The sequence below is a fragment of the Hemiscyllium ocellatum genome, chromosome 22 (assembly GCF_020745735.1).
Source record: "Hemiscyllium ocellatum isolate sHemOce1 chromosome 22, sHemOce1.pat.X.cur, whole genome shotgun sequence".
Taxonomy (NCBI): Eukaryota; Metazoa; Chordata; class Chondrichthyes; order Orectolobiformes; family Hemiscylliidae; genus Hemiscyllium; species Hemiscyllium ocellatum.
Window position 1 is genome coordinate 2,132,101 of NC_083422.1, and position 288,358 is coordinate 2,420,458.

The 288,358-nt window shown below is 43.3% G+C and overlaps 1 protein-coding gene across 3 annotated transcripts; it reads left to right on the forward strand.

Annotated features, from left to right (window-relative positions):
* Positions 1-13,665: 13,665 nt before the first annotated feature.
* Positions 13,666-211,297, forward strand: tspan15 (tetraspanin 15). 3 transcript variants are annotated; one of them, XM_060841826.1, is made up of 8 exons: positions 13,666-13,866; positions 90,597-90,782; positions 122,494-122,568; positions 127,192-127,287; positions 131,974-132,096; positions 160,294-160,341; positions 165,991-166,107; positions 204,773-211,297. In XM_060841826.1, the coding sequence occupies exons 1-8, from the start codon at positions 13,759-13,761 to the stop codon at positions 204,947-204,949; spliced, it is 930 nt and encodes a 309-aa protein (XP_060697809.1). In that variant the 5' UTR covers positions 13,666-13,758; the 3' UTR covers positions 204,950-211,297. The 3 variants fall into 3 exon arrangements, with proteins under 3 accessions (XP_060697809.1, XP_060697811.1, XP_060697810.1); XM_060841828.1 differs by lacking the exon at positions 204,773-211,297 and adding an exon at positions 186,372-186,524; XM_060841827.1 differs by lacking the exon at positions 127,192-127,287.
* The last annotated feature ends 77,061 nt before the right edge of the window (positions 211,298-288,358 follow it).

Below are 288,358 nucleotides of genomic sequence, written 5' to 3' on the forward strand. Positions count from 1 at the left end.
GAGTCCACATAGCCACCCTTTTACATGAGAACGTGATATGAGTTAAAGGAGAGTTGAGTTTCTCCAGCACATTCTGTTTTTATTTCCGATCTTCAGTACAGTCAGTTCTGCTATAATGCATGTTACTTATAGAATGTGACTTTCCTTACATGTGCTGAGTATAATATGATTCTGTCCCCATTAGGTTAGATGGCACAGCTATTGTGAGATCACACAAGAACGGAACTATCACTTTAGATTAGAACCGGCCGTATTTAGTAAGGTCGTTCTAGTAAAACATGCGTTTTGTCAACACAAATTTTCTATAGAGACCTTCTGCAGGGCAACTTTCTATATCAGTTTTCCATAGCGCAATTTTCTATAGTGCAAGGCTACAGAGAAAAGCAGTTGTCGCATTATATCAGAATGCCCTGTAGTTTGCTTTTATACATTTGAATTAATACATTGTTGCTCTGTGATAATTTTGTGTGGCACCTAATTGAATGCTTTTGAAAATTCAAATATGCTACATGCATTGGTTCCCCCCCATCGTTTTAGTTACAATCTTATAAAACTATCCTATTTGTCAAAAACTCTGACTTTCACACATGCGTGTTGAGCCTACCTTATGATTTTTCATGTGTCTTGTTACCACGTCCCAAAAAGTAGATTCCAACAATTTTCCTACTGATGTCAGGGTAACTTGCTTATACAGGGCATTCTGGTATAATGCGACAGTTACATTCCTCTGCAACAGAAAATTCCTTGTGCTATAGAAAATCCCGCAAGTAAATCGATATACCCATTCAGTAGAGAGTTTGCGTTATCCAAACAGTACCCACAATTCGCTAAACGTGTTATAGCCAACTTGTCATAGAGATATACTGCATGGAAACAGACCCTTCAGTCCTACCCATCCATGCCGACCAGATATCCCAACCCAATCTAGTGCCACCTGCCAGCACCCGGCCCATATCCCTCCAAACCCTTCCTATTCATATACCCAGCTGAAAATGTGTTGCTGGTCAAAGCACAGCAGGCCAGGCAGCATCTCAGGAATAGGGAATTCGACATTTCGAGCATAAGCCCTTCATCAGGAATTTGAAGGGCTTATGCTCGAAACCTTCCTGATGAAGGGCTTATGCTCGAAGTGTCGAATTCCCTATTCCTGAGATGCTGCCTGGCCTGCTGTGCTTTGACCAGCAACACATTTTCAGCTGTGATCTCCAGCATCTGCAGACCTCATTTTTTACTATTCATATACCCATGCAAATGCCTCTCAAATGTTGCAATTGTACCAGCCTCCACCACTTCCTCTGGCAGCTCATTCCATACACGTACCACCCTCTGTGTAAAAAAGTTGCCCATTAGGTCGCTTTTATATCTTTTCCCTCTCACCCTAAACCTATGCCCTCTAGTTCTGGACTCCCCCACCCCAGGGAAAAGACTTTGCCTATTTGCCCTATCCATGCCTCTCAATTTTGTAAACCTCTATAAGGTCACCCCTCAGCCTCCAACGCACCAAGGAAAACAGCCCCAGCCTGTTCAGCCTCTCCTTATAGCTCAACTCCTCCAACCCTGGCAACATCCTTGTAAATCTTTTCTGAACCCTTTCAAGTTTCACAACATCTCTCCAATAGGAAGGAGACCAGAATCGCACACAATATTCCAACAATGGCCTAACCAATGTCCTGTACAGCCGCAAGATGACCTCCCAACTCCTGTACTCAATACTCTGACCAATAAAGGAGAGCATACCAAACACTGCCTTCACTATCCTATCTACCTGTAACTCCACTTTCAAAGAGCTATGAACCTACACTCCAAGGTCTCTTTGTTCTGGCAACACTCCCTAGGACCTTACCATTAAGTGTATAAGTCCTGTTAAGATTTGCTTTCCCAAAATGCAGCACCTCGCATTTATCTGAATTAAACTCCATCTGCCACCTCTCAGCCCATTGGCTCATCTGATCAAGGTCCCGTTGCAATCTGAGGTAACCTTCTTCATTGTCTACTACACCTCCAACGTTAGTGTCATCTGCAAACTTACTAACCATACTTTTTATGCTCGCATCCAAATCATTTTATATAAATGTCAAAAAGTAGAGGACCCAGCACCGATCATTGTGGCACCTCACTAGTCACAGGCCTCCAGTCTGAAAAACAATCCTACACCACCACCCTCTGTCTTCAACCTTTGAGCCAGTTCTATATCCAAATGGCTAGTTCTCCCTGTATTCCGTGAGATCTAACCTTGCTAAACAGTCTCCCATGGGGAACCTTGTGAACGCTTTACTGAAGTCCAGATAGATCACATCTACTGCTCTGCCCTCATCAATTTTCTTTGTTACTTCTTCAAAAAAACTCAATTAAGTTTGTGAGACATGATTTCTCACGCACAAAGCCATGTTGACCATGCTTAATCAGTCCTTGCCTTTCCAAATACATATACATCCTGTCCCTCAGGATTCCCTCCACAGATGTCAGGCTCACTGGTCTAGTTTCCTGGCTTGACCTTACCACCCTTCTCAAATAGTGGCACCACGTTAGCCAACCTCCAGTCTTCTGGCACCTCACCTGTGACTATTGATGGTACAAATATCTCATCAAGAGGCCCAGGAATCACTTCTCTGGCTTCCCACAGAGTTCTAGGGTACACCTTTACGTGTTTCAAGACATCCAGTACATCCTCCTCTGTAATATGGACATTTTTCAAGGTGTCACCATCTATTTCCCTACATTCTAGATCTTTCATATCCTTTTCCACAGTAAACACTGATGCAAAATACTGGTTTAGTATCTTCCCCCATTTTCTGTGACTCCACATAAAGGCCGCCCTGCTGATCTTTGAGGGGCCCTATTCTCTCCCTAGTTACTCTTTTGTCCTTAATGCAAAAACCCTTTGGATTCTTGTTAATTCTATTTGCCAAAGCTATCTGTGTTGATGAAACACACATTATACCAGAACTACCTTTTGTTTCTTTATTCTCTTTTCCTCCTGTCTTGAACAACAAGGCCATGCTTCCTGTCTTCTAATCCTCAGAGACCAATTCTAGAATCCAAGAAATTATAGAAGAATGAAACCTATGCGCCCAATACCTGCATAGCCACATTTCGAAAATCCTAGCATGTAGGTCATTTGGATTGAAGTACGATCATGGCCTCCCTGGTCTGTTGTAGTAGTATGACCTCTACCATGGAGTGCAAAAACTGCAGCCAGCCATTGTACTGCCACTTCAAAGGAGAATTGCTACCTGATTGTTATCTCTTACCTTAAATACATGTCCCCTAGTAATAGACATTTCAACTCTGGTAAAAAGATTCTGACTGTCAATCCTATCTATGCCTCTCATAATTTTAGAAACTTCTATCAAGTCTCCCCTCAGCCTCTGCTACTCCAGAGAAAACACCCAGGGTTTGTCCAACGCTCTTTACAGTGCATAACCTCTGATCCAGGTAACATCCCAGTATGCCCCTTTTGCACCCTATCCAAAGCCACCACATCCTTCCTGTAATGTTAAATGCAATATTCTAAGTGTGGCCTAACCAAAGTCTTATAAAGCTGCAAAATGACTTCCTGACTCTTGTATTCCATGCTGCAACCAAGAAAGGCAAGCATGACGTATGCCCTCTTTACCATTCTATCTACTTATGTGGCCACTTTCAGGGAGCTTTGGACTAGAACCTCAAGATCCCCCATACATCAGTGTGGTTCAGGATCCTGCCATTGACTCTATTCTTTCCCTTTATATTTGATGAGCCCCCCAAGTGCAAAGCTTCACAGTTGCCTGGATTAAACTCCATCTGACATTTCTCCGCTGATATCTGCAACTGATCTATATATCACAAATAGCAGAGATCCCAGTATGGATCTCTGCAGAACACAACTAGTCATGGACATCCAGCCAGAAAAGCACCTTTCCACCACTACCCTCTCTCTATGGGCAAGCCAATTCTGAATCTAACCAGCCAGGTCACCACGCATCCAAAATATCTTAATCTTCTCGATGAGCCTACCATGAGAGACCTTGTCGAAAGTCTTACGAAAATCCATGTAGACAACATCCACTGTTCTACCTTGATCAATCACCTTTGTCACTACCTCAAAAAAAATCAAGTTAGCAAGAAATGACCTGCCCCACACAAAGCCATGCTGACAGTCCCGAATTAGGCCATGCTTTTCCAGATGGTGTGTAAATCATATGTAGCAATTTGGATTTGTGACTCTCAAATGTGATACAGCCCCATCCTGCCACACCAGGGAAAGTGTTGAGATAGCCTGCATCTGGTTATTTATGTTCCAGCTGCGCACGTCTCCCGCTTCTCATATGAAGAAGGTTGCTGGGATTTTGCTGATGATATACTCATCATGGTCTGGAAGACCAGACTAGAGGCTGGGAATTCTGTGTTAAGTAACTCACCTCCTGACTTCTCAAATTATGTCCACCACCTACAAGGCACAAGTCAGGATTGTGATGTAATACTCTTCATTTGCCTGTATGACTACACTCAAGAAGCTCAACACCATCCAGTCAAGGCAGCCAACTTGATTGGGGCCTCATCTAACACCTTAATATTCACTTCCTTCACCACTGGTGGCAGAAGTGTGTGCAACCGCCAAAGTACATGGAAAGTATTTGCCATGAATCTTTTTACTGCACTTTCCAAATCAGTGACCTCTTTTACTTAGAAAGCCAGGGCAGCAGATACATAGGAATGTGTCTGTGTGGGATACTTTTCGGAGGGTCGCTGCAGACATGTTGGGCCAAATGGTCTGTCACCACACTGTAGAGATTCTAACTTCCACAAGGAAACAAGGAGACGGCCACTTCACACCCTCAGGTTTGCAATCAGGATCTGTGTATATTATTGAAGCTATAAAGTTAGTGGAAGAGAAACATTAGTGCACCCACCATTTAGGAGTATCCATGAGGCAAAGGCATATCTGCAGGCTTAGAGGTGAAAAGTCAATACTTGGGTTTGAAGGCACAGCAATGCTGGAGTACCCTTCCAAAGTAGAAAATTCAGTATTAAGGCAGAGAACTACCTTTTTTTATCCTAGAAGTAGTCAATTAGTTTCTTCAAATCCAGGGGTGAACTAGTGACCAATTAATGTCATTGTGTCTACCAGTTGGTTCATGGCCAGTGGTCAACAAATATAACATTTAGAGCAGTTCCATTCCTTGGCCAAGAGGAACAGTGATTTTGGCCTCCAGTTCTTGTCAGTTTGCCAGTTAGCGTTCCTTGGCTGGGGGAAGTTAAATCCCCAGGACTGTGGCAAGGGGGAGGTGGTGATCCAGGCAAAAGGCTTGAACTCCTCTGGCAGTAAGACCTACCTCTGACCCATTAGAAGTCCAGAAAATTTGTCCCAGTTTATCCTGGTGAAGGATGTTACAATATAGGCTACTGATGCATACATATCCTCCACAAGTCAACAGGATCCATGACCATGAGGAGTATATCATCAGCAAAAGGTGGTAGGCTCAGTGCTCAGCCAAATCCAAACAATCTTATTTGTATGAAAAGCAGGAGACTTGTGCAGCTGGAATATAAATAGCCAGATATGGCACATCCCAACACTTTTTCTGGTATGGCACTAGTTCTGGGGCAGGAAGGAGCTGTATCACTTGTCTAACATGTGTCACAGTCTAAGCAAATAATGCAAGTAGGGAGGTGGCAATAGCTTTAAAAGGTAGTAAAAGCTAAGAAAAGATCTCCAAGAAAGAGATCTCTGATCCCTCTGGTCTTGCCCAGGGGACTTATCAATCTTAAAATTCACCAAAGTTTCCAACACATTAACTTCATCAATCTTGATCTGTTCAAACCCATATCCCAGTTCCTCAAAGTTCTCACTCACAACAAGATCCCTTTCCTTAGTGAAAACTGAGGCAAAAAAACTCATTTCGGGCTTCCCCATCTGCTCAGATTCCACGCACAAGTTCCCTACGATATCCCTAACCGGTCCTATCTTCTCTCTGATCATTCTCTTATTCCTCACGTATGAGTAAAATGCTTTGGGTTCTCCCTAATCCTTCCTGCCAAACCTTTCTCGTGTCCCCTCCTGGCACTCCTCAGTCCATTTCTGAGCTCCTTTCTAGCAAGCCTGTAATCCTCTAAAGCTGAGCTAGACCCTTGCTTCCTCCACCTTATGTAAGCTGCCTTCTTCCTTTTGACGAGAAACTCCTCTGTTCTCGTCATCCAAGGCTCTTTAATATTACACCTTCTTACCTGTCTCAGAGGAACAAATTTGTGCATCACTCACAACAACTGCTCCTTAAACAGTCTCCACATGTCTGCTGTGCCCTTTCTGTCGAACAATTGTTCCCAGTCTGTACTTTCCAACTCCTGTCTGATAGCGCCATAATTTCCTTTTCCCCAATTAATGATCTTCCCTCAGTAACTGCTCCTTTCCCTCTCCAAGGCTATGGTAAATGTGAGGCAGCGTGGTCACTGTCACCAAAGTGTTCTCTCACCACGAGATCTGACACCTGTTCTGGCTCATTGCTGAGGACCAAATCCAAAATGGCCTCTCATCGGCCTGCCTACATACTGAGCAAGGAAACCCTCCTGAACACACCTAACAAAAACGACTCCATCCAAACCATCTGCACTAAGGAGGTTCCAGTCGATATTGAGAAAGTTGAAGTCACCCATAATAACAACCTTGCTACATCTGCATTTTTCCAAAATCTGCCAGCTTATCAGTTCTTCAATCTCTCTACCGCTATTAGCAGGTCTGTAGAAAACCTCCGATGAGGTGGCTGCTCATTTGCTGTTTCTAACTTCCACCCATATTGACTCAGTAGGCAAACCTTCCTCACAACCTTCGTTTCTGTAGCTGTGACGCACTCTCGGATTAGCAATGCTACACCCCCTCCTCTTTTGCCACCCTCCCTGTTCTTTTTAAACGTTCTAAACCCTGGAACATCAAGCAACCATTTCTGCCCCTGTGAAACCCACATCTCTGTTATGGCCACAACATCATAGCCCCAAGTACTGTTCCATGACTGAGTTCATCACTCTTCATATTTTCAAGCTAATTTTATTTCTGGATGAATAACCTGTGAAATATTTTGAATATTTTATTTAATTAGTGAGCCCTGACTGGTGCATCTAATTAGTGAAGACACCCACAGTGATAAAGGAACCACAAACCCGTTCTTACTAATGCCCCTAACACTATGGGCAATTTAACATGGCCAATTCACCTAAATTGCACATCTTTGGACTATGGGAGGAAACCGGAACACCCGGAGGAAACCCACGCAGACACGGGAGAATGTGCAAACTCCACATAGACAGACACCTGAGGTTGGAATTGAACCTGGGACCCTGGTGCTATGAGGCAGCAGTGCTAACCACTGTGCCGCCCCTAAGAAGATGAATAAACATAAAATGAGAGGAAAGCCTTAAAAAAAATCAAAATGTCTGTTCAACAATGCACAGTGTTAGTAATAAAACTGGGAAATTGAGACAATTATACTTTGGTGGGGGTTCTAGACGTGGTAGGGATTACGGGTTCAAGATTGGAGGTGGTTAACTGGCTCAGTGGTTAGTACTGTTGCCTCAGCGCCAGGGACCTGGGTTCGGTTCCAGCCTCAGGTGAATGTCTGTGGGGAGTTTGCACATTCTCCCAATGTCTGTGTGGGCTTTCTCTGGGTGTTCCCACAGTCCAAACATGTGCAGGTTAGGTGAATTGGCCATGCTAAATTGACCATAGCATTCAGGGATGTGTAGATTAGATGCATTAGTCAGGGGTAAATGTAGAATAATAGGGTAGGGGAATGGGTTTGGGTACTCTTCAGACGGTCAATGTGGACTTGTTGGACTGAAGGGCCTGATTCCACGTTGTAGGGATTCTATATAAAAAAAGGATTGGGAATTAAATATTGCAGGGTATGACATATTTAGAAAGAAATGGATGGGGAAAGTGAAGAGGTAGATAACTGCTTATCTGGGATAATAAAGTGCCAGGAGAAAAAGGGACACAGCAAGATAAAAATAGAATCCATAGATTGTGATTATTTTTGAAAAAAGGAACTATCACACAGATAGGTGTAGGTCATAGATTATCGATAGTGGAAGGGAAATGGAAGAAAATATGCAAATTAGAAGCTTTTTTTAAAAATCATAGGTGATTTCAGCTACACTGATGCTACTGCAATTTGATAGGAGTGATAAGAAAAGTAGATAAGGGAATGGGGTTCCTCCAATGTGTAAAAAGATTCACTATTGGATCTAATGACATGGAAGCAGCCAGAACAGGTGGAAAAGCAAATGTTTTGGAACATCAGAGCAATAGTGATCATAATATAATGTACTTCAAGATAAGAAATGAGAAAGACCAGGTTAATAGATGGAATAAAAGCCGATTTTGTAGGACACACCATAGAGGAGTACATGTTATACTGAAAGCTTACAATTATGGAGTTTTTGAATAAGATATAATATGTTCAAAAATTGCAAACCTCCAGTTCTCTGACACCGTGGGCGGCATGGTGGCACAGTGGTTAGCACTGCTGCCTCACAGCGCCAGAGATCCGGGTTCAATTCCTGCCTCAGGCGACTGACTATGTGGAGTTTGCACATTCTCCCAGTGTCTGCGTGGGTTTCCTCCGGGTACTCCGGTTTCCTCCCACAGTCCAAAGATGTGCAGGTTAGGTGAATTGGCCATGCTAAATTGCCCGAAGTGTTAGGTGAAGGGGTAAATATAGGGGAATGGGTTTGGGTGGGTTGCGCTTCGGCGGGTTGGTGTGGGCTTGGTCGGGCTGAAGGGTCTGTTTCCACACTGTAAGTAATCTAATCTAATCTAATCAAATTCCAATGTAGCCAAAGCCTTTGTTTTATTTCACCCTTATTTGCCTCAGCAACTCGGGGTGCTTGCAATCTGTAGTTTAGGATGCTTGGAGTGCTGCCAAACTTCTATCAAGTCCTTTATTTGATCCAATCCAATTTGTTTATCTCCTTTTACCTGATATTGGCACATCCTTGACTTTGTTCAGGAGGTACAAAGTACACAGACAACACTCTGCCTTCAAAAGATTATTTTGATTTTTGTCCCTAATTGGCTTTACTTCTCCTTTTATAATATTTATCTTCATAAAAGGCTTTAGTGTTCTTTTAATCGGCTTTCGTTTCCAATGAACTACACTTTTGAGATTAGACTAGATTCCCTATAGTGTGGAAACAGTCTTTATGGCCCAACAAGTCCACACTGACCCGCCAAAGCGCAACCCACCCAGACCCAATCCCCTACATTTACCCCTTCACCTAACACTATAGGCAATTTAGCATGCCCAATTCACCTAATCTGCACATTTTTTTAAAAAACTGTGGGAGGAAACCGGAGGACACCCATGCAGACATGGGGAGAATGTGCAAACTCCACAGTTGCCTGAGGCACGAATTGAACCCGGGTCTTTGGCGCTGTGAGGCAGCAGTGCTAACCACTGTGCCACCCACTTGATTCCTTATCAATTCCTTGAAAATAGGGATAGTATCTGTAATAATATCATTATACAAACTCAAAATGTATAGAAATGCTGCACAAGCAGGGAAAAGCAAGGAAAGGCCTATCTATCAGTCAATAGACATGATTTGTAAGCAGAATTAAACCTTTCTCCTGATCAGGCTCTGATATACTGAGGGTTTCATGGGTTTTCGAAAACTGGGGGGAGAGAGGGAGGGAAGGCAGGAAGGAAAAGGGAGAGAGAAACACAGAGAGAAGAAAGCGAAAGAAAAAAAGAGAATGAAGGAGCAAGAGAGTGAAAGTAAGAATGAAAAATGAGAAAATTAAGGGATGAAAAAGTCCCACCCACTCCCCCATTTATTTTTCTGCAACCTTCCCCATGCCCAGTCGTGACAAAGAGTCCTGCCGAGACAAAGAGTCCTGCCGAAACGTCAACACTCCTCGTCCTCGGATGCTGTCTGACCTGCTATGCTTTTTCCAGTGCCACATGTTATTGATGCTGATTCTCCAGCATCTGCAGTCCTCACTATCTGCCACAGGAAGCAAGAATGAAAGAGAGAGACAGACAGAGATAGAGATAGATATGGAGAGAGGTAGAGAGCACAAAAGAGAAACAGTGATAGAAAATGGAGAAAGTATGAGTGGGAAACAATGAGAAAGAGACCGTGTGTGGGCAAGGACATATGTGGGGTATGAGGCAAGCCACACTGGGGGTGTGGGGTGCACATAGGAGTTCAGCACATGGGAGAGTGCATGGGAGGAATGCATGGAGAGGATGCATGACAGATAGCATGTGTGGAGGGGATGATGTGGGTTGGAGGCCCATGAAGTGGTGGGGCAGTGTATGTGGGCAAGCCTGGGAGTGGGAGATATGTGATGTAGTATGCATACGCATTCATGGTTATGTATGTGGGGGTCACCGGTGTGTCTGGGCTCACGTGAGTGTGTGGAGCAGTGAGTGTGTGTGTGCATGGGCCATGTGGTGTGGGGAGGAGCTCATGTGCAAGGAGTGCATGCATGTGTTGTGTGCACGTGCAGGGGAATTAATGTGCGTCTACGGATGTAATGTGTGTGTGAGGGGCTTGGAAGTGAAGGTACATGGGAGTGATGAATGTCTTGTTGTGTGCGCGCACAGGGTAGAGGTTGGTTAGGTGTACATGCAATGGATCTTTGTGTTTGTGTGGGCCACATGTGTATGCTTTTGTGCAGTGGTACATGCGCTGGATAGGGGAGGTTGGGAGGTGAAGGGAGGCATAGTTTGTCCTGGATGATATCGAGTTTATTGACTGTTGTTGCAGCTGCATTCATCCAGGCAAATGGAGAGTACTCAATCATAATCTTGACTTGTGCCTTACGGGTAATGGACAGGCTGTGGGGAGTCAGGAGGTGAATTAGTAACTGCACGATTCCTCTTAACCTTTTACCTGTTCTTGTTGCCGCAGCATTTATATAGCTAGTCCAGTTCAATTTCTGCTCAATGGTAAACTCCAGGATATTGATAGTGGGATAAGCAGCAATAATAATGCCATTGAATATCAAGGGATGATGGTTAGATTCTCATTTATCGGAGGTGATCATTGTCTGGCTCTTGTACTGCACAAATGTTATTTGCTACTTGTCCTTCCTCCTATTGTCTATATTGTATTGATCTTACTGCATCCAGAAACTGCATACTTACTGCTTCAGTAACTGAGGAGTCATGAATGGTGCTAAACATCATGCAATCATCAGCAAACATCCTCACTTCTGTTGGGGGAGGGGTGGTCATTGATGACATAGCTGAGATTATCAGAATAGGAATTAACTTGAAGAACTCCTGCAAATGAGATGAATGAACTTCATTCATCTATCTTCCTTTGTACCAGGTATTACTCCAACCAATGAAGACATTTCTCCTGATTCCCAATGATTCTAGTTGAATCAACCAGATACATTTCTGGATTGTTAAGAATGGGAGAAGCAAAAAACCAGAAAACGAAGCAACCTATTTTGCAAAAATTAGCAATAGCTACTTATCCATATTGATCAATGTATTAGCTCAGAACCATCATCAAAATATCCCCAGAAATCTGTCTCATTCATCAGTTTGACAAAACAGGGATAACAGGTTAGTAAAGATGCCTCGAGAAAGAAGCAGGACAGAAAACTGGTAAGCTTTATTATTTTCATCCACAATAATATGTATTTTGTAACCTATCAGAGATTCAGTAAAGCACCAATTAGTTTTATCAAGGAACTGTCTATATCAGTTTATGTTTTAAGAAAGCAATTCTTGATTTCTCTGCTTCTAACACTGACTGCCATTTCATTCCCTGATTTAATCTAATATTAATCAGTTGCTATATTCCACATTTTGTTTATGGTACTGTAATATACTTTGGGCCTTTATATGTTATGCATATTTTTGATTCCTTTGTAAGTCACACATTTAGGTTTGAGAATCAAGATAACCGAGCCAATATTATAGTGAAAGTCCATCGAGCAGTGGTTTGCATAATGCATCCCCAAGTGCTAAAGTTTGGACAACTTATAGATGTCATATATAAACATTATAGTTTGCTCTGGAACAGCATCACCTTAGAAGCATCTTAGGATTTATGTGGGAGGTTAAACGAACAAACATGAACATCCAAGACAGACAACACACGATAAACTGATATGGACTCAGCATGTCATCAGAATGCCTGACAACTTCTCAAGCTGGTATTAATAGATTTGCCAGACAGTTTGATCACACAGGGCTGAAGAAAACGTGTTCAAGACAATCTTAAAAATTCCATGAAGTCCCATTAACATTGGGAAGCAGATGTTCGATTGCAATTAAAAGGGTGATTCATGAAAAGATTTTTAAACAAGATGAGTCACTGAGATGGTTAAAAACTACTCAAATCAACAATCTGCTCCCAACTCTACCAAATGTTCTCATACTGGGTGAACCTGCAAGGCCAAGACAGATTCATATCCTAAGACATCTGTGATTTCACAGCCAACACCAGGCCATTAGCAAGGATGAATCACCTTTGATATGTCAGATTGCCACTTTTTAGCCATCCGGTATGATAGAATTGTTACAGTGGAGAAGTAAGCTCTGTAGCCCATCGTGTCTACCCTAGCTCTCAGAGCATTTTGACTTAGTGCCAATTTTCTGTAATCCTGCACATTATTTCTCTTTAAATAATCATCCAATGCCCCAAATGCTCAATTGAACCTGCATCTGTTTCAGCTCCAGGTAATATATTCCAAACACAAATTACTTATAGAGTCCAACAGCATGTAAACAGACCCATCAGTCCAACCCGTCCATGCTGAACATAATACCAAACTAAACTACACCCACCTGTCTTCTTCTGGCCCACATCCTTCCAACCTTTCCTAAACATGTAATTATCCAAATGCCTTTTAAAACATTGTAATTATGCCCGTATCTACCACTTCCTCTGGAGGTTCATTCACATGCAAACCACCCTCTGCATAAAAGAATTGGCCCCAATCTTTTTTAATTGTTTCTCCCCTCACCTTAAAAATGTGTCCCCACTCTTGAAATCCTCCATCCTAGTGAAAAGATACCATTAGCCCCACCTATACCTATCAACCGCCTACGCTCTAATGAAAAAAGTATCATCCGATGCAGCCTTACTTTATAACTCAAACCTTCCATACCCAACAACACTAGTAAATCTCTTCTGAAACCTCCAGCTTGACAATATTCTTCCTATAACTGGTCGACCAGAACTCGACACAGTACTCCAGAAAAGGTCTCACCAATATCCTGTACTTCGTGTGAAAAACCGTTTCTTCCTCTCCACGCATTTGTTTATTTTGCAAAATATCTACATTTGAGATTGAGCATTCCTCTAATCCTCCGAATTGAGTTTTCAACATGAACTTTCTGAGCTCTGAAATTTCCATCATACATTTCTTTCCATATCAATCATTAGAAAGAATGTTCGCGGATGGATCTTATAAAAAGATCAATTTGTAAATCTGACGTGTGTTTCATGCTCTAAATGTTTAAAGATGCTCCCAAAGCCTGATTCCCCAGGGTGCAGTACTAAACCGTGCCGCGAGGATCCACTCGCTCCACTTCACCGGCATCTCCCGAGATTGTCGCGTCACTGATCTTTAATTGGTTAGTTGGATGTCAATCTAAGATATTCCACCGTTGATTGGTGAGTATTTACCGGGAGGGCGGGTGAGTTAAAGTTGGGTGAGGCCTGCCGACAGGTGAGCCGGAACCGAAGGTTGTCTTTTTCCAATGTTTGTTGAGGTCACGCGACGGACTAACGGCTGGAACTGAGCGCGCGCTCGGCATGGAGCGCGCGCCTAGGGGGTCCAGGGCAGGGCCGCGCAACCACTGTCAGCGCTTCAACTACATCTGTCTCAAAATCATCCTCATCATTTATTCCACTTTCTTCTGGGTAAGTGGCAACAGGGAGGGGCAGTGGTTTGAATCTGTGCGTGTGTATGACTCACAGCAACTCCGAGTGAGAGTACCTTCTGTCAACACAGAGGGGCCCCACCCAGGAGACTCAAGGGAATGGAGAGATTCCCACCCCGCACGGTGAGCCCGTACATTAGTATCCCGGGGAAACATTACATACAGCCCTTACACAGGTGTCCTAACCCGGGCAGACAACATCCAGAGGTGGTGGCTTGGAGAACCCCGACCCTGAAAAGTTGGCACAAGGAATGTCGTTATTTTGAGGATCTGGCAGGGTCAGCCCCCATCGCAGGGAGAGATCCCAACCAAGGTACACAACATAGTGCTTCCAACCTTGGAGACCCAGTGTGGATTTGACAATGTGTCTGGCATAGAGCATCCCTTGTGTTTTGACACTTATACTTCAGACAAAGCGTTGTGCTTAGTAACAGCAATGGACCTGAAACCAGAACACTTTGGCATTCATTAAATATAGCGTTTAGTCTCTTACTTGCACATATAACAGTATAGCCCTATACAGACCCTTCAGTCCTTGATGTTGTGCTGACGTTTTATCCTAGTCTAAGATCAAACTAACCTACATACGATTTTTACTATCATCCACGTGCCTATCCAAGAGTCACTTAAATGTCCCTAATGCATCTGACTCTATTATCAATTATTGGTAGTGCATTCCATGCACCCATCTCTCTCTCTCTGTGTAAAGGGCCTACCTCTGACATCTTCTTTCAACTCTCCTCCAATCACCTTAAAATTATGTCCTGTCGTGATTGCCATTTCTGCCCCTGGAGAAAGTCTGTGACTATTTGAGGGCAGCATGGTGGCTCAGTGGTTAGCACTGCTGCCTCAGCGCCAGGGACCTGGGTTTGATTCCAGCCTGGGGTGTCTGTCTGTGTGGAGTTTGCACATTGTCCCTGTGTCTACGTGGGTTTCCTCCCACAGTCCAAAGATGTGCAGGTTAGGTGAATTGGCCATAATGTCAGGTGCGTTAGTCAGAGGGAAATGGGTCTGGGTGGGTTACTCTTCAAAGGGTCGGTGTGGACTTTTTGGATTAAAGGGCCTGTTTCCACACTGCAGGGAATCTATCTAATCTATTCACACTATGCCTCCTATTATCTTGTACACTTCTATCAAGTCGCCTCTCACCCTTCTTTGCTCCAATGAGAAAAGCTTTCGCTCCCTCAGCCTTTCTTCATAAGATATACCCTCCAATCCAGGCAGCATCCTGGTAAATCTCCTCTGCACCCTCTCTAAAGTTTCCACATCCTTCCTATAATGAGGTGACCAGAACTGAACAATATTCCAAGTGTGGTCTAACCAGTGCTCTAAAGAGCTGCAGCATATCCTTGTGGCTCTTAAGCTCAATCATCCCGCTAATGAAAGCCAGCACACCTTCTTAACAACTCTATCAATTTGGGTGGCAACTTTCAGGGATCTATGAACATGGACCCCAAGATCCCTTTGTTCTTCCATGTGACCAGGAACCCTGCCTTTAACTCTGTCATCAGCATTCAAATTCAACCTTCCAAAATGAATCACTTCACACTTTTCCAGGTTGAACTCCATCTGCTGCATCTCAGCCCAGCTCTTTATCCTGTCAATGTCTCTTTGCAACCTACAACAACCTTCCATATGATCCATTACTCTACCAACCTTGTGCAAACTTACTAACCCATCCTTCCACTTCCTCTCCAAGTCATTTATAAAAACACAAAGAGCAGAGATCCCAGAACAGATCACCGCTGAACACCAACGTCACTGAGCTCCAGGCTGAATGCTTTCCATCTACTACCAATGTCTGTCTTCTGTGGGCCAGCCAATTCTGTATCCAGACAGCCAAATCTCCCTGAATCCCATGCTTCCTTACTTTCTGAATAAGTCTACCATGGGGAACCTTATCAGACACCTTGCTAAAATCCATGTACACCATATCCATTACTCTACCTTTATCAATGTGTTTTGTCCCATCCTCAAAGAATTCAGTAAGGCTTGTGAGCCATGACCTGCTCCTCTCAAAGCTATGCTGACTATATCTAATCAAACTATGCTTTTCCTAGTAATCATAAATCCTGTCTTTCCGAATCCTTTCCATTAATTTGCCCACTATAGATGTAAGACTGACTGGTCTGTAAGGTTATCTCTATTCCCTTTCTTGAACAAGGGGAGTAACATTTGCCACCTTCCAATCATCTGGTACTCCTCCAGTGGACAGTGAGGACGCAAAGATCATTGCCAAAGGCGCAGCAGTCTCTTCCCTCGCTTCCTGTAGTAACCTTGGGCATATGCTGTCTGGCCCAGGAAACTTATCTATCCTTGTGTTTCTCAAAATTTTCAGCACATCCTCCTCCTTAACATCAACCTGTTCGAGCCTATCAGTCTGTTTCACCCCTGTCCTCACAAACGTCAGGGTCCTTCTCAGTAGTGAAAACTGAAGCAAAGTATTCATTACCCTCCCCTACCATCTCCAACTCCAAACAAACGTCCCCTCCTCTATCCCTGATTGACCCTACTCTCAGTCTGGCCATCCTCTTGATCCTCACGTAAGTGTAAAATACCTTCAGGTTTTCCTTAATCCTACCCACTAAAGCTTTTTCATGCCCCCATTTAGCTCTCCTAAGTCTATTCTTCAGTTCCTTCCTGACTTCCGTGCAATCCACGAGCCCTGTCTGATCCTTGCCTCCTCAATCTTAATTAAGCTTCCTTCTTCCTCTTGACTAGATGTTCCAAATCCCTTGTCACCCATGGTCCTTTCTACCTACCATCCCTTCCTTGTATCAGTGGGACAAGCCTGTCCAGCACAATCAGCAAGTGCTCCCTTAACAACCTCCACATTTCTATCATGCATTTCCCTAAGTTCCTAATTTAGGCTTCTCAATTCCTGCCTAACAGCATTGTAATTCCCCTTCCCCAATTAAATACTTTCCCCTATCGAGTGCTGTTATTCTTCTCTGTGACTATAGTAAAGATCAGGAGTTGTGATCACTATCACCAAACTGCTCTTTCCCCCTGAGAGATCTGACACCTGGCCTGGTTCATTGCCAAGCACAAAATCCAATATGGTCTACCCTTTAGGTGGTGTGTGTGTGTGTGTGTGTGTGAGAGAGAGAGAGAGAGAGAGAGAGAGATCCTCAGGGTTGTTTGAAGTTGTTACACATTACAAAGTCCAAGTTCAGGCAGGCATGAAAGAACAAGTGCACTCTATTTAAACTTTTCATGAGCTCAAGATACATATCCAATTGCAACCAATGAAACAGTCGTGCTTTTGAGAGGCAGCCAATGGGATTGAAGAGATGGTGATAAGGCATTGTCTGTGCTTTGGTAGTTGTAGGAAACATGGCATGAAGTTTATCCACTGCAAGGTTCCACAGTAGATAGTGGGCAAATCACCAATTGGTTCAGGTCTGAATGATTAGCAAATACCAGGAGACCTATGTTGTCTTTCACAATGCCATGGGAATCTTTATGTTCAGAGGGCAGGTTGGACTGATTGAAGTCCTAACTGAATAATAAGACAGAAGAAGCACTTTTGAAGTGTATTCATTTTTGTAATACAAGAAGCATGACAGCACACAAATTGAAGAATAAATATGGGCCTACTTCTTTGCATTTCCAGGAATAGTGGCATGCGAACTTTTATATCTATCCATTCATAAACCAGGCAAATGGGAACCTGATTTGACCGTGTCACCAACTGTACAACTTTCCTTCAGCATTGAATTGATGTCTGACCAACATTACATACCCAGAATGTAACCCACAGCTCTGTAGCTTAGAGGGAAAAGTTCTAGCAGTAAAGTCAGGCTTTTTATGCGATTTAGTTTTTGTATGGTGAATATTAACATCCCTGAGATCTCCCAGTCTCTTCCCTGAAGTGGTTGTGCAGGTGCTCCAGGAGTCTATCTTTGCTGAATTTCAAAATATTGCCAGGGATTCGAACTACTCCAGAGACTTCTTAATTTTTTCAACTGACGTACTGACTTAGTAGCCTGGAGTCTGATTTTGATGTGGTATAGAGGAATGCAGTTGAAATTGGAATTGAATACAGAATCTTGGTTGATAGGTTCTACAAAATGTTCTCGCCAGCAAGCACTCACTGCCTGGCTGCTCTTAGTCAGCTCCGTTCCATATTTGGTTCTCTGGGATCTCTGAGTCGACATTGCATTTCAAGCCTAGGTTTCATGTCCATTAAGGTGATCGATTTATTGGCTGTAACAGTAAAAAATGGTATGTTGTGCAATGAAGGCACCTTCATGTTTCAGAAGGGAGTTTGCCATCCTTGCCATTGCATTCCTTGGGGAGAAGTTTGAGATTAAGTTACCTGATAATATTGAGCTGGTTCCTAAAGGCTCTTTCATGGACCCTATGATCTACCTCACTATGCAGGAAGTTGTTGGAGTGAAATGCCTGAAATTGATTATCATTGTTAGTGATGCTTTCACTGTCCAATGAGTGGAGTTTAGTGGACTAAAAGAGACAGTGTAATGTTTGGTCAGTGCATTGTCTTGACAGAACATTACATTATAATCCTCTTTAGCCGTAGGCGAGGTCTCAGAAGTAAGGAGAGTAATCAATGTTGCTTCTTTTTTGAAGAAGGACAACAGGAATAATCTCAGAAATTTTTGACCAGTGAGCCTTAAAATAGTGGTAAGGAAATTATTGGAGATAATTTTTATGGACAGGATTTACTTGTATTTGGAAGAGAACAGAATATTAGGAATGTTTCAACTGACAGAATGATTTGAAGACTGACTTAATAGCCTGGAGTCTGATTTTGATGTGGTATTGAGGAATGCAGTTGAAGTCAATCAAATTGAACACAGAATCTTGGTTGACAAGTTCTGCAAATTATTCTCTCCAGCTAGCACTCAATGCCTGTCTGCCCTTAATCAGCATGGCTTGGTGTAGGGAGGTCTTGTCTCACAAATTTGATTGAGTTTTTGAGAAGTAACGAAAATGATTGAGGGTAGAGCAGTGGATGTTGTTTGCATGGACTTTGCTAAAGCATTTAACAAAGTTCCTCCTGGTCGGCTGGTCCAGATGATTAATTTGCAAGGGATCTGCAGTGAGTTGGTAAGTTGGCTACAAAATTGGCTTGATCAAAGAAGATGGAATAGTTTTACGGGGTGTACAACTGGAGGTCTGTGATCAGTGATGTTCTTCAAGACTCAGTGCTGGGACCTCTGTTGTAATTTATTTCATGATTTGGATGGAAGTGCAGATGGTCTGGTTGGTATGTTTGCAGGCGACATGAAAACTTATAGAGTTGTGGATGGTAAGGAAGGATAACAAAGGTTACAGCAGGATACAGATCATTTGGAAAGTTGGGCAAAGAAATGGCCAAAGAAATTGCCAAAGAAGGTTAATCCAGACAAGTGTAAAGTGATGCATTTTGGGAGAAGAAAGTATACAGTAAATGGCTAGGACCCTTAAGAGCTTTGATATGCAGAGACATCTTGGAATGCAACTCCATAGTTCTCTGAAAGCAGCAACACAAGTAGCTAAGGTGATCAAGGAGCCATATGGCATACTTGCCTTCATTGGTTGGGACATTAAGTATAAAAATTGTTGTCATGTTTAGCTGTGTAAAACAGGTTGGGCAAACTTGAATTGTTTTCGCTAGAACGTTGGGGGCTGAGGGAGCTACCTGATAGAAGTATATAAAATTGTGAGGCATGGATAAGATAGATAGACAGAGTCATTTTCTCAGGTTGGAAATGTCAGCTACAAGGAGGCATAGGTTTAAAGTGAGAGGGGGAAGTTTAAAGGAGATGAACAAAAAATGGTACAGCGCAAAAACAGGCTTGTTGGCCCACAATGACTGTTCTGACCACAGTGCCATTTTAAATCAATCCCATCTGCCTACATGTGGCCCTTAGCCTTTTATTCCCTGCTTGCTCTTAGACATTGCTATCATGTCTGCTTCTGCCATCTCCCCTGGCAGTGCATTCCTGTGATTTTGAAAAAAAACTTTTGTTGCACATGTCCTTTAGAGTTTTCCCAGGTCATCTTAAACTTATGTCCCCAGTATTGACATTTCAATCTTGGGAAAAAGATTCCACCCTATCCATGCTTCTCCTAATCTTATATCAGGTTCTCCCTCCGCTTTCAGCTCTCAGCGAAAACATTCCAAGTTTGTCCAACCTCTCTTTATAGCTGCTACACTCCAATCCAGGCAACGCGCTGGTAAATTTCTCTCCCAAGTCCCAAGTCTCTTTATATAGTATGGTGACCAGAACTGCACACAATTACTCCAAATGTGGCCTAACTAAAATCATATACAGCTGCAACAGCCATCTGTGATTAGATTAGATTAGATTCTCCTACAGTGTGGAAACAGGCCCTTCAGTCCAACAAGTTACCAAACTGACCCTCCGAAGAGTAATCCACTCAGACCCATTCCCCTGTCCTATGTTTACCCCTGACTAATGCATCTAACACTATGGATAATTTATCATGGACAATTCACCTGACCTGCACATCTTTTGGATCTAAACATATATTTTCATTCCAAATAATTTACATAAATTACAATCAAGCACACCACTGGGTGCAGGTCTCCAGTCAGAAGAACAATCCTCCACAACTATCCTCTGTTTTCTACAATGACTAATTTTGTATCCAACTTGCCAACTCACCATGGATCCCGTGTGACTCAATCTTCTGGACCACACTACCATGAGGAAACATTTCAAATGCTTTAATAAGGTCCATGTAGACAGCATTCACTACTCTATTCTTATCAATCATCTCTGTTACTTCCTCAAATCTCAACCAAGTTAGTGAGGCAAGGACTCCCCTGTGTGAAGCAATGCTGACTATCCCTAATAAGTCTGTTCTTCTCTGTATATAAGTAAATCTGCCATGGCAGACAGTAGAATTTGAATTCAATAAAAATCCAGAATTAAGAGGCTAATGATGACCATGAGTCCATTGTCGATTGTTGGAAAAACCCATCTGCATCACTAATGCCCTTTAGGGAAGGAAGCTGCCATCCTGATCTGGTCTGACCTACATGTGACTCTAGATCCACAAGAATGTGGTTGACCCTTAACCACCTCTGGGCAATTAGGGATGAGCAATAAATGCTGCCTAGCCAGCGACATCCTCATCCTGTGAATGAATAAAGAATAAACTTTCTCAAAATCTTCTCCAATAATTTCCCTAATACATCCTTATCTCACTGGTCTATAATTTTCTGGATTATCCCTGTTTTTCATCAGACTTCTGGTACCGTGCCTGTGGCTAAAGAGGATGCAGAAATCTTTATCAAGGCTCCGATAATTTCTTCCCTTCAGTATCTTGGGATGAATCCGAACAGGCCCTGGTTACTTACCTACCTTAATGTTTTTCAAGACACCCAACACCAACTCCTCCTTCTGAAGGTCAATGATCTGAGTTCCAGGGCATCTCTGCAGGAGTTCCTCAGGGTAGTGTCCTAGGCCTAATCATCTTGGAGATATTTTCTCTATGACCTTTCCTCTCCACTCCCCACTCCACACACACCCCCCACCCCCGCTCCCAACCAAATCCCCCATAAGTTCGAAGGTGGGAAAACTTGTTGAAGAATGCACAGTGTTCAGTACCATTCATTCCTCATATTCTAAAGCAGCCCTTTCCTTGTCTTTATGCAGTAAGGCATGGATCCTTCTAGGATCAAACCACTCTATTTGGACAAATCTGATTTGGGCCTGGAGGTCTGCTGTACTGTTTGATTCTTTGATCTTTCATGTGAGGCAAGGTTTTTTTAACAGAGTAATAAGTATGCACTGCCAGGGGAGGTGCTGTAGTAAACTTACTAAACAGGTGCCAGGAAGTAAATGAATAGATTCTCTACAGTCTGGAAACAGGCCCTCCGAAGAGAAACCCAGACACATGGAGAATGTGCAAACTCCACACAGACAGTTGCCTGAAGCGGGAATTGAACCTGGGTCTCTGGCGCTGTGAGGCAGCAGTGCTAACCACTGTGCCACCCCAAATGTTTTATATATGTTGTATATAAATTGTTTGACTATCTGCACGCTTTGTAACAACCATTTGTGCTTCATGTCAAGGGTTTTAGCTAATACAGCTCCCCTGGGCTGCCTGTAGAACTGCAATTTTTTTCTCTTGAGGCATGGGGAATTTCTAGTCTCTGAAAGCATTCAGTGGATATCTTTTGGTCAATAAACTAGTCATAGTCTTACCTGGTAGAAAGGCGTTGGACCTCTTCTCAAGCACTTTTTAGGTAACATAGCTAATCAGTCATCAAACTAAATAGACAAATTACGTATGAAGCATATACATTTTCTCCCACCACATGTGTTGCCATCTCGCAATCCAGAAAGTTAACTATTCATTGCAAAATACTTAGCCTCATATCTGTTCTGATTGTCATGGCATTTATGGTCCCGCTATGTTTCTTGTCGATGGTGACCCCGAGGCTGTTGATTGTTGGGAATTTGGTGATTAGATCACATCGCTGAGTTCCTCTTTCCACATTACAAGCAGAAGCTGAAACAGGAGGACCCTTCACCAAGGTCCAAGGCAGTGGAAGACCATCTCCAAGGTTGCTTGGAATCAGTGGACATGACTGTATTCATATACTCACCAGAAAATCTGGACAAGCACACCACCATCACGGATTTCACTAGCAAATGCATGGAGGACTCTGTACCAAGGAAGTCCAAGTATTCCCCAACTGGAAGCTTTGGATATCCCAGGAAATCCAGTCCCTCCTGAAGACTGGATGTGCAGCATTCAAGTTGGATGACCTGGATCTATAGAGGAGATCCAGAGTTCTTTGAGGAGACTAGAGAGTTGGGTGGAAACGTGGCAGATGGAGTTCAATCCAGACAAATGTGAGGTGATGCATTTTGGCAAGTCTAATTCTAGGGTGAAATCAACAATGAATGGAAGGGCCTTGGGAAAAGTTGATGAGCAGACAGATCTGGGAGTTCATGTCCATTGTACCCTGAAGGTTGCTGCACAGGTGGATAGAGTGGTCAAGAAGGCATATAGTGTGCTTGCCTTCATTGGATGGAGTATTGAGTATAAGGGCTGGCAGGTCATGTTAAAATTGTTCAAGACATTGGTTTGGTCGCATTTTAAAATACTGTGTACAGTCTGGTCGCCACATTACCAAAAGGATATGGACGCTTTGGAGAGGGTGCAGAGAAGGTTCATGAGGATGTTGGCTGGTATGGAAGGTGCTAGCTATGAAGAGAGGTTGAATAGGTTAGGTTCCTTTTCATTAGAAAGGGGACCTGATTGAGGTTTACAAAATGATGAAGGGTATAGACAGGGTAGATAGAGATAAGCTTTTTCCCAGGGTGATGGATTCAATAATGAGAGATCACTCTTTCAAAGTGAGAGATGAAAAGTTTAAGGGGGATATGCGTGGCAGGTACTTTATATAGAGGGTGGTGGGTGTCTGGAATGCGTTGCCGGCAGAGGTGGTAGAGGCAGGCGCGGTAGATTCATTTAAGTGAGTCTGGACTAATGCATGAGTAGGTGGGGAGCAGAGGGATAGAGATGCTTAGGAATTGGGTGACAGGTTCAGAAGTAGAATTGGATCCGCTCAGGCTTGGAGGGCCGAAGGGCCTGTTCCTGGGCTGTAAATTTTCATTGTACTTTATATGATCTCTGCAAACCACCAGAGATGCCACGAGGCAGTATCGGACCAAGTTAAGGCCCAAACCAACCAAACGGACTCTCGCCGTCTCTGGCAAGGCCTAAACAATATTATGGGACACAAAATGAAGCAGAGAAAGATAGCAGACAAAGACATATCCCTCCTTGATGTGCTGAATGCTTTCTATGCTCGGTTCAAGCAGAATGCCATCAGCAAGGTATCACCTGCCCCAAACAGTCCTGGACACACGTGCCACTATCTCTGCTGCATACATCAGATCCTAGGAATCAACCCAAAGAAAGGAATGGGCCCGGCCGGAGTCTCCAGACGAGCACTTGGATCCTGTGCAGACCAGCTGGCAGAAGTATTCACCAACATCTTTAGCCTCTCACTCCAAAGTCCCTACCTGCTTCAAAAAAACCATCATCATCCCAGTCCCTAAGAAGGTACATGCAAAGTGCCCTAACGACTACTGCCCAGTGGCTCTGACTTCCATAATCATGAAGTGCTTCAACAGGCTTGTCATAGCCCACATAAACTCTAGTCTCACAGCCTGCCTCGATCCCCCACAATTTGCATACCAATGTAACAGGTCCACAGTCCATTTCCCTAGCCCTGCACTCATCCCTGGAACACCTGGACAACAAGGACACCTGCATTAGTCTCCTACTTATTGACTACACTTCTGCCTTCAACACCTTTTATCCCCTTCAGACTGATCTCCAAATTCTGAGACCTTGGTCTCAGCTCCACCCTCTGCAACTGGATCCTCAGCTTTCTGACTGACAGACCACAATTGGCATAAATAGGCAACTGCACAATAACACTTAACACTGTAACCCTTCCTCCCCCCCCCGCAAGGAGGTGTACTCCCTATGCATCCATGGCTTTGTTGCTAAATTCTGAACGAATGCCATCCACAAGTTTGCTGACAACACCAGTGTGGTAGGACGGACATCAAAAAATGATGAGTCAGTCAGAGGGCTTGGTGACGTGGTGCAATGAGAGCAGCCATTTGACCTCTGCAAAACTAAAGAATTGATCATTGATTTCAGAAAGAAAGGAAGCGAACTCCCCTTCTTCCTCAGGTGACTCAAGAAGTTTGGCATGTCCATAAGGACCTTAACAAACTTTTACGGATGCACCATTGAAATCGTATTGTTCAAGGTGCATAACAGCCTGATATGGCAACTGCTCTACCCAGGGCCATAAGAAATTATAGAAGGATGTGTGCACAGCCTAGACCATCATGGAAGCCAACCTTTCGTCCATGGACTCTATTTACATGGCTTGTTGCTACAGAAAGACTGCCAACAATCAAACACCCATTGTCCCCTCCCCCCACCCGCCTCACCCCGGTAATGATCTCCTACAACCTCTTCCATCAGGCAGAACATGCAGAAGCTGGAACACGCACCAGCAGGTTCAGGAACAGCTTCTTCTCACACGTCATTAAACTGATGAATGAACTGTCGAACTTCAAACAATGCTGATCTTGTTAATATTGATCTTGCCTGGCACACACCTTGTGCGACATAACCTGTATACCACTGACTTAAAATTTTGTTTTCACCCTTTGATCTATATATCCTCGCTTACTATGATTTGCCTTTAATTCTCATAAGCATAGCTTTTCACTGTACTTAAATACACAATACTCCCACTTTCCTGCCTGTAATTTTTTTTAAAATTAAGCATGTTAGCCTTTTCAAACTGAGACAGGCATGTTAGCCTTTGGTGACTTGTCAAGAAGGACATCCAGGTTCCTTTTGTACATTAACATTTCTGATCTCTTATCATTTAAGAAATACTTTGCAAATCTGTTTCTCCTACCAAAGTGGTTAATCTCTCATTTTTCCACATACTATATCTGCCATATTTTTGCTCATTCTTTAAGCCTGTCCGAATTCTCCTGAAATTGTTTTACATCTTTCTCAGAACAGGTTGCTACTTTGTACCATCTGCAAATTTGGAAAAATTTCTATATTAAATAGAATTCCATAAAATAGACAAAAACATGTCATTTGGTCCAACCTGTCTCCTTTAGGCAGTCTCCTTTAAGCCTTTCTTATCTAAATCTGTCAAGTCCAAAAATGTGCAGGTTAGATGAATTGGCCAAGTTAAATTGCCCATAGTGTTCAGGGATGTGCATTTTCAGGGGAAATGTAGAGTAATAGGGTAAGGGAATGGGTCAAAGTGGATTATACTTCAGAGAATCAGTGTGGACTTGGGCCAAAATAGTCTGATTCCACACTAGGGATTTTATGATAGCTGTCAATTAATTCTCTTCTGTCTTTTATACTTACCTCAAGTTCACATCATTACTGTTTGTCTCAACCTTTGATACAGCACCACTTCTTAGGTAAAAATGTTTTTTTCCCAGTGCCTGATTGAATGATATTGTTGGCCTCTAGATTTGCTTTTCCATTGGTGGAATCACTGTTCCTGTGTCTACTCGCTAAACATCTTTCTTAGCTTTAAATGTTTCTGTTAGGCTACCCCTTAGCTTTTTTTTTATGAAAAACATTCTGCACATCCTTTCCTGATGTGTAATACCTCACGGTCCTGGTATTACCTTTGTAAATATTATTTTTCAAAACAAAATGCTCTGGATGCTGGAAATTTAAAACAAATCGGAAGATATGTGAAATTTGGATATAGCATATCTATGAAGAGAGTTAAGTTTCAGTTTGAAAAGGCTTCATCACAACTGGCACAAGTTTAAAATATAATAGATTTCAAGCAGTTGAAATAAGGGCGGAAGAAGAGTAGGATGATATGGTGGAAGTCAGGAGAGATTAATTTACACATGATATGAAAAATCAAAGTGAGTGGTAACCGAACAAGTAAAATGGTACAAGATTGACTAGTTATCTGAATGGCAACATAGCAACTGTTCAAATGAAGTGAAAAAGATTTGAAGAACCATCCATAAGTAAAAATGTGAAACAGAATGGCAGAGGTTATGACGTAAAGTTGTTGATAACATTGTTGACTGCCAGAGTCTATAAAGTAAAAAGTGAGGTCTGCAGATGCTGGAGATCAGAGCTGAAAATGCGTTGCTGGTTAAAGCACAGCAGGTCAGGCAGCATCCAAGGAACAGGAAATTCGACGTTTCAGGCCAGAGCCCGAAACGTCAAATTTCCTGTTCCTTGGATGCTGCCTGACCTGCTGTGCTTTAACCAGCAACACATTTTCAGCAGAGTCTATAAAATGCCCAACTGAAAATTTGAGGTTCGATTCAAGCTTATGTTGAGTTTCATTGGAATACTGCCCAGGTCAGGGACAAAAAGGTCAGAATAGAAATGAGATCAAGAATTAAAATGACATGTCATAGGGAGCTCAGGTACATGCTTGTGGACAGAATGGATGTATTCCTCAAAGCAGTCATCTAGTCTACGAATGGCTTTTCGAAGTAGGGAAAACTACCTCATGAGCAGAGAATACAGCATACAACATTAAATGAAGTAGAAGCATTTCAAGATGAGAATGGAAGAGGTGAAAGAGAGGATTTGCATTTCCTGCATGCGAGAAAAGGTGACAAAGAAAGGAATGGCAGCATTGTATTGATTGAACATCAAACCATTGAAGTGTGGAGGAATCAGTCCCTTCAAAATTCTGAAGATGTCTTTGGAAGTGGCATGTGATGATCCGCAGATATGTCACCCATTCCGTGACATTACTGATGATCAAGGGTACACTGGTAGGTCGTAATTGGCCAGGTTGGATAAGTCCTCCTTTCTGTGAACAGGAAATACCTGGACAGTTTGATTGGACTTTTCTTGTAATTAAGAACCCTTTCCCAAGAAATATCATTGCATTAAGTTGTTGTTATTCATGTCACCTTATTATATGTGGTTGGCCTTTTTTTGTAGTTAAGACTGTACTATCTCTTAAAAAACATATAAATAATGTGTAATTTTCAAATTTTAATGCGCCATTTCTCTACGGAACACAGAACTCAATGTTGCTGGACACATCTGCACCAGGCTGCCTTAATTTATTATAATGATAAGAACATAGAACAATACAGCGCACAACAGGGCCTTCGGCCCTCAATGTTGCACCAACCTGTGAACTATTCTCAGCTCGTTCCCCTACAATATCCCATCATCATCCATGGGCTTATCCAAGGGTTGTTTAAATCTCCCTAATGTAGCTGAGTTAACTACACTGGCAGGTAGGGTATTCCATGTCCTTGCCACTCTGAGTAAAGAACATGCCTCTAACATTTGTCTTAAATCTATCAGCCCTCAATTTGTAGTTATGCCCCCTCGTACAAGCTGACATCATCATCCTAGGAAAAAGATTTCACTGTCTACCCTATCTAATCCTCCGATTATCTTGTATGCCTCTATCAAATCCCCTCTTAGCCTTCTTCTTTCCAATGACAACAGACCCAAGTGTCTCAGCCTTTCCTCATAAGACCTTCCCTCCAGAGCAGGCAACATCCTGGTAAATCTCCTCAGTACCTTTTCCAGTGCTTCCACATCCTTCCCAAAATATGGCGATGAGAACTGTACACAATATTCCAAGTGTGGCCGCACCAGTGTTTTGTACAGTTGCAGCATGATGATGCAGCTCCGGAACTTAACCCCCTACGAATGAAACCTAACGCACCATACACCACCTCAACAGCAGTACCCACCTGAGTGGCAACTTTCAGGGATCAGATTAGATTACTTACAGTGTGGAAACAGTCCCTTCGGCCCAACAAGTCCACACCGACCTGCCGAAGCACAACCCATCCATACTCCTACATTTACTCCTTACCTAATGCTATGGGCAACTTAGCAGGGCCAATTCACCTGACCCACACATCTTTGGACTGTGGGAGGAAACCGGAGCACCCGGAGGAAACCCACACAGACACGGGGAGAACGTGCAAACGTCACACAGTCAGTCGCCTGAGTCGGGAATTGAACCCGGGTCTCAGGCGCTGTGAGGCAGCAGTGCTAACCACTGTGCCACCGTGCCGCCCATCCATGTAGATGGAGTCCAAGATCCCTCTGCACATCCACACTACCAAGAATCATTCCATTGACCCAGTACTCTGCCTTCCTGTTATATGTACCAAAGTGCATCACCTCACACTTAGCTGCATTGAACTCCATTTGCCACCTCTCAGCCCAATTCTGCATTTATCCAAGTCCCCCTACAATCTGTAACATTCTTCCAAACTGTCCACTACTCCACCAATTTTAGTGTCGTTGCAAATTTACTAATCCATCCACCTATGGCTGCGTCTAAGTCATTTATAAAAATGACAAATTGCAGTGGCCCAAAACAGATCTTTGTGGCACACCACTAGGATCCGGACTCTAGGCTGAATATTTTCCATCAACTACCACTCGCTGCCACCTTTCAGAAAGCGAGTTTCTAATCCATTCTGCTAAGTCAACCTCAACTCTATGCCTTTGCATTTTCTCCAACAGCCTACCAAGTGGAACCTTATCAAAGACTTTACTGAAGTCCACATATACCATGTCAACTGCCCTGCCCTCATCTACATGCTTGGTCACCTTCTCAAAAATATTCAGAGGTTTGTGAGACACAACCTGCCCTTGACGAAATCATGTTGACTATCTGAAATCAAATTGTTGCTTGCTAGATGATTATAAATCTTATCTCTTTTATAATTCTTTCCAAAACTTTTCCTATAACAGACATAAGGCTCACTGGTCTGTAATTACCTGGGTCATCTGTATTACCCTTCTTGAACAAGGGCACAACATTTGCAATTCTCCAGTCCTCTGGTACTAAACCTGTAGACAATGACGACTCAAATATCAAAGCCAAAGGCTCTGCTATCTCTTCCCTAGCTTCCCAGAGAAGCCTTAGATAAATCCCATCTGGCCCAGGGGACTTGTCTACTTTCACTCCTTCTAGAATTGATAACACTTGTTCGTAACTAACCTCGATCCTTTCCAGTCTAATATCTCATACCTCATTCTTATCTTCTACAATATTCTCCTTTTCCTCCATGAAAACTGATGAGAAATGTTTGTTTAGCTGCTTTCCGATCTCCACAGGGTCCACACTCAACTTCCCACTTTTTGTGGGCGGCATGGTGGCACAGTGGTTAGCACTGCTGCCTCACAGCGCCAGAGACCCGGGTTCATTTCCTGCCTCAGGCGACTGACTGTGTGGAGTTTGCACGTTCTCCCCGTGTCTGCGTGGGTTTCCTCCGGGTGCTCCGGTTTCCTCCCACAGTCCAAAGATGTGTGGGTCAGGTGAATTGGCCATGCTAAATTGCCCATAGTGTTAGGTAAGGGGTAAATGTAGGGGTAGGGGTATGGGTGGGTTGCGCTTCGGCAGGTCAGTGTGGACTTGTTGGGCCGAAGGGCCTGTTTCCACACTAAGTAATCTAAAAACTTCCCACTCCTATCTTTGATTGGCCCTATTCCTACCCTGGTCATCCTTTTATTCCTCACATTCCTGTAATAAGCTTTAGGGTTCTCCTATATTCTATTTGCTAAAGACTGATGGTATCCTCTCTTTGCTCTTCTTAACTCTCTTTAAATCCTTCCTAGCTGATCTGTAACTTTCTAAAGCCTCATCTGAACCATCTTGCCTCATCGACACATAAGCCTCCTCCTTCTGTTTAACAAGAGATGCAATTTCTGAAGTAAACCACGGTTCCCTTGCCTTATCACTTCCTCCCTGCCTGACAGGGACATACCTATCAAGGGCACGCAGTATCTGTTCCTTTAAACCAGCTCCACACTTCCATTGTCTGCATCCCCTGCATTTTGCTACCCCATTCTATGCATTCTAATACTTGCTTAATTGCATTATAATTGCCCTTGCCCCATCGATTAACTCTTGATCTGTGTCATGTACCTATCCCTTTCTATCACTAAACTAAACATAACTGAATTATGGTCACTCTCTCCAAAATACTCACCTACAACTAAATCAAACACCTGGTCTGGTTCATTACCAAGCACCAGATCCAGTGTGGCCTCCCCTCTTGTTGGCCCTTCAGCATACTGTGTCAGGAAACCCTCCTGTACACATTGGACAAAAGCTGATCCATCCAACATACTAGAGTTATAGCATTTCCATTCAATGTTAGGGAAGTTAAAGTCCCCTGTAATGACCACCCTGTTTCTTTCACTCATACCCAGAATAATTTTGCCAATCCTCTCTTCCACCTCCCTGGAACTCTGTGGAGGTCTATAAAAAAAACTTCAAGCAGTGTGACCTCTCCTCTTGTTTCTATCCTCAGCCCACACGACCTCAATAGACGAGTCCTCATCAAAAGTTCTTTCAGCCACTGTTATACTATCCTTGATTAAAACAAGGCTACACCTCCCCCTTTTTTATCGCCTTGCCTGTTCTTAATGAAAGATCTAAACCCTGGAATCTGCAACACCCATTCGTCACTCTGCTCTATCCATGTCTCGGAAATGGCCACACATCGAAGTCTTGGGTACCTATCCATGCTGCAAGCCCACCCACCTTATTTTGGATACTTCTGATGTTGAAGTAGACACACTTCAAACCACTTCGCTGTCTGCCAGAACATTCCTGTGACCCTGAAATCCTGTCCCTGTCCTTCTTACGCTCAGCCTCCTGCGCACTGCAAGTACACCTCCGGTTCCTATCCCCTTTGCTGAGCTAGTTTAAATCCACCCGAATAGCACCAGCACATTGCCCACCCAGGATATTAGTACCCCTCTGGTTCAAGTGAAGACTGTCCTATTTGTAGAGGTCACACCTTCCCCAGAGTGAGCCCCAATTGTCCAAGCACCTGCAACCCTCCCTCCTGCACCATCCTTGCAGCCACGTGTTCAGCTGGTATCTCTCCCTATCCCTTGACTCACTATCACGTGGCATGGGTAACAAACCACCCCAGCTCCCTGAAATCCTGCCTTGTGTCCCTATCCCCCTTTTTACCTAATATCGTTGGTACCTACATGGACCACGACTTGAGGCTGGTCACCCCTCCCTTCAGGACCCCAAAGATATGATAGGAGACATCACGGATTTTGGCACCTGGGAGGCAACACACCAACTGTGAGTCTTGCTCGTTCCCAAAAAAAGTTCTGTCTGACCCTTTAACTATTGAGTCCCCAATGACTAACACACTTCTTTCCCTCCTTCCCTTCTGTGCAACAGGGATAGGCTCTGTACCAGAAACCTGGGCCCCACTGCATAACCCTGGTAAATCATCCCCCTCAACAGTACCCAAAATGATATACATTTTTTCTGGGGGAAGGACCACAGGGGATCCTTCCACTGACTGTTTGTTTGTTCAAAGGGGAGGGAAAAAAAGTCACCCAGCTTTCTTCATGCCTAGGAGTAACTACTTCCCTGTAACGCTTATCTATCACAGTCTCTGCCTCCCGAATGATCCAAAGCTCATCCAGCTCCCACTCCAGTTCCCTAACATTGTCTTGGAGGAGCGCGAGTTGGGTGCACTTCCTGCGGATGTACTTGGATGGGACACCAATGGCGTCCCTCACCTCAAACATCATGCAGGAAGAACATTGCTCTCCCTGCACTGCCATCCCTGCTAGTCCCCTTATCACAAAGTAAAAAAGAGATGCTTATCTGATGGGACGCTGGTCTTTGAGGTTGGACGAGGTGGTTGGGTGGGAGGCCTTTCAAAGGTAGGGCCTCAGGTTGAGAAAACACTGACTTATATAGCTGGATAGAAATAAAAAGAAGTAGTCCCTCCTTTCCCAGAAACCTGTGCTCTCTGATTTCAAAGATAAAAGCTCAAATCAGGCCCCCTAGTCCAAGCTCCCACCCTTTGAGTTGCTGCTGCCGCTAAAAAACAGAAACCTTGCTTCAAACAGACCGTATTCCTTGTGATTCTTTTGACCGATCTCAAACCAAGAAGCCCCTTTGGAGGGGTCCAGATCTTCTGTGCTAGACCAGATCAGCTAGATGGCTAATTCTAGAATCTGTACCAATAACATTGCTGAAATGTTGTCAGGGCCCGTAACATTTGCAGTATTCAGTGCCTTCAACTGTTTATTGACATAATATGGAGTAAATTGATCTGAAATCTGGTACTTGAGTTGAGGGAAACCTCCAGAGAAGGCTGAGAATGATCATCTATTCAGCATTTCTGGCTGAAGGTGAATGAAAATGCTTCTGTCTTCTCTTTTGTACTGATATTCTGAATTTCCCCATCATTGTTGATGGGTATGTTTGTAGAGTCTCCTTCTCCTGTTTATTGATTAATTGTCAACTACTGTTCATTGCTGGACTGCAGAACTTTGATCTGTTGGGTTGTGGAATTCCTTAACTCTGTCTATCTTTTAGTCTTTTTCTGCTGTTTGACTCACAAGTAATACTGTTTTTTTATATTCAACAAATTGCCACCTTATTTTCAATCTGTCTGCTGATGACTGGAATGGACTTTTGCACCATTTGTTGAACTAAGGTCAGTCCCTAGTTCGCTTATGATGGTATGGGGAATATGCCCACTCATGGCGAAAGTGTATAAGGTATGAACAGGTAGGGAAAGAGTTAAGTTTAGGGTTGCTTGACAAAGGCTCAGCTAGCATTACTTTGACCAGATATGAATTCGCAATAAATAGTGAGATGCTGGAGACAAAGGTAGTTGTTTAACAAGGTGAAGAACATCCATTGTGTAATACCAGGTGGCTTAATCTTTACTGTTGATGCTGGTTGATTGTAACGGTCACCCAATCCATATAGATGTTGCCTTATTTGGATGCTGCTCCCTGTAAGTGACTATATGATTCCTTAAGAATCTGCTGTTCGAGAGAAGATGCAAAAAAAATGAGAAACACTGAAATTAAGGTTGTACTAGTACTTGGGTCGAAAAAGGAAGTTTCAAAATAAATTATGCCATACTGAAAGAGTTTGATATTTAAATATTTTGGTTTGTTAAAATACTCATTCAGAAAATCCTTTTAAGTAATTGTTTTGCCTTATTTGAATCAAGATCTCGAGTCATTGTGCTTTGTGAGCTATGTACTAGGGCAGATTTGTTTTTACGTTAATATTATACAACATTATATTCTTTTTAAAGTGATCAATCATGTATCCTTAAAGCAAACTGATTGAAGGCCTTTAGCCCCTGATTTGTTTAAAATTCTACAATGTCTGTTTCAAAAACAATTGTCAGTGGTCATACTTTAGCCAGCTGAGAGTATTGTATTATAATATCTTTGCTGTGTTTTTAATGCAAAGTGTTCACATAAATAAGAGTCGTTTTTTTATGTTTTGTTAAGATTTTAGAGAATTTTAGAACTTGTGACTGAGCTGCTTCAATTCTGTCAATAATGGTTAAGACTTCATTGGCCCCTTGGTATTGCAAATTCAAAGAAGTTACTTTGAAACTTTTTCAACCCAAGTATTAGTAACCTTCATTTCAGCATTTCTCATTTTTTTTCTCACATCCTCTCGCTGAAATTACCCTTATGAAAAGAGAACTCTTGCAGCGGTGCACGTGGCACTGTCGTCCATGCCACTCCCTCCCCCAGAACAAATACTCGCCAAGTCGACTCCACAGCCCAGAAACCGAGACTCCCACAACAAAAGCCTGACAAAGCTTCCCTGGCAGTCAATGCACTTCACTGTCGGATCAGAACGGCCCAGCTCCACCTTCTCCCCAGTTTTCCTAGTGACGCCATGTTGCCCTAAAAGTTCTTCTAAGGCGATAACTGTAAGAAGTAACAACCAATGATGTTAGATTGCAATTGAAAACATTTCTGTTGCTGCTGATGTCTCACAGTGCCTCATGGATGCCCAGATTTGAGTTGTTAGATGTATTTGAAATTTAACTCGTTTGACTTGGGAGTGATTCACACTAGATGATAGAGGATGTCCTCGATGTGAAAATGGAATTTTGTCTTTTAAAACGACGGTGCAGCGATCGCTTCTATTGATACCGTCAGACAGATTTGTCTGCAGTAGGTGAATTGGTGAGGAGGTGGTCAGGTATGTTTTTCCTACTTGTTGAATGCCTCAATGTCTGACTCAAACCAGCCCTTTGGGATTCTGCCAATTTGGTCAGTAGTGATGTCATTATCCCATCTTTGGTAGATATTGGAGGTCTCCCAACCAGAGTAAATTGTGCCCTTGCCATCCTCCACCTTCCAATTGTGTTCAGTATGAACTGGTACTGATTTAATGGCTATGAGGGAATAATATAATCTGCAGGATGTTTCCTTGCCATGAGACTTTTGAACTTCAAAGGTAAAGTTGCAAACTGCGTGTGACTGTGCCACTGCTTTGCATGGGTCTATCCTGTTGGTGAGGCAGGACATATCCTGAGACAGTGATGGTGGCACCAGAACATTTTCTGTAGGCTTTGCTTCCATGAGTATGAGTGGTGGACTGTTGCTGACTAGTCTCTAAAACAAGTGTTCTTATTTTGTACTTGGTGATCTATTAATTGACCATCACTTATCATCAAGAAATGGACAATTAATGACAGTAATATCTATTACAGGTGTACCTTTTGTCAGGATAAATTGAAAGACTTATTACTCTCTCACGTTGTCTCTGTCCATTTTCACTCATTTTTTCCCCTCTTTCTTCCATTCCCCTGTACCATTTCTGTGATTCTCTACCTGTCATGTTTTCTCCTGTTAGTTTTTATTCTTTTCCAGGATGTGGACATTGTTTGGTGCTTATTCCTTATTAACATTTAAGAACATGGTGGTGAGCTGTCATCTTGCACACTTGCTGTCCATATGCTGTAGGTTCACCCATAGTACTGTCTAGAAGGAGTTTTCCTAATACTGAGGGCAGTGACTGAAAGGAGTTTTGAAATTAAAAAAAATGTTATTGTGATTAAGGAGACAATGTTGTTACTTAAGTTGTACATTGACATTTTTATGTTAATTATTTTCAAGGCTTTATGCAGAAGTTTAACCTTAGAAGAAAACTGCAAGTCAAAATCTTTTATGAGTGGTGAATTCTGTGGGACGCTGGTGTTCTTGATGTTTAATCAGTAGTTCACTTATAGTTTGATATCTCATTTTAAACTAATCTCAATGATTGTGGAAGTAGTGCATGTTAAAGGTAGTGGGGTTTTGACTGTATCCCCAATTTTTAAATTTAGAATCCTAGAATCATAAAGTTGTACAGCACAAAAACAGATCCTTTGGTCCAACTCATCCATGCTGACTAGATATCCTAAATAAATCTAGTCCCATTTGCCAGCAGTTGGCTCATGCCCCTCTAAACCCTTTCTATTCATATACCTATAAGAGCCCTTTTGAATCTTGTAATTGTACCAGCTCCAACACTTCCTCTGACAGTTCATTCCATGAACGCACAACCCTCTGCATGAAAAAGTTGCCCCTTATGTCTCTTTTAAATCTTTCCCCTCACCCTCTAGTTCTGGATTCCCCCCACTCCGAGGAAAAGACCTCATCTATTTACCCTACCAATGCACCTCATTTTATAAACCTGTATAAGGTCAACCCTCAGCCTTCGACGCTCCAAGGTAAATAGCCACAATCTATTCGGTCTTCCCTATACCTTAAACACTCCAACGATGGCAACATTCTTGTAAATCTTTTCTGAACTGTTTCATGTTTCACAACATCCACAAGGAGACCAAAATTGCATGCAAAGTTGGAAGTTTACACTCCATTCATATAGTTGAAAGTCCTCTATTTACATAGATGGTCTTTTTAAAGCTTTAATTAAAGGAAGTATAATCGCAACATTTAAAAGGCATTTGGATGGGTATATGAATAGGAAGGGTTTGGAGGGATACGGGCCGGATGCTGGCAGTTGGAACTAGATTGGGTTGGTGTATCTGGTTGGCATGGACAGGTTGGACTGAAGAGTCTGTTTCCATGCTGTATGCCTTTATGACTCTATAAGTGAGTTTGCAATTACCAGGTAGCAGTAACATACCTATTTACATTAGCATATACCTATTAGTCTTGTATTGGATGTGTATGACAGAAGGAATGAACTTTGGTTGCCACTCAACAGTTGTGAGAGACTAATTGCAGCAGGCAGTTCAGTTGATAATATCAAGTAAGTGGTTGACCTGGAGACTTTGCAAAAGCATTTCTCGATTGATGACACATTTGTATGCATTAGAAATGCTCTTAACGGACATTGGCATGCTTCCCAGATAAATATTTGCCTTTCCTTACCTACTTGAAACCTTTTAAAATCTTTGTTTTAATGAATTCAAATGCTCGCTTTTCCCTCCCCTCATTGTTTAGACAAGCAATATGGAAGTTTTTTTACTATACATTGTGAAAGGAGCCATGACAGCAGTTTAATTGTTTGCTGCAAATATTATATTGATGATTCCACAATAACCAGATAAAATGTATGGTATGAAAGAGATGAGTGGCCAATGTTTTGTGATGAAACAGCCTAAAGAACATTGTGATATTGAGGCTACAGAAATTCACCATTTCATTTTTGTGGTTTCAGAACAAAAGTGGGACAGGCACAAAATGCATGACGTATGTATTCCTTACCATTCAGTGCCTTAAATTAGCATAATAAGCCCATGTTTATTTCAAAGTAATTGTGATTAGGTGAGAGCAGGGTAACCACCAACAATTCTTCACTAAATTGTTTTGATACATCAGCACAAGACAACAACAAACTAGTTTTTCTTATTGCAATGATAAAACAATAAGAAAAAAAATCACTTATTGACTAAATCATAAATAATTGTCAGCTGACCAGGCAGAATTAATAGTGTTATTCATAATCCACAGCACAGCATGTTTGCAGGAAAGTTGGTGGTAACTGATCACTAAGCTGAAACACCAGTTGCTAATAACATACAGAAGGAAGAAACATTTTTAGTGTACATGATTCGGAAGGTAGATAGACAGAAGGCAGGAGAGCTTAAAAATGTGTTGCTGGAAAAGCGCAGCAGGTCAGGCAGCATCAAAGGAGAAGGAGAATCAATATTTCGGGCATAAGTCCTTCTTCAGGAATGAGGATGGTGTGCCAAGCAGGGTAAGATAAAAGGTAGGGAGGAGGGACTTGGGGGAGGGGTGCTGGGAATGCGATAGGTGGAAGGAGGTTAAGGTGAGGGTGAAAGGCCGGAGTGGGGGGTGGGGGCAGAGAGGTTGGGAAGAAGATTGCAGGTCCAGAAGGCGGTACTGAGTCTGAGGGTTGGGACTGAGATAAGGTGGGGGGAGGGGAAATGAGGAAGCTGGAGAAATCTGCATTCACCCCCTGTGGTTGGAGGGTTCCTAGGCGGAAGATGAGTCGCTTTTCCTCCAGGCGTCGTGTTGCCATGGTCTGGCAATGGAGGAGGCCAAGGACCTGCATGTCCTTGGCGAAGTGGGAGGGGGAGTTAGTGTTCAGCCACGGGGCGGTTGGGTTAGTTGGTGCAGGTGTCCCAGAGGTGTTCTCTGAAACGTTCCGCAAGTAGGTGGCCTGTCTTCCCAATGTATAGGAGTCCACATTGAGTGCAGCGGATGCAGTGAATGATGTGTGTGGAAGTGCAGGTGAATTTCTGATGGATATTGAAGGATCCCTTGGGGCCTTGGAGGGAGGTGTGGGCGCAAGTTTTGCATTTTTTTTGCAGTTGCAGGGTAAGGTGCCGGGAGTGGAGGTTGGGTTGGTGGGGGGTGTGGATCTGACAAGGGAGTCGCGGAGGGAGTGGTCTTTCCGGAATGCTGATAGGGGTGGGGAGGGAAATATATCCTTGGTGGTGGGGTCCGTTTGGAGGTGGCGAAAATGACAAAGGATGATCCGATGTATCTGGAGGTTGGTGGGGTGGTAAGTGAGGACTAGTGGGGTTCTGTCCTAGTGGCGATTGGAGGGGCGGGGTTCAAGGGCGGAGGAGCGGGAAGTGGAGGAGATGCGGTGGAGAGCATCGTCAATCACGTCTGAGGGGAAATTGCGGTCTTTGAAGAAGGATGCCATCTGGGTTGTTCGGTATTGGAATTGGTCCTCCTGGGAGCAGATGCGGCGAAGGTGAAGGAATTGTGAATATGGGATGGCATTTTTATAGGGGGCATGAATTTATGTAAAACTCTTATCTCACTTTTTAGATTAGAATCAATCTAAACATCAGGTCATAGACAGAGAACACAGAGGGCTAACACCTTCAACGTATTGTCTACCTATCACCATTGTTAACAGCTAACCCGAGAATGCAACTTGTTAAAAAAAATTTGTGATTTACATGTGAAAGAAGTGAAACCACCACTGTATTCTAACAGATGAAAGGCTTAACAGACAATCAATTTTTCAATGTATAATTTCAGTTACATCACACTGCAAATGTTTGCTATAAATTCTGTTATGATCGAGCCCTCCACTATCACCTGATGAAGGAGCGTCGCTCCAAAAGCTAGTGTGTTTCCAATTAAATCTGATGGACTATAAGCTGGTGTTGTGTGATTTTTAAAATTATTTTCCTTCATCTACACACTTGGTCACTTCTTCAAAAAATCCAATCAAGTTAGTCAGACATGACCTTCCTTCAATAAAACTATGCTGACAGATAGAACATTACAGTGCAGGACAGGCCCTTCGGCCCTCATTGTTGTGCTCTCCTGTGTTACTGATTAAGATTAGATTACTTACAGTGTGGAAACAGGCCCTTCGGCCCAACAAGTCCACACCGACCCGCCGAAGCGCAACCCACCCATACCCCTACATTTACCCCTTACCTAACACTACGGACAATTTAGCATGGCCAATTCACCTGACCCGCACATCTTTGGACTGTGGGAGGAAACCGGAGCACCCGGAGGAAACCCACGCAGACACAGGGAGAACGTGCAAACTCCACACAGTCAGTCGCCTGAGGCAGGAATTGAACCCAGGTCCCTGGCGCTGTGAGGCAGCAGTGCTAACCACTGTGCCACCGTGCGGCCCACGGTGTCGGCATTAAGTCGGTCTCTCAGAATTGCTTCTAATAGTTTCCCACCGTTGAGGGTAGACGACCGGCCTTTCTTCTCCTGGTTTATCCCTTGCTCCATTTCTGAATAACAGTACCACGTTGGCTAAGCTCCAGTCCTGTGTAGCCAGAGAGGAATTGAACATTAGTGCTAGCTCCAAAAGAGAAAATGCTGGAAAATCTCAGCAGGTCTGGCAGCGTCTATAAGGAAAAAAAAAGCTGACATTTTGAGTCTAACTGACCCTTTGTGCTAGCTCCCCTGCCTCACTCAATGACTTGAGATGCATTCTAACCTATCCTGAAGATTTATCTAATTTTAAGCTTACCAGACCACTCAGAACCACTTCTCTCTCTATGCTAATTTCTTTAATTGTATCACAGACCTTCTCCTGATTTTTGTACCTACATCTGGTCCCTATGTATCCTTTTGCCCCAAACATATTTGTAAAATCTCTTAGGATTTTGTTTTTATGTCCCCACTTTTTGTTTTCTAATTTCCTTTTTAAGTTCTCCCTTGTACATTTTGCACTCTTCTAGACCTTCTATTGTTTTGGGCCCTTGGTACCTGCCATAAGCTTCCCATTTTCCTTATCCAATCCATTATATCATTCGATATTCAGAAGCAAAACTAGAAATTGCATGAGAAACTCACCAAGTTTGGAGTCAAAACAGAGTTAAAGTTTCAAGTCTGGTAACCCAGGTTCAGAACTGAAATCAGCTAGGAATAGGTGACATTTATGCAGATGATAGGAATGGAAGACAAGGAGTGAGCAAATAGGTGAAGGTGGAACTGAGAGAGACAGGAAAAGAGTTATTCAGATCAAAGAATTATTGATGGTAAGCCAGGGAAGAAGAGAAACTAGATTTTTTTGTAATGGGGGTTATGAATGTTTGAAAAGGCTATGCAGAAAGCAGTCCATTCCATGATAGGACCTTGGTTATGGGAGTTGATAGTAGATATGGAAAGAGGTATTCATGCTCTGATGTAAGTGGAAAAGGACCGGACAAGTGAAGAAAAGAATCAAATCAGTTTGGGAAATGGGGCAGGAGCATCAGAAACAATGGATCTGCCCCAGCACTCCTGTTTGCGAATTTTTGTGAAGAAGGTGATATTGGGGATAAGATAGTTGCACATGTAGAAGAAAATGGACTAATTAGTGACCGGAAGCATGATTTTGTACGGGGAGCTTGATTGAACATTTTTGAAGAGGTGTTTGATGAGGGAAGGTTGTAGATGTAGTTTATGTGGATTTTAGTAAGGCATTTTATTGATCCCATGTGGCAGATTGGTACTAAAATCAGATGGGATTGGGATGGGCTGGCTAGTTGGATACAAAACTGGCTTGGTAATAGAAGACCGAGGGTAGCGGTAGGAGGATGTTTTTCAGAATGGTAACTCGTGTTCCACAGGGATCACTCTTAGGTACTCTTATAGTACTGTATGTAGTACATATAAATGATCTGGAGGAAATTGTGGGTGGTCTGATTAGCAAGTTTTCAGACGACAAAGATTGGTGGAGTTGCTGATTGTGCCGACGATTGTGAAAGGATACAACAAACTGTAGACAGTTTGGTGATTTGGGCACTGAAGTGGCTGATGGGATTTAATCGAGACAAATGTGAGAGTGCATTTTGGGAGGATCAAATTTAGATGTGAATTATACTATAAATGTCAGAACCCTTAGGAATGTTAACACAGCTGGATCTGGGTATGCAGGTCCACAGTTCCCTAAAAATGGCGACAAGGGTGGCCAAGATGATTAAGAAATTGTATGCCATGGTTTCTTCTTTGGCTGGGGCATGGAGTACAAGACTTGGCAATCATGTTGACAGCTATATAAAATGCTTGTTAGACCGCATTTAGAGTATTGTATGCAGTTTTGGTCACCACATCACCAGAAAGATGTGGAAGCTTTGGAAAGAGTGCAGAGAAGGTTCACCAGGATGTTGCCTGGTCACAAGGGCATTGGCAAAGTGGAAAAGTTTAAAAGATTAGGATTGTTTTCACTGGAAAGACCGCAGTTGAGAGGAGACCTGATAGAGGTCTATAAAATTGAGAAGCACTGATAGGGTGAATAGTCAGAGGCTTTTTCCCAGGATTGAAGTTTCAATTACAAGGGGGCACAGGTTCAAGGGGAGATGGGGAAAGTTTGAAGGAGATGTGTGAGGGAAGTTTTTCACGCAGCAAGTGCTAAGAGCCTGGAATACGCTGTCAGAAGAGGTTATGGAAGCAGGCATTTGGTGACATTTAAGAGGCATCTGATGGCTACATAAATAGGAAGGGAATAGAGGGATATGGGCCAAATAAGTCAGAAGGTTTGCTTTTTTGGTTTAGCTAAGGCATGCTGATCACACAGGCTTGGAGGGCCAAACAGCCTGTTCCTGTGCTGTACTTCTCTTTTGTTTGTTCTTTTGTTCTAGATGGAAGCGGGTTCTTTGGGGTTGAGTGACTGTGAGCAGAGAGGCTGTTGGGTGAAGATCTCAGATAATCGCCAGGGACACAATAGCCTGATGTTCAGTAGCAGGGTCATGGTCCAGGAGGACGTGCTTGAGAGCTGGCACTTGATCTCCAACATCACCACCTTTGTCGGCAAGTTTGATTACAAAGCTAGGGTTGGTTCTGAGAACGCAGAGTGCAGTAAATTTACAGAGCAATAGGGTAGAATAGGTGAGAGAGCAGAGAAATTAAGGTGAGTGATGTTGACATTTGCAGTGTTTGCTAGATTTAATACTCCAACCGTATGTCTATCTTGTGTGTGGAATAGACTGGCTAGAATGCCACCTAGCCTCTGAATAAAAATGATCAGGTTAGAGTTAAGGACTTCCAGAATTCCACAGTTTCAAGTTGATAAAATCTGTATAGTCAGTCAGAATAAATCATTTATTAGCACAAATGAAGTGCCCATTGAAATATCCTTGTTATTATAAAGACTACCAATGAAGCAAGCACAGATAGAGTTGGATATGGAAATCAAATGCAAGGGAATACATGATGAATTGTAAGATCCTGAGAAGCATTGAAGATCAGAGGAATCTTGATGTGAATATACACTGGTTCCTTAAGGTAAAGTGGTAAAGGTACAGATGGATAAAGTCATTAAGAAGGCAAATAGTATCCTTGCCTTTTTTTCGTCAAGGCATACAGTTTAAGAATAGGAAGATAATGCTGGAACTGTATAAAATATTGGTTATGACACCGCAAGAGTATTTTGTACAGTTCTAGAATCCACGTTATCAGAGGGATGTGATAACCCTGGAACGGGTGCAGAGGAGATATACCAGCATGTGGCCTGGGCTGGTGAGTTTCATGTATGAAAGGAGATTGAACAGATTGGGGTTGTTTTTATTTGAGCAGAGGAGATTTAAAGAGGCATGGTTCAGATGTATGAAATTGAGGTATAGCTAGGGGTGATAGAAAGAAATATTTCCCCTCTATGGAGGGATCAATGACCAGGTGCCATAAATGTAACATAAGAGGCAGAAAATGTGAGGCAAAACATTTTCACCAAGAGGATGGTCAGAATCGAGAAATCTCTGTCTGTACGAGTGTAGAGGAAGAAACCCTCAATGTTTTAAGAAGTGTTTGAATGTAGACTGTGATGGCTTTGAGCCAAGTGCTAGAAAATGGGATTAGAGTAGTGAGGTTGTTGTTTTTGTCTGATGTGGATGTGATGGACCAAAGGGCCCTTTAACTGTGCTGTAGATGTGAGTCTATTTGAGAAATCCATAAATTTGCAATTTACTCAATCAGAACACTATTTGGTCCCTTTAAATCCCTTTACCGAAGAAATTGAAAAAACTGTTGTTCACGTCAGAGAGTGGAAATGCTAACAACAAAAAGTAAAATGTCTTAACAATATTGAGGCAATTTGGTAAACTGGCTTATTTGTCTTCTAGAGGATTAAAACTTTCAGTAACAGATGCAATAATAAGTGATGTGATAAATGAGGTTTGTAAGCAATATCAAAAGACACTCATGGCCAATACTAAATCTGCTGTTCATAGGAGATTTCGGTGAGGTAGTGGCTATGGATGTAAAAGGAGAGGGGAAAAAATTAAATTTACCTCTTATGGATTTGGTAGCTAAGTTTTGTCAGACAAAAAAAAATCTCAGCAAGAATAAGAAGATAATGGCGGATGTGGTTATGGAGAAATGGATGGGGATGGGACCTGGCCTACTAACAACATTGCTCACTGAAAATTAGGGGAGGGATATGGAGTTCACCAGTCATGAATTTGGAGATATGTGTGCAAATATAGAACTTAATAGTTATGTATACAGGTCGACCGCCATATCCGGGTAGTCTATTTCCACGGTTTCAGTTATCCACAGTTTACTGCAGCCTGAACATATTAAATGGACCATTCCAGAACCAGGGACCGGAGGCTGCCGGGGAGGTAAATTTCCCACTTAAATGAATGGGTTTGCTATTGTCCATGGTTTCGGACCGAGTGTTACGGTTTGAGGAAGTTGAGCCCTTTGACGATAGTGACCACAATTCAGTTATGTTTACTTTAGCAATGGAAACGCAGGACAAGAGTTATGCCTGGGGGAAGGGCAATCATGATTTGATAAGACAAGATAAGGGATGCTTCGGATGGGGAAAGAAACTGCAGGGGATGGGCACAATTGAAATGTGAAGCTTATTCAAGGAACAACTAATGCGGGCAGGCAGGAAGTTGTCGAGCACAGTAGCCGTGGTTGACTAAGGAATGTGAATCTCTTGTCAAGAGCAAGAAGAGGGCTTGTGTTAGGATGAGATGTGAAGGCTCAGTTAGGGCACTTGAGAGTTACAAGTTAGCCAGGAAAGACCTAAAGAGAGAGCGAAGAAGAACCAGGAGAGGACATGAGAAGTCATTGGTGAATAGAATCAAGGAAAACCCTAAAGCTTTCTATAGGTATGTCAGGAATAAAAGAATGACTAGAGTAAGATTAGAACCAATCAAGGATAGTAGTGGAAAGTTGTACGTGGAGTCAGAGGAGATGGGGGAAGCACTAAATGAATATTTTTTCGTCAGTATTCACACTACAAAAAGACAGTGTTGTCGAGGAGAATACTGAGACACAGACTACTAGACTAGATGGGATTTAGGTTCATAAGGAGGAGGTATTAGCAATTTTAAAGTGTGGAAATAGATAAGTCCCCTGGGTCTGATGGGATTTATCCTAGGATTCTCTGGGAAGCCAGGGAGGAGATTGCCAAGCCTTTGGTTTTGATCTCTATGTCAACAGGAATAGTGCCAAGGGACTGGAGGATAGCAAATATTGGTTCCTTGTTCAAAAATGGGAGTAGAGGCACCACTGGCAATTATAGATCAATAAGCCTTCAGTTGTGGGTAAAGTGTTGGAACGGATTATAAGAGATATGATTTATAATCCTATAGAGAGAAATAAATTGATTAGGGATAGATAACACAGTTTGTGAAGGGAAGATTGTGCCTCACAAATGTTATTGAGTTCTTTGAGAAGGTGACCAAACAGGTGGATGAAGGTAAAGTGGTTGATGTGGTATTTATGAATTTCAGTGAGGCGTTTGATAAGGTTTTCCATGGTAGGCTATTGCACAAAATGCTGAGGCACAGGATTGAGGATGATTTAGTGGTTTGGATCAGACATTGGCTAGCTGAAAGAAGACAGAGGGTGGTGGTTGATGGGAGACATTCATGCTGCAGATCAGTTACTAGTGGTGTGCCAGAAGGATCTGTTTTGGTGCCACTGCTGTTTGTGATTTTTATAGATGACCTGGATGAGGGCGTAGGAGGATGGGTTAGTAAATTTGCAGATGGTGTTGTGGATCATGCGAAAGGATGTTGTAGGTTACAGAGGGAAATAAATAAGCTGCAAAGCTGGGCTGAGGTGTGGCAAACGGAGTTTAATGCGGAAAAGTGTCAGGTCATTCGCTTTGGAAAAAGTAACAGGAATAAAGGGTACTGTGAAAATGGTAAGATTCTTGATCGTGTGGATGAGCAGAGTGATCTTGGTGTCTATGTATATAGATCCCTGAAAGTTGCCATCCAAGTTGATCAGGTTGTTAAGAAGGCATACAATGTGTTAGCTTTTATTAATAGAGGGACTGAGTTTCGGAACGATGAGGTCATGCTGCAGCTGTACGAAACTCTGCTGCGACAGTACTTGGAGTATTGCATACAGTTCTGGTCACCGCATTATAGGAAGGATGTGGAAGCTTTGGAGAGGGTTCAGGGGAGATTTACTAGGATGTTGCCTGGTATGGAGGGAAGGTCGTATGAGGAAATGCTGAGGGACTTGAGGCTGTTCTCATTAGAGAGAAGAAGGCTGAGAGTTGACTTAATTGAGACATATTAAAAAAAAAATCAGAGGGTTAGATAGAGTAAACAATGAGAGCCTTTTCCCTCTGATGTTGATGGCTAGCACGAGTGGTATAGGAGAGATGTCGGATGTAGTTTCTTTACTCAGAGTAGTAGAGGTGTGGAACACCCTGCCTGCAACAGTAGTAGACTTGCCAACTTTAAGGGCACTTAAATGCTCATTGGATAGACTTATGGATGAAAGTGGAATAGTGTAGGTTAGATGGGCTTCAGATTGGTTTCGCTGTCAGTGCAACGTAGAGAGCTGAAGGGCCTGTACTGTGCTGTTATGCTCTACATACGTACCTTCCCAAAATGATTCATAAGATTTTGGCAGATCAACCAAACTAAGCTATCATCTACACTCAAGTGAACTGTACATGCTAAGAATTTCTTGCAGATTTTGGGAGGATATAGTCCACAGAATTAGTTTTTGATAGAAATCTTAAAGTTCTATCAATAATAATTGATCAAATCTCATCTTGCAAAGGAACTGCAGTTTTAAATTTTCAGAGCATTTGAAAGTCCTACACACAAGCAGAAAGAGTTTAATTAAAGCAAATCTTAAGGTATGTGTTAACTCCATTGGTCCCAGTTTCAATCTGGGAGATATGGTTTATTATAAGAAAAAGGGGCTTAAAAAATGGAGACGCCCATTAAGGTTATTGGTAAAGGTGTAAGAGTAGTAATTATATCATACAGGAATCAAATTGTTCAGATATAATTTTTAAGATTGCTTGGTAAAAATTACAAATTTGCAGATTCTGAAGGATTGAAAGAACTAAGGAGTCAGGTAGTTCTTAAATCAAAATGTTGCTCAGTTATGACAATCAAATTGGTACAATTGACAGTTTGTCTAATGGACAGATCAGTTCTTATGGTCGATATGCGGTAATTAATTGCAAAGGACATTTGCCAAAAGTAGATACTGAAGTTAAATATCTACCAAGCAGGGGGAGAATAGGGAAGCACTGAAAAATATATAAGCTGAAAGAATGTACAGGGTGAAGTGGGAGGTTATAATCTTGGGATGGGAACAGAAAACACAAAACCAGAAGGCAAGAAAACACACTATGAATTCAAGTAGTGGATCCATGGTTGATTACGCAGCTAGAAAGCGATCACAAACTGTTGAAAGAAATACTATTAATTAGATGAGGGAGGACAAACTATAACAATCCAGAAAGGATGAGAAGGCAAGATAGAGGGTGTAGTTTAGTAAGGATAATACAGTAACAATAAGAATAGGATCAGAAGTCTTAATATCCGTGAATAAACTAGAAGACAAGTTATAAAAGATGCCTAACAAGAAGAACTACAAAGTTGGAGAGAATTTGGGGTATATGCATAGATGTCAGATGGAGTAAAACCAGCAAATGTACACCCAAAAGGTATCCCTTAGTGGGACTCATAAGGCTAACCAAGGTTCATGATTGAGGTTTTGAAGAAAAATTGGAGATTGAGAGGCAAGAATAGATTCACTGACACAGGAAACGGAATTTGAAAATGTTTGTCTTTGTTAGTAACAAATGTACAGGAGTGTAAATCAAATGATATTCTGTAGGGAGGCTAGCTTAAGACATAAATGTTTCTTCATTCTCCTAAAGAGCCAGAAAATGCAATGAAGATCCTCTGGAACTTAGATATGTGTGTTTATGTAACCTCAATAATGCCTGTGGAGTTTGGTACTTTTCAGTAAGTTCTAGCTCATTAAAATTGAGTTGACTTCAGTTAAAAGCAGATCTTGTCATGTTTTACTGGCATAACAAGAAGCAGCTTCCAGGCATTTTTATATGTGTGTAATTTTTTTTGTGTGGTGGGAGCAGTGAATTTGAAAACATTGTCGTAAATGGGCTTTCAAGAGAATTCAAAATTCAAAGTCAGGCTTCTGGGGCTTTTAAGTGCACTCATGGATCAAGGTTCATTTTGTTTCAGCAATCTTATTTAGAAACTGGTAGCCCCATTGCTATTAGTCAAAGTAGAGCTTCACAAAATGATAATGGCTTCCAAAACTGAATTGGAGGAATTGCAAAGTTTAAGTGGACTACTGAATTGACAAGACTCCTAAACAAGACCAGTTTCACATTTTAAAGTTTGAGTACAACTGTGAAAATTCATAGAAGATATTATTTTTGGCAAACCAAACATTAAAAATAATTAAAATGAAGTATTAATGTTTAAAATTTTCATCAGGGTTGCCAGAACATGACACTTGTTTTTTAGTGATGCTTATGTAAATCTATTTGGTTCTGAAGTGCAGGAGTGTGTATTTTTTTCTTCTTATGGGATATTGAAATAAATGTTGCCCTTTAGCTTGAGAAACTAAAAATATCAGAAAAATAATGAAAGCTGCCTTAGTGACTCTCACTCTTAATGAAGCAGTAGATATGGAATTTGTCTTGGTGAAAATGTTGGAAGAAATTCTACAAAGGGATTCTGCAGCAATACCCATTGAGTGCTGCATTGAACTTAGGTTATACCACATGGACTTATTATCAATGAAATGTTTAAATGAAGAAAGACTGAGGATCGATAACACGTGTTTAAAACAGTTGGAGAATTAAGATCTCTAAATTGGAAAGTGTAGATAGCAGCAAGAAAGTAACAAATTTTCAGAAACTGTTTGGACATATTAGAAAGAGGACATTTTGAACTTCAATGTATAAAGAATAAAATGAGTATATGTTGTCATTTTGTATGTTTTTTTATTATTATTATAGTTGGCTTTATCAAAAAAGAAAGGGGATTTGGTATCAATTACTATAATCTGAATGCCTGAGACCTAACAGAATGGAAGAATTGATGATGGATATATTCATTAATTAATTGGGTTTGAATTGGCTGTATAAAAATCAGGAGATGGTAATCAGTGATGTGTGTTTTGTGGAGTGTAACTAACTAAAATAAAGCTCTTAGGTAGAAGTGTGCACTTGAATTACATTTAAATACAGGTATCTTTTATATCTTGTCAATATAACACCCAATACCTGTTACTTAACAAATAATACACCACTTGTAACATCTTGCCAAACCGAAGACCTGTTTTTATCTACTTTGTGCTTCCTATTAGCTAGCCAATCATCTTCAAATGCCTGTACAGTACATCCACCAGATTCCCTATACATCGTGTTATTTCCTATATGAACTCCAATAGGCACTGCTCATCTTTTCCTGTGCAGTGTGTATCTATTTTAGATAAATCTGTTCCTCCTCCTTCCTTAAGTGTCAACAGTCTCTAACTCTTCCTGTAGCACAGTAATATTGTCAGAGACTGAATAGACTTGTTTGCTCGGGACTCTTTGTACTGTCCTCAAGCTTCCAGATTTTGGCCAGGCACACAACTTTCTCCACTGCAAGATCATGACCAGTAGGACAGAAAAGCCATTCAGCCACTTCAACCTGTACCACTACTGAATAAGATCAGGGCTGATGTGAATGTGGCCTTAAGATCACTTCTTCAGTGTCCTTGTTACCTTTTTTGAGCATTCAATTGTCTGTACAAATATGTGGAATTGTTTCTGGAATCTATCTCTTCATCTGTGGCAGACTTCAGTCTCTTGTTCTTGTATTTTGCAATCAGTTCACAGTTGCAGCACTAAATGGTTTGAAAAGCTGCTTCTATTTTTGTGCTCATTGATACAAGGGATGTTTTATCAAACCTGAGCAGTTCAGGTATATGCCTGGAAGACCATGTTCATGAATTTGACCAAACTCATTTGAAAGAGAGTCCTTGCAGCCAGAGAGGGCTTTTTACTTACACACACACACACACACACACACACACACACACACACACACACACACACCCTTCCCCCACCAATCTAAACTAATCCTGAAATGAAAGAAACACAACACCTTCCCTGTTTTTTGAGGATGCCCTACTATAAGTTAACAAAGTGCAAAATGTAAGAAATAGTTCAACAATTAGTTGCCATGTATGACGCTTCATTCAGCTTTGATTGTTTTTGGAAAGAATGTCCGAGCTTGCTGCAGCTCTCTGTTGCACTACAGTTTGATAGCACCATCCTGATGAGCAGCAGACCTGTCAAGCTCCTTGTCAGCTTTGGTACATTGGCTGTGAATGGAAACAGCTTAACTCAGTTCTGTCCCATTGCCCCACAAATTATTCCCTTTTCAAGTATTTCTCAGACACCTCTAAGATTTTGTGTTTTAGATTATCTTCAGTAATTTACTCACCAGCTCACTATATTCATTAATACCAGGTTCCCATTCATTCACTCAACCCTTTAATCCATTATTTATTATAACACTGTTTCTTTCATTCATTCATTCATTCATAAAACTGCAGTTCCCCGTAGTATATTTTACTATCATAAGATAGACCAAATGAAAGAACCCTTTCTAATTAAAACAACTCTTTTAACCATTACTGCTTTTTCACACCTTCAATTTTATCAGCTTTTGCTATGTGCAGTGTTTAGATCTATATACCTCTGAATAAATATAAAAGATGACTAACCTGTTCAGAACAATCCCATCTCTGCCATCATGTCTCCATGATCTACTACGGAAAGGTTATAATATTAATCAGCCCTTAACAACATTTTCCCCAATTAGTGTGTGGTTGTTAAATACCTTTTAACCATTTGTCAAAATTGCACTTAAGTGAAATTGCATGAATGAATGAAACTCACATTGGCAAATAGTAAACCAGTCTCACAACCCAGCTGTGGTAATCAGTTTAATGTCCTTTATTCCTTTATTAAATGCAGGTACAATTTCTAACTTACTTAGAGCATGTAAGCCTAGTATGTTTACTAACATTTATTAACTTTACAAGACAAAAGGACTATCACCTCTTAATTATGCCAATTAGAACAAGGGAAGTCAAGAAAGACAACGGTATCAATAAAGCAGAAAACTCAAGGGATTGTGTCGTAAGGTTGAGTGAAATAGGGGTTGATAGGAAGGGTGAGGGCAGTAACAAATTAAAAATATGAATCACAAAGTATTAGAAATAAGATGGATGAGCTTGAGGCTCTTTTGGAAATTGGCAGCTATGATATTGTGGGGAAAACCTGGACGTGGCTTCAATTGGATAGGGCCTGAGAAATGAATATTCAAGGCTATACGTGCTATCATAAGGACAGACTGACGGGCAGAGGTGGTGGGGTGGCCCTGTTGGTAAGGGATGATATTTCCCTTGCATGGGGGGGACCTAGAATCAGGGAATGTAGAGTCAGTTTGGATAGAGCTGAGAAATTCTAAGGGTAGAAAGACCCTTTTGGGAGTTATCTACAGGACCCCAAACAGTAGTATGGATGTAGGGTGTAAGTTGAATAAGGAGCTGAAATTGGCCTGTCGCAAAGATGTTACTACAGTTGTTAAGAGGGATTTCAACATGCAGGTAGACTGGGAGAATCAGGATGGTATTGGACCTCAAGAAAGAGACTATGTGGAGTGCCTCTGAGATGGATTCTTAGAGCAGCTGGTGCTGGAACCTACCAGGGAGAAGGCAATTCTGGATCTGGTGTTGTGCAACGAACCAGAATTGATCAGGGACCTCGAAGTGAAGGAGCCATTAGGAGGTAGTGACCATAATACAATGAGCTTCAATCTGCAATTTGAAAGGGAGAGGATACAATCGGAAGTGACAATGTTTCAGTTGAATACAGGGAACTATGAAGCTATGAGGGAGGAGCTAGCCAAAGTTTAATGGTGCAATACCTTAGCAGGGTTGACAGTGGAGGAACAATGGCAGATATTTCTGGGTATAATGCAGAAGATGCAGGATCAGTTCATTCCAAAAAGGAAGAAAGATCCTATGAGGAGTTAAGAAACATATAAAGTCAAAAGAGAAAAAGTATAACATAGCAAAGATAAGTGGGAAAACCGAGGACTGGGAAACTTTTAAAGAACAACAGAGGATTACTAAGAAGGAAATACGCAGAGAAAAAATGAGGTATGAAGGTAAACTGGCTGAAAATATAAAGGAGGATAGTAAAAGCTTTTTTAGGTATGTGAAAGGGAAAAAATTGGTTAAGACTAAAATTGGGCCCTTGAAGGTAGAAACATGGGAATATATTACGGGGAACAAAGCAGAGTTGAATTGGTACTTCAGATCTGTGTTCACTGGAGAAGACACAAGCAATCTCCTAGAGGTAACAGTGGCTGAAGGACCTGAACTGAGGGGAATTTATATTTGCCAGGAATTGGTGTTGGAGAGACTGTTAGGTCTGAAGGCTGATAAGTCCCCGGGGCCTGATGGTCTACATCCCAGGGTACTGAAGGAGGTGGCTCTAGAAATCGTGGATGCGTTGGTGATTATTTTCCAGAGTTCGATAGATTCAGGATCAGTTCCTGCGGATTGGAAGGTGGCTAATGTTGTACCACTTTTTAAGAAAGGTGGGAGAGAAAAAGCAGGAAATTATAGACCAGTTAGTCTGACCTCAGTGGTGGGAAAGATGCTGGAGTCTATTATAAAGGATGAAATTATGCCACATCTGGATAGCAGTAACAGGATAGGTCAGAGTCAGCATGGATTTATGAAGGGGAAATCATGCTTGACTAATCTTCTGGAATTTTTTGAGGATGTAATTCTGGAAGATGGACAAAGGAGATCCAGTGGATATAGTATACCTGGACTTTCAGAAAACCTTTGATAAAGTCCCACATAGGAGGTTAGTGAGCAAAATTAGGGCGCATGGTACTGGGGGCAAAGTACTGACTTGGATTGAAAATTGGTTGGCTGACAGGAAACAGAGTGGTGATAAACGGCTCCCTTTCGGAATGGCAGGTGGTGACCAGTGGGGTACCGCAGGGATCAGTGCTGGGACTGCAGCTTTTACAATATATATTAATGATATAGAAGATGATATTAATAGTAACGTTAGCAAATTTGCTGATGATACAAAGCTGGGTGGCAGGGTGAAATGTGAGGGTGAGTGGACAGATGCATGGCAAATGCAGTTTAATGTGGATAAATGTATGGTTATCCACTTTGGTGGCATGAACAGGAAGGCAGAATACTACCTAAATGAAGTCAAGTTAGGTAAAAGGGCAGTACAAAGAGATCTGGGTGTTCTTGTACACCAGTCAATGAAGGCAAGCATGCAGGTACAGCAGGTATTGAAGAAAGCTAATAGCATACTGGCCTTCATAACAAGAGGGATTGAGTATAGAAGCAAAGAGGTTCTTCTGCAGCTGTACAGGGCCCTGGTGAGACTGCACCTGGAATATTGTGTGCAGTTCTAGTCTCCAAATTTTGAGGAAAGACATTCTGGCTACTGAGGGAGTGCAGCGTAGGTTCACAAGGTCAATTCCTGGAATGGCGGGTCTATCTTATGTTGAAAGATTGGAGCGACTGGGCTTGTATATCCTTGAGTTTAGAAGACTGAGAGGGGATCTGATTGAGATATATAAGATTATTAAAGGATTGGACACTCTGGAGGCAGGAAACATGTTTCTGCTGATGGGTGTGTCCCGAACCAGAGCTTAAAAATAAGGGGTAGGCCATTTTGGACAGAGATGAGGAAAAACTTCTTCACCCAGAGAGTGGTGGCTGTGTGGAATGCTCTGCCCCAGAGGGCAGTGGAGGCCCAGTCTCTGGATTCGTTTAAGAAAGAATTGGTAGAGCTCTCAAGGATAGTGGAATCAAGGGTTATGGAGATAAGACAGGAACAGGATACTGATTGAGGATGATCAGCCATGATCATAATGAATAGTGGTACAGGTTCGAATGGCAGAATAGCCTACTCCTGCACCTATTGTCTATCGTCTATCAGACAGGACAGACACTCTTAATCCTGTTAGAATTGCAGCCAGCTTTTAACATATGTTTTAAATAATCTCCTGTCTCCCAGAACAAAAGCCCCTCAAACCTTTGTGTATGATAATGTAGTACTATAGTAATGGAATTTTAATATATGTAAGAACTGTTTAGAAAAGGGCTTTAGTAAGAACTATTTTGGGATTCTATTGCCACCTCAAACTTGTGTGCTACTTGCGGTTTCTAACCAAAAGGCTATTTTTGCCCTCACCAATTTCAGTCATTATTTGAACATGATCCCGTACATCCTCTTGAGAATTACTATTGAATCTGCTTACATTGCCTATCCAGGCATTGCATTCCAACACACAACAATCGCCTGTTTGGAAAGAATATTCCTCGTCGCCACCGATCCTTTTGGAAGCCACCTCTAAGAATCAAAGGGTATCGGGAGAAAGTAGGAACAAGATATTGAGTTGTGATTACCCATGTTCAGATAAAATAGCACAGGGCGTTCAAAGGTCCAAATGGTCTATTCTTCTACCTGTTTTCTATGGAGTACTCTGTACAGTTGTCACCCTACTATAAAAAGGATATTATTGGAGAGGGGGCAGAAAGACTTGCAAGGATGTTACTTGCAAGGTGGGTTTGAAATGTAAGGAGAGGCTGGTTAGGCTGGGACTTTTTTCACGTGTACAGATGTTGAGAGGGGACCTTTATAGAGGTTTATAAAATCATGAGGGACATAGATAAGGTCAATAGCAAAGTTTTGTCCACACGATTGGAGTGTACAGAACTGGAAGGCATAATTCTTGAGTTGAGGAGAAAGGTTTAAAAGGGATCTGAAGGGTAACTTTTTCAGAGGGTTGTTTGTAGGTGGAATGAACTGCTAGATGAAGTAGTAGATGCAGGTACATTTACAGCATTTAAAAGACATTTGGGCAGGTAGATGAATAGGAACAATTTAGAGGGGTATAGACCAAATGTTAGATTATTTGGTTGGAATGGAAGAGTTAGACTGAAAGGTCTGTTTTCATGATTGTGGTTTTATGATTCCCTTGTCAGTCAGAAATCTGTCTCACTCAGCCTTTAAAATATCCAATGATCCAGCCTCCACTGCTCTCTGGGAAGAGTAATTGAGTCATACAAGAGAATCCCAAAGATTAATGACCCTCAGAACAAATTCATCCTCCATTATTCATCTTCAGTAGCTGATCTCTTATTTTTAACCTGTTTCCCTTAGTTATAGATACCCCCGTAAAGGTTATGCCCCCTCAGTATATACCTGTTATTCCCCACCTGCTGCTTGTCATTTTCAAAAGATCATCGTTTTAAACACCAATCACCATAGGCTCAACCTTTTCTCATAAGACAACCTCTTCATCCCAGGAATAAGCCATGTGAACCATATGAACTTATCCCTTCTTAAATAGGGAGACCAAAGTTGAACACAGTGCTCCAAATGTAGTCTCACCAATGCCCCATACAGTTGTAGCAAAACATCCTCTTTTTATACTGCATCCCCTTTCACACATTCTATTTGCTTTGCTAATTACTTGCTGTACCTGCATGCTTGCTCAGTGATTTGTGTGCAAGTAAGCCTAGATTGATTTTTGCATTCTCTCTCCATTTAAAGAATCTACTTTCTTGTTTTTCCTGTCAAAGTAAACAATCGCACATTTTCCCTCCTATTCCGTCTTCCCAAATTCTGCCTACTACCTGTTTTTGCAGACCATATAAATTGCCATCCTATCCACCTTCAAATCATCAGCAATTTTGGTTACAGGCTATCCTTTCTTCTGTATCGTTCATAAAAATTGTAAGTAGTTCAAACTTATCGAGTATTGGTCAATGGGACCTGGTGTCCAATGCCTGAAATCAATAGTAAGGAAGTTGAAAAAGTAGCCCTGTGTTTGGCGTACACAAATAAAAGCTGTGGACACAAAGGAAAGCTATGGGTAGAGGAACGGGAGGGTGAAATTGATGAACGCACAGAGCCAGGGTGCAAAGAGAAAGTAGACAGAACAGAAAGACAAAGTTAGAAGGAATTGTTGATTAGATAATTTTACTGTTGCTGTTTCAATTATCAGTGTTTATTCAAGAGATCGCATAAAAATGCTGTGAGGAATCTTGTGAACCTAGCTGAGAAGCCGAGGTCAGAGTATTATTGAGGGATTTTCTCGAGGGCTACCTTTTAATTTTAGGGGGTGACATTTTGGAGGGGTCCTATTCAATTCTCATTAACTCCTTTTGTGATCATATTGTTGTCTATGTTTCTTAATTTTATTGGGTTTTAGAAAATGGAACATTTCAGTTCAGTAAAGGCCCTTCAGCCCTCGATGGTTCCACATGTCTTCGCAACAATCTGAAACCTGTCAATCCTATACTATTCCATTTTCATCCACATGTTTATCCAATGGTCATTTAAATGCCCTTAAAACTGGTGAGTCTACACCCCTACTACTGAGTGAAAAAATTACCTCTGATAGCTTGTCCTATATCTATCACCCCTCAATTTAAAGCTATGTCCCCTCATGCTAGCCATCACTATCCAAGGAAAATGTCTCTCACTGTCCACCCTATCTGACCCTCTGATTATCTTATGTCTTGATTAGTTCACCTCTCAACCTTCTCTTTAACGAAAACAGTCTCGAGTCCCTCAGCCTCTCCTCATAAGACCTTTCTTCCATACCAGGCAATATTCTATAAAATCTCCTCCAAACCCTTTCCAAAGCTTCCACATCCTTCCTATAATGCAGTGACCAGAACTGTACATAATACCTCAGTTGTGGCTGCACTAGAGTTTTGTACAGATTCAGCATGATCTCGTGGCTGCAGAACTCAATCCCGCTACCAATTAAAGCTAACTAAAGTATGCCTTTCAAACAATCCTCTCAACCTGGGCGGCAATTTTCAGGGATCTATGCACATGGACACCAAGATCTTTCTGCTCATCTTCACTACCAAGAATCTTACAGTATTCTTTATTCCAGTTGCTCCTTCCAAAATGAATCACCTGCCACTACTCCACATTAAACCCCATTTGCCACCTGTCAGCCCAGCTCTGCAGGTTATCTATGTCCCTCTGTATGTAATCTGCAACATCCTTCAGCACTATCCACAATGCAACTGACCTTACTGGCATCTGCAAATTTACTAATCCATCCTTCCATGCCCTCATTTAGGTCATTTATAAAAATGACAAACAGCAGTGGCGCAAAATAGATTCTTGCTGTACACCAGGATGAATATTTCCCATCAACCATCACCCTCTTCTTTAAGTCCACTTTCAGTTAGCCAATTTCTGATCCAAGTTGCTAACTCACCCTCAATCCCATGCTTCCATATTTACAGTGGAAAACCTTATTAAACGCCTTACTGAAATCTATATACAGCATGTCAAACTTTACCCTGATCCACCTGTTTGGTCCCATCTCAAAGAACTCAATAAGGTTTGTGAGGCATGACCTCCACTTCCCAAAACCATTTGTTTATCCCTACTCAACTTATTTCTCTCTAGATGATGATAAATCCTATCTCTCATAACCTTTTCCAGTACTTTATCTACAACCAAGTAAGGCTCACTGGTCTATAATTACCAGGGTTGACTCTACTCCCCTCCTTGAATAAGGGGACAACATTTTCTATCCTTCAGTCTTCTGGCACTATTCCTGTAGACATTAATTGCATAAAGATCAAAGCCAAAGGCTCGGCAATCTCCTCCTTGGCTTCCCAGAGAGTCCCATCTGGTCCAGGAGACTTATCTACTTTCACACTTTCCAAAATTGCTAACACCACCTCCTTGTGAACCTCAATCCCATCTAGTCTAATGGCCTGTATCTAAGTATTCTCCTCAACAACATTGTCTTTTTCCAATGTGAATACTGATGAGAAATATTCATTTCGTGCTTCCCCGATCTCCTCTGACTCCACGCACAATTTCCCACTTCTATCCTTGATTGGCCCTAATCTTTCTGCAGTCATTCTTTTATTCCTGATATATCTATAGAAAGCTTTTGGGTTTTCCTTGATTCTGTCTGCCAGTGACTTCTCATGTCCCATCTTAGCTCTCTCTTTAGGTCTTTCCTGGCTAACTTGTAACTCTCAAGTGCCCTAACAGCCTTCATGTCTCATCCTCACATAAGCCACCTCCTTCCATTTAATAAGAGATTCAACTTCTTTGGTAAACCACGGCTCCCTCGCTTGACCACTTCCTCCCTGCCTGACTGATACATACTTGTCAAGGACACGCAATAGCTGTTCCTTCAATAAGCTCCACATTTCAATTGTGCCCATCCCCTGCAGTTTCCTTCCCCCAATCCTATGCATCCTAAATCTTGCCTAATCGTACCTTAATTGCCTTTCCTGCAGCAGTACTTCTTGCCTGAGTTGGGTACCTACTTCTTTCCATTGCTAAACTAAATGTAACCAGTTTATGATCACTATCACCAAAGTGCTCACCTACCTCCAAACCTGGGAGGAGAAAGTGAGGACTGCAGGTGCTGGAGATCAGAGCTGAAAATGTGTTGGATGCTGCTCTTTGGATGCTGCCTGACCTGCTGTGCTTTTCCAGCAACACATTTTCAGCTACCTCCAAACCTGGCCTGGCTCATTACTCAATACCAAATCTAATATGGCCTCAGCCCTTGTTGGCTTGTCCACATACTGTGTCAGGAAACCATTCTGTGAACATTGGACAAAATCTGACCCATCTAAAGTACTCTAACTATAGTATTTGCAGTCAAGTCCCCCCGATAACAACTATCCTGTTACACTCGCTCCTATCCAGAATTATTGTTGCTAACCTTTCCTCTACATCTGTGGAACTATTCAGAGACCTATGGAAAACTCCCAATAGGGTGATCTCTCCTCGTTGTTTCTAACCTCAGCCCATACCAGCTCAGTAGACAAGTCCTCAAACATCTTTCCTGCCACCATAATACTGTCCTTGACTAACCTCCCACACTTTTACCATCTCCTCTGTTCTTAGTGAAACATTCTAAATCCCGGAACCTGCAACAACCGTTTCTGTTCCTTCTGTACCCATGTCTCCGAAATGGCCACAACATCGAAGTGCCAGGTACCAACCCATCCTGCAAGTTCACTCACCTTACTCCAGATGCTCCTGGTGTTAAAATAGACAGTCTTCAAAACCATCTTCCTGCTTGCTAGTGAACTCCTGTGATCTTGATACCTCATTTCTGACCTCACTGCTTTCTACCTCCTGGACACTGAAACTATAATTTACTACTACTACTACTACTCACTGTCCAACTGAATTAATTTAAATCATCTCGAAGAGCATTAGCAAATTCCTCTGCCCCCCATTATTGGTACCCCTCTGGTTCAGGTGTAAGAGCATCTTGATTGTAAGGTCCCACTTCCCCCTGAATAAGCCCTAATTATCCAGGTATCCAAAACTCACCCTCCCTTCACTATCCCTCTGCATGTGCAATTCCCATACCTTTTCCTACCTATACCATTAGTTCCTATGTGGACTGTTCCCCCTCCCCCTCTCGGATCCCAAAAACGCAATCTGAGAATCATGAACCCTGGCACCTCGGAGGCAGCTCACCAACCGAGGGTCTCTCTTTTTCCCACAGAACCTCCTATCTGTGCTGCTAACTTTGGAGTCCCCAATGACTAATGTTGTGGTCCTTTTTTTTTCTTTTCTCGCCCCCCCCCCCACTCCATCAAAACCTTTCAATTTTAAATGCCTCTGTTACGTCACACTAAAGTGTTTCTTTGTTGTTTCTTTTTTCAAAAGCTCCATTATTTTTTCCTCAGACGTTTGACACACAGTTCTAGTATCCTTGCAAATCTTTTCCAGTCTTTGGTGAGTATGCTATCTTGGAAGACTGTTAAGGGATCCACCTTCCCCTACAAGGCCATTCCCAGGAAATTGGTGTGCATATTCTTACCTGATGTTTCAGCATTTAACCTTGCAACAAGCCTGGTAATGTTTAAGATAGGGTATAGACTCCCAACAGTAGGATTTCCTGAGCCCTACTCCATCTGATAGCCTGTATATAACGCCTGCATTCAGCTAGCTTCCACGGAGATCCTGGCGCAAGGCTTGGTCCCAGCAGGAGTTTTGACATAACTGAGTAACTGTCCAGGTAATTATTGATTTACTAATGAAATGTAGTGTAACACAATGAGCTGAATTGACCTTTAAAATATCCGGCCCATGTGATTTAATTAAATTACGCAAGATAAAAGATGGCTAGCTAACAGTTTACTCAACATATATCACAGTGTAATCTTAATGTATTAGTAAAAACACTAAAAAGGGAAGTATACTTTGAATCAATCTGCTCTCATCACAATGAGATAGGCGCAACTACCAGTCATTTTCAAAATATTCCAAACATATGTAAGATTTGGAAAGACACCCGATTTAGCCAGTGTAACTAGGTGCATGTATGGAATGAGCTGCCAGAGGAAGTGGTGGAGGCTAGTATAAATTACAGCACTTTAGAGGCATCTGGATGGGTATATGGATAGGAAGATTTCAGAGGGATATGGGTCAAATGCTGGTAAATGGGACTAGATTAAGTTAGCTGGTTGGCATGGACAAGTTGGAATGGAGGGTCTACTGTACAACTCTGACTCTATCATGGATTCTACTGTAAAGTGACCTTCCTCATTTTCATGTCAAAATAAATGAAGCTAAATGTCCCTGCTGTTAATATGATGATTGTCATAACTTCAAGTGATATGTCATTCAACTCAAAAATCTAAATGTTGTTTTTTATGATAACCTGCTCCACCATTAACTTTGAAAATGGCATCATACTGTCTAAAGTTTAAAAAAAATCACAATACCAGGTAATAGTCCAACACATTTATTTGGAAGCACTAGCTTTCATCATACTGTCTAGGTCATTTTTGAAGTGCCAGAAGAGGCAAACTGCATCGCTTTTGTTTGGTCATAGAATGTTGGCATCACTGGTAAAGTTGATATGTACTCCTGAGTTAAAATCAAAGAGTAGCTACTGTACAAAAGGATGCAATTCAGCATGTCACATCTGGTCTGTCTCTCCAAGAACAACCCAGTAAATCGCACTCCACCACATTTCCCCAAAACGCTAAAGATCTTTTCTGTTCAAAACTTTGTGCATTAATCATTTGAAAACCATAATTGAATCTTTCTGCATCACCTTCTCGAGCAGTGCACTCCAGATTCTAACCGCACACTGCATGAAAATATTTTTCCTTAAATTGCTTTGGATTCATTTGCCATTTGTCTGAAGTTGATGTCTGGATTAGTGGTGCTGGAAGAGCACAGCAGTTCAGGCAGCATCCAAGGAGCAGCGAAATCGACATTTCGGGCAAAAGCCCTTCGTCAGGAATAAAGGCAGAGAGCCTGAAGCCTGGAGAGATAAGCTAGAGGAGGGTGGGGGTGGGGGAAAGTAGCATTGAGTACAATAGATGAGTGGGAGAGGGGATGAAGGTGATAGGTCAGGGAGGAGAGGGTGGAGTGGATAGGTGGAAAGGGAGATAGGCAGGTAGGACAAGTCCGGACGAGTCATGGGGACAGTGCTGAGCTGGAAGTTTGGAACTAGGGTGAGGTGTGGGAAGGGGAAATGAGGAAACTGTTGAAGTCCACATTGATGCCCTGGGGCTGAAGTGTTCTGAGGCAGAAGATGAGGCGTTCTTCCTCCAGGCGTCCAGTGGTGAGGGAGCGGCGGTGAAGGAGGCCCAAGACCTCTATGTCCTCGGCAGAGTGGGAAGGGGAGTTAAAATGTTGGGCCACGGGGCAGTATGGTTGATTGGTGCGGATGTCCCCGCGATGTTCCCTAAAGCGCTCTGCTAGGAGACGCCCAGTCTCCCCAGTGTAGAGGAGACCGCATCGGGAGCAATGGATACAATAAATGATTTTACTGGATGTGCAGGTAAAACTTTGATAGATGTGGAAGGCTCCTTTAGGGCCTTGGATGGAGGTGAGGGAGGAGGTGTGGGCGCAGGTTTTACAGTTCCTGCGGTGACATGGGAAGGTGCCAGGACGGGACGGTGGATTGTAGGGGGCGTGGGCCTGACTAGATAGTCACGGAGGCAATGGTCTTTACGGAAGGCGGAAAGGGGTGGGGAGGGAAATATATCCCTGGTGGTGGGGTCTTTTTGGAGGTGGCGGAAATGTTGGCGGATGATTTGGTTTATGTGAAGGTTTGTAGGGTGGAAGGTGAGCACCAGGGGCGTTCTGTCCTTGTTATGGTTGGAGGGGTGGGGTCTGAGGGCGGAGGTGCGGGATGTGGACGAGATGCGTTGGAAGGCATCTTTAACCACGTGGGAAGAGAAATTGCGGTCTCTAAAGAAGGAGGCTATCTGGTATGTTCTGTGGTGGAACTGGTCCTCCTGGGAGAGATACAGAGGCAGAGGAATTGCGAATACGGGATGGCATTTTTGCAAGAGGTAGGGTGGGAAGAGGTATAATCCAGGTAGCTGTGGGAATCAGTGGATTTGTAAAAAATGTCAGTGTCAAGTCGGTCGTCATTAATGGAGATAGAGAGGTCCAGGAAGGGGAGGGAGGTGTCAGATGGTCCAGGTAAATTTAAGGTTAGGGTGGAATGTGTTGGTGAAGTTGATGAATTACTCAACCTCTTCGCGGGAGCACGAGGTGGCACCAATGCAGTCATCAATGTAGCGGAGGAAGAGTGGGGAGTGGTGCTGGTGTAATTACGGAAGATCAACTGTTCTACGTAACCAACAAAGAGATAGGCATAGCTGGGGCCCATATGTGTGCCCATGGCTACCCCTTTGGTCTGGAGGAAGTAGGAGGATTCGAAGGAGAAATTGTTAAGGGTGAGGACTAGTTCGGCCAAACTAATGTGTGTGTCGGTGGAAGAGTAATGTTGGGGACGTCTGGAGAGGAAAAAACGGAGGGCTTGGAGGCCCTGGTCATGGCGGATGGAGGTGTAGAGGGAATGGATATTCATGGTGAAGATGAGGCGTTGGGGGCCGGGGAAACTGAAGTCTTGGAGGAAGTGGAGGGCATGGGTAGTGTCTCGAACATATGTGGGGAGTTCGTGCGCTGGGGGGATAGGACAGTGTCAAGGTAGGTAGAGATGGGTTCAGTGGGGCAGGAGCATGCTGAGACAATGGGTCGGCCAGGGTGGTCAGGCTTGTGGATCTTGGGAAGGAGGTAGAACCAGGCAGTGCGGGGTTCCTGGACTATGAGGTTGGAAGCTATGGGTGGGAGATCGCCTGAGGTGATGAGGTTCTATATGGTCTGGGAGATGATGGTTTGGTGATGGGGGGGTGGGGTCATGGTCGAGGGGACAGTAGGAAGAGGTGTCCTCGAGTTGGCGTTTGGCTTCAGCGGTGTAGAGGTCAGTGCGCCAGACTACCACTGTGCCCCCTTTATCCGCTGGCTTGATGGTGAGGTTAGGATTGGAGCAGAGGGATTGGAGGGCAATCTATTGGAGGGATATCTATGCCTTTTTGTTCTACGGGGTCCAAATTTGCTGACAGCCTGTAATGTGAGACTTCATTAAATATCCTTTGAAAGTTCATGCACATCACATCAAACCTTTCTTCCCATCGTCAAAAAAAGCAGTCAAATTCATGAAATGCTATTTTCCCTTAAACTTGTGCTAGTTTTATTTAATCCAGAGGACTGTTAATTTTATTATAGATTATTGTTTCTAAAAGCCTATCTACCATAGATTGAAAGTGATTAACCTGTAGTCACTTGCCTTATCCTTGCAACTTTTTCCAAATAAGGGTGTAATATTCACAATGTTCCAGTCTGCCAGTGGGGGACTGGATTAGAAGAATATCAAGGGTCATGAAAGTCTGAAATAAACACAATGCTGGTAAAATTCAGCAGCCCAGGGATCATCTGCAGAAAGAGAAACAGACTAATATTTCAAATCAACCTTTTTATTATAATCAGGATTTGAAGATTATTGCCAGGGTGTCTGCAATTTCTACGTTTAACTTCCATCTGTATTCTCAAATGCATGTGATCCAGCCCTGATTATTTATCAACTTTGAGTGCAGACAGTTGTTCTAGTACCAATACTTTATCAATGTTTTAGTATGTCCATTATTGCAAACTCATTTTTCAGTAAACTTTGGCAACATCTTGGTAAAGACAGATGCAAAGTACTGATTAATATCTCTGCCTCCGTGTGTATATTTCCATGTTTTGTCAATAGTCAGCCATCTTCTCTAACTATTTCTCATTTACTCTGTCTAACAGAAAAATATACTGTCCTTCGTCTTTTACTTCCCCTCTAAGCTTTCTGTATTCTGTCTGCTTCTCACTTCTGTTATCAACCAGACATCCATCATGCCATGCCCTCCAATGCTTTCCATGATGGTGACATTAAGATCAGATATCTAATGGAAAGGGCGTTATGTAGTCAGATGAAACTCCAGGAAAAAAACAAGGTCTTCCAAGGACATACTTCACAATTTCCTTTTTGTTAACACTGTGCATTAGCTGCTGGACATTTAATGTCACATTGACATGTTCTCCAAAACATGTTTCAAAACAGCCTGTGCCAGGAAAGCCCTGACCTACTCCACATTCTCCAATCCTTCAACACTGGCTCACTCTTGCTGGTCCTGAGCCTTCATGAAAGTTGCCTTTCCCATAGTCCCCCACCTTGTAGATTTCAGCAAGGAAACCCTCTGGTCACAGATACAACTACACAAACCCAAAAGTGCATGCCACCTTTAAACAAATGTGAACCATGTGTGACAAGATTTCCCATGCTGCTGACTTTACCATGAAGGCAGAGTACAATCAGATAAAGCTTTTACTTAATGGATATTCATTGCATGTAAATACATTACAAGTAGGGACCTGCCATCATGAATGAGATTTCAACTTCCACCTAATTAAGCTAGTCCACCTGCCACATCTCCCACTCTTACAGGCCCCATCAAGTACTCTCTTTCTTTTCCTCATCTCATGCCTCCGTGGCATTAGACAGAGAGCATTACTACTATGCTGTTGATCATAGTAGATATAAACTAGTTGTTCCTTTGGTATTTCAGTCTAAATATCTTTTTAACAATGTGCTGAGTGTTTATTTGGTGGGTGGGGAATGGGTGCAGTTAACTCAGTTGGCTGGAATGCTGGTTTGCAATGCAAATAAATGCCAACAGCACTGGTTCAATTCCCACACTGACTGAAATTACTATGAAGGCCTGTCCTTCTCAAGTTCTCCCCTCCCCTGAGTTGTGGTGACCCGCAAGTTAAATCGCCAACTCTCATTTCTCTCTGATGAGAGAGTAGCCTATGGTCTGGTAGGATTATGGCAACCTTTACCTTTTAAATGTTGGCTCCAAACATCCTTCTGAGACTGAAATTAACCATTATAGTTTCCATTCTTTACGTTTGAATTGTTGAATATGTAAAAAGTGTATCATTTCAATTGGAAAAAAAATCTTTTTCCTTACTGAAAACAATGTTTGCAAAAGTTTTTTTTAAAGTTTGTAATACTAGTGCATCAAGATACTTAGCCCATACATGTCATCACCCTCCTCGCTTCTGAGTCATACAGAACGGAAACAGACTTTTCAATCCAGACAATCCCTGTCATCATCCTGCTGCTGATCCGTATCCCTCCAAACCTTTCCTATTCGTGTACTTAGCTAAATGTCTTTTAAATGTTAAAGGTAAATGTATGTACACCCACTACTTCTTCTGGAAGTTCATTCCATACATGAATCTCTGTTTGAAAAAAAAATTGTCCCGCATGATATTTTAACTCTTTCTCCTCTCATCTCAAAATATGCTAGTCTTGAAATCCCCCATCCTAGGAGAAAGACAATTACCATTAACTCTATCTATAACCCTCATCATTTTAAATAATTCTGTAATGTTGCCTGTCAATCTCCTATGCTTAAGTGGAAAAAGTCCCAGCCTATCCAGCCTTTCTTTATAACTTGAATCTTCCACATGTGGCATAGAGCATAGAACAATACAGCGCAGAACAGGCTCTTCAGCCCTCGATGTTGCACCAACCTGTGAACTATTCTCAGCTCATCCCCCTACACTATCCCAAAATCATCCATGTGCTTATCTAAGGATTATTTAAATCTCCCTAATTTGGCTGAGTTGACTACATTAACATGTAGGACATTCCACGCCCTTACCACTCTCTGTGTGAAGAACCTGCCTCTGACATCTGTCTTAAATCTATCACCCCTCAATTTGTAGTTATGCCCCCTCATATGCACAATATTCTGGTAATTCTCTTCTGACTGCTTTCCAGCTTGACCGTATCCTCCCTATAGCTAGGGGACAAGAACTGGACACTGTGTTCCAGAAGAGGCCTCACCAAAGTCCTGTACCACCTCAACATGACTTCCCAACTCCTATAATGAAAGGACAGAACAGTGAAGGCAACCATACCTAATGCCTTTTTAACCACCTATGTGATGCAAACTTCAAAGAATTATGTACCTGAGCCCCACATCCATCTATTCTATATCACTACCCAAGGCCCTACCATTAATTGTATAAGTCCTATCATTGTTTGTTGTATTAAAATACAATATCACCCTTTATCCAAATTGAACTCCATCTGCCATTTTTCAGCCCAATGACCCATTTGATCAAGGTCCCTTTGTAATCTTAGAAATCTTTCTTCACTGTGTGCTATGCCACCAAATTTGGTGTCATCCACAAACCTATTAACCATGTCTTCTATATTCTCATCCAAATCATTAATATAAATGAAGACAAAAGAGGAACCAGAACTGATTCCTGTGGATCACCAATGGTGATAGGTGTCCAGTCAGAAAAGTAACTCTCCACCACCACCACTCTGTATCTCCTGCCATTAAGCTAATTATGTATTCAATTAGCAAGCTCACCCTGAATCTCATATGACCTAATTTTGTTAATTAATCTACCGTGTAGAACCTTGAGACCATAAGACAGAGGAGCAGAAAGTAGGCCATTTAGCCCATTGAGTATGCTCCGCCATTCAATCATGGCTGATAAGTTTCTCAACTCCATTCTGCCACTTTCTCCCCGTAACCCTTGTTACTCAAGAACCTATTCGTGTCAGTCTTAAATATGCTCAACGTGGCCTCTACAGCCTTCTGTGGCAATGAATTTGATAGATTCACCACTGTCTGGCTTAAGAAGTTTCTCCTTATCTCCATTCTAAAAGGTCTTCCCTTTACTCTAATGCTGTGCCCTTGGGTCCTAGTCTCTCCTATCAATGGAAACATCTTCCCAACGTCTACTCTGTCTGGGACATTCGTCTAGTATATGTTTCAATTAGATCCCCCCCTCACCCTTCTGCACTCCATCGCATATAGACCCAGAGTCCTCAAACATTCCTCATATATTAGCTTTTTATTCCTGGTACCATTCTTGTGAACCTCTTCTGAACACTGGCCAGTAAATCCTTCCTGAGATATGGGGCCCAAAACTGTGCACAATACTCCAAATGTGGTCTGACCAGAGCCTCATAGGTATGACCCTGCTTTTATATTCAACTCCTCAATGCTATCTATCTCTCTTCCTATCTTTGTATTGTCTGCAAACTTAGTCAGAATGCCCTCCATTCCTTCATCTAGATTGTTAATGTATAAAGTGAAAAGCTGTGGTCCCAACACAGCCTTGTGGAACACTGCTTGTCACCTGCCATTCTGAGAAGGAATCTTTTATCTCCACTCTCCACTTTCTGCCAGACAGCCAAGCTTCTATCCATGCTCGCACCTTGCCTCTAACACCATGGGTCCTTATCTTACTCAGCCTCCTGTGTGGCACCTTATCAAAGGCCTTCTTGATGTCCACATAGATAACATCCATCGGCTCTCCTTGGTCTAACCTGCTCATTACTTCCTCAAACAATTTCAAAAGGTTTGTCAGGCATGATCTCCCATTGATGAAACCATGCTGACTTTGCCCTATTTTATCATACACTTCCAAGTATTCAGAAATTTTATCCTTCACAATGAGTTCCACAATCTTACCCACGACTAAGGTTAGGTGAATTGGTCTGTAATTTTCTGTCTTTTGCCTTACTCACTTTTTAAACAGGGGTGTTACATCAGCAATTTTTCTAGTTTTCTGGGACCCTTCTTGACTCTAGCAACTCCTGGAAGATCACCATTAATGCCTCCACTATCTCTTCAGCTATCTCCCTTAGAACTCTGGGGTAAAGTCCATCTGGTCCAGGTGATTTATTCACCTTGTCGAAGCCTTCATTAAAGTCCAAGTAAACAATGTCTACTGTGCTGCCCTTAGCATGAGCTACGTAAGGGAAACACTACATTTGGAAAGGTTCCATCAAATTGGAAAGCAAATATATCTCCACTATCCATGAGGGGAGGAAGGTAGAGAACAAGTAACTGTAGGCCATTCAGCATTACATCCCTGGTTTGGTCACTGCCTGTAAGGGTGCTGGAACAGAAAACTTCATAACATTTCAGAAGTCATAGAACATTGAAAAGTAAAGTGCAGCACAGAACAGGCCCTTTGGCCCACGATGTTGGGCTGAGGATTATTCCTAATCTAAAATAAAATATTCCTAACCCATGCACCCCTCAATTCACTGCTGTCCATGTGCATGTACAGAAGTCCAGGTGAGCGGCCAGGTGGCACATTGGTTAGCACTGCTGCCTCACAGCGACAGAGACCCGGGTTCAATTCCCGCCTCAGACAACTGACTGTGTGGAGTTTGTACATTCTCCCCGTGTCTGCGTGGGTTTTCTCCGGGTGCTCCGGTCTCCTCCCACAGTCCAAAAATGTGAAGGTTAGGTGAATTAGCTATGCCAAATTGCCCAGAGTGTTAGGTGTTGGAGAATGGGTCTGGGTGGGTTGCACTTCGGCAGGTCGGTGTGGACTTGTTGGGCTGAAGGGCCTGTTTCCACACTCTAATAGATCTAATCTAAAGTCGCTTAAATGTCCCTAATGACTCTGCTTCCACTACCACTGCTGGCAACGTATTCCATGCATTCACAACTCTGTGTAAAGAACCTACCTCTGACGTCTCCTCTATACCTTCCTCCTAACACCTTAAAACATCCTTCATGCCAGTCAATCCTGCCCTGGGAAAAAGTCTCTGGCTCTCAACTCTGTCCATGCTTTTCATTACCTTGTACACCTCAATCAGGTAATTTCTCTTCCTCCTTCTCTCCAGAGAGAAAAGTCCGATCTTAGTCAACCTGTCTTTGTAAGACAAGCCCTCCAGTCCAAACAGCATCCTGGTAAACCTTCTTTGCACCATCTCCAAAGCTTCCGTATTTTTCCTATAATAGGACAAGTAGAACTGGTCACAATATTCCAAGTGTGGTCTCAGCAGCGTTTTGCTGAGCTGCATCAAAACCTCGCGGCTCTTAAACTCGATTCTCCTGTTAATGAAAGCCAAAACACCATATGCTTTCTTAAGAACCCTATCCACTTGGGTGGCAACTTGAACACCCAGATCCCTCTTTTCCTCCACACTGCCAAGAATCTTGTCTTCATTCCTATATTCAGCATTCAACCTTCCAAAATGCATCACTTCGCATTTATCCAGGTTGAACTCCATCTGCTATTTCTCAGCCCAGCTCTGCATCCTGTCTATGTCTCAGCCTACAATAGCCCTCGATACTATCAACAGCACTTCCAACCTTTGTGTCATCGGCAAATTTACTTACCCACCTCAACCTCCTCATCCAAGTAATTTCTAAAAACTACAAAGAGCAGAGGCCCAAGAACAGATCCCTGTGGGACATCGCTCACCATTGACCTCCAAGCAGAATACTTTCCATCTACAACCACTCTCTGCCTTCTGTCAGCCAATTCTGAATCCAGACAGCCAAATCTCCCTGTATCCCATACTTCCTGACTTGATGAATGAGCCTACTGTGGGGAACCTTATCAAATGCCTTGCTGAAGTCTGTAAATGCCACATCCACTGCTCGACCTTCGTCAACCTGTCTCGTCACCTCCTCAAAGAAGTCAATAAGATTTGAGGCATGACCTGCCCCTCACAAAGCCTTGCTGACTGCCTTTAATTACACAATGCTTTTCCAAATAGTTATAAATCCTTTCCCTCAGAATTCTTTCCAAAGCCTTCATGACCACATATGTAAGACTGACTGGTCTGTAATTGCCAGGGATTTCCATATTACCCTTCTTGAAAAGAGGAACAACGTTCACCTCTCTCCAATCATCCGATAAGACCCCCGTAGAGAGTGAGGAAGCAAAGATCTTCACCAGCAGCTCAGCAACCTCCTTTCTCCCTTCCCGGGGCAACTTTGGATAAATCTGGTCTGGCCCTAGGGACTCATTAATCTTAATGTTTGCCAAAATTTCCAGCGCATCAACTTCATCAATCTTGATCTATTCAAGCCTGTTTCCCAGCTCCTCAAAGTTCTCATTCACAGCAAGATCCTTTTCCTTAGTAAAACCCAAAGTTAAAAAAAAAACTCATTTAGGGCTTCCCCTATCTGCTTAGACTCCATGCACAAGTTCCCTATGCTATCCCTGACCGGCCCTACCTGATCATTTCTCTCATTCCTCACATATGAGTAAAATGCCTTTGGGTTCTCCCTACTCCTTCTTGCTAAGCCTTTTTTGTGCCCTCTCCTGGCTCTCCTCAGTCCATTTCTGAGCTCCTTCCTAGCAAGCTTGTAATCCTCTAAAGCTGTGTTAGACCCTTGCTTCCTCCACCTTACATGAGCTGCCTTCATCCTTTTGATAAGAAGCTCCTCTGTTCCCTTCGTCCAAGATTCCTTAGTCTTACCCCATCTTGCCTGTCTCAGAGGAAAAATTTTGTGCATCACTTGCTACAACTGCTCCTTAAACAGTCTCCCCATGTCTGTGCCCTTTCTGTGGAACAATCGCTCCCAATCTGTACTTTCCAACTACTGTCTGATAACATCATGATTTCCTTCTCCTTAATTAAATATCTTCCCATGATAACTGCTCTTTCCCATGGCTATGGTAAATGTGAGGCAGTTATGGTCACTGTCACCAAAGTGTTCTCCCACCACGAGATCTGATTCCTGTCCTGGCTCATAGCCGAACACCAAATCCAAAATGGCCTCTCCACTCAGCCTGTCTACATACTAAGTAAGGAAACCCTCCTGAACATAACTGACAAAACAGCTCAAGTCAAACCATCTGTACTAAGGAGGATCCAATCAATATTGGGAAAGTTGAAGTCACCCATAACAACAACTCTGCTCCATTTGCATTTTTCCAAAATCTGCCAGCCTATGAGTTCTTCGATATCTCTGCTGCTACTAGGGGACTGTAGAAAACCCCCAATGAGGTGGCTGCTCCCTTGCTGTTCCTAACTTCCATCCATCCTGACTCAGTAGACAAACCTTCCTCGACAACCTTCATTTCTGTAGCTGAGATGCACTCTCTAGCGATGTTACACCCCATCCTCTTTTTCCACCCTCCCTGATCTTTTTAAACATTCTAAACCCTGGAACATCTAAGCAACCATGCCTGCCCCTATGAAACCCACGTCTCCATTATGGCTGCAACATCATAGAATATGGATCAGTACTTGGGACTAAGTTCATCACTCTTATTTCTGACACTCCTTGCATTAAAAAAGTTGCATCTCTTGTTAAGGAGAAGGAGGCTTATGTGTTGATGAGGCAAGATGGTTCAGATGAAGCGATGGAGAATTATAGATCAGCTAGGAAGGATTTAAAGAGAGTTAAGAAGAACAAAGGACACGAGCAGCCTTTAGCAAATAGAATAAAGGGGAACCCTAAAGCCTTCCATAGGTATGTGAGGAATAAAAGGATGATTAGGGTAGGAACAGGGCCAGTCAAAGACAGAAGTGGGAAGTTGAGTGTGGACCCTTTAGAGATCGGAGAGGTGTTAGACGAACATTTCTCATTAGTTTTCACTCAGCAAAAGGAGAATATTATAAAGGAGAAGAATGAGGTATGAGATATTAGACTAGAAAGGATCGAGGTTTGTTACGAACAGGTGTTATCAATTCTAGAAGGAATGAAAGTAGACAAGTCCCCTGGACCAGATGGGATTTATCCGAGGATTCTCTGAGAAGCTAGGAGGAGATAGCAGAGCCTTTGGCTTTGATATTTGAATCGTCATTGTCTACAGGTTTAGTACCATAGGACTGGAAGATTGCAAATGTTGTGCCCTTGTTCAAGAAGGGCAGTAGAGATGACCCAGGTAATTATAGACCAGTGAGCCTTACTTCTGTTGTAGGAAAGGTTTTGGAAAGGATTATAAGAGATAAGATTGAGTTTTTTTGAGAAGGTGACCAAGCATGTAGATGAGGGCAGAGCAGTTGACATGGTATACATGGACTTCACTTAAGCCTTTGATAAGGTTCCACATGGTAGGCTGTTAGAGAAAATACAGAGACACTGAATTGAGGGTGATTTAGCAGTCTGGAAGGCAGCGAATGATGGTTGATGGAAAATATTCAGCCTAGAGTCCGGTTACTAATGGTGTGCCACAGGATCTGTTTTGGGACCACGATTGTTTGTCGTTTTTATAAATGACTTAGACGCAGGCATAGGTGGATAGATTAGTAAATTTGCAGATGACACTAAAGTCGGTGGAGTAATGGACAGTGTGGAAGAATGTTACAGGTTGCAGGGGGACTGAGATGTGGCAAATAGATTTCAATGCAGCTAATTGTGAGGTGATGCACTTTGGGAAGAATAATAGGAAGACAGAGTACTAGGTCCTTGGAAAGATTCTTGGTAGTGTGGATGTGCAGAGGGAGCTTGGAGTCCATGTACATCGATCCCTGAAAGTTGCCACCAGGTTGATGGTGCTGTTAAGAAGGCATACAGTGTGTTAGGTTTCATTGGTAGAGGGATTGAACGGCAATATCATGCTGCAGCTATACAAAACACTGGTGCGAAGGCCACACTTGGAATATTGAGTACAGTTCTGGACCTCATATTTTGGGAAGGATGTGGAAGCATTGGAAAAGGTGCAGAGGTGATTTACCAGGATGTTGCCTGGTCTGGAGGGAAGGCCTTATGAGGAAAGGCTGAGAGGGTCTGTTCTCATTGCAAAGAAGGCGGCTAAGAGGGGATTTGATAGAGACATACAAGATGATCAGAGGATTAGATAGGGTAGACAGTGAAAGTCTTTTTCCTAAGATGAAGATGACAGCTTGTACGAGAGGACATAACTACAAATTGAGGGGTGATAGATTTAAGACAAATGTCAGAGGCAGGTTCTTTATGCAGAGTGTGGTAAGGGCGTGGAATGCCCTACCTGCTAATGTAGTCAACTTAGCCACATTTGGGAGATTTAAACAATCCTTAGATAAGCACATGGATGATTTTGGGACAGCGTAGGGGGACGAGCTGAGAACAGTTCATAGGTCGGTGCAACATCGCGGGCTGAAGGGCCTGTCCTGCGCTGCATTGTTCTATGTGTTAAAGCAGAAACACTTTAACCGATCCTTTGTTTCATCACCTGAGAAACCTTCCCGATAGATTCACTACGTCCTGTCTCTGCTTCATGTAGAACTACACCCCTCTCAGATGTGTTTAAACCCTCCAGAAGCAAATCTCACACCCATGACATTTGTACCCCTCCAGTTCAGGTGCAACCTGTCCTCCTATACAGGATCACCTTCTTCAAAAGACATCCCAATGGTCTAAGTATATGAAGCCCTCCCTCCTGCACCCCCTTGCAGCCATATGTTTACCTGCATTTGCTCACTGCTCCTCACCTCACTATCTTGTGGCACCGGTAGCAAACTCTACTCGTCCTGCTCTTCAGCTTCCAACCTAGCTGTCTGTAGTCACTTAATCCCTTTCCTGGCTATATCATTAGTGCCTATATGTTAGCGGGTTTTGAGAAGATTTGTAGATCAGGTTGAGGTTTTGGATGTAGGTTTGCTCGCTGAGCTGCAAGGTTCATTTCCAGACGTTTTGTTACCTTACTAGGTAACATCTTCAGTGGGCCTCAGGCGAAGCAAAGACATCAAAGACATCTTGGAAATGACTGCCAGACTACTCGGACCCCTTGGCATCATGGTAGCCCACAAACCCACCAACACACTAAAACAGTAGCTAATTAACTTGGAAGACCTATACAGACAGTGAGCAAAACTAACATCACTTACAAAATACCGTGCAAGGACTGTAACAAACACTACATTAGGCAAACAGGCAGAAAACTAGCCACCAGGATACATGAACACCAACTAGCCACAAAAGACATGACCCTCTCACTAGTATCCTCACATACAGATGAGGAAGGACACCACTTCAACTGGGACAACACATCCATCCTCAGACAACCCAAACAGAGACATGCACAAAAATTCCTAGAGGCATTGCATTCCAACTGGAAGTCTATCAACAATTCAAGTTATACCCCATCTACCACCCCCTGAGAAAAGAACAGGAAGTGATATCACCAACCCAAAGAAATCCAAACTATAAATAGAAAGCAGGAGTTATCAGCATTGCTTTGCCTGAGGCCGACTGAAGATGTTACCTCGTAAGGTAATGAAACGATGGGAAATGAACCTTGTAGCTCAGCGAGCAAACCTACATCCAGTGCCTATATGTACCATAATTTCTGGCTGTTCACCCTGTCCTTCAGAATCCTGTAAACCTGATTGGCGACATTCCAGACTCTTGCACCAGAGAGGCAACATACTTTCTGGGAGCCCCGTTCCTGACCACAAAATCTCCTGTCAATCCGTCTAACTGTGAGTCCCCTATCACTAGTGCTTTTTTATTCTTTTCCCCCACCGCCCGCCCCGCGCCCCCCTTCCCTTCTGAATCACAGTGGCAGGCTCAGTGCCAGAGATGTGACAACTATGGCTTTTTCCCCTGGTAGGCCATCCCCACCAGCAGTATCCAAAATGGTATATTTATTGCTGAGGGGAACGGCCATGGGATCCCTCTTCTCTCCGTCAGTTCCATTTCCTCCCCTGACAGTAACCCAGCTGTTCTTATCCTGTGTCTGAGGAGTGACCACCTCTTTGTACATCCATTCAATTCCCTCTTCAGCCTCCCAGATGATTCACAGTTTATTCAGCTCCAGCTCCAGTTCCCTAACTCAGTTTTTGAGGAGCTGGATTTGGATGCACTTCCCGCAGATGTGGTCAGCAGAGACATATGCCACCTGTCACATTCTGCGGGAGGAACATGCAACTGCCCTATCAGGGCAAGAGTGAGGGCTGCAGATGCTGGAAATCAGAGTGGTGCTGGAAAAGCGCAGCAGGTCAGGCAGCATCCGAGGAACAGGAAAATCGATGTTTCAGGCAAAAGCCCTTCATCAGGAATAGAGCTCTACTCCTGATGAAGGGCTTTTCGTAGATTTTCCTGTTCCTTGGATGCTGCCTGACCTGTTGTGCTTTTCCAGCACCACTCTGATCTAAATTGCTCTAACAGCCATACCCTGCTAATCTGAAAGCCCACGTAGGACTAAACAAGGAAGAGAAAAGAAAAGGAAAACGAGAAAACCTGAAAGCTTACCAAGTTTATAGACTCTCAGTAAGGTTCGAGGAGGTGGGTGGGAGGGAGGCCCTACAGTGCAGGGTCTTTGGTTTAGACCTCATCCACTTAAAAACTTCCTGGCAGCCCTCGCTTCGCACCACCCTCTCTCCTCGTCACTCTCTTAAAATAGAGGCCTGACTCCCGAGGCAAGAACCTTTTTTAAGTGGGAAAAGCTGACCTACCCGGAAACTCTCATACACTTGTGATACTAATGCACTGAAGGCTATGTGGAGATAGTGAGGACTGCAGATGCAGGAGAAGTCAGCGTCAATAAAGTGTGCTGCTGGAAAAAGCACAGCGGGTGAGGCAGCATCTGAGGAGCAAGAGAGTCCAAGTTTTGGGCATAATCTTTCACCAGTCCTGATGAAGGGTTATGCTCGAAACGTTGACTCCCTTGCTCCATGGATGATGCCTGACCTGCTGTGCTTTTTTCAGTGACATACTTTACTGACAGAAGGCTATATGCCAAGTGCTGAAAAATGGGATTAGAATAGTTAGGTGCTTTTTCTTAGGCAGCGCAGACTCAATGGGTGGAAGGGCCTTTTATTCTGTTGTAGGTCTCTGAGGTTTTAAGGTTCTTTTTCACGGTTATGTCAGACTGAAAGTCTTTCACAAATTTTAAATGATGGCATCCAAACAGTAGTGTTGTCAATCTTTGGCCTGTCAGTTATGTTAATTTTACAAATTGAGGGCCAAATCCAGTTCAGTCTAGATTACTCTTCAACAGAGCTGAAATCAAGTGTGGAGGGGAGGAGTATTGATACTGCAGTTTTGGTGGGGGGGACGGTGGGATGGGTGCAAGTAGTGGGTGTAGGAAGGTGGTAGAGAAAAGATATTGATAGTTCGGCTCCCTTCCAAATTACTGTTCATTCCTAGCTAGTTACTTAATGGGCATACCTTCTAAAGCATATTATTTAATGTACTCAACTTAAAAGTAGGAAGACGTTACATAAAACTAAGTAGATAAGTTAATATATAGAAATTAAGGAGTTTTTCATTTAATATTGGCACCAACTGTCATTTGACATCAAGCTAACTGGCCTACAGTTAGTTGTTCCCTGCCTCCCTCCCCTCATGAATCGTGGAGATTTATTTGCCTTCCAATTTGATGGAACCTTTCCAAATCTAGCAAATTTTGGAAAATGAACTACTATACATAAAGTCCATCAGGACCGAGAACTTGTCAGCCTGCGGCTCCATCAGTTTCTCAGTGCTACTTCCCTGGTGATTGTATGTTCACCAAGTTCTTGTCTCCTAATTTACAGTATTAATGAATTGCTTTTTGTATGCTCTTTTAATGAAGAGAAATGCAAAATATTTGTTCACTTCAATGTCCTTATTATCTGCAATTAACTTCTCATTCTAACTGTGTAACAATCGGTTGTAAGCTTGCTTGCTGAGTTGGTAGGTTTGTTGTCAGATGTTCATCACCATGTGAGGTAACATCAGTGAGTCTTCATTGAAGCTCTGATGTTCTGTCCCACTTTCTCTTTGTGTCTTGGTCTGTTAAGGTGTGTGATATCGTTTCTGGTTCTTTTTCTCAGGGGTTGGTAAATAAGGTCCAGATCGAAGTATCTATTGATGAGTTCAGGGATGAATGCCAGGCTCTAGGAGTTCCCGTGCTTGTCTCTGTTTAGCCTGTTCTAGGATGGATGTGTTGGCCTAGTCAAAGTGATGTCCTCCTTTGTCTGTGTGTAAGGATACTAGTGATAGCTGGTCATGTCTTTTGGTCGCTAGTTGGTGCTCATGTATCCTGGTAGCTAGTTTCCTGCCTGTCTGTCCGATTAGTGTTCGTTGCAGTCCTTGCAGGGTATTTTGTGGGCTACCAGGATGCCAAGGGGTCAGAGAAGTCTAGAAGTCCTCTCAGAGATGTCTTTGCTGTATGGTAGTGTGGCTAGAGTCTCTGGGCGTATTATGTTGTCTTGTTGGGTGTGTTGTCAACGGACTGTGTTTATCGGGTACCTGGTGTTCTTGAATGCACTGTACAGGTATTTTTCTTCTGCTGCTCCATAGTTCCTGGGTGCTGCAGTATGTTGTGGCACGTTTAATGCAGCATTGTTTGTGAGTGTTGGGATGATTGCTCCTGTAGTTGATTGTCTGGTCTATGTGTGTTGCTTTCCTGAAGCAACACACAATTCTCTGCAATTCTGCATAAATTTCCCCAAAGAGGAAGAGAACAACAAAAGACTCCTCTTCCTAGATGTCACAGTGGAATGAACAGTCAATAGAGAATTGTAGACCAGCATCTACAGGAAAGCAACACACACAGACTGGATACTCAACTACAGGAGCAATCATCTCAACACCCACAAATGGAATTGCATCAGGACATTGTTTAAATGTGCCACAGCATATTGGCATTCAAAACAGAACTCCATCAATAAGCACATTGATTTGGATCCTGTTTACCAACCTCTGAGAAAAAGAACTGGAAATGATACCACCCACCTTAACAGACCAAGACACTCAATTGAAAGTGGGACAGATCACTGATGATGTTACCTACATGGTGACGAAATGTCTGAGAACAAACCTGCTAGCTCAGCGAACAAACTTACAACCTGAACCTCAACCTGAGCTACAAATCTTCTCAAAATCGCTTATAACAATCTAACCATTGCCTCTTGGCAATGGCATGTTAAGTACACATGGGATTAGAATAAATTTCTGTTGATTCTATTGTACCCTATTTATGTGAATACTGTGGTATGAAGACCATGTCAGAGGCTTGCAATGAGTAACTGACTCCCTAAAGCCTGTCTGTCATCTACAAAGAATGAGTCAGAATTATGATGGAATGTTCCTCACTTGCATGAATGAGTGAACCTCTGAAAACTCAAAGCTTGACACCATCTGGGCAAAACAGACCACTTGATTGCCTCCACATCTACAAACACTTAGTTCCAGCACCATTAATGCTCCATGGCAGCAGTGTGCACTATCTACAAGCTGCAAAGGTTTACCAAGATGTCTTTGGCACAACCTTTCAAAGCCATGACGACTCTCATCTAGAAAAACTAGGTTAGCAGATACATGAGCGCACCACCACCTCCAACTTCCCCTCCAAGCCACTCACCATCCTGACTTGGAAATATATTGTTGTTTCTTCACTGTCACTAGGTCAAAATCCTGCAATTCCCTCCCTAACAGCATTGTGGGTCTGCCTACAGCACATGGACTTCGAGAAGGCAGTTCATCACCTACTTCTCAAGGGCAACTAGGAATGGGCAGAAATCAGCATGGGCCCAGTCAGTGCTACACAGATCCCACAAATGAATGAAAAATATCTCTAGAGGGCCAACACTTCTTTGTTTTCGAAACAAAAACAGATGTTCTTGGAAAAGCTCAGCAGATCTGGCAGCAACTGTGAAGAGAAATCAAAGTTAAAGTTTCTGGTCTGGTGGCCCTTCCTTCGAACTGATGGTAATTTTGGTTTATATACAGAAGTTGGGGTGGGGGGGAGGGAGCCCAAGGAGAGAGAAGAACAGTTGGACAGACAAAGGAGTCTCTAATGATCTGGCTGGGAGGGTGAGTAGCTGTTAATGGAAACTTAGTCTCCCATTGCACACTACCTATTACATAGAACATAGAACATAGAAGGATACAGCGCAGTACAGGCCCTTCAGCCCTCGATGTTGCGCCGACCGAATCCTACCTAACCTATACTAGCCCAATAACTTCCAAATGCCTATCCAATGCCCGCTTAAATGACCATAAAGAAGGAGAGTTCACCACTGATACGGGCAGGGCATTCCATGAACTCTCAACCCGCTGTGTGAAGAATCTACCCCTAACATCTGTCCTATACCTACCACCCCTTAATTTAAAGCTATGTCCCCTAGTAACACCTGACTCCATTAGCGGTAAAAGGTTCTTAGTATCTACCCTATCTAAACCCCTAATCATCTTATACACTTCTATCAGATCTCCCCTAAACCTTCTCTTCTCCAATGAGAACAGCCCCAAGTGCCTCAGCCTTTCCTCATAAGATTTTCCTACCATTCCAGGCAACATCCTGGTAAACCTCCTCTGCACTCGTTCTAAAGCTTCCACATCCTTCCTATAGTATGGCGACCAAAACTGCACACAATACTCCAGATGAGGCCGCACCAGAGTCTTATACAACTGCAACATGACCTCAGGACTCCGGAACTCAATTCCTCTGCCAATAAAGCCCAGTACACCATATGCCTTCCTCACAGCACTATTTACCTGGGTGGCAACTTTCAGAGATAAATAAAAAACAACATCAGTGGTGGCGAAAGCATTTCAACAAGCAGCACCGTTACAGTCGATCTGCAGCAATGGCAGTGGTGGGATACGAACCCACGCCCTTGTTGAGACTGGAGCCCTAATCCAGCGACTTAGACCGCTCGGCCACACTACCAACTGCCCCTATTGATAGGCACTATGTGACAGCAAGGCCTGTGTGTGTTAGGGGTCTATGACATGGAAGAGTTCAGGCCCTGTAGGGGTGACGTGTACCTGCTTGTAACAAAATGGCCCACAAAAAGGATAGCCCAGTGTAACATTGAAATACAAGATAGCCGAGGGGAGATAAATGAGACTAACAGCCTGTCCCAGTCTTTAAGTAAAGAAAACAATGATACCTTTGAACAAACCTACTCCAAAACCAGTAAAAGGGGCCATGAGCGGCAGCCATCTGAGACCATTACAATAAGAACATGCCTACAAAACAAATAAATATTCTCAACTCAATAATTAAAGTTATTATGGCACTGAATTAATAAACACCAGGTGCATGAATTGCATACTTATCACCCTAAATAGCTATCAGAACAACAGGTAGCTATTTCATAATAAACAGTTTTTTTTAATTATTCTGCAATGTTAAGCAATAGTTTCTAGTTTCTCTAACATAAATATCGATATGTATAACCAAAACTTTTATGCCTATGCGCAAAAAGAAGCTGCTAATGGAGACTGTTGGTGGCTAACTATAGATAGTGTGTAATGGCAGATTGTGATAACAATGCTTTAGAAAGTACCCTCATTAGCTCTGGACAAAACAGATTGTTCACAGCCATTAATCACAAAGTAAAAATAACTGTAACTAACTAACTTCAGACCAGGAATCAATATCACAAATCCCAAAGCAGCTAGTTAAAATTAAATGTCTTTTGTATTTTTACACATAATTAGGACAGTGGGAAATATGAGGTATAATTGAATTTGATAAAGACAGCACATGAGATACAATAAATGACAATTGAAGCTTCTCCTGAGAGATAAGCCAGTCTGAAACAGATCTAAGGGAGTATGACCAGTGATTTTGGAATGCGAATGATTAAGATGCATAGAAAGATCCCAAGCGCTAAATTGCAATGGCTGGTCAACACCATGAGGTCATGGGAAGCTGAAGCTGGTCAGACGAGTGTCTATCAGTCATTAGGTGTTTTACCGGATTGGGTGTATGGTTTAAGAGAGAACGACTATAGTTGCGTTGTATGTATTCATTGCAATACAGAAATGTATAAATATACAATTTTTACTGTATGCTTTGGAATGAGTCATTGATCTATCTTCTGATCTGAGCCAAAGATTAAGCAAATAATTGAGTTTGTATGTCACGGTCAGATTCAGGGAAGATCCATTGATCCCTTCCCCCAGCCCCCTTTTTTTTTAAACCAATTTCTGCATGAATAAACTGCCACTTGCCTGGATCCTGCCTGCCTCCTTTATTAGGGAAAAACACTCCTACAGACCCTGAGGACTACAGATGCTGGAGATCAGAGCCGAAAGTGTGGCGCTGGAAAGCGTAGCAGGAGGTCAGGCAGAAAATGAGGTGTTGTTCTTCCAGCTTACACTGAACTTTGCTCTAATAAACCTGAGATAGAGATGTTGGTCAGGAAACAGGGTGGTGTGTTCAAGTGGCAGGCAACTAGAAGCTTTTTTACGGGCTGAACATAGGTGTTCTGCGAAGCAGTCGCCCAGTTATGCTTCATTTCCTCAATATAGAGGAGATCCATGTGAGCAATAAATGCAATAGACTAGATTGTGAGAAGTGCAGGTGAAGTGCTGCTTCAACTGGAAGGTATGTTTGGACCTTTGGATACTGAGGGGGGAGATGATCAATGAGCAGGTGTTACATCTTTAGCAGTTGCATAAAAGGTACTGTGGGGTGTGTTGGGAGTGAAGGAAGAGTGGAAAAGAATATCTCCGAGGGAATGGTCCCAGCGGGGGGATGGCAATATGTATCTGGTGGTGGCATCTTGCTGGCAGTGGCAGAAATGGTGGCTGATGATCTTCTGGATGTGGATGCTGGTGGGATGATAGATGAGGAAGAGGGCTCTCAACCAGGTCTGACCCATCTTCTGCACTTCCACCTTCACCTTGCACTATTCTTCCCTTCTGCAACAGTGATAAAGTTCCCCTTGTCCTTACCTTTCATCCCACCAGCATCAGCATCCAGAAAACTATCAGACGCCATTTCCACCATCTCCCGCAAAGCTCAGTGCAAGCTGGAAGAACAGCACCTCATTTTCTGCTTGGGGATCCTGTACCCGCTGGAGTCAATATACAGTTCAATAATTTTAGGGCCTGAAATCTCCCATGTCCTAGACTCCTGCCACACACACCAAGCTTTGTTATCACATAGTCTGCCATTACTCATTAACTATTCCTAGCCACTAGCAGTCTCTACTAACAGCTATTCACCCTCCCACCAAGATGGCTATCAACTAATTTGTCTGTCCAACTATCCTTCTCTGTCTTTGGGCTCTATCCCTATCATTTACTCCTTCTGCATATAAACCAATATTTTTCTAGCTGCTATCAGTTCTTAGGAAGGGTCACCAGACTCTAAACGATAACTTTGATTTCTTTTCACAGATTATTCCAGACCTACTGAGCTTTTCCAGCAACTTCTGTTTTTGTTTTTGATTTACATCATCCACAATTTTTTTGGTTTTCACTTCTTTTACTTAACCTTTTCCTCCTTAATACCTGTGGAAAGTCTTGTTATTCGTTTTTATATTTCTAGTTTGCTTTCTCTCATATTCAGTTTCTTTCTCCTGATTAATCATTTAGTCATTTTCTGCCCCTCCTTGTATTCTGACCAATCATCTGATATCCCAGTCACATTCAAGCAATTATAAGCTTTTTGCTTAAATTGGATGCTTTTTTAAACAGTGTTTTTCTTTATAGTATGAATAAATGTATTCTGAAGTATCGTCTTAAATGTTTTAAAGGTTAATATCCCAGTTCATTTCAGCTAACTCAACTTTTGTGCCCATATATTTATCCTTATTTAAGTTTAAAATGCTCATCTTCATCAATTAGATGTAAACTTTGATCCTGCGGTGGTGGCTGCTAAGTAGAGACCCCTTCGTTCTAAGGTCCTTAGTTATTCCTGTCATATTACACAGTGCCAAATCTAGTGAAACCTGGTCTCTGGTTGATTCCGGAATGTGCTTCTCTAAGAAAATGTCTGAAAATGTTCTATGAACTCTTCATCCAGGATACCATTGCCAGTCTGATTTTTCATGTCATATGCAGATTAAAGTCACCCTGTTATTGCTGTCTCTTTATCACCTATATTTCTTCCTGTATACTTCATGTTATATTGTAGTCAACTATCCCTTGAAGCTGCATGCGTGAGTAGCCACTCTGATATTTCACATACAGTGATTGTTGCTCAAGTGTGAGCTACAATATTAACTTCCGCTTCTGGAAATTGCTGTCACACATGGACCTCAGAGATATGCTTGCTGGATGTTCCAGGGTTTAGAGCATTTAAAAAGAATAGGGAGGTGGGAAAAAGAAGAGGGGGTGTAGCACTATTAATCAGAGAGGGTACCACAGCTACAGAAGCTTCCATTGTCGAGGAAGATCTGCCTACCGGGTCAGTAAGGGTGGAAGTTAGGAATAGCAAGGGAGCAGTCACCTCATTAGGGATTTACTACAGACCCACCAGTATCAGCAGGGAGATTGAAGAAAGGATAGGTCGGCAGATTTTGGAAAAGTGTGGACGTAGTAGGGTTGTTGTAATGGGTGACTTTAACTTTCCCAATATTGATTGGAACCTCCTTCGAGCAGAAGATTTGAATGGAGCTGTTTTTGTAAGATGTGTTCAGGAGGGTTTCCTAACTCAGTACGTTGACAGGCCGACGAGGGGAGAGGCCATTCTAGACTTGATGCCCGGAAACGAGCCGGGGCAGGTATCCGATCTTGTGGTGAGAGAACATTTTGGTGATAGTGACCACAACTGCCTCACATTCTCCATAGCTATGGAGAAGGAGAGGCTTAGGCAAAATGGGAGGATATTTAATTGGGGAAGAGGAAACTATGATGCGATTAGTCATGAGTTAGGAAGCATGGACTGGGAGCAATTGTTCCGTGGTAAAGGCACTATAGACATGGGGAGACTGTTTAAGAAGCAGTTGTTGCGAGTGATGAATAAATATGTCCCTCTGAGACAGGCAAGAAGGAGTAAGATAAAGGAACCTTGGATGATGAGAGCGGTGGAGCTTCTCGTCAATAGGAAGAAGGTAACTTACATAAGGTGGAGGAGGCTAGGGTCAAGCTCAGCTCTAGAGGATTACAGGTAGGCAAGGAAGGAGCTCAAAAGTGTCTGAGGAGAGCCAGGAGGGGGCACGAGAAAGGCTTGGCAAAACGGATTAGGGAGAACACAGAGACATTTTACCCTTATGTGAGGAATAAGAGAATGGTCAAAGAAAGAGTAGGACCGATTAGGGATAGCATAGGGAACTTGTGTGTGGAGTCTGAGGAGGTAGGGGAAGCCCTAAATGAGTTTTTTTCCTTCTGTCTTTACTAAAGAAACAAACTTTGTAGTGAATGAAACCTTTGAAGAGCAGGTGTGCATGCTGGAATGGATAGAGATAGAGGAAGCTGATGTGCTGAAAAATTTGTCAAATATTAAGATTGACAAGTGGCCAGGTCCGGACCAGATTTGTCCTCAGCTGCTTTGGGAAATAAGAAATGCAATTGCTTCACCACTTGCGAAGACCTTTGCATCCTTGCTCTTCACTGGAGTCGTACCTGAGGACTGGAGCGAGGCAAATGTAATTCCTCTCTTCAAGAAAGAAAATAGGGAAATCCCTGGCAATTACATACCAGTAAGTCTCACGTCTGTCGTCTGCAAGGTGTTAGAAAGGATTCTGAGGGATAGGATTTATGACCATCTGGAAGAGCATGGCTTGATTAAATGCAGTCAACACGGCTTTGTGAGGGGCAGGTCATGCCTCACAGACCTTATCGAGTTCTTTGAGGATGTGACTAGAAAAGTTGATGAGGGTCAAGCTGTGGATGTGGTGTATGTGGACTTCAGCAAGGCATTTGATAAGATTCCCCATGGTAGGGTCATTCAGAAGGTCAGGAGGACTGGGTTACAGGCAAACTTAGCTGTCTGGATACAGAATTGGCTGGCCAACAGAAGACAGTGAGTGGTAGTAGAAGGAAAATATTCTGCCTGGAAGTCAGTGGTGAGTGGTGTTCCACAGGGCTCTGTCCTTGGGCCTCTACTGTTTGTAATTTTTATTAATGACTTGGATGAGGGGATTGAAGGATGGGTCAGCAAGTTTGCAGATGACACAAAGGTTGGAGGTGTCGTTGACAGTATAGAGGGTCGTTGTAGGCTGCAGCGGGACATTGACAGGATGCAGAGATAGGCTGAGAGGTGGCAGATGGAGTTCAATCTGGATAAATGCAAAGTGATGCATTTTGGAGGGTCGAATTTGAAAGCTGAGTGCAGGATTAAGGATAGGATTCTTGGCAGTGTGGAGGAACAGAGGGATCTTGGTGTGCAGGTACATAGATCCCTTAAAATGGCCACCCAAGTGGACAGGGTTGTTTAGACAGCATATGGTGTTTTGGCTTTCATTAACGGGGGATTGAGTTTAAGAGTCGTGAGATCTTGTTGCAGCTCTAACTTTGGTTAAACTGCACTTAGAATACTGCATCCAGTTCTGGTCGCCCTATTATAGGAAAGATGTGGATGCTTTGGAGAGGGTTCAGAGGAGGTTTACCAAGATGCTTCCTGGACTGAAGGGCTTATCTTATGAAGAGAGGTTGACTGAGCTCAAACCTTTTTCATTGGAGAAAAGGAGGAGGAGAGGGGATCTAACTGAGGTATACCAGAGAGGCATAGATAGAGTCGATAGCCAGAGACTATTTCCCAGGGCAGAAATGGCTGACACGAGGGGTCATAGTTTTAAGCTGGTTGGAGGAAAGTATAGAGGGGATGTCAGAGGCGGTTTCTTTACACAGAGTTGAGAGAGCATGGAATGCGTGCCAGCAGCAGTTGTGGAAGCAAGGTCATTGGGGACACTTAAGAGACTGCTGGACATTCATATGGTCACAGAAATTTGAGGGTGCATACATGAGGATCAATGGTCGGCACAACATCGTGGGCTGAAGGGCCTGTTCTGTGCTTTACTGTTCTATGTATTCACACAGCAAAAAAGAAAATTCAAGGGAATGTTGATTATAGATACAGTTGGGAAGACTGAGACCACTCCTACTATTCCTCACTTTCATCCCAATCAATTTGACAAGCTGATCCCCTGAACCAAGGTCATTTCTGACTATTGCATCGATTCCTTCCTTGATTTACAGTCTACTCCTGCATCTTTATCGAGCATTTTATTCTTCTTGACTGACATATGCTACTTAATAATCAGAACATAATCATTGTCAGCAAATCACCATGTTTCCATAATGGTGATCAGATTGTCTTTATTTATTTCAATCATAGAATCCCTACAGTGTGGAAACAGATAATTCAGACCATCAAGTACACACCGCCCTCCAAAGAGCTTCCTACCCAACCCTTGGGATGGGGGAGCGAGTGTGTATGTATGTGCATGAGTGTGATAGATATGCTCTGTCACACTCGCATGCACACGCACGCACTTTTTCTCCCACTCTCTCACACCCACACACATGCTTTCTCTCTCCCTCACAGACAGACAGACAGACACACACACACACCTGCATACATACACGTGGGATGAATTTGTATTTGCCGATTTGTATATGGAGAGACATTCAATTTTGTTCAAAAAGCACACAATCTGTAGGCAGAGAGTCTGTGACATTTGTAAATCCCTACTTTGGAAATAGAACCAGTTTGACTCCAGGCTGAGATACAGATAGACTCTAATTTCACACATTTAATACGTTACCTGAGCTGAGATGTCACCTTTTTTAATGTATATATTCTGATAAAACCTTAAGTTATCTTGGGACTGTGACTTGAAATTCTGGATTTTGCATATTAATCAATCGAAACCTGCATCCATTTTAAATAACTAAAGACTTAACAGTAATCTAGGTTTTTTCAATCTGTTGTTTGACACTTTGATCTTTTACTGTATATTCTGTGTTCACCTTGCTATCACTAGCTATCTGATGAAGGAACAGCTTTCTGAAAACTTGTACTTTCTAGTAACCTGGTGTTGTGCAAATTTTAACTTTGTCCACCCCAGTCCAACACCAGCACCTCCACATCTTAGATATAAAGTAAGGTTCGTAAGTTAACAGATTACGCCATATAGGTGGTGCAAGTGGAAAGTAAAGAAGATTATCTCCAAGTGCAATGACACTTTGATCAGATGGACCATTGGGTCAAGGTGTGGCAGATGGAGTATAATTTAGATAAATGGGAAATGATGCATTTTGGTAAAGCAAACCAGGACAGAACTTATACAGTTAATAGTAGGGCCCTGAGGAGTGTTGCTGAGCAAAGAGACCTAGAATTGCGGGTGCATAGTTCTGTGAATGTGGAGTTGCAGGTAGACAGGGTGGTGAAGAAGGAATTTGATATGCTTGTCTTTATTGGTCAGTGCACTGCGTATTGGAGTTGGGAGGTCACATTGCAGCTGTGCAGGATATTGGTTAGGCCACTTTAGGAATACTGCGTTCAATTCTGGTCATCCTTCTATAGGAAGGATGTTGTGAAACCTGAAAGGATTCAGAAGAAATGTGCAAGGATGTTGTCAGGTTTGGAGGGTTTGAGCTATAGGGAAAGGCTAAATAGGCTGAGGTTGTTTTCCCTGGAACATTGGAGGTTGGGGGAGTGACCTTTGAGGTTTATAAAATCATGAGAGGCATAGTTGGCAAATAGCCAAGGTCTTTTTCCTAGGGTGGGGATGTCCAAACCGAGAGCACTAGGTTTAAGGTGAAAGAGGAAGATTTAAAAGGAACCTAAGGAGCAACTTTTTCCACGCAGAGTGTGGTGCGTTTATGGAATGAGCTGCCAGAGAAAGTGATGGATTTGGATACAATTACAATGCTTAAAAAGCATTTGGATAAGTACATGAAAAGGAAAGGTTTGGAGGGATAAAGACCAGGAATAGGCAGGTGGGACTTTGTTTAGTTTGCCACTGTGGTTGGCATTTTGGACCGAAGGGCCTGCTTCTGTGCTATGGGACGCTATGACTATGAAAACCATTGAACAAAGTTTACGTACATAATTGTTATAACCTTGATAATACATTATTTGTAACAAAGCATTGTATTGTTACTGTTGTGACAAATAACAACCTCTGACTTGCTGTTTGCATTGCCATTGGAACACTGGTCATAAACGTCCTGTACCTAGCTTGCACTTCATGTATACAAGCTCACATTTTTGTGTTTCTCTTCTACATTCATAGAGGTGTAAGATTGCTTACTTTAATTAGATAATGGAACTGACAAACTGAGAAACTTGTTATGACATTGTTACAAAATCACAGAATTGCTATGGGCAGAAGGAAGCCATGGTAATACTGCACAATGTCATTTATAAGTTCATGGAGATGACTTAATGTTCTGGCAATCCCAGCAAGGTGCATGATAGCTTGCATGCTGGGACTTTGGGTACAGAGATTAACATGCCCCACATTTAAATATTAGCGAGTTTTGAGAAGATTTGTCACTCGGGTTGAGGTTCTGGATGTAGGTTTACTTGCTGAGCTTGAAGGTTCAGTTTCGAACATCCAGCACATCTTAATATGTACAGGGGCTTATCTTGTGCTTGGTTTCCTAATGTTCACTTGCAGTATCCAATACTTTTTAAGCATGCATATGATGATGGATAAGGAATCCAGCAAATAATTTAAAGAACCTTCTTAGTGGTGAATGTGTGGAGTTCAGTAGCATGTTGGAGTGGTCAAAGTAAATATCAATTGAGGGGGAATAGATATATTAATAAAATGTGATGGATGAAGGTTGGAGAAGACATGGCCTTTTGCACTTATTGGGAGAAATGACCTGTTTCTTTTCTGTAAAATTCCAAATATATTCCATGTCATCTTTTTGTCACATCTTGGCTCGTATCAGGATATTAACATGGTGCTATGTATTGGATAGTTAGTTATATGCTGGATTGCTTAGTTAGCTGGAGAGCTAGTTTGCTATACAGAGTGAGGCCAACAGCACAGGTTCAATTCCCACACTGGCTGAGGTCACCATGAAGATCTCCATCTGATCACACACCACGTCCTGAAAGGTTATCAACTTGAAACTTTCCATAGATACTGCCTGACCTGAGATTTTCAAGTATCTTTTTTTCTTGTGATTAATTATGGTTGTCTAAGTTTTCCATCAATGCAGGGTAAAGAAAGCCTTGATATTAACTTTAGAAAATCTCAAGCAAAAATTGTTTAGATGCATCACATTGAAACAATAAACTTTTATGTTGTTGAATAATTTGTGATTCACTGACTTTCTCAGTCTCAGACGAATACCTAGATACATCAATATGTAGCTAACAGTGCCATGGCATGTCTATTGTTCTGGTTTTGGTCTATCTTTATTAAGTAGATAGATGTGCTTGTATATTCAAAAATGATGAGGGTAGGAGAGGGTGATGATATTATCACTAGACTATTAATCCAAAGACATGGGGGACTCTGGTTCGAATCCTGCCAAGGCAGATGATGGAATTTGATTTCATCAAAAAAAAGACTGGAATTAAGAGTCTAATGATGACCATGAAACCATTGTTAATTGTTGGGAAAACCCACCTAAATTACTAATATACTTTAGGGAAGGAAATTGCAGTCCTTGCCTCATCTTGCCCTAATATCCACAGCAATGTCCTCTGATCAATTTGGTAAGGTTGATATATGCTGACCTAGCCAGTAACAGTCACATTCCAGGAATAAATTTTTTAAAAATTTGGCCATTTCATCCCAAGAAACTGATACAGTCAAAAAACAAAACCCAAAAACTTTGTGAATTTAACTGAGGAAACTATAGCGTTTCATAATTAAGTACATGCTTTGTTATTGTTTCTGCAAAGTTTCTGACACAATATACTCTTAATCATAAAGATTTTGTACTTGCATTTCTCTAACATTTCCCCCTTCCATCAACTACCTCAGCCCAATTGCCATTTAATTTTGTATTGACTCAACTATTCCTATGGTCTCCTGGCTGGCCTCCCAACTTCAATTCTGCATAAATTCAGCTAGGCTCTGATATCCACATCCTCGCATGCAGAAAGATCTGTTCACCCACCACCTTGTTGATTCCTTAATTCCTGAACACCCCAAATTTTAATATTCCTATTTTTTGTGTCAAATTTTGTTGTGAGATCCCTGTCCATTTCTCTTTAATTTCCATAAACCCTAAAACTGCACCAAGTATTTTTCTGATTCTAGAGTCTGCACTGGTTCCCTTTACCCCACCATTATTTGTAACTTCTGCGGCTCATTCATTCATAAGTCTGCCTTTTCTCCTTTAAAAAATTATCTCCAAACTTACTACTTTGACTCTTCTTTCTCCAGTCCATTCATCTGGTTTTAATAGATATAAATTCTGTAAGCATGCATTTCTAAGTTGTAAATAGTTGTAAGTGGATTATGAAGTGGAATATTGTGGATACTGAGAATTTGACGTAAAAGCAGAAAATGCTGATGTACTCAGCAATTCAGGAAATATCTGTTGAGAGAGAAATTGAGTTAATGATTCAGGTTTTTTCTTTCCATCAGAACTGAGGGGGAATATTAGAAATGTGAAAAGGTTTGCCAAAGGGGTAAGTGGGACAAGGGGAGGTCTGTGATAGGGTTAAAGACAGAAGAGGTTGAATGACAGAAGGGTTAATTTTCTAGGGTCAAAGGAAATAAAATACTGTGGATGCTGGAAAGCTGAAATAAAAGCAAATATTCTGACATTACCTTACCCGTAGAAAGAGAAACAGTTACCATTTCAAGTCCAAAGACGACTTTGGAAAAGGTTGGCAGTACTACTAAGGAACAGAATGAAGGTGCAGGCTTCAAATCATAAGGATTGCATACAGAAATCATGTAAATATTTGCACATTACAGTGTTATTGTGAAAGTCTTTAGTGGGCGGCACGGTGGCACAGTGGTTAGCACTGCTGCCTCACAGCGCCTGAGACCCGGGTTCAATTCCCGACTCAGGCGACTGACTGTATGGAGTTTGCACGTGGGTTTCCTCTGGGTGCTCCGGTTTCCTCCCACAGTCACAAAGATGTGCGGGTCAGGTGAATTGGCCATGCTAAATTGCCCGTAGTGTTAGGTAAGGGGTAAATGTAGGGGTATGGGTGGGTTTCGCTTCGGCGGGTCGGTGTGGACTTGTTGGGCCGAAGGGCCTGTTTCCACACTGTAAGTAATCTAAAAGAAATGTAAACACTTTGGGGTGCAAGAAAAATTTGCTTAAAGATTGTCTGAGAATATAAGGGAGGTAATAAACCTCTGAATTGTAGAAATTAACACTAAGATTTGTTTTTGCACTGTGTAACTTTAAAATGCTAAGACTTTGTTTCAAATTTTACAGTTGATTGGAACTTTCATCCTCTGTATTGGCATATACGCAGAAATTGAAAGACAGAAATACAAGACGCTGCAAGGTGCCTTTTTAGCTCCAGCTGTCATCCTGATTTTGCTGGGCATTCTGATGTTTGTGGTGTCTTTTATTGGTGTTTTAGCATCTTTGCGGGACAACTTGTGCCTTCTTAAAGTGGTAAGACATGTTTTGCTAGTACTATAATTTAATTGGCTTTTCACTTCCTAACTTGGCATTCATTCTTTTAAAATATGGTCTCAAGGTGAAAGGAGCTCAGTGTAAACAATTTGAATGTATTTTCCTACCTAGTTGATACAATATTTTGTCAAACACATCATTTAAGTGCAAACTGCATTTTATGAATAACATTGATATGAAGTGTTGCTGTTTATACTCATACGTTATTGTTTTGTCTGTAAACTCATGCTGCACCCTAAAAGCTCGTAACCACCTTGTTCAAAGTCCAAATATTCTTCCTGGCACTGGTATAATTTTGTTGGCTGTGTCATATAAAGAAAGATTTATTTGTTTAGTTTGTGAAAGAAGGTTTAGATGGAAATCATTTTGTAAAGGCACTGGTGAAATACAAGAAAGAAATCCTGAAACATAACACCTAATGAATCAGTCACCTGGAAATTATTACATTACCAAGTAAACAGGTAGCATGTTTATCTCTTCTATTTTACCAAAACACTAACCAGGATGTTTCAAGGTTTAATGTTAAATAATTAGTACAAGGCAAGTTAATTAGCCCTTGTTATTGATAACATAGTGAAAAGTTAGATTTTGTCAGTTTAGTTTCTTAACTAATGGTAATCAATTTGAATTTATTGAAGTACTTTCTAGGATAAGTTTCAAGTAATGTCTTTGATTTTGATTCAAGAATTCCTTAGATCTAGGATATTTTTCTGTGGATTAGTAACACTCTTAATTCATGATAAGAAAAAGCATAGAAAAATGCGAAAATAGGAGCAGGAGTAGGCCATTCAGTCTCTCGACCCTGCTCTGCCATTCCGTATGGTCATGGCTGATCATCCTAATCAGTACCCTGTTCCTCCTTCCTTCGCACATTTTTGATCCCTTTACCCTCAGAACTATATCTAACTCCATCTTGAAAACACTATGTTTTGGCCTCAAATGCTTTCTGTAGCAAAGAATTCCACAGGCTCCCAACTTCCTTGGTGGAGACATTTCTCCTCATGTTGGTCCTAAAATACAAAAAGCATATCAGAGCAGGACTTAGACACTTAATGATGAGATCTTGGGGAGTGTTGCTGAATAAAGAGATCTGAGAGTGCCAGTTCATAGCTTCTTGAAAGTGAAGTCGCAGGTAGATAGGATAGTGAAGAAGGCATTTGGTATGCTTTCCTTTATTGGTCAGAGCACTGAGTATAGGATTTGGGAGGTCATGTTGTACAGGATATTGGTTAGGCCACTGTTGGAATATTGCATGCAATTCTGGTCTCCTTCCTATCGGAAGGTTATTGTCAAACTTGAAAGGGTTCAGAAAAGATTTACAAAGATGTTGCCAGAGTTGGAAGATTTGAGCTACATGGAGAAGCTGAATACACTGGGTCTGTTTTCCCCAGAGCATCGAAGGCTGATGTTATGGAGGCTTATAAAATCATGAGGGGCATGGATTGGATAATTAGATAAGGTCTTTTCCCTGGAGTGGGAGTGTCCAGAACTAGAGGGCATAGGTTTAGGGTGAGAGAGGAAACATATAAAAGGGACCTAAGGGGCAACTTTTTCACACAGAGCACGTATGAAACGAGATGCCAGAGGAAGTGGTGAAGGCTGGTATAATTGCAGCATTTAAAAGGCATCTGGATGGGTATATGAATAGGAAGGGCTTTGAGGGATGTGATTCAAGTGCTGTCAAATGAGACTAGATTAGGTTAGGATATCTGGTTGGCATGAACGAGTTAGACCGAAGGGTCTGTTTCCGTGCTGTACATCTCTGTAACTTTATGACTCTAAATGGCCTAACCTGTAACCTTAGACTGTGACTCCTGGATCTGGACTTTCCGGTCATCAGGAGCATCTTTCCTGCATTTATCCTACTTAGTCCTTTTAGACTATTGTAGGGTCTGTGAGATCCCACCTCATTCTTCTAAACTCCTGTGAATATAGCCCTAACCAATCCAATGTCTCTATATATGTCAGTCCTGCCATCTCTGGAATCACTCTGGTAAACCTTTGCTGCATCTTTCCATTACCAGAACATTCTCCTTTATATAAGGAGACTAGAACTACAAAAGACCAAGTAGGGCAGTTAGTTAGTAGTAGGGAAAACGCTGAAGAGTATTAAATAGAGTATAATGACAGTGTATTTAGAAAGTTATTATTTGAAAGGAAATTCATGTTTGAAAATCTGTTTTGTTTTTGAGGAAGTTAAGAGCAGAATGGACAGAGTGATATAAAAATATAAGAACTAGGAGAAGGAGTAGGCCACCTGGCCCTTCGAGCCTGCTCTGCAATTCAACAAGATCATGGCTGATCTTTTCGTGGCCTCAGCTCCACTTCACACCCTTACACCACAATGCTTAATTCATTTACTGTTCAAAAACTTATCTATCTTAGCTTTAAAAACATTTGAGAAGTGGGAGGCTTTCGAAGATAGGTGAAAGATGATGCAGGATGGGCATGTCCCATTGAAGGCAAAGGATAGGAAGGGCAAGATTTGTGAATGATGGATGACAGGAGAAATTGTACAACTAGCCAAGAGGAAAAGGGAAGCATACATAAAGTCTAGGCAGCTAAGAACAGAACGGGCCCTGGAAGAATATCAGAAGAGTAGGACAAGTCTTAAACAAGGAACTCAAACAGGCTAAAAGGGGTCATGAAATAGCTTTAGCGAGAAGAATTAAGGAGAATCCCAAAGCATTTTATTCTTAGATAAGAAGCAAGCGGGTAACTAGAGAAAGGATTGGTCCACTAAAGGATAACAAAGGAAGGCTGTGTGTCGAACCTGAGAGAATGGGTGAGATTCTGAATGATTACTTTGTATCAGTGTTCACTGAGGAGAGGAACATGATGAATGTTCAGATTAGAGATAGAAGTTTGATTAGTCTGAATCACGTTGACATAGGTAGGGAAGATGTGTTGGTAGGCTAGAGGTTATTAAGGTGGATAAATCCCCAGGACTGGATGGGATCTATCCCAGGTTGCTGAGGGAGGCAAGACAGGAAATAGCTGGGGTTATGATAGATATCTTGGTTGCATCCTTATATACAGGTGAGGTGCCGGAGGACTGGAGGGTTGCTTATCTTGTCCCCCTGTACAAGAAGGGTAGTAGGGATATTCTGGGTAACCCTACAGACCAGTGAGCCTGATGTCGGTGATGGGAAAGTTGCTGGAGAAGATACTGAGGGATAGGATCTATTTATATTTAGAATAGAATGGGCTTATCAGTGATGGGCAACATGGTTGCGTGCAGGGGAGATTGTGCCTTACCAACTTAATAGAGTTCTTCGAGGAAGTGACCAAGTTGATAGATGAAGGAAGGGCTGTTGATATCAAATGTCTTACTAAAGTCCATGTATATGACAAGGTTCAATATGGTAGACTAATGGAGAAAGTGAAGTCACATGGTGTGCAGGGTGTTCTAGCTAGGTGGATAAAGAACTGGTTGAGCAACAGGAGACAGAGAGCAGTAGTTGAAGGGAGTTTCTCGAAATGGCGAAAGGTGACCAGTGGTGTTCCACAGGGGTCAGTGTTGGGGGCACTGTTGTTTGTAATATACCTAAATGAAGTGGGAGAGGGCACTGTTGGTTTGATCAAGTTTGCAGATGACACGAAGATTGGTGGAGTAGCAGAAAGCATAAGGGACTGTCAAAGAATACAGGAGGATAAAGATAGACTGGAGAGTTGGGCGGAAAAGTGGCAGATGGTTTTCAATCCAGACAAATGTGAGGTGATGCATTTAGGCAAGACTAATTCTAGAGCGAATTATACAATGAACGGAAGAACCTTGGGAAAAGTTGATGGGCAGAGAGATCTGGGAGTGCAGGTCCGTTGTACCCTGAAGGTTGCTGCACAGGTGGATAGAATGGTCAAGAAGGCATATAGTATGCTCGCCTTCATTGGACGGGGCATTGAGTATAACAGCTAACAAGTCATGTTAAAATTGTACAAGACATTTAGAATACTGTGTACAGTTCTGGTTGCCACATTACCAAAAGGGTGTGGATGCTTTGGAGAGGGTGCAGAGAAGGTTTACGAGGATGTTGCCTGGTATGGAAGGTGCTAGCCATGAAGAAAGGTTGAGTAGGTTAGGTTTATTGTCATTAGAAAAAAGGAGATTGAGAGGGGACCTAACTGAGGTTTACAAAATCATGAAGGGTATAGACAGGGTGGATAGAGACAAGTTCTTTCCCAGCGTGAAGGATTCAATAACAAGTGGTCACACTTTCAAGATGAGAGGTAGCAAGTTTAAGGGGGATACATGTGGCAAGTACTTCACACAGAGGGTGGTGGGTGTTTGGACTTTATCCTGATATTTGCATTAAAATAGACACACTGCAACCTATCACATTGACTGCAACTCTTGGAGGAAGGATTTGGCACCTGTTAGGACAGAGTCTCTGCATGCTGTATCTGGCAGTTCACTACTTATCCATCATCTGATCCGTAGCTCAGGTTCCCTCCCCCGCCAATCGAGTTTCAACACTCCCGAAGAGCTCAAGCAAACCACCTACCCAGGGTGTTGGTGCTACCCTGGTTCAGGTGAAACTTGTCTTTTTTGTACAGGTCCCACCTTGCCCAGAAGATATCGCAATCATCCACATACCTGTAGCCCTCCCAGCTACACAAGCCCTGCAGCCATTTGTTCATCTGCACTCGCACTCTATTCCTAGCTTCACTAGCATGTGGCATCGGTAGCAATCCTAAGATTACTACTCTGCTTGTCCAACCTTCTAGCTTCCAACCTAACTCTCTATATTCTCTTTTCAGATCTTCATCCCTTCCCTACCTATTTTATTGGTACCGATGTGCACCATGACTTCTGGCTGCTCTTCCCTCCCTTTAATAATCCTGCAGACTCGATTCGAGACATCCCTGACCCTGGCACCTGGGAGGCAACATACCATCTGGAAGTCTTGCTCACAACCACAGAATCTTCTGTCAGTGCGTCTCACAATTGAATCTCCTATCACTATCACTCTCCTATTCTCCCGCCCCCCCCCCCCCCCCCCCCACCCCAACATTATCCAAAATGGTATACCTATTATTGAGGGGAACAGTCACAGGAGGTGCCTGCACTGTCTGTCTATTCCCTTTCCCTCTCCTGGCGGTCATCCAGTTATCTTTATCCTGTAACTTAGGTGTGACTACCTCCCTATAAGTCGACTTTATCACCCCCCTCAGCCTCCCAAATGATCCTAAGTTTATCCAGGTCCAGCTCCAGTTCCCTAATGTGACCTGTGAGGAGCTGGAGTTGGGTGCACTTCTCGCAGGCAGAGTCACCAGAGACACCAGTGGTGAACTTTGCTTCCCACATCCTGCAAGAGGAGCATGCAACCTCCCTCTGCTCTAACTTGCCAAAAGCTTTACCTTACCAGCCACAGACACGGTTTTATTTTGGTTAGAGGAAGAGGATAGGTGGGAGACACTACATGTGTAGAGCCTCGGGTTTAGTCACAGCCCAAATGTATCAGTTCATGTGCCCAGCAATCCTTGTGTCTGCATCCCCTTCTGTTGAACCTTCTCTTGGCCTATTCGCATAAGTACTTAAGAGGAAAATTTATCTTCCCAGCAGATCCCTGGTCCACACTGTCACCTCTCCCGCTGCTGCAAATGGGGAGGCTGCCTATTCAAGAGTCAAGAGTAGTTTTATTTGTCACTTCTACCATATACAACTCATAATGTAAAAACAAGACCGCGTTCTTCCAGGACCAAGTGTTACATGGACAGCACAAAGTACATAATCATACACAGGGCAGAATAAAGTACATAAGAAGAGCAAAACACGCAAGGCAGCACAATAATTCCTGACACGTGGTGTACAAGTTGCAGTGTAATAAAAAAATGATAATCAGTAAAACATTGTTCTCGCAGCAATTCAAAGTTATGCACAGAGTTTCAGATGGAATAGAGGTAAATATTCATGAGGTGACTATTTTCATGCATTCATTCCATTCATAATATTAAAGACTTGTGCTCAAGAATTAGCTATCATTAACCCAATCTAGCTGTTCCAATGCAACTACAATACTGGCATCTCGCGCAACAAGGTGGAAAGTGACCCAGCTTTGTCCTGTCTTTAAAAAGCAGGAGAAATTCAACCCAGCCAATTATCACCCTATCAGTCTACTCTCAAGCACCTTCAAATGATAGAATGAGTCATCAGTGGTGCTGTTGAGCAATGACACTCAGTTTTGGTTTTGCCCTTCAACCCCTGACCTCATTACATCCTTGGTCCACACATGGACAAAAGAGCTGAACTCCAGAGTTGAGATGAAAGTGACTGTCCTCGATTTCAAGGAAACATTTGATAAGAGTATGGTGTTGAGGTGCCCCAGCATAACTGAAGTCATTGTGAATCAGTATAGAAAACTGGAGTCATACATAGCAGAAAGGAAAATGTGTGTGTCTGTTAGAGGTCAGTCATCTCAGTTCCAGAATATCTCTGCAGGTTGTCCCCGGGGTAGTGTCCAAGACCAACCAGTCTTCAGCTGATTCATAATGTCCAAAAGAACAAAGAAAATTTACAGCCCAGGAACAGGCCCCTTGGCCCTCCAACCGTGAGCCAATCCAAATCCACTGTCTAAACCTGTCACCCAATTCCTAAGCATCTGTTTCCCTCTGCTCCCCACCTACTCATGCATTTGTCCAGGCGCCTCTTAAATGAATCTATAGTGCCTGCCTCTACTATCTTTGCAAAGTAGTTGCTATGTGTATCGCCCTTAAACTTTTCACCTCTCACCTTGAAAGTGTGACCTCTCGTTATTGAGTCCTTCACCCTGGTACAAAGCTTATCTCTATCTATCTTGTCTATATCCTTCATCATTTTGTAGACCACAGTCAGGTTGCCCCTCAATCTCCTTTTTTCGAACGAAAACAGTCCTAATCTACTCAACCTCTCTTCATACCACCTTTGGGGCGGCACAGTGGTTAGCACTGTTGCCTCACTACACCAGAGACCCGGGTTCAATTCCCCCCTTAGGCGACTGACTGTGTGGAGTTTGCACATTCTCCCCGTGTCTGCGTGGGTTTCCTCCGGGTGCTCCGATTTCCTCCCACAGTCCAAAAATGTGCAAGTTAGGTGAATTGGTAGGTGAAGGGGTGAAATGTAGGGGAATGGGTCTGGGTTAGTTGCGCGTCGGTGTGGGCTTGTTGGCCGAAGGGCCTGTTTCCACACTAAGTAATCTAATCTAATCTAATACCGGGAATCATCCTTGTGTAAAGCTTCTCTGCAACCTCTCCAAAGCATCCGCATCCTTTTGGTAATGTGGTGACCAGAATTGGATACAGTATTCTAAATACTGCCAAAGAAATGTCTTGTACAATTTTAACATGAAAGGTCAAAGATGAGTCAGCTGATGACTGCACAAAGAATATGAGGCAAAACCTGCACAATATTCAGGCCTATGCTGATCATAGGGGGTGGGCCATTTAGAACAGAGTTGGGGAGAAACTTCTTCACCCAGAGAGTGGTGGGTGTGTGGAATGCTCTGCCCCAGAAGGCGGTAGAGGCCAAGTCTCTGAATGCTTTCAAGAAAGAATTGGATAGAGCTTGTAAAGATAGTGGAATCAAGAGTTGTGGGGATAAGGCAGGATCAGGATACTGATTAAGGATGATCAGCCATGATCATAATGAATGGTGGTGCTGGCTCGAAGGGCAGAATGGCCTACTCCTGCACTATTATCTATTATCGTAGAATCCCTGTGGTGTAGAAGCAGGCCCACACTGACCGTCTAAAGAGCTACCCACCCAGACCCATTCCCCTGACTATTGCACCTAAACCTTGAACACTGTGGGCAATTTAGCAAGGCCAATTCTCCTAACCTGCACATCTTTGGGCTGTGAGAGGAAACTGAAGCACCTGAAGGAAACCCACGTAGACATGGGAAGAATGCGTGACAAATACTCTTCAACAAGTGATCGCTGTTTGCTCATGGCATTCAATGGCATTACCACTGCTGGTTTCCCTTATATTAAATTCTGAGGTTTATTCTTGGCCAAAGCTGAACTGGACCAACCGTGGGCGGCACAGTGGTTAGCACTGCTGTCTCACAGTGCCAGAGACCTGGGTTCAATTCCCGCCTCAGGTGACTGACTGTGTTTCCTCCCACAGTCCAAAAATGTGCAGATTAGGTGAATTGGCCATGCTAAATTGCCCGTAGTGTTAGGTGAAGGGGTAAATGTAGGGGAATGTGCTTCGGCGGGTTGGTGTGGACTTGTTGGGCAGAAGGGCCTGTTTCCACACTGTAAGTAATCTAATCTAAAAAAAACCTTATGAATATTGTGGCAATAAGAAAAGGTTAAAAACTAGGAATTCTGAAGGGAGTAACTTGCCTTATAATGTCCCCACATCTGACCACCATCTACAGACCACAAATTAGGAGTGCAATGGATTATAGCCCCCTTGCTTGGCTGAATGCAACTCCAATAACATGCGAGAAGCTGAACATCATTTTGTATTTTTTAAAAGATATTTTTATTGAAAAAGAGATTTTGTAATATTACAATAAACCAAAAACAGCACAACTTAAAACAAAACAACTACTACGCTCATGTACATATATGTTTGAAGAAATATCTAGGTAAACAAACAAACAAATAAATAAATAATAATTAAAACAGCTCAGTGTAACAAAACAAAGCAATAGCTCTCGACCATTGAGAGCATTAACTGATACACATTTACCTGTTTGTAATCCTTCCTCTCAGGATATCAGATTCATTAGACATGATTGTCGTGGCTATATAAAAGCTCTTATTAGAGTGGCAGGTAAATCTGTGTCCAAGTAATCCAAAAAGGACAGCCATGTCTTGTAAAAATTCTCAGTTTTTTGGTGCACCAAACTTGTGAAAAAATCCAAAGGGATGTGCTCCATGACTAACAAACGCCAACCCAAAAGATCCAGGGGATTTTCAGACACCCCACATAACAAAATATTCATCCTTGCACAGAACAAGGATATTAAAAAGTTTTTTCCAATGTGCGTCTAAAGGCAGCAAACTGGGCAGGCCCTGGAGAAGAGAGACTGTATCCATCTCCAATTTAGTCCCCAAGATCCTCTCTATTATACAGCGCTCCAGTATGTCTGAAGTCTGCGGCAGGACCTGTACTCATTTTACATTTGGGCCATACAATCCCTACAGTGTGGAAATGAGCCCATCGGCCCAACAAGTCCACACTGATTTTCTGAAGAGTATCCCATCCAAACCCATTCCCCAACTCTTTACATTTACCCCTGACTAAGGCACCTAACCTACGTATCCCTGAACACTATGGGCAATTTAGCAGGGCCAATCTTTGGATTGTGGGAGGAAGCTGGAGCACATGGAGGACACTGGGAGAATGTGCAAACTCCACACAGACAGTCACCCAAGGCCGGAATTCGACCCAGGTCCCTGGCGCTGTGAGGCAGCAGTGCTAACCACCGAGTCAACGTGAGGCCCATGTTGAGGATACTCCTACTTTAAACTTTGAGAGGCGATCTGGGGCAAGGTGGACTGTGTGGAGAATCTTTAACTGCAGAGCATGGGTCCTATTGCAAATCAAAATCTTTCTTGCGTTTTCCCAAATATCCCCCATGTCTCAGAGGAGGTTTTGACCCCTAACTCTTCTCCCAGACCTCATGAAGCCACTCATCCTCATCTGAAGGGCCACTAATCAACAAATGATAGAGTGCTGACAGAGTGTTTGTTCTTAAAACTATGAACTCTCTTCTCTGTGTTGGATCTGTAAGGTATGGTTAAAATTGTGTTCCATTGTTGTGGTTCTGTTCGCCGAGCTTGGAATTTGTGTTGCAGACGTTTCGTCCCCTGTCTAGGTGACATCCTCAGTGCTTGGGAGCCTCCTGTGAAGGCTTCTGTGTTGTTTCCTCTGGCATTTATAGTGGTTTGTCTCTGCCGCTTCCAGTTGTCAGTTCCAGCTGTCCACTGCACTGGCCAGTATATTGGTTCCAGGTTGATGTGTTTGTTGATAGAGTCTGTGGATGAGTTCCATGCCTCTAGGAACTCCCTGGCTGTTCTCTGTTTGGCTTGTCCTATAGTAGTAGTGTTGTCCCAGTCGAACTCATGTTGCTTGTCATCTGAGTGTGTGGCTACTAAGGATAGCTGGTCGTGTCGTTTCGTGACTAGTTGGTGTTCGTGGATATGGATCGTTAGCTGTCTTCCTGTTTGTCCTATGTAGTGTTTTGTGCAGTCCTTGCATGGGAGTTTATATACTACGGTGGTTTTGCTCTAGATAGGACACGACATAGAACAAACAGGAAGACAGCTAACGATCCGTATCCGTGAACACCAACTAGTCATGAAACGGCACGACCAGCTATCCTTAGTAGCTACACACTCAGATGACAAGCAACATGAGTCCGACTGGGACAACACTCCTATTATAGGACAAGCCAAACAGAGAACAGCCAGGGAGTTCCTAGAGGCATGGCACTCATCCACAGGTTCTATCAACAAACACATCGACCTGGACCGAATATACCAGCAACTGCAGCGGACAGCTGGAACTGACAACTGGAAGCGGCAGAGACAAACAACTATAAATGCCGGAGGAAACAACACACAAGCCTTCAGAGGAGGCTCCCAAGCACTGAGGATGTCACCTAGACAGGGGACGAAACGTCTGCAACACAAATTCCAAGCTTGGCGAACAGAACCGCAACAACGAGCACCCGAGCTACAAATCTTCTCACAAACTTTGAGTGTGTTCCTTTTTTTGAATAAAATCCCTGATCTGAAAAACATGCAAGAGGTCGCTACTAGATAGTCAGTACTTATGAGTTATTTGATCAAACAACATCATTGTTTTCTCTCTCAAATAAGTCACCCAGCCAAGACACACCCCTAGCTGCCAGGGTTTAAACTTGCAGTTCACCATCCCCGGTTGGAAACATCATCGTCAATGATGTTTTGGCTATATTGCCCTCGATCTGACACATTGCCCTCCATGCTTGAACACACTGTTAAACTTTTTTTCGATCGTGTCTTCAGTCTTTTAATGCAACCTTGCGAGCTGTGTGTCAAAGGCCTGGTAAGTAATTGGGTCCTTCGAACTTGGGGGTGGGGGGGTCCCAGCCGCGGGTGAATGCGATGCCTCAGGCAAGTACCCCACGTGCTCGAACTTAGTCAATCCTTTTCTGTGTTTTCTTATTTCCAGTCGACAAAAATGGGATTACTAAAGATTCTATGACTATTCCAGCATTGAATTTTAATGAAATGGCTTGAGTGGGGTGGATTGAAGGACTACTTTGCTTGTGCTGTGATGCAGAAGCCAGCAAAGTAGACCATTCAGATTGCCGCCATTTTGGTTCCCCCTTTGTTGTATTCTTGATTGTGGACTAAAATGAGAAATTAACTTCTTTAGGAAAAAGAATGATTGTAGAAGGGACTGCTGCATTTTTTTAAAAGCAAGCCACTTATTCTAAGTTCTGCTTGAACACTTTTGGTCAACCACTGGGGAATATTTACTACAGACAAGCTGGTACCATTGGGAAGTGTATGAAGAAAGATTCGGCCAGCATTGATGTGATTAGCTCCCAGATAGCTGAACAGCTTGTGAATGTGAACTAGTTCTGCAGCAGCCTTTGAACTTCCAGAAAGGAAGATTCTGTTTTTGTCTCTGCAACAGAAGATACCTAAAGCCTGAAGAAAACCAACTTATTTTCCCTGACCCATTGGTTTTTGGTTTCAACAATAAGTTGGAAGCATTATCATTTATTAACCAAGAGATCAACCTGATTAGATTCCCTACAGTGCGGTAACAGGCCCTTCAGCCCAGCAAGTCCACACCAACCCACCGAAGAGTAACCCACCCAGAAACATTTCCCTCTGACTAATGCACCTAACATTATGGGCAATTTAGAATGGCCAGTCACCTGATCTGCACATCTTTGTAACTGTGGGAGGAAACCTGGGGAGAATGTGCAAACTCCACTCAGACAGTCGCCGGAGGCTGGAATCGAACCTGAAATCCTGGTGCTGTGAGGCAGCAGTACTAACCACTGAGCCACCGTACCGCCCCTAAATCTCCTCAGCACCCTATCTAAAGCTTTCACATCTTTTCTGTAATGATGCGAAAGAACTGAACACAATATTCCAAGTATAGTCTAATCAGGGCTTTATAGACAAAATTCACTTTAACTCTAACATCATATTTTCAACTGTTTTGAAAGCAGCTTGTAATGCAAAATAAGGTTTTGCAAAAAGAAAGGATGTGTAAAAGATTCTGAAGGAGATATAGACAGACCCAAAGATGGTAAAATAAAATACCCAATGCACTGAAATTTTTATAGTGGTAGCAAAGTATGTCTGATAAAAATACGAAGAAAACCTCTTACAGTACAATCAGAGGTATTGAAAAGATCCTGCAAATAAACAGCTTCAAAATGGAACAAAACATTAAAATGCATCAAACATGGAAATCACCATAGGTGGGGAGTACAGATGGTAAAAAAAACAAACTGAGACTGAGACAATTGAGAAAAGAAGCAAGTCAAACAGTCAGGACAGGCAGGGACAAAGCAGAGAACAAGATAGGACTGATAAATTAAACTGCATTTATTTCAATGCAAGTGGCCTAACAGGGAAAGCTCAGGGCATGGTTAGGAAAATGGGACTGGGATATCATAGCAATTACTGAAACGTGCCTCAGGGACGGACAGGACTGGCAGCTTAATGTTTCAGGATACACATGCTATAAAAAGGGAGGCAAGAGAAGAGGGGAAGTGGCGTTTTTGAAAAGGGATAGTACTGCAGCTGCACTGAAGGACGATATTCCTGGAAATACATTCAGGGAAGTTATTTGGGTGGAAACTGAGAAATAAGAAAGGAATGATCACCTTATTGAGGTTGTATTACAGAACCCATAATAGCCAGTGGGAAATTGAGGAACAAATTTGGAAGGTAATTTCAGTTATTTGTAAGAATAATAGGGTAGTTATAGTAAGGGATTTTAACTTGCCAAATATAGACTGGGACTGCCATAGTGTTAAGATGGAGAGGAATTTAAGTTTGTACAAGAACATTTTCTGATTCAGTACGTGGATGTGCCTACTGGAGAAGGTACAAAACTTGACCTACTATTGGGAAATAAGATTAGATTAGATTACTTACAGTGTGGAAACAGGCCCTTCAGGATTACTTTGGGGGCCCAGCAACCATAATTCTATTAGTTTTAAAATAGTGATGGAAAAAGATAGAACTTCAACTTTTAGATCTGGTCTAAATTGGAGGAAGGCAAATTTTGACAGTATCAGGCAAGAACATTGTTTAAGAAAGGTGGTAAAGACAAGTCAGTGAGCCTGACATCGGTGGTGTGCAAGTTGTTGGAGGGAATCCTGAGGAACAGGATGTACATGTATTTGGAAAGGCAAGGACTGAATAGGGAAAGTCAACATGGCTTCATGTGTGGGAAATCATGTCTCACAAACTTGGTTGAGTTGTTTGAAGAAGTAACAAAGAGTGGCCAGAGTGGTAGATGTGATCTATATGGACTTCAGTAACATGTTCGACAAGGTTCCTTGTGGGACACTAGTGACCAAGGTTACATCTCATGGATACAGGGAGAACTTGCCATTTGGACACAGACTGGCTCAAAGGTAGAAGACAGAGGGTGGAGGTGGAGGGTTGTTTTTCAGACTGGAGGCCTGTGACCAGTGGAGTGCCACAAGGATCGGTGCTGGGTCCACTACTTTTCATCATTTATATAAATGACTTGGATGTGAGCATAAGAGGTATAGTTAGTAAGTTTGCTGATGACACTAAAATTGGAGAGGTCGTGAATTGATCAGCTGGGCCAATGGGCTGGGAAGTGGCAGACGGAATTTAATTTGGATAAATGTGAGGTGCTGCACTTTGGGAAAGCAAATCTTAGCAGGACTTATACACTTAATGGTAAGGTCCTAGGGAGTGTTGCTGAACAAAGAGACTTGGAGTGCAGGTTCATAACTCCTTGAAAGTGGAGTCACCGGTAGATAGCACAGTGAAGAAGGCGTTTGGTATGCTTTCCTTTATTGGTCAGAGTATTGAGTACAGGAGTTGGGAGGTCATGTTGCTGCTGTGCAGGATATTGGTTAGGCCACTGTTAGAATATTGCGTGCAATTCTGGTCTCTTTCCTGTTGAAAAATGTTGTGAAACTTGAAAGAGTTGAGAGAAGATTTACAAAGACGTTGCCAGGGTTGGAGGATTTGAGCTGTAGGGAGATGTTGAATAGGCTAGGGTTGCTTTCCCTGGAGCATTGGAGGCTGAGGGGTGACCTTAGAGGTTTAGATAATCATGATTAGGATAAATACACAAAGTCTTTTCCCTGGAGTGGGGAGTCCAGAACTAGGGGGCATAGGTTTAGGGTGAGAGGGGAAAGATATAAAAGGGACCTAAGGGACTCAGAGGGTGGTACATGTATGAAATGAACCGCTAGAGGAAGTGGTGGAGGGTAGAACAATTGCAACATTTAAGAGGCATTTGGATGGGTATATGAATAGGAAGGATTTGGAGGGTGCTGGCTGGTGGGACTAGATTGGGGTGCGATATCTGGTCGGCATAGACAACTTGGACCAAAGGGTCTCTTTCCATGCTGTACGTCTCTATGACTCTATGAACCAGTGTTCTGTGCCTCTTGGAAATACTATAGACAGGCAGGAGGCTGGAAGAACATAGCATGTCAGGCAGCATCAGGAGGTGAAGAAGTCGACATTTTGGGTGTAACCCTCCTTCAGGACTGGGGGTGGATGGTGGGTGGAGCTGCAGATAAAGGAGGTAGTGAATGCCAGGTGGTGAAGTGGGGATAGGTGAAGACAGGTAGAGCACACAACCTGATAGATCAATGGAAGGAATGAATCTGGTTGGTTTCAGGGAGCAGTGGCAGGGCTGGGAAGGGAGTCTGGGAATGGGGAGTAAGCTTATTTGAAATTGGAGAACTCAATGTTGAGTCCTCCGGGCTGTAGGCTGCCCAGGCAGAATATGGGGTGTTATTCCTCCAATTTGGGCTGAGATTCGTTTTGGCAGTGGAGGAGGCCAAGGGTGGTCTTTTCGGAAAGGGATTGTAATGCAGTAAAGAGAGAGTTCCCCCTCATCCTCATCTACCACCCCACCAATCTTCGCATCCAATACATCATCCTTAAACACTTCCAGCTCCAACGTGACCCCACCAAGAACATCCTCCCTTCCACACTCCTCTCTGCCTTCTGCAAGGACCTTTCCCTTCGACAGTCCACTGTCCCCACCAAACCTTCCCCCCACCAACTCCCAGGTACCTTCCCTTGCAACTGGAAAATATACAAAATCTGCTGGAACACCACGCCATTCATCTCCATCCAGGGCCCCTAACAGTCATTCCAGGTGAGACAGAGGTTCACCTGCCTCTCTCCCAACCTAGTTTACTGCATCAGGTGCTCCTGATGTGGTTTTCTCTACATCAGGGAGACTGTTTGTAAACTTAGGGAACGGTTCATTGAACGTCGCAGCCGGGTCCGCAGGAGCAGACTGGACCTGCCAGTCACCACCCATTTCAATTCCCCTTCCCACTCCCTTTCCAACATGGCCATCATTGGCCTCCTCCATTGCCAAAACGAACCACAGCTCAAATTGGAGGAACAACACCACCTCTTCCATCTAGGCAGCTTACAGCCCAGTGGACTCAACATTGAGTTCTCCAATTTCAAATAACCTCGCTCCCCATTCCCTGACTCCCTTCCCAGCCCTTCCCCATCCCTTCCACTGGCACCAACCAGATTCATTCCTCCCACTGATGAACCATGTCATACCCTCTACCTGTCTTCACCTATCCCCACTTCACCACCTTGCTTCCGCCACCCCCTTTATCTGCAGCTCCCCAAACCCACCCCTAATCCTGAAGAAGGGTTACACCGGAAATGTCAACTTCTTCACCACCTGATGCTGACTGGCTTGCTCTGTTTTCCCAGCCTCCTGCCTGTCTATTTTGGATTCCAGTATCTGTAGTTTTTATTTTGTCTTCTGGAAGTAATAAGCACCTGATGTGAGCACCTGATTCACAAATAGCCATTTCTAACAAGTCAAAAGCATCACCTCACTCGTCAGTGAATTCTCTAGGCAAGAGCTTTTCCAGTTTTTCCTTCAATCCATAGCACCAATGTTTGTTTGTCTAGCAGTGTTTATTTAACTTGTATTTTGGATATTGTAGATGTAGCTCTGTTCTTGTCCACTGTTCCCTGAAGGCAGCAGGTTAAGACAGTGGTTAAGGAGAGACACATCAGTCATGGCATAGATTATAAGAGCATTGAATAATGTTAGAATTGTACAGAACTTTGTTTAGGCCATAGCTGGAGTATTGTGTGCAATTCTAGTTAGAACATAGAACAATACAGCACAGAACAGGCCCTTCGGCCCATGATGTTGTGCCGAACATCTATCCCAGATTAAGCACCCATCCATGTACCTATCCAATTGCCGCTTAAAGGTCGCCAATGATTCTGACTCTACCACTCCCACGGGCAGCGCATTCCATGCCCCCACCACTCTCTGGGTAAAGAACCCACCCCTGACATCTCCCCTATACCTTCCACCCTTCACCTTAAATTTATGTCCCCTTGTAACACTCTGTTGTACCCGGGGGAAAAGTTTCTGACTGTCTACTCTATCTATTCCTCTGATCATCTTATAAACCTCTATCAAGTCACCCCTCACCTTTCGCCGTTCCAACAAGAAAAGGCCGAGAACACTCAACCTATCCTCGTACGACCTATTCTCCATTCCAGGCAACATCCTGGTAAATCTTCCCTGCACCCTCTCCAAAGCTTCCACATCTTTCCTAAAGTGAGGGGACCAGAACTGCACACAGTACTCCAAATGTGGCCTAACCAAAGTCCTGTACAGCTGCAACATCACTTCACGACTCTTGAATTCAATCCCTCTGCTAATGAACGCTAATACACCATAGGCCTTCTTACAAGCTCTATCCACCTGAGTGGCAACTTTCAAAGATCTATGCACATAGACCCCAAGATCCCTCTGTTCCTCCACCTGACTAAGAACCCTACCGTTAACCCTGTATTCCGCATTCTTATTTGTTCTTCCAAAATGGGCAACCTCACACTTGGCAGGGTTGAACTCCATCTGCCACTCCTCAGCCCAGCTCTGCATCATATCTAAGTCCCTTTGCAGCCAACAACAGCCCTCCTCACTGTCCACAACTCCCCCAATCTTCGTATCATCTGCAAATTTACTGACCCATCCTTCGACTCCCTCATCCAAGTCATTAATAAAAATTACAAACAGCAGAGGACCCAGAACTGATCCCTGCGGAACTGCACTTGTAACTGGGCTCCAGGCTGAATATTTACCATCTACCACCACTCTCTGACTTCGACCGGTTAGCCAGTTTTCTATCCAATTGGCCAAATTTCCCTCTATCCCATGCCTCCTGACTTTCCGCATAAGCCTACCATGGGGAACCTTATCAAATGCCTTACTAAAATCCATGTACACTACATCCACTGCTCTACCCTCATCCACATGCTTGGTCACCTCCTCAAAGAATTCAGTAAGACTTGTAAGGCAAGACCTACCCTTCACAAATCCGTGCTGGCTGTCCCTAATCAAGCAGTGTCTTTCCAGATACTCATAAATCCTATCCCTCAGTACCTTTTCCATTACTTTGCCTACCACAGAAGTAAGACTAACTGGCCTATAATTCCTGGGGTTATCCTTATTCCCTTTTTTGAACAGGGGCACAACATTCGCTACTCTCCAGTCCCCTGGTACCACCCCCGTTGACAGTGAAGACGAAAAGATCATTGCCGACGGTACTGCAATTTCCTCTCTTGCTTCCCACATAATCCTAGGATATATCCCGTCAGGCCCGGGGGACTTGTCTATCCTCAAGTTGTTCAAAATGTCCAACACATCTTCCTTCCTAACAAGTATCTCTTCTAGCTTACCAGTCCGTTTCACACTCTCCTCTTCAATAATACGGTCCTTCTCGTTCGTAAATACTGAAGAAAAGTACTCATTCAAGACCTCTCCTATCTCTTCCGACTCAATACACAATCTCCCACTACTGTCCTTGATCGGACCTACCCTCGTTCTCGTCATTCTCATGTTTCTCACATACGCATAAAATGCCTTGGGGTTATCCTTGATCCTATCTGCCAAGGATTTTTCATGCCCTCTCTTAGCTCTCCTAATCCCTTTCTTCAGGTCCCTTCTGGCTATCCTGTATCCCTCCACTGCTCTGTCTGAACCAACTTTCCTCAACTTTATGTAAGCCTCCTTCTTCCTCTTTACTAGACATTCAACCTCCCTCATCAACCAAGGCTCCCTCACATGACCATTTCTTTCCTGTCTGATAGGTACATACATATCAAGGACACGTCGTATCTGCTCCTTGAAAAAATTCCACATTTCCACCACATCCTTCCCTGACAGCCTATGCTCCCAAACTTATGCTCCTCAAATCCTGTCTTACAGCATCGTAATTTCCTTTCCCCCAATTGTAAAATCTACCCTGTTGTGCGCACCTATCTCTCTCCATAACCAAGGTGAAAGTCACAGAATTGTGGTCACCATCACCAAAATGTTCACCCACTAACAAGCCCATCACTTGTCCCGGTTCATTACCGAGTACCAAATCCAATATGGCCTCCCTTCTGGTTGGACAATCTACATACTGAGTTAGAAAAGCTTCCTGGACACACTGCACAAACACGGTCCCATCCAATCTACTTGATCTAAAGAGCTTCCAATCAATATTTGGGAAGTTGAAGTCGCCCATGACTATGACCCTGTGACTTCTGCACCTTTCCAAAATCTGTTTCCCACTCTGTTACTGCGCTGTGGAGAGGAGGTGCAGAGGAGATTCACCAGAATGTCAAAGGAACATAGACATATTGCCAGGGTGGAGTAGTTTAGTCTTGAAGAGAGGCTCAATAAGCTTTGGTTGTTTTCTTTAGAGCAGAGAAGACTGAGGGGGGACCTTATTGATATGAACATATTATGAGGGGCATGGAAAGGGTGTATAGGAAGTGGCTGTTCCCTTTAGTCAAAGAATCAATAATGAGGGGACATAATTTTAAGTATACAATAGGGTGGCATAATGGCTCAGTGGTTAGTGCAGCTGCCTCACTGAACTATTGACCCAGATCCAGTTCCAGGCTTGGGTGACTGTTTGTGTGGAGTTTGCACATTCTCCCTGGATCTGTGTGCGTTTCTGCTGGGTGTTGTGGTTTCCTCCCACAGCTGAAAATGTGTTGCTGGAAAAGCGCAGCAGGTCAGGCAGCATCCAGGGAGTGGGAGATTCGACGTTTTGGGCATGAGCCCTTCTGGAGGAAGAGAGCTTCTTCAAGGAAAGCATCCTTGCAAGAGGATTCGCAGTGTGTTAAAATCTTCTAGGAGAAAGTGAGGACTGCAGATGCTAGAGGCACAGTCCAAATAAGGGCAGGTTGGATAGATTGGCCACACTGAATTGCCCCATACGGTCCAGGGGTGTGCAGGTTAGGCAAATTAGCTCTGGTAAATGTGGGGTTATGGGGCTAGGGTGGATGGCTGGGTCTGGGTGGGATTGACTTTGCAGATTCAATCTGCCAAATGGCCTTTTTCCGCAATATGGGGTTTGTGAGGTTTACAGGGGATTTGATGAAAAACCTTTTCACCCAGAGGGTGATGGAACTCTAGAATGCCTGGGAGAGAAGTTGGGGTAGGTAGACTAAACCTTTAAAAAAGTACTTGAACAAACTCTAAATATGTGTTTATTGTGTTCCACTCTCTAACATTCAAGGTTATGGGTCAAGTGCTGGAAAGCGGGATTAGTGAAGATGTAAAATAGTCTTTTGTCAGCGCAGACTGAATGGATCAAAGGACCACTTCTGTACCACATGATTCTGTGTTTGTATATTGATGGTTCACCTGTAGCTGGAATCTAATAGATAGTAATTGTGGTTAAGTACCGAAATCTAGTCTGGGCTTTCAAAAGAAATGGGCATAGGAGTCGGCCATTTGCGTTCTGAAGCTTGTCCTGTTTTTCAATAAGATCATGGCTGAACTGCCTCAGGCCTCAACTCCTCTTTTGGAAACGTAGAAGATAGGTCAGGAGTAGGCCATTCAGTCCTTCAAGGACCACCATTAAATATGACCATACCTGTTAATGCCTTAAACCGAGGGTGCCATGTCCAACTTCCTCTTGAATATATTCAATGAACTGGTGCCAACAGCTTTCCATTGTAGAGAATGCCACAGGTTCACAACTCTCTGAATTAAGAAATTATTCCTCATCTCAGTCCTGAATGACTTACCTCTTACTCTTAAACTGTGACCCTAGTTCTGAACTTCCCCAACATCGAGAACATTCTTCTCACATCTGTCTGCCCAGTCCCTCCAGGATTTTATATGCTTCAGTAAGTTCTTCCCTCATTCTTCTAAATTCCAGTGAGTACAAGCCCAATCAATCCAGTCTTTCTTCATCTGTTAATCCTGTCATCCTGGGAATTACAGAGTCAAAGAGAGTCATAGAGTCCAGCAGCAGGGAGACAGGCCCTTTGGCCCAAATGGTCCATGCCAACCAAAATATCCATCCATGCTAACCCCATTTCCCTGTACTTGGCCCATATTCCTCTAATCCTGTCCTATCCATGTTTGTCCAAGTGCCTTTTAAATGTTTTTAATGTACCCACCCCAACCACTTCCACTGGCCGCTCATTCCATACACGTACCACCTTCTGTGTAAAAAGGTTGCCCCTCAGTTTCCTTGCTATTCTTTCCCCTCTAACTGATGCCCTCTAGTCCTTGATTTCCCTTTTCCCCAGGAAAAAGACTGAATACATTCATCTTATCCATGCCTCTCATAACCTTATACACCTCTATAAGGTCCCTCTCAGTCTCCAACACTCTAAAGAAAAAAGTCCGAGCTTGTCCAACCTCTCCCTATAACTTAGACTGTTGAGTCTAGGCAGCATCTTTGCAAATTTCCTTTGCACTCTTTCCAGTTTAATAACATCTTACCTAGGTGACTAAAACTGAACACAATACTCCCAAGTGCTGCCTTAAACTGCAACCTAACTTCCCAACTTCTATACTAAATGCCCTGACTGATGAAGGCCTGTGTTCCAAAACTATTCCTCACTGCCCTGTCTACCTATGATTCTGGATTAGTGGTGCTGGAAGAGCACAGCAATTCAGGCAGCATCCAAAGTGCAGTGAAATCGACGTTTCAGGCAAAAGCCCTTCATCAGGAATAAAAGGGCTTTTGCCCGAAACGTCAATTTCGCTGCACTTTGGATGCTGTCTGAACTGCTGTGCTCTTCCAGCGCACTAATCCAAAATCTGGTTTCCAGCATCTGCGGTCATTGTTTTTACCTCTGTCTACCTATGACTCCACTTTCAGAGAACATGAACTTCAAGCTCCCTCTGTTATTCCACTACACTTCTTAAAGCCCTACCGTTCACCATGAAACTCCTACCTTGATTTGACTTTCCAAAATGCAAGACCTCACACTTAACTGTATTAAACTTGATTTGCCATTTCTCAGCCCACTTCCCTAGCTGATCAAGGTCCTGCTGCAATTTCTGTTGACCTTCCTCAATGTCTATGATGCTACATATTTGAGTGTCATCTGGTGAACTTTCTCCAGATTCCTTCAATAGTAAGAAAGTCCTTCCTCTGACTAAAAGACCAAAACTACACACAATACTCAAGGTATGGCCTCACCAAGGCCCTGTATAACTGTAGCAAGACAAACCTATGAAGGCCAGCTTTCCTAACTGCCTGCTGTACCTGCATGCCAACCTTTAGTGATTTCCACGATGACACTCCATTGTACCTCCTTTTCTAAACTGCCACCATTCAGACAATAATCCACCTTCCTTTCTTGCCACCAAAGTGGATAACCTCACATTAATCCACATTATATCCACAGTATTTGCCCACTTAGCCAGCCTGTTTGAGTCATCCTCCAGCCCCTTAGCATCCTCCTTCGCAACACACACTGCCACCCAGTTTAGTGCCGTCTGCAAATTTGAAGATATTGCATTCAATTCCTTCATCCAAATTGTCAGTGTATATTGTGCCAGTTCAGCATAGCCATCAACTCCCTGATATTTTGAAAAGTTAGCAATTTCCTCTCCAATGTCAAGTATTCTCTACAGCACTCTGGGATAGAGATTTCTAGATATTCATTGCTGTTTCAGACAAGAAATTCCTTTGCATTTCAGTTTTAAATGAGTATCCTCGGTGGGGGGTGGGGGGGATCCAAGATGGCAGCGACCCAGCAAGTCTGAATCTGTAGTGCTCCTCCCAAGACTTGGGCAAAGTGGGTCACCCACCCCCACCGCACTCACCAAATCATTTAAAATAGCTTTTACTTAATGTAATTAGTTGTTTAGTATTAAGTTTAAACAATCTAATCTTTAGTAAAAATGACTAAAAGGAAGGGAGCCCACAGCTCTCAGCAAGCAGGAACCCCTCCCCCACCCTCTCCAGCTGCAGCAGAGGCGTCTGCAGCCGCCCCGCGGGACTTACCTACAGTGGCAAGCTTTATGGAAGTCATCTCCAAGCTGGATGCGAAGATTGATGCTTTCATTGAAGAATCCCGAAGTCGATGGGACTCACTCTCGGCTGCGCTGCAAAAGCATGACCGAGACATTAAAGAAATCGAGTGCCGAGTCAGAGGGGCGGAGCTAAAGGCCACGACCGCTGAAACTACAGCGCAATCGGCCGTGGATCAGAGTCCGGACCTTAGAGAATCATATTGATGACCCCGATAATCGAGGTCGCCGAAAAAATATTCGTTTGCTGGGCCTTCCCGAACGGGAAGTGGAAGGCCAGCTTTCAGCGTTTTTCGAGCAGTGGGTTGCCACAACTTTTAAATCTGGAGGTTGGATCAGGCCAGGTAAGGGTGGAATGGGCCTACTGGGTTGCAGTACGCGGGCCCGGCCTGAACCAGCGCCCCTGCCCGGTCCTGTTCCGGCTGCAGAGCTATAGGGAGAGGCAGATACTCCTAGAAGCCTCTAGAAATCTTGGAAAAGATTCCCAAGCCATGATCTATAAAGGATCCAAGATCATGTTGTTCCAGGACTTTTCCCCAGCTCTGGTCCGAAAGAGGAAGGCATTCAATGAGACGAAGAAGTGTTTAAGGGACTTAAGTATTCAGTACTCTTTACGCTACCCAGTGACGCTACGTTTTAACCATGAAGGATCCGTGTATAACTTCAGATCGCCAGAAAAGGCTAAGGAATTTTTGGACTCTCTTAGATAGATTGTAAGAGACAATGGATCTTGGTTTGCCTTTCTCCCCACTCCGGTTTATATCCCCCCCTTTCTCTTTTTTCTTACCTTATTGTTTAATATTATCTGGGGGGTGGGGAGAGGGATTTATTTATTTGTTCTCTATTTCACTATTTTCTCCACCCCCTTGGGGTTTTTTTTATTATATGTATGAATGTATATATTTATATATGTGTGTGTGTAACAATAAAAGCCGGGGCGTTTAGTTAATGTTGGTGGGGGAGATGGTTACCTTATTCTATTTTACCTCTGTCTCTAGGAGCGGGGTTGTTTTCCCTTGCTATTTTGTATTATTATATTTAATTATTATTTGTTGAGGTTATAATTTTATAGTTATATATGTTCATACACGGTATTAACATTACCAAATACATCCAGGTGTGGTGGTTGGGGGGGGGGGGGGTGGTAGGGTACTCACTGTTAAATCTAGTTTTGTACTATATCTGAATTCTCCTCATCCTATTGAGGAGCGCCTGGGTCAAGGGTGGGTCACTGGTTGGGAGAGGATACGATGGACCTTTGGAAAGGAAGTGATACCCAGGTAAATAGTGCTGTGAGGAAGGCATATGGTGTACTGGGCTTTATTGGCAGAGGAATTGAGTTCCGGAGTCCTGAGGTCATGTTGCAGTTGTATAAGACTCTGGTGTGGCCTCATCTGGAGTATTGTGTGCAGTTTTGGTCGCCATACTATAGGAAGGATGTGGAAGCTTTAGAACGAGTGCAGAGGAGGTTTACCAGGATGTTGCCTGGAATGGTAGGAAAATCTTATGAGGAAAGGCTGAGGCACTTGGGGCTGTTCTCATTGGAGAAGAGAAGGTTTAGGGGAGATCTGATAGAAGTGTATAAGATGATTAGGGGTTTAGATAGGGTAGATACTAAGAACCTTTTACCGCTAATGGAGTCAGGGGTTACTAGGGGACATAGCTTTAAATTAAGGGGTGGTAGGTATAGGACAGATGTTAGGGGTAGATTCTTCACACAGCGGGTTGTGAGTTCATGGAATGCCCTGCCCGTATCAGTGGTGAACTCTCCTTCTTTATGGTCATTTAAGCGGGCATTGGATAGGCATTTGGAAGTTATTGGGCTAGTATAGGTTAGGTAGGATTCGGTCGGCGCAACATCGAGGGCCGAAGGGCCTGTACTGCGCTGTATCCTTCTATGTTCTATGTTCTATGTTCTATACCCCATGGGAACAAGGGGGAAAATCTCCATTTAAATACGTTTTTTTTATTATTTAGAAATAGTTTTTTTATTATACTGTTGTGAGTGTATTAGAGAGCCTTTATATTTGTGAATTTTATATGCTCTATGCTCGGGGTGTTTTGGATAGGGTTTCCCCTCCCGAGGGGTCTCGGATTTGCCCAGACAATTATGGTTGATCAGTCGGTTAAGTGGTGCACCTGGAATGTCAAGGGGAGTAATTCGCCAGTCAACAGGAAGAAAATATTATCAAATCTTAAGAAAGAAAGAGTTGATATAGCTTTCCTACAGGAGACACATCTGTTGGATAAAGAACACGACAGGGTGGATTTGAACAGGCCTTTTTTTTCTTCTTTTAGCTCAAAAAGTAGGGGAGTTGTTATTGTGGTTCTGCTCGCCGAGCTGGAAGTTTTTGCTGCAGACGTTTCGTTCCCTGGCTAGGGAACATCATCAGTGCTGTTGGAGCCTCGTGTGAAGCGCTGCTTTGATGTTTCTTCCGGTATTTATAAATATTTATATACCGGAAGAAACATCAAAGCAGCGCTTCACAGGAGGCTCCAACAGCACTGATGATGTTCCCTAGCCAGGGAACGAAACGTTTGCAGCAAAAACTTCCAGCTCGGCGAGCAGAACCACAACAACGGATACCCGAGCTACAAATCTTCAACCGGAGTTGTTATTCTTGTTTGGAAGAATTTCCCTTTCAAAATCCTAAATCAGATAAAAGACGAATCTGGACAATATATTCTGATTAAAGCCCTTCTAAATGGAGAGGAATATGGGATTTTAAATTTGTACTGCCCTCCGGCACACCCCTTTAAATTTATAACGGAAACCTTCTCAAAATTGATGGCTCTCGGTGCCCGTCATACAATTAAAGTCTCCCCCTATAATTGTATTATGGATCCGGAAATAGATAGGATTCCCAAGAGTACTGCAGGAGTATCTCCCAGATCTAGACAATTGGTGGATCTGAACAAAAAATTAGGATTAGTAGATGTATGGAGATGTCTTCATCCACAGGGCAGAGATTTTTCTTTTTACTCCAATCCACATAAATGCCATACCAGAATTGATATGTTTTTTGTCCACTTGATTTTTTAAAATTCCATATCATCCTGTAAAAGAGATAGTATAGCAATTTCCGACCACACTGCTGTATATATGGAAACCAAGGCGAGGAACAATGGGACAGCCCCTCGGCATTGGCATATGGACCCCTTCCTAATGAAAGATAGTAAATTTGTAAAGTACTTCTCTCAAGAATTTAAAACCTTTTGAGAAATTAATTTAGGTACGGCTAGCAACCCATCAATGATGTGGGAGACCATCAAAGCTTACGCGTGAGGTTTGATCATCTTCTACTCAGCGACCCAGAAAAAACTGAAGGGAGAACAACAGCATCTGCTCAAAGCACGCTTAAAAGCAGCTGAAACTGCATATGCTGATAGACCTTCTATTGTAAAATTGCAAAGGATTACGGCCCTTAGTACAGCTCTAAACACTACGCTTACCCAAACGGCTAAGAGGGAAATATTATTTGCAAAACAAAGATTATATGAATTTGGCGACAAACCGGGTAGATACTTAGCATTTCTTGCAAAGAAAACAAAAGCCCCTCAAACTATCACGTCTATCAAGGAAAGTACAGGTGTTTTGACTCATGATCATAAAAAGATTAATGCAATCTTTAGAAAATTTTATTCTGAGTTATATAAATCGCAGGATTGTGAAGACAGGACTAGGAAGATGCAATCATTTTTTAAAAATTTGACCTTTCCGGGCCTAACTCCGGAACAGGTATCGGTCTTAAATGCTCCCCTAACAGTCCAAGAAATACTTGACGCAATCAGGCAACTTCAGAGCAGTAAGGCACCTGGCCCAGATGGTTTTCAAGCTGAATTCTATAAAGAATTTACAGAAATATTGGCTGGTCCACTTATGGACATGTATAACTATGCATATAGTCAGGGCTGTCTCCCGCCTTTGCTGAAAGAGGCAAATATCTCTCTTATCCTTAAAAAAGGAAAGGATCCAGAAGATTGTGCGTCGTACAGACCAATATCCTTGCTAAATGTAGATTTTAAAATCTTTTCTAAAACGTTAGCATTGAGACTAGAAAGGGTACTGCCACATATCATAAAGGAGGATCAGACGAGATTTATTAAGGGCCATAGATCATCCAATAATATTAGAAGGGTTTTGAATATGATTCAAGCCTGCCATCAAGGAAAGATACCAGGAGTAGTAGTTTCATTAGACGCGGAAAAGGCATTTGATAGGGTTGAATGGTAATATTTGTTTTACACATTGGAAAGGTTTGGTATTGGAAAGATGTTTACCAAATGGGTCTCAACACTGTATAGTGATCCCAAAGCAGTTGTGGTTACCAATGGATTAGGTTCGTATAGCTTCAGTGTGGGTAGGGGCTGCCGTCAGGGATGTCCTCTCTCGCCATTGTTATTTACGCTAATAATTGAACCACTAGCAGAAGCCATACGGGCTGATCCTAATATAACTGCCCCAAGGATTGGTACAGGTAAACATAAAATTACCCTGTATGCAGATGATGTTCTTCTATTCCTCAGTCATCCTTTGATGTCCGTACCTCGCTTAATCCAAGTTATTAATACATTTAGAGCATTCTCAGGTTATAAAATTAATTTCTCAAAATCAGAGGCTATGCCAATGGGTGGCCTTGCTCTGATACCCCACTTAATGGATGGATCCCATTTTCCTTTTCGTTGGCCCCTGGAGGGTTTCTTATATTTAGGCATTTTTATTACCCCAGTATTTAGTCAGTTATACAAGGCTAACTTTGTGCATTTACTGGATAGGATAAGGCAGGACCTCTAGCGATGGGGAGACCTTCCAATTTCCTGGCTGGGTAGAATAGCACTAATTAAAATGAATGTCTTGACCTGTCTCCTGTACCCTATGAGAATGCTTCCGGTGATGCTGCCTAGGCTGGCTCTACGTAAATTATAAAGCTGGTTGGGTTCCTTCATCTGGAATCATAGACGGCCCCTCATTAAGCTGAAGAAGCTACAGCTCCCACACGCAAGGGGAGGACTGGACTTCCCAGATTTTAGGAAATATCAGTTAAGTTCCCTTTTAAGTTACATAGCTGACTGGGTCTTGTCTGATCCACAGTCAATCTGGCTGGACATGGAAGCTTCTCAAGTAAAATGCCCGCTTATTAACCTTTTATTTTCAGACAAGAGGAAAGGAAAATCATTACGGATCACTGTAAAAACCCTATAATATTAAACACAATTAAAGCTTGGAATATAATGTAGCAAAATGAGGGCAACTCACATAAAACATCCCCTATGCGCCAATAGTGGGAGCATGGGGATTTCAACTGGGGTTGACAGATGCCACTTTTAAACTCTGGAGATCCACGGGTATCTCATGTCTAGGGGACCTATTTGAAGATGGGATCCTGATGTCTTTTGAACAACTGCGTCAGAAGTTCGGATTACCTAATAGAGACCTCTTTCAATACTTCCAAATTCGAGACTGTATACAGAAGAAGACTACGTTATTAGATAGTTCTTATAAATCAGATAGAGAGTGTAGAGTACTACGACAGTACTATTTATCATTTACTACATGATGAAGTATCGGGAGATATGGACAATCTACTTAAAACATGGGATCAGGAATTGGGACTAGAAATCTCTACAGAAACGTGGAATGACATTTGGGAAAACGCCAGAAGAATCACCATTTGTAACAGAACTCAGGCTATCCAGCTGAAGATACTTCATAGGGCCCATATAGCACCGGATCGATTGGCAAAATTTAAGGCAGGGGCATCCCCAATGTGTCCCAAATGTAAAGTAGAGGTGGGCACTCTTGTACATTGTCAATGGACCTGTCATAAGATCCATAGATACTGGACTAAAATAGCAAGTGCCCTGACAGAAATTTTAGGAACGGAAATTAAAGTGGACCCCGTATCTTTCCTTTTGGGCTTTTCAAATTTATCCTCCCTGTACATGCACAGGAAGAGACTATTTTCTATTCTCTCCTTCTGTGCAAGGAAAAATATTTTGGTAAACTGGGTGGCTGAGGGCCCCCCGGACTTTCAAATTGGCACAGATTAATTATGGAGTGTATTCCCCTTGACTTCCTTACAAATATGGTGCACCGAAAGACCGAATTATTTTATAAAATATGTCAGCGCTTCTTGAATTATATGAATACAGATATTTCGGCCATCCTAACAAGGGCTTTTATTTAATTGAGATTACGAACCTGGCTGGTCCGGGCTCCTTGGGAGAGGAATCCCGCACGAATACGGGTTTTGTTACATTTGATGTTAACACATTCTGAGCATGTATCTCACTATCCAATTTCTATGTTATCCATTGTTTTTTTTCTTTCTCTTATTTGAATAATGTAAGAGACTTAATTATACACTGTGGTTAGTTGTAGGTTAGATTAGTAGTTAGTTGAGTTTTGCTTTTTTTTTCTCTCGGTATTTTTCTTTTGTTAAGTTTTTTGGTTATTATATATTTAAGATTTAATTGTAGATCAATGTTTGTACTTGAGAGTTTTGTTTATTTTTGTAAACTTGTAAAAATGTTAAATTTCTAATAAAAATATCTATTAAAAAATGAGTATCCTCCTATTCTGTGACTATGTCCTGTTGTTGAGTGTGTCCTGATTAGATTAGATTCCCTATAGTACGGAAACAGGCCCTTCGGCCCAACAAGTCCCACTGACCCTTTGAAGGGTAACCCACCCAGTCCCATTCCCGTACCCTATATCTACCCCTGACTAATGCACCTAACACTATGGGTAATTTAACATGGCTAACATGACCTGCGCATCTTTGGGTTGTGGGAGGAAACTGGAGCACCCAGAGGAAACCCACACAGACACAGGGAGAATGTGCAAACTCCACACAGACAGTTGCCCAAGGTAGGGATTGAAGCTATGTCCCTGGTGCTGTGAGGAAGCAGTGCTAACCACTGAGCCACCATGCCATCCTTTTGTTCTGTGACTGTGTCCTCTTGTTCTGTGCATATATTCCTCAACCTGGATCTAAAAGACACATCAATTGGACATGCTTGTACAATGAATAAAATTTTTAACTTTTGTGATGATTCTTGGAAGACTGAGGCTGGACATCCAGCCCAGTGCAACTTGATAAACTTTGAGGGCTCATCCAGGTTTGATTTTGAAATGTAGACAGCAAGGATTTGTGTGTGATATTAGTAAACAGCACAATTGAAGAACAATACAGGGTGTACAGAGTTTTAAACCTAGCACTGGAAACAGCAAAGGATTTGTGGTACAGTTTTCCCTGACAGTCTAAAGGAAACTTTCAAATCCCACGTTGATTCCATGGGCCAGTAAACTAGAGATGTCATTGTCTGACAGACCTGCAAAGGCAGGTATAATTGAGGTATTAGCAAAGCAGTTTTTCCTCACTCATAACTTTTGTGTGTAGTGAGAGTTCTGTAATAGGGTTAGACATCAACACTTCATGATTGTTTATCTGGAGCCAGAATCTATTTAATTATAATAAGTAGTAAACCTTGTAATTACAGAAACCTGGTCCATGCTTTCTGTCAACCTCCAACTAAAAGACTGGGGGCAAAAACAAAGTGCTGGAGAAACCCAGCAGGTCTGGCAATGCCTGTAGGGAGAAAAACAGTTAGCATTTTTGAACCCATTGGCATTTCATCAGAATGGACATGAAACATTAACTCTGTTTCTCTCTCCATAGATGCTGCCAGACCTGCAGAGTTTCTGGTTTTGTTCGCTTTGTTTTTGTTTCAGATCTCCAGCATCTACAGTTCTTTGTTTAATTTTAGCGGTAAATTGGGGAACTTTATGGAAGCTTTAACTTTTGTGACTTTTTAAACTTTGAGAGAGGCCTCCTGCTGCTCGTGGAATCCAGTTCTCCTTCATCCAGGCTCAGACTCGGCATGATGGCAGCAGTGGGATCAGCCAGAACAGCTGTTCCATGCCCCCCAAAACATAGTCTGACTCTTGATGCTCCTCTGATCATGGATTATGTCTCTTGAGATGCCGCAACTTTGGGAGAGAGGGAACCTATGATTGGAGAAAGAAGAGCCACAAACTTGGGAGAGACACAATCTGCAATTGGAGGAGCAGCTCCTCAGATCTTGTGGCTCCCACACAAGGGCGAGTTTTCTCTCCTTTGTCACCACCCTCATTTACATTTGGGGATTTAGAGGGCAAATGCTGACCTTGTGCATTTTTAACTCTGCTACTTACAAATCACTTGGATCATTGATCACTTTGCATTGCTTATTCTGAAGTAAATATTGTCTACTTATTAGGAGAGCTTATGTAAGAACCAACTACAGTCCTAGCACAATGTCAGAACCCGAAGTCTGAGTGAAGTAGCAGAATCCAAACCAACCAAGTACACAACCAATGATTGAGTTGTAAGAGATTCAGACCCCAGACTTCCTCCGCTAAGAGAGAGGCAAAATAATAAGATTGAGAGAGCAGCAAGTTGAATTAATAAAAGCATAAAATTGCAATTATTCTCCAGGTGACAGAAGTTCTTCACAAAGGAGACAAATGGCAATATTGGAAAAATAGCCAACTTACTCAAGAAAAAATATTGCAAAGGAATTGCCTGTGAATGTATTAAAGAAGTCATTTCTAGACTCTAATGGGGGATCATATTTTCATTTCAATTCCTCCTCCTGAACAGAAAGATATGTATTAGATGAGCATTCTGCTGGTCCCTGCAACTCTCCTGTATTTTGTTCAAGAAGCCATGCCCTAAATATTAGCTTTCGCAGTGAATAATTGACTATAACTGACAACATATTTTGATATTACCATGAATTCCTCCTTTGTGGATACTGGGGTCAATTGTGAAATTAGTTTAACTAATTAAACCATATTGAACATGGGCTAAACCTAACTTGTACTGAAAGAACTGTGGATGCTGTAAATTGGAGACAAAAATAAAAATTGTTGGAAAAGCTCGGCAGGTCTCGCAGCATCCTCAGAAAGGTCACTCAACCCGAAACATTAACTGTGATTTCTCTCCACAGCTAGAGCTGAGCTTTTCTAGTATTTTTATTTTTGTCTTTGTATCAGAAATGTATTTTTAAATATGCACTGAGCTTCTGAGGAAACCAAAGAATAGGTTTTCTTTAAAAACATTGTACATGTTTGATTGATGTGAGATGGAGGGGGAGAAAGAGAGGAAAAAAATTATAATTGTTTTGTGTTTTTTTTAAAACAGTTTCTCTATACACTTGCAATTTTACTGATACTGGAATTGCTGGGTGGAATTGTGGCGTTGATCTTTCGGCATCAGGTAAGAAACCAACATTTCACCAAACATTTATGAAGTCAGGACTGAAGATCTCCTGCCATCACATGGTACAAGAAGTCAGTGACATTGACGTCATTGATGTGCACCTGGAATAGCAAATCAACACCCACATCTTTTACAACCTTGATATATGCATCATTTAAGTCAAATTTCAGGACTTTGGAATTTGTCCCCCGTGCAAAATGCAAAACAACTGAATTTTCAGGAGTAATCTTAAGTAAAGAGTACTGTTAATGGAGCTGTCATGAATACTTTCTTTACTTGTTAGATCATAAGATAACTAGATAGTGGGTCTTCATTGAATTTAACTTCATATTTTCTATGACAACTTTTAAACTTGTTTGTCAGCTTTAGCATCCAACTCAGAAGATCAGAGAGATCAAACCAAATTCTAAACATTTTATGTTACTCCAGGTTGATTCTTGAGTGCAGTACTAAGATTGCTATACAGTCTAAGGTGCCATCTTTCAAGATGAGGCATTAAACCAAAGGCCTATCTGCTCTGTCAGATGTGAAAGATTTCGTAGCACTGCTCAAAGAAGAGCTAGGGAGTTTTATTGTTACCTGACCAAAATTGACTTTGAGCCAACATTAATAAAGCCAATTAATTAGTCCATTTATCTCTGCTGCTAGTGGAACATTCTTGTGTTCAACACAATTACCGTAGTTTAATATTTAAACATGGATGTTGTTAAAAATTAATTCAATGGGTGTGAAGTACTTTGAAAGGTGCTATACACATGCAAAATTTCATTATTTTCTGCACGTGAACAGCTGCCGTCCCTCCTGTCATTTAAGTCATCATAGAAGAATCCCTACAGTGTGAAAACAGCCCCTCAGCCCAACAAGTCCATACCAACACTCCAAAGAGTAATCCACCCAGACTCATTCACTGACACTTACTCTATATTTACCCCTGAATAATGTACTTAATCTACACATCCTTGAACACCGTGGGCAACTTAGCATGGCCAATTCACCTAACCTGCACATCTTTCGATTGTCGGAGGGTACCTGAGCACCTGGAGGAAACTCATCAGAAATAGGGAGAATGTGAAAATTCCACACAGACAGTTGCCAAAAGCTGGAATTGAACCTGGGTCTCTAGTGCTGTGAGGCAGCATTGCAAACCACTGAGCCACCAGGATAAATATTTTAACTGTAGCAGATTAAGAAATGGAGATTGGCATCAGGTACTACGTTCCTCTAAGTTTATTACAAAGCATGCTGTTACTCAAGTATTCAAATCAAGCTTTCTGATAGAGTCACAGAGTCATACAGCACGGAAACAGACCCTTTGGTCCAACTCGTCTGTGCTGACCAAGTTTCCCAAACTGAAGTAGTCGCACTTGCCTGCATTTGGCCTGCCCAGTGCCATATACCTGACAGGAAAAAGCAGAGGCAGAAATCAGGAAGTTGTAATGGGAAGGAAAACCCAGTACAGTTTGCCGATCAGGCAGCACCAGTCGTACCTATTGTGAAGCCTGACTGGTCTGTTTGAAGACCATCAGACAGACTCAGTGGGCTAAATAGCTGTCTACACCTATTTGTGTGCCTGTCTAAACATGTTTTAAATATTGTAACTATACCTGCATCAACACTTCCTCTGGCAATTCATTCCACATATGAACTACCCTCTGTCTGAAAAAGTTGCCTCTCTGGTCCATTTTAAATCTTTCTCCTCTCTTAAAAGTCTGCCCTCTAGTTTTGAACTCCCACGCTCGGGAAAAAAAAATTTTGCTACTCACCTTATCTATGCCCCCCATAATTTTATAAACCTCAAGATCATCCCCAACCTCCCATGCTCCAGTGCAAGAATTCTTAGCCTACCCAACCTCTCCTTAACCCTCCAGTCCCAGGAACATCCTTATAAATTTTTTTCAAACCGTCTCCAATTTAATATGATCACTCCTATAGTAGTACAACCCAAAAGTGGCCTCACCAACTCATTATGATGTCCCAACTCCTATATTTAGTGGTCTGAGCAATAAAGGCAAACATTCTAAATGCCGCCTTAACTATCCTGTACTACCTGTGATGCAGCTTTTCAAGAACTATGTAACTGACCCCTAGGTCTTTCTGTTCAATAACACTACCCAGGGCCCTACCATTAACTGTGTAAGTCCTGCCCTTGTTCATCTTGTGAAAATAGAATACCTCCTATTTAAATTCCATTTGCCACTCCTCAGCCCATTGGCCCAATTGATCAATTTTCTTTTGTAGTCTCAGATAACCTTCACTGTCCACAACACCACCAATTTTGGTGTCACCCTCAGACTTATTATTGGGGTCTCCAAATGAAATCGTGATGAATTTATAATCATAGCATAACGACGAAGTGATTGTCACAGGTAGGGAAATGATTACTGCATCTTCCAGAAAGTAAAGATCTGGGGCAAATCTAACCAACAGTTAAATCCTGACTCTTTGAATGGAGCATATGCCAAGCAAAAAGGTTCTAGTTGAGGCAATCTTTTGGAGGAATTGGATAAAAGCAAATTACTGCGGATGCCGAAATCTGAAACCAAAAGAGAAAATGCTGGAAAATCTCAGCAGGTCTGGCAGCATCTGTAAGGAGAGAAAAGAACTGACGTTTTGAATCTAACTGACCCTTTGTCAAAGCTTTGACAAAGGGTCAGTTAGACTCAACGTCAGCTCTTTCCTCTCCTTACAGATGCTGCCAGACCTGCTTAGATTTTCCAGCATTTTCTCTTTTGCTTTTAGAGGAATTGGCTGACTAAAATAGGTACATTTGAATATATTTAATATTTTTCAGTTCTGATGTCATAGATCAGTCTCCACAGGGAACTACACTTGCTATATTATTGACAGTGTCTATCCTTACTCTGAAACCTCAGTAAGATTTTAATAATATGCTCTAGTAAAACAATAGAACTCATAACAAATCTATATTAGACAGCAAACTCCCTCAGATTCCACAAGATCACATCTTATTTCTCAAAACTGACAGAATATGACTTCAGACATGCAATAGATTTGCCTCCTATTTTTGTATGAATAACGAACTAGTGAAAAATCAAACAATGGTAATTGATGATGTTTTTAAAAATTGTGCTTGCATGTCCTTTCTTTTTTATCGCATTATAAATACCTGTGTTGACATTCTGAAACAGTTAATGTAAACCAGACATCGTCCATTTGCTCATATCTTTGCTTGATATTTTAAATTTATAACAAGGTTTGATATGATCTTGGAATGCACTAGACAGCTGGAGAAATGCTGTGGATCAATTCCAGTGTTTTAAAATAGTAAGTCAATAAGGTTTGAAACCAATTCCTGCAGATAATGCTGGAAGTTACTAGGCAAGAATTGACATACTCAGAGGTTCATGCAGGTAAAATTCTCTTTTGAGAACTGACAAGGGTGGGAAAATCAAAATAATCTATGGTGAAAAGATTACTTTTTTTAAAAAAAGTGTGAAACCTATGATGTGGAGAATGAGGAATGAAAAAAGACAGAAATCTGGTTGAAGATTTGTAGCTCGGGTGTCCATTGTTGTGGTTCTGTTCGCCGAGCTGGAAGTTTTTGCTGCAAACGTTTTGTTCCCTGGCTAGGGAACATCATCAGTGCTATTGGAGCCTCCTGTGAAGCGCTGCTTTGATGTTTCTTCCGGTATTTATAGTGGACTATAAATACCGGAAGAAACATCAAAGCAGCGCTTCACAGGAGGCTCCAATAGCACTGATGATGTTCCCTAGCCAGGGAACAAAACGTTTGCAGCAAAAACTTCCAGCTCGGCGAACAGAACCACAACAACGGACACCCGAGCTACAAATCTTCAACCAGAAACCACTATAAATACCGGAAGAAACATCAAAGCAGCGCTTCACAGGAGGCTCCAATAGCACTGATGATGTTCCCTAGCCAGGGAACGAAACGTTTGCAGCAAAAACTTCCAGCTCGGCGAACAGAACCACAACAAAGACAGAAATATTCACAATTTTGTAGCACTGCCTTCAATTTTTCTACTTTTTAACCTCCATATATCTCGTACTGAAATTATTAGTCACTCCTTATGGAAAGTACACACATTCTTTCCTTGTTTTTATCCTATCATTATGTAATTTTATGATTATCCCAGAATATGTGCAGAACTTGGCTTCATTCCTGACGCGTGTGGGGTATAGTACATTTATCACATGGTCTATTTTACATATACATCAGAATAATCTGCTTTTCAATAAATTTGAAAATTTCACCAACATTTGAATGCAGCCTAATACAGATTGCAACAAAATTGAGTGTAATATAATAAATACAAATGGAAATGTTACATTTACATAGCACCTTATTACATCGTTATCCTCAAAACATTTCATACGTTACAGTCTAAATTCTAAAATTGCTCTTCTGCAAAAGCCTGTGCAAACTGTGTTAAATGTAAGAATGATTGTAACATTTCCTTAGCTTATAACACATTATTTGACTCTAGCTTTATGGCTTGTGATCAGTTTATACTGAAGAATTGTTGAGTCAATCTTGGTAAACTGCACCTTCAGCCACCATTATATTTAGTCTGATCAGCTGTAGCCACGTTAGTTGAGGCGTCAACCATTGGTTTAACTTTGCTATTTATTTTCCAGACGTTAGACTTTATAAATAAAAACATCCGTAAAGGCATTATACGTTATTATGATGATTTGGATTTCAAGAACATAATGGATTTTGTTCAAGAAGAGGTTTGTTGGTTTTTAAAATTTTGGCTCTATGGAACATGTAGAACTTTTGACCTAACATTTTTTTTTTGTCTGTTATTGTATTATTTTAATTAGTTTATGCCCAAATATGGCAGGTTGCATGGTATTACATAATCCAGTTCAGATATCTGAAGAACAAAGTAAATATATAGAATCTTGCAGCATGGAAACAGAACCTTCAGTCCAATCTGTCTATGCCAAACGTAATCCCACACTAAACTAGTCCCAGCTGCCATCTCCTAGCCCATACCCCTCCAAACCTTTCCTATTCATATACTTATCCAAATATCTATTAAAAATTGTAATTGGACCCTCATTCACCACCTCCTCAAGAAGTTCATTCCACACACGAATGGCTCTCTATGTAAAAAAAAAATTGCCCCCATGTGTTTTAAATCTTTTTCCTCTCTTAAAAATGTGTCCCCTTGTCTTGAAATTTCCCATCCTAAGGAAAAAACAACTATCATTAACCTTATGTATACCCCTCATTATTTTATAAACTTCATAAATGTCGCCTCTCAACCTTCTATGCTCCAGTAAAAGGTCCCAGCATATTCAGCCTTTCTTTATAACTCAAAGCTTCCGCACCTGGCAACATCCAGGTGAATCTCTTCTGAACCCTTTCCAGCTTAATAATAATCTTCCTATAAGTGGGCAGCCAGATCTGGACACAGTATTCCAGAAGAGCCTCATCAAAATCCTGCACAACCTAAACATGACTTCCCAACTCCTATACTCAAAGAACTGAGCAACAAAGGCAAGCTTGCTAAATGCCTTTTTAACCTTGAATTATATATCTGTTTTGTTTTTCCTGTTTACCACCACAGGCTAAACGACGGTATGCAGTCCATCTAAACTCCCTTCCTGATTCTATGGTAGCAGACATTCTGAACAGTTCTCTGCCCTCAGGATCTGTCCATTTCTTCTTCAAATCTATCATGGTCACTCTGTCTTCAAAAAACCAACCACAATCCCTCTGGGCTTGTGAGGGGCCTGTTTCCCCCTCATTTTCTGCTTCAAATACTTGAATGATGTTGCCTTCCAAGAACATGCCAATATTTCCTCAATGGTCAATGAGAATTCCTTCCATGCCACAGAATGTCTCTTATCACTAAGACAAAGCTACAGTATCCTTCCTCAGCTTTCTCAATTTATCTGCAACAATCAACATTGTTCCAGCACCATCTTCCTCCAGCAACTGTCCACTGTTATCCAGTTGGGTGGGATGGCACTCATTCCTACTTAATTTTAGCTAGAAAAGCACTTGCAACAGCTCCTCTTTCTGCTCTTATATCCCTTCAAGATCTATCCTTGCCCGACTCCTATTTCTAATCTAAAGTTGTTGGTGAAAAAACTTCTGTTTTCGCGATGATAAATAGAATCCCTCTATGAGAAGCAATGTACTGACAGACAAAGTTTTGAAAAATGCTTTTTATTATTTTTGATGACCATTTTTAATATGGTTCCCAAATTAAAAGGAAACAATTCTCTCTTCTATCTCTGCGAAATTAAGAAATCAGCTGCATTAAGTCTCTAACAGGAAGCTAAGCGTATGAAGCATCTCTAAAAGTGATTGGTTCTATGCTCTTTGGGTCACCTAAGGATGGGAACTTAAGAATGCATTTTTCTAGATTTAATTTTTGGCAATCTTTAATTGTTTTTAAATAATCCTCACATTAAAGTCTTTTGTCATAGATTTGGTAGACTGTAAAAAGACAGCCATTACGAATGGCAAGGCCATGAAAAGGTATTGGGTTCTGATGATAAGGCAGTACTTATTAAATATGACAGTCATGTGAAGATTTATTTCATATGATTAATTGGAATTGATGACAAAATTTCAGATTCTGAGCAGCTCATTAAAATAATTGCAGTACCTTGTACCTCAAATGCTTATGTTTTTTGATGGAAGACAGAGAGTGGTGGTGGAGGGTTGCTTTTCAGACTGGAGGCCTGTTACCAGTGGTGTGCCACAAGGATCAGTGCTGGGTTCACTGGGAAATTTGGCAAATTGAATTCACAATTTGCTGAGTGGCAGGAAGCATAGGATGGTGGTTGAGGAGTGTTTTTTCTGACTGGAAGTCTGTGTGAATTGTGAATTTAAGTTGCCAAATTTCTTTGGGTTCCACAGATTCTTACCTTTCCTATCACTTACATGTAGGACCTTGTCAAAAGCCTTGCTGAAAGTTTGTCACCCATAATTGTTCCTTCCTTTAATTTGTCACATGCCCAGAACATTTACCACTCAAGTACCCACTCTAATGACTGACCGTTGAAAGTGATAACTCTGTAACATATACACAGATCGTTCATGTTGCTGCCACCCAAATCTTGATCAACTACATTCCGTCCCTCAGGACTTAGAATCATAGAGATATACAGCATGGAAACAGACCTTTCGGTCCAACTCGTCCATGCCAACTCGATATCCTAAATAAATCTAGTCCCATTTACCAGCACTTGGCCCAATTCTCTCTCAACCCTTTCTATTCATATACCTATCCAGATGCCGTTTTAAATCTTGTCCTTATACCAGCCTCCAACACCTGCTCTGGCAGCACATCTATGCAGCAGTCCCACAGGGTCAGTTAGTGCTTTGCTGTTTGTGGTTTATATAAGTGATTTAGGCTTGAATTTAGGAGGATTAGTACATATGGTAAGAAGGATAGCCTTAAATTGAAAGAGGATATGGACAGGCTGGCTAGATGGGCAAATCAATGGCAAATAGAATTCAACCTGGAGGTGAGGTGATGCACTTGAGCTGGACAAACATGATGAGCAACAGAATCCTGGGAAGCACTGAGGATCAGAGGGACTTTAAGGGTTTAAGGGCAGGGAAGTTATGGTGGAACTGTATAAAATGTTGGTTAGGTCACAGCTAAATTATTGTGTGCAGCTCTAGAATCCATATTCTAGAGGGGATATGATAGCACAAGAGAAGCTGCAAAGGTTTTTTACAAGGAAGGTGCCTGTGCTGGAGGGTCAGTTTGGACAGACAGGTCTTTTTTGAAAAGGAGATTGAGAGGGGACGTGATTGAGATGTACAAAATTGAGATGTTTATGTAAAGTAGATAAGAAACTTTCCCATTGGTGGACTGGGGGCTTAGGTTTAAGATAAGGGACAGAACATTTAGACGAGATGTGAGGAAAAGCTTTTTCACCCAGAGGCTGATGGGAATCTAGTATTCACTGCCTGTTAAAGGTGATAGAAGCAGAAAACATCATAACATCTCAGAAGTATATAGATGTGTAGTTGCTATGCCAAGGCATACAAGGTTATCGGCCAAAAGCTTGAAATTGCGTTTAGATCTGTGGGCGGCACGGTGACACAGCAGTTAGCACTGCTGCCTCACAGCGCCAGAGACCCGGGTTCATTTCCCGCCTCAGGCGACTGACTGTGCAAACTCTATACATTCTCCCCATGTCTCTGTGGGTTTCCTCTGGGTGCTCTGGTTTCCTGTGCAGGTTAGGTGAATTGGCTATGCTAAATTGCCTGCAGTGTTAGGTGAAGGGGTAAATGTAGGAGAATGAGTCTGGGTGGGTTGCGTTTCGGCGGGTCAGTGTGGCCTTGTTGGGACGAAGGGCCTGTTTCCACATTGTAAGTAATCTAATCTAATCTAATACTTTTTGACAGGTATGGACAGGATAAGCTAATGAACCTGAAATGTTGACTTCTCCACCTTCTGATGACCAGCTGAAGGGCCTTTTTCTGTGCTGTAGATTTCTGTGACTCTGAGATGCAAGCCCAGTAGTAGATTAGAAACTAAGGCATTGACCTTTTCCTTGACAGCAACCTTATTCATCTGTCTGAAGTCTTATAGATTTCCTGATAAAGGACCATAGTGACCCAGTTGTCCCATTTTTATGTGCTTGACGGAAATTAAATAACAACCATTACCTGCCTATCCTTAGTCATATGATTAACATTAACAGTGGGACATGCCAGAGAAGCTGACATGGGAGTGATGAAGGGCTTATGCCTGAAACATTGGCTCCTGCTCCTCAGATACTGCCTGACGTGCCGTGCTTTTCCAGCATCGCACTTTTCAGCTCTGATCCCCAGCATCTGCCACCTTCGTTTTCTCCTGTTCAATGTTATTAGCTTGTTTAAGTTTTCCTTTATAATAATGCTGATGACTTCATTGTGTAAAATATTCATTCCTAAATTGCACTTCATAATAGTTTCCTGTTTGTTTAGTAAATCTCAGAGCTCAAACATATTTTAGGACTAGCATATAAACTGTCCCTCTTCATTTAAAAGAGAATTACTTTTCATTTGTCTCACTGGAGTTTTGAGAGAGATAAAAATTAAGAACATTTTGATCCTCTCACCTAAAAGTAGCCTAGTAATTAAGAATGATCAAGTCATATTTGTACATCACTTTAACTAGCCCAAAATCAAATGTATGCAGACTGCTGTCACAAGGGGAGCAACATACATGATGCAAAAAGCTGACTCTGACATGACTGGCCAAATAAGTGCCTTCTCTGCTGCAACCATTCTGATTCTATTATAACATAAGTTGTCAATATGTGGATTGAATGAAAACAGATCATTTATGATGTGTGCTGCTTTGTTTTCCTCCAAAAGTTGCTGTGTACTGCATTTGAATAGTCTGAGCTATTGGCTGTGTCAGAATTACAACTTGATCTGCTTTTCTTTTGTAGTTTAAATGCTGTGGTGCAGAGGATTTCACTGACTGGTCACTGAATATGTACCATAGTTGTGAAGGACGTGCAGCTGGGCCTCTTGCTTGTGGTGTGCCATACTCTTGTTGTAGACGCAATAAAGTAAGACTTACTATTCTTTATCATAATCTCTAACTAGAAGTTTAATTTTTATTACCATTTCAATCATTGTAAGCATTTATATGTAATATATTGCAATTATTAAATGCAGTACACTTGCAGTTTTGCCAAACATATTAATTGCAACTGCAATGAATTGATCCCTGGCCTGGTGATAATTATAATTTTCAGCATGTATCCGTAATAACAGTTTCAGTCAATGCTAGAAGATAATATGAAATTATCACTTCTGAGGGCTAGCTTTACCTGCAACCAAAACGTGATTGCTCTTAATCACTTGCAATGATTTTAAATGTGGGGAACTAAAATTTAAAGCATATTTTGCATGAAGAATAAAATAAGAGAAGGCAAGAACAGTATAAAGGACAGCGAAGAGAAAGTGGAGAGATTAGCAATTATGAGAAAAGTGAAAGAATGAAGTGAGTATAGGAAATGAAGATAAGGAACAGTGGTGTTAGATTATATTAGATTAGTTTAGATTACTTACAGTGTGGAAACAGGCCCTTCGGCCCAACAGGTCCACACCGACCCTCCGAAGAGCAACCCACCCAGACCCATTCCCCTACATTTGCCCCTTCACCTAACACTACGGACAATTTAGCATGGCCAATTTACCTAACCTGCATATTTTTGGACTGTGGGAAGAAACCGGAGCACCCAGAGGAAACCCACGCAGACAAGGGGAGAAATGAAAACGGAGAGAGGAAAAGAAACAAAATTGACTAGGGATAGGTTTAGGCAAAGGAGGTAAGTGGAAAAAGAGAGGAGGTAGAAGTGCGTGAGGGGGAGCATTGACTAAATGCAGAAGAAAGCAGAAAGAGATAGAATAGGATGAGATGAGGAGAGGAGATAAATGAGAAGGAGAAGAAGGAATGGAGGATGGGCAAGACGAAATGTATTGGGGAGAGGGACCAAAATGATGTGGAGAGAGAGTAACTTTGAATGCAATAAGGCAGGGAGAGGAAGGGTGAGAATGTAAAGTTAAAGGGAGAAAGTGGAGGTGAGATGATGGAAGGGTAGGGACAAAAAAAAGATTACTAGGAGAGAACAGGAAATAGCATTGAAATAGGTGGAATCAAGGAGAGAGCAAGACAATGGAAATGCACTGATGGTGTTTCCTCAGAAGCTTCCATTGTCGAGGAAGATCTGCCTACCGAGTCAGTATGGGTGGAAATTAGGAACAGCAAGGGAGCAGTCACCTCGTTAGGGGTTTACTACAGGCCCCCCCAATAGCAGCAGGGAGATTAAAGAAAGCATAGGTCGGCAGATTTTGGAAAAGTGTGGACGTAGTAGGGTTGTTGTAATGGGTGACTTTAACTTTCCCATTATTGATTGGAACCTCCTACGCGCAGAAGATTTGAATGGAGCTGTTTTTGTAAAGTGTGTTCAGGAGGGTTTCCTAACTCAGTACGTTGACAGGCCGATGATGGGAAAGGCCAGTCTAGACTTGATGCTAGGAAATGAGCTGGGACAGGTATCAGATCTTGTGGTGGGAGAGCATTTTGGTGATAGTGACAACAACTGCCTCACATTCTACATTGCTATGGAGAAGGAGAGGATTAGGCAAAATGGGAGGATATTTAATTGGGGGACAGGAAACTATGATGCGATTAGACATGAGTTAGGAAGCATGGACTGGGAGCAATTGTTCCGTGGTAAAGGCACTATAGATATATGGAGACTGTTTAAGAAGCAGTTGTTGCGAGTGATGAATAAATATGTCCCTCTGAGACAGGCAAGAAGGGGAAAGATAAAGGAACCTTGGATGACGAGAGCGGTGGAGCTTCTCGTCAAAAGGAAGAAGGTAATTTATATAAGGTGGAGGAAGCTAGGGTCAAGCTCAGCTCTAGAGGATTACAGGTAGGCGAGGAAGGAGCTCAAAAATGTCTGAGGAGAGCCAGGAGGGGGCATGAGAAAGGTTAGGGAGAACACAAAGGCACTTATGTGAGGAATAAGAGAATGGTCAAAGAAAGAATAGGGCCGATCAGGGATAGCATAGGGAACTTGTGTATGGAGTCTGAGGAGGTAGAGGAAGCCCTAAATGAGTTTTTTGCTTCTGTCTTTACTAAAGAAACAAACTTTGTAGTGAATGAAACCTTTGAAGAGCAGGAGTGCATGCTGGAATGGATAGAGATAGAGGAAGCTGATGTGCTGAAAATTTTGTCAAACATTAAGATTGACAAGTGGCCAGGCCCAGACCAGATTTGTCCTCGGCTGCTTTGGGAAACGAGAAATGCAATCACTTCGCCACTTGCGAAGATCTTTGCATCCTCGCTCTCCACTGGAGTCGTACCTGAGGACTGGAGCGAGGCAAATGTAATTCCTCTCTTCAAGAAAGGAAATAGGGAAATCCCCAGCCATTACAGACCAGTAAGTCTCACATCTGTCATCTGCAAGGTATTAGAAAGGATTCTGAGGGATAGGATTTATGACCATCTGGAAGAGCATGGCTTGATTAAATGCAGTCAACACGGCTTTGTGAGGGGCAGGTCGTGCCTCACAAACCTTATTGAGTTCTTTGAAGATGTGACTAGAAAAGTTGATGAGGGTCAAGCTGTGGATGGAGTGTATATGGAATTCAGCAAGGCATTTGATAAGGTTCCCCATGGTAGGGTCATTCAGAAGGTCAGGAGGAATGGGTTACAGGTGAACTTAGCTGTCTGGATACAGAATTGGCTGGCCAACAGAAGACAGCGAGTGGTAGTAGAAGGAAAATATTCTGCCTGGAGGCCAGTGGTGAGTGGTGTTCCACAGGGCTCTGTCCTTGGGCCTCTACCATTTGTAATTTTTATTAATGACTTGGATGAGGGGATTGAAGGATGGGTCAGCAAGTTTTCAGATGACATAAAGGTTGGAGGTGTCATTGACAGTATAGAGGGTCGTTGTAGGCTGCAGCGGGACATTGACAGGATGCAGAGATGGGCTGAGAGGTGACAGATAGAGTTCAACCTGGATAAATGCGAGGTGATGCATTTTGGAAGGTCGAATTTGAAAGCTGAGTGCAGGATTAAGGATAGGATTCTTGGCAATGTGGGCGGCACGGTGGCACAGTGGTTAGCACTGCTGCCTCACAGCGCCAGAGATCCGGGTTCAATTCCCGCCTCAGGCGACTGACTGTGTGGAGTTTGCACATTCTCCTCGTGTCTGCGTGGGTTTCCCCCGGGTGCTCCGGTTTCCTCCCACAGTCCAAAGATGTGCGGGTCAGGTGAATTGGTCATGCTAAATTGCCCGTAATGTTAGGTAAGGGATAAATGTAGGGGCATTGGTGTGTTGCGCTTCGGCGGGTCGGTGTGGACTTGTTGGATCGAAGGGTCTGTTTCCACACTGTTAAGTAATCTAATCTAAAAAAAAGAATCTTGGTGTGCAGGTACATAGATCACTTAAAATGGCCACCCAAGTGGACAGGGTTGTTAAGAAAGCATAAGATGTTTTGGCTTTCATTAACAGTTGTGAGATCTTGTTGCAGCTCTATAAAATTTTGGTTAGACCGCACTTGGAATACTGCGTCCTATTATAGGAAAGATATGGATGCTTTGGAGAGGGTTCAGAGCAGGTTTACCAGGATGCTGCCTGGACTGGAGGGCTCCTCTCATGGAGAGGTTGACTGAGCGCAGACCTTTTTCATTGGAGAAAAGGAGGAGGAGAGGGGACCTAATTGAGGTATACCAGATCATGAGAGGCATAGATAGAGTCGATAACCAGAGACTATTTCCCAGGGCAAAAATGGCTAACACGAGGGGTCATAGTTTTAAGCTGGTTGGAGGAAAGTATAGAGGGGATGTCAGAGGCGGGTTCTTCACACAGAGTTGTGAGAGCATGGAATGCGTTGCCAGCAGCAGTTGTGGAAGCAAGGTCATTGGGGACATTTAAGAGACTGCTGGACATGCATATGGTCATAGAAATTTGAGAGTGCATACATGGGGATCAATGGTCAGCACAACATCGTGGGCTGAAGGGCCTGTTCTGTGCTGTACTGTTCTATGTTCAATGAATGAGTTATGGCAGATAGCAAAGTATGTAGAGAGTAAAGGAATGGTCGAACAATAAAGGGGACAACAAAGCATTCCACAAGAGTAGAATCATGATGGGAGGGATAGGATAATCAGGCATAAAGCCAGAAAACATTGTGGCTTACACCTAAACAGTCATTTGATGGATCATGACATTGTGCTGTTGATCTGAATAGAGGTGTTAAATGCAATCTGTAAATTTGCAGATTTTTACAAAGATTGTTCAAACTATAAATAACGTACAAACTGTTCTGGCTGGATCTTAACGTCATGAGATTGGATTTGAGGCAGGCTAAATGTTTAGTTTGGAAACCTGCCATGTTGTGCATGTTAGCAACCTCTACATTCAGATACTCTTCATGGAAAATAACTAAAGATAGAGAAAGAGAGATCTGGGTACTCTAGTGCACATGCTTTGAAGTGATAGCTAGAGCAAATAGTGTCATTGTGCATTTGTAGGACAAGTGATTCAGATTGGTTAGCTCAGTTGACTGGGACACTAGTTTATCATGCTAAGTGATGCCAACAGTATGGGTTCAGTTCCTGCACCAGCTGAGGTAATCATGAAAGACTCTCCTTTTGAATCTCTCTTCTTGCCTGAAACGTACTGACCCTCAGGTAAACCGCCTTCGGTTATCTCTCTCTAATGGGAGAGCAGCCCTATGGTCTGGCAGGACTTTGCCAACCATAGAAAGAGACAGGAATGATGATGAGGAGGATGGGAAATCTGGCTTTAAACCTGAAAACATTCTGTGGTTTACACCAAAATAGCCATTCAGTGGGATCATGGCATTGAATTGTTGATCTGAATGGAGGTTTTTTTTTAGATTAGATTACTTAGATTACTTACAGTGTGGAAACAGGCCCTTCGGCCCAACAAGTCCACACCGACCCGCCGAAGCGCAACCCACCCATACCCCTACATATACCCCTTACCTAACACTACGGGCAATTTAGCATGGCCAATTCACCTGACCCGCACATCTTTGGACTGTGGGAGGAAACCGGAGCACCCGGAGGAAACCCACGCAGACACGGGGAGAACGTGCAAACTCCACACAGTCAGTCGCCTGAGGCGGGAATTGAACCCAGGTCCCTGGCGCTGTGAGGCAGCAGTGCTAACCACTGTGCCACCGTGCCGCCAATCCGTGCAATGAGTGCAATCTGTAAATGTAGATTAGAATAATTGATTAACATATAATGTGTGCTGGTTTGTCCTTTTACAAGATCTAAGTCAAGCTTTGCTTGCTTCCAATTTTGACTTTCTTAAGTAGGTGATTTTGAGACACTGCAAAGAATGCAGAGGTGGCTGTTGGACTAATTCCTAGTATAAAGCATCTTAGAATCATGTATGTAGTTACAGCACAGAAGGATAAACAAAAAGCAAGAGATTGATGGGAATGACTATTTCGTTGGATGAGTAATCCAGAGACTTAGATTGATACTCTATAGGTATACATTTAGATCCCACCATGCCACCATTACAAAGCAAAAGTCAGGATTGTAATGGAATAGTCTGCACTTGCTAGATGAGTCAAGGTCCAATAAAACTCAAAAAGCTCAATGCGAACTAGGACAAAGTAACCCACTGAAACAGCACCCTTTCATCATATTAGTTCTATTTTGATGACTTAGGCAGGAGCGTGCAGGGGTTGATTGGAGTAGTTTGTTTGCAGGCAAAAGGACCTCTCGCAAGTGGGAGGCCTTTAAAAGTGAGATAACGAGAGTTCAAGGTCTATATGTTCCTGTCGAGTGAAAGGCAAGGTTGACAGGAATAAGGGACCTGGATGACAGGAGATATTGAGGCTTTGACTAGAAGAAATGTGGAGGTATGGCTAAGGTATTGGCAGCTGGGTTCAAGAGAATCCCTGCAGGTATATAGGGGATACAGAAGGAAATCGGGAGGGCAAAAAGAGGGTACAAGATTGCCTTGGCTCAGAAGATTAGGCTGAATTCAAAGAAGTTCTTTAAGTTTATTAATGGAAAAAGAATAACTAGAGAAAGAATAGGACCCCTCAAGGCGCAAAGTGGACATGTATGTATAGAACTGCAGGATATAGGCGAGGTCCTCAATGAATATTTCTCCTGTGTTTATTGTGGAGAAAGACATGAAGACTTGGGAAGTTAGTGGTTACATCTGGAGGATATGTGGTAGGCTGGTCTGGAATCAAAAAGTGGTACTATAAACATTCCTGATGAAGAGCTTATGCTCAAGACGTTAACTGTCCTGCTCCCCCGTTGCTGCATGACCGGTTGTGATTTTCCAGGACTACACCTTATGACTATAATCTCCAGCATCTGCAGTCCTCACTTTCTCCTAAGCTGTTCTGGAAGGTTAGATCGCAGAATTGTTACAGTGCAGAAGGGTTTTATTCATCCATTGTACCTGCACTAGTTCTTTGAGCATTTTGCCCTCCTGCCAATTTTCTGCCATTCCCTGTACATTGTTTCTACTTAAATAATCATTATTTCCCTCTCCCTCTCTCTCCTTCCTCTCACTTTCTCTCCTCCCTCTCAATCCAGACTTAAGTTACTCATTGCATTTCACCTTGCATTTGTTTCCTTTGCAAAACACTTAAATTGTGTCCCTTGATTCTCGATCCTGATGCAAGCAGGAATATCTTCCCCTATTGTTTACGTTTTTCATGATTTTGAAAACATTTATTAAATCTTCTCTAATTTTTATCTCCAAGCAAAACAGTCCCACCTTCTTCAATCTTTTATCATAATTAAGCGTCTTCTCCCTGGAACCATTCTCGCAAACCTCATCTGAATTTTCTCTAATGCCTTCACATCATTTCTATACTGTGGTGCCCAGAATTGTATGCAGTATTCCAGTCTGGTTTATAATCAGTGTCTTGTACAAAGTTTGTTATAACATGCCTGATCTTGTACTCTGTGTCCCTATTAGCCAAACTTGGAATATTGTTGTTTTATTAGCAGCTTTCTGTACCTGTCCTGCAACTTTTCATGACTTTTTTTTATTCATTCATGAGATAAAGGCGTTACTGGCTACGCTACCATTTTGTTACTCCTACATAAAATCCCAGAGGGCAATTAAGAGTCAGTCACATTGCTGTGGGTCTGGACCAAGTAGGCCAAATGTAGGCCAAACCAGGTAGGGTAGTTTACTTCCCTACAGGATATTAGTGAACCAAATGTTTTTTTTCCAGCGCACATACACAGGTTGCTTGGCTAATGAACACTCTTCAGAATGGTGTCTCCCCATGTTCTTTGTACTAATGTGGATTACCTCGCACATTTCCAGTATGAACTGCATCTGCCATCAATTTGTCCACCAAATATCCTTATATCAAAGGTCTATATCCTGACTCCCAAGCATTCTTGCAGTCTATAAAAATGTCCATTAACAATCACTCTTCGCTGCCTATCCCTCAGCTAATTTTGTATTCCTGTTGCAACTGATATTTTTCTTCCATGACATATAACTTTCTTTACAAATCTTTTGGGTAGCAATTGAGCTCCTTCTGGGAGTGTACACTACATCAATGATCAGGCCTCATTAACCCTTTCCATTACCTCTTTTAAAAAATTGACACATTAGCTAGACTTGATTTTCCCTGAACAAATTCATGTTGACACTTTAGAATCAAACTGCATTTTTCCACGTGAGCATTAGTTCTATCCTAAATAATTGTTTATAGAAATTTCACTATTACCAAAGTTGAACAGACTGCTCTGAAATTGCTGGAGTGATCTTTACAACCTTTTTTGGACAAGGTTATGATGTTTGCAATCCTTCAGCACCTGTCCCCAAATTCAGGGAACCTAGAAAAATACCTGCCTCTGTAATTTCACACTCACCTCCTTCACTATCCTTGGATACATATTGTCTGGTCTCAGTACCTCATAGACTTATAGTAGCAACTGGTCATCAAATACCAGCACTTTCAGTTTTAAGCCGTTTTTGAGACTGAGTTTCCTCCTCTGTCACTGTGGCCTGGGCAGATCAAATGAACAAGGAGCATTCGGACTCTCAAATTTGATTTGTCATTCAATAATGTCATGGCTGACCTGTTTGGAACCTCAAATTAACATTTGTGCCTATCCCAATGACCTTTCTCTCCCTACCTCCCTCCTCCTATACCCCACCCCTACCCCCACCCTATGTTGTTTAACAAGAATCTATCTATCTTTATCTTGAAAGTATTTAGACTCTGCTTCCATCGTCTTTATAGAAAGAGTGTTCCAAAGACTCATGACCTTGGATAGTCCCTTCTTTTTAAAATAATGATCTTTAGTTCTGGATTTTCCCAAAAGAGGCAGCATCCTCCGACCTTGTCAAGATCCCTCAGAATTTCAATCAAGATACTTGTTATTGTTCTAAACTCAAGCATATACAAACCTAGCCTGTCCAGCTTTTCTTTGGAAGACAAAGGTTTCTGGGTTTCTGTCTGGTAGTCTGGTAAACCTTCTCAGAATTACTTCTATTGGATTTATATTCTTTTTTTGAATAAGATTACCAGTACTGGACATAATGCTCCTGATATGGTCACACCAGCGCCCTGGAAAAGCACAGCAGTTCAGGCAGCATCCGAGGAGCAGGAAAATTGCCCTTTCGGGCAAAAGCACTTCATCAGGACTTCCTGATGAAGGGCTTTTGCCCGAAATGTCAATTTCCTGTTCCTCGGATGCTACCTGAACTGCTGTGCTTTTCCAGCACCACTCTAATCTAGAATCTGGTTTCCAACATCTGCAGTCCTTGTTTTTACTCACACCAGTGCCCTGTATACATGAAGTATTCTATTCCAAAACCTATTTGACCTTTCTCTAATCGACTTTTCCCCTCAGTCAACTTGACAGTTAAATTTATTACAGCAGAATTTGAATGCAAATTGTATCAAAATGATTTTGTGGTGCAGTAGTCACAGATTCAGGATTATGACAATGTTTTATGACCTTGGCACTATTAAATTGTATATCATCTCATTTTCCATGAGTATTGCCACAAGAGATCCTCCAGTCCTCTGTATACTTTTAGTAAAAATAACTATTTGAAAAGAAAGCTTGTAAGTTTTTTGCTTAATATAAATAAATCTTACAATGATGAATTTAGAATATTAATAGTGAAATTGAGCTTTTAATAATACTCTGCCATTAACATCTGTAAATGTGTAAATTATATTCTTTCATATTGCTGAAAAAAGACATATTAAACAAGGTAGATTGACTCTGGTTGGTCAAGGTGTTGCCTGAGAAATGAACTAAAAGAAGGCTCTCACCTGTTTTGTTGCATTATAGGGGATGTAGTGTGTATACATGTTTTTCTGTCGACAAAGAACAGTGCCCTTGTATTAATGTAGACAGCTTGCAGTACACATGCCATACTGAGACCAAACGACCAATCTAATCTGGTTTTTAGCATAATTCTTTGTACACTGAGGATTTGTAGCAAATGTTATCGAATTGTGGAATCACACCTAATGTTTGACATGACCTGCCAGGCTTTGAGACCATAAGATACAGGAGCAGACTTAGGTAATTTGGCACATAGACTGTATGTCTATGAAACAGACTCAATGTTTCTATTAGCATGCCAGCATTGAAATTCATAAACTACTCACTTGTATGATGATCAGAGTATCTTCTTGGTGTGACAGCAGCATGTTATTAATGGTAAATGCACTCGTAGCTAGGTTCACCTGTTGCTCAAACCGTTGAAATATTTCTCACTTCCAGGATAATGCAAGAGTTCTGCTGACAATGAATTTAGAATTGTCAGTTTGACTCGAAATGTGGCACACTTGTTTGTTTTGTTATTCACTTGTGGGAGAAGAGCTTTGCTGGCTGAACCAGTATTTATTGCCCTTTCTTGGTTGGCCTTGAGAAGGTGGAGGCAAGCTGCCTTTTTGTACTGCTACAGTCCATGTGTTGTAGACTGACCCACAATACCCTGAAGGATGGAATTCCAGGATATTGATCGAGCAACAGTGAAGGAACGGCAATATACTTCCAAGACAGGATGGTGTGTATTCTGGAGGAGAATATGCAGGTGGTGGTGTTCCCATGTATTTTTTGTCCTTCTAGTGGTCATGGCTTCAGAAGGCGCCGTCTCAGGATCTTTAATGAATTTCTGCCGTGCATCTTGTGGATCATATATGTTGCTGCTACTGAGTATCAGTGGTGCAGGGAATGGATGCTTGTGGATATAGTGCCAATCAAGCAGGCTGCTTTGTTCTGGATGATGTCAAACTTCTTGAGTGCCATTAGAGTTACACCCATCCATGCAAATGGACAGAAATCCATCAGACTCCTGATTTTTACATGCTTTAGGGAGTCAGGAGGTGAGTTGCTCACTGCAGTATTCCCAGCCTCTGACCCACTGTTAATGTGGCAAGTCTAGCTGATTCTCCAGTCGATGATGATCTCCCCCCCCCCCCCCCCCCCCCCACCTCAACCATACTATGTTGATAGTGAGGAAATTTAGTAATAGTAACACCACTGAATGTCAAAGGGTGATGGTTAGAATTTCTCTTATGGAAATTATGGGAGTAGTCATTGTCTGGTATTTGTATGGCGTGAATGTTTCTTGCCACTTGTCAGCCCAAGCATGGATATTGTACAGATCTTGTTGCATTTGAACATGAACTGCTTCCGTATCTCAGGGGTCATGAATGGTGCTAAGCATTGTAATTATTAGTGAACATTCTAACTTCTGACTTTATGATGGAGGGAAAATCATTGATAAAACAGCTGAAGGCGTTTGTGCCAACGACACTACCCTGAGGAACTTCTGCAGAGATGTCTGCATCTGGGATGACAGACCTCCAACAACTACAACCATCTTCCTATGAGCCAGGTATGACTCCAGCCAATGGAGAGTTTGCTTCCTGATACCCATTGATTCCAGTTTTTCTACAGTTCAAATGTGATCTTCATGTCACGGGTTGTCATTCTCACCTCTCCTCTGCAATTCAGCTTGTTAGACCATGTTTGAACCAAGATTATTATGAGGTCAGGAGCTGAGTGGCCTTGGCAAAACCCAAACTGAGCACCACTGAGCAGGTTATTACTGATTAGGTGCTGCTTCACAACAATGTTGTTGACACTTTCCATCACTTCACTGATGATTGACAGTAGACTGATGCGGTGGTAATTGGGGTTCTGCCCTTTACACTCTTTTGAGTGTACATGTACACTCACACACTACACCTCTTTCATTGCAACAAAATGGGTGACAGTATTCTTTGGTTCATTTCTCTGATCGATACCTTTCTTCTAATTTACTCCTGGGACATGGACATTGCTCGCTGGACCTGCATTTGTTGCCATCCCTAGTTGCCCTGAGCAATCTGAGTCAGCCGACTGTATTTGAAATGCAAGCAAAGTATGGCAGTTGACTGTCATAGTTAACTGGTTTATTATCTATGGCAATGTCTCCTCCATTCAGAGTCCACTTACCAACCTACTAGCACTGTCTTCCAATATAGCATAAATATTTTTTGCTTCTCCACTTATTTTGCAAACTGTCCTGATGAATGCCAAACCAAAACGTTTCAGCAAAATACATTCCTTTTAAGCAGTTCTCAAGATCTGTACTAATTATATTGTTTCCATGAGTTATTTAGAATTATTGCTTAGTTGTCTTCAACTGACAATTTGTTAAAGAACCTATTTTATATTTTGAGCATCCAATTTTGTTCAAGAACAGCTTGTGACTTTACACTTGCGCTTGGAGTTATAGAGCTGTACAACATGGAAACAGACTCCTCAGTACAACTCATTCATGCCAACCAGATATCCTAGATTAATCTAGTCCCATTTGCCAACATCCCTCTAATACTGTCTTGTTCACATAACCATTCAGATGCCTCTTAAGTGTTGTATTGTACTAACCTCCACCACTTAAAACTGATACTAATTATAATTATTAATCTATAACACTAATTATGAAATTAAGTAAGCCTCTCTATTTAAGGAACTATTTATTTCAGATTAGAAATTGTCTATGGCCCTCAGCTGTTTAAGAAAGGTATGTGGGGTGGGTGTTGGAAATTGGTGAAATATCCTAATTATTTAATGTTTTGAAATTATTTTGATCCATATTTAAAGATAGAGTTGCTGGATACCTTGAAAATGGTCCACTGCGCGGATAGTGCCAGCATGAATTTTTAAGTGGTAAGGCATGCCTAACAAACTTAAATTTTTTTTCTTTGAAGATATAAATTAAGTTATGGGCAGGGGAATATCTGTTGATGTTTGTATATAGAATTGGGTAATGCAGGTGATCACGTGAAAAGAGACTGATAGCTGAAATGATATATATTGATCTGAGGACAATTATTGACCTGGTTAGAAAGTTGACAGAGTTGGTATAATCAACATGTACTTTAATTGGAAGAATGTGATTTACCATGGGAATCTGTTCTGGGTATTAATTAATAACAAATGATTGGATTAAAAGCTACACATACAAGTTTCAGAATATCCCAGTTTTGGCAGCATTGTAAGCTAGTAGTTGGATGGACAAAGTTGCCAAGAAATTGCCAAGGTGGATAAGTGAACAGGAGAAACTATGACAAATGAACTTCAATCGATATGAATGTGAAGCCAATCATTTTGGGTCTGAAAAGGATAGAACAGAACACAACCTTTATGGTAAAAAGTTCTAAACAGTATAAGTTCCAAAGAGGCATACGTCAGGTAGACAGACCACAAAATTTTCATGACTATGTACAGATAATGAAGATAAGATAACCAACCTAAGATAACCAACTTAGGCCTGTTTCCTGTTTTAGCTTTGCCAGCTTATTCTTTAGCATACCATTTGCTCATTCCACCATGCAGCTGCTTTTGGGTGGTGAATGCAATGGAATTGTTGTTTTATTGCTTGTTCCCTGCAGATCCCTGATTAATTTTCCCCAAAAGGTGTGGCCCATTGTCTGAGCTTATTGTCTCTGGGAGTCCATAGCGAGGATTTTTTTCCCTCAACAATATTTTTACTACAGTTGCAGCTCTGTTATCCCTTGTCGGGATTGCCTCAATCCATCCGCTGAAGACATCTACTATTACCAAACGATATTATAACATTGTACCCTGAGTAATTCTATGTAAACAATTGAAAGGCCCACCAAGCAAGGGAGTGGTCCCAGAAACACAAGGTATCCCTTTTCCAGCATTTCTTTTTGCAGATCAATCATGCTTTGACGTTTTTCTCAGCCATTGTTTTGGGAATCAGGGTGCCACCAGGTTTGTAGCAGAGTGCTGACCATTCCCTCCTTGCCAGGGTGTGTTAATTACATAATCCACCATGATTGGTAAAAGCAAAGAAGGAACACAGACCTGTCCCACAGTTTGGTATGAATATCAAGAGTGCACCTCATCTGAGACACACAATCTGTGTTCCTCTCCAGGGGCTTCCCCCTGTAAGTGACGTATCTCACCTATGTCTGGCAAACTCATCCTCGTACTTTTTGCAATGAGGTGTTGCTGTGAACCCAATGAAACCAGAAAAGTGGGATGTAAGGCTGCCTGCTTGGCAGCGACATCTACTTGCGCGTTGCACTAGGAGATCTTGTCAGCTGCACCAGTATGAGCTGAACATTTGATCACTGCTAGGCTGGACAGTAACTGTGAGGCCTGCGCAAGATTATGTGCACAAACAGCATTACCAATGGGTTGCCCTGTGGAGATTAAAAATCCACTATGCTCCCATAAAGCACCGTAGTCGTGGGCAACACCGAAAGCATAGTGAGAGTCCGTATAAATATTGGCCAAACTCTCTTCTGCCAGGATGCAAGCCTGAGTGAGGGCAAATAATTCACCCTTCTGTGCTGACCGTGGAGTCTGAAAGTCTGTACATTCAACCATTTCAGAATCCGTAGCAATCATGTATCTGGAGCGTCGCTGACGTGTGGGTGAAATAAAGGAGCTGCCATCCACATAAAAAGCAAGGTCCGCATGTTGAAGTGGCAGGTCCGTGGTATTCCGGTCCCAATGAAATTCCTCAGTACTGGCTGAAGGCGCATTGTGATCGTGGGGCAGCTGATCAAACCTTTAGAGTGCGACTTGGGGTCGTTCTACCATCCCAGTAATAAATAAGGGCTCTTCTCATCTGTGTCCTAGTGTTCTCAGACCAATCCATGTCATATGTGCATACCATATCCATGACACTCGAGGTGTCCTCTTTGAGTCTATCATTTAAATCATAAGTGTGGACTGGTCCCTTTCCATCACCCTTGCTCATTTGTTCCTGCCACTTAGTAACTTTTTCTGGTGACAATATCACACAACAGTGGACCAACAGATCCTGGGATGCTGCATTTTCCATTTAAATTGTGCGCCAGACATATTGGGTGAATTGGGTAAAAACAATGACTGCAGATGCTGGAAACCAGATTCTGGATCAGTGGTGCTGGAAGAGCACAGCAGTTCAGGCAGCATCCAACGAGCAGCAAAATCGACGTTTCGGGCAAAAGCCCTTCATCAGGAATAAAGGCAGTGAGCCTGAAGCGTGGAGAGATAAGCTAGGGGAGGGTGGGGGTGGGGACAGTGTAGCATAGAGTACAATGGGTGAGTGGGGAGGGGATGAAGGTGATAGGTCAGGGAGGAGAGGGTGGAGTGGTTAGGTGGAAAAGGAGCTAGGCAGGTCGGACAAGTCCGGACAAGTCATGGGGACAGTGCTGAGCTGGAAGTTTGAAACTAGGATGAGGTGGGGGAAGGGGAAATGAGGAAACTGTTGAAGTCCACATTGATGCCCTGGGGTTGAAGTGTTCCGAGGCGGAAGACGAGGTGTTCTTCCTCCAGGCGTCTGGTGGTGAGGGAGCGGCGGTGAAAGAGGCCCAGAACCTCCATGTCCTCGGCAGAGTGGGAGGGGGAGTTGAAATGTTGGGCCACGGAGCGGTGTGGTTGATTGGTGCGGGTGTCTCGGAGGTGTTCCCTAAAGCGCTCTGCTAGGAGGCGCCTAGTCTCCCCAATGTAGAGGAGACCACATTGGGAGCAACCATCTCTGACACCTACCTCCCCTTCCTGGACCTCTCCATCTCCATCAATGACGACCGACTCGACACTGACATTTTTTACAAACCCACCGACTCCCACAGCTACCTGGATTACACCTCTATCTCTTGCAAAAATGCCATCCCGTATTCCCAATTCCTCCGCCTCCGCTGTATCTGCTCCCAGGAGGACCAGTTTCACCATAGAACTCACGAGATGGCCTCTTCCTTTAGAGACTCCAATTTCCCTTCCCATGTGGTTAAAGATGCCTGATAGAACATAGAACATAGAAAGATACAGCGCAGTACAGGCCCTTCGGCCCTCAATGTTGCGCCGACCGAATCCTACCTAACCTACACTAGCCCAAAAACTTCCAAATGCCTATCCAATGCCCGCTTAAATGACCATAAAGAAGGAGAGTTCACCACTGCTACTGGCAGGGCATTCCATGAACTCACAACCCGCTGTGTAAAGAATCTACCCCTAACATCTGTCCTATACCTACCACCCCTTAATTTAAAGCTGTGTCCCCTAGTAACACCTGACTCCATTAGCGGTAAAAGGTTCTCAGTGTCGACCCTATCTAAACCCCTAATCATCTTATACACCTCTATCAAATCTCCCCTAAACCTTCTCTTCTCCAATGAGAACAGCCCCAAGTGCCTCAGCCTTTCCTCATAAGATTTTCCTACCATTCCAGGCAACATCCTGGTAAACCTCCTCTGCACTCGTTCCAATGCCTCCACATCCTTCCTATAGTATGGCGACCAAAACTGCACACAATACTCCAGATGAGGCCGCACCAGAGTCTTATACAGTTGCAACATGACCTCAGGACTCCGGAACTCAATTCCTCTACCAATAAAGCCCAGTACACCATATGCCTTCCTCACAGCACTATTTACCTGAAGGGCTTTTGCCCGAAACGTCGATTTCGCTGCACGTTGGATGCTGCCTGAACTGCTGTGCTCTTCCAGCACCACTGATCCAGAATATTGGGTGAATTGGTCAGGTTTATCTTTAACGATCCGAAGTCTGATTCATTATCACAATCATCTCTTGGGATTTTCAGGGGACATAGACCCTGATAGTTGGTGGCTCGTCTTCCTCATCTGCCTTGGGGATCAGTAGCTCCCTTATGGGGAGCATGGTTTTGGGGGGGTAACATGGAGATGGTGAACTCCAGTGCAAAGGTAACCGGTTTCCTAGAGCACACCTGAACCCAATCAACTATACAGGCTTTCTAGAGACTCGGCGGAGACGGAGTCATAGGTGGTTCACCAGGAGGCACCAGTGCATTAGGGTAACATCTCCATTCGTCCTCTACCTCGGTATCGTTCCCTCCCTCCCTCAAACAAGGTTGATATGCCAGACCTGAGCTCGGGATCCCAAGAAGTGCTTCGGTTCTCTCTATAGCTTTGTTGCTTTAGCCCCTTTTGTTTATCTTATTCAGCTTTAGCTTCTTTATGCTGTTTCTCCTGTTCCCTTTTTTTAAACATGTCATTAATACATCCAATTTCAACATGTACAAGAAGTATTGCCTCCATACTGTCCAGAAATAGTACTGTAAAGAATCCAATCAATTAGATTTGGCCTACTCCTAAGCAAGCTTATCGAGTAAAAATAAGTGGTTACTGCAGAGAAGGTTATTTACCATTTGTTTCAGTGCCAATGCTTTGCATGAGGAACACAAAGTCTCACTTTCCCTCAACAATTCCTCACTTGCTATGCTACCTTCATGTTCCCTCATATTGCTATAACTTCTGTCGCCAATTGAACATTAATCAATGCAGCCATGCTTTAAAGTAACCATGAAGCAATGACACAGATCACTGACAGTGTGGAAAGGTATAAAGCCTTGTCAATCAATTAATTAACTGTGATAATGCAGTTCAAGATAGTACAAATTGTTTTAAAATATTGAATAAAAAGCATATTTAACTGAACAAGTGACCAGACATCGCTCTGTGAAGTAAAAAGAACAAATGAACAGGTTTCAAAGCCACAGAAATGATTTAAATCTGCTTAGTGTTGTAAATATGAAATTGTAGCAGGATTGTTCAGTTACTGCATATCCCACTTAGCTGACCAAGTTTTCTAATCAAATAAGAATTTTGTTAAGACTCTTCAATATAAACTGGAAATTCATTTAATCAAAATCCAGTGCTATAACATAGAATGTGCACAGTTCCAATTCTGAACTCAGTTATAATTATCTGGTTCCAGTCTTTCAATTTAAATCCCCAGTTTGGTTTTTATTTTCAAGCAGTTCTGATCAGTCATTGCTTGTTTATAATGTCCTAGGCAGCGCTAATAAAAGTCTTGTCAAGATGCTTCATATGCACAAATAATGACTAACCCAAAGACGCAGATATTTACAGCAGTATCTTAACCTTCGTTTCATGGTTTTTTTTTTGCAAGATAATATTGAATTCCCTTCTCTGTGAGGAAGGGAGATTGACATAGAAGAAAGCCATGAATGACATTCAATACTGACAAAGAGGATGCAACAATCTTAAAATTAAGTGGAAGCAAAGGAGTCCGAAACAAAGATTCAATTCAACCAGTATCATTTTCTGAAAACAATATTGTTGGTTTGGTATATCCAGATCCACCTTTATACTCTGTTTTACATATTTTTAATTAAACTATATAAAGTACACTATAATTCCTCCACTTAATGAACAAATGTGAGTCTGAGGTGATTTTCCTCAATGTTAGGTTTAGATTTTTTTGTTAAAAATGAGCAGAGAATCTTCACCAATCACCAGCACTTTCTGTCTGGACACTAGGATCCTGTTGAGTACTGACACAAGTAACTTGATAAAAACAATGACTGCAGATGCTGGAAACCAGATTCTGGATTACAGGTGCTGGAAGAGCACAGCAGTTCAGGCAGCATCCAAGGAGCAGTGAAATCGACGTTTCAGGCAAAAGCTCTTTATCAGGAATAAAGGCAGAGAGCCTGAAGTGTGGAGAGAGAAGCTAGAGGAGGGTGGGGGTGGGGAGAAAGTAGCATAGAGTACAATAGGTGAGTGAGGGAGGGGATGAAGGTGATCGGTCAGGGAGGAGAGGGTGGAATGGATAGGTGGAAAAGAGATAGGCAGGTAGGACAAACTTGTAGCCCAGTATTAAGAATTGTAACAGCCTCCCCCTGCGTGGCTGGCAGTGACCAAAGCAGCGACCTCATCTACCAGAGAGTCAGATTGCTTAGCACTGATGGTAGCTTTGGGGGTGCTAAAGGGAATAGGGAGGCAGGATGGTGGAAGGGCCTCCCGAAAGAGCCTTTGGGATGCTGTCTGCGATCTCTTTAATTGTAGTGGACTGATAGCCCCCAGTCACCTTCCCAAACGCATCCAGGCATTGGATCACATGAGTCCTACCCCACAAAGGGTCTCTGCACCCACCCTCTGTATTCCCTTCCCCCCCCCCCCCCCCCCCCCCCCCAACCTTATTCTTGCAACGAGGCACTTTTGTGTCCTCCGTGAAACAGCAGACTGACACTTGACCACCCTTCTTAGTGGAACAAGACTTACTTGTCCCCAGGGGCAGCCTTTCTCTGGCACTTTAGAGTTCAGCCCAGCATTCTGTAAGTAAACAAACAAGAAACAAAGAACAAACAACAACACAAAACTCACACAGACAGGACTAAACACTGGTACCCTGGTCAATTATTTTGATGCGAACGGAATTAAAAGTGTTAAGTCATAGTTTTGAATCAATTCACCATTCAAATGAAAGCTTTCACCACACATACCATCACAATCACTTAAAAGTTCAAACTAGATATCCTTTAATTTGTATATAACAATTTACCAAAATGACCAATCTCTGAGGGGCCTACAATCACTGTAACCTATTTCCTAATCAGGTATTTTCTCACAGATTGTCCCCCTTCCCAACTGCATAGAAGGACTGTCTCATTTTACCTTATGACTCCTTGCTCTGCAATAAACAACTTCCACCAGCCATATCAATACTGCAGGGTGAGAAATTTACCAAGCCTGTCCTGTCTCCTTATGATATATTAATTTCCACCAGCCATCTCTGAAAGAGGCAGCTCCCTAAACCAAATCTGTCAGGTAATGATGACCACTTCCCTGACTGGGGTGCCCAGTCCCAACCTTTTTCCTATAGGAACAATACAGAATACCAATGTCATCGCACTGCAATTCAGAGCAATCTAACAAAACTCTCCGATCTTATAAGCTGGGTCCAGGTGATTCATTTGACTTCTTCGTGGTACCAGTTCCACGCAAATGGCAGATTGTCTGGCTGAACACAAGGAGCACTCTGGGGTAAAATACCCCGGAGCACCCTTACCAGTGTTTTATTCAATTTAGACCTTTGTGTCACTTACTCAGCCCAGTGAGATGTTCCCTGTGTTGAGATCCAGGTCACGGCACCAAATGTTGATGTCTATTTTCCATAAATCCTGACGACACTAGTTTCTGCTCAAAAGTAGATGCTTTATTATCGGATAGCTGGCGAGAGATTCTCAATGTGACCCGAAGTAGCCTTTTATCTACTTGTGGTGACACCTCTTCATGAATCTCTGCTGTGTACACAAAGACAATATTTTTGTAGGGATTAAACAAAAGGTTTATCAGTCACATGGTTGATTGTCATTACATAGTTTAATATAGGCAATTATGAATTTACAAAATCCAATGAATGTCGATGTCCTGTGACAACTTGTGAATGGATTATAGGGACTGATTATCATATTCTTCATGATTATGTTGATGGGAAGAGATTAAAACAGAAGGGTTTTGCCTGTTCTCAATGGGGAATTCACATACGTATGCTAATATGGAGGGGAAATAAGACAATGGGAGCAGGAAGCCATTTATCAGGGTTGTGGCCAAGGCTATCAGTCTTGTCTGGGATGGACAAATACAGCTGAGTCTGCAGAGGAATCCACATGTGTGGCTCCCCTGGACTCCTTTTCTGGGATACAACCTCCCCCCTACTGAGACGTTCTGTCTGTATTGTAAGAGGACATGCTTCCAATTGACACTGCAGTGAGTCTCTTTGGCAGTGGGATGTCTAACTTTTGAATCCTCAATATGCCTTGAAAGAGAAGTAAAACTGATCCCTTTGTGGCTTTCTAACTTCCTCAGTACCCTAATCTATTGCAGTGCATTCCAGATCCTAACCATAGGCTGTGCATAACGTGTTCCCTTCATATTCCCTTTTGGTTCTTTTGCCATCTAGTCTATGTTCCCTGATTTGCAAGCCTCAGTCAATAAAAACAGTTTCTCCCGAACTACTCTGTTCCTGACTTGTCACGATTTTAAGCATCTTTTATCAAGTGTCTTGCTTCTCTAAGCACAGCAATTGAAACTACTCCAATCTATCCAGGTGACTGAAGTTCTCCATTTTCCAGCCTCTTTTCTGCAATTGGATGTGAAGGTGCCTTGGAGGATTGAGGAAGTTTTAGCAATGAACCCAGGATGTCATGAAGAGAACAGTCTCTGTGGAATGCCTACAGGGAGGGAAAGGGAAGGGAAGCTGTAAGGTGGTGACATCTTGCTGGCAGAAATGACAGAGATGATCCTTTGAAGCAGAGACTGGGATCAAAAGTGAGGACAAAGGCAGCCCAATAATTATTCTGAGAAGGTGGGTAAGGGGTGAGGGCAGAACTATGTTACTGAGGGCCCGATCAACCATGTTGGGCAGGTCACCCTCAGTTGAAGAAAAAGCATGTCACATTGGAGGTACATTGGAGGAAAGTGCTATCACTGGAACATATGCAACAGAGGTAGAGAAATTCTGAAAATGGAATGGAAACCCTGCAGGAAGCAAGGGGTGAGGAGGTGTAATCAGAGTTAGCTGTGAGTATCAAGAGAATTGGTCATGGATATTGACAGACTTAGACAGAAAAGTCAAGGATGGAGAGGGAAGAATCACAGATGGACCAGGTGAAGATGAAAGAAAGATGGAAGTTGGGAGCAAAACAGATTAATTTTTCCAGTTCCAGACAAGAGCAGCAACAATGACATCATTGTGTCAGAGAAAGTGTTGTTGGTGGGGTCCAAAGTTGAATTGGAACAAGAAATGTTCCGTATGTCCCACAAGGAAACAGGCATAATTGTGACCCATGCGGGTATCCTTAGCCATACCTGTGAGTTAAGAGTTGCTCAAAATGAAGACAAGCTCAGCCAAGCAAGGAGGATGCCTTCTTCTCAAGGAAGTATTCTTCAGACCATTCTGATAGGGGAATGGATGTAGAGGGCAGAGGCATTGAAGTGATCAGCAAGGATGTCTGAGGAGCATTGTAAGCCTCAGATATCTGTAATCTTGGTTGGGTTTGAGAAATGAAGGATAGATCAGAGTTTTAATTTCAAGTTGACAAAATAACAGTAAAAGGATTAGCATCCATTTTATCAGAATGTTGATGTTTTGTTTTGTTTTGTCAGAGCTGGCTGAAAGCAAACAGTGTCTCTCCATGTCTGTGGTTTCACCATTAGCTAGAATCCAGTGAAGGAAGTTCTGAAGTGTCTGTAAATGTGAACATGCAATCAATCTTGACCACTTTAGGAGTTCAGTGAGGTTGTATATGTTTAAAAGAAACAAAATTTAAATATGAAAATATGAAAGACAATACAATTTCTTTTGGAATTTCTCTTCATGCTTTCTCCCCAGGGCTAAGAGTTCAATTACAAGAAGAGACGAGATGAACTAAGATTGTTTTCACTGCAATTGAGAAGTTTAAGGGGTGATCAACTTGCTTTAGATTTGAAAGGGAACGAATATATAGATGGAGAGAAACTGCATTATTTCCAGTGTTGGTTGAAACTAGAATTAGCAGATGTGGTTTAAAAAGAATGGTCCAACCCTTGAAAAATTAAATTGGGTAAAGACTTAACACAAGATGGTGGTAGATACTTTGAATTCTGTTCTGCAAGTGCCACTGAAGCAAGGTAAATTGTTAATTTTAAAACTAATTTTGTTAGATTCTCGTTGTCCTGAGATATAAAAGATCTGAGTCAAAGGTCTGTTGGGACAGGTCACAAATTAACGATGATCTTGATGAATGGCAAAACATACTCAAGAATCTAAATACAGTATATTCCTTTTCCAATGTTTGGCAACAAAGGACATTCAGGTCCTCTAATACCGTAGTTGCGTTCCAGCGGAACCTCACTTCACAGAAAATCACTTAATATAAGTAACAGGGCATATGGGAAAAGTGGGGTTGGGGCAGACCAGCAAAAAAGAACACTCTCAATCACACTCAAAAATCATCCAAATGTCTAATGCAAAGTGTAGTACAGCCTGAATGTAGGTTGAAATCATATTTATTATTGAAACAAAAGTAAACTTAACACACTACATTTTAAAACTGTGATAGAGCTGCTCTCTCACAGAAAGCTGCTCTGTTAGGAACTAACATCGCACGTGCACAGAATGGCACAAAGACTGGCACTAACGTCGCACATGCGCACAACAATCCAAACAACATGGACATCGGCGCATGTGCAGACATTGGTGCATGCACAGAATGAAACGTGCAAATTGATGCAATCCTGCAATTGCCAACGGAGGTGCATATTCCTGAAAATACCATTTCCTAATTCATCAACGACATTCTAGCCAAATCAAGCTGCCGAAATGTGTTATCCCAGAACTACCTGTATGATCAAGAAACAAGAGTAGGCTGCTCAGCCCTTTAAGCCTGCTCCAAAATTCATTAAGATCATGGCTGATCTGATTTTAACTTCAACTGTAGATTCCTGAATATCTCCAATAATCTTTCATTCCCGTGGTAAATAAGAATCTATGTACCTATGCCTTAAAAGTAAAATTCTGCATCCACTGCCTTTTGTAGAAGGGAATTCCAAAAACTCTAAAAGGTAAAAATGTTTAATTATCTCTGTTTTAAATGGTTGACATCTTAATTTAAACTCTGAGCCTCCCACAAGAAGAAACTTCCTTTCCACATCCACCTAATCAAGTCCCCTCAGGCTCAGTTAAATCACCTGTGTTGTTTGCAACTTTTAACCTCTTTATTTTAGACCTTTCATATTTTGTACCGGCTAAAACATAAACCATAGTTAATGTACCACATCCTTCATACTTAAAGACTGAAGACTTTACTCTGCTCAAGTATTCAATTATTGATAATCACTCATTGCAATTTTGGGTAGTTCAATACAGCTGGCGCATTTACTTCTACTGTGGACATGATCCTATATAACTAAAACCTACACTTGCATCTGCTTTAAAATGTGTATTTTTTAATTCTGAATTTCTAATCAAATTTGTTTGCATACTGCTGAACCCAAAATCTGCTGGGAACAGTGCAATTGGGCAGTGTTTTATGAAGTAATTTAAAAAGAGATTTGTTTTAAAAAGTATTATTGGATACATCTAAGTGGTAAATTGGTAAATTGGCACGGTGGCTCAGTGGTTAGCGCTGCCTCACAGCACCAGGAACCCTGGTTCAATTTCAGCCTCAAGTGACTGTCTATGTGGAGTTTGCACATGCTCCCCTTGTTAGTGTGGGCTTCCTCAGGGTCCTCCGGCTTCCCCCCACAGTCCAAAGATGTGCACGTTGGGTAAATTGGCCGTGTTAAATTGTCCATAGTGTTCAGTGATGTCAGGAGTAAATGTAGAGTATTAAGGCAGCGGAATGGGTCTGGGTGGGTTACTCTGCAGAGGGTTGGTGGGGACTTGTTGGGCAGAAGGGCCTGTTAACACACTGTAGGGATTCTATGAAACTTTGATTAATACACCTAATAATTATTTAACTAAACATTTTATAAATATCAATCCTTTGCCTGTAAGTAATGTGATTCTGTATGACTAAATGTGACTTAAAATTATTTTCTAGTTAGCTTGAGCGATTGTAGCTAATTCCTCAGTAAGTGAAAATGATAATTCAATCCTTTCAAACCACCACCCATTTCCAGCTTGATATTTCATCACTAACTTGATGAAATTATTAATTTTATTTAGCAAATACAAATCCATGGACCCAAGTCATTATCACTGTTTAGTCAATAGATTATAATGTTATCTCATACTCCATAAAAGTTGGAGCATCATGTTGCGGTGTACAACATGTTGGTTAGGCCACTTTTGAAGTACCTTATACAGTTCTGGTCATCCTGTGAGAGGAAGAAAATTATTAAATTGGAGAGGATTCTGAAAGATTTACAAGGATGATGCCAGGATTGGAGATTTTGAGTTATAAGAAGACTTTGGGATCTTTTTCACTAGAGCATAGGAATTTGAGGGATGACCTTATAGAGGTTTATAAAGTCGTGAAGGGGCATAGATGAGATGAATAGCAAAGGTCTTTTCTGTAGGCAGGTGATTCAAAACTAGAGGGTGAAAGTTTAAGGTAGGAGGAGAAAGATTTAAGAGGGACAACATTTTCATACAGAAAGTGATTCATATGTGAAATTTACCGCCAGTAAAGTGATAGATGCAGATACAGTTAGAATATTTAAAAGACATTTGGACAGATACATTAATAGAAAAGGTTTAGATGGATATGGGTCAGGTACAGGCAGGTGGGACTAGTTTAGTTTGGGAAATCTGGTTGACATAGGTGAGTTGAACCAAAGGGTCGGTTTCCATACTGTATGATTTATGCTTAAGGCATTTATACTGAGGCCCCAGAGGTGGAGGTTGGCTGTGTAGGAGCCCTGGCTTGTCCTGAGTTTGTTTAACAAGGACCACTCTTGATAATTTGTTCAAAACCTGCAATTCGTCATATGGGGCTTGTCACAAGGATATTGTTAGTGACAGTGATAATTATAGACCAGTGAGCCTTCCTTCGGTTGTGGATAAAGTGTTGGAAAAGGTTATAAGAGATAGGATTTATAATCATTTAGAGAGGAAGAAGTTGATCAGGGATAGTCAACACTGTTTTGTGAAGGGTAGGTTGTGCCTCATAAACCTTATTGAGTACTTCGAGAAGGTGACCAAGCAGGTGGGTGAAGGTAAAGCATTTGATGTGGTGTATTTCAGCAAGGTGTTTGATAAGGTTCCTCACGGTAGGCATGGAATGGAGGGTGATTTAGCGGTTTGGATCAGAAATTGGCTGGCTGGTTGATGGGAAATGTTCATCCTCGCATCCAGTTACTAGAGGTGTACTGCTAGGATCTGTTTTGGGGCCACTGCTGTTTGTCATTTTTATAAATGACCTAGATGAGGGCATAGAGGGATAGGTTAGTAAATTTGCAGATGACATGAAGGTCGGTGGAATTGTGGATAGTGCCGAAGAATGTTGTGGATTATACAGGGACATGGATAAGCTGCAGAGCTGGCTGAGAGGTGGCAAATGGATTTTAATGTGGAAAAGTGTGAGGTGATTCACTTTGGAAGGAGTAACAGGAATAAAGAGGTAATGGTAAAAGTCTTGATAGTGTCTGTACATAGTGTCCATGTACACAGATCCCTGAAAGTTGCCACCCAGGTTGACAGGGTTGTTAAGAAGGCATATGGTGTGTGAACTTTTATTGGTTGAGGGATTGAGTTTTGGAGCCACAAGCTGTACAAAACTCTGGTGCAGCCGCACTTGGAGTATTGCATACAGTTCTGATCATCGCACTATAGGAAGTATGTGGAAGCTTTAGAAAGGGTGCAGAGGAAATTTACTAGGATGTTGCCTGGTATGGAGGGAAGATCTTTTGTGGAAAGGCTGAGGGACTCTATGCTGTTTTCATGAGAGAGAAGAAGATTGAGAGATGACTTAATCGAGACATATAATCAGAGGGTTAGATAGGGTAGACAGTGAGAGCCTTTTTCCTCAGATGTTAATGGTTAGCACAAAGGGACATGGCTTTAAATTCAGGGGTGATAGATATAAGTCAAAAGTCAGAGGCAGTTTCTTTACTCAGAGTAGTAAGTACGTGGAACACTCTGCCTGCAATAGACTCGCCAACTTTAAGAACATTTAAATGGTCATTGGATAAACATATGGATGAAAATGGAATAGTGTAGGATAGATAGGCTTGAGATTGGTTCCACAGTTCGGCGCAACATCGAGGGCCGAAGGGCCTGTACTGTTCTGTAATGTTCTATGTTGTATGACTTCCTATGTTTCGCATTTGTTGATCCAAAGGATCAACAAGGCTAGTAGATCTTGCTTAAGAACGTTGCTTGATATGGGGCATCAAGTGGAAGGCTGGCAGTGGATTGTTGAGCAGATCGTTATGGATCATCATCAAGTGAGGGGCAGCAAGGATGATTTCTGGCTTGTGGATTTTCATCAGTTAAAGGATATGTAGGATGTTTGTGATGTTTGTGAAGATTGGAAGCCAAGGAAGAGGTATGGGTGGAGGGTTCCTGTTATTGCTACACATTGTTGTACTCAGCTGAGTATCGGCAAGATGTGTATGTGATGGCTCAAACCAGACATGGTGCTCTGTTCCAGTGTTATTAACAAGCGCTGAGATCCAGAGTGTTGAGAAGCAGCACCAGAAGCACGATCAAGTGGAAACTCCAGAATTTAATTATTGAGGATACTTGAGGAGGAACTGATACCCCTATAAACACCAGCAACGGAATTTTAACTTAACAGATAAGAAACCCACAAGCTAAGGTGGAACATCAATGGAAAGTAGAGTGAACAGCCAATGGAGAACTTCAAACCAGCGTCTACAGGAAAACAACACATACGGACCAAATATTGAATTACAGAAGCAATCATCCCAACATCCACAAAAGAAGCAGCATCAGAACATTATTTCAATGAGACAACACACACTGCAGCATAGAGGAACTACGCAGAGCAGAAGAAAATCACCTATCCCAAGTATTCAAAAAGAATGGGTAACCAATGAACACAGTCTGCCGATTTCTCAGCAAAAAACCCAAACGAGCAAACAAAACACATCCAGAAATCCTATTCACTCTCCCCTACATCAAAGACATCTTGGAAATGACTGCCAGACTACTCAGACCCCTTGGCATCATGGTAACCCACAGGCACACTAAAGCAGCAGCTAATGAACATGAAAGACCCTATACAGACAACAAGCAATACTAATGTCATTTACAAAATATCGTGCAAGAACTGTAACAAACACTACATTGGACAACAGGCAGAAAACTAGTCACCAAGATACATGAACATCAACTAGCCACAAAACGACCCTCTCTCACTCGTATCTTTACATACAGATAAGGAAGAACACCACTTCGACTGGGACAACATATCCATCCTAGGGCAAGCCAAACAGAGACACGCACGAGAATTCCTAGAAGCATAGCATTCCAACCAGAACTCTTTAACAAATACATCGAGTTAGACCCTATCTACCACCCCTGAGAAAAAGAACAGGAAGTGACATCACAACCTGAAGAAATCCAAACATATAAATAGAAAGCAGAAATTATCAGTAGTGCTTTGCCTGGAGACTCACTGTAGATGTTACCTCGCAGTGTGACGAAACGTCTGGAAATGAACCTTCCAACTCAGCGAGCAAACCTACATCCAGAACCTCAACCTGAGCTACAAATCTTCTCAAAACTCGCTAAGGAAGTAAAGTTGTGTTAAACCAGCATTGCACACAATGGCCATATTAGTTGGCTGATTTAGGCCATAAGTTCAATGAATTTCATCTCTGAAAGAATGTGGCAATGACCATATTAGTTGACTGAGTAGGGTGCAATTTCAATGACTCTTCTGTATTTGAAAAAATTTGGTAAGAAATTTATTTTTTAAAACCTCTAGTCTTACTTTACATTGAGGTAAAATGCGTTTGATTATGTTTTACAAATTAACTATATATTCTTTTGCCTCCTCCACTGACATAGTAAACTTTGTGATATAGGTACAGCAGCCTTATAACTATACGGGTAAATTCAGTAATTCCAAGTAAATGTTAGAAAACTGAGCTTGAAGGCAGCATACGACAGTTTTATCTATGTTTTTCTATCAAGCTTGTGATGTTTCAAGTTCTAAGTGATGATAAGGAGCAGCCATTTAGAAGAATGCGAAGAGAATGATTGTGACATCTAGAAAGTTTGTAAGACATGGGTCTCTGGGTATGTCCGACACACTTTGGAAATCCTAGTTTGTGTCCAGACATTGGCAAGTGAATGAGTGTATTCTTCAGAATCCACCCTGAACCATGCGCTGGATCCAAATTTTAATGTGTTTTAACAGGAATCAAAAAAGATTTTCAAGATGGACTTTGGTGATGGTTTGCTCTTTGTAAGTTAATGGTGTATTTTCTTCTCATTTCAGACAGATGTTGCCAATACAATGTGTGGTTATAAAACACTGAATGAGCAAGTAAGTATTTTTTAATGTTTTAAGAAAAGATTTTTCCTTTCCATTTTCAGCTCCCTTCTCCTTTCTCTTCTCCCAAAAGCTGAGCTTTTGGCTATGCTGAAACCTAGCACTTGTCAGTTGGGTTCACCCAGATCATTTGGTTTCAGAACTCATTACTGTCTTAAGAAAAGTCGTAGAGTCATACAGCATGGAAACAGATCCTTTGATCCAATTAGTCCACGCCAACCATGTTCCAAAACCAACTAGTCCAACTTGCCTGTATTTGATCCATATTCTTCCAAATCTTTCCAATTTGTGTATTTATCCAAATTTCTTCTAAATGTTCTAACTGTACCTGCATCCACCACTTCCTCTGGCAGTTCGTTCCACATATGTTGAAAAAAGTTGCCCTTCAAGTTGCTTTCTCCTCACCTTAAAATATGGGTTCTAGTTTTGAATTACCTCACTCACAGGAAAAGACCCTTGCTTATTCACCTTAATTATGCCCCTGATGATTTTATAAACTTCTATAGGATTCCAAATGTTTAACAAAACTTGCTCCCTTGGCCTCACAGCTGCACTTGACTGAGTGTGGCATCAAATAAAAGTCAATTACGTTTGGCAGAAAATCCTCCAGTGATGAGAGTCATTATCTACAATAATTCATGAGAATAGTTTATAAGTGGTATCTCAAGAACAATCATACATTGGTGATAAACATAAACTTTCAGTACACAAACAATGTTAATTCTAATAATCATAAATGGGTGTTAACAGGATACTCCAAATCCAAGCATGCTAAGACGGAGCAGCATGGTGGCTCAGTGGCTAGTATTGCTGCCTTGCAGCACCAGGGACTTGGGTTCAATTCCATCCTTGGGTGACTCTATGGAGTTTGCACGTTCTCCTAGTGTTTGTGTGGATGATAATGAAGGATGTGTAGGGTTAGTTTGATCCAAGAGTAGGGTCACACATTGGCACAACATTAAGGTCTGAAGGCCTGTACTGTGCTGTACTGTTCTATGTTCCTCCCACAGTCCAAAGATATGCAGGTTAAGTGTTTGGCCATGCTAAATTATCCATAATGTCCAAAGATGTACAGGCTAGGTGGATTAGCTGTGGAAATGCAGTGTTACAGCAATATTGGTGGGTTGGGGGGTGGGTTGTAGTCTGGATGGGATGCTCTTCAAAGCGTCAGCATGGATTCGATGGACAGAATGGCCTGCTTCCACACTGTAGGGATTCTATGACACCTAAATTAAATGTTATAGTGCATGTTATGCTGACATAGAATGGGCACAGTGATGACATTAGGACATACGAATTAGGAGCAGAAGGTCAGCCCCTCGAGTTTGCTCTGCCATTCATTGTGATCATGACAGATCTGTTTGTGTTTTGAATTACACATTCTACTAATCTGCAAAAAGCCTTGATTCCCCAACTAAAAAATAATCCAGCTTTGTCTTAAAATTATTCTATGATCCCCACCTCCACCAGCTTCTAAGGCAGTGTTCCAAAGTGTCTCAACCACAGTTTGTAAGGAGAAACCAGAGGTCTATAGACCTGTGAGTCTGACTTCGGCTGTGGTTAACTTGTTGGAAGTGATTATAAAATATAGGATTTATAAACATTTAGAGGGGCAAAAATTGATTAGAGATAGTTAGCATGGTTTTGTGTGAGGAAAATCATGTCTCTCAAACTTGATTGAGTTTTGTGAGGAAGCTATCAAAAAGATTAGATTAGATTACTTGCTTCTGGAAGGATGTTATTTAACAGGAAAGATTGCAAAATAAATTTACAAGGATGTTGGCAGTGCTCAAGGCTCTGAGTTATAGGGAGAGTTTCAACAAACTAGGACTTTTTTCTTTAGGCCGTAGGAGACTGAGAGGGGATCCTATAGAACATTACAGCACAGTACAGGTCCTTTGGCCCTTGATGTTGCACCAACCTGTGAAACTAATCTGAAGCCCATCTAACATACACTATTCCATTATCGTCCAGGCAGGGCATTCCACACCCTTACTACTCTGAGTGAAGAACCTGTCTCTGAAATCTGTCCTATATCTATCACCCCTCAATTTAAACCTATGCCACCCTTCACCATCCAAGGAAAAAGGCTCTCACTATCCACCCTATCTAATCCTCTGATCATCTTATAGAATACTACCTTATAGAAATGTATAAGTTCATGACATGCATGGATAGGGTGAATGCACTCAGTCTTTTTCTCAGGGTTGGGAATCGCAGACTAGTGAGCATCATTTGAAGGTCAGAGGGGAAAGTATAAAAGGGAACCTCAGGGGCAACTTTTTACACAGAAGGTGGTGTATATATATGGAATGAACTGCTGGCGGAAGTTGTTGAGATGGGTACATAAACAATATTTTAAAGGCATTTGGGCAAATACATGAATAGGAAAGCTTTAGAAAAATATGAGCCAAGTGCAGAAAAATTGTATTAGCATAGGTGAACATTTTGGTTGGCGTGGACCAGTTTAGGCCTAAGGACCTGTCTCCGTGCTATAGGACTCTTTGACTCTGAATGGATCAATGGGCTAAAACAAATGGCAGATGGATTTCAACCTGGATAAATTGTGGGTGGCACAGTGGTTAGCACTGCTGCCTCACAGCGCCAGAGACTCGGGTTCAATTCCCACGTCAGGCGACTGACTGTGTGGAGTTTGCACATTCTCCCTGTGTCTGCGTGGGTTTCCTCCGGGTGCTCCGGTTTCCTTCCAAAATCCAAAAATGTGCATGTTAAGTTAATTGGCCATTCTAAATTGCCCATAGTGTTAGGCGAAGTGGTAAGTGTAGGGGAATGGGTCTAGGTGGGTTGCGCTTCGGCGGGTCGGTGTGGACTTGTTGGGCCAAAGGGCCTGTTTCCACACTAAGTAATCTAATCTAATCTAAAAAAAAATGTGAGGTATTGCATTTTGGTACAACAAACAAAGGTAGAACTTATATAGTTAATGGTGGGGCCTTGGGTAGTGTTGTAGAACAGAGATTCCTCGGGGTGCATCTGCATAATTCTTTGAAGTTTACGTCACACAAGGGTGGTTAAAAAGGTGCTTAGCATGCTTGCCTTCATTGCTCAGTCCTTTGAGTATAGGCGTAAGAAAGTCATGTTGAAGTTGTATAAGACATTGGTGAGGCCTTTTCTGGAATACTGTCTCTTGTTCTGGTCACCGATTTATAGGAAAGGTATTACTAAGCTGGAGAGGGGTCAGAAGAGATTTACTCGAATGTTGCTGGGTATAGAAGATTTGAACTATAAAGAAAGGCTGGGACTTCTTTCACTGGAGCATAAGAGGTTGAGAGATGACCTGGTAGCAGCTGATAAAACAGTGTTGGGTTTGGATAGACTTAATGGTTGTTGCTTTTTCCCAGGATGTGGAGTTTCAAGAGTAGGGGGCAAGTTTTTAAGGTGAGAGGAGAAAGATTTAAAAAAGACGAGCGGGACAAATATTTTACACAGTGGGTGGTTTACATGTGGAATAAAAGTCCTGAAGATGGAAGTACAATTACAGTGCTTAAAAGACATTTGGATAAGAACATGAACTTCATTCCATATGCAAACTACCACTGTGTAAAAATAAATACTGATATCCATAAAATAATGGGCGGCACGGTGGCACAGTGGTTAGCACTGCTGCCTCACAGCGCCAGAGACCCGGGTTCATTTCCCGCTTCAGGCGACTGACTCTGTGGAGTTTGCATGTTCTCCCCGTGTCTGCGTGAGTTTCCTCCGGGTGTTCCGATTTCCTCCCACAATCCAAAAATGTGCATGTTAAGTTAATTGGCCATGCTAAATTGTCCATCGTGTTAGGCGAAGGGGCAAGTGTAGGGGAATGGGTTTAGGTGGGTTGCACTTCGGCGGGTCGGTGTGGACTTGTTGGGCCGAAGGGCCTGTTTTCACACTGTAATCTAATCTAAATAATCTAATCTAATCTTGTAGTGGAGGAGGTCCTGGATATCTTAAAAAGCATAAAGGTGGATAGATCCCTGGAACCTGATCAGATGTATCCCAGAACTTTATCGGAAGCTACAGAAAGTGGTTGCTGACATCATTGATAACCATTGGTGAGGGAGACCGGGTTCAGATTGATAGTTCCTTATAAATGGAGTCACAGGTAGAAAGGATAACAAAGGAAGTGTTTGGTATGCTTGCCTTTATTGATCAATCCATTGACTATACGTGTTATGTCTATAGAGGGCATTGGTTAGGCCACTTTTGGAAAACTGTGTGCAATTGTAGTTTCCTTGCTATAGAAAAGATGTTAAACTTGAAAAGATTCAGAAAAGATTTATGAGGATGTTGATGAGGTTAGAGGGTTTGATCAACAGGGAGAGGCTGTATAGGCTGGGGTTATTTTATCCTGGAGCATTGGAGGCTGAGAGGTGACCTTAGAGGTTTATAAAATAATGAGGGACAATGGTAAGGTGACTAAACAAGGTGTTTTTCCCAGGATAGGAGAGTGTGAAACTGGAGGGCATAGGGACCTAAGGGGCAACATTTTCAAACAGAGGGTGGTGCACATATGAAATGAATTGCTAGGGGAAGTGGTGGAGACTGGTACAATTAACATTTAAAAGGTATCTGGATGAGCATATGAATAGGAACGGTTTAAAGGGATACGGGCCAAATGCTAGCAAGTGGGACTAGATTCGTTTAGGATATCTGGTCAGCATAGATGAATTGGAATGAAGGGTCTGTTTCTGTGCTGTACAACTCTATGCCTCTATGACTCTATTGTCATGAGATAGCTGTTCATCCAGTATCCTTCTTTGAATCTCTGAATGGCAAATAGAGCAGAGCGACAGCTCCCATTTGCTTTGTGTTGGTAGTGAGTTTGCCGCTAAGTTACAAAAGTTATATTGCTTATGTATAAGTTGGCTAAGAGTTCTGTGTAGAGGTGGGTTGCTGGTTCTGTATCTTCTGCTCAAGTTAGCTCTGATTCCGGTCTGTAAAGCATATCCTGAGTTCTGCATGCAGGCTTATTTCCAGTGTGCAGGCTAATTTTAAGCCTTGCAAAAGATTTTTACAAGGATGTTGCCAGGGTTGGAGGATTTGAGCGACAGGGAGAGGTTGAACAGGCTGGGGCTGTTTTCCCTGGAACGTCAGAGGCTGAGGGGTGACCTTATAGAGGTTTATAAAATCATGAGGGGCATGGATTGGGTAAATAGGCAAAGTTTTTTCCCTGGGGTCGGGGAGTCCAGAACTAGAGGGCATAGGTTTAGGGTGAGAGGGAAAAGATATAAAAGAGACCTAAGGGGCAACTACTTCTCACACAGAGGGTGGTACGGGTATGGAATGAGCTGCCAAAGGAAGTTGTGGAGGCTGGTGCAATTACAACAGTCAAAGGGCATTTGGATGTGTATATGAATAGGAAGGGTTTGGAGGGATATGGGCTGGGTGCTGGCAGGTGGGACTAGATAGAGTTGGGATATCTGGTCGGCATGGACGGGTTGGACCGAAGGGTCTGTTTCCATGCTGTACATCTCTATGACTCTATGAAAAGTTCACTGAACATTTTTCTTGATGTTTGCCGCATTTCTCGAGAATGTCAGGCATGCATTCAGTACTGGCACAAATGGAGGTACATTGCATTCTGCCAATATTTTCATCAAGCAATTAAAAGGAAGTGATTCATATTTCACATTTTCTCAACAGCGCTTCACTGTCCTTCAAATCATCTATGTCGGTGGGTGTACAGACGCGGTGCTGAATTGGTTCTTGGGACACTATGCAGCCATGGCTGCCATCCTGTTTGGTATAATAGCACCACAGGTAACCTTTGCTTTAATATAGGCTTATTTCATGATAAAGTATAAAATCATCAACTCTTGCTGAATTTTGCTTGTCCTCATTGGGCCTGGTGCTTATTCCCTGTGGATATATATGATATCCCAGCTCCTTCGCAGACTGATCAGCCTTAATCCATAAGTAAATGAGCCACTTGCATTTGCTTCTTACTATCATTCAGCACAAGAAGCAATTGATTGTTTTTAATGTTAAAACAAAAGGGATATTAACTAGTTAAATCACAAAATAAATCCTGATACGCATGCCATCCTCTTTCAATGCATTCATAAAATGGTTATAAGTCAGACAGATCATTCGGTCCACCATATCTGTGCTGGCTCTCTGAAGAAGCAGTTTACTTAATGGTAATTCCCACTTATTCCCCATAGCCCTGCAAAATTTTCCTTTTCCTATAGTGATCTGATTCCCTCTTGAATTTCGTGATTAAGTCTGTCACCACCTTGTGGTTAGACAATGCATTCAAGATACAAACAACTCATGAGAGGTTTTGCCTCATTTTACCCTTTCTCCGTTACCTTAAATCTCTGCTGTGGGAACAGCTTTTCTCCGTCTACTCTGTTCAGACCCTTCTCATTCCTGAAGAAGGGCTCATGCCCGAAACGTCGACTCTTCTGCTCCTTGGATGCTGCCTGAACTGCTGCGCTTTTCCAGCAACACATTTTCAGCTCAGACCCTTCAATGCTTGAGTACCTCTATTAAATCTCCTCTCAATCTTCTCTATTGAGAACAGTCCTAATCTCTGAAATCTACTGCTTGGTTATTCCTGTGAATCTTTATTTCACCTTATGTAATGTGGAGCACACATAACAGGGACGTGCTTTGGCTGAGAATGATTTGTTGTTTTAAACAGGTTTGGTGGAGCTTGATTTCTTTATGTATTCATTCCACTTCTGATAAAGGATGTTGTGAAACTTGAAAGGGTTCAGAAAAGATTCACAATGATGTTGCCATAGTTGGAGGATTGAGCTATAGGGAGAGGCTGAATAGGCTGAGGCTGTTTTTCCTGGCCGTTTGGAGACTGAGGGTGACCTTATAGAGGTTTATAAAAATCATAGGGGGCATGGATAGGGTAAATAGACAAGATCTTTTCCCTGGGGTGGGGGAGTCCAGAACTAGAGGGTATAGGTTTAGGGTGAGAAGGAAGAAATTTAAAAGGTACCTAAAAGGCAACTTTTTCACTCAAAGTGTCGTGCATGTATGGAATGAGCTGCCAGAGGAAGTGGTGGAGGCTGGTACAATTAGAACATGTAAAAGGCATCTGGATAGGTATATGAATAGGAAGTGTTTAGAGGGATATGGGCCAAGTGCTGGCAAATTATGTTCAGATATCTGGCTGGCATGGACGAGTTGGACCAAAGGGTCTGTTTCCATGCTGTAAATCTCTATGATTCTATGACAATGGTTGCATGAGTATTTCTGGAAGAGGGCACATTTTGTTATAGCTTTTTCTCTTGCATCTGTCATCACAATTTGCAGGTAATACCAAAATAAAGGAAAAAGATTTGCACTGTATGAGAGGAGAATGCTGATTGGCAAGTGAATTCTGGTGGCAGTACTGTTGTGGAGGATGTATCAGTTAATGATGGGAAGGCAATGGCATGGTGGTTTCTTACTGTACCAGTAATCCACATAATGCTCTGGGACCTAGATTTGAATCCTACCGCAACATAGAGTCGTACAGTCATAGAGATGTACAACATGGAAACAGACCCTTCGGTCCAACTCGTCCATGCCGACCAGATATCCCAACCCAATCTAGTCCCACCTGCCAGCACCTGGCCCATATCCCTCCAAACCTTTCCTTTTCATATGCCCATCCAGATGCCGTTTAAATGTTGCAATTGTACTCTCCTCCACCACTTCCTCTGGCAGCCCATTCCATGTACGTTCCACCCTCTGAGTGAAAAAGTTGCCCTTAAGTCTCTTTTATATCTTTCCCCTTTCACCCTAAACCTATGCCCTCTAGTTCTGGATTCCCCCACCCAGGGATGCCCCTCATGATTTTATAAACCTCTAGGGTCACCCCTCAGCGTCCGACACTCCAGGGAAAACAGCTCCAGCCTGTAGAACCTCCCCCTATAGCTCAAATCCTCCAACCCTGGCCACATCCTTGTAAATCTTTTCTGAACCCTATCAAATTTCCCAACATCTTTTCGATAGGAAGGAGACCAGAATTGCACCCAGTGTTCCAACAATGGCCTAATCAATGTCCTGCACAGCAGTAAAATTACCTCCCAACGCCTGTACTCAATACTCTGACCAATAGAGGAAAGCATACCAAATGCCTCCTTCACTATCCTATCTATCTGTGACTCCACTTTCAAGGAGCTATGAATTTGAAACTCCAAGATCTCTTTGTTCAGCAACACTCCCTAGGACCTTACCATTGAGTGTATAAGTCCTGCTCAGATTTGCTTTCCCAAAATGCAGCACCTCACCTTTATCTAAACTACATCTGCAACTTCTCAGCCCATTGGCCCATCTCATCAAGATCCTGTTGTAATCTGAGATAACCTCCTTTGCTGTCCACTACACCTCCAATTTTGAGATTAGATTAGATTAGATTAGATTACCAACAGTGTGGAAACAGGCCCTTCAGCTCACCAAGTCCACTCTGAACCTCCGAAGAGTAATCAACCCAGACCCAGTATCCCTCTGACTAATTCGCCTAACACTATGGGCAGTTTGGCATGGCCAATTCACTTAACCTACACATCTTTGGATTATGGGAAGAATACAGAGCACCTGGAGGAAACCCATGCAGACACAGGGAACTCCACACAGACAGTTGCCCGAGGCTGGAATTGAGCCTGGGGCCCTGTGCTGTGAGGCAGCAGTGCTAACCACTGTGCCACCATGCCACCTCGGTGTCATCTGCAAACTTACTAGCTGTACCTCTTATGCTCATATCCAAATCATTTATATAAATGATGAAAAGTAGTGGACCCAGCACCGATCCTTGTGGCACTCCACTGGTCACAGGCCTCCAGTCTGAAAAACAACCCTCCACCTCCACCCTCACCCTCTGTCTTTTACCTTTGAGCCAGTTCTGTATCCAAATGGCGAGTTCTCCCTGTATTCCATGAGATCTATCCTTGCTCACCAGTCTCCCATGCGGAATCTTGTTGAACACCTTACTGAAGTATACATAGATCACATTTACTGCTCTGCCCTCATCAAACCTCTTTGTTACTTCTTCAAAAAACTCAATCAAGTTTGTGACACATAATTTCCAACACACAAGGCCATGTTGACTATCCCGAATCAGTCCCTGCCTTTCCAAATACATGTATATCCTGTCCCTCAGGATTCTCTCCAACAACTTGCCTACCACCGACGTCAGGCTCACTGGTCTATAGTTCCCTGGCTTGTCCCTACGACTTTTCTTAAACAGTGGCACCACGTTAGCCAACCTCCAGTCTTCCATACCTCACCTGTGACTATTGATGATACAAGTATCTCAGCAAGAGGCCCAGCAATCACTTCTCTAGCTTCCCACAGAGTTCTAGGGTACACCTGATCAGGTCCTGGGGATTTATCCACTTTATGCGTTTCAAGACATCCAGCACTTCCTCCTCTGTAATACGGACATTTTTCAAGATGTCACCATCTATTCCCCTACATTCTATATCTTCCATCTCCTTTTCCACAATAAATACTGATACAAACTACTTGTTTAGTATCTCCCCCATCTCCTGCGGCTCCACATGACGGCCGCCTTGCTGATCTTTGAGAGGCCCTATTCCCTCCCTAGTTACCCTTTTGTCCTTAATGTATTTGTAAAAACCCTTTGGATTCTCCTTAACTCTGCCAAAGCTATCTCACGTACCCTTTGGGGTAGGACTTTTTAAAAATGTCTGTAACAAAGCATCTACTTGTTGTAAATTGTCAATTGTTGTAAAAGCCCATCTCAGCGATTGATGTCCTTTAAGGAAGGAAATTGGTATCTTTGCCTGGCCTGGCCTACATGTTACTCTAAATTCATGGAAAAGTGGTTGATTTCTTAACTGCCTTCTGAACTAACCCAGCAAGCCACTCGGTTGTATAAAATCACTATAAAGGCTGAAAAGAAGAAAACTGGGCTCTCACATTGACCTAGGCACTGGAAATACATTCCTGTCACTCTGAAAGGGCATCCTTATTAACATCTCGAGGTTTGTGCCAAAATCAGGACAGCTGTGCTATCGGCTAGTGGTGCCACAGCCTGACATTGTATGTAAGATACAAATCATCATTTCAATTGACACTACCATAGCCATCCCTGAGTATATTCTATCCCACAGGCAGGATAAACTCAGCAGTTTTGGCAGTATAGTGAGATACAGTCAGGAAAGAATTGCACTGGGAGTCCTCAAGTTGAGTCTCGATCTTATGTCTTGGCACTAGCTCAACTATAAGCAAGGAAACCTCCTGCTGATTACACGCACAGCCCCTCTCCTTGTACTCCTCCGTCTTGGACACCATTTGGAGGAAGTATTGAGATTAGCAAGAACTCAAATTGTTCTCTGGATGGGGACTTCAGTGTTCATCATAAATAGTAACTTGGCAGCTTCATGACTAACTGAGCTGTTTGACTCCTAACGGACATTGTAGATAGACTAGATCTGAGGCAGGTAGTGAGGGAACCAAGAGGGTAAAACATACTTGACACCAACCTAACTTGACCTGCTTGCTATATGACAGTATTGCCAGGAGTGATTATTGCACAGTCCTCAAGGAAATGAAGCCTTCACTTCACATTAAGGATATCCTCCATTGTGTTGTGAGGCATAATCACCATGCAAAATGAGAGATTTTAAACAGACTTGGCAACTCAAGACTTGACATTAATAAGGCACTGTGCAACAGCCAAATTGTATTTGAACATAATCCACATTATTGCCCATTATATTACCCATTCTAACATTACCACCAAGCCAGGAGATCAGCCCTTGCTCGTGGGAATACAGGTGAGTATGGCAGAAGCAATAGCTTGTAGACCTAAAAATGAGGTGTCAACCTAGTGAGGTTACAACATAGGGCTTTTTGCATGAATGTCAGTGGGCAATTAAACAACTCACTCAAGAAGGAGGCTCCACAATTACCCCGTCCTCAATGATATGTGCAAATTTGCAGAAGATGAGGCTAAAGCATTTGTAACAAGAAGAGCCAAGTAGATGGTTCATTGTGGCTTCTTCCAGAGGTCCCCAGTGCCAAAGATGCCAGTCTTCATCCAATTTGTTTCACTCCATGTGATATTATGAATTCTGCAAAGGTTATGGGCCCTGAAAATATTGCTGTAGTAATGCGGACGACGTGCTAGTGAAAATGCTGCATCCTTAGCTAGCTGTGGCAGTACAGCTATAATATAGGGCGGCACAGTGGTTAGCACTGCTGCCTCACAGCGCCAGAGACGCGGGTTCAATTCCCGACTCAGGCGATTGACTGTGTGGAGTTTGCACGTTCTCCCCGTGTCTGCGTGGGTTTCCTCCCACAGTCCAAAGATGTGCGGGTCAGGTGAATTGGCCAAGCTAAATTTCCCATAGTGTTAGGTAAGGGGTAAATGTAGGGGTATGGGTGGATTGCGCTTCGGCGGGTCGGTGTGGACTTGTTGGGCCGAAGGGCCTGTTTCCACACTGTAAGTAATCTAATCTAATCTAATATTGACATCTCCATGACCGTGTAGAAATTGCCAGGGTATGCCTCTTACACAAGCAGGACCAGCTGCAAATGTGTTGCTGGTCAAAGCACAGCAGGTTAGGCAGCATCTCAGGAATAGAGAATTCGACGTTTCGAGCATAAGCCCTTCATCAGGAATAAGAGAGAGAGAGCCAAGCAGGCTGAGATAAAAGGTAGGGAGGAGGGACTAGGGGGAGGGGCGATGGAGGTGCAGAGGAGATGACCTGGGGGGTGCAGTGAGATAGGGACTCACTGAAATCCTTGTAGAGGGAGGAAGAGAGCTTCTTCAAGGAAGGCATCCTTGTAAGAGGATTCGCAGTAGGTTAAAATCTTTGAGTAAAAAATGAGGTCTGCAGATGCTGGAGATCACAGCTGCAAATGTGTTGCTGGTCAAAGCACAGCAGGTTAGGCAGCTCGATCTCCAGCATCTGCAGACCTCATTTTTTACTCGAAGATTTTAACCTACTGCGAATCCTCTTACAAGGATGCCTTCCTTGAAGAAGCTCTCTTCCTCCCTCTACAAGGATTTCAGTGAGTCCCTATCTCACTGCACCCCCCAGGTCATCTCCTCTGCACCTCCATCGCCCCTCCCCCTAGTCCCTCCTCCCTACCTTTTATCTCAGCCTGCTTGGCTCTCTCTCTCTTATTCCTGATGAAGGGCTTATGCTCGAAACGTCGAATTCTCTATTCCTGAGATGCTGCCTAACCTGCTGTGCTTTGACCAGCAACACATTTGCAGCTGTGATCTCCAGCATCTGCAGACCTCATTTTTTACTACAAGCAGGACCAATCCAATTCAACAAATTACCTGCTCCATCAGTCTACTACTGATCATTAATAAAGTGATGGAAGGGGGTTATCAACAATGTTATCAAGCATCATTTGCTTAGTAATAACCAGCACAGTTTGGGTTTCTTCAGACCTCATTATAGTCTTACTCCAAATGTGGACAAAACAGCTAAACTTGAGGTGAGAAGAATTGCCTTCGACATCAAAGCTGCATTTGACCAAGTCTAGTATCAAGGAGCCCAAGCAAAATTAGACTTGGTGAGAGTCAGAGAAAAAAACTCTGCTGACTGGAGTCATACTTCACATAAAGGAATTTTGTTGGAGGTCAAGTATCTCAGGCCTTTTTTTTAAAAATAAATCACAGCCAAGACCCTAGTGTTTCTGTAGTTCCTCAGGGGAGGAATATTTTATCCAACCAGATCAAGGATGTTGTCTCACAGTTGAAGCAAGTGACTCCTAACCAAGATCTCCTGTTTCAGAGACAGAGCCACTACTATTGCACTACAAGAACCAATTGTTCCTCAGGGTGGTGTCCAAGTCCCAACCACCTTCTGTTGCTTTATCGATGACCATCCCTCCATCATAAGGTCAGAACTGAGGATGTATGTTAATGATTGCACAATGATTAGCACCATTTATGACTCCTAAGATCATGAAGTAGCTCAAATCCAAAGGCAGCAAGACTTGGACAACATTCAGACTTAGGGTCTCAAGTGGCAAGTAACATTCATAACATACAGGTACCTGATAATGACTACCGCCAACAATAGAGAAGCTAACCATCACCCCAATCCCTCACCTACCTTCACATCTCTTGACATGTAATGGTATTGCCATCACTGAATTCCCCCATTATCAACATCTTGGGGATCAATATTGACTAGAAACTGACTGAGCATATACATACTGTGGCTACAAAAGCAAGAGAGGCTTGGTGTCCTACAGTGAATAACTCATGTCCTGACTCCCCAAAGCCTATCTGGCATCTACAGGATAGAAGACATAGGAGCAGAAATTAGGCCTTTCTGAAAAGATCACTCCCTCCTTGACTCCCTTGTCAGGTCCACACCCCCCACCAACCCAACCTCCACTCCCGGCACCTTTCCCTGCAACCGCAAGAAATGCAAAACCTGCACCCACACCTCCCCCTTTACTTCCCTCCAAGGCCCCAAGGGATCCTTCCATATCAGGCACAAATTCACCTGCACCTCCACACACATCATCTATTGCATCCGCTGCACCCGATGTGGCCTCTTCTATATTGGGGAGACAGGCCGCCTACTTGCGGAACGTTTCAGAGAACACTTCTGGGACACCCGGACCAATCATCCCAACGACCCCGTAGCTCAACACTCCAACTCCCCCTCCCACTCCACCAAAGCCATGCAGGTCCTTGGACTCCTCCATCGCCAGACCATAGCAACACGACGGCTGGAGGAAGAGCGCCTCATCTTCCGCCTAGGAGCCCTCCAACCACAAGGGATGAACTTAGATTTTTCCAGTTTCCTCATTTCCCCTCCCCCCATCTTGTCTCAGTCAAATCCCTCGAACTCAGCACCGCCTTCCTAACCTGCAATCTTCTTCCTGACCTCTCCGCCCCACCCCCACTCCGGCCTATCACCCTCACCTTAACCTCCTTCCACCTATCCCATTTCCAACGCCCCTCCCCCAAGTCCCTCCTCCCTACCTTTTATCTTAGCCTGCTGGACACACTTTCCTCATTCCTGAAGAAGGGCTCACGCCCGAAACGTCGACTCTCCTGCTCCTTGGATGCTGCCTGACCTGCTGCACTTTTCCAACAACACATTTCCATTCAGCCAATTGAGTCTGCTTTGCCATTTAATCATAGCTGATAAGTTTCTCAACCCCATTCTTCCGCTTTCTCCCTGTAACCCTTGATATCAAGAAACTATCTATCTCAGTCTTAAATATACTCAATGACCTGGCCTCTGCAGCCTTCTGTGGCAATAAAGTCCATAGGTTCACCACTCTCTGGCTGAAGAAGTTTCTCCTTGTCTCGGTTACAGTGACCACAACTGCCTCATCTTTACCATAGCCATGGAGAGGGATGGGAACAGACAGTATTGGAAGATATTTATTGGGGGAAGGGAAATTATACTGCTGTTAGACAGGAGCTGTGGAGTATAAATTGAGAAATGCTCAGCAGAAATGTGGTGGCTGTTTAAGGGGTTCTTGTTGCGAATGTAGGTTAACTTTGTCCCACTGAGGCAAGGAATGGTAAGGTGAAAGAGTCTTGGATGACAAGAGAAGAGGAGCTTCTCATCAAGAGGAAGAAGGAAGCTTACCTAAGGTTGAGGAAGCAATGATCTGGGATAGCTTTAGATGATTACAGGGTAGCTAGGAAAGAACTCAAAAATGGATTGAGGAGAGCTAGGAAGGGGCACGAAAAAGCCTTTGAGTGAAGGATTAGGGAAAACCTTGTACGTGAAGAATAAGAGAATGATCGGTGAGAGAGTAGGGCCAATCAAGGATAGTGGAAAAACGTGTGCCTGGAGTCTGAAGAGGCCGTAAATGAGTTTTTTGCCTCAGTGTTCACTAGAAAGAGGGACCTTGTTGATAGTGAGAACATTGTGGACCAGGTTAATAGGCTTGAACAGATTGATATTAGAAAGTGGATGTGCTAGAAATTCAGGGAAGCATATCTTTGCATCCTCACTCTCTATGGGAGTAGTACCAGATGACTGGAGGGAGGCAAATGTTGTTCCTCTGTTCAAGAAAGGGAATAGGGAAATCCCTGGGAATTACAACCAATCATTCTTACATCTGTGGTAAGCAAGGTACATAGAACATAGACATAGAACATAGAACAATACAGCACAGAACAGGCCCTTCGGCCCAAGATGTTGTGCCGAAAAGGTACTGGAAAGGATTCTGTAAGGTGATTTATGACTATTTGGAAAAACATAGTTTCATTAAAGATAGCATGACTTTGTGAGGGGCAGGTCATGCCTCACAAGATTTATTGAGTTCTTTGAGAATGTGACGAGACAAGTTGACAAAAGTCAAGCAGTGAATGTGGTGTATATGGATTTCAGTCAGACATTTGATAAGGTTCCCCACAGTAGGCTGATTCAGAAAGTTAGGAGGAATGGGATACAGGAAAATTTGGCTGTCTGGATACAGAATTGGCTGGCCATAAGAAGACAGCGAGTGATAGTGGATGGAAAATATTCCACATGATTAGATTCTCTACAGCCTGGAAACAGGCCATTTGGCCTAACAAGTCCACACTGACCCTTTTGAAGAGTAACCCACCCAGACCTATTTCCCTAAATTTACCCCTGACTAAAGCACCTAACACTGGGGAAATTTAGCATAGTCAATTCACCTGACCTGCACATCTTTGGATTGCCTGGAGGTCAGTGACCAATTGTCCCCCGCAGGGATCTGTTTTTATGAATAATGTGGATGAAGAATTGGAAGGGTGGGTTAGTAAGTTTGCCGATGACGCAACGTTTGGTGGTGTTGTAGATAGTGTCGAGGGCTGTTGCAGGCTACAACAAGACATTGACAGGATGCAGAGCTGGACTGAGAAGTGGCAGATGGAGTTCAACCTGGATAAATATGAAGTGATTCATTTTGGAAGGTCAAATTTGAATGCTGAAAACAGGGTTAATGACAGGATTCTTGGCAGTGTACAGGTCCTGGTGAAGGGCTTATGCCTGAAACATCGATTCTCCAGCTCCTCAGATGCTGCCTGACCTGTGCTTTTCCAGCATAACACTCTCGAGTGTGGAGGGGCAGCAGGATCTTGGTGTCCATGTACATGGATCCCTCCAAGTTGCCATCCAAGTTGATAAGGTTATTTTGGCTTTCATTAAGATTCATGAGATTTTGCTGCAGCTCTATAAAACAGTGGTTAGAACATGTTTGGAATATTGTGTCCAGTTCTGGTCGCCTCATTATAGGAAGGATGGAGATGCTTTAGAGAGAGTGCAGAGGAGATTTACCAGGATGCTGCCTGGATTGCAGGGATTGTCTTATGAAGAGAGCTCGAGTGAGCTCGGGCTTTTCACTCTGGAGAGAAGGGAGAGAGGTGACTTGATAGAGGTGTACAAGGTAATGAGAGGCATAGATAGAGTAGATAGCAAGAGACTTTTCCCCAGGGCAGAAATGGCTGTCATGAGGGGTCATAATTTTAAGGTTTTTGGAAGAAGGGGAGAGGTAGGTTCTTCATGCAGAGAGTAGTGGGTGCGTGGAATGCACTGCCTGCAGTGGTGGTAGAGTCAGAGCCATTAGGGACATTTAAGCAACAGCTGGACAAGCACATTGACAGCAATAAATTGAGGGGTGTTCAAAGTTTGTGAGAAGATTTGTAGCTCGGGTGCTCGTTGTTGTGGTTCTGTTCACCGAGCTGGGAGTTTTTGTTGCGAACGTTTCATCCCCTTTCTAGGTGACATCTTCAGTGCTTGGGAGCCTCCTGTGAAGCGCTTCTGTGCTGATTCCTCCTGCGTTTATACCGGTTTGAATCTGCCGCTTCCGGTTGTCAGTTGCTGTCCGCTCGGTGGTCGGTATATAGGGTCTAGTTTGATGTGTCTGTCGATAGAATTCGTGGATGAGTGCCATGCCTCTAGGAATTCCCTGGCTGTTCTCTGTTTGGCCTGCCCTATAATAGTGGTGTTGTCCCAATCAAATTCGTGTTGTTTGTCATCTGAGTGTATGGCTACTAGGGATAGCTGGTCGTGTCGTTTCGTGGCCAATTGGTGTTCATGGATGTGGGTTGTTAGCTGTCTTCCTGTTTGTCCTATGTAGTGTTTTGCGCAGTCCTTGCATGGGATTTTGTACACTACATTGGTTTTGTTCCTGCTGGGTATCAGGTCCTTTGTCCTGGTGAGTTGTTGTCTGAGAGTGGCTGTTGGTTTGTGTGCTGTTACGAGTCCTAGTGGTCGCAGCTGTCTGGCTGTCAGTTCAGAAATGCTCCTGATGTATGGGAGTGTGGCCAGTCCTTTGGGTTGTGGCATGTCCTCATTTCGTTGTCTTTCCCTAAGGCATCAGTTGATGAAATTGCGCGGGTATCCGTTTTTGTTGAATACCTTGTATAGGTGTTCTTCTTCCTCTTTTTGTAGTTCAGGTATACTGCAGTGTGTTGTGGCCCTTCTTGAATAATGTCCTGATGCAACTTCGTTTGTGTGTGTTGGGGTGGTTGCTTTCATAGTTCAGGACTTGGTCTGTTTGTGTGGCTTTTCTGTATACCTTCGTGGTGAATTCTCCGTTCGGTGTTCTTTGTACCATCACGTCCAGGAATGGGAGCTGGTTGTCCTTTTCTTGCTCTCTCGTGAATCGGATTCCTGTGAGTGTGGCGTTGATGATCCGGTGTGTGTTCTCTATTTCTGTGTTTTTAATGATTACAAAGGTGTCGTCCACGTATCTGACCCAGAGTTTGGGTTGTAACTGCGTTAAAACTGTTTTTTCTAACCTTTGCATTACTGCTTCTGCTATGAGTCCGGAGATCGGTGAGCCCATGGGTGTTCCGTTGATTTGTTCATATATCTGGTTGTTGAATGTGAAGTGTGTAGTGAGGCACAGGTCCAGTAGTTTAAGTATGCTATCTTTGTTAATAGGTTCAGCGTCCTGTTGTCTGGTATGTATGTCCAGCAGGTTGGATATTGTTTCTCTGGCTAGGGTTTTGTCAATAGACGTGAACAGTGCCGTTACATCGAATGAGACCATGGTTTCTTCCTTGTCTATGTGTATATTTCTGATGATGTCCAAAAATTCTTGTGTTGACTGTATAGAGTGTCTGGACTTTAGGTAGTGTAGTCTACCTAAAGTATACAAACCAGACATCCCACTCAGACCCATAGTATCACTATCAGGAACACCATCACACAAACTGGCTAAAGAACTACAACAGAAACTGAAACACCTGATTAGCTGATCAAGGGATGATCACCTTATTGGGATTGTATTATAGACCCCCTCATAAACAAATTGAGAAACAAACTTGTAAGGAGACCTCAGCTATCCCCAAGAATAATAGGATGGTTCTGGTAGGGGATTTTTACTTTCCAAACATAGACTGGGACAGCTATAGTGTTAAGGGTTTAGATGGAGAGGAATTTAAGTGTGTACAAAAAAATTTTTTGATTCAGTATGTGGATGAACCTATTAGAGAAGGTGCAAAACTTGACCTACCATTGGGAAATAAGGCAGGGCAGGTGACTGAGGTGTCATTAGGGGAGCACTTTGGGGCCAGTGACCATAATTCTATTACATTTAAAATAGTGGTGGAAAAGGATAGACCAGATCTAAAAGTTGAAGTTCTAAATTGGAGAAAGGCTCATTTTGATGGTATTAGGCAAGAACTTTCAAAAGCTGGTTAGGGGCAGATGTTCGCAGGTAAAGGGACGGCTGGAAAATGGGAATCCTTCAGAAATGAGATAATGAGAATTCCAGAGAAAGTATATTCCTGTTAGGGTGAAAGGACAGGCTGGTAGGTATAGGGAATGCTGGATGACTAAAGAAATTGAGAGCTTGGTTCAGAAAAAGAAGGAAGCATATGTCCGGTATAGACAGGAGAGATCGAGTGAATCCTTAGAGTATAAAGGCAGTAGGAGTATACTTAAGAGGGAAATCAGGAAGGCAAAAAGGGGACATGAGAAACCTTTGGCAAATAGAATTAAGAAGAATTCAAAGGGTTTTTACAAATATATTAAGGACAAAAAGGTAATTCTGTTCACCGAGCTGGAAGTTTTTGCTGCAAACGTTTCGTTCCCTGGCTAGGGAACATCATCAGTGCTATTGGAGCCTCCTGTGAAGCGCTGCTTTGATGTTTCTTCCGGTATTTATAGTGGTTTGTTCTTGCCGCTTCCGGGTGTCAGTTTCAGCTGTAGTAGTTTGTATGTGGGGTCCAGGTCGATGTGTCTGTTGATGGATGTTGGAATATTGCGTGCAATTCTGTTCTCCTTCCTATTGGAAAGATGTTGTGAAACTTGAAAGAGTTGAGAAAAGTTTTACAAGGTTGTTGCCAGGGTTGGAGCAGTTAAGCTCTAGGGAGAGGCTGAACAGGCTGGGACTGTTTTCTCTGGTGAGTCAGAGGCTGAGGGGTGACCTTTTAGAGGTTTACAAAATTATGAGGGACATGGATAGGATAAGTAGACAAAGTCTTTTCCCTGGGTTCAGGCAGTCCAGAACTAAAGGGCATAGATTTAGGGTGAGAATGGAAAGAAAGGCCTGTTTCCAAACTGTAAGTAATCTAATCGGTGGGCGGCACGGTGGCACAGTGGTTAGCACTGCTGCCTCACAGCATCTGAGACCCGGATTCAATTCCCGACTCAGGTGACTGACTGACTGTGTGGAGTTTGCACATTCTCCCTGTGTCTGCGTGGGTTTCCTCCAGGTGCTCCGGTTTCCTCCCACAATCCAAAGATGTGCGGGTCAGGTAAATTGGCCATGCTAAATTGCCCGTAGTGTTAGGTAAGGGGTAAATGCAGGGGTATGGGTGGGTTGCGCTTCGGCGGGTCGGTGTGGACTTGTTGAGCCGAAGGGCCTGTTTCCATACTGTAAGTAATCTAATCTAATATAAAAGAGATCTAAGGGGCAACTTTTTCTCTCACAGGGTGGTACGTGTATGGAATGAGCTGCCAGAGGATGATGTAGTGGAGGCTGGGACCATTGCAACATTTAAGAGGCATTTGAATGGGTATATGAATAGGAGGGGTTTGGGCCAGATGCTGGCTGGTGGGACTCTGGGTTGGGATATCTGGTCGGCATGGACGGGTTGGACCAAACTGTCTGTTTCCAAGCTGTACAACTCTATGACTCTATCTCTTCAGCTATGTCCCTTAGAACTGTGGGGAGTAGTCTGTGTGGTCTAGGTAATTTATCCGAGTTCAGGCTATTCAGTTTTTCTAGCACCTTCTTGGTGATGGCCACCACACTCAGCTCTGCTGCCTCACTTTCTTGAATTTAAGTCAGGGGTGTGGTGTAGTACACTCCAATTACATGGATGAGTGCAGTTCCAGCAACACATAAGAAGCTTGGCAGCATCCAGGACACAGCAAACCCCTTGATTGCTACCATAGCAAATTCACTTGCTCCAAATATACAGTAACAGCAGTGTCTACCAATGAGGGGCAAGAGCCTAGGTATTATCACTAGATTGATCTAGAGACTAATGTTCTGGAGACCCAGTTTGAATACCATCATGGCTAGTGGTGAAATTTGAATTCAATACAAATGTGGTATTGAGGGTCTGATGATGACCATGAAACAGTCGCCAAACTTTGGTTAAAAAAAAAGCCATCTGGTTCACTAATGTCACATAGGGAAGGCAACTGTCATCTTTACCTAGTCTGACCCATATGTGACTCCAAACTCACTAGCAATGTGGCTAACTCTTAACTGACTTCTGAACAGTTAGGAATAGGACATAATAGGAGTAATGGTTACTAAGTTTGCAGGTGACACAAAATTGGAAGCTAGTGGACAGCAAAGAAGGTACCTCAGAGTACAATAGGACCTTGAGCAAGTGGGTCAAAGAATCATAGATGAAGTTTAATTTAGATAAATGTGCTGTGCTGCATTTTGGAAGGACAAATCAGGGCAGAATTTATACACCTAATGGTAAAGTGCTGGGGTATGTTGCTGAACAAAGAGTCCTTGGCATGCATGTTCATAGTCCTTTGAAAGTGGAATCCCAGGTGAACAGGATAGTGAAAAGGGCATTTGGTATACTTGCCTTTATTGGTCAGTGCATTGCGTATAGAAGTTGAGAGATCATGCTGCAGCTGTACAGGAAATTGGTGAGGCCACTTTTGGAATACTGCATCCAATTCTGGTTTCCCTGCTATAGGAAGGATGTTGTGAAACTTGAAATAGTTCAGAAAAGATTTACAAGGATGTTGCCAGGGTTGAAGGACTTTAACTGTAGAGAGAAGCTGAGTAAGCTTGGGCTATCTTCTCTGGAGCATCAGAGACTGAGGGGTGACCATGTAGAGATTTATAAGGTCATGAGGGACATGGATAGGGTAAATAGACAAGGTCTTTTCCCCAGGATGGTGGAGTCCAAAACTAGAAAGCATAGGTTTAATGTGGGAGGGGGAAGATTTAAAAGCTTTACGGGGCAACATCTCCATGTCGAGGGTGGTGCATATATGGAATTAGCTGCCAGAGGAACTGGTAGTCACTGGTACAATAACCGCATTTAAACTGTGTCTAGATAGGTATATGTTTAGGAAGGGTTTAGAGATTTATGGGCCAAATGTTGGCAAATGGGTTTAGATTAATTTAGGATATCTGGCCAGCATGCTGTACAACTCTGACTGTAAATGTTAGCCTAGTCAGCATCACCCATATTCTATGAATGAATTTAAAAAAGGCTTCAATAAACTGTCTTTTATCAGTACTCAAATTCTGATTTATCAAATGACTAATGATTACATGGCCACTGTTCGGCTTGCATTAATCCGAGATTATATTGAATTCAAATTTCACATTTGTCAAGATGAAATTTTATCATGTACTCCAAATGTTAGCCTGCCCCTAATTTTATGTAATATTTCACCTCTTTTTGCTTCTCCCGCTACACACAGACAGACAGACAGACGCACACACACACACACACACACACCCCCACCCACCCACCCTTCGGGGAGGGGGGGGGGGATGGGGACTGCAACCTGTCACCTGTTGCTATTGGGGAGGATTTAAACTGTTGTGGCAATGGGATGAGAAACAAATTAGGAGGTTAGTGGGGAGGTAGTGACTAATGTCTGTGAGGAACTAGGTAATGCAATCAACCTGACTACTGGGAAGAATAGGCAGGGAGCAGATGATGAATGCAAAGGGACAGGTGGTCTGAGGTTCATTTCTTTTAGCGTGAAAAGTGTAGTCGGTAAGGCAGATGAACTTATGGCTTGGATTAGTACCTGGGAGTCTGGTGTTATTGCTATTACTGACACCTGGTTGAAAGAAGGGCAGGATTGGCAACTAAATATCTCAGGATATAGATGCTTCAGGCAGGATAGAGAAGGCAGTAAAAGGTGGGGAGCAGTTGCATTACTGGTCAGAGAGGATATCACAGCTGTATTGAAACAAGACACTATGGAGGACTCGAGCAGTGAGGCAATATTGGCAGAGCTCAGAAATAGGAAGGGTGTGTAACAATGTCGGGGCTGTACTGCAGGCCTCCCAACAGTGAGCGTGAGATAAAGGTACAGATAGGTAGACAGGTTATGGAAAGATGTAGGAACAACAAGGTGGTGGTGATAGGCAATTTCAATTTTCCCAACATTGACTGGGATTCACTTGGTGTTAGATGTTCAGATGGAGCAGAATTTGTAAGGAATATCCAGGAGGGTTTTCTAGAGCAGTATGTAAATAGTCCAATTTAGGAAGGGGCCTGGTGTTGGTGAATGAGCCTGGCCAGGTGGTTGAAGTTTCAGTTGGAGATTACTTTGAGAAAAGTGATCACAATTCCGCAAGTTTTAGAATACTCATGGACGAAGACCAGAGTCTCCTAAAGGAAGAGTGTTAAATTGGAGGAAGGCCAACTACTGCAAAATTCAGCAGGAGCTGGGGAATGTGGAATGGGAGCAGCTGTTTGAAGGTAAATCCATGTTTGATACGCGGGAGGATTTTAAAGAGAGGTTAATTCGAGTTCAGGGCAGACATGTTCCTGTGAATTGAGGGATAGAAATGACAAGATTAGGGAACCATGGATGACAGGTGAAATTGTGAGATTAGCTAAGAGGAAAACTGAAGCATGCATAAGGTCTAGGCGAATGAAAACAGATGAAGCTTTGGAAGAATACAACGAAAGTGGAACCAATCTGAAACAAGGAATTAAGAGGGCTAAAAGTGGTCATGAAATATCTTTAGCAAACAAAGTTAAGGTAAATCCCCAAACCTTATATTCAAATATAAGGAGCAAGAGGGTGACTAGAGAAAGGGCAGCAGAGGGAAGTCAGAGAAAATGGGTGAGATTCTTATCGAGTATTTTGCATCTGTATTGACCAGGGAGAGGGACATGATGAATATTGAGGTTAAGGACAGATGTTTGAATACTTTAGTTCAAGTCAGCATAAGGAGGGTATTCTAACAGGCATTAAGGTGGACAATAAGGTCCCCAGGTCCGGATGGGATCTATCCCAGGTTACTCAGAGAAGCAAGAGAGGAAATAGCTGGAGCCTTAACAAATATCTTTGCAGCATCCTTGAACACAGCTGAGGTCCTGGAGAACTGGAGAATTGCTAACGTCCCCTTTTTTAAGCAGGGTAGCAACAATAATCCAGGTAATTATAGACCAGTGAGCCTGACATCAGTGGTAGGAAAGCTGCTGGAGACGATACTGAAGGATAGTATGTATTCCCATTTGGAAGAAAATGGGCTTGTCAGTGATAGGTAACATGGCTTTATGCAGGGAAGGTCATGTCTTACCAACGTAATAGAATTCTTTGAGGAAGTGACAAAGTTGATTGATGAGGGAAGGGCTGTAGATGTCCTTCAGTAAGGCATTTGATTAGGTTCCCAATGGTAGGCTGATAGAGAAAATGAAGTTGCATAGGGTCCAGAGTGTACTAGCTAGACGGTTAGAGAATTGGCTGGGCAACAGGAGACAGTGAATAATGGTGGAAGGGTGTTTCTCAAAATGAAGAACTGTGACCAGTCGTGTTGGGATCCATGTTGGGACCACTGCTATTTGTTATACACACAAATGATCTGGAGGAAGGATAGGTGGTCTGATTAGCAAGTTTGCAGAAACACTAAATTGATGGACTAGCAGATAGTGAAGAGGACTGTCAGAGAATGCAGCAGAATATAGATAGACTGAAGAGTTGGGTGGAAAAATGGCAGATGGAGGTGATGCATTTGGAAGGTCCAAGTCAAGAGTGCACTACACGGTAACTGGAAAAGTCCTGGGGAAAATTGACGTGTACAGAGAGATCTGGGTGTTCGGGTCCATTGTGCCCTGATGATGGCAATGCAGGTTGATAGAGTGGCCTAGAAGGCATATTGAGTACAAGAGTTGGCAGATCATGTTACAGTTGTATAAGACACATTTGTTCAGCCACATTTGAAATACCGCATACAATTCTAGTCACATTACCAAAAGAATGTTGATGTTTTGGAGCGAGTGCAGAGAAGGTTCACCAGGATGTTGCCTGGAATGGAAGGCGCTAAGTATGAAGAGAGGGTGAGTAGATTAGTATTATTTTCATTATAAAGACAGAGTTTGAGGGGGTCCTGATTGATGTGTACAAAATCATGAGAGACATAGACAGGGTGGAGAGCAGGAAGCTTTTTCTCCAAGTGGGGGCTCAATTACTGGGGGTCACGAGATCAAGGGGAGAGAGGAAAAGTTTAAGGGAGATAAACGTGCAAAGTTCTTTACACAAAGGGCGGTCGGTACCTGGAACATGTTGCTAGAGGCAGGCATGATAGTATTATTCAAGATGTGTCTAGACAGGTACATGAATGGGCAGGGAGCAGAAGGATACAGATCCTTGGAAAATAGGCTACAGGTTTGGATAGAGGATCTGGATCGACACAAGCTTGGAGGGCCAAAGGGCCTGTTCCTGTGCTGTAATTTTCTTTATTCTATCTACTCACCTAATAATGTCTCAGCTCATCAATCTCATGTCTCATCATTCAGACTCCTTCTGTGTAAAACATCCAAACAACGCGTTCCTCATTCCACTGAAATTCCTAACTTACAAATTTCCAGAGTTAAGTAGTCTCGATGTACTCAATCAAGCCCTCATGCTACTTACTTCATTAAAATGAGGGCACTGTTTCTTAGCAAACACAGTTTTGATTTTAAACCGAGACAGAGGAGACAGATGGGTTGATAAGTAACATTTGCTTATGAGAATTGCTACTGATCTCAGCAATGTAATATTAGTACTCAAATTCTCCTTCAGTTTGAATGATTGCATTACTTCTGCTTTACAAGTGCAGACTGTATATCAAGACATGCATAGGACAGCCTTATTCTTGAATTAAATTTTTATATGAATTTGCCTTGGCAAACATTAATCATAAAAGCATCACAAGTCAACACTCAAATGTTTTTGTTGTACATTTTTGAAAACTGATGAGACTGAAGCAGCAGTAAAATGAGTGTGACAGTGAACAATTGGATTGTACTGTGGTAGTGATAAATAAGCATGATTTTTCACAGTCAAAATTACGCACTACTCCTGATGTGAAGTCTCATCTGGAAAGCTAGCTGGAGACCGAACCAGGTTGTATGTTTCCTGTAGAGCCTCTGTTTCTGCCTTTCAATCTTTGCTGTAAACTTAATAGTTATTGATCTCAACCATGCTGTAAAGAGACACTAGGGAGGGTGGAGGCCTGAGTAATGTCTTTAGTCTCTTTCTGCTGGACTTGTTTAATTTGACTCCATGTGTCTGTGTCCCATCTGAAAAAGCGGCAGGTACAGAAGTATAGTGGCTAGGTTACTGTTAAAGTAATTCAGAACACTAGATGAATGGCCCAGGGAAATTGTAAAGACTGTGCATCTTTTTATTGTTCTGTACTTTTGATCATGGACTGAAATAGACATTTTAAAAATCAAGGATTGGTAGGGGATTGCCACATGTTTTAACAGCAAAAAACAATTTTAAACATTGATCACACAGCTGCTGGTTCCAGCACTTGTTGAAATCTAGTTTCAGATAAGATGTAGCTGATGAACTGTGTACAAATTATTGCACAGTTGTGTATGTGTACATTACCACAAATTACCTTTAATTCAGCTACTTAAGAAATATAACAATCAAATACTGAAACAATTATTTAATATTTATTCCAAATAGCAACCAAAATAAGACCCCTCAAGGAAGCAAGTTAAACCTCACAACCCAACTTCGCTGTTAGCAGATTAATGGTGGAATTTAGCTACGATTCCAAGCAACAACATCTGTCTCTGAATGTCCAGGTGTGATCCTTATACATTGTTGTCCTCTGGAGTTCTGCTATTAAAGATTATTTTAGTATTTTCTGTCCTTCAAGTTTATGTGTGACATTATTGATGATCCTTTAGATTCTTCCAATCAGACTATTGACTACTACTCTAGAGTTATCAAGTCTAAAACTTGCTGCCTTATCAGAAATTGCTTCCCCGTTATTTGTTACATTTGGCATTGACTGTTTGTTTGAAGACAAAACTTTCCTGCAATAAAATCCTTAAATTCCTTTGCAAGGCAATCATTTGTCCTTCTGGCATAAGATAGCCAGTTATCAAGTAGATGAGTAAAAGAGTTTTGTTTATGTAGCTTTTACTCCTCCTTTTCCAAGACATGGCAAATTTCTTTCAGTTCCTGTATAATAGTTTGTCCTTGTCCCTTCACAGTTTATTCCAGACAGAGTTGTTGCTGATTCTTTCATGAACAGTTTAAGTTCTGCAGTTTACAGTATCACATTTGGTCGGCAACAAGTAGCTAATTGGTCTGCCATCTAGTGACCAGTTATCAATGACAAAGACCTTTTGCCTGCCAACAACTATGTAGTTGACAAGCAGGAGGCTGGAAGAACACAGCAAACCAGGCAGCATCAGGAAGTGGAGAAGTCAACATTTCAGGTGTAACCCTTCTGTTCCTCTCCCATCAGATATGTGGTTCTGCTGTTCCTCTCCCATCAGATATGGCTGTGAACAAGATAGTGAGAAGCCAACAGACCCTCACCAGCTCAGGAGTTCTCACTGTTCTCTGCAGAAAAAGCCACTTTAAAGCTTGAATAAAGCAAATTATTTGTTCCCAATTACTGTAAGCTATGGCTTTTAATTAATAAGTCAGCGACCTTGTTATAAGTGTGAACCAGCTACTTAGTGCCTCTAGCAAACCAGTGAAAATAGCTGGAAGAGAAAGCAGTAATCTGATCAGTACAAGAAGCATCTCAGCAAATCCTGTGAACAGAGATCACTGTACTGCTTTCCCAGTTTTGTCTCTGTCTATAACACCCTTGCTATTTTTTCCCCTGTCTGTGTGTAGGGGTGGGAGGGGGTAGTTTATAAGGGGATTAAAATTGTCAGCAGTAGAGTTATGTATTGACAGTTCATTATTGTTTACTTGTAGCTAGAATCCAGTTACTTTATCTAAATAGAGATTCTCGCTAAGTACAGAAACCTGGTCCTTGCTTTCAGTCAATCTTAGACTAAAGGGCAAAATTGGGGAATACCACATGCATATTGAAATCTTCAACTTTTGTGATGACTCCAGGAATAACAGGGCTTGACTTCCAGCACCTACCCCAGTAGGTGTGACAAAAACTTAATATGTTATTGAGGTATTCAAATCCAATCAATTAAATAAATCCGGAATAAAAAGCAGGTATAAGATTGGTGATCATGAAGCTGGATGGCCATAAAGAAATCCATCTGGTTCAGTAGCATCCTTTATGGAAACAGTTTGCTGTCCTTAGCTAGTCTTCCATACAGTTTTGTTCCCCTCCCCTCAGTTACTCCTATACTGCCACAGATATTCCTATACTCCCACTCCCTTCTCCCTTAGATGCTCCTTTACTTACACTCGCTCCCCTCAGATACTCCTTCACTGCTATTCCTCTCCCATCAGATACTCATACATTTCTCTTGTATAGTTTGCTCTTGAATTGGATCTTCCAAAATGCAGCACCTCGTATTTGCTCAGATTGAACTCCATCTGCCATTTCTCTGTCCAACTCTCCAATCTATCTGTATTCTCTGACAGTCCCCTTCCCTAACTGCTACTCCACCAATCTTACTGTCATCTGCAAACTTGCTAACCAGACCACCTATACCTTCCTCCAGGTCTTTTATGTATATCACAAACAATAGTGGTCCCAGCACGGATCCCTATGGAAACCATTTTAGGAAACTTCCATTCACTTCTATTCTTTGTCTCCTGCTGCCCAGCCAGTTCTTTATTCATCTAGCTAGTACACCCTGGACCGCTTGCAACTTCACCTTCTCTATCAGCCTACCATGGGGAACCTTATCAAACGCCTTACTGAAGTCCATGTATATGACGTTTACAGCCCTTCCTTCATCGATCAACTTTGTCACTTCCTCAAAGAATTCTACCACGTTGGTAAGACATTACCTTCCATGCACACAACCATGTTGCCTATCAATGACAAGCCCATTTTCTTCCAAATGGGAATAGATTCTATGCCTCAGTATCTTCTCCAGCAGCTTTCCTACCACTGACGTCAGGCTCACTGATCTATAATTACCTGGATTATCCTTGCAACTCTTCTTTAAACAAGGTGACAACATTAGCAATTCTCCAGTCCTCCAGGACCTCAGCTGTGTTCAAGGATGCTGCGAAGATGTCTGTTACGACCCCAGCTATTTCCTCTCTTGCTTCCCTCAGTAAACTAAGATAGAACCCATGCATATTGAAATCTTCAACTTTTGTGATGACTCCAGGAATAACAGGGCTTGACTTCCAGCACCTACCCCAGAAGGTGTTCACCTTAATGACTTTTAGAATACCCAATACTTACTCCCTCCCTATGCCAACTTGTCCTAGAGTAATAAAATCTATCCCTGACCTCAACATCCGTCATGATTCTCTCCTCGGTGAAAACCGATGCAAAGTACTCATTCAGAATCTCACCCATTTTCTCTCATTCTCCATGTCATGTTAGTTTAAACCCTCCCCAACAGCATTAGCAAAAGCACCCCTAAGGACATTGGTTCCTGTCTGGCCCAGATGCAGACTGTCCAATTTGTAATAGTAACACCTCTCCCAGAACTGGTCCCAATGTCCCAAAAATCTGATCCCCCTCCCTCCTGCACCATCTCTCAAGCTATGCAATCACCTTGCCTATTCTTTCATTTCTACTCTGACTAGCATGTGGTACTGGTAGCAATCCTGTGATTACTACCTTTGAGGTCTTACTTTTTAACTTGGCTACTAATTCCCTAAATTTTCCTTGTAGGACCTCATCCCATTTTTGGTAACCTACATCATTGGTGCCCATATGCACCACGACAATTTGCTGTTCATCCTCTCCCTTCGGAATGTCCTGCAGCCAATCTGAGACATCACTGGCCAATGGGAGGCAACATACCATTTGGGAGTCTCATTTTCGACCATAAAACTGCCTATCTACTCCCCTTACAATAATTAGATTAGATTACCTACAGTGTGGTAACAGGCCCTTCGGCCCAACAAGATAATTCCTTAAGACTATAGCCCTTCCATTCTTTTTCCTGTCCTTCTGTGTAGCAGTGCCAGCCACAATGCTATGAACCTAGTTACTGTTGCCTTCCTCTGGTGAGCCATCTCCCCAACACTATCCAAAGCGGTATACCTGTTTTGGAGGGAAATGACTGCAGGGGACACCTCCACTGCCTCCCTGCTCTTTCTCTGCCTATTGGTCTCCCATTCCCTTACTCCCTCAGCAATCTTAATCTGCTCCTACATTTCCATTCCCCTCACCTCAGATACTCTTATACTTGATTCCCTCTGTTCAAATCCTCCTACGCTCCCATTCCCCACTCCTCAGATAGTCTTACACTTGCGATATCCACCTTTCATGCTGTACACTCCCATTCCCCTCTCATCAATTACTCCTACATTTCCCATTCCCCTCACTTCAGATAGTCATACACTCCCATTCCTTTCTCCTTAGAGACTCCTGTATTCAGGTATTCTTGAACATCCAAACACCACCACCCCCACCACCACCACCACCCCCTCCCCCAAACAAGGACCCTAACATTCTAACCTCAGATATGCCTGCATTCCTAATGCTGTTCCAACACCCTTCCTTCAGAAATCTTTACCCTCCCTTTTTTTTTAACTTATTGATTTGTGGGATTTGGGTGTCACTGGCTGGCCAGCATTTATTGCTTGTCCCGAGATGCCCTTAAGAAAGTGGTGGTGAGCTGCCTTCTGGAACCACTGCAGCCCACCTGCTGTGGGTTGACCCACAATGACATTAGGGAGGGAATTCCAGGATCTTAGCCCAGCCACAATGAAGGAAAAGTGATATATTTCCAAGTCAGGATGATGTGTGGCTTGGAGGGGAATGTGGAGGTGATAGTATTCCCATACATCATCTGCCCTTGTCATCCTAGGTGGAAGTGGTCCTTGCTTTGGAAGGTACTGTCTCAAGATCTTTGATGAATTTCTGCAGTGCATCTTGTAGATAGTCTGCACTGCTGCTTACTGGGTGTCGATTGTAGCGGGTGTGGATGCTTGTTGGTGTAGTGCCAATCAAGGTGTGTTGCTTTATCCTGGATGGTGTCAAGCTTCTTGAGTGTTGTGGCTGCACTCATCCAGGCATATGGGGAGTATTCTGTCACACTCCTTACTTGTGCCTTGTAGATGGTGGACAGGCATTGGGGAATTAGGAAGAAAGTTAATCGCAACAGGAGTCCGAGCTTCTGACCTGCTTTCATAGACACAGTGTATGTGGTGAGTCCAGTTGAGTTTCTGGTCGGTGATAACCCCCAGGATGTTGACACTGGGGATTCTGTAATGGTAACATAGAGTGTCAAGGGACAGTGTTTAGGTTGCATCGTATTGGTGGTAGTCATAGCATGGCATTTGTGTGGCACAAACATTACTTGCCACTTAGCCCAGCCTGGATATATTGTCCAGATCTTGTTGCATTTGAACATGGGCTGCTTCAGTATCTGAGGAGTCGCGAATGATGCTGAACATTGTGTAATCGTCAGCAGACATCCCAACTTCTGACCTTATGATAGAGGGAAGGTCATTGATGAAGCAGCTGAAAATGGGCCTACAACACTACCCTGAGGAAGTCCTGGAGCTGAGGTGACTGACTTCCAACAACCACAACCATCTTCATGTGTCAGGTATGGCTCCAACCTCCGGAGATTTTGCCCTCTGAAACCCATTGTTTTCAGGTTTGCTAGGGCTCCTTGATGCCATGCTCGATCCAATGCAGACTTGATGTCAACGGCTGTCGCTGTTACCTCACCGCTGCAGACCCACTCTAGCAGCTACATCCTTTAAGACCTGATCTGGTCAGCAGTTATACTGTAAAAGCATTCTTGGTGGTAGACATTGAAATCCCTCACCCAGAGTACATTTTGTGACCTTGCCATTCTCGGTGCTTCCTCCGAGTGTTGTTCAGCATGGAGGCGTACTGATTCACCAGCATCCATTCCTGCTCTCAGTCAGTTATTCTTGTACTGCAATTCTCATTACTCTCCCCAGATATTTCTACTCTTTTATTCCCTTCCTCTATCTCCCTCCACGTACCCTGACATTGTTCTCCCAGGCCAGTGCCCTTTCCAGACTAGCAACGAAAGAAAGAATAAGATGACGGCCATTTTATATTTCTTTCTAAGGTTTTGCATCTGATACTTGTTTCAGATTATTTCATGGGATGTGGATATTGCTGGCAAAGTCAGCATTTGTTACCTATTCCTAATTGCCTTTACCCATTTCAGAAGGCATTATTCTGGGTCTGGTGCCACATTGCCAGAACAAGTAAGGATGGTTGATTTCCTTCACTAAAGGATGTTAATGAACCGGAAGGTATTCATGACGATGATTTTATGGTGCCCTTTACTGAGACTAGTTTTTAATTCAGATTTATTCATTATTCAGTGAATGGTGGGAATTAAACCCATCTTCCCACAATATTAGCCAGGTCCTCTTGATCACTAGACCAGTGATATTACTCATATATTACTATCTCCCCAAACAAAAAGAAACTAAATTTTTGAATCTGCACATATAAAAATCTGCTTATATTTCATGATACAACCACAATGTGTTATCATCTCCAAATTAGGAAGCAAATGCATTTATTCATTGGGTAACCATTAAATTTGAAAATTCACTGAAGACCGTCGTTGCCAACAAGCTTACAGATGATGCGTTCTTAGTGTCTGATTATTACTAACAGCAGGGAACAGTTCAGTTTTTAATTTTACATGTATATACACAAAGATGGTGCAAAGCGTTTAGCATCTGTACGCTAAATAAATGCCTTGTGTGCTTATTAATAGTGTGAGATGGTGCCGACACAGGGCAACTCTGTGAGCTCTATACAACAGATCTTATTCTGTCATTTCTTACAATCATTCCACATTTCTATGTCCTTGAATGCTATGATCTGCCTGTAATGTATGTAAAACAAAACTTTTAACTGTAGTTAGGTATAATTGCACCTGCCATATAGTGTGTTTAGCTCTTAAAACTATCAAAGAAACTGCGAGTCAATTCTTAATATTAATGAACGATAATTTACACTTTCAATGCTGACCTGCAGTGCTTTTCCAGCACCACTCTGATATGTATTCAATCATGGGGCAACCAATCAGTGACACCTTGCTCCAATCCGAATCAATATGGGAAAAAATTAACAGACACTGGCCAAATGTGGATCAGTTGAGGAAAGGCAGCATGGATATATTGAGGGCAAATCGCGTTTTAGGTAATTTGCTTCAGTTTTTTTGATGAAGGAACCAGTAGATCAGGATAATATGGTTGATGCTGTATATGTGAACTTGTCAGCAAAGTTAGTGCTCATGGAATAAAAGGGATAATAGCAACATGGATACAAAATGGACTGAATGTCAGCAAACAGTAGTGGTGAACATTTATATTCCAGACTGGAGGAAAGTTTATTGTGGAGCACCCCAGGAATTGATGTCAGGACATTTAGTCTTCTTGATACCTATTAATGATCTAGGCATGGGTGTCCACAGCTGATTAACAGAATAATTTACATGTTCTGTTGCCAAGTGTGTGTTCCCTAAGGGTCAGTATTAGAGCATAGAACAGTACAGCACAGTACAGGCCCTTCGGCCCACAATGTTGTGCCAAGCATTTATCTTAATCTAAGATCAACCTAACCTACACACCCCTCAATTTACTGCTGTCCATGTACTTGTCCAGCAGTCGCTTAAATGTCCCTAATGTCTTTGACCCTACTACCTCTGCTGCCAGTGCATTCACACACACCCACTACTCCCTGTGTGAAGAACCTACCTCTGACATCTCCCCAAACCTTCCTCCAATTACCTTAAAATTATGACCCTTCGTGACAGCCATTTCTGTCCTGGGGAAAAGTCTCTGGCTATTTATTACATCTATGCCTTTCATTACCTTGTACACCTCTATCAGGTCACCTCTCCTCCTCCTCCTCTCCAATGTGAAAAGCACTAACTCATTCAAGCCCTCCAATCCAGGCAGCATCTTGGTAAATCACCGCTGCACTCTCTCTAAAGCATCTATATCTTTCCTATGATGAGGTGACTAGATTTGGGCACAATATTCCAAATGTTGTCTAACCAGGATCTTTTAGAACTGCAGCAAAACCTCTCGGCTCTTAAACTCGATCCTCCTATTAATGAAAGCCAAAGCACCATACACCACCTTCATAACACTATCACCTTGAGTGGCAACTTTGAGGGATCCATGCAAAAGGACCCAAGATCCTACTGTTCCTCCAAACTTCCAAGAATCCTGTCTTTAACCCTGTATTCAGCATTCAAGTTCAACCTTCCAAAATGAATCACGTTGCATTTATCCAGATTGAACTCCATTTGCCACTTCTCAGCCCGGCTCTGCATCCTGCCAATGTTATGTTATAGCCTGCAATAGTACCTACAATACTACTGACCTTTGTGTCATTGACAAACTTACTAACTCGTCCTTTCACTTCTTCATCCGCATCATTTATAAAAACTACAAAGAGCAGAGGCCCAAGAACAGATCCCTGTGGGGCACCATTGGTCACCGACCTCCAGGCAGAATATTTACCATTCATTACCACTCACTTAGTCTTTAGACCAGACAGCCAAGTTTCCCTATATCCCATACCTCCTAGCTTTCTGAATGAGCCTACCATGGGGAACCTCATCAAATTTCTTACTGAAATCCATATACACCACATCCACTACTCAACCTTCATCAACTTGTCTCGTCACGTCCTCAAAGAGCTCAATTAGGCTTGTGAGGTACCTTTACCTGCACCTCACAAAGCAGTGCTGACTATCTTTAATCAAACTATGTTTTTCGAAATAGTCATAAATCCTATCTCTCAGAACCCTTTCCAGTACCTTGCTTACCACAGATGTAAGACTGACTGATCTGTAATTCCCAGGGATTTCCCTATTTGCTTTCTTGAACAGAGGAGCAACATTCATCTCCCTCCAATCATCTCGTTCTACTCCCGTGGAGAGTGAGGATGCAAAGATCAATGCCAGAGGCGGCAGTCTCATCTGGTCCGACCCTGGGGACTTATCTATCTTGATGCTTCCCAGAATTTCCAGAATTAGGACCATCCCTCTTTTAATAATCTAGACCTGAGTGTAAAGGACATGAATTCAAACATTGTAGAAGACACAAAAGTTGAAAAAGTAGAGGTCGGGGGTCAGTAGCTCAGTTGGTTAGATGGCTGGCTTGTGATGCAGTGTGACACTAACGGCATGGATTCAGTTCCCACAAAGTCTGAGATTACTATGAAAGACTCTCCTTCCTGACCTCTTCCTGTCCCCCATGTGGTGACCCTCATGTTAAACTACCACAAGTCATTTCTGTCTAATAACCCAATGGTGCAGTTAGACTAGGGCAACTTTACCTTTACCTAGCAACAGATATCAGAAAATGAATTGTTGAAATGGGTGACCTCACAACATATGCAAGTTAATGCAGGGAGGTAAGCAGGATGAAGAATGATTTGGAGATGTCTGTGTTGGAATGGGGTGTGCAAAGTTAAAAATCACACAAGGAGAAAGTGAGGACTGCAGATGCTGGAGATCAGAGCTGAAGAAGGGCTCATGCCAGAGGCTGAAAATGTGTTGCTGGTTAAAGCACAGCAGGTCAAGCAGCATCCAAGGAACAGGAAATTTGACGTTTCGGGCCAGAGCCCTTCATCAGGAATGAGGAGAGTGTGCCAGGCAGGCTAAGATAAAAGGTAGGGAGGAGAGACTTGGGGGAGGGGCGATGGAGATGTGATAGGTGGAAGGAGGTCAAGGTGAGGGTGATAGGCTGGAGTGGGGTGGGGGCGGAGAGGTCAGGAAGAAGATTGCAGGTTAGGAAGGCGGTGCTGAGTTCGAGGGAACCGACTGAGACAAGGTAGGGGGAGGGGAAATGAGGAAACTGGAGAAATCTGAGTTCATCCCTTGTGGTTGGAGGGTTCCCAGGTGGAAGATGAGGCGCTCTTCCTCCAACAGTCGTGTTGTTATGTTCTGCCGATGGAGGAGTCCAAGGACCTGCATGTCCTCGATGGAGTGGGAGGGAGAGTTAAAGTGTTGAGTCACGGGGTGGTTGGGTTGGTTGGTCTGGGCGTCCCAGAGGTGTTCCCTGAAGCGTTCCGCAAGTAGGCGGCCTGTCTCCCCAATATAGAGGAGACCACATTGGGTGCAGCTGATGCAATATATGATGTGTGTGGAGGTTCAGGTGAATTTGTGGCGGATATGGAAGGATCCCTTGGGGCCTTGGAGAGAAGTAAGGGAGGAGGTGTGGGCGCAAGTTTTACATTTCCTGCGGTTGCAGGGGAAGGTGCCGGGAGTGGAGGTTGGGTTGGTGGGGGTTGTGGACCTGACGAGGGAGTCACGAAGGGAGTGGTCTTTGCGGAACGCTGATAGGTGAGGGGAGGGAAATATATCCCTGGTGGTGGGGTCCGTTTGGAGTTGGCGGAAATGACAGCGGATGATACGCTGTATACGGAGGTTGGTGGGGTGGTAGGTGAGAACCAGTGGGGTTCTGTCTTGGTGGCGGTTGGAGGGGCGGGGCTCAAGGGCGGAGGAGCGGGAAGTGGAGGAGATGCGGTGGAGGGCATCGTCGATCACATCTGGGGGGAATCTGCGGTCCTTGAAGAAGGAGGCCATCTAGGCTGTACGGTATTGGAACTGGTCCTCCTGGGAGCAGATGCAGCGGAGGCGAAGGAATTGGGAATATGGGATGGCGTTTTTACAGGGGGCAGGGTGGGAGGAGGTGTAGTCCAGGTAGCTGTGGGAGTCAGTCGGTTTATAGTAGATGTCTGTGTTGAGTCGGTCGCCCGAGATAGAAATGGAAAGGTCTAGGAAGGGGAGGGAGGAGTCTGAGACAGTCCAGGTGAATTTGAGGTCGGAACAACACTCTCACAGACCTGCAAAGGACCTTTACTGTTCTTCACCTACAGAAGAATCTATACACTAAACAAACAGTTCTTCCTAGCCATATCAGAAATTAAAGACAGTAAGTACCGAAAACTTTCATGTACTCCCTCCACATTTGTGGTTCCTCAACGTTTCCAGAATCTTCTATCGGCCTCCACAATATGTCGGACGCCATTACACACGCGGCCGCTGCAGCTTCCCTGATCGCCGCCCAAACAACCGCACCAGCGATCGGCGCACAGACAACCGCTTCCGCGATCGCCAGGAAGATCGCCGACGGACTCGCGACTCCCGCGGCTACTGGGAATGACAACGGTTCTTTAGTCGCCACAACCATTTCCGCCCCTTCAGTTGCCGTCGCCGCAGCCACTTCCGACCCCACTGACATCACCAACCTGCACGACCACAACGCCTCAAGTGTCTCCGCCCCCACGCCGTCTTTCGTCACCACACGTAACCCCGGCCTCATGCCGACCTTCGTCACCACGTGTAACCCCGCCCCCACGCCGACTTTCGCCACCACGCGTAACCCCGTCCCCACGCTTCCGTCACCACGCATGACCCCGCCCCCACGCTTAAACCCACCCCCACACCGAGCTTCCTCACCACGTCTAACCCCGCCCCTACGTCGATCTCTGTCCACGCCCCTAACCCCACTCCCACCCCCAGCTCCAGTCCCCAACCAGGTCCTAGCTCCCAGCCTTGCCGGATCTTCACCATCCCTCCAGACCTCCCCCTCTCTGAGGATGAAAGATCAGTCCTCAGCAGAGGCCTCAACTTCATTCCCCTACGCCCTCGGATTAATGAGTTCAACACGCGGCGAGATATTGAACAATTCTTCCGCCACCTTCGCCTCCGTGCCTACTTTTACAACCAAGACTCCCGCCCACCCTCTGATGACCCCTTCTCCCGCCACCTGGACACCCCATGCTGGCCTCTTACCCGCCCTCGATCTATTTATAGCCAACTGCCGCCGCGACATTAACCGACTCAACCTGTCCACCCCGCTCACCCACTCCAACCTCTCACCCTCAGAACGTGCAGCCCTCCACTCCCTCTGCTCCAACCCCAACCTCACCATCAAACCGGCAGACAAGGGAGGCGCGGTAGTAGTTTGGTGCATCGACCTTTATACCGCTGAAGCCAAACGCCAGCTCGCGGACGCCTCCTCTTATTGCCCCCTTGACCATGACCCCACCTCCCACCACCAAACTATCATCTCCCAGACCATCCATAACCTCATCACCTCAGGGGATCTCCCATCCACCGCCTCCAACCTCATAGTCCCACAACCCCACACCGCCCGTTTCTACCTCCTGCCCAAAATCCACAAACCTGACTACCCCGGCCGACCCATTGTCTCAGCCTGCTCCTGCCCCACCTCGACACGGTTCTGTCCCCTTTAGTCCAAGAACTCCCCACCTACGTTCGGGACACCACCCACACCCTCCACCTCCTCCATGATTTTCGCTTCCCCGGTCCCCAACGCCTTATCTTCACGATGGACATCCAGTCCCTGTACACCTCCATCCCCCATCACGAAGGACTTAAAGCCCTCTGCTTATTCCTTTCCCGCCGCACCAACCAGTACCCTTCCACTGACACCCTACTTCGACTGAATGAACTGGTCTTCACCTTGAATAACTTCTCTTTCCAATCCTCCCACTTCCTCCAAACTAAAGGAGTTGCCATGGACACCCGCATGGGCCCTAGCTATGCCTGTCTCTTCGTAGGATATGTGGAACAGTCCATCTTCCGCAAATACACTGGCACCACCCCCCACCTTTTCCTCCGCTACATCGATGACTGTATCGGCGCTGCCTCGTGCTCCCACGAGGAGGTTGAACAGTTCATCAACTTTACCAACACCTTCCATCCCGCCCTCAAATTCACCTGGACTGTCTCAGACTCCTCCCTCCCCTTCCTAGACCTTTCCATTTCTATCTCGGGCGACCGACTCAACACAGACATCTACTATAAACCGACTGACTCCCACAGCTACCTGGACTACACCTCCTCCCACCCTGCCCACTGTAAAAACGCCATCCCATATTCCCAATTCCTTCGTCTCCGCCGCATCTGCTCCCAGGAGGACCAGTTCCAATACCGTACAGCCCAGATGGCCTCCTTCTTCAAGGACCGCAGATTCCCCCCAGATGTGATCGACGATGCCCTCCACCGCATCTCCTCCACTTCCCGCTCCTCCGCCCTTGAGCCCCGCCCCTCCAACCGCCACCAAGACAGAACCCCACTGGTTCTCACCTACCACCCCACCAACCTCCGTATACAGCGTATCATCCGCTGTCATTTCCGCCAACTCCAAACGGACCCCACCACCAGGGATATATTTCCCTCCCCTCACCTATCAGCGTTCCGCAAAGACCACTCCCTTCGTGACTCCCTCGTCAGGTCCACAACCCCCACCAACCCAACCTCCACTCCCGGCACCTTCCCCTGCAACCGCAGGAAATGTAAAACTTGCGCCCACACCTCCTCCCTTACTTCTCTCCAAGGCCCCAAGGGATCCTTCCATATCCGCCACAAATTCACCTGAACCTCCACACACATCATATATTGCATCAGCTGCAACCGATGTGGCTTCCTCTATATTGGGGAGACAAGCGGAACGCTTCAGGGAACACCTCTGGGACGCCCGGACCAACCAACCCAACCACCCCGTGACTCAACACTTTAACTCTCCCTCCCACTCCATCGAGGACTTGCAGGTCCTTGGACTCCTCCATCGGCAGAACATCATAACACGACGGTTGGAGGAAGAGCACCTCATCTTCCGCCTGGGAACCCTCCAACCACAAGGGATGAACTCAGATTTCTTCAGTTTCCTCATTTCCCCTCCCCCCACCTTGCCTCAGTCGGTTCCCTCGAACTCAGCACCGCCCTCCTAACCTGCAATCTTCTTCCTGACCTCTCCGCCCCCACCCCACTCCAGCCTATCACCCTCACCTTGACCTCCTTCCACCTATCACATCTCCATCGCCTCTCCCCCAAGTCCCTCCTCCCTACCTTTTATCTTAGCCTGCCTGGCACACTCTCCTCATTCCTGATGAAGGGCTCTGGCCCGAAACGTCGAATTTCCTGTTCCTTGGATGCTGCCTGACCTGCTGTGCTTTAACCAGCAACACATTTTCAGCTCTGATCTCCAGCATCTGCAGACCTCACTTTTTACTCATGCCCGAGGCATCGATTCTCCTGCTCTTTGGATGCTCCCTGACCTGCTGCGCTTTTCCAGCAACACTTTTTTTCAGCTCAGTAAAAATCACACAATACCAGATTATAGTCCAACAGGTTTAATTGGAAGCACACTATCTTTCGGAGCATCGCTCCTTCATCACCACTGATAATTTGTCGTCTTTCCTGTCTTCCATCCTAACACAAAACTTATCTTCTGTTTATTTCTCAATCCTCCCAACTTCACTTGCTTAAAACCTATTGTATTTATAGCTACTTGTGATTACCAGAAAGGTCGTTGACTTAAAATATCAACTCTATTTCTCTCTCCAGAAGTGCTGCTAGACTCAAGTATTTCTGGCATTTACTGTTTTATTTATTCTGATGCTTTCTGTCTTTCCCAAGCTTGTATACTTTATTCCGCAATGTTGCTTCGTCCTCGTGTCCCTCTCCCTGCCAAGTTAGTTTAAGCCTTCCACAACAGTGCAAGTTAACTTTCCAAGAAAACAATTGATCCCAGCCCTATTGAGATGCAGTGTATCCATCTTGACTATTCCTTCTTGCCTCACAAGTCCCTAAGAATCTGCACCATTTCTGTGGCATGCTTTGACTTAATTCTCACATACCAATGGAGTACTTTAAAGGTGACGATCTTTGAGAACATGCTGTTTAATCTTAACTCCAAAAACTCTGAATGCAGTTATCTACTTCCTTATGTAGATTGGTTTGATTCCTGTATGGCTTTTCTGTAGCAGTTTGGGACAACTTGCTAGACCATTTCATTCAGTTGTAAAGAGCCAACCATTTTATTGTGGGTTTGGCTGTGGGAGGAAGTGATTTTGATTTAAAGGCATTTATACTTAATTCCTTAGGAGCAAGGTCAGGAGAAAATATCATGGCCAATGAGAAAATAGATGCATTTAACAAATATTTTGTGTCTGTTTTCATAGCAGAAATAGAGGGTAAAGTAGGGGTTCCTCAATAGAGGGAAAATATTGAAGAAACTCAGATTAAAATCCAACAACTGCCCTGATAGTCTAACAATAGGGTTCTGCAAGAGATAGCTGCAAACATAGTACTCTCCATGGTTTTCCAAAGCCTTATTGGATTGAGGAATAGTCCCGCTAAATTGAATGTTGTCAATGTAGTACCACTTTTCCAGAAAGGGGAGAGACAGAGAAAAAATGTTAGGAACTACAGACCTCTTACCTCTTAGACATCAGTCTTTGCAAAAAAAAGACTGGAATTTATTAACGAAGAAAAGTCACTTTTTTAACCAACTGCTGTTTAATGCCTCAATGCAGACTTTGGAAAAATTGCAAAAATTTCCATTTTAAATTCAGTCTGCAGTCTTTAAGAATCATTGGTACTAGATATTCTAGCCCTTGGCAAGCTCTTAGTTCCACCCTGGATACTTGAACCTAAATTACAGTTAGCCTCAGAGGATCAGGATGTAAGCTTAAAAAGTTCTGATCTGTGTAACAAATACAAAAAAATTTTTGAAACATGTTTCGTTCACTAAAAAATCAGTAAGTTATTATAAAATGGCATTTGGTAGTACTGTCATTCAGTAATCTTAGACTACATGCAGGGAAGCAAAGATATACTCCTTTAAGACAAAAACCTATCGCAAAACTACCAATAGTTAGTTTGGCAGTTTACTTTGCTCGCAAGTGATGTTTTACAATGTGTTTTTAAACTGTTTTTCAGGAGTGGTCCAGAATGTTAGGACAGGACAAAATTTTTCTGTGCAAGTTTGCAATACATTATGTCCAGTGGAACAATCGGTTTTTTCTCTAAACAATGAAGTAACAACCTGCTTTCAATTCCAATTCCCTAGCAACATGAACAATACTGCAAGTTGTTTCCCATATCCTATCATCCACCTTATCAGGCTTGTGGGGTGGATGCTGTACCAGTATAGAATAATATAGAAGTAGAACGTGCTAAGATTATGGGGAAGTGAGCCTGAATTGCACCATTGCAGAAGGTGAAATTTAAATTCAGTAAAAATCTAGAATAAAAAGCTAAACTTGACCATTTCATTTGTGGTAAAAACACAATTGATTCACTAATATTCTTTGGAAGGTAGGCTTGCATCCAGATCCACAGTAATATATAGGGGAAGTGATGGCCTAGTGATATTATCACTAGACTATTAATCCAGAGACCCAGGTAGTGTTCTGGATACACGAGTTCGGGTCCTGTCATGGCAGGTGGTAGAATTTGAATTCAATAAATATCTGGAATTAGAAGGCTAATGATGACTATGAAACCATTGTCAATTGCTGGAAAAACTCATCTGATTCATTAATGTCCTTTAGGGAAGGAAAATGCAGACTTTGCCCTGTCTGACCTACATGGGACTCAAGATCCACAGCAATGTGGTTGACTCTTAACTGCTCTCTGGACAATTGGGGATGGTCAGCGATAGTAACATCCTGTAAATGAATTTTTAAAAATTGTGGGTGATTAATAATTGCCAATAACCTGGACAATTAGGATGGACAATGAATGCTGGTCTAGTCAGTGACACCCATAGCCCATGAAACAAACTTCAGGAACAGTTTCTTTTCAAAAATGTTAATAAGATCAATGTCTACAAGATGCGCTTTCCCGGTGTTGGCTTGAATGTTATTTTACTGTGTTGGCTGACTTTGTGAGATAGGTCACATATGCTGTTTCACTTTGACAGTTTCCTTAGGAATGTATTTGTCTCCATTTAGAGCAAGTTATATTTCAAAATCTTGTTCTTCATTGTGTAAGAATCATATCAAAATCGGGACTACATTAGGTGTTTTACTTCTGAACCTGAGAGCTTTGCCAACAACTCAAATGCCTGACAATCTCTAATACAGTAGTCCCCCAGTACCCACGGAGGATACATTCCAAGACCTACCATGGATGCCCAAAACAATGGATTGGTATGAACTCTTCTATCCTCAACTCCAACAAAGGGTGTGCATCAAGATCATGGATTCTGTCACCAAGTTCCCATTTCATTTAAATGGGAAATGTACCTTCCCAGCAGCCTCCTGGTCCCTGGTTCCTGGTTCTGGAATGTTCTCTTTTATACGTTCGGGCCGTGGTAAACCGCAGGTAACTGAAACTGTGGTAACTGGACCCGCGAATGCGGGGTCGTTCTGTATTTAAAGCAGAAGTAAAAAGAGCGTGTTGAAAGAATATAATGATTCTCTTGGCAGCAAATGGAGAAAAGTAATGTACCATACCTGGTAGAGTTGGATATACCAAAGGCATATGCCACTTAACCGACTTTTTATGCTTTCAGAGGCTGACAGACCTACTGTGTGTTTTACCAGATTCCGAACATTTCTACCCATATTATAGTCATTGTGTGGTTTCTCTATTGCCTCAGACACAGATAGGGAAATCTCTGATCATATCCATCACCACTCTCAATTCCTGTCCTCCTTCAAAATTCCCCTTCCCTCTAGAAGTCATTTACTGGTGTGCTTTCACTCAACTGACTTCCATTGACCATGTTAACTCTGCAACTACTGAAAGTGAGAACTGAAAGTGCTGGAGAAACTCAGAAGAGCTGGCAGCATCTGTAGAGAGAGAAATAAAGTTGCCATTTCAAGTCCAATTACTATTCTTAAAATAGTAAATTACTATAAAACTGAAGAGGGCTAGAAATTTATGTTGTTGACAAAAATGGAAGAGCAATAAATGGAGCAAACTTCTGCTATTTTCCTTGGAACACCAACCCATTTTTGTATCTTTTTATGTTAGGAGAACAGTTTTGAATGTTTCTAGTACATAACTAGTTTTCACATCTACTCCAGGATCCTGTACAAGTGAAAACAATATATTCCAATTTCTCTCCTCAACATAGCATCATCTTAAACCCATATCTCTTCTATCCTCAACTCCAACAAAGAGTGTGCACCAAGATCATGGATTCTGTCACCAAGTTGAGATTTATCTATTTACCTACTTCTGCTGATGGCATCCCTTTACACACCTATCAACCCAAACCTCTCCCAAAATTTTCCCCTTTCTTGCCCTGAATTCTGTATTAAGACATAACTGTTAAAACTCTTTGACAGTCTTTCCTACTTTATATTCCTCTTAAGACCTAATTTTTTGACCAAACTTTTAGTCATCTTTCCTTATGTCAGTTTTTACCTAACTGCTCTCCTGTGGAGTGCTAGGCAATATCTTTGTGTTAAGAGTCAAACCTTTGTTACAGTGCAGAATGAAGCCCATTTGGCCCCATCGTGCCTGAACCTACTCTTCAAGGAAGCATCATTACCTCGTGCCAATCTCCTGCATTATTCCATATCCTTGCACACTATATTTCTACGCTAATAATCATCCAGTGCCCTCTTGAATACCTTATTTGAACCTACCCCGCACATTTCCAGGCACATTTTCACATTTCCATACCCTAACTACTCTCAGAATTTATTTCATCATTCTTCTTTTGCACATCACTTTAAATTGGTACCCTCTCACTCTTGTTCCTTTCATGAGCAGGAACAGCTTCTTATCTCTCCAGCCTGCTCAAAGAAAGTAGTGGATATGGGTACAGTTACAACATTTAAAAGACATTTGGATGGATCCTTTAATAGGTTTGGAGGGATATGGTCCAGGAGCAGGCGGGTAGAACTAATTTTAGTTTGGGATAATGTTCAGCTTGGACTGGTTGAACTGAAGGGCCTGTTTCCATGACACATACAACTGAACAGAATATTGGACAGATTTGCTCAAATGTGTGGATTCCCCAGTTCAAACTTCTTTATTATGTTGAAAGTACGTTGTTATTGTGGTTATCTTTCTAAATCTCCTTCAATAACTCCGTTTCCTGAGGTAATACTCTTCTAATAGACTGTTGAAACCAATATAAATTAGAGTTTAGTGCTGCAGTTTTATAGTGCAATTTTGAAAATTTATTGCCTTACATTGTTTTCATTGTTCTCTGTCTTTCAGTTTTTTGGCGTTTTAATAACTTGGCTGTATATCAGCCGGCTGGAAGATATCATCTATGAATATGATACCATGGATATTGGCCTGATGAGTGGACCGTCTTACGGAAACTATGAAAGTGCAAGCACATCAGGAGCAGGATGCTGTTGGTGTTTACCTACTCTCGATGCTGTTGTGTGAAATTTGTTGTATGGAGTAATTATATCAGGTTACCGGTGTCTCAGGAAGCAGTACAAGTTGTAATACAATCCAGGAATTCTGATAGTGTTAAAAGATTGAGAGTTTATATTGCAGCAGTTTAAGAAGACAATCTAAGTCCACATAAAAAAATATTTTGACATCGAAAGTAAACAGAGCACAGTTTTGGGTGGAGATCAGAGTTAAGAATCTATGTCCAAATTGAAATCCAGCTTTTAAGCTTTCAGATTCTGGAAGACCTGGGTTGTATTACCAATATTTTCTGTACTCTCCCTTCATTTCGTATTACATACTTATAGCACTCTAAAATTCCCATTCTTTCCATTTAATGTACAAGAAGCACTATATCTCTCTACACTTTTTAAAGGTGCTGTCATTTTGATTTCAGGGCAAATATGTTTTGTTTTGTGATAATGCAACCTTGTATTTTGCTACCTCTTTGTCCTGTTACTGCTCCTTTGCAATAACATAACTATTCTCAAGGTGCAACAGGTACTCCATCCATGTATTTCGCCATCATAACCCTGAACAACATAAGTAGCGCCTCGACATACGAATGACCCCGTTCACGAGCAAATCGGTTTACGAACAAGATTGTACATAAAATTTTGTTTCAACGTACGTACGAAATTCAAGGTACAAACGCAAAAAGCCTGTGTGCAACCACGTGGTTTCATTGTTCTACTTTGCTACGTGCTTGTTGAATGCAAAAGCTCTCTGGTCCCGCGTGATCTCATTCAGTTCGTCTTTGGCGCGTTCGTTGCTATGTCCAAGCATTCTTACGCTATCCAAACAATGGGAAAAATTGATTCAGTTCGCAAACGTTTTGGTTCATAATGCACAAAAAGTAATTGGAATGAATTACTTTTTGTGCATTATGATCATGGATGCATTGCAGATGTAACCACTCCTTCAGTTAGACTCGCCTCGTCCAAATGTTTTGCACAAACATGGACTTGTGTACTTCATCCTACACCAATCTGCGTTCTATCAGGTGACTGTTCAGGATTTTAGGCTGATAGGCAATTTGCTGCTTTTTAATATTTTTTGTAAATTTGATTGTAATGTGTATCTAATTGTTAAAATGATAGACAGAGAGCAATTTTACCAACATTGCAAGGAATTTTACCTCTTGGGAAGTACACATCAGGAAATCCCAGGTATGCCATTTTTTTTCCCTTCTCATACATTACAACTGGTGGGGGAAACTCCTTGTATGTTTATCAGAGGCAAACGCAGAGAATTCTGGAGAAACTCAGTACCTCTGGCAGTATCTGAGGAGAGAGAAACAGTTAAAGTTTCAAGTCTGGTATGACTCTTCTTCAGAAACAGACTCAAAACATTAATTCTGTTTCTCTCTCCTCAGACACTGCCAGATTTGCCGAGTTTCTTCACCATTTACTGTGTTGTTTGATTTCCAGCACCTGCGGTATTTTTCCTTTATTCAAAAGTTTGTCAAAAGTTTCATGTGATTTCAAGTTTTCATGTTTTTTACAAGATCCATTTTCATGCAGCTAATTGAACAGGAGGGGCTCCAGTACCACAGATGCAACTTTTCAACCAGTTCAATTCACTCATATTATAAGGATTTTGGACCCGACAACACTCCAGTAATCGTACTAAAGACGTACGTTCCTGAACGAACTTGTTGCATCCCCAGCCAAGCTGTTCCAGTACAGCTGTAACACTGGTATCCACCTAAACCATGTAGAAAATTGCCGAGGTATATCTTATACTCAAAAAGTAGAACCAAATTACCACTCGATCCATCTATTCTTGGTTATCAGCAAAGTGATAGAAGGAGCTATCAATTGTGCTTCCGAGGTGAGCATTCTTGTGGTTGTTGGAGGTCAGTCATCTTAGCTCTTGGACATCATTATAGAAATTCTTCAAGGTAGTGTTGTAGACAAAGCCATCTTCAGCTACTTCATTGCTGACCTTTCCTTCATTATAATGTCCAGAGTGCGGCTGTTCATCATTGATTGCACAATTAGCACCAATCTTGACGATTCGGATACTAAAGAAGCGTCTATCCATTTGCAAAAACATCTGGACAGCATTTTGGTTCAGGCTGGTAATGAGCAATTTGCATTCATGATAGACAATGCTGAATTCCAACAGGAGAGAATCACACTATCTGCCCTTGACATTCAGTGGCATTACATTGCTGAATCCCCCACTATCAACATCCTGGAGTTTGTTGTTGACCAGAAACTGAACTGGAATAGCTATATAAATACTGTTGCAGCAAGACTAGGTCAGAGGCTGGAATTCTACAGTGAGTAATTCCTCTCCTGTCTCCCCAAATCATGTCCGTCATCGGCAAAGCATAAGTCAGAAGTTTGATGTAATACTCTCACCTGACCTAAATAAGTGCAAACCCAACAGCACTCAATAATCTCAAGACTATCCAGGTCGAACTAGTCTATTTGATTGTCACCATGTCCACATTCTCACAATCCAACACCGGCGCATACACTACAGTGACATCGAAGAACAGGGTAGTAGATAACGTGAAATACCACCACCTACGTTTCCCCTCCAAGCTGCAACCCTCTTGACTTTGAACCACATTGCTGTTCCTTCACCATTATTAGGTCAAAGTCCTGGAAATCCCTTCTTATTAGCACTTTGGGCATTCCAAAGACCACATGGACTACAGTGGTTCAAGAAGACAGCTCACCACCACCATCTCATGAGCAATAAATGCTGGTCTAGTTGCTGATGCCCATATCCTGTGAAAGAATGGAGTAACTGAAATGTTACATAGTATAGAACGTTTTCCTGAGATCTGTGATTTGGATTTTATTATAATTAAATTTTGAAGATTTATAGATTTCTTAAAATTAAATTCCACAGACTGAACATAATAATGGAAAGATTAAATTCAATAATATTTTACACTCATAAGAATAACTGACATATTTTGTTCATTCTTTGAGTTTAGTCATTTCTGTGCCAATTGACTTTATTGTATTCATAATGTAGATCTGACTAACTGTGAGACAAGCTGAGATCTTCCATCAGTTTCACCTCTTGCTCACTTCTTTGATCCCAAGTCTTTCTTGCTGTGTGAGGTTTCCCTCCATCTAAATCCTCCTTTAGCCTCTAATCCTTTCTAGATTTATTGAGAACTAATCCCCTCACTCACTCTCACTTGTCTTATTTTTTAACTTTAGTTAATCTGTTCTTAGAAGTCCAATGTCAATATTGTCATCAGATTTTCTGAATAAAAGCCCAAATGCCAAACAGCCCATTTCTATCTGTGGTGATGCTGTCCCTTTAAAAAGGTTATTTTGTCCTAGGTTTTTTTTGAAGAGAGATTTTAAAGGCAGAGGTTCCAAACTCACAACTAGGGACGGCCTAAGTAAACAACATAGGAGGCCTTTAGGTTTTTTTTTGAAAAGGTGGAACAATGAAAGCAGCTTGAGAGGAGGTCGCCAGTTCTCACAGACCAGGCTTCCTTTTTTTTTAAACAGTCAGAAACTGTTTAGGATCCTAGAAGAGGTGCAAGCTTCAGTGAGTAATCCCTAGCTGCTGCTTTCTCTGAAATCTGTCTTGATGCTGTTTCCTTCTGGATTGGAGAACTGCTTGTAAAAATCTCTATCAATTTTTACCTTTTTTGCCAAGGGGTATGTTTCTGGGATGTTACTATACTGGAACAGTTAATTAGTGATAGATGCTGTATGTATTATTCGGTTTAAGTTTTCCAATAAGTTAAGTTATTCAAAATTCCCATTTCTTTTGTTTGTGTTTTAACTGTAGAGTTTGAATGAATTGTGTTTTGTTTAATGTCATGTAGTTTGACCAGTCACATCGCAACTGGAACATGATTTCATGTACTTTTAAAATAAGTAAAAGTTAAAGTTTGGGCTAACTTATTAAAATATTTTGAGGGGGCCTGGTCTGGTTCATAGCATACCTTCTTCATAAAATCCAAAATCAGGAATTCCAAATTAGACCTTTCATTTCAGCCTGTTAAAGACCCACTGAACAGATTTTCTTCTACTTCAACTGTCCTCTCACCTTGTTCATACTGTTCCATGATTCTTCTGTCGCTTTCTGGTTTCTTGACCTGAACTGTTGGGCGGCATGGCTCAGTGATTAGCTCTGCTGCCTCACAGTGCCAGGTGAATCAGTGATGTACACTCTTATCAAATTTAGTATCTTGTATTCCCTGCTTAGTACGTGATCTACTCCACATTGCAATAATTGAACCCAGATTGGGTGACTATCTTGTAAATAACAACATGTTCAGTCTCCAAACATTTCCAATTGGCTGTCATTTAAATTTCCCATCTTGTTTTCATGCTGACTTCACTGTTCATGACCTGCTGTGGATAAAATAAAGCTTAAGGTAAGTTGAAGAAACAAAACCTCAGCTTTCCAGTAAATATTTTACAACTCCACAAACTCAGCATTGAGTTCAACAAATTCAGGACAGAAGCTGTTTTTTTTCTTTTGCTTATCACACTTTGGCTTTATTCTTGTTTGTCTCTGTGTTTGCTTTCAGAAGCAGCCTGTCATTGCTTTGCCATTCATAATGCTCATTGACACATTTTTTTCCTTGTTCCAATCCCATTCTCTTTGGCCTTGCATCACAAATTTATTATTATGATTTAATATTTCTTGATTCCAGTGGCAGTCATTTATGCCTGCTACCCCAGCATTGGGCCATGGAGGCTCTTGCCCCATAGATCCCGTCCCTGGCCTGCAGCAGAAAGGCCACCTCCCTTGAGTCAGCAGCTTCCTGTGGGATGCTGGACCAGTCCACCAGCAGAAAAATTCCAACTAGGCCTTAAAAGTACCTCATTATGATTGTGCTTCCAATAGCTTCACAATATTATGTCATTCACAAGATCCTGAACCCAATACATGTATATCACCTGTCATCAAAACAAGTCAGGCTGGATGGGCCAGGTATTGCAGCATCTTGAATGGCAGCAACCTGAACTGTATCTACTCCTGCCACAATCCAGCTGCTGGGCATTGCTTCCCTACATCTATAGATCCGCCAGTGAGCAAGCCTCTGAGCAGCAATATTTTTGTGCCATACTGCTTACTGCTCAAGAATTGTCGCTCAGTTTCAGTTCTCTGCAGTAATTATGGGCTTCTCTGTAGCTAAGATTAAGAACACTTTTCTAGCTGCCGCATCCACCTCCCTTCGTTCTCCTATCATCCCCCTAAGATTTGTCCTACCCAGGCCATGAAGTCTGTTAGAGGAGTATAATGTCATTTGTCTAAAGTGGACTGAATAAATTGGTTAAGAGAAAGTGAGCTCTGTAGATGCTGGAGATCAGAGTCGCAGAGTGTGGTGCTGGAAAAACGCAGCCAGTCAGGCAGCATCTGATGAGCAGGCCTGATTGGCTTTGCTTTTCCAGCACCACATTTCTTGGATAAATTGGTTACAAAATAAGTCAGTGGAAAGTTGTCAGGTATTTAAGGAACTAATACTTCACTCTCAACAAAGATACATTTCAATGAGAATGAAAGACTCTACCAGAAATGTGCACCATTCCTACCGAACTAAGGAAGTGTGATATCACATTGAAACAAAGGCATTTGAAAATTAGTGGTAGAACTAGGGAAGTTTTAGCAAGATATGACTGAAAAATTGGAGAATACAAGAAATGCAAAAACTATCCATGGAGTAGATGAAAATCAGGCAACAGGAAGAGAGAAACACCGAACAAATGCTGTTGCTAAGTAGTAGGAGAAATAATATGACTATAAACTGACAAGTTCCCTGGTGCTGATGGTCTGCATATGAAGGTCTTAAAAGATGTTGCTCCAAAGATAGTGGCGACACTAGTTGTTTACATCCAGAATGGAAATGTAAAATATCATCAAGGAAGAAGGCAGAAAGATAATAGATAACTATAATTTCTATCTTTGGGAAAATGTTAGAATACTAATACATTGTTGATGGTGATATTAGCATGGATGGAGGAATGGCTAAGTAACAGTGTGTTAGGATAAATGGTCATTTTCCGAATGGCAGACTGTAATCAATGGAATACCACAGGATCAGGCCTGGGGAGTCAGCTATTTATGATTTATATACATGTCTTGAATGAAAAGATGAACTATGTTATAGCAAAGTTGCTAACAAAACAAAGGAAGGTAGGAAAGCAAGTTTGGAGGATACAAAGCATTTGCAATGAGATATAGTAAAAAATGAGGTCTGCAGGTGCTGGAGATCACAGCTGCAAATGTGTTGCTGGTCAAAGCACAGCAGGCCAGGCAGCATCTCAGGAATAGAGAATTCGACGTTTCGAGCATAAGCCCTTCATCAGGAATAAGAGAGAGAGAGAGCCAAGCAGGCTAAGATAAAGGGTAGGGAGGAGGGACTAGGGGGAGGGGCGATGGAGGTGGGATAGGTGGAAGGAGGTCAAGGTGAGGGTGATAGGCCGGAGTGGGGTGGGGGCGGAGAGGTCAGGAAGAGGATTGCAGGTTAGGAGGGCGGTGAGATATAGTCAGTTACATGAATAGGCAAAATTTTGACTCATGGAATATCATGGGAAAATATGAGGTTCACTTTGGCATGAAGAATTGTAAAACAGCTTGTTATTTAAATAATGAGTGACTGCAGAATGTTGTGGTATACAGAGATCTGTGCATTTTTGCAGACGAATCACAAAGCTGTCAAGTAATTAGGAAGGCAAAGGGATTGACAGCATTTATTGAAAGGATGATGTGGTATACAAGTATGAAATCTTACTACTGTTGTACAGGGCATCTGCACCTATGTGAATTTTTGCTTATCTAATGGGAGATAAATATTTGCTTCAGAAGCATTTAAGAGATAGTTAACTAGGCTTATCTTGCAATAAAGGATTTAATTCATGTGGAAGGGTTGAATCTATACTCATTGGAGTTTAGAAGAGTGATGGGTGATATTATTTCAGTTTCAAAGATTCTGAGGGGATTTAATAAAATAGATGCTGAGTGGACGTTTCCACTAATGGGGGAATCCAGAACTGGGGACAGGTTTTCAAAACATGGAGTCCTTCACTTAAGACACAAATGAAGAAACTGTTCTGCCAGAGGTTCGTTAATCTTCAGAATTCTTTAGCACAGTGTGCTTTGGAGACTGCTATTTAAGTCAGAATTGGACATACTTTTAATGAGCAAGGAATTCAGAGGTTAAGGGGGAAAGGCAGAAAAGTAGAGTTAAGGCCACAATCAGACCTACCCATGATTGTATTAGCTAGTGGCGAAGACTTCAGGGGCCAAATGACTTTTCAGTCGAGTTTCTTATGTTCTCATTCCTGTCCTGAGGCTAAGCCAGACTTTGTTTTTGTTTGTTTTTTCATTCATTTGTGGGACTTGGGCATCAGTGGCTGGCTGGCATTGATAGCCCATCCCTATTTGCCCTTGAGAAGGTGGTGGTGTGCTAATTTTTGAATCACTGCAGTCCACCTGCTCTGGGTTGACCCACTGTGCCAGTAAGAGGAAGGGGGTGAAGGTAGTTCAAGGAGTTTGACCCAACTACTGTGAAGGAACAGCGGTATATTTCCAAGTCAGGGTGGTGAGTGTTTTGGAGGGGAATTTGCAGGTGGTGCTGTTTCCAAGTACCTGCTGCCCTTGTCCTTCTAGATAGAAGTGGTCATGGGTTTGGAAGATGATGTCTAAGGATCTTTGGTGAATTTCTGCAGTGCATCTTGTAGTTTAGTACATACTGCTGCTACTGAGTGCCGTTGATGGAGAGATTGAATGTTTAGATGCGGTGCCAATCAGACATGTTGCTTTATCTTGGATGGTGTCAAGCTGCTTGAGTGTTGTTGGAGCTGCACCCATCTAGGCATGTGGGGAGTATTCCATCACACTCCTGACTTTTGCCTTGTAGATGGTGTATAAACTTTGTAAATGAGTTGCTCGCTGCAGTATCCCTAGTCTCTGACCTATTTTTGTAGCCACTGTGTTTATGTGGCGAGTTGAGTTTCTGGTCAGCCATAATGATGCATTTTACTCTCAGATAGCTTCTGATCACATATCCACAGAATCACCAAGACACTGTCTATCCACCTCTATATTCACACTGGTTCAGCTGTTCTGCTGCTCAAATGTTCATCTCTACCTTTAAACCTCACTAGTCTTGCGCTTTCCTGGCTGATCTCCCACATTCCTCACTACAAATTTAATGCTTCGCAGTCTAATTCAACCAACATCAATAAAACAGATAAAGTGGTCATTATAGCCTTGCTGTTCATGAGATCTTTGTGTTACTTGACTGTCACAACATTGCAGTGAAGATTTCACTTCATTAGCTGTAAAGCTTTTGTGGCAAACTGACATTGTGAAAGCTGCTATAGAGATGAAAATTCTTATTCAGTCATCAGACTTTTGATGAATGGGTAGATTAAGTAAACAGTGCAAATTATACATACTTTGAATTGAATTAGTTTGTTTCTTAATATAGCTTTTCAAATTAGATTGTAAATATGGAACATTTTTGGGATGGGTTAGATGCAACATCTGCCTCAGTTAAACATTACAGCCTTTCAATAAGCCTCATCTCACTCTATTGTGGAATGCATTGTAACACTTCTTAGCTAACCACAGGCACTGTTGATTTACAGATAATCCACATTGACCACGAAGGCTGTATCTGCTAATACTTAGTTCTGAGGTATTAATGAAATGACTTGCCCTGCTCTTGGGGTTGCACATTTTTCTTGCAGCATTTCATCTCAGCAAATGTTTTGTTAGGTAACAGCATTAAGGTTAAAAATCACAAGACACCTGGTTATAGTTCAACAAATTTATTTGACAACACAAGCTTTCAAAGCCTGTCTTCTTCATCAGGTGCTATTGATAGAAGAAGACCTTAGGCACAGAATTTATCAGTAAAAGATCATGGTACATACAACTGATGCAAGCTAATTAAATACAGTTAAGGTAGCTGTTAAACCTTTAATCAGTTAGAATGGAGATGCAGGTTTCAATTGATAAATATGCAAATCCCAGAATTTCATCAGTCTTATGGCCCTTTGATCTCTTACTTATAAATTCTGTGTCTCCCTCTTTCACTAGCACCTGAATAAGGAGTGAAGCTGCAAAAGCTTGCATTTTCAAATAAACATGTTGGACTATAACCTGGTGTCATGTGATTTTTGACCTCGTCAAACCCAATCCAACATCGGCACCTCCACATCAAGGTTACAGAAGAAAGGCAGACTGAGGATCATGGATAGGGTAAATAGGCAAGGTATTTTCCCTGGCATATGGGAGTCTAGAACTGGAGGGCAAAGGTTTATGTTGAAAAGGGAAAACTTTAAAAGGGACCTAAGGGGCAACTTTTTTGCACAGAGGGTGGTGCGTGTATGAAATGAGCTGCCAGACAAAGTGGTAGAGGCTGGTACAATTACGTTAAAAAGGCATCTGGATGGTTATATGAATAGGAAGGGTTTACAAGGATATGTGCCAGGTACAGGCAAATAGAACTAGATTAGGTTAGGACATCTGGTCAGCATGGACAAGTTGGACTGAAGGGTCTGTTTCCATTCTGTACATCTTTATGACTGTATGATAACTAAAATAAACATCAGCCATAATCTAACCAAATTCCTGAACAGACTCAATGGAGACTGAATGGTCTCCACTTGTGCCTATATTCCAAATGGATTTTACAATCTAATTCAAAACAATATTTTATAAAAGTTATATATAAAAACTATTTCAAAATCATTTGGTGACGGATAAAACAGACATTTTTTTGTTCAAAGATCCATCAAATCATTTTTTGTCTTTGGTTGCCTTTGTGAGTTAGGCACTGTAAGGAGAGTTTGAACTTTGTGCATCTTCTACTGTTTATATGCTGGCTGAACAGCAAAAATAATGTTCTGTCAGTGTGCACTATTTTAAAATAACAGTATGGTTCTAACTATTGTTGCAAAGGCCTCTAAATAATTGCTTATGGATACTCTGGTTTCAATGATTTATGGTTTTGAATATTTTAAAATGTTTGTTCAGATCTAATACATTTTGTTTCTGTATTAACATTTCACAATAAAGTCTATATGTCAATCATCTAACAGTTAAGCATTAATTGTGTCCATAAAGAGATGATTCTCCCTGGGTATGTCGTGTCTCACATTTAATAATATATCCATGGTTACAGGTTTACACTCGAGCAGTGGCTGGCATCTCTATGTGATGGTAAATTGTAGTGATATTAGGTCCCAGATGGTAAAGGATCTGATTCACATGGCATTCTCAGATGAGTGGATGCTGTGTTTTTGGGTATCATTATAGACTAATGGCATTCAACCATTAAAGAAAGCATTGGAGGTGCAAATTACATTATCGTGAAGATGCTCTCCTGATTGCTAACACCCGAACAGAAGTGCAGCAGGTCAGGCAGCATGCCAGGAGCAAGAGAGTCAACGTTTCAGGCATAAGCCCTTCATGAGGAATGTGAAGGGATTAGGGGGTGGAGAGATAAAAAGAGGGATGGGGCTAGGGAAAAGTAATGAGATGGGTAAAAAATGAGGTCTGCAGATGCTGGAGATCACAGTTGAAAATGTGTTGTTGGTTAAAGCACAGCAGGTCAGGCAGCATCCAAGGAATAGGAAATTCGACGTTTCGGGCATAAGCCCTTCATAAAGTAATGAGATGGCAATAGGTGGATGCAGGTTGGAGGTGATTGTGATAGGTTGGTAGGGAGGGTGGAGTGGATAGGGGGAAAGAAGATGGGCAAGTAGGTCAGGTCAAGAGAGTGGTGCTGAGTTGGAGGGTTGAATCTGGAATGAGGTGAAGGGTGGAGAGATGTGGAAACTATTGAAGTCAGTATTAATGCCATGTGGCTGTAGGGTCCCAAGATGAAAGATGAAGTGTTCTTCCTCCAGATGGCAGGTGGCTTTGGTTTGGCAATGGAGGTGGTCCAGGATTTCCATGTTCTTGGGAAAGTGTGAGGAGGGGTTGAAGTGGTTAGCCACAGGGCAGTGGGTTTGTTTGATGCATGCAGACCAGAGATGCTTCCTGAACCATGAGTTGGCGCTTGGTCTCACCGATGTAGAGGAGATCACATCAAGAGCAATTGATGCAGTAAATGAGGTGGGTGGATGTACAAGACAATCTCTGCCAAATTTAAAATAATCTTTTAGAGCATTGGACAGAGGTGAGGGGTGGAGGTTTTGCACCTCGTGCGGTGGCAGGGGAAGATGCCGGGTGTAGAGGGTGGGTCAGTGGAGAGCGTGGACCTATGGAGGGAATCGCAGAGGGAATAGTTTCTGCAGAGCGTGGATAGGGGTGGGGAGGGAAATATATTTTTGGTGGTAGGATCTGACTGTAGGTGGCAAAAATGGCAGAGGATAATGTGCTGTATTGGAAATTAGTGGGGTTGAATGTGGTGTCAAGGAGACTATTTGCAGTCAGGGGGAAGGGGTTTGAGGGCAAAGGTGCAGGAAGTTGAGGAGTGGTGATGGAGTGCATTGTTGATCACTGGGGAGAGGAAGTTGTAGTCCTTGAAATAGGATATCTGGGAAGTCCTGGAGTCAAATTGCTCCTCCAAGGAGCAGATATGGTGGATTAATTGGGATTAAGGGAACATGTTTTTACGGGGTTTGGGGGGGGGGTGGAGGTGGGGGTGTGGTGGGAGTAGGTATAGGCAAGGTAGCTGTTGGGGGGGGTGGTGCTGGAAGAAAGTGTAGTCAAGGTAGCTGTGGGAGTCAGTGTGTTTGAAATAATGTCCATGATGAGTTGACCATGAGAAACAGAGGTCCAGGAAGGGAGGGAGGTGTTGGAGATGGTCCTTTTGAACTTGAGGTCAGGATGGAAGGTATTGATGAAGTTGATGAACTCTTCAACCTCCTTGTGGGAGCACTAGGTGGTGCTGAGACAGTCATCAATGTAGCGAAGGAAAAGGTGGGGGTTGCTGCCGGTGTAGCTGTGGAAGAAGGACTGTTCCACATATCCTATGAAGAGACGGGCATAGCTGGGGCCCATGCGGGTGCCCATAGCTACCCCTCTTGTCTGTAGGAAAAGGAAGGATTTGAAAGAGAAGTTGTTGAGGGTGAGGCCAGTTCCGCCAATCAGATGACAGTGTCTGTGGAGGGGAAGAAACAGAGTTTTTAGGCCTCTGTGGGGAGATGTATATGGACTGGATGCCCATGGTGAAGATGAGGTGTTGGGAGTAGGGGAATCGGAAGTCATGGAGGGCATGGGTAGTGACATGGATGTATGTGGGGAGTTATGGACCAAGGGGGACAGGAGGGATTTGAGATATGAGGAGATGAGTTCAGTGGGGTAGCATTGATTTCACTAATTTCCAAATCTCACCCCCCCCCCCCCCCCCCACCTCATTCCAGATCCACCCCTCCAACTTGGCAAAGCCATCTTGGCCTAACTTCCCATTCCATCTTCCTTCCCACCTATCTGCTCCACCCGACCTATCACAATCACCTCCCACCTGCATCCGCCTGCCGCCATCCCATCTACTTTCTCCTCAGACCCATCCCCATTCCCCATTTCTCTCTCAGTCCCCTTCCCCCTCCATATTCCTCATGAAGGGCTGAGACCAAAATATCAACTCTCCTATCAATGCTGCCCAACCTGATATGCTTTTTCTAGTGCCACGCTTTTCTACTCTAACTCAGCTACTGTAGTCCTCACTTTCTCCCGAAACTTGAACAGTCTGACAGTTGGAATGAATGCCCAAGTACACTTTTTCACAGTAAAATATCATTAAAATGCTCATAAGTTATTCTAGAACACTCACGTAGTGACAAAACCTAGACATTAACAACGAATGTGCAGTACTGAGTTTATTTCATGTAAGTTTTGCTTTCTAAACTGAAATCATTTACACAACTATATGTCTATGACAAGTCACAGTGTAGAAGTGTCCTTATAAATTCATTTCACCAAATATAACTTTTTATAAACATAATAAAAAGTTTGCATACACTATCATTTGCAGTTATGAATTACACACTATTCAAAGTCAATAAGATGAACTGTCACTCATGAGGTTAAAAAACATTTCCATTCTAGTTAGTCCTACTTTCGCATTGAAAATGGAAGAGGTGTCAGTGGGGGAGCACTTTGGGGCTAGCGACTATAATTCTATTAGTTTTAAAATTATGATGGAAAAGGATAGACCAGATCTAAAAGTTGAAGTTCTAAACTGGAGAAAGGCCAATTTTGATGGTATTAGGCAAGAACTTTCAAAAGCTGATTGGGGGCAGATGTTCGCAGGTAAAGGGATGGTTGCAAAATGGGAAGCCTTCAGAAATGCCTGGCAGTTGGGACTAGATTGGGTTGGGATAGCTAGTCGGCGTGGACAGGTTGGACCGAAGGGTCTGTTTCCATGCTGTACATCTGACTCTATGACTTCATAGTCTTTACAGGGGGTCCCTGATTTTCAAATGCAATACTACACAGGAATGGAATTTTAAAGATCTGACCTATGAATGTTTCCTGAATTTACACACAGTTATTTTATATTGTCTTGAATTGGTTTCTGACTTGTGTACTTGAGAATGGAACCCATTCACAATCCAGAAACTATCAGTAAACTCAGCTTTCTGTATGGGGAGTGCAACTGTTAACCACATTTCAGCAATTTGTTCTGCTTCCCTATTTTTGTAGACCACTTCCAAATAATATCTCCACAAACAAAGTAACATTCTTTGTTAAAATTTTGGACTGGATAGAACTAGTGCAAGAAAGCAGAATTTAATCATTACGTTGTGCATGGGAAATCATGTCTCGCAAACTTGATTGAGTTTATTAAAGTAGTAAGGCATTTGACTAGGTTCCCCATGGAAGACTGGTTAGCAAGGTTAGATCTCATGGAATACAAGGAGAACTAGCATTTGGATACAGAACTGGCTCAAAGATAGAAGACATAGGGTGGTGGTGAGGGATTGTTTTTCAGACTGGAGGCTTGTGACAAGTGAATGCCACAAAGATCAGTGCTGGGTCCACTACTTTTTGTTATTTGTGCTCACATCCAAATCATTTATAGAAGAGGTATAGTTAGTAAGTTTGAGATAACACCAAAATTGGAGGTGTGGTGGACAGCGAAGAAGTTTACGTCAGATTACAACGGGATCTTGATCATATGGGCCAATGGGCTGAGAAGTGGCAGATGGAATGTAATTCAGATAAATGCGAGGTGCTGCATTTTGGGAAAGCAAATCTTAGCAGGACTTAATGGTAGGGTCCTAGGGAGTGTTGCTGAACAAAGAGACCTTGGAGTGCAGGTTCATAGCTCTTTGAAAATGGAGTCGCAGGTAGACAGAATAGTGAAGAAGGCATTTGGTATGCTTTCCTTTATTGGTCAGAGAATTGAGTACAGGAGTTAGGAGGTCATATTAAAGCTGTTAGGCCACTGTTGGAATATTGCATGCAATTCTGGTCTTCTTCCTATTGAAAAGATGTTGTGAAACTTGAAAGGGTTCAGAAACGTTTTATTGAATGGTGCTAGCGTTCGAAGATCTGAGCTTTCGGGAGAGGCTTTACAGGCTGGGGCTGCTTTCCCTGGAGCGTCGGAGGCTGAGGGGTGACCTTACAGAGGTTTGTAAAATCATGAGGAGCATGGATAGGATAAATAGTCAAAGTTTTTTCCCCTGGGGTGGGGAGGTCCATAACTAGAGGGCATAGATTTAGGCTGAGAGGAGCAAGATATAAAAGAGACTTAAGAGGCAACTTTTTCAGCAGAGAGTGGTACTTTTATGGAATGAGCTGCCAGAGGAAGTGGTGGAGGCTAGTACAATTGCAACACTTAAAAGGCATTTGGATTGGTATATGAATAGGAAGGGCTTGGGGGGGGATATGGGCCAGGTGCTGGCAAGTGAGACTTGGTTGGGTTGGAATATCTGGTCGGCATGGATGAGTTGGACCGAAGGGTTTGTTTCTGTGCTGTACATCTCCATGACTCTATGCTGAAAATCTGAAACGATGGCGATTGCTCGGCAGCTGAAAATGTGTTGCTGGAAAGGCGCAGCAGGTCAGGCAGCATCCAAGGAGCAGGAGAATCAACGTTTTGGGCATGAGCCCTTCTTCAGGAATGAGGAGAGTGAGGGAGGTCTGTTGCTAGAGGCTTCGGATTTGTTGTAGGCACTGGTTGTCCTGGTTGGGTCCAAATTTTGTTGGTCTGAACGTAGTCCGGAGTCCGTGCGGGATTAGTCAGTTCCGTAGACAGGTGCTGAGGAAGGAGATGTGTCTGTGGTAGCGAGTCTGTTTGAGAATGTGGCTGAAGAGCTTCTGGGCAGAGGAGATGACCTGAGGTGTGCAGTGAGAGAGGGACTCACTGAAATCCTTGTAGAGGGAGGAAGAGAGCTTCTTCAAGGAAGGCATCCTTGTAAGAGGATTCGCAGTGGGTTAAAATCTTCTAGGAGAAAGTGAGGGCTGGAGATCAGAGCTGAAAATGTGATGCTGGAAAGGCGCAGCAGGTCAGGCAGAATCCAAGGAGCAGGAGAATCGACGTTTTGGGCATGAGCCCTTCTTCAGGAATGAGGAGAGTCACTCCTGAATGAGATTGCTCGGCAGGTCAGGCAGCATCTGTGGAGATAAAACAGAGTTAACTTTTCAAATCCAGTGACTTATTAAGTCATAGAATCATACAACGTGGAAAGAGACCCTTTGGTCCAACCGGTCAATGCAAAACATTATCCTAAACTAAACTAGTCCCACCTGCCTGCTCCTGGCCTGTATCCTTCCAAACCTCCTCTTCGGAACAGTTCCAGTGAAGAGTCACTGGACTCAGTGTTAATTCTAGTTTCTCTCCACAGATGCTGTCAGACCTGCCGAGTTCCTCCTGCAATCTTTGTTCTTCTTTCAACTGAATTGAAGTTTCCTTCATAAAGGATTCACGAGAATGGTTCTTCTGTCTATTCATAGATCGAAGAAGTTGGATTTGTTCTTCTCAGAGAGACTAAGGAGGGACTTGGGGTGACAATATGGGAAGTCAGCCACTGAGCAGTCCTCCCTTGCAAACAAGTAGGTAGGATCTCACTCTATTTTGTCCAGGCATAGCAGAGATAGCACCAGCGTTAATACCCAGCCTTGCACATGTAATGTTTAGCTGCGCTTTACAGGATTTGTTGTTGGAAAAATCTGATGCTGGAACACAGTAGAATCCCACAGAAAGAAAAGTACTCTTCCATACTTATTAATCTATGTTCAGTCAGTTGGTGCAGAGGTACGTACATGATGCCAGCCCATGTTTGTCCTATGTGCACCCTGTAACTAAACCTTCCCCACACCCAATAATGATTTCAGCACTGTTGCTGTTGAGAAAATCAGTCTGTGAATGGTATTTATAAAATGAGGATATGGAATCCAATAGTGGGAGGACTAATTTAGAAATTCTCTCATTTCATTTCTTCCCTTTAACTGAAAGAGAGGAGGGGGAGTGGCATTTTGATAAGGGATAGCATTACAGCTGTGCTGAGGGAGGATATTCCTGAAAATACATCCAGGGAGGTTATTTGGGTGGAACTGAGAAATAAGAAAGGGATGATCACCTTTATTGGGATTGTATTATAGACCCCCCCAATAGTCAGAAGGGAAATTGAGAAACAAACTTGTAAGGAGATCTCGGCTATCTGTAAGAATAATAGGATAGTTATGGTAGGGGATTTTAGCTTTCCAAACACCGACTGGACTGCCATAGTGTTAAAGGTTAAGATGAGAGGAATTTCTTAAATGTGTACAAGACAATTTTCTGATTCAGTATGTGGATCTACCTATTAGAGAAGGTGCAAAACTTGACCTACTCTTAGAAAATAAGGCAGGGCAGGAGGGATCAGTGGGGTAGCACTTTGGGGCCAGCAACCATAATTCTATTGGTTTTAAAATAGTGATGGAAAAGGATAGACCAGATCTAAAAGTTGAAGTTCTAAATTGGAGAAAGGCCAATTTTGATGGTACTAGGCAAGAACTTTCGAAAGCTGATTGGAGGCAGATTTTCGCAGGTAAAGGAATGGCTGGAAAATGGGAAGTCTTCAGAGATGAGATAATAAGAATCCAGAGAAAGTATATTCCTGTTAGGGTGAAACGGAAGGTTGGTAGGTATAGGGAATGCTGGATGACTAAAGAAATTGAGAGTTTGGTTAAGAAAAAGAAGGAAGCATATGTCAGGTATAGACAGGATAGATCGAGTGAATCCTTAGAGTATAAAGAAAGTAGGAGTATACTTAAGAGGGAAATCAGGAGGGCAAAACGAGGACATGAGATAGCTTTGGCAAATAGAATTAAGAAGAATTCAAAGGGTTTTTACAAATATATTAAGGACAGAAGGGTAACTAGGGAGAGAATAGGGCCCCTCAAACATCAACAAGGCAGCCTTTATGTGGAGCCACAGAAAATGGGGGAGATACTAAATGAGTATTTTGCATCAGTATTTACTGTGGAAAAGGATACGGAAGATATAGACTGTAGGGAAATAGATGGTGACATCTTACAAAATGTCCAGATTACAGAGGAGGAAGTACTTGATGTCTTGAAACAGTTAAAGGTGGATAAATCCCCAAGACCAGATCAGGTGTACCTGAGAACTCTGTGGGAAGCTAGAGAAGTGATTGCTGTGCCTCTTGATGAGATACTTGTATCATCGATAGTCACAGATGAGGTGCCAGAAGACTGGAGGTTGGCAAATGTGGTTCCACTGTTTAAGAAGGGCAGTAAAGACAAGCCAGGGAACTATAGACCAGTGAGCCTGACCTTGGTGGTAGGCAAGTTGTTGGAGGAAATCCTGAGGGACATGATGTACATGTATTTGGAAAGGCAAGGACTGATTAGGGATAGTCAACATGGCTTTGTGCGTGGGAAATCATGTCTCACAAACTTGATTGAGTTTTTTGAAGAAGGAGCAAAGAAGATTGATGAGGGCAGAGCAGTAGATGTGATCTATATGGACTTCAGTAAGGCATTTCGTCAAGGTTCCCCATGGGAGACTGGTTGGCAAGGTTAGATCTCATGGAATACAGGAAGAACCATCCATTTCAATACAGAACTGGCTCAAAGGTAGAAGACAGAGGGTGGAGGTGGAGGGTTGTTTTTCAGACTGGGAGGCCTGTGACCAGTGGAGTGCCACAAGGATCGGTGCTGAGCCCTCTACTTTTTGTCATTTACATAAATGATTTGGATGCAAGCATAAGAGGTACAGTTAGTAAGATTGCAGATGACACCAAAATTGTAGGTGTAGTGGACAGCAAAGAGGGTTACCTCAGATTATAACAGGATCTGGACCAGATGGGCCAATGGGCTGAGAAGTGGCAGATGGAGTTTAATTCAGATAAATGCGAGGTGCTGCATTTTGGGAAAGCAAATCTTAGCAGGACTTATGCACTGAATGGTAAGGTCCTAGGGAGTGTTGCTGAACAAAGAGACCTTGGAGTGCAGGTTCATAGCTCTTTGAAAGTGGAGTTGCAGGTAGATAGGATAGTGAAGAAGGCGTTTGGTAAGCATTCCTTTATTGGTCAGAGTATTGAGTACAGTAGTTGGAAAGTCATGTTGCAGCTGTACAGGACATTGGTTAGGCCACTGTTGGAATATTGCGTGCAATTCTGTTCTCCTTCCTATTGGAAAAATGTTGTGAAACTTGAAAGAGTTCAAAAAAGATTTACAAGGATGTTGCCAGGGTTGGAGGATCTGAGCTACAGGGAGAGGCTGAACAGGCTGGGGCTGTTTTCCCTGGAGTGTCGGAGGCTGATGGGTGACCTTATGGAGGTTTACAAAATTATGAGGGGCATAGATAGGATAAATTTTTCTTGGGGTTGGGGAGCCCTGAACTAGAGGGCATAGGTTTAGGGTGAGAGGGGAAAGATATAAAAGAGACCTAAGGGGCAACTTCATCACACAGAGTGTGGTACGGGTATGGCATGAGCTGCCAGAGGATGTGGTGGAGGCTGGTACGACTGCAACATTTGAGAGGCATTTGGATGGGTATATGAATAGGAAGGTTTTCGAGGGATATGGACCGGATACTGGTAGGTGGGACTAGATTGGGTTGGGATATCTGGTCGGCATGGACGGGTTGGACCGAAGGGTCTGTTTCCATGTTGTCCATTTCTATGACTCTATGACTCTAACTGAACTTTAGGTTTTAGGTGCAGCGAATAATGAAGTGACAGCCGACAGCAGATGTGCTAATAGTTCATTGTTAACTGATCTCCTATGTAACTGCATTGACTGAGCCTCTAAAACTGATTGGTGACCAAATTTGGTACAAGCATATCAGTTCAAATGGAGAACACATAACAAAGTGAAGTGGAAATAATTTGACAAAGGAACATAATGAGAATAAAACAGAGTCTAATTTTAACCCATCAAAATCTATTCACTTGCAGCTGAGGTGAGACTAATTTTATCACAGTGCATCCAAAATGGTAATTTAACTAGAATGACAGTTCAAAGCACCGCAGTTCCATTGAAATGGCAAGATTTCCAAAAATTAAAACAAACTAAAACCCGACTATAATTTAGCCAGCATTTCTAATGAGAGTTTAATCACGGGCCTAGACTGTGCATGCAGCAAATAACTACTTCTGATCAAACTCGCAAAAATATATGGGAGATTGGAGACACATTCAGCAAGGAGAAGGATTTCTGGAATAGATGTTTTGCTATAAAGCCTTGGAGAGCTGACAACAGCAGAACAAAGAACACTTGACTGTCTACAGGCAAAGTGAATGTCAGACCAGAAACATCCAGAATTAGTTACTGTCTCTAACGACAGTTTACAAGTGGCCAAACTGGAGTAGGCAAAGACTTCGAAGGGTTATAGAACTGGAGGAGGTTCCTGAGTTGGGGAGAGATGAGAGTATGAAATAATTATAAACAAAGATGAGAATTTTAAACTCCACACATTGGCAGATCAGGGACAATATAAAGCAACAAGTGCCAGCACGAGTTAGAATATGATGGATAGGTATGGATAAATCCAAGTGTATGAAGGAAGAAAGTTATGCTAATGAGGAGACTATTGTCATAATAATTGACAATACATTTATGAATGAGTCAGTAGACAAGCTGAGGCAGGGACAGAGACAGAGAGTTACATAGCAGGAATAGGAAGTCTTTGTGAGGAAGTAAATATTCAGTCAGAAGGCCAGCTTCATCAGATAGGATGCAGAGGTTGAGAATGATCTGATTTAGTCTCAGAAAGTGGAAAGGAAGGTGGAGAATGACTATGAGAACAGAAACAAAGGAAGATGAGGAAGAGCTGGTTGTCATCAAAATGCATGCGTAATTGGGTATGTGATTAGGATATGGCATGGGGATAGCTTAAAGCAGGTAGCCCAATTTAACAATTTTGAAGCTCCATATATCTGCAGTAAGAATGTTGACTCTGGGCAGTTGTTAAGTAGATTACAACAGCATCAAAAGCATGAGATGATCCAGAGCTGATGTGCTGTTTTGAGATGAACAAAACATTGCAACATTCTGCAGTAATAGGAAACTCTACCATTAGAAAGATATATGGGCAGCTTAGTGGATAGCATTGCTGCGTCAAGGCGTCAGGGACCCAGGTTTGATTCCAGTCTTGGGCAACAGGATATGTGGAGTTTTCACATTCTCCCCATGTCTGCATGGGTTTTCACTAGGTGTTCCAGTTTCCTGTCACAGACTAAAGATGTGCAGGTTAGATGGATTGGCCATGCTAAATTGAACCATAGTGTCCAGGGATGTTTAGGCTTGGTTGGGTAGCCAAGGTAAATGAGTGGTTACGGGGATAGGGGGATGCTGTTCAGAGGGTTGATGCTGATGCGATGGAGAAAGTGAGGACTGCAGATGCTGGAGGTCAGAGCTGAAAATGTGTTGCTGGAAAAGCGCAAGTCAGGCAGCATCCAAGGAGCAGGAGAGTCGACGTTTCGGGCATGAGCCCTTCTTCAGGCTCATGCCCGAAACGTCGACTCTACTGCTCCTTAGATGCTGCCTGACCTGTTGATGCGATGGGCCAAGTGAAGACCCAAATGAAGGGGTGTTCTTGAAAATCCCAATGACGGAGTGTCTGTGACAACCCAGGACAGGGATGTATATGTGGAGACCCAGGTGAAGATGTGTCTAACAGCAGGTTGAACGCTCCCTCTTTCTCAGTTTAAAATGGAGAATGACTTCATTGACCCTTACAAAGCTTTGGCCAAACTGCAACAAAAAACAGCTCCAGAACTCTGACTCTTACCACAATCCATTAGGTTTCAGCTCTTATTAATAAAATATGTAATCTAATGCTTCAATGATATTGAATTAAATTTTAATTAGAATAATCTAAGTTTAATCTTTGTATGATTTCTGCTAAAACTGATACCTGGCTAGTTAGGATCCTCCAGAGAACCTTCAGAATTACAACTGAAATAAACTAGAGGAAATGAAGGCCTGAGGATTCATTAATGTTACAAAGAAAGATATTACATAAACTCCAAATGAATGTCTAGGCTATTGCACTCAATGAAAACTGGAAATATTGAGAAGCAATTTTGAATTCAGACAATTCAAGTGCTCAAACTGCACTCTAGCGACTTGCAGAAGTTTATGTCTTTGCAAATAGTCCTTCAGTACCACCCAATACATGATTATGATTGAAAGAGTTAATTAAAAACTAGAAGAAAAGATTTCCATTGGGAATCTGGCTGCGCAATCAAAATATTCTCACACATCACCGAAGTATAAATGAATGTTGTACAATGGCCCCAAGTCTCTAAATCGCAATTTTAAAGTTGGATTTTTCCATTTGTCATTATACAGACACAGCGTGCCCTCAGAGTGCTTTCTGAGGCAAGACTTTGTGGAAGCTGAAAGTTAACCCTGTTTTTAAAACCTTTGAGTATTATTCACAAAAATACAGATATTATCCACTGCAGTCGTCTTGATTAACAACATAATGTAATCACCAAAAACAAAAAACGAACTGAGAAAGTCACTTTGCTTCTACTATTGGTTTGCCAGACAATGCATAAACTTTGTGTTTTACCATTATCTTTCACCCACAATATTTTTGATAAAAACTGACTCCTCTGGCCCATATTCCTAAATGTGAAGAAACGTGTGTGTGTTTGAATTTAAAGACGGCACTGTTTAAGTTCCCATTTAGGTAAACAATCATTTGTTTTGGACAAATGTCAGAGGATAAGCTTGTTATAATCAAAAGTACACAAAGAACAAAGAAAATTTACAGCCCAGAAACAGACCCTTCGGACCTCCAAGCCTGAGCCGATCCAAATCTACTGTCTAAACCTGTCTAGATTCGACTCGTGCTGGAAAAGCATAGCAGGTCAGGCAGCATTCAAGGAGCAGGAAAATCGACGTTTCGGGCAAAAGCCCTTCATCAGGAATAGAGGCTTTTGCCTGAAATTTCGATTTTCCTGCCCCTTGGATGCTGCCTGACCTGCTGTGCTTTTCCAGCACCACTCTAATCTAGACTCTGGTTTCCAGCATCTGCAGTCCTTGTTTTTACCTGTCTAAACCTGTCGCCCAATTCCTAAGCACCTGTATCCCTCTGCTCCCCACTACTCATGCATCTATCCAGATGCATCTTAAATGAATCTACCATGCCAGCCTCTACCACCTCTGATGGCAACGTGTTCCCGATGCCCACCACCCTCTGTGTGAAGTACTTGCCACGTGTATCCCCTTTAAACTTTCCACCTCTCATTATTGAATCCTTCACCCTGAGAAAAAGCTTGTCTCTATCCACCCTGTCTATAACCTTCATGATTTTGTAAACCTCAGTCAGGTCCCCCCTCAATCTCCTTTTTCTCTAATGAAAACAATCCTAACCTACTCAACCTCTCTTCATAGCTAACACCTTCCACACCAGGCAACATCCTCATAAACCTTCTCTGCACCCTCTCCAAAGCATCCACACCCTTTTGGTAATGTGGCAACAAGAACTGTACACAGTATTCTAAGTGCAGCCAAACCAATGTCTTGAACAATTTTAACATGACCTGCTAGCCCTTATACTCAATACCCCGTCCAATGAAGGCAAGCATACTATATGCCTTCTTGACCACTCTATCCACCTGTGCAGCAACCTTCAGGGTACAATGGACCGGAACTCCCCTATCTCTCTGCTCATCACTTTTTCCCAAGGCTCTTGTGTTCATTGTATAATTCGCTCTAGAGTTAGACTTGCCTAAATGCATCACCTCACATTTGTCTAGTTTGAACTCCGTCTGCCACTTTTCCGTCCAACTCTCCAGTCTATCTATATTCTCCTGCATTCTTTGACAGTCCCCTATGCTTTCTGCTACTCCACCAATGTATGTGACATCAACAGCGCTTCCTTCATCTATCAACTTAGTCACTTCCTCAAAAAACTCTATTAAGTTGGTAAGGCACAATCTCCCCCGCACAAAACCATGTTGCCTATCACTGATGAGCTCATTCTTTTCTAAATATAAATAAATCCTATCCCTCAGTTCCCTCTCCAGCAACTTTCCCACCACTGATGTCAGGCTCACTGGTCTGTAGTTACCCGGAATATCCCTACTATCCCTCTTGTACAGGGCGACAACATGAACAACCTTCCAGTCCTCCGACACCTCATCTGTGTTTAAGGATGCCACAAAGATATCTGTCAGGACCCCAGCTATTCCCTTTCTCACCTCCCTCAGCAACCTGGGATAGATCCCATCCTGTCCTCGGGATTTGTCCACCTTAATAACCTCTAGTCTACCCAACCTATCTTCCCTACGTATGTCAACGTGATCCAGACTAATCAAACTTCTATCTCTAATCTCAACATTCATCATGTTCCTCTCCTCAGTGAACATTGATGCAAAGTAATCATTCAGAATCTCACCCATTCTCTCAGGTTCGACACACAGCCTTCTCTCCTAATCCTTTAGTGGACCATTCCTTTCTCGAGTTACCTGCTTGCTTCTTACATAAAATAAAATGCTTTGGGATTCTCCTTAATTATGTTCGCTAACGCTATTTTATGACCCCTTTTAACCTGCTTGATTCCTCATTTAAGACTTGTCCTACTCTTCTGGCATTCCTCCAGGGCCCGTTTTGTTCTTAGCTGCCTGGACCTTATGTACGCTTCCCTTTTCCTCTTGGCTAGTTGTACAATTTCTCCTGTCATCCATGGTTCCCGAATCTTGTCTTTCCTATCCTTTGCCTTCAATGGGACATGCCTATCCTGCACTATCTTTAACATATTTTTGAAAGCCTCTCGCCTATCATTAGATTAGATTCCCTACAGTGTGGAAACAGGCCCTTCGGCCCAACAAGTCCACATCGACCCTCCGAAGAGCAACCCACCCAGCCCCATTCACTTGACATTTAACCCCCGGCTAAAGCATCTAACACTATGGGCAATTTAGCATGGCCAATTCACCTAACCTGCACATCTTTATGACTGTGGGAGGAAACCCACGCAGACACAGGGAGAATGTGCAAACTCCACACAGATAGTTGCCCCAGGCGGGTATTGAACCGAGGTCCCTGGTGCTGTGAGGCAGCAGTGCTAACCACTGAGCCACCATGCTGCCCATATCAAATGTGGACTTCCCTTCAAGTAGCTGTGTCCAATCCACATTTGCCAGCTCCTGCCTGGTTTTGATATCATTGGCCTTGACCCAGATTTGTACTCTTCCCTTAGGACTACTCTCATGTTTGTCTACGAGTATTCTAAAACTTACAGAATTGTGGTCACTGTTCCCAAAGAAATCCCCCATCGCAACTTCTACCATCTGTTCTGGCTCGTTCCCCAGTACCAGGTCCAATATGGCCCCTTCCCTCGTTGGACTATTGACATACTGCTCTAGAAAACTCTCCTGGACACTTCTTACAAATTCTACCCCATCCAGACCTCTGACGCTAAGTGTATCCCAGTCAATGTTGGGAAAATTAAAATCTCCCATCATCACTACTCTACTGTCTCTACATCTTTCTATAATCTGTTTATCTATTTGTTCTTCTACCTCACGTTCACTGTTGGGAGGCCTGTAATACAGCCCCAATAATTTAACTGCACCCTTCTTATTTCCCAGCTCCACCCATAATGCCTCACTACCCAAGCCCTTCACAGTGTCGTCCTTTAGCACAGCCGTGATATCGTCCCTGACCAGCAATGTAACTCCACCCCCAAACCCCTTTTACTTCCCACCTTGTCCTGTCTGAAGCATCCATATCCTGGAACAAATAGTTGCCAATCATGCCGTTCCTTCAACCCAGTCTCTGTGATCGCAATAACGTCGTACTCCAAGGCACCAATCCAAGCCCTAAGTTCATCCCCCTTACACACAATACTCCGTGCTTTAAAGTAGATGCATTTCAGGCTAGCTCAGTACATTTTCTGTTTCTTATTCATTGATAAAACCTGGTGTGAGTTTATTTTGTCTTGAACTGTGCTTACAGTCAGGCATTAGTCATTCTGGAAATTAAGTTGGTCACATTTCACACTTCTAACAACATATGCATTGTGGGGCTTGATTTCCAGTGCACAATTGCTCTATTTCAACCAAGTTTGTGACTAGATACAAAGAACAGTGAAGAACTCTGGGTCTGTACTCGATGACATTTAGAAAAATGAGAGATCTTCATACCCAGGATCATTCTTGTAAACTTCCTCTGAAAGCTATTCTACATGTAGTCTGGCCAGATTCTACACAGCCTCAGTAGTACATAGAACATGACAGCACAGAACAGACCCTTCGACCTGTGGAACCAATCTGAAGCCTATCTATCCTACACTATTCCATTTTCATCCATATGTTCATCTAATGACAATTTAAATGCCCTTAAAGTTGGCAAGTGTTGCAGGCAGTGTGTTCCACGCCCCTACTATTCTCTGATATCTGTCTTATATCTATCACCCTTCAATTTAAAGCTATGTACCCTCATGCTAGCCATCACCATCCGAAGAAAAAGGCTCTCACTGTCCACCCTATTGAACCCTCTGATTATCTTATATATCTCAATGAAGTCACCTCTCAAACTTCTTCTTTCTAATGAAAACAGCCTCAAATCCCTCAGCCTTTCCTCAAAGGAACCTCCCTCCATACCAGGTAACATCCTAGTAAATCTCCTCTGACCCTTCTCAAAGCTTCCACATCCTTACTGTAATGGGGTGACCAGAACTGTACGCAATTCTCCAAGTGCAGCCGCACCAGAGTTTTATACAGCTGCAGCACGACCTTGTGGCTCTACTGATAAAAGCTAACACACCATATGCCTTCTTAACAACCCTATCAACCTAGGTGGCACCTTTCAGGGATCTGTGTACGTGGACACCAAGATCTCCCTGCTCATCTACACTACCAAGAACCTAACAGAATGTCGACATGGATACCACCGTTACACATAGGGACACCTCCAACCATATACGCGGCAGGTACTCATGTGACTCGGCCAACGTCTATCTCATACGCTGCAGGCAGGGATGCCCTGAGGCTTGGTACATTGGTGAAACTGAACAGACGCTATGATAATGGACGAATGGACACGGCGCAACAATCACCAGACAGAACTGCTCCCTCCCAGTCAGGGAACACGTCAGCAGTCCAGGACATTCGTCCTCAGACCTCCGGGTGACCATCCTCCAAGGTGGATTTCAGGACAACAACAATGCAAAGTGGCCAAGCAGAGGCTGATAGCCAAGTTGGATACTCATGGGGAAGGCCTCAACCAGGCCCTTGGGTTCATGTTACACTACGAGTGACCCCACTGCACTATATATTCTCTCTCAGACACACATACTCCTACATACTCACACACTCTCTCGTACACAAGCTCTCATGCACACACGTGTGCACTCCCCCGCACTCACCCCCACACACGCACCCACTCACAGGCTTATACCCCATCACACTCATACACACTTGACCAAGCTTACACATACACATTCTTTCACATGCACTCACACCCATATGCACACACTCACATACACACATCCACCCTGTCTCTCCAGCATGCGCACACATACAGGTTCATGGGGTGAATTTGTATTTGCACATTACGTTTTATTTTGCTCAAAAATTGCATAAATCCATGTAAGATACTGTAAGCCCCAGTTTAGAAATAGAATTGACTCAACATTGATACAGACTTTACCTTCACACATTTATGAATTACCTGAGCTGAGATGATACCTATTATTAGAGAAACTGATGCCACCTTGAGAATATAATTCTGGGATTTACATATTAAAGAACCTAAACCACCATATCCCATTCTAACAGATGAAAGACTTAATCTAAATTTGTTTAAGAACTACAACCTGGTGTTGCGTGATTTTTAACCCAAGTTATTTAACATAACGGTGGCACAGAGGTTAGCAGTGCAGCCTCACAGCTCCAGAGACCTGGGTTCAATTCCCGCCTCAGGTGACTCTCTGTGTGGAGTTTGCACATTCTCCCCGTGTCTGCATGGATTTCTTCCAGGTGCTCCGGTTTCCTCCCACAATCCAAAAATGTGCAGGTTAGGTGAATTGGCCATGCTAAATTGTCCATAGTGTTAGGTGAAGGGGTAAATGTATGGGAATGGGTCTGGGTGGGTTGCGCTTCGGCGGGTCAGTGTGGACTTGTTGGGCTGAAGGGCCTGTTTCCACACTGTAATCTAATCTATAATCTATATCATTACAACTCCATGACACTGTAACCCTTTTGCTATGTTGTGGGGAACATCGGAGTCAGAATCAGGGTTCAACAACAGAGTTTATTGTGCAAGGACATACCGGAGCTCCGGGGAGAGAAAGACACCAACAGCACAGAGGTCAGCTGTGATTCTTCTCTCCATCCGGAGCACATGTCAAGATACTTTTATACGTTTTGTGGTATAATAGGTCAGCGATGAGGTTATTGCTTCTGTAACATAGTTTATTCTAAACATTGCAGAATCATTGATAGTTTCGATGCAGTCATTGTCAGTTCCAGCGCAGTTTTTGTTAATTTCAGCACGATCGTTGTCAGTTTCAGTGCAAACATTGTTAGTTTCAATGTCTGTGAAGAAGTCCATTGCTGTAGTAATGGGCGCTAATCGCTCTTCCTGAGAGGGACGATTACTGCAGCCCTTGTATTGAGTCCTTATCAAATGTTAGCATTTCTATCAAAGGTGTTGGCTGGACCCAGACACTTCACTTGGCAGTATATGCTCCTCATATATATTCTCTCCCTCACCCGCCTTAAACTAATCAAAGGGTTAATTGTGCTGGCATTCTGGTGGCCCCATGCAGTGTCTGTGCTTGCTCTGCTGTGTCTCTCCATAATGTGGTCTTGTGTGTGAAGTGGCCAACCTATGGCTCAGCGGCCATCCTGTGTGTCCGTGTGCCTAGTGTCACCCTGCTCCGGGCCATCTCCCACTTCACTCCCCACTTTCTGGTCAAGGTGGTGCCTACGGAGATCTCCCGCAGACCACCCAATTTACATGTAGAGGTAGCTCATGTCTAGGTGCTCCTCCTCCCGAGGGGTACCATGGAGTGCCAATTTCATTGTGGGCTCTTCCATGCTGACACTCGCTGCTGGCACAGTTCTTGCCAGTAGCGCCTTACAGCAGAGCTTAAAACACCCGAGGCCCATACGGAATACCAGCATGAGTGCAGTGAGGAGAACTATCCCAAATGCCAAATAGGGTCCCCAAGATTTACCTAACAACCAATTTAACCAGCTGCCTGTAATTGTGGCTCCCTGTTGATAATTATCTAGCTGTTCTCAGATATTCTTGAAGGCTTTTGTAATGTGATAAGAGTCATCAATAACATGAGTGATACAAATTCCCCTTGTTATGCAAATTGATAATCCACCGCTTAACGTGTCTGATGTGTATAGAGGTCAATCAACTCTGTATTAAGTGCTCCCAGAACTTTTAAGGTATTATTGCCTAGGATAATCAGGCCATGTACAAGGTAATTTTGGTTTTAAGCTTTGACGACTCCTGTTGCGCCCCCCCCCAAGATAGAGATTGCAAGAATCCATATCTCAATGATAACTCCAAAAAGTGGTGGGGTCTGGCAGTCAGTACAGCACTCCTGATGGATGGAGCAAGTCACTATCTTTCTCCAGACATGAACCCTATTGGAGCATGGTACACTGAGGGGTGCAATTGTCCCTACATTGAACATGTTTGGGAGGTCTGGGGTGTCTTTCGCATAAGTCCCCTTAAATAGGAAAACAAATCCCTTAGTCCCTCGGTAACATATGTTGTCCTGTCCATTCCGTCCGTCTGTCGATCCATGTTACCCCTGATCCCCTGAGTGTTCTCCTGAGCTGGTGCGTACCAAATGAGTTTGTCCATGTGGCGGAGCTGACATGGGTGCCATTGCACTGATCACATATGAATTGTCTGCCCACAGTCACATTCAAGCATGCCCACTAGCTGCAGGAGTAGGTAAACTGTCCCCTGGTGACTGTACAGTGCAGGTAAGTGCAATGAGTCTGGATGCATGAGTCATTTTTGGGAACCAGGGCATAAACACATAGAACATAGAACATAGAACATAGAAGGATACAGCGCAGTACAGGCCCTTCGGCCCTCGATGTTGCGCCGACCGAGTCCTACCTAACCTATACTAGCCCAATAACTTCCAAATGCCTATCCAATGCCCGCTTAAATGAACATAAAGAAGGAGAGTTCACCACTGATACGGGCAGGGCATTCCATGAACTCACAACCCGCTGTGTGAAGAATCTACCCCTAACATCTGTCCTATACCTACCACCCCTTAATTTAAAGCTATGTCCCCTAGTAACACCTGACTCCATTAGCGGTAAAAGGTTCTTAGTATCTACCCTATCTAAACCCCTAATCATCTTATACACTTCTATCAGATCTCCCCTAAACCTTCTCTTCTCCAATGAGAACAGCCCCAAGTGCCTCAGCCTTTCCTCATACGTTCTTCCTACCATTCCAGGCAACATCCTGGTAAACCTCCTCTGCACTCGTTCTAAAGCTTCCACATCCTTCCTATAGTATGGCGACCAAAACTGCACACAATACTCCAGATGAGGCCTCACCAGAGTCTTATACAACTGCAACATGACCTCAGGACTCCGGAACTCAATTCCTCTGCCAATAAAGCCCAGTACACCATATGCCTTCCTCACAGCACTATTTACCTGGGTGGCAACTTTCAGAGATCTGTGTACATAGACACCAAGATCCCTCTGCTCATCCACACTACCAAGTAGCCTACCATTAGCCCAGTAATCCATCATCTTGTTATTCCTACCAAAGTGAACGACTTCGCACTTAGCTACATTGAATTCCATTTGCCACATTTCCGCCCAGCTCTGCAACTTATCTATATCCCGCTGTAACCTACCACTTCCTTCCTCACTATCCACAACTCCACCGACTTTCGTGTCATCCGCAAACTTGCTTACCCAGCTTTCAAGTCCTTCCTCTAGATCATTTATAAAGATAACAAAAAGCAATGGTCCCAAAACAGATCCTTGTGGTACACCGCTAGTAACTGCGCTCCAAGATGAACATAATCCATCAACTACTACCCTCTGTCTCCTTCCAGCCAGCCAATTCCTAATCCAAACCTCTAATGTATCCTCAATGCCATACCTCTGAAGTTTTAGCATTAGCCTACCATGGGGAACCTTATCGAACGCCTTACTAAAATCCATATACACAACATCTACTGCTTTACCCTCATCCACTTCCTTAGTCACCTTCTCAAAGAACTCAATAAGGTTTGTGAGGCACGACCTGCCCTTCACAAAACCATGCTGGCTATCCCTGATCACGTTATTCCTACCCAGATGTTCATAAATCTTATCCCTTACCATTCTCTCTAAGACTTTGCCCACCACTGAAGTCAGACTCACTGGCCTATAGTTACTAGGGCTATCCCTACTCCCTTTCTTGAACAATGGGACCACATTCGCTATCCTCCAGTCCTCTGGTACTATTCCCGTTGACAATGACGACATAAAAATCCAGGCCAATGGCTCTGCTATCTCCTCCCTAGCTTCCCATAGGATCCTGGGGTAAATGCCATCAGGCCCAGGAGACTTATCTATATTCATCCTTTCCAATATTCCCAAAACCTCTTCCCTGCATATTTCCAGGGCATCCATTCTAATTATTTGTGATTCCATATTCACATCAGCAACAGTGTCCTGTTCCTGAGTGAATACTGAGGAAAAGTACTGATTTAATGTCTCTCCAATCTCCTCCGCCTCCACACACAACTTCCCACTACTATCCTTGACTGGACCGATACCTACCCCAGTCATCCTTTTATTCTTGACATACCTATAGAAAGCCTTTGGGTTTTCCCTAATCCTACCAGCTAAAGACTTTTCATGTCCCCTTCTCGCTTTTCTTAGCTCCCTCTTTAGCTCCTTCCTGGCTACCTTATAACTCTCAATCGCCCCTACTGAACCTTCACGCCTCATCTTTACATATGCCGCCTTCTTCCCTTTCACAAGGGACTCCAATTCCTTACTAAACCACGGCTGCCTCACAAGGCCCTTTTCACCATGCCTGACTGGTACATACCTGTCGAGGACACGCAGTAGCTGCTCCTTGAACAATCCCCACATCTCATTAGTGTTCTTCTCTTGAAGCCTGTTTTTCCAATCCACACAACCTAAGTCATGCCTCACTGCATCATAATTTCCCTGCCCCCAGCTATAGCTCTTGCCCTGCGGCGCACGATTATCCCTCTCCATCACTAAAGTAAAAGTCACCGAGTTGTGGTCACTGTCCCCGAAGTGCTCACCTACCTCCAAGTCTAACACCTGGCCTGGTTCATTACCTAGAACCAAATCCAATATAGCCTCCCCTCTTGTTGGCCTGTCGACATATTGTGTCAGGAAACCCTCCTGCACACATTGTACAAACACCAACCCATCTAATGAACTCGAGCTATAGCTCTCCCAGTCAATATCTGGGAAGTTAAAGTCCCCCATAACAACCACCCTGCTACCTTCACTCTTTTCCTGAATCATCCTCGCAATATTATCCTCTACTTCTCTAGGACTATTAGGAGGCCTGTAGAAAACACCTAACAGGGTGACCTCACCTTTCCTATTTCTAACCTCAGCCCAAACTACCTCAGATGGCAAGTCCTCTTCCATCGTCCATTCCACTGCTGTGATACTGTCTTTGACAAGTAATGCCACGCCTCCCCCTTTTTTACCCCCATGTCTGATCCTACTAAAACATTTGAACCCTGGAACGTGCAACAGCCATTCTTGTCCCTGTTCTACCCACGTCTCTGTAATGGCCACAACATCGAAGTCCCAGGTACCAACCCACGCTGCAAGTTCACCTACCTTATTCCTTATACTTCTGGCATTGAAGTATACACACTTCAATCCTCCTTTCTGTTTACAGGCACCCTCCTTAGAGATCGCTGCATTATTCCTAACCTCCCTACACTCAAGGTCCTGTACCCTAAAGCTACAGTCCTGGTTCCCATGCCCCCGCGGAGTTAGTTTAAACCCTCCCAAAGAGCACTAGCAAACCTCCCCCCAAGGACACTGGTGCCCCTCAGGTTCAGGTGTAGCCCATCCTTTTTATAGAGGTCCCACCTTCCCCAGAAAGGACCCCAGTTGTCCAGAAACCGGAATCCCTCCCTCCTGCACCATCCCTGTAGCCACGCATTTAACTGCTCTCTCTCCCTATTCCTTGACTCTCTATCACGTGGCACGGGTAACAAACCAGAGACTACAACTCTGTTTGTTCTAACTCTGAGCTTCCAACCTAGCTCCCTGTAAGCCTGTCTGACATCCTCACCCTTCTTCCTACCTATATCGTTGGTGCCAACGTGGACCACGATCTAGGGCTGCTCCCCCTCCCCCTTAAGGACCCGGAAAACACGATCAGCGACATCACGTACCCTTGCACCTGGGAGGCAACATACCAAACGTGAGTCCCTGTCGCCCCCACAAAACCGTCTGTCTGTACCCCTCACTATCGAGTCCCCAAGAACTATTGCTCTACCTTTCTCCACCCTACCCTTCTGAGCAACGGGGCCAGGCTCCGTGCCAGAGGCCTGAACCTCGTTGCTTGCCCCTGGTAAGTCATCCCCCCCCACAAGTATCCAAAATGGTATACTTGTTCTTGAGGGGAATGACCGCAGGGGGTCCCTGCACTGGCTTCCTCCTCCCACTCCCCCTCACTGTCACCCATCTATCTTGAACTTTCGGAGTAACTACTTGCCTAAAGCTCCGATCTATGACCTCCTCTGCCTCCCGAATGATCCGCAGTTCATCCAACTCCAGCTCCAGTTCCCTAACACGGGTTTGGAGGAGCTGGAGATGGGTGCACTTCTTGCAAGTGTACTCAGCAGGGACGCTAATGGCTTCCCTCACCTCATACATGTTGCAAGAGGAACATTGCCCTCTCTGCACTGCCATCCCTCTAAAAGTAAGCTTTCCTTAAAAAAAAAACAACAAAAACCAACTAAATCTAAAGAAACAAACAAGGAAAATGCAGCACTTACCCGCTAGTCACAATTGGTCTTATTATTAGGTTAGAGGAGGTGGAAGGGTGGGAGGCACTACTCGTGGAGTGCCTCGGGTGACTCGCCTACGCCTTTAAATAAGGGGAGAAAAAAAACCTTACCCAGGTAACCTAGCGCGCCTTCCGGGTCTGCTACCGCTTTTTTTTAAAAAGGAAAACTTTAAATTTACAACTATTAAATAAGCGACCAAACTTACCCACCAGTCGCCGCGAAGTCTTCCGAGAGACTGAGGATCCCCATCCCCATCCCCATCCCCATCCCCATCCCCATCCCCATCCCTGCCCTGTGAAACAGAGTGGGTAGTTACCAGGTTTTAAATGGGTCTTCCCTTCCCTTCCCTAGGCTGGGGGACCTGGCCCCATGGGCTGGTGGCCCTGCCCAGCTGCACACATCTACCCTGGAGTCCCCATTTGTATTTTCCCATCTGCCCCTTACACGACGCTCCCGAGGTGTCCACTGTATATACAGATCCATGAAGGGTCCACACCGGGTTGGCCACAAATAGGGATCCTACTGATCGCACCAGTGGGTAGCACACAGTTCGGATCCCATGCAAACTTAGGTCGGTTTTCTGGAAGAAGTTATCTTCAAAACCCGATATGCTCCTGACAGTCACGACATTTAAACACAGTGAAATACATATAGGTATATACATTTTGCAGTTAAATAAAGTTATCAGTCAAAGTCTTTGTTTTCGTCAGGAGGTGCAGTGTGGTTTGTTCTGTTGTTGTTTTGGTACTCCCCCCGGGGATGACCGTCTTATCCGCCTCTCCTGTTTGCACCTGGGGAATGGTCAATGATGTTCGTTTGGTCACAGGAGTCTTTAAACGGTTTTAGTTGGGTCCAGTGCTTCCATGTGCCTTTTCCTTTAATGTCTACAGGTGTCCCCATCCTGACTTTTATGGGTCTCCCTGGTTTATGTTGTGCACAAACCATGCATCTTCGGCAGTACTTCGGCAGTCTCTTCATACTCCCCTCCACCACCACTCTCTCCCTCAGCTTGCTATTGTGGCCTCTTTACCTATATGGAAGAGCCCATGCTTCAATCCAAGCAATGTGTTCTGCACACACGCTGGTGCTACCACCTTGTCTGCTCACCTCCAGACATCATCCTCCCCTTTGAATGCCCCCTGCAGTTTCCATTGCTCCCTCTCTTCCTGCGGGATGTGTGGCTGCTGTATTTGGATAGCATCTTTTGCTAATTCAATACTGACTATTGTAGCCTCATCTTCCACCTCAGAACCCTTCAACCCCAGGGCATCAATATGGACTTCAACAGTTTCCTCATTTCCCCTACCCCCACCTCACCCCAGTTCCAAACTTCCAGCTCAGCACCATCCCCATGACTTGTCCTACCTGTCTATCTACTTTTCTACCTATCCACTCCACCTTCCCCCTGACCTATCACCTTCATCCCCTCCCCCACTCACCTCTATGCTACTTTCTCCCCACCCCCACCCTCCTCTCATTTATCTCTCCACCCCTTAGGCTCTCTGCCCGAAATGTCGATTTTACTGCTCCTCAGATGCTGTCTGAACTGCTGTGCTTTTCCAGCACCACTAATCCAGTAGACTATTGTAGCCTCATCAATGGCTTCTTGTCCTAGGGCTTTCTGAGCTGCTCGGTCTGCTGCCTGGTTTCTTTGAATTTTAGCTGTTTACTGGCATGCAATAGTGCCTCAGTTCTTAATTGGGGTCTGGTATGGGCTCCCCCGCAGTGGTGAACCCTCTTCTACCCCATGCCACCATGTAGTCATGGACTACACTGAAGGCATATTGACTGCCTGTATATATATTCACAACTTTTCCATTTTCTAGTTCAAGTGTTTTTGTGAGTGCTACCAGTACTGCTGTCTGTGTGGACTGATTTCTTCCGGACGTAACTGTTTCTAACTATTCATTTACCACAGCCCATCCTTTTCAGGGCGACCCTGCTACATATTTTCGTGATCCGTCCACAAAGAGGGTCTCATCGGCTTTGTCTAGGAGGATATCTTCTACTCTTCCCCCATCTTCACCCCACCTATATCCCCACAGCTGTGTGGTTCCCCTGTGTCTAGAATTCCCTCAGCCGGGTTTTCTCCCGTATCCCTAACTATTACCCACGGATTGACTTGGGGTAAAAGAACTGCCTCCCACTTTGCCCTTCTCATATTGGAGATGGTGCTCAGTTTCCCTGTGTTTAGCATCTCCTCTGGGGTGTATTTAGTGTGGAGGGTGACATTCCCTGTCATTACTATGAGCTCGCTGACCCTAACAGCCCAAGCAGCACAGTCCAAGGCTGCTATGCACCTGGTCAACCCGGTCACTACTGGCCCTTCTGCAGTTGAGTCGTACCCTACAGGCCTTCTCCTGCTACTGTGGTCTTGGGTGACCACTGTGGAGTAAACTCCTCCCTCATCATTACAGTGGATGTGAAAATCCTTGCTGGGATCTGGCAGCCTTAGCCCTGGGGCCAATATGAGCCGAGTTTTAAGCTGAATGTATGCCTGCTCTTAATCTGGCCCCCAGGTTACAGGTTCCAAGGTGGGCTTGCCTCCTTTAATTAGTCTCTGGATCGGGTCAGCCAATTTTGCGAACTCAAGTATAAAGCTCTGACTGTAGTTGAAAAGCCCCATGACCTTTCTGACTCTCCTGACAGTGGCAGGTTGTGGCATCTGTTCAGCTGCCTTCTTGCAGTCGTTAGGCATTTCCCTCAGCGCGATCATTGTCAGTTTCAGTGCAGATGTTGTCAGGTTCAATGTCTGTGCAGAAGTCATCACTGTAGTAATGGGCGCTAATCGCTCTTTCTGAGAAGGCTATTAGCACTTTGTATTGAGTCAGTATCAAACTGTTAGCATTTCTATTAAAAGTATTGGCTGGACCCAGACACTTAGGTGGGCAATATACGCTACCCATGTGTATTTTCTCCCACACCCATGTTAAACTAATCAATTAGGTTATGAGTTAATTGTGCTGGCATTCTGGTGGCCCCAGTCAGTGTCTGTGTTTGCTCTGCTGTGTCTCTCCATAATGTGGTCTGGCAGCCATCTTGTGTGTCAAGTGGCCAACTTATGGCTCAGCGGCCATCTTGTGTGTCCGTGTGCGTAGTGTCACCCTGCCCTGAACCATCTCCCACTTCAGTTATAGATTCTGTGTCGTCTGGTCATGTTCCACAACCACCTGATGAAGAGGCAGCATCTCAAAAGCTAATGCTTCCAAATAAACCTGTTGGACTATAACCTGGTGTTGTGTGATTTTTCTGAAATTGTGTGAATTTTGTGTAAAATTTCCTGAAGAAGGGAAATTCTGTTCCTTTGATGCTGCCTGACCTGCTGCGCTTTTCCAGCAACACATTTTCAACTAGTGTGATTTTTAACCAAGAACCTTATCATTAGCCCAGTACTCTTTATTCCTGTTGCTCCTTCCAAAGTGAATCACCTCACACTTTTCCACATTGAACTCCATTTGCCACCTCGCAACCCAGCTCTGCAGCTTACCTATGTCCCTCCTTAACCTGCAACATCCTTCAGTACTATCCACAACTCCACCAACCTTAGTGTCATCCGCAAATTTACTAACCCAACCTTCTACACTCTCAACTAGGTAATTTATAAAAAACACAAACAGCAGTGGCCCCAAAACAGATTCTTGCATTACACCAGTAGTAACTGAATGCCAGGATGAATTTTTCACATCAACCACCACTATCTTTTTTCAGCTAGCCAATTTCTGATTCAAACCATGAAATCACTTTCAATCCCATGCCTCCGTATTTTGTGCAGTAGCCTATCATGGGGAACCTTATCAAACGCCGTACTGAAATCCATATACACCACATCAACCACTTTACCCTCATCCACCTGTTTGGTCACCGTCTCAAAGAACTCAATAAGGTTGTGAGGTACGACCTACCCTTCACAAAACCATGTTGCCTATCTCTAATCAACTTATTCCTCTCTAGATGATTATAAATCCTCTCTCTTATAACCTTTTGCAACCTTTTACCCACAACTGACGTAAGGTTCACTGGTCTATAATTACCAGGGTTCTTTCTCCTCCCCTTCTTAAACAAGGGGACAACATTTGTATTCCTCCAGTCTTCTGGCACTATTCCTGTAGAAAATGATGATGTAAAGATCAAAGCCAAACGTTCGGCAATCTCCTCCCTGGCGTCCCAGAGAATCCTTTGATAAATCCCATCTGGCCCAGAGGATTTATCTATTTTCACACTTTCCAGAATTGCTAACAGCTCCTCCTTGTGAAGCTCAATCCCATCTAGTCCAGTGGCCGGTATCTCAGCATTGTCCTTGACTACGTCGCCTTTTTCTAGTGTGAATACTGACAAAAAATATTCATTTAGCGCTTCCCCTATCTCATCAGACCTCCCACTGCTATCCTTGATTGGCCCTAATCTTTCTCTCATCATTCTTTTAATCCTGATACGCCTATGGAAAGCCTTAGGGTTTACCTTGATCCTATCCGCCAACAACTTCTCAAGCCACTATAAATGCTGGAGGAAACATCTCAGAAGTGTTTCTTAGGAGGCTCCCAACCACTGAGGATGTCACCTAGAAAGGGGATGAAACGTTTACAACAAAAACTCCCAGCTCAGCGAACAGAACCACAACAAGCCTGTCAAGTTCAAGATGGTAACTGCCATGAACATAATTAAAACACTGAGGCGGCGGGGGTGGACTCTGTCCGGCCTCAGTGATTATAGATAGTTTTTTGAGGGGGAATGTGACTTATAGTTATAGAGTCATACAGCACAGAAACAGACCCTTCAGTCCAAACAGTCCATGCTGAGCATAATCCCACTAAACTAGTCCCACCTGCATGCACACCAAGATTCCCAGGGTCCTACTATTAATCATGTATTCTGTTATTTGTTCTGTCCAAGTACATCTCCTCACACATCATCTACAAGCTTACTGATCAGCCTTCCTAGTTCAAGTGTAAATTGTTCATATAAACCCCAAATAGCAAAAGCCCCATGGAACTCCAGCAGAAACAAACTTTCAATCAGAAAAACACTCCTCAACCATCATCCTCTGCTTGCCATCACTTCTGGGTCCAATTTGCCAAACTTCCTTAGTTCTCATGAGCTTTAACATTGCTGTGAATCTCACATGTCAGCAATGCTGAAGTAGAAATAAACGACATCAAAAGCACTATCCTCATCTACACACCTGGTTACCTCTTTGAAACATTCAGTCAAATTGGTCAAACATGGCCTCCCTTTAACAAAACCATGCTGACTGTTCTTGATTAATTCCTGCCTCTCCAAATGCAGATTAATTCTGTCCCTCAAAATTGTTTCCATAGTTACCCCACCATGAGCATAAACCGACTGACCTGTAGTTTCATGGTTTACCCTTTGCTCCTGTCTTGAATAATGGTTCCACATTGGCTATCCTCCAGTCCCACGGTTCCAATCATCTGCCTAGCAAGGAATTGAAAATGTTCACATGCACCCTTGCTATTTCCTCCCTTGCCTCACTCAACAAAGTGGCATACATTTCATTCAGCCCTGGAGATTTATCTACTTTAAGCCTGTCAGACCAGTCAGAAACTCCTTGCTGTCTATATTAATTTCTTCAATTGTATCATGAACCTTCTCCCTTATTACTGTATCTCATCATCCTCTCACTAGTGAATACAAACACAAAGTATTCATTTAGATCCCTACCTATAAGCTCCTGCTCCACACATAAATTACCATTCTGGTTCTTAATGGTTCCTACTCATTCCCTTGTTGTCCTTTTACCCAAAATGATTATCAAGGTCAATTTTTAAAGCAAATATCAAATAAACTACCAATCAATTCTCATTATTAATTAGTGATTTCATCCTGGTATCTGACATGTCCAGTGGAGAAGAGAATGGCGATTGATACTGCATGAGAAGAGGGTGCTGATTGTTTGGCAAGCGTACTCTGGTCGAGATTTATTTGGAGAATGCACCAGGGAACAGTTATCTCGCAAGCTTTAGATTCTGTTCAGATGAGCACAGGAGGAACATCTTCAATAACAAATCTGCTTTTGCAGCAATACTCAAGTGATTAAATGATATAGATCTTTATTATAAACTGAAGATGATAGGGTAAATATTTTCTGTTCACAGATGCTGCCAGACCTGCTGGGTTTTCCCACAATTTATATTTCTGTTTTGGATTTCCAGCATCCACAGTTCTTTCTATCATATTACAAAGTAGATGTTTTTTTTTAGATTAGATTACTTACAGTGTGGAAACAGGCCCTTCGGCCCAACAAGTCCACACCGACCCGCCGAAGCACAACCCACCCATACCCCTACATATACCCCTTACCTAACACTACGGGCAATTTTAGCATGGTCAATTCACCTGACCCGCACATCTTTGGACTGTGGGAGGAAACCGGAGCACCCGGAGGAAACCCACGCAGACACGGGGAGAACGTGCAACCTCCACACAGTCAGTCGCCTGAGGTGGGAATTGAACCCAGGTCCCTGGCGCTGTGAGGCAGCAGTGCTAACCACTGTGCCACCGTGCCGCCCAATCCCACTACCTCTCGCATGTTGTGTGATAGCTATGTCAAACAACAGCCTGGTATACTCATACTCAAGATTTGTATAGTCAGGATGGTTGGAGTGGGTGGGGTGAGCTCAGGGCTCATCTATTCCCATTGGCTTTCTTTCTCTTTTTTCCTTTTTTCTTTGGCTTTTTCTCTTTTCCTTTTTTTTTCTTAATTTTCTTTCCTTTTCAGTCTGGAGAGTGCAACATCGAGACAAGCTGATTGCAGCTCCACACCAGCACGGTTTCTCCCAGCAAGCAAGGCTGTCTCGCCTGACCCAGACTTGCAGGTTAGCTTGAGGCTCCATATCTGCGGCTGGGCCCGGGCACTTGAAGGAGGAGGGGTTGTGGTCTTGGCACAGCTTTGTAGACTTGTCCTGGCGTGGAGGTCTGTTCCCCATGTGGAGGTCTTCTTCACCTTCACCTTCCAGGTGTTCCAGCAGCCTGACAGGTGGTCTCGGCCAGGAGTGGTGGTCTTGGCTCTCTGCGGCGGTCTTCTTCAGCGGAGAATTCCAGATCAGTATTCCAGTGGTCCAGCGTGGCAATCTTGTCCCAGAATGGCTGGCTCATCCCGGATGCATCTTCAAGGTATTCCTTCGTTCATTAATCACTTTTCCTCAAACGCAGGAGCCGTTAATTGAACTATGTATTAATTTTACCTTTGTTATTATTATGTATGACTTCTGTCATTGATGTATTTTTCATTAAAAAGTCTGTGACAATAAATTTCTATTCTATTTTATTCAATCAATCATACCCTAATGTCAACATCCTCGACACCACCATCTCTGTGAAGTTCCCTCATACTGACAAGGCAGACCGGCTGGAAGTGGCATAGTAATATACACTTCACAGGATCTTGGCTCTGGACTCTATGAGGTCTCACAGTACAAGGTCAAATGGGCAATGAAAGTTCCTGCTGATTATGACCAATCTGACCACTTAGTAAATCATTCTTCCTCTGTACTGGGATTATTTAGGGAGAGTTACTGTTAATACTGTTTTATTTTAAGAATTCCTACAGTGTGGAAACAGGTCCACGGCCCATCAAGTCCACACTGGACCTCCAAAGAGTAACCTACCCAGACCCATTGTCCTCCCCAATTATCCTAAACTTGCCCCTGACTAATGCACCTAATCTACACATCCCTGAACACTATGGAGTAATTTAGCATGGCCAATCCACCTGACCTGCACATCTTTGGACTGTGGGAGAAACCCGGAGCACCTGGAGGAAATTCACACAGACATAGGGAGAATGTGCAAATTCCACACAGACAGTCATCTGAAGCTGGAATTGAACCCAGGTCCTAACCAATGACCAACCGTACCACCCCAACCACTGTTCTGGTCATTTAGGAAGAGGCCCTGATGATTTTCATATGATTTTTGTGTTTATTTATACAAGATTAAGAGGTGTAAAATGGAGAGAAGCTAGTGACCTTGGTGCTATGAATGGCTTTGAACGATGACACATTTAAAAGGTTGTAACTGAATACGTTTTTTGAAAGACTTCAAATACCTTACGTTGTCATTTTCAGGATCATGTCAAAGACTTTCTACTGATTTGTTGGTCCTGTACATATCAGATATTGGGAGAGTGGGTGTGGATATTGGCAGGGATTGGAGTGGTGCTAATGTTATTGGATTGAGGGCTTAAGGCTCTTATAATCATGATTATAGTAAGACTGATGTCCCATTAAAAGGAAACAGGCATTCTCTCCTGCCTGCTTTACCAACCATACATATCCCTTACCTATTTGAACTGCCTCCAACTGTATCCATCTCATCCATGCCTACTGAAATAAAAATATGGCAGGCAGGAACCTCTTTAATGAACTTGGGATTGTAAATGACTCCATAAAAATCCTGCACTATATCTCTGGGTCATTATTAAGGCCTCTGGATTACTGGTCCAGGAATATACACCTGTCTCCTTTCACTCCTTATTGCCATTGAAACTTTTATCAGATCACAAGAGTTGAGTTGTTGGTTCCTGTTCCAGCCCAAATCCTCACTAATCTTCCAGACTCTACAGAACACAGTGCAGCCTGAAGCTGTTCTCCAGCTCCTCATTGGAGAGTACTGGAGGCTCTGTATAGGCAGATCCATACACCTGAACTATATCTTGAATAGCCAATAACTTTGCCGTGTTGATCACTCTTGCTCTCCATCAAAGCCATTCCTCATCACCCAATGTTAAGGCTGGATCAGGCAGCTTGAAGATACTGTTTGCTCCCAGAACTAGACAAACAGTGGCATAATGGTAATGTCCCTGGGCTAGTAACCCAGAAGCTCATGCTAATAGGTAGGAAATGGATTCGAATCCATTCAGGCTGCTGAGTTGACAAGCCGGATTTGAAAACTACAATGGTGACCACAGCAACCATCATTGATTGCTGTAATATTCTTCTTAGTCTGGCCTATATGTAATACCAGATGCATAGCAATGTGACTGACTCTTAATTATTCTCTGAAACAGCCAAGCAAAATGACAATTAGGGATGGGGAAGAAATGCTGCCCACTTCCCATGAAAGAAAACAAATCTACTGCAGGTTTGCATCAAACCAGCTGAGCATTATTGGAATGACATTGCCTGAGGTTGTTGAACATTCCTGGTTAATCTAACTACGCTCATCTTGCCAAATGTGTACAGTGTTGACAGTCTGTAAAATCTCGGGAACACTGCCAGATACACGAGCCTGACTAGCTATCTCAGTCTGGCTATTATCATCATGGTGAAAGTGTATATTACCGACAACCCTAATAAACGATGCATTTATCACTTGCTTTAAGCATTATGTACAGCCAACTGTGACACCTCCTCTGCCTCCGTCTGAACCAAAAGCCAATAAAATGAGGGCCAAAACTGACTTTCACAAAAACTGTGAATGCATGATGCCCATTTCCAGTTAGGGAATAAGTTATCCTCTAAAAGGCAGTGGTGATCTCCTTGATCTCCTTGAATGTCATTTTCCCATCCCCAATGTCATCATTCATCATCACCCTTTGTTCTTCAGTCCCCACCCTCTGTTGTTGCAGCTGCCACCCAATTTCAAACCTCTCCCATTCCACTCCGAAAAGGCTTGGCTCTAATTAAAACTTTGTTCCCACATCTGCCAATTTTCTTTATTCTGTCAAAAATAATGACCCTTTAACCTTCCGCAGTGCTCACTGTTGTGAAAGAAGGATGTTGTGAAACTTGAAAGGGTTCAGAAAAGATTTACAAAGATGTTGTCAGGGTTGGAGGATCTGAGCTACAGGGAGAGGCTGAACAGGCTGGGGCTGTTTTCCCTGGAGCATCTGAGGCAAAGGGGTGACCTTATACAGGTTTATAAAATCATGAGGGGCATGGATAGGATAAATAGACAAAATCTTTTCCCTGGAGTCAGGGAGTCCAGAACTAGAGGGCATAGGTTTAGGGTGAGAGGGGAAAGATATAAAAGAGACTTAAAGGGCGACTTTTTCATGCAGAGGGTGGTGCTTGTGTGGAATGAGCTGCCAGAGGATGTGGTGGAGGCTGGTACAATTCCAACATTTAAAAGGCATGTAGATTGGTATATGAATAGGAAAGGTTTGGGGGGATATGGGACAGGTGCTTGTAGGTGGGTCTAGATTGGGTTAGGATATCTGGTTGACATGGACGGGTTGGACCAAAGGGTCTGTTTCCATGCTGTACATCTCTATGACTCTATGACTCTGATATTCTTTTGTTTAATTTTAAAAATAGTCTCTTGCTGGATTTGAAGTGGCTTTTATTGAACACCAAAAAGATAAGTCACCTGCTTCTGCTAACTCATCCTCTCTCCAGAATGTCACACCTCCTATTTATATGAACATTGCAGTAAAATCCACAGAAAGGAATTCTGCACCCCGGCCAGTTCTGAACCTAGGATACTCATTATGGTTGACATGGTGCTAATAACTCTGTGGTTATCTCCTGCAACACACAGATGCTTTGACAAGAGCCTCATAACCACCTTAGTGTTGAATTGTCACATCCAAGAACCCTGTCAGAAGACTAAAACTTTTGGAACAGTTTTAATTGTACAGCTCTGAGCCTCATTTCCAGACTGCTTCACAGCATCAGAACAGACAAGTAAATCAGCTGGATTCAGGTTCCTGATGAAGGGCTTTTGCCCAAAACATCGATTCTCTTGCTTCTCAGATGCTGCCTGACTGACTGTGCTTTTCCAGTACCACACACTCGACTCTGACTCCAGCATCTCCAGTCCTCACTTTCATTTGGATCCAGGTTACCTCTAGTCTCGATTTCTGGGAAGAATACTACATTTTATCTGAAAAGTGAAATTGGTCCCCAGTCTACAAGAATCATATTGTTATGCCCTCAATTTCGGCCACACACGGCTGAGCTCCTACAGAAAGGAATTCCGTGAGCAGCTTCCAGCAGCAAGGACTCTGATCCATATCAATGTTTCTCTTACTTTAAGTTATTTGCTATTGTTAATTATTTTCCTTCCTTTCTTTCCTTTCTTCCTTGTGTTTTGTGTGGGTGTTGTAATATGTTGTGGAGCGTTTAAAAATTAAACATTGTAAACCAATAGTTTGTGGGGAACACACTTTAGTCTGTTTCAAGAAAGGAAAGAAATAAGCAAAATACATATATATTATCTGTTACAGAGGGGAAGAGGAGAACCGTGAAGATAATTAAATCCATCTCTTGTCCCTGACAGAAAATGAGAAGAGCGAAGACTGAAGAGTTGAGTTGAGTGTTAAGTACATTGCCCTTGTGTCCATCCTTTGTAATTATGTTTATTTGTAATGATTATTTAAATTGGTTGCCAGACATTTCACAATTTTTGTTTTGTCTTGCTCTCTGACTGAAAATTGTTCCGGACTCTGTTCTGACCTTTACAGAGCAAAAAAGGAATGTCAATGTTAGTGCATTTTAGAAGGAAAGCCTTGTGCATCCAGTTACTTATCTTCAATGATGATGCCATCTGCTTGGTTGTGTTCACTAGAACAATCGCTTTCTGATTTTCCTAATGCACTCAGGTATTATATGAGGGTAATGAAAACTACATCGAGAATCAGGCTGAGGCGAAATAAAATACAGTCGTAATAAAACAAAGAAATTTGATAGAACCTTCAGAGAAAGAAATAACAATAAGCAAACCAGTGCTAACATCTTTCAACTCTGTAGATGTCATATTCTTCTCAAATACTACCCCATTCTGTCTCTGTTTTGATCCCTGCCCATTCCCAATCCTTACTTACTAACAATCACATTCCAGGAAACATAATAAAGCTAAATAGCTTCCAACCTTTGCATTATATAATGTTTTATTTCCAAAAATCCCAACATTTCCCTATTCACACCCCACCAAGCCCCAACTGGCCATTAGGGGTTACCAACTGTTAAGTGAGTTTCCAGAAATTAAACCAAAAAGGGTACATTTGATTTTCTTTGAACACTTTTTAGTTCATTGTGGAAAGATTGAAGATGAGGGGAGAAGGTTAGCTGACAGAATCTGATTGGGTAACAGCCACAGCGTTTTAATTGACCAGGGAAACTCAATGTGCCTACTGGATGGACCAATGGAAGGATGGGACAATTCAGTGCTAAATGTCATGTGATGAATGCTTCAAGAATGCACCTCACCAGTAGGCAACCTACTTCCATTCTCTCTCTGCGTGACTGCAGTCTATAATCTCAACCACTCCTGACTCTATCTCTCCTTTATCTGTCACATGTCTTCATCGAGGTTCCATTTTTCTCCTATTCACTTGTTCCTTCTTTTATTTATCTCTTCCTTTCCATACTTTCTGCATCCTTCTGACTTCTGATATCTTTTAGTTTGTTTGCTGTTTAGTCAGGTTAGGGATACTATTGCTAAAAGATGGATAACTGTAAACATTGTGTACCCCTTGTTATATCATACAAAACCAGATTAGATTAGGTTTGGATCAATGAAATGTAAAACTTTCCTTCCAACTTTTCTCTCATGTAACTCAACACCACCTTGAGTAGAGCTCCACCTACTGCACAAGGACGGTATATTTTAATTTAATACATTGGTGATCTGTCCAATTAGGAATAACAATTTAATTGGCAGAGTTTGTTTGTGATGGCCATGATAAAATAGATCTTGTCCTTACATCTAGACCATATGACTGAATTTTTTTTCTAAGTCACTTGTAGAACATGAGCATTGCTGACCTGCATTTATTGTCCATCCTCTAGTTGCTCTCCTGATAAACCCAAACATTAACTTTGCTTTCTCTCCACAGCTGCTGTCAGACCTGCTGAGTTTTACCAGTAATTTCTGTTTTTGCATTTGATTTCCAGCATCTGCAGTTCTTTCAGGTTTTTTTTGTCAAGTCCCACCTGCTCTGAAGTGTGACATTGCATGTTTAAGCAGATAAATTTAAAATAAGATATTCTTTTACCCATCGATTGAAAGTGTCTCAAGAATGTGATTTAATCTTGATTGGGGTCAGAGTTTTATATAGCTTTACAATAGGACTGAGTAAACTTGATACGGTTAGGGTTAGCGTTAGGGTTAGGGTACACGGTGTACATGTTGTATACAGTGACACGTGACACTGTTTTTTGAAAAGTTGTAACAAATCAGTGAACTGTATGATGTCAAACAGGTTCTTGGTTCTTTTGTTGGGCAGTGGGAACAAGTTGCGTGTTGGTGCAATGACTCAGCTTCAGGATGTTTCACACAAGGTGTGAGGATTTTAACCGAGCTTGTTAAACTGTGAGTGGCACCACATTTTCAACAAGCCAAGACTTTTCAAGTTTATAAGTGGCTCCTTGCTTGTTTAGGTTAAATGTTAGTATGTATTGCTCCAAAATTAGTTTTCTGAGCTACAGTGAATGCTGATCCAATCATACCCTTGATTTTAAAATTCTCAACTTTAGCCTCACTACTCCTGACTTCAGATTAGAATCCCTACCATGCAGATAAAGGCTATTCAAACCCATGGAGTCTGCACCAATCCTTCAAAGAGGATTCAAACCATAACCCAGATTAGTTATAGCTAATCTAGCTATCCTATCCATCTTTGGACTGTGAGAGGAAACTAGAGTACCTGGAGGAAACCCACACAGACACAGGGAGAACATGCAAACTGCACAGAGATAGTCACTTAAGGCTGGAATTGAACCCTGTTTCCCTAGTACTGTAAAGCAGTAGTGCTGACCACTGAGCCACCATGCCACCCTGTTTCAGCAGGTGTTGCCATGGGAGTCCTTAACATTGACTTCAGATCCCATGAATTCTTGTATGTTCAGGTTAAACATGGGAAAGGAAACATCCTTCTGATTACCATGTACCGCCCTCCCACAGCTCATGAATCAGTACTCCTCCATGTTGAACAACACTTAGAGGAAGCACTGAGGATGGCGAGGACAGCAGCACAACTGATCAAGCTGGTCATGTCCTAAAGAACATAGCTGCTGGGTCTGCAGCAGGTGGTGAGGGAACCAACGACAAAAGAAATACATATTTGACCTAATCCTTACCAATCTGCTGCATGCAGATGCATCTGTCCATGATAGTATTGTTAAGAGAGACCACTGCACAGTCCTTGTGGAGACAAAGTCCCAACTTCAAATTGAGAACACTCTCCATCCTGTTGTCTGGCACTATCACCGCGCTAAATTGAAAGACTTTGACCAGAAGCAGCAGCTCAAGACTGGCCCTCCATGATGCATTATGGGCTATCAACAGAAACACAATCTCTAAGCTCATGGCCCGGCATATTCCCCACTCAACCGTTACAATCAAGCCAGGGAATCAACTTTGGTTCAAAGGAGAGTGCAGGAGGGGATGCCAGGAGCAGCAGCAGGCATAACTGAAAATGAGGTATCAAACTGGGCGAAGCTGCCAAACAGGACGTCTTGCATGCCAAACAGCATAAACGTCAAATGATAGATAGAGCTAAGCAAGCCCACAAAAATGGATCAGGTCTGATCTCTGCAGTCCTGCCACATCCAGTAACAAATGGTGGTGGACAATTAAAAACACTCACTGAAATGAGGAAGCACAACAAATATCCCCATCCTCCATGATGGAAGAGCCCATCACATTGATGCAAAGATAAGGCTGAAGCTTTCACAGCAATCTTCAGCCAGAAGTGCCGTGTGGATGATCTATCTCAGCCTCCTCCAGTGGAGCCCAGCATTAAAGATACCAGTCTTCAGCCAATCCAATTCACTCCACCTGATATCAAGAAATGGTTAGAGGCACCAGATACTGCAAAAGCTATGGGGACCAGCATGGGCCCCAGCTCTGCCTGCCTCTTCGTCGGATATGTGGAACAGTCCATCTTCTGTAGTTACATTGGCACCATCCCCCACCTTCTCCCCCACTATGTTGATGACTGTATCAATGCCACCCACGCTCCTATGAGGAGGTTGAACATTTCATCAACTTCACAAACACCTTCCACCCTGACCTCAAGATCACCTGGGCCATCTTGGGCACCTCCCTCCCCTTCCTGAACCATTCCGTCTCCATTTATAGCAACCGACTCAACACAGACATCTACTTCAAACCCATCGATTCCCACAGCTACGTGAAGTACACCTCCTGTCAAACCCCCCACCCCAACCTCCAGTAAAAATGCTATCCCTTGCTCCCAATTCCTCCACTTCTGCCATATCTGCTCCCTGGAGGAGCAATTCAATTCCAGGACACCCTAGCTGGCCTCCTATTTCAAGGACCATAATTTCCCCTCCAGGTGATCAACAATGTTCTCCACACATCTCCTCCACTCCCACACCTCCATCTTTGAACTTCACCCCTCTAACCGCAACTAGGATAGAAACCCCTCTGGTCCTCACCTTCCACCCCACCAACTTCCTTATACATCGCATCATCCTCCACCATTTCCGCCACCTACAGTCAGGCCCCACTATCAGAGATATATTTCCCTCCCCATCCCTATCAGCATTCCACAGAAACCATTCCCTCCGCGACTCCCTCGTTAGGTCCATGCCCCACACAAATGTACCCTCCACTTCTGGCACCTTTCCCTGCCACCACGGAAGCTGTAAATTCTGTGCCCACCTCCTCCCAAAGCCCAAAGGATCCTTCGACATCTGGCAGAGATTTTCCTGCACATCCAAATACCTCATGTGCTGTGTCCGTTGCTCTCGGGGTGGTCTCCTGTACACTGGGGAGACAGGATGCCAACTTGTGGAACATTTTAGAGAACACCTCTGGGACATACCCACCAAACAACCCCACCGCCCTCTGGCCAAACACTTCAACTCCCCCTCCCACTCCGCCAAGGACATGCAAGTCCCGGGCCTGCTCCATCACCAAATCCTAGCCACCTGACGCCTGGAGGATGAACGCTTCACCTTCCGCCTTGGGACCTGCAACCACACGGGATCAATGTCAATTTCACCAGTTTCTTCATTTCACCTACCCCCACCTCATCCCAGATCCAACCCTCCAACTCAGCACCACACTCTTGAGCTGTCCCACTTGTCCATCCTCCTTCCTGCCTCTGCACTCTCCATTCTGACCTATCACCATCGCCAATATGGCCAATCACCCCCCAATCAGTCTACACTCAATCATCAGTAAAGTGATGGAAGTTGTCATCAAGAGATGCCACAGTAACGTAATGCTTATCACTACAGTCTCACAGCACCAACAGTTCAATTCTAGCCTTGGGCAGCTGTCCATGTGCAGTTTGCACATTCTCTCCAGTTCTGTGTGGGTTGCTCTGGATTCTTTCCCCAGTCCAAATATTTGCAGGTTAGTGGTAAAGGTAGAATGATGTGTTGGTGGATGGGTGGGTGAGATGCCCCTTGAAAGTTGTATGGCTTTGATGGGCCAAATGGCCTCTTTCTGCACAGTATTCTATCAAACAGCACCTGCTCAGTGATGCCCAGTTCGGGCTCTGCAAGGATCACTCAGCTCCCGACCTCATTACAGCCTTGGTCCAGACAAGGACAAAAGACCTGAATTTCAGAGATGAGATGAGATGATGGACCTTGATATCTCGGTTACATTCAACTGAGTATGGCATTGAGGACCCCTACTGGTTGGAGTGATACCTGGCACATAGGAAGATGGTTGTCGTTGTTGGATGTCAATCATCTCAGCTCCAGGCCATCACTGCAGGAGTTCCTCAGGGCAGTGACCTAGGCTCAACCATTTTCACCTGCTTCATTAATGAGCTTCCCTCCCCCATCATAAGGTCAGACATGGGTGTATTCGCTGATAATTGCACAATAATCAGCACCCATTACACCCATTACACCTCCTCAGATGCTAAAGCAGTCCATATCCAGAAACAACAGGATCTGGACAATATTCAGGCTGAGGATTACTAATGGCAAATAATATTCAAACCACACAAATGCCTGGCAATGACTATCTCCAATAAGAGACAATCTAATCACTGCCCCTTGCCATTCAATGGTGTTACCATCACTGACTACCCAAATATCATCAACCTGGGGTTACCATTGACTAGAAACTAAACTAGACTTGCCACACTAACACAGGGGCTACAAGAACAGATCAGAGGATGGAAATCTCACCCCCTGACTCCCCAGAGCCTGTCCACCATCTATAAGGCACAAGCGAGGAGTGTGATGGAATATTCCCCACTTGCCTGGATGAGAGCAGCTCCAACAACAGTAAATATGCGTGTCCACTTCTAGGACAAAGCAGCCTGCTTGCTTGGTCCCACATTCACAAATATCCACTTTTTCCACCATTGATGCTCAGTGTGTCCTGTCTACAAGATGCACTGCAGAAATTCACCAAAGATCCTCAGACTGCACCTTCCAAACTTTTGACCATTTCCGTCTAGAAGGACAAGGGCAGCAGATACATGGGAACACCACCACCAGTAGGATCCCTTCAAATGCACACACCATTCTGACTTAGAAAAATATCACTGATTCCTTCCTGGATCAAAATCCCTCAACCACCAATGCTCAGTAACAGCAGTGTGTACTATCTACAAGATGCTGTACAGAAATTCACCAAGAATTCTCAGACAGCACCTTATAAACCCAAGACCACTTCCATCCAGAAAGACAAAAATAGCAAATACACACAACACCTCAAACTTCAAATTCTCCTTCAAGCTGCTCATCATTATGACTTGGAAATATATCCCCATCCCTTCACTGTATTTGGGTCAAAATCCTGCAATTCCCTCCCTGCCATTGTGGAGCGACCCACAGCAGGTGGACCCCAGCGGTTCAAGGTGGCAACTCACCACCATTTTCTCAAAAGCACTAGGGACAGGCAACAAATGCTAGCCTGCCAGTGATGCCAACATCCCACAGAAATGAATTTTTAAAAGTAGAGGTCTCTCTGGGAAACACCTCGGAAGGAAACAAGGAATCTCCACAATAAACCCCCAGATAGCAAAACAGATGCCTTACCTGGGGGATGAACTACAGGGTGGTACAGCAGAAAGAGATTAACCATCTGAAGGTCCTTAAAGGCAACCTTTCCCCAAAGTAACCCAGCAGAGCAAATTAGAAACCCATAACTCCCCCCTGCCCTTATATTGCTACAACTTGGTCATTAGAATAAAGATATAAGGAGCAAGATCCCTGGTATGTATTTAACATTTGTTAAACTAAAGGATGAAAGATAGTAATTGAAGGTAAGTCATGGCAAGGCAGTTCAGACAAGGGTGAATGCCCCTCCGAGTGATATGGGAAGTCAGGGACCCTTCCGTGTCCACGGTGACCATGTGTAGAGGAGGTGTCACCCACTGGAGCTATTGGATATCACATACAGCGAGCTGGTCATACTGCACTTGAAGAGTAGGTTGAAAGGGAAATGGGTGACTGCCAGGCAGATGAAAAGCAGCAGAAACATGGTATGGGAGCCCCCTGGGGTCACCTCCCTCTGTAACAAATTTTCTGTTTGGATGCTGCTAGGACAAATGGTGAGTCCTCCTATCACCATCTCAAGTGCAGTTACAGGCGGCAATAAATGCTGACCTTGCTGGCAATACTACAAGCCTCAAGTGAATAAATCCTTTCAATTCAGGCTTCACTGTTCTTCTCATTATGTGGCATGGTGTCTCATTCATTAGCATTGCCGCCTCACAGCACCATGGGCCTGGGTTTGATTCCAGCCTCAGACGATTGTGTGAAGTTTGCACATTCTCCCTGTGTCTGTGTGGGTTTTCTCCAGGTGCTCCAGTTTTCTCCTACAGTCCAAAGGCTAGTTAGGTAGATTGTCCATGATGAATTGCCCCATGGTGTCCAGAGAAGTGCCGGCTTGGTGGATTAGCCCATTGTAAATGTAGAATTATAGAAAGTGGGTCTGGGTGGGATTTTCTTCAGAGGGTCAGCATGGACTCGATGGGCCAAATGGCCTGCTTCCATGCTAGGCCCCTATCATAAGGGGAACAGACAGACGTTTCTCTAGTTGCAGGCATGTGGCACCAGATGGTGTGTTGTCCATCTGGTGCCAAGGTCAAGGATGCCACTGAGCAGCTGCAGGACATTCTGACGGGCAAGTAGGTCAGCCCTTCTTCAGGCTCATGCCCGAAACGTCGATTCTCCTGCTCCTTGGATGCTGCCTGACCTGCTGCGCTTTTCCAGCAACACATTTTCAGCTCTGATCTCCAGCATCTGCAGTCCTCACTTCCTCCTAGCCAGAGACCATGGTCCACATCAAAATGAGTGACATCAGAAATAGGAGGGATGAGGTCTGTGAGCACAAAAAATGTGGCTGGGAAATAAATTAACAATTAGGCCTCAAAAGTAATAATTTCTTCATTACCCCCAGTGCCCCGTGTTAGGAAAATCAAGAACAGGAGAATTGAACGTCTGAATGTGAGGCTGGAGGGATTGTGTAGGAGCAAATGAGTTAGGTTCTTGATTCATTGGGATAAATTCCAGGGAAAATGGAATCCATGTAAGCTGGACAAGGTTGCACCAAGGTAAGACTGGGAGCGATATCCTTGCAGGGGTGTTGGTTGTGTATTGTGGGGGTGGGTTTAAATTAAAGTGGCGGTGGGACAGGAACCTAACTGGGGAGTCAAGAGTGAAGGCAACTAAGATGGAAATGAAAGACAGAAAAGTAGTAAGTAAAAGTAGAACAAATAAGTGGAAGTGGAATTAAACAATAAAATAAAACAATGCTGGAAATCTGAAACACAAAAAGAGATTGCTGGAGAAGCTCAGCAGATCTGGCAGCACCTGTGGAGAGAAACAGAGTTAATGTTTCAAATCCACTGACTCTTCCTCAGAAGTGATGGCAGCTTGGAAAGGCTGGTACTAATGCTAAAGATGGTTGAGGGGGCATTGGGAGAGACAGGAAGGAGCAAGGAGATGCATGAAGATGGAATCCAGAGAGGGAATGACAGAGAGGGAGAAAGGGTTGGAAGATGGTATGCTGATAATGGGGACCATGAGGAGGTGAAAATGTGTTCACTGTGCTGAAAGCAGCTCATACCATGATAGGCCTTTGATGTGGCAGTGAGTAAAGGTCATCAAACGAGAAAGACATAGAAAAGTATTGAGCTCAATATTAAACCCTGAAAGCTGTAGGGTCCCCAAGTGGAATATGATATTCTGTTCTTCATCTTGCAAGATCTCGCAGCAAAACTGAGACAGAAATGTTGGCCAGGGAACACGGTGGTGACAGGAAGTTCTGGTAAAAAAAAGGACTGCAGATGATGGAAACCAGAGTCTAGGTTAGAGTGGTGCTGCAAAAGCACAGCAGGTCAGGCAGCATCCGAGGAGCAGGAAAATCAACGTTTCGGACAAAAGCCCTTCATCAGGAATAGAGCTTTTCAAGACAGAGGTAGGCAGATCAAAACAAAATTTAAAAATTTAGCAAAAATGGTCTATTCCAACAGGAAGCTCTGGGCCATTTTTGCAGACAGAACATAGGCGTTCTGCAAAGCATTCACCCAGTCTGCCTTTCATCTCCCCAATGTAGAGGAGACCAGATTATGAGCAGTAAATACAGTAAACTAGATTTAGTAAAGTACAGATAAGCCACTGTTTCACTGGAAAGTGTATTTGCGGCCTTGGATGTTGATAAAAGAGGAAGTAAATCTATCCTGTCTTTATGGCTCAATAAATCAGTGCGTTCGGCTATTAATCGGAAGGCTGGTGATTCGAGACCAGCGAGGGACAGGGTGCTTGTTTTGTGGGTGGCACGGTGGCACAGTGGTTAGCACTGCTGCCTCACAGCGCCTGAGACCCGGGTTCAATTCCCGACTCAGGCGACAGACTGTGTGGTGTTTGCACGTTCTCCCAGTGTCTGTGTGGGTTTCCTCCCGCATTCCAAAGATGTGTGGGTCAGGTGAATTGGCCATGCTAAATTGCCCGTAGCATTAGGTAAGGGGTAAATGTAGGGGTATGTGTGGGTTGCGCTTCGGCGGGTCGGTGTGGACTTGTTGGGCCGAAGGGCCTGTTTCCACACTGTAAGTAATCTAATCTAAATGGGCAAGTGTTACATAGAAACATAGAAAATAGGCGCAGGAGTAAGCCATTTGGCCCTTTGAGCATGCACTGGCATTCAATACAATCATGGCTGACCATGTAGTTTCAGTATCCCACTTCCTCTTTCTACTGGGACAGCACAGTGACTCAGTGGTTAACACTGCTGCCTCACAGCACCAGGGATCAGGGTTCTATTCCACCCTCAGGCAACTGTCTGTGGAGTCCACACATTCTCTCCGTGTCTGCGTGGGTTTCCTCCGGGTGCTCCAGTTTTCTCCAAATATGTGCAGGTTAGGTGAATTGGCCATGCTAAATTACAGGCTTGTATAGATCAGGTGTGTTAACCCTGGGAAGTACAGGATTACAGGGGATGGGCCTGGGCAGAATGTTCTTCGGAGGGTCTGTGTGGAGTCATTGGGTCAGATGACCTGCTTCTACACAGTAGGGATTCTATACATGCCCTTTAGCCACATCCAGCTCCATCTTGAATATATCTAGCAAGCTGGCCCCAACAGCTTTCTGTGGTAGAGAATTCCATATGTTCACAACTCACTTAGTGAAGAAATTCTTCCTCATCTCAGTCCTGAATGGATTACTTCTTAGACTGTGACTCCTAGTTCTAGGCTTCCCTAACATTGTTCCTGCATCTGGCCTATCCAGTCCCATCAGGATTTTATATGTTTCCATTTCCCCATTCGTCTAAATTCCAGTGAGTACCAGCCCACTTTATCCAGTCTTCCTTCATAAGTCAGTCCTGCCATCTGCCATCTCAGGAATCAGTCTGGTGAACGTTACTGGACTCCTTCAATAGCAAAAATATTACAGTTTCTGCAATTACAAGGGAAGGTGCTGTGAGGCTGGGGGGAGGCATTGGGAGTGGAGGAGGAAGGTGTCCTGAGGGCCCTGTCAACCACAGTGCTGGGGAATCCTCAGCTGAGGGAAAAAATGGGCATTTCTGAGGTCCCTGCAACATCAGAACAGAAACAATGGACATGGAGAAACTAGGAAGCAGGGTGTGGGGATGTATGGTCTACGAGACTGTGGGTGTCAGTGGGTTTGTAATGGATATCAGATCTGGTAGAATTGAAAGAGAAACAAGGACTAGCAGCAAATGGGGCCAAAGTACAAACCAAGTGCAAAATATAAAAAAAAGTATTTTGTAAATGTACTTTATCTGAGTGCACAGAGCATTTACAATAAAGTAGATGAATTAACAGTTCAAATAGCTGTGAATATGTATGACATTCACAGAGTCATGGCTGCAGGGTGGCCAAGGCTGGGCAGTGAATATTCAAGGCAAACCAATCTTTAAGAAGGAAAGATAAAAAGGAAAAGGAGGGAGGGTGGCATTGCTAGTGAAAGATGAAATCAGTGCAATTGTAAGAAAAGTTATTGACACAGAAAATCTAGATATAGAATCAGTCTGGGTGGAGCTAAGAAGCAACATGTGTGGAAAACATTAATGAGAGTTGTCTCCAAGCCTCAAACAGTGATGATGTAAGGGATAGCAAAAAACAGGATGTTAAAAGTACAAGCAACAGGAGTGCATGCAACAAGGGCGCTACTGTAATCCTGGGGTGATTTTAATCTGCATGTCAATGTAGTAATTGGACCTATCTCCCTAATACATTGTGTCTCTGCCTATAGCACATGGACTGTAGCAGTTCAAGGCAACATCTTACCAGCACTTTCTCAAGGGCATCTGAGGAGATGTAAATAATGTTGGCCCAGGCAGCGATGCCCACATCCCGTGAATGAATTTAAAAGAATACTGTGGTGGATGAATTTCTGGAATGTGTACAGTATGGATTTTCAGACCAGGGCATTAAGGAGTCATCTTAGTGGGCGGCACGGTGGCACAGTGGTTAGCACTGCTGCCTCACAGCGCCGGAGACCCGGGTTCAATTCCCGACTCAGGCGACTGACTGTGTGGAGTTTGCACGTTCTCCCCGTGTCAGCGTGGGTTTCCTCCGGGTGCTCCGGTTTCCTCCCACAGTCCAAAGATGTGCAGGTTAGGTGAATTGACCATGCTAAATTGTCCATAGTGTTAGGTAAGGGGTAAATGTAGGGGTATGGGTGGGTTTCGCTTCGGCGGGTCGGTGTGGACTTGTTGGGCCGAAGGGCCTGTTTCCACACTGTAAATCTAATCTAATCTAGGGAACAGGCTATCCTGGATCAGGTTTTCTTCAATGAGAAGTAGTTAAGTAATAATCCTGCTGCGAGAGGTCCTTTAGGAAAACTTATCCATGACATGATATAATCCTTTACCAGGATTGAAGGTAAAGTAGTCCAATTTGAAACCAAGGTTTAGATCTAAACAAAGGGAACTATGAAGATATGAATGGTGTGTTGGCTGCAGCAGAGTGGATAACTTCATTAAAAGGCATGACGGTGACTGGGAACAAATGCGAAACATTGCAATAGTTATGGATTCCTTTTGGGCAATAGAACACAAAACCCAGAAATGGTCGAACATTGGTTAACTGTGGCTTTTTGGGTGATGTTCTGGGGGCCTGGGTTCGAATCCCACCATGGCAGAGAGTGGAATTTGAAACAATAATAATAATAATCCAGAAATAAGAGTGTAATGCATTGCCGATTATTGAAAAAAACCTATTCAGTTCATCCTTTAGGGAAGGAAATCTACAATCCTTGCCTGGCCTGTGTGTCCAGACCCACAGCAATGTGGCTGACTCTTCGCTGCCCTTTGGGCAATTAAGATTGGGCAATAAGTCCTGGACAAGCTAGTGACACCAACATCCCACAATGAAAAAAGAACAGAAATTTAGGGGTCGAACATAGAACGTAGAACTTTACAGCGCAGTCCAGGCCCTTTGGCCCTAGATGTTACACCGACCTGTGAAAATAATCTGATGCCCATCTAACCAACACTGTTCCATTGTTATCCATATGTATGCTCAATGTCTAGTTAAATGCCCTGAACGTTGGCGAGTATACTACTGTTGCAGGCAGACCGTTCCATGCCCCTACTACTCTCTGAGTGAAGAAACTACCCCTAATATCTGTCCTAAATCCCTTAATTAAAAGTTATTTCCCCTTGTCCTAGCCTTCATCATCCCAGGAAAAAGGATCTCACTGTCTACCCTGTCTAACCCTCTGATTATCTTATAAGGCTCGATTAAGTCACCTCTCAACCTTCTTCTCCAATGAAAATAGCCTTAGTTCCCTCAGCTTTTCCTCATAAGGCCTTTCCTCCTCACCAGGCAGCATCCTAGTAAATCTCCTCTGAACCCTTTCCAAAGCTTCCAAATCTTTCCTATAATGTGGTGACCAGAACTGTACGCAATAATCCAAGTGTGACCTTACTAGTGTCTTGTACAGCTGAAGTATGACCTTGTGGCTCCGAAACCCAACCCCACTTCCAATAAACATCAACACACCATATGCCTTCTTAACAAAACTATCAACCTGGATGGCAACTTTCAGGGATTTATGCACCTGGACATCATGTTCTCTCTGTTCATCTATACTACCAAAAATTTTACCATTAGCCCAGTACTCTGCATTCCTCTTACTTCTTCCAAAGTGAACTGCCTCACACTTATCTGCATTAAACTCTATTTGCCACTTCTCAGCCCAGCTTTGCCTCTTACATATGTCCTTGTGTAACCCACAAACATCTTCCGTCACTGTCCACAACTTTGCCTACCTTAGTGTTATCGTAGCTAATTTACTAACCCATCCTTCTATGCCCTCATCCCAGGTCATTTATAAAAATGACAAACAACAGTGGCCCCAAAACAGATTCTTGCGGCACACCACTGGTAACTGAGCTCCAGCATGAACATTTCCCAACAATCACCACCCTCTGTTTTCTTTCAGCTAGCCAATTACCAATCCAAACCGCAAATTGCCTTCAATCCCAAAACTCCGTATTTTATACAATAGCCTACCATGTGGAACGTGATCAAATGCCTTACAGAGGAACCTCGATTATATGAATGAGATAGGCGGGCACTATTTCATTTGGATAATTGATTATTTGATTATGGATTCAATGCTTTTCCCCTGGGGCTCAAAGATTTCTGATAAGTCCACTCCCTGTTGAGGAGGCTAGGCAGCAGCACACCGCACATGAGCCCCACCATCCGCACTCCCCCTCTGCCAATCCCATCCAACACCCCCCTTCTTGAACAAGGGACATCATTTGCTATCCTCCAGTCTTCTGGCACTACTCCTGTCGGCAATGATGACATAAAGCTTGAAGCCAAAGGCTCGGCAATGTCCTCCCTTGCTTCCCAGAGAATCTGAGGATAAATCCCATCCGGCCCAGGGGTTTTATCTATTTTCAGATCTTCCAAAATTGCTAAAACTTCCTCTTTGTCAACCTCAATCCCATCTAATCTTGGAGCCTCATCTCTGTATTCTCACTAACATTGCCCTTTTCCAATGTGAATACTAATGAAAAGTATTCATTAAGCGCTTCTCCTTCATCTTCAGATTCCACACACAACTTTCCACTGCTATCTTTGATTAGTGCTAATCTTACTCTAGTCATTCTTTTATTCCTGATATATGTATAGAAGGTTTTAGAGTATTCCTTGATCCTATCCGCCAACAACTTCTCATGTCCCCTCCTGGCTCTTCTTATCCTCTCTTTAGATCTTTTCTGGCTAACTTATAAGTCTCAAGCCTTCATGCCTCATCCTCACATAAGCCTTCTTCTTCGTCATGACAAGAGCTTCAACTTCTTTAGTAAACCATGACTCGCTCTCTCACAGCTACCTCCCTGCCTTATCAAGGACCAGCAGTAACTGTTCCTTGAATGAGCTCTACATTTCAAATGTGTCCATCCCCTTCAGTTTGCCTGCTCATCCTATGCATCCTAAATCCTGCCTAATCACATCATATTTACCTTTCCCCCAGTTTATACCTCTTTCCCTGCAGTATATACTTATTGCTATTGTAAACGTAGCTGAGTTATGGTCATTATTGCCAAAGTGTTCACCTACCTCCAAATCTAAGAGGTGGCATGGTGGCTCAGTGGTTAGCACTGCTGCCTCACAGCACCAAGGTCTCAGGTTTGATTCCAGCCTCGGGTGACTGTCTGTGTGGGGTTTGCACATTCCTCCCCATGTCTGCGTGGGTTTTCTCCGGGTGCTCTGGTTTCCTCCCACAATCCAAAGATTGCCCATAGTGTTAGGTGCATTAGTCAGAGGGAAATGGGTCTGGGTGGGTTACTCTTCGGAGGGTTGGTGTGGACTGGTTGGGCCGAAGGGCCTGTTTCCACACTTTGGGAATCTAATCTAATCTAACACCTGGCTGGGTTCATTCCCTAGTACCAAATCCAATACAGCATCGCCCCTTGTTGGCCTGTCTACATACTGTGCCAGAAAACCCTCCTGGCTCACATTGAACAAAAACTACTTGAACTATAGCATTCCCAGTCAATATTGGGGAAGTTAAAGGTCCCCCATAACAATTACCCTGTTACTTTCGCTCCTATCGAGAATCATCTTTGCTATATATCCTGGCTTCAACTCCTGGTGGGCAGATTTGCGAGCGAGTGTTTAAACTAGATTGGCAAAGGGGTGGGGACCTCAACAACAGAAATGTAAGTGTGAGACTGGAAGGAGATATGGTAATCAGAAATAATAAGTTGAAGAGGCAAGTCAAGCTGGAACACAACAGGGAGTGAGGAATGCCTGTTGGATTAGATTGCATCTATTTTAATGCAAGAAGGCTGACAGGTAAGGCCAATGAACTCAGTGCATGGATAGGACTGGGATATTATAGCCATAACAGAAACATGGCTAGGGAGGGACGGCCTGGCAGCTTTACAGGTGCCTTAGGCAAGAGAGAGGTGGTGGAAAGAAGGGAGGGAGAGTTGCATTTTTGATTAAGGCGAGTATCATAGCAGTAATCAGAGATGAAACGTAAAATAGGAAGGGACTGGGTCTGGGGGGGATACTCTTTGGAGGGTCAGTATGGACTTGTTGGGCCAAATGGCCTGTTTCCACACGGTAGAGATTCTATACTAAAAAAAAGGTTTGTCAAAGTAGGGGATTTTAATTATCATAACTGGGATTGTCAAAGTGTTAAAGGCTGAGATGAGGTGGAATTTGTTATGTGCATTCAGGAAAGTTTCCTCAAGCAGTATATAGAGGGTCCTACTCGGGAAGGGGCAAAACCCGACCTACTCTTGGCAACTAGGGCAGGACAGGTGACGGAGGTAACAGTGGGGGAGCACTTTAGGACCAGTAAGCATAGTGCTATTAATTTTAAAATAGTTATAGAGAGGGACAAAACTGGTTTAAGTTCTAAATTTGCGCAAGGCAAATTTTGATGGAATTAGACAGAAGCTTGCAGGGGTTGATTTGAGTAGTTTGTTTGCAGCAAAGGGACCTTAGGCAAGTGGGAAACTTTAAAAGTGAGATAGCTAGAATTCAAGGTTAATATGTTCATGTAATGGTGAAGGCAGGGTTGGCAGTAGTAGGGAACTCTGGATGATGAGATATTTTGAGTTTTTAAGTGGAAAAACGGAAGTATGGCAGCTGGGATCAAGCTGGGAATCCCTGGAGGTATCTAGGGGATACAGGAGTTTACTGAAGAAGGAAATCAGGAGGGCAAAAAGGGAGCACAAGGTAGGCTTGGCTGAGAAAACTAAGGTGAATCCAAACAGGTACGGTAAGTATATTAAAGGAAAAGGAATAATTAGAGACTAAATAGGACCCCTCAAGGACCAAAGTGGACATGTATGTGCGGAACAGCAGCACTTGGACAAGGTCCTCAAAGAATATTTCTTCTCTGTGTTTCATGTGGAGAAAGACATGAAGACTTGGGAGCTTGGGGAAGTTAATAGTGATATCCTGGGGACAGACCATATCCAACAGGAAGTGTTTGGCGTATTGGAATATATGAAGGTGGACAAATCTTCTGGTCCTGATCAGAGGCTAGAGAAGAAACTGTGATGGCCCAGACTGATATATTTGCATCATCAGTAACCACAGGTGAGGCCCCAGAAGACTGAAGGGTTGCAAATGTTGTGCCCTTATTTAAGAAGGGCTGCAAAGTAAAACCAGTGAGACTAACATCTGTGGTGGGTAGGTTAATTGAGAAGATCCTGAGGGTTAAGATATACATACATTTGGGTTTGATTAGGAGTAGTCAGCATGGCTTTGTGCATGGGAGATCATGCCTCACAAATTTGTTAGAGTTCTTTGATGAAGTGACCCGGAAGGTTGATGAGGACGGGGTGGTAGATGTAGTCGATATGGATTCCAGTGAGGCCTTTGATAAATTTCTACATGTAGGCTGCTCTGGAAGGATAGATCACATGGAATCCAAGGAAAGCTGGCAAATCGGATATACAATTGGCTTGATGGAAGGAAGCAGAGGGTAATAGTGGAAGGATGTTTGTCGGACTGGAAGCATGTGACTCGTGGAGTGCCTCAGGAATTGGCGTTGAGCCCACTATTGTTTGTTGTCTATATCAATGACTTGGATGAGAATGTACAAGGCATTGCAGATGACACTACAATAGGCTGTATCGGGGAGAGTGAAGAAGGTTATCAGAAATTTCAGCAGGATCTTGATCAGTTGGGGAAGTGGGCTGAGAAATGGCAGATGGAGTTTAATATTGATAAGCATGAGGTCTTGCATTTTGGAAAGTCAAATCAAGGTAGGAGTTTCATGGTGAATGGTAGGGCCTTAAGGAGTGTAATGAATAGAGGGACCTTAGAGTTCAAGTGCATGATTCTCTGAAAGTGAAGTCACAGGGCAGGGAAGAAGGCATTTCGCACACTGACCTTCATCAGTCAAAGTGTTGAGTGTAGAAGTTGGGAAGTTATGTTGCAGTTGTACAGGACGTTGGTGAGGCCGCACTTGGAATATAGTATTCAGGTTTGGTCATCTTGCTATAGAAAGAATGTTATTAAACTGGAAAGAGTGCAGAAGAAATTTACAAGGATGTTGCCTGGGCTCAATGGTCTGAGTTATCGGGAGATGTTGAACAAACTAGGATTTCTTCTTCTTGAGAGCATACGACAGTGACAGGGGATCCTTTAGAAGTGCATAAGATCATGAGGGTCATGGAGAGGGTGAATGCACTCAGTCATGGAGAGGGTGAATGCACTCAGTCTTTTTTCCTGATTCGGAGATGCTGATGTTGGACTGGGGTGTACAAAGGTAAATATCACACAATACCAGGTTGTCATCCAACAGGTTTATTTTGAATCTTTTTTCAAAGGTTGTGGAATTAAGAACTTGAGGGCATAGTTTAAGATAAGAGGGGAAAGAATAATTGGAAACCTGAGAAGCAACGTTTTTACACCCAAACATATGCATATGGAATGAGCTGCCAGCAGAAGTGGTTGAGATGGGTACGTTAACAACATTTAAAAGGCATTTGGACAAATGCATGGATAGGAAAGGTTTAGAAGGATATGGGCCAAGTGCAAGGAAATGAGGCTAGCGTGGATGGACATTTAGGTCGACATGAAGCAATTTGGGTCAAAAGGCCTGTCTCCATACTATAGGAGAAAGTGAGGACTGCAGATGCTGGAGATCAGAGCTGAAAATGTGTTGCTGGAAAAGCACAGCGGGTCAGGCAGCATCCAAGGAGCAGGAGAGTCGACGTTTCGGGCATGAGTCCTTCTCCTTACTATAGGACTCCATGACTCCTTAAGATCCTGATGAAACGCTGACTCACTTTGATCTTCCTGGAACAAACAAAGTATTCTACAGTGAGATAAAGAGCAGAAAATCCAATGGTTGCCCAAGTTTCAAAACAGTCCAGTTCCAGATGCAGCCATCAATGCAATGACATGATTACAGTAGACAGAATTGTCATAAAAGTGTGTATGACCTAATCAGTAAATCAGCAGGCAGAATTTCAACAGTGATAATGAGTGAGCAATACCCTGGAATAAGGGACAGTTAATAGGATGGAAGTACCATTATTTGATGAACAGCCCAATGCAGAGAGGTGAGGAAGAAGAAGATAAGGTTGAAGAAATGATAACCTGAGCAAATTAAAAGTATTTGATTTGATTTATTGTTGTCATTAGATTAGACTTACAGTGTGGAAACAGGCCCTTCGGCCCAACAAGTCCACACCGACCCACCGAAGCGAAACCCACCCATACCCCTACATTTACCCCTTACCTAACACTACGGGCAATTTAGCATGGCCAATTCACCTGACCCGCACATCTTTGGACTGTGGGAGGAAACCGGAGCACCCGGAGGAAACCCACGCAGACACGGGGAGAACGTGCAAACTCCACACAGTCAGTCACCTGAGTCGGGAATTGAACCCGGGTCTCAGGTGCTGTGAGGCAGCAGTGCTAACCATTGTGCCACCGTGCCGCCCATATAACCTGATTACAGTGAAAAGTTTTGTTTTGTAAGCAATACTGGCAGATCATAACATACAAGCACATACAGATCACAGGGTGTTTAGACAAAGCATGGTATGCAAAGTTACAGCTGCACAGGAGATGCACAAAAGCAAGGTCGACATTAGATTTGAAATTAGAGAGGTCTATTCAGAAGTCTGATAACAGCAGGGAGGAAGCTATTCTTGAACCTGTTAGTTCATGTGTTTAAGCTTGTGTATCTTCTGCCTGATGGAAGAGAGTATTACGGGGGTAGGAGGGATCTTTGATGATGTTGGCAGCCTTTCCGTGGCAGTGAGACATGTAAATAGAGTCCATGGATGGGATGTTGGCTTTCATGATAAGGGCTATGTACACAACTTTCTGTAGTTTCCTCCAGTCCTGGACAGAACAGTTGCCATACCAGATCACTATGCACCTGGACAGAGTACTTTCTTTGGTGCATCTGTAAAGGTTGGTGAGGGTCCTTATGGACAGGCTGCATTTCCTAAGCCTCCGGGGGAACAAGAGGCACTATTGTGCCTTCTTAACTATCACATCTACAAAAGATCCAGGGCAGATTGTTAATTGTTGTCACTTTTAGGAACTTGACGCTCTCACCCCTCTCACCTCAGCTCCATTTATGTAGATAGGGACATTTCCTCCTCCTTTCTTCATTAAGTCAATGATCAGTTCTTTTCTTTTGCTGACATTATGAGAGAAATTGTTATCATTGCACCACACCACCAAGCACTCTATCTCCTTCCTATATTCCGACTCATCATTGCTTGATTTACGTCTTACAACGGTGGTGTCATTAGCGAACTTGTAGATGGCATTCCAATGAAATTTGGCCACTCAAGGGTGAGTGTACAGAGTGTACAGTAGGGGCTGAGAACACAAATTACTGGTTACATAGAGTTTTAACCCTGTGATTAATATCATAGAATCACAGAGTCATACAGATGTATAGCAGACCCTGCAATCCAACTCATCCATGCGATCAGATATCCTAACCTAATCCAGTCCTATTTGCCAGCACCGGCCCCTGTCCTTCCAAATCCTTCCTATTTATAAACCCACCCAGGTGCCATTTAAATGCTGTAATTGTACTAGTCTCCACCACTTCCTCTGCTAATTACGTACACACACCACCCTCTGTGTGAAAAAGTTGCCTTATAAATTTGTTCCCTCTCATTCTAAATCTATGTCCTCTTGGTCTGGACTCCTCAACCCCAGGGAAGACACATTGTCTATTTATCCCATCTATGCCCCACATGATTTTATAAACCTCTATAAGGTCACCCCTCGGTCTGCAATGCTCCAGGGAAAACAGTCCCAGCCTATCCAACCCTGTAGCTCAAACCCTCTAAACCTGGCAACATCCTTGTAAAACTTTTCTCAACCCTTTCAAGTTTCACAACATCCTTCGATAGGAGGGAGACCAGAATTGCACACAATATTCCAATAGTGGCCTAACCAATGTCCTGTACAGCTTCAACATGACCTCCCAACTCCTGTACTCAATATTCTGACCAATAAAGGAAAGCATACCAAATGCCGTCTTCACTATCCTATCTACCTGCAACTCCTATTAGCTATGAACCTGCACTCCAAGGTCTCTTTCTTCAGCAACACCCCCTAGAACCTTACCGTTAAGTGTATAAGTCCTGCCCTGATTTGCCTTTCCAAATTGCAGCACCTCACATTTATCTAAATTAGATTACTTACAGTGTGGAAACAGGCCCTTCAGGCCAACAAGTCCACACCAACCCTCCGAAGAGCAACCCACCCAGACCCATTCCCCTACACCTAACAGTACAGGCAATTTAGCATGGCCAATTCATCTAACCTGCATATTTTTGGACTGTGAGAGGAAACCGAAGCACCCGGAGGAAACCCACACAGGCACAGGAAGAATGTGCAAACTCCACACAGAGAGTCACCTGAGGCGGGAATTGAACCCAGGTCTCTAGCACTGTGAGGCAGCAGTGCTAACCACTGTGCCACCTCGATTCCATCTGCCACTCCTCAGCCCATTGCCCATCTGATCAAGATCCCGTTCTATTCTGAAGTAACCTTCTTCACTGTCCACTACACCTCCAATTTTGGTGTCATTTGCAAACTTACTAACTATACCTCCTACTTTCATATCCAAATCATTTATATAAATACCGAAAAGCAGTGGACCCAACACTGATCCTTGTGGCACACCACTGGTCACAGTTCTCCAGTCTGAAAAGCAACACTCCGCCACCATTCTCTTCAACCTTTGACCCTCTGTATCCAAGTGGCTAGTTACATAGAACATAGAACATAGAACATTACAGTGCAGTACAGGCCATTCGGCCCTTGATGTTGCGCCGCCTCCGTCCACGCATCAATGAATTTAATACATGCCGTTATGTCAAACAATTCTTCTGTCGCCTCCGCCTCCGAGATTACGTTCACAATCAGGATTCCCACCCACCTTCCGAGGACCCCTTCGCCCACCTCCAACGCACTGCATCCACCTGGACACCCCGCGCTGGCCTATTACCTGCCCTTGACCACTTCATTTCCAACTGCCACCGGAACATTAACTGCCTCAACCTGTCTACCCCCCTCCCCCACTCCAACCTCTCACCCTCACAACGTGCAGCCCTCCAATCCTTCTGCTCCAATCCCAACCTCACCATCAAGCCAGTGCATAAAGGGGGCGCAGTGGTAATCTGGCACACTTACCCCTACACTGCTGAAGCCAAGCGCCAATTCAAGAACACCTCTTCCTACTGCCCTCTCGACCATGACCCCACCCCCCATCACCAAACCATCATCTCCCAGACTATACAGAACCTCATCACCTCAGGAGATCTCCCACCCACAGCTTCCAACCTCATAGTCCAGGAACCCCACACTGTCCGATTCTACCTCCTTCCCAAGATCCACAAGCCAGACCACCCTGGCCGACCCATTGTCTCAGCATGCTCCTGCCCCACTGAACTCATCTCTACCTACCTCGACACTGTCCTATCTCCCCTAGTCCAGGAACTCCCCACATTGAGACACCACCCAAGCCCTCCACCTCCTTCCAAGACTTCTGTTTCCCCAGTCCCCAATGCCTCATCTTCACCATTGATATCCAATCCCTCTACACCTCCATCCGCCATGACCAGGGCCTCCAAGCCCTCCATTTTTTCCTCTCCAGACGTCCCCAACAGTCCCTTGCACCGACACTCTCATTCATTTGGCCGAACTGGTCCTCACCCTTAACAATTTCTCCTTTAAATCCTCACACTTCCTCCAGACCAAAGGGGTAGCCATGGGCACACGTATGGGCCCCAGCTATGTCTGACTCTTTGTTGGCTACGTAGAACAGTTGATCTTCCGTAATTACACCGGCACCACTCCTCACCTCTTCCTCCGCTACATTGATGACTGCATTGGCGCCACTTCGTGCTCCCACGAGGAAGTTGAGCAATTCATCAACTTCACCAACACATTCCACCCTGACCTTAAATTTACCTGGACCATCTCTGACACCTCCCTCCTCTTCCTGGACCTCTCCATCTCCATTAAAAATGATCAACTTGACACTGACATTTTTTTACAAACCCACCGATTCCCACAGCTACCTGGATTACACCTCTTCCTACCCTACCTCTTGCAAAAATGACATCCCGTATTCCCAATTCCTCCGTATCTGCTCTCAGGAGGATCAGTTTCACCACAGAACACATCAGATGGCCTCCTTCTTTAGAGACTGCAATTTCCCTTCTCACATGGTTAAAGATGCCCTCCAAAGCATCTCGTCCACATCCCGCACCTCCGCCCTCAGACCCCATCCCTCCAACCGTAACAAGGACAGAACGCCCCTGGTGCTCACCTTCCACCCTACAAAGCTTTGCATAAATGAAAACATCCGCCGACATTTCTGCCACCTCCAAAAAGACTCCACCACCAGGGATATATTTCCCTCCCCACCCCTTTTTGCCTTCCGCAAAGACCGTTCCTTCCATGACTACCTGGTTAGGTCCACGCCCCCTACAACCCACCCTCCCATCCTGGCACTTTCCCCTGCCACCGCAGGAACTGTAAAACCTGTGCCCACACCTCCTCCCTCACCTCTATCCAAGGCCCTAAAGGAGCCTTCCACATCCATCAAAGTTTTACCTGCACATCCACTAATATCATTTATTGCATCCATTACTCCCGATGCGGTCTCCTCTATATTGGGGAGACTGCGCGCCTCCTAGCAGAGTGCTTTAGGGAACATCTCCGGGACACCCGCACCAATCAACCACACCGCCCCGTGGCCCAACATTTCAACTCCCCCTCCCACTCTGCCGAGGACATGGAGGTCCTGGGCCTCCTTCACTGCCGCTCCCTCACCACCAGACGCCTGGAGAAAGAATCCTCATCTTCCACCTCGGAACACTTCAACTCCAGGGCATCATTGTGGACTTCAACAGCTTCCTCATTTCCCCTTCCCCCACCTCATCCAAACTTCCAGCTCAGCACTGTCCCCATGACTTGTCCGGACTTGTCCTACCTGCCTATCTCCTTTTCCACCTATCCACTCCACCCTCTCCTCCCTGACCTATTACCTTCATCCCCTCCCCCACTCACCCATTGTACTCTATGCTACTTTCTCCCCACCCCCACCCTCCTCTAGCTTAGCTCTCCATGCTTCAGGCTCTCTGCCTTTATTCCTGATGAAGGGCTTATGCCCGAAACGTCGATTTCGCTGCACTTTGGATGCTGCCTGAACTGCTGTGCTCTTCCATCACCATTAATCCAGAGTCTGGTTTTCAGCATCTGCAGTCATTGTTTTTACCCCATACCAATCTGAAGCCCATCCCACCTATACTATTCCATGTATGTCCATTTGCCTGTCCAATGATGACTTAAATGCTCTTAAACTTGGCGAATCTACTACCGTTGCAGGTAAAGAAACTACCTCTGACATCTGTCTTATACCTATCTCCCCTCACTTTAAAGTTGTGTCCTCTTGTGTTTGCCATCCCCATACTTGGAAAAAGGCTCTTCTTAAAGGACAGATTTCCTGTCCACCCTATCTAAACCTCTGATAATTTTATATGTCTCTATTAAGTCACCTCTCAACCTTCTTCTCTCTAACGAGAACAGCCTCAAGGCCCTCAGCCTTTCCTCCCTTTATTCCATGAGATCTAAACTTGCTAACCAGTCTCTCATGAGGAATCTTGTCAAATGCTTCACTGAAGTCCATACAAATCACATCCATTGCTCTGCCCTCTTATCAATCCTCTTCATTACTTCTCCAAAAAACTCAGTCAAGTGTATTAGACCTTTAACTCTTTTAACTATGCAGGCTTCATTTGTGCTTACATTTTATGGTATGTGCAAAAGATTGGTAAAAAAATGTAATTCTAATTCACCACAAAGTGCTGATTAATTCAAGACTAAAGCATGTAAAAGTATGAAATGGAAACTGAAATTGCTGGGAAAACTGTTGAGACAATGCAGAGTTAATGTTTCAGGCTCAATGGCCCTTCTACAGAAGAACCATTCCGAACCGTTTTGTTTTAGATTTCCTGCATCCATAGTTCATAGTTTTTATTTAGCATGTAGAAACATTATATGGAGTGGCACAGTGGCTCACAGTGCCAGGGACCTGGGTTCAATTCCAGCCTTGGCTGACTGTCTGTATAGAGTTTGCACGTTCTGCCCGTGTCTGCGGGGATTTCCTCCAGTGCTCTGGTTTTCTCCCACAGTCCAAAGATGTGCAGGTCATGGTGGATTGGCCACGCTAAATTACCCACAGTGTTCAGGGACGTGTAGGTAAGGAGCATTAGTCAGGGGAAATGTAGAGTAACAGGGTAAGGGAATGGGTCTGGGTGGGATACTCTTCAGTGGGTTGGTGTGGGCTTGTTGGGTCAAATGACCCATTACCATACTGCAGGGATTCGGTGATTCGTGTTAATCTTGTGTCTAGTGAGATACCTATAATGATGAATGAACCTTCTATGAAAAACATACAGATGAAACTGGAAGTGGAACATGCTGAAGCAATGTTCCCTGGGAAGTTAGTAAATCTGTCATTTATCTAGTCAAGGGCATTGTTGATTCCTTTTAACAAAACCTGATATTTCCCAACGGAATATTAGGCAGCAATTATTGATATTGGGTAATAAGAATCAGAGTAGGGAAAATAGCAAATTGCTTTAAGGTTACATACAGATTGCCCAATTCCCAGCAGTATAAAATGCTGCCAAAAATCCAAGTATGGTTGATGAAGGGAATATGAATGTCAGAAGAGATAGGAGAGAATTATGACATTTGTAAAAGTATCAGAGGGCACCATCACGTCCTTCTGTTGCCTTGTGACTTTTAACACAGTTAAGAGTGTGTTACCGTAGATAGTTACCACGGATTTACATTTTCCACATCTGTCATCCTACGTTTCAAAAATCTGGCACCAGGCTCCATTTTTGTGCAATAATATTTAATAAGGACAATGGTTTATTACTGTCAAAGTCATGGAGAAATGGCTGCGACCCAGATGTGGGAAATCAGAACAATTTCTGATTGATCACGAAGGAAAGTTTTCCTATGATCGGTTCAGCTTCATGTGGGAAAATATGAATATCCTGGTGATGAATGACATAACTGAAAACTTTTTTAGCAACAGATTCTATAAACGGAATCATGTGGGCATTGATGGAAATACTATAACATTTGAGTTCATCCAAAGATCAATCACATTTTAGATCAACCAAACTGCAATGAACAACTGTCCCAGTATAAACAATTCACCCAAGTAATTCACCTTCGATATTACAGTTCCCAATGATGAGCGTTGAGGTAAAATCCCCAGCTGCTTCCTACTTAAAAGGTAAACACAGTTAGTTCCATCTTTTCTGCACATTTGAAAGCTTTCTTAAGAAGTGAACTTTTACCAGGGCCAAGATCACATTCAAGAGACAGGAATTATTATCACACAGAATCACAGAGGAGAAGGAGGCCATTCAGCCCATCGTGTCTGTTATCTAGCCCGGCTCTATTCTAGAGAAAGGGATGTAGGGCATGGCAAGGCTCAGAAGAGAAAACTAGCAATGATATTTCGGTCTTTTATGATATTTTAGTGCTGATCAATAATGCTAATCAAACTGTTAGGGTTCATTTTCTCCAATAAGTTGGAATTCCACATTCACAAATTCTGAGCATCTGATAGAAGTGATCAGTGTATCTCAGGAGTCCATTGGGTGAAGGTTCTGAGTAGGTCAAGATCTGTTGCTGATAACATGATTGAATGTGATGTGTAGGGCAGGCTTATAACATCTAAAGTCAAAAAGTGTGGCGATGAAAAACACAGCCAGTCAGGCAGCATCAGCAGCAGTGCTTTTCCATTACCACACTTTTTGACTCTGATCTACAGCATCTGCAGTCCTCACTTTCTCCTTATCAAATCTAAAGGCTAATTCATCGTGTGAGTATGTAGGTGACCATTATTCCTGAGGGAATGGAGGCATCAGCATGTTTGGGACTGGCCTGTTTAAATATTGATTAAATGTTCAGGGTGATGGAGAAGAAACAAGATTGAAACTAGGCAGTTTGGAATGAAGAAGATATTGGTGTGGTGGTAACATAGTACGCAGTAATCTAGAGTCCCAGGCTCTGGGGGGATAGATTCAAATCCTGTTCCCACAGCTGGTGGAATTTCAATTCAATTCATTTAAATAAACCTGGATTTTAAAATTTGTCTCAATAACAGTGATGATGACAACCACTAACAATTGTTGTCACAAATATCGTTTAAGGAAGGAAACCTCCCATTCTTACCCCGGTCTAGTCTATGCAGGATATCACAGCAAAGTAGCAAACTTTTAACTGCCTACACGGGGCCATTAAGGATGGGTAATAATTGTATGACTTGCCACCAACACCCACCCCCAATGGAAAAATAAACCATAAAATACTTTAAAAAGCAAAATACAAGCATTGATAGAAGGGCAAGAATCCACTCTGGTGTCTGAAAACAGTCACAAGGCAAATAGAGATGCTACCATAGAGGACCATATCGCCCGTGCTCTTCCAGCTCACACAATCATTGGTCAGTCAGGGTCACTGACACACACCTTGAAGCAAATGTGTGCTGACACAAGTGTGTTTCCTGGACTATGCCATTTTTTTCAGGCGGCACTCTCCCGTGCTCCCAATATCTTAACAACTGCACACTCCTCTCAAAAGTTTCAAATTTGGACAATGTTGAGTATTGAGTGTCTTCAATTATTCATCTACAGTTACTCTATTGGAATAGTTGGGGAAATTGTGTGCACTTAGAGATGGTTCATGGCTCCTTTGCTGTGAATCTGAATCCATGTTCACTCATTCCTCTGATTCACCTCGCCCTCCCCAATCTTTTCTCCCTCAACCTGCCCTCCCCAGTCTCCTCTCTGCAATTCAACAAGACTGCTGTCTTTAATTAGTTGTGTATTTCAGCCATGTTCAGTATTTTATTTTTTGCTTGAGCCTGACATGTTTAGGTATAATGGTCACTGCTGACCGTCTCCCAACCATTTACTTGCCTTAAGTCTGTCTCAACATCTTCCCTCTGCTCTGTTCCAGGTCCTTTCTTCTTCTGAGCTCACATTGATCATTATTTCTGCATCACGTTTTCCACTCACTGTCTTCAAATACCTCTGCCTCCCCTCACATCATAAGAGTGTAAGAGAAAGAAATAGGCTCTTTGGTCCCTTGAGCCATTTGAAAAAATCGTGGCAGATCTGATTGTTGCCTCACCTTCTCTTTCCTGTCTGCCACCACAACACCCCGACTCGCGCCCCCTTCACCTCCCACACACCCACCACACACAACCCAACCCCACTCCACACACCCCCACATACCCTCCACACCACAACCCCACCCACCACACCAACCTCATCCCCATATCTCCAACATCTCACATCCCCCCACCGCCCCAAGCCCCCACGCCCCCACACCCCACAGCCTCACAACCCCCACACCTCCAACACCACCCCCCACATACCCTCCACATCACAACCCCACACACCACACCAACCTCACCTCCATAGCCCAATTCCCCCCAACCCCACCCCCACCTCCCCACAACATCCACACGCTAACCCCACCCCCACATACCCTCCACATCACAATCCCACCCACCACACCAATCTCACCCCCAAAACCCCATCCCAATCCCACCCCAAACATCCCCACAGCCCCCAACCCCCATATCCCACACCTCCACTACACCCACACCCCCAACCCCAACCCCCACATAACCTCCACACTACAATTCCACCCACTACACCAACCTCACCCCCATACCCCAACCACCCAATCCCACCCTCCCACACCCCCACACTTCACAACCCCACATACCCTCTTCACCACAATCCCACTCACCACACCAACCTCACCCTCATAACCCCTTTACCCAATCCTACCTCAAACACCCCCACAACCCTCAAGCCCCCAAACCCACCCCACACATTCCCAACCACACTACCCATACCCTACACACATCCCCAACCACTCCCACAACCCCCACACACCCACCACACACCCACCACCCCCCACCACTGACTTCAACCCTCGGGCAAAGGTTAATTATAACCCCTTATTTGGTCTTTTGTGCAGACAGGACTCATGTTTATTTTTATAAGTGTATTCATGCATGCAACTCAAATCTTCATCAGAAGAACAAAGGTTTGATACTACTCTTACAGATAAGAAGCTACCAATTCATTCTGTCTTCAAGTAATGCCTTCCAATTAAATCCTTGTATACGTTTCAATTATTATCTCTGCACATAACTCTCATTCCAAGGTAGTCCACGTGACTATATTATCCAAACATGTTCAAACTCAGACACACGTATTATCCAATCATAGTCCAACTAGAACATGTGATTATGTCATCCAATCATACTACACATTCATATCTCAAACTTGTATCACATACTTGTTGTTACAGGAAACCTATACTGTTGATTAATCTCCCTATCAGTCTATCCTACTGCTTACGCTATCTATTTTCCTTGTTACCTTGACTCCCTTGTCAAACACAAGATCTGTCTTACTCAGCCTTGAACATCCCCAGTGACCCATCCTGCCCTGCTCTCTGAGAAAAAAATTTCCAACAATTAATGACTCTCTGAAAGAACAAGTTCATCCTCAATCAGTCATCTTTACTAGGAGACCCCCTTATTTTGATAATGTGCCTCAAATTTCTAGACCTCAGCACAAGGAAAACATCCACTGTCAGGCCCCTTTATATTTCAATAGGTTCACCTCCAGGAATTGACCTAGTCTTCCTTCTCTGAACTGCTTCTAATATTACATAGGGAGATCCAAACAGAACGCAATGCTCCAAATGCAGGGTGATTAGGATCAATAATACTCCTTTCTGATTGGAGTCCCCCATGTACAGGATATAATGATTGCTCCCATGGAATCTAGGAATTTACAAATTGTTCAGATTTATGGTATCAATGTACCAAGGAGGTTCAGACAGAAATGGGCCAATGCCAGGATTTTCTCAGGATTCATTCAAACTGATACAGCCCAACATCACAGTGAATTCCATTTCAGAAAGCAGATGAAGTCAAAGCTTGGATTCTATAACTGGGAGGTGAAGGGTGGTTGTAACTGCAAGCAGAGTGATTGGGAGGGAAAATGTTGAACAAGACAGAGAGATGGAAAAAAATAATGATTTCTAATGATTACCAGGGTGACATGGTGACTCAGTGGTTGGCACTGCTGCCTCACAGTGCCAGATAGTTGGGTTTGATTCCACCTTTGGGTCACTGTCTGTGAGGAGTTTGCACATTCTCACCAGGTCTGCGTGAGTTTTCTCCAGGTGCCCAAGTTTCCTTCCACAGTCCTAAGATGTGCAATTTCAATGGATTGGACATGCTAAATTGCCCAAAGTGACCGGGGTTGTGTAGGCTAGGTGGATTAGTCACGCAGAATGAGGGGCTGCAGGGATGAGATAGATCTGGGTGGGAGGATCTTTGGATGGTCACGGTGGACTTGATGGGTTAAATGGCCTGCTTCCATACTGGAGGAATTCAATGATTCTATGATTAATTTATGTGATGAGGGTAGTGCTGGCTGGACCATTTACTGTCCATCCCTAAATACTTGGTGAAAGACATTATGAGCTGCCTTTTTGAACCACTGCAGTCCCTGTGCTGAAGGAACGGCTACAATGCCATTAGGGAGGAAATTTCAGGAATTTGACCCAGTGATATATTTCCATCCCATATTCCCAATTCCTTCGTCTCCGCCGCATCTGCTCCCAGGAGGACCAGTTCCAACACCACACAGCCCAGATGGCCTCCTTCTTCAAGGACCGCAGATTCCCCCCAGACGTGATCGACGATGCCCTCCACCGCATCTCCTCCACTTCCCGCTCCTCCGCCCTTGAGCCCCGCTCCTCCAACCGCCACCAAGACAGAACCCCACTGGTTCTCACCTACCACCCCACCAACCTCCGCATACAACGTATCATCCGCCGTCATTTCCGCCACCTCCAAACGGACCCCACCACCAAGGATATATTTCCCTCCCCTCCCCTATCAGCATTCCGCAAGGACCACTCCCTTCGTGACTCCCTCGTCAGATCCACACCCCCCACCAACCCAACCTCCACCCCCGGCACTTTCCCCTGCGACCGCAGGAAATGTAAAACTTGCGCTCACACCTCCACACTCACTTCCCTCCAAGGCCCCAAGGGATCCTTCCATATCCGCCACAAGTTCACCTGTACCTCCACACACATCATCTATTGCATCCGCTGCACCCGATGTGGCCTCCTCTATATTGGGGAGACAGGCCGCTTACTTGCGGAACGCTTCAGAGAACACCTCTGGGCTGCCCGGACCAACCACCCCGTGGCTCAACACTTTAACTCTCCCTCCCACTCCACCGAGGACATGCAGGTCCTTGGACTCCTCCACCGGCAGAACATAACAACACGACGGTTGGAGGAGGAGCGCCTCACCTTCCGCCTGGGAACCCTCCAACCACAAGGTATGAACTCAGATTTCTCCAGTTTCCTCATTTCCCCTCCCCCCACCTTGTCTCAGTCGGTTCCCTCAACTCAGCACCGCCCTCCTAACCTGCAATCTCCTTCCTGACCTCTCCGCCCCCACCCCACGTCGGCCTATCACCCTCACCTTGACCTCCTTCCACCTATCCCACCTCCATCGCCCCTCCCCCAAGTCCCTCCTCCCTACCTTTTATCTTAGCCTGCTTGGCTACTCTCTCTCATTCCTGATGAAGGGCTTATGCTCGAAACGTCGAATTCCTTATTCCTGAGATGCTGCCTGGCCTGCTGTGCTTTGACCAGCAACACATTTGCAGCTGATATATTTCCTAGCCAGGATGGTGGGTGGCTTGGAGGGGAACCTGATGGTGGTGGTGCTCCCATGAATCTGCTGTCCTTGTTCTTCTAGATAGAAATGGCTGTGGATTTGGGAAGTGCTGCCTGAGGATCTTTGGTAAATTTCTCCATTGCATCTTGTCGATAGTTAGAAATCACACAACACCAGGTTATAGTCCAACAGGTTTATTTGGAAGCCCTAGCTTTCAGAGTGCTGCTCCTTCATCAGGTGACCGTGGAGTGTCGCTCCGAAAGCTAGTACTTCAAAATAATCCTGTTGGACTATAACCTGGTGTTGTGTGATTTTGAACTTTGTACACCTCAGTTCAACACCGGCATCTACAAATCTTGTAGATAGTACACACTGCTGCTACTGAGCATTGGTGAGGGAGTGGATGCTTGTGGATGTAGCGTCAATCAAAGTGAGCTGCTTCGTTCAATGGTGTCAAGCTCCTTACCCAGGCAAATGGGGAGTATTTCATCACACTCTGACTTGTGCCTTATCGATGGAGGACAGACTTTGGGGAGTTCAGGAGGTGAGTTACTGGCTGCAGTATTCCTCAGCTCTGACATGTTCTTGTAGCCACTATGTTTATGTGGCAAGTCCAGTTGAGTTACTGGTCAATGGTAACTCCAAGGATGTTGATAGTGGAAGATTCAGTGATGGTAACACATTTGAATGTCAAAGGGTAGTTATTAGATTGCATCATATTGGAGATAGTCACTGTCAGGCATTTGAGTGGTATGAATGTTATTTGTCATGTGTCAAACCAAGCCTGGATATTGTTCCGATTCTGTTGCATTTGAATATGACTGTATTTGAGGAGTTGTAAACAGTGCTGAACATTGTGCAATCATCAGCAAACATATCCACTTCTGACCTTATGATGAAGGAAAGGTCAGTGATAAATCAGTTGAAGATGGTTAGGCCTAGGACATCATCCTGAACAACTCTTGCAGAGATGTCCTGGAGCTAAGATGATTGACCTCCAAAAACCACAAACATCTTCCTATATGCACGTATGACTCCAACCAGCGGAGACTTTCCTCCCAATACCCATTGATACTAGTTTTGCTAGGGCTCCTTGATGCCACACTCGGTCAAATGTAGCCTTAATGTCAAGGGCTGTCACTCTCACTGCATCTCTGTAATTCAGCTTTTGTCCATGCTTGAACCATGGCTGCAATGAGGTCAGGAACTGGTGACCCGGGCAGAACCCAAACTGGGCATGGGTGAGCAGGTTATTGCTGAGCAGATGCTGCTTGATAGCACTGTTGATGACACTTCCACTACTTAACTGATGATCGAGAATAGACTGATGGAATGGTAATTGGCCAGGTTGGACTTTCCCGCTTTTTTTGTACATGACATATTTGGGCGATTTCCACATTGCTGGATTATTGCAAATGTTGGAGCTGTACTGGAATAGCTGTGCTAGGGGAGCAGCAAGTTCTGGAGTGCAAGTCTTCAGTACTATTGTCAGAATGTTGTCAGGGCCTTTGAAGTATCCAGTGGCTCCAACCATTCCTTGATATCATGTGGAGTGAGTCAAATTAGCTGAAGACTGATGCTGGGGGCCACTGGAGGGGGCCAAGATAGATCACCCACTTAGCACTTTTGCCTGAAAATTGTTACAAATGTTTCAGCCTTACCTTTTGTACTGGTGTGCTGGGCTCTTCCATCATTGAGGATGGGTTTATTTATGAAGTTTAATCACGGGATATAGGGAACGAGCAAACATATTCACCTTCCCTGACCTGCTTCATCCATTAAACTGCATCCTCCTGTATGTTCCCATGGCCTGTGTGCCAGGTGGGAGCTACTCAACTCCATAGCTCCCTCTAACCAACCTTCTTGGTCAGTGCCTCAGGCTTCTTCCCCATATCCGGGGAAGCTCTGTCCCTCCTGCTCCTGTCCACAGCCCATTGACACCCTCATCAACCTAGACACTGGCTTGGCCTCCTGTCTCACCCAATGTCGCATTTTTGCACAATCCTTTTAAATAAAGCTGTGTGCACTTTGACTGATTTGAAGATTTTTGCTGTTCATACAACAAGTTTGCAAAGCTCCTCTCCCCAATAATTCTTTGACAATTTGTTGATTGATTGTATACTGGAGATCAAGGAAAGGGATATTTGACACAGTGTCAAAAATCATTCAGAGATGGAGAGTCTTTTACCCATCTAGAGTAGGGAGGCTGGATAAGTTAATACTGTATGCGAGGAAGTAAAAAACAGAGAGCGAGAGAGAGAGAGAGAGAGAGATAGAGAGAGGGAGATCCACAATCATTCTCGACAAGTCAAAATTCATCAGTGAATTGTCTGGGCAAGGGTCTTCCTGGATTTTCCTTGCACCCATGACATCAATGTTCATTTGTCTGGCAGCATCTGTTTATTTGCATGTATAATGGGGGTGTTATAAGGGGTTTGCATGTTATCTTGTAAGTTGTATGTAGAAGGTCCATTATTATTAACTTGTAGCTGGAACCTATTTGTTTGAGATGAACAGTAATCCTTGTTCTGTACAGAATTTTTATCTGGGCATTCTGTCAACCTGCATCTAATTTGGGCAACCTTTCTATACTTCTAGAAAATAATTTAATTTTTGTGACAATAATTGGACTTGATTTCCAGCGTGCCACCCCAGTGAGGCCTAACTAGCCCTTCTCAGGACTCACCTACTCCTGTGGCTATTTACACTCTGTATCTAGGAAGTGAGCTCAACTGCAGCCCAAGCCTAACCACCAGAGAAAAAGCTAAGATTCAGGACTATTTTAGTGAGGCGGGTCAGATGGGCTGGGAATTGTCCTCTCACCCAGTTGAACCAGGCGTGGGGGAGGGGGGAACCTCAGGCACAGTGCCATACTGCTCCATCTCACAGGGTACATTGGTTTGGGAACGCGATTGTGACTTATATCAGTTCGCAATTGTCAGAATAATATAATTTAGAATTCCTTGACTAGAGAAGGCTAATCCCATGTGGGGTGGGTGGGCTTTGGTCAGAATAAAATATAACCAAGGTTGACAAGAAGAATTGTAAAGGAACCATTTTTGATATTTAAGAGGTATCACCTCCTGCCAGATCCCCTCCCAGCTATTCACCATCATAACTTGGAAATAAATCACCTGTTTCTTCAGCATCATTGGGTCAAAATCTTAGAATTCCTTCCCTAACATTGTGGGTCTCCCTACAACAGATGCACTGCAGCGGTTCAAGAAGGCAGCTCAGCACCACCTTCTCAAGGGCAGCCAGGGATGGACAATAAATGTGCCAGCAACATTCACTTGCCGTGAATGAATATAACAAGAGATGCTTCAGGTGCACGCTGGTTACATTCTGACAAGGATGAAATGTAGAGGAGCCAAAATCAGGGTTCTCTGGATGAGAAAGAGATTGAGATTATGATACAATCGAAAAAGGGTGTATGATGTAGATTCTTCAAGTGGGAAGTAGGACATGGAAGTGAAAAAGAACAAAGGCTGATTAAGATTATGATCAACATTCTTCTATTGGGGACAATGAAGGTAATGTGTTCTGAGAGGTGCAAGGCTAGAATACTTAATTAGCTCTTTGTACTGCGTTTACTAATGGAGAGGAATATGACACTATCAGTAAAGCGCAAAGTTAAAAATCAGGCAAACCAGGTTATAGTCCAACAGGTTTATTTGGAAGCATTAGCCTTCAGAGCGCTGCTTCTTCATCAGGTGGTTGTAGAGTATAAGATCATGCTCACAGAATTTATAGCCAAATGAGTCCAGTGTGATACAGTATACAATCTCAGATTAAAACCTTCATCTTTTGTTTTTTCTATTCTTTGATATGTAAATCCCAGAACTTCTTTTAAATTACATTATCAAGTTAGCTCAGCTTTTTGAACAATAGATGTGAAGTCTGTCTGTGTCCCAATGCTCTGTCAGACTGACAAACCCTCTTTCTGGATCAGTGGTGCTGGAAGAGCACTGCAGTTCAGGCATCATCCAAGGAGCAGCGAAATTGACGTTTCGGGCAAAAGCCCTTCCTCAGGAATAAAGGCAGAGAGCCTGAAGCGTGGAGAGATAAGCTATAGGAGGGTGGGGGTGGGGAGAAAGTAGCATAGAGTACAATAGGTGAGTGGGGGAGGGGATGAAGGTGATAGGTCAGGGAGGAGAGGGTGGAGTGGATAGGTGGAAAAGGAGATAGACAGGTAGGACAAGTCCGGACGAGTCATGGGGACAGTGCTGAGCTGGAAGTTTAGAACTAGGGTGAGGTGGGGGAAGGGGAAATGATGAAACTGTTGAAGTCCACATTGATGCCCTGGGGTTGAAGTGTTCCAAGGCGGAAGATGAGGCGTTCATCCTCCGGGCACCTGGTGGTGAGGGAGCGGCAGTGAAGGAGGCCCAGGACCTCTATGTCCTCGGCAAAGTGGGAGGGGGAGTTGAAATGTTGGGCCACAGGGCAGTGTGGTTGCTTGGTGCGGGTGTCCTAGAGATGTTCCCTAAAGTGCTCTGCTAGGAGGCGCCCAGTCTCCCCAATGTAGAGGACACCGCATCGGGAGCAACGGATACAATAAATGATATTAGTGAATGTGCAGGCAAAACTTTGATGGATGTGGAAGGCTCCTTTAGGGCCTTGGATATAGGTGAGGGAGGAGGTGTGGGCGCAGGTTTTACAGTTCCTGCAGTGGCAGGGGAAGGTGACAGGATGGGAAGGTGGGTTGTAGGGGGGGTGTGGACCTGACCAGGTAGTCACTAAGGGAACGGTCTTTGCGGAAGGTGGAAATGGGTGGGGAGGAAATATATCCCTGGTGGTGGGGTCTTTTTGGAGGTGGTGGAAATGTCGGCGGATGATTTGGTTTATGCGAAGATTGGTAGGGTGGAAGATGAGCACCGGGGCGTTCTGTCCTTATTACGGTTGGAGGGGTGGGGTCTGAGGGCAGAGGTGCGGGATGTGGATGAGATGCGTTGGAGGGCATCTTTAATCACGTGGGAAGGGAAATTGAGGTCTCTAAAGGAGGAGGCCATCTGATGTGTTCTGTGGTGGAACTGGTTCTCCTGGGATTAGATACGATAGAGGCGGAGGAATTGGGAATACGGGATGGCATTTTTGCAAGAGGTAGGGTGGGAAGAGGTGTAATCCAGGTAGCTGTGGGAGTCGGTGAGTTTGTAAAAAATGTCAGTGTCAAGTCAGTCGTCATTAATGGAGATGGAGAGATCCAGGAAGGGGAGGAAGATGTCAGAGATGATCCAGGTAAATTTAAGGTCAGGGTGGAATGTGTTGGTGAAGTTGATGAATTGCTCAAGCTCCTCGCGGGAGCATGAGGTGGCGCCAATGCAGTCATCAATGTAGCGGAGGAAGAGGTGGGGAGTGGTGTGGACACCTCCCACCTTGTATGTGGCAGGTACTCATGCGACTTAGCCAACGTTGTCTATCTCATACGCTGCAGGCAAGGATGCCCTGAGGCATGGTACATTGGTGAAACTGAGCAAAGGTTACGGCAACGGATGAATGGGCACCGCACAACAATCAACAGACAGGAGGGTTCCCTCCCAGTTGGGGAACACTTCGGTGGTCCAGGACATTCAAGCTCAGACCTTCAGGTCACCATCCTCCAAGGTGGACTTCAGGACAGACAGCAGAGAAAAGTGGTCGAGCAGAGGCTGATAGCTAAGTAGGGAGGGCCTCAACTGGGACCTTGGGTTCATGACACACTATAGGTGACCACCATTGCACTATACATACACATACACACACAGGCACTCCTGTACACACACATACATACAGACACCTGTATACACAGACACGCACACAGACACACACACACTCCCACACTCACACATGCATCCACTCACAGACTTAGACACTTTACACTCACACACACATATACAGTCTCTCTCATAGACACTCACAACCCCCCACCCCAGACGCGCACACATTCCTACACACACACACATGCATCCTCTCACAGACTTAGACACTTTACACTCATGTACACACATATATACACTCAGAACCCCCACCCCAGATAGACAGACAGACACACACACACACGCACACGCACACGCAAAATCCCACATGCACATATACGTTTGTGGGGTGAATTTGTACTTGCAGAGTTACATTGTACTTTGCTCAAAAACTGCATGAATCCATGTAAGACTCTGTTAATTCAGTTTTTAGATTAGAATCAGTCTAAACATTATAGCACAGACAGAGAACACTGGGGGATAACACCATCAAGATCTTAACATCTTATCTGGGCTGACACCAATTGTTACAGTTAACCTGAGAATGCAACTTTTTAAAAACGTTTCGTGATTTACATATGAAAGAAGTGAAACTATCATGGTCATTCTAACAGGTGAGACACTCAACAATCAAGATATTTGTCAATGTATAATTTCAGTTACATCACACTGTAAACTTTTGCTATAAATTCTGTGTCTTACAATTGTGTCCTCCACAATGAAGGAGCGACGCTCCGAAAGCTAGTGCTTCCAATTAACCTGTTGGACAATAACCTGGTGTTGTGTGATTTTTAACTTTGTACACCCCAATCCAACACTGGCATCTCCTAATTATGATCGAGTTTGTGTGTGTAAGCTTGGTTAAGTGTGAGTGTAATGAGGTATGTGTGAGACGGTGTGTGTGTTGGTGCAAGTGCAGGAAGTGTATGTGTGTACATATGAAAGAGAGCTTGTGTGTGAGGGATGGTTTGCGTGGGTGTGAGAGTATGTAGGAGGGTGTGTGTGTGTGTGTGTGTGTGTGTGTGTGTGTGTGTGTGTGTGTGTGTGTGTGTGTCTATCATGCAGTGAGGTCACCTGTAGTGTGACATGAACCCAACACCCCAGCTGAGGCCATTCCCATGGATACTGAACTTTGTTTTCAGCTTCTGCTCAGCCACACTGCGTTGTTGCTTGTCTCGAAGACCACCTTGGAGGATGGTCACCCAAAGATGCAAGGCCAAATGTCCCGGTCCCTCCCCTTCCCCCCCACCCACCACTTTAAGCCCACTCTTTCCACTCAATTCTCTCTGTGTTTGAGACTGTGATTTCATGTGTGTATATATGTACATGTATACCAGTGTGTCTATGCGAGCAGATGTAGACTGTGTGTGAGTGTATGTCTGTATGTGAGTGTGTCTGTGTGTGATTGTGTCGGTAGGAGAATGTCCATGAAGGTGTACATCTGTGTGTGTATGTGTGTTTGCATGTGTCTATCTGTGTGAGTGTATGATTGTAGGGTTCATGTGAGAGATGATGCCTGTGAAAGTGTGATTTTTTTATGTCTGTGAGTGTGCCGAGTGGCTGAGCCTGCATGTGTCTGTGAATATGTCTGTGTGTAAGAGGCTGTTTGTGTGTGAAT

Bases quoted from the DNA above. Each gene is read 5' to 3' on its own strand.
- tspan15 (XM_060841826.1), top strand. From the start codon at position 13,759: ATGGAGCGCGCGCCTAGGGGGTCCAGGGCAGGGCCGCGCAACCACTGT. The intron at 90,783-122,493 runs GTAAGACATGTT...TTTTTAAAACAG, and splicing joins ACTTGTGCCTTCTTAAAGTG to TTTCTCTATACACTTGCAAT. The intron at 122,569-127,191 runs GTAAGAAACCAA...TTTATTTTCCAG, and splicing joins CGTTGATCTTTCGGCATCAG to ACGTTAGACTTTATAAATAA.